The sequence below is a fragment of the Paramormyrops kingsleyae genome, chromosome 15, assembly GCF_048594095.1.
Source record: "Paramormyrops kingsleyae isolate MSU_618 chromosome 15, PKINGS_0.4, whole genome shotgun sequence".
NCBI classification, from domain to species: Eukaryota; Metazoa; Chordata; class Actinopteri; order Osteoglossiformes; family Mormyridae; genus Paramormyrops; species Paramormyrops kingsleyae.
Window position 1 is genome coordinate 25,990,613 of NC_132811.1, and position 253,441 is coordinate 26,244,053.

Here is a 253,441-nt window from a genome sequence, read left to right on the forward strand (position 1 = left end):
CGCGCGCTCACAAGGTTTGCGAAATTTAACTTTAACTTGTTTTTCGTTAATTTATTTTCCAAGAATAACTAATGGCCAAACCGTTGTGTTATGTTTTAATAATTAGCACCCTTAACACCTGTCTGTGAGCTGTTTGTTGGCTACAGTATTCTCATTCATAGATTCTAATAATTTTTCGTTTATTTAATGTTATTCTTAAGAATAGCTGTAGGTTTTTGTCTGTTATGGTTTAGGAGATGTTGCCCTTAACAGAAGTTGACACTTGTCTTTTTGAAAAATAAAAAAATAATATTAATTATACAACAGAGTTGTCCTGTCCGTTATTAGAAGGCACACAGTGAGTTAGACCTGCCTTGGCCGGTGCGTCTTTTACGCATTCTGAAGGTGCCTGTTTTATCCATTGGTTTTATCATGTTGCAGTCTATTAGGCAACATTCCGCATAAGATGGGCTTATATTTGGAAATACATTACATCTACATTTCAGTGGTAACCGATAAGGTGATGATGATCATCATCTTTCTTTATTATGGTTAGCACAGTGGTTCCCAACCTTTTTTAACTCACGGCCCACACAGCCAAACACATATGTTTCCGCGGCCCACTGCAAAAGAATTTAAACGATCCCGCTTTTTGTGTCGGGTTAACTAAGTACTCGGAAGCAAGGCTGTTAATTGTCTTTATTGAATAAACTGGTAATTTATTTCATTATATATCAAATTATGATTTATTTGATTTTGACTAGACATTTTTTATTATATTAACAATATTACAATTTCTATTAATAATAATTGGCGGCCCCCTGCAATACCGTCGCGGCCCACTAGGGGGCCGCGGCCCACAGGTTGAAAACCACTGGGTTAGCACTACCTCAACTAAAGCGGCGTCTCTTCGGAGCTGTCATTTTCTTAAATGAGCAGTGGCAATGTTTCAAATGAGCTTCTAACCTAGACAAACGCCTTTATTTTCAAAGCGATCACCTTGTACCCAAACCATTTGAAACTAAGGAGCCATTTGTCCTACGATTACATACAACAAGCTCTTCGGCGCCGCGTTTGCGGGACTCATGTTTCGAGCTGTAGGGGATTTTAAAAAAGTGACGTGAGTGGCAGTGTGTGTGTGTGTGCGGGAGGCAGAGCGGCAGAGAGATGCGACAGAGTTGCGAAATTGCAGGCGCGGCTCGAAATGGCTGTTATTTCAAATAGCGTACCATATTTTAAACTAATCGGTTAACCGGTTTCAACCGGCTACTGAGGCTCGGTGGTCGGTCAAGAAATTTTTTAGTTTTCGCCATCCCTAACTAGTATATATGTATGTGTATGTGTGTGTGTATATATGTATGTATGTGTTGTGTGTGTATGTATGTATGTGTGTGTGTATGTGTATGTATATATGTATGTATGTATGTATATGTGTGTATATAAAAAGTCAAACCAGCATCTCTGAATATCCCTTAATGTGTGATTGTGTGTGTGCATATGCCATGTGACCCATCCAGAGTGTACCCATGCCTAATTCCCTGTCCTGTCCAGGATAGATGGTTGGATAATGGGTGGATGCGCTGATATGTATCATACTTGCACTGGTATTTTCTGGCACTGCAGCAGGTCAGGCAGAAGCAGGGACACTAGCTGCTATTTAATCTGCTACTCAGTTTTGTGTCTTTCAGCTCCAAGCTCAGTGCTCTGTTGTGTTTGCTGGAGTTTCCAGATTTGTTTCTAGTTTGTGGGCAGTCTTGCACTGGTTTTGCTGTTTTCGGTAGCAGGTGTTTTTTCCAGATCAGTGGTTACGGTTAGCTGCAGTTCTGTTTCTCTGTTCCTTTGGATTTTTTTAGTTTTATGCTTTAGTTTATATTTGCTAGTTTCCGTTCTTGCTTGCTGGTTCTCTGCACCCTCCTCCTGACACAGCTGGACACATTGTGCTCAGCAGGTACCTGTTACTATGTCCTAAGCCTACTGTCCATTACAGTGCCTTTTATACATTACCAGTCTTACGTGTGAGATATATTTCTTGTATCACTATATTTCGATTCTATTCCTTAGGAATGCTCTTCAGATTGACCTCTCAACAGTAATAATTTATGCCAAAAATTCTGTGCCTCCTGAAAAAGTGTCACCAATAGATGTTGCCCAGCAGGGAGGTGGGAAATGGTACATTTTGGCTTCCCTATAAAGTGCTGGGCCCCCTGAATCAGCCAGGGTTTCCATACCCCTCCAATGACCCTGCCAGTAATTAACCACTACACTAAGCCAGAAGGGGGTAGATAGAGTTTTAAGTACTAGTGCTCTGGGAGAGGGAGCAGTTCCTGCAGGGGTGAGGCGGGGTGGTGGGGGGCTCCAAAAACGAGTAAGAGTATGTCTAAGGAGGTGTGCTGTGAGGTCACAGTGTATGGTCCCCCACTGCTGAGCAGGCCCAAGGCAAACAGCCGGCCAGTTAACGACGGCAAACAGCTGCTCCGCCGCCCCTTTGTGGTGAGCTCCCATATGGGCCACTTCAAACAGGGCTCTTCCTCACATTGTCGTGTGTGCAGGGCTGTGGCTTTTGGCAGCATCTCCTCAGGAGTGCATTTGTGAACTTAGCACGTCCATTGTGCTTTTATTTTTAGAATGTTTAAACCAATCAAACACTGTGTTGTTAAGATAAATACTGCACTGAATGCGTGGTTGTCTTGGAAATGTTCTAAAATGAGTTCTAATTGGTTCCCTGCCATATAGGAAAAAGAAGACCTGTAGCCTAATCCCATATCTTCTTAAATTTGACTGGATGCACAATTTAATCATACCTGTGCTGTATATTTCTGTTGATTAAAAATCATTAGGGATTTATAGACATGAAGTAGACAAATTAAAGCAAATGCAACGGTAAAAATTTACAAATTTCCTTTGTAATACAAAAAAAACTTATTTAACCAATAAAAAGTTCAGAAGAAAGAAAATTCAGAACAGAGGCCAGCTGATCATTTATTTCTCAGTAACCTAATGGGTACGAAACATGCCTTATGAACTTTTTTTTTTTTTTTTGAAAGTTAGAGCTATCTTTACGAAAAAAATAATCTGACTTTTGCTTACTGTGGTAGGGTGGGGGATGCTGCAAATGATGAGGACCCATCGATCATGATTGACACGTTCCACATACGTATTTTAATATCTCAAGAAACAGAATAAATATTTCAGCCTCAGTACACAAAACTGAATAAATGTCATTTTTATTTACAATTAATGAATGAATGAATGAATGAATTAATTAATTAAAAAAAATTCCCCATATACCTTGCATTATGTAGCAGCATTCACAACCACCCTGCACAATTTGTATTAGTTTTCACATCTTATTTGCATAAATATATTAAAGTCTTTCTCCAATTTTGTCAAATGAAGGAGATTCATACATGTACCAACAGCAATTTGTTTCAATTCACAGTTCATTTTATATTTAATGTAAACCTTTTCCCCCCCTTGTGCATAATTTCAGCATGTAAATTTTAAGTCTAACATCCCAAATAAATACACAACTCTCCCCAGATAGCTTGGGAGCTTTTATATACCACAGTTTGGAGAAATTAGAGCGCAGAAGGAAACTTAGATAAGTTATCAGGTGTAATTTAAAATCGATTTTCAGCAGCATAAATCATTAGGCCTACAAAAAACTGTAATAAAAGTTTTTTAAATTAATGAGGTAGAGGCACTTTTAAAAGAAACAAAAAAAAAAACACTTGCTTAGTTACTTGATCTCATGATCCAGATGTAAACCATTCACAATTTCACAGCAGTTTTAAACACGTTGTTTTTGTTAGGAAAGAAATCTAGTTTTAAGGAACGCTGATATTAAATAAGTCAGTCACTTACACAATTTACCACCTTGTTTCTATTACTGAGGAGTAACTGATACTCAATGATTAGTTGGTACCTCAGTCTCCTGGATGATGCTGTGACCCTTAATGTACAATTAACTATATAAATGTAAAGCCTTTACATTTCATCACAGGATCAAGTCAGCTTCAATGCAAATCCAAGTGTATACACTAACATCTACATTCTTAAACATTCAAAGTATTAAAAACAATTACTATATGTATCAATTTGGGCACAAAAGATTTTGACAGATCAAAAATGGAGAAGACATTCAGTGAATTAGTTCAACTAGATTTACTGATTCCAGAAAGTAAGACATAAGTTATGGAAATATTACTGCTCCAAAGAAAATAGCCAGAGGTTCTCATCTGACCTAATTTCATCCATATTCTGATTTCTCCCAAAAATACTTCTCAAATAGCAAGTCTCTTTCTGTTCCCTCACCCCAATGTGTACTTAAAGTCTTATGGTCTCCCACATCATGAGAAATTTACATTCTGTGAGCAGATACGGTGAGAATTAACCATTTCCCACATCTGGAGGAGATCCTGGGGAAGTAACTTGTGCACCACCATCATGTCTTTGAAGAAGCATGGTTCTCTATTAAGTTTGCTTTTCTTGTCGTGCACAAGCCCAAAGGTTTTGAAGGCATTATGCTTTATGGGTGCGACCTGCAGCACTTGCAGGCACATGCCCAGAAAGACATCGTCAATGGGGAACAGGTCCAAAGTTTCGCAGGCACCATACAGTTTCCGGGCCAGTGGGCCATCCATCAAGAACCCACCCCCTCCAGCATATGCTGGGTAAAGAGTCTTGTCATACAACGCCACAGGGATGTAATATTTGTTCTCTTTCTTTCTAATGGGCTTGGCCTTCAAAATAACATCTCCTGCAAAGAGGTTTTTGATGTTCATGCTTCCCAGAAACTCCAAAACATTCCTCACACCAACAAACACATCATCATCCCCCTTGAAAATGTAATGCACCTTAGTGCAGTACATGGAAAACCACTTAAGAAAGTGGATTTCTTTCAGGGTGAGGTTGAAAAAGCTATCCATGAAATCCCACTGGAGTATGTCCCCATAGATATAATTTTCATATTCCAGCAGTTTCTGATGATTGGCTTTTTCTGCCTCATTGGATGAAGTCCCCAGAAGGAAGACTGTTTTAATTTTCTTGCCGTCAATTTCCTGCTCTCTCCCCCAAGTTTTCCGGATGACCTCCCTGCGATCATGCTGCGTTATAATGGATTTAACCACAATTAGCAGGTAGATCTCTCCTTTACATTTTTCCGGCTGGTTGATAATCATGGGGAAATGCCTGCAGTGTCTGTAGAGCAGGAACTGCTTAAAGTTATTTTCCAACTCCATAAACCACTGAAACTTTGAAAGATTATAATTAGCGCTGCAGTTGTTAATGGTGATGTCCCAGGTTCTCCTTACATCTCTCCCAGACACACTAGACTCCTCAGTAGCAGCCACTGAATTTACTCTACCCCAATTCCATAATAACTCAGGTACAAAACGGAGAGACCTTCTCTGAGAGCTTCCATGAAGCCCAAACTGCTGCTGAGTTTGCTGGCTCTTGTGAAAGTACGTGTTACTGCGGCTCCTCTGGAATATTGTTAGGGCCACTGCAGCCAGCAAGAATATGAGGCCCACTCTCCTGCACATCCTCCACTTGTCTCTCCTGTAGACAAATGAGAAAGCAAAGTTGCTGGTGTATTCCTTTATGTCCGCACACATGCAATGTACCAAGACAATCTTTTACAAAAAAAAGATGTACAGAGTGGTACAGTGGTAAATGTGCAGGCCAACACTTCTGGGATGTGTGATTAGTTCCATCCCTAACCGTGTGTGTGTGTGTGTGTGTGTTTTCATTCCTCATGTAGGCAGGCATTTCCTCCCACAATCTTTCCCTTTTGATGATCTCTAAACAGACCATAGTATGTTGACCAGAGCATGTGAGCGGAGCGTGAGCGAGGAGCGGAGCAGGCGGAATTTGGTCAGAGCGCGGAGCGGTTTCTGTCGCTATACGCACGTGAAATGAACCAAAATAAACACCTTGCGTGCACCGACTCATTCTTCCGGATTTTTGCCAAATTCCACTTAAGGGAAACACACACACACACACACACACACACACACACACCCATTGAAAACGTTATCGTTTCAGACTTTAAACACTTGCATTGCTAACTAATTCAGGTTCTATTTTCTAGTAGCGCGGTGAAATGGCTGTTCTATAACAGGGTTACTCCAATACCAGCGTGTTCCCGTTCACTGCAGGGTACATACCGAATTTGTTAGTTTAAAGGGTATTCGAATGATTAGAGTTCTGGTGTGATCAAACAGGTACATTTTTCGAGGTAGTCATTACGGGGAAAACGACATTTAAGGCCACTTAAAATTAATAAATTGTTTTACATGATTCAAACTTCTAAAATATTGGTGAGTAGGGGATTTTATATTTTATATTTTTAGCGAAAAGACGAACGGCAACAGAGATATAGGCTACTAAAACTAGAAAAGTTCTCAAACAGCTCGCGAAGGGTAATATATATTACTCGGTATATTGATGCCCTGCCAAGATTTTAATACCGTGGGCCCACACACAATCTGACAAACGATAAAAACCATTGTCCGAGAAGCGTCAAATTGAAAAATCCGAGGCTGACATTCAAGATTTTTCACCCACAGTTTTTGAGGTGAAAAAAACGGATTTTTTGAAAAATATAAAATATAAAAAAAATCGAGGCGGCACCAAAAAATTGAGGCGGGAGGCCATGTAAAACAATTTATTAATTTTAAGTGGCCTAAGCCAGAAGTGCCAGGTTATTTATTCACAGTCATAATTAAGATGCGATAAGCAGATTACATACAGACTGACGTAATATCACAGATCGATGACTGCACATTGTACAGATATCAAGAAGTCGCAAAACGACTTTGAAAGTAGCCTACCCCGAGCATGAATTGAATTTTAATAATGGACGATTTTCCAACTTAGTTTTTTTTCCATGGCAAACAACTCGCTTGGAAGTTTTATAAAAGGTAAATTATAATTAGGCTATTGTTGTTGTTGATAATGATAATAATAATAATATCAACAATAATAATAATAAAACATACATCAGAACTTCACTGTAAACTTCACTGTAAATTCATTTTACTGGCAAGCGTCAGTCAAATAAATCAGGCGAGCGACCTTTTCATAATCGTCCTACTTTTACATTGTCGTATAACAGAGGACACCGGCTAATTCTGCTCACGTTTATTTACCACTATATAATTAGTAGCCTACTCCTGCCAAATATAAGTACCAGTATATTAATTAATGTTAAAATGGCATCGTCTATCTGATCAGAAGAGATCGATTAATAACCAATTAATCCAGTAGGAATGGGACCTTTTACCTGATAGAGCCTGAAAATCCAAAATACCCCCGACTGTTCTTACTGAAGAAATATATATCAAACACTAAGATTGAGATCATACTAGGACTCACAGTTCAATACAGGGCACAATACTTACATTTTTAAAACTAATCCGATTAAGTTAGGGGTTTTCGCTTCGTTTTCTTTTCACGCCTTTCCATTCAACCTTGTTGGTCTACCTTGAAGATACGCACATCTCGGACTGTTGGATGAAGCGAAGCACCGTCTCACGCGCAGGCTCCCCATGCCGCGGTTATAAGGGCGTGGGGTACGCGGCTTAATGCAAAATCACCGGGAACTGACTGATGATCACTCCCCTTCCGGCCCATAACATGCATTCAGCGAGTCAGGGAGCCACTTGCTGCGATTTCCAGTAGAGAAGCCTAGATGTTTTACTTAATTTACTGACTGTTATTAATATTGCAGGTAACTTAACCGTTTTCCGAAGAACATCAAGTACTTAATTGTTGTATCGTAAACGATTACGCAGTATATTTTAACAATAGGCTACGCTAATAACCTTAAATGACTATGAACATTTTTATTTTATTTACAGTCATCTAGTGTTTAATTGCAAATTACATTTTAATGTCCTCTGATGCGGTGATTGTTCTGTTTTAATACTACTTAACTATATCTCTGCATTTGCCACAGTCGACAACCACATCCTGATTATGAGATTACGTGACTGGGTCGGCATATCAAGGCACAGAATTAGATTGGTGTACATCCTATTTCACTGAAAGAAGTTTCTTTGTCTCTATTGGTGACTCCGTGTCCAATTTATATTTGCTGCCATTACGTTTGACACATATGTTAAGCAGCTGACCAGATCTTTTTTGCATTTAAGAAATATCAGTAAATTGATTAGTAAATCTGTAGTTTGTAATGCAGAACTACACTCACCTAAAGGATTATTAGGAACACCATACTAATACGGTGTTTGACCCCCTTTCGCCTTCAAAACTGCCTTAATTGTACGTGGCATTGATTCAACAAGGTGCCGAAAGCATTCTTTAGAAATGTTGGCCCATATTGATAGGATAGCATCTTGCAGTTGATGGAGATTTGTGGGATGCACATCCAGGGCACGAAGCTCCCGTTCCACCACATCCCAAAGATGCTCTATTGGGTTGAGATCTGGTGACTGTGGGGGCCATTTTAGTACAGTGAACTCATTGTCATGTTCAAGAAACCAATTTGAAATGATTTGAGCTTTGTGACATGGTGCATTATCCTGCTGGAGGTAGCCATCAGAGGATGGGAACATGGTGGTCATAAAGGGATGGACATGGTCAGAAACAATGCTCAGGTAGGCCGTGGCATTTAAACGATGCCCAATTGGCACTAAGAGGCCTAAAGTGTGCCAAGAAAACATCCCCCACAGCATTACACCACCACCACCAGCCGGCACAGTGGTAACAAGGCATGATGGATCCATGTTCTCATTCTGTTTACGCCAAATTCTGACCATTTGAATGTCTCAAAAGAAATCATCAGAGACTCATCAGACCAGGCAACATTTTTCCAGTCTTCAACTGTCCAATTTTGGTGAGCTCGTGCAAATTGTAGGCTCTTTTTCCTATTTGTAGTGGAGATGAGTGGTACCCGGTGGGGTCTTCTGCTGTTGTAGCCCATCCGCCTCAAGGTTGTGCGTGTTGTGGCTTCACAAATGCTTTGCTGCATACCTCAGTTGTAACGAGTGGTTATTTCAGTCAAAGTTGCTCTTCTATCAGCTTGAATCAGTCGTCCCATTCTCTTCTGACCTCTAGCATCAACAAGGCATTTTCGCCCACAGGCCTGCCGCATACTGGATGTTTTTCCCTTTGCACACTATTCTTTGTAACCCCTAGAAATGGTTGTGCGTGAAAAAAATCCCAGTAACTGAGCAGATTGTGAAACACTCAGACCGGCCCGTCTGGCACCAACAACCATGCCACGCTCAAAATTGCTTAAATCACCTTTCTTTCCCATTCTGACATTCAGTTTGGAGTTCAGGAGATTGTCTTGACCAGGACCACGCCCCTAAATGCATTGAAGCAACTGCCATATGATTGGTTGATTAGATAATTGCATTAATGAGAAATTGAACAGGTGTTCCTAATAATCCTTTAGGCGAGTGTATATAGATACTTATACATGCCTTTATCTCATCTTGTCTGGACTATTGTAATGAACTATTCTCCTTGCTTAGTAAGTCTGCCATTGATCATCTTAAGTCAGTTTAGAATGCTACTTCTACACTACTTGATATGTCAAATAGATGGTCTTGCATTACCTGATTTACACCCTGCTCTTCACTGGCTCCCTGCTGCATATAGGATTCAGATTAAAATGCTCATTCTTACTTACTGTCACTGCATGGTCAAGCCCCTGCATACGTGGCTGTTGTACTTCATCCTCGCTCACCTCTTGGTGACTTCTGTCTGTAAAAAGTGCTATACAAATAAATTTTACTTACTTGCTTAGTTTGAAGTGACTTACATATCTTACCATTAGGAAAAGTGTCCTCCATTTTTATTCCTATATGCAGTTTTACAAGTTACTGAGGCTCACTGGACTGCAATTTTCAGTTCATATCATAATTTTTCATTTGGAATGAAAATCCTCAGTCATGGAATCCTACCCTAAATGTAGATCTCTCTTTGAATGAATCAGACTTGAGGATTGGCCTGTATCCAGTTCCATCCATTTCATTTGGGTGGCCACAACCTTCCCAACCCCTTGAGCTGAAAAATAACCCTATAGCATGATGCTACCGGATTGCAGGGATGGCATTCCTGCTTTGCTTTCCATCCAAGCAGTTCAACTTCTGTTCAGTTAAACCAGAATATCATCTTTTAGAGTATGCAGAGGTGTGCTACTTGGCTACTGGTAAATGCTGGAATGACTGTTATTCTTCCTGAGAAGCACTTTCACTCATGTTCTCACCATATTCTCAAAAGCACCAAATGTATGCAGAACTGAGCTTGATCTCTGCATAACATTTCCTCATATTAGCCAATTAACTGTCAGTGTGTTTATTGGCCACTCGACCACGTCACTGACAACTACGCTTTTCATCCAAATATTCAATATGAATATTTGCTTTATCATAGTAGTATCTCCAGGTTTTGCTATATTTTATCTCTGAGTTGTCAATACCTAAAAATTACGTATAATACCAGAAGTCATTAAAATGATTATTTTCTGTCTGCTTTCGGTCATATTTTAGCACAACAGACTGACTGACAATTCAAAACTTAACAAAATCAAATACAATACTGTATTTTACCAAGAGAAAAATGTTGAAACAAGCTTATAGGTTTGGGAAAAAAAATCCTTCTTCCTTTTACACTCAGTCCATTTCCTGAATTTCTCCCTCCATTCTTTTCTCGCCATGTGCATCCTGTCTATAAGCCTGCTGTTTTCTCCCCATTTCCCCTGATATCTGTGCCTGGATGCTAATGTGGCCTATCCTCTGTGTGAGGACTGAAGGCAGCTGTATGGGCCTCACTGACCCCACTCTACTCGGACCCTGCCAACTGTGCAGAGCAGTGTGATCCCACTTCCTGTACATTACCCAAATAGTGGCCCTACTTCAACATTTCAGTCTTGTTTCCTTTTGGGGGGGGGGGGGGGTTATTGGACATGCAATCCAGCATATACAATATTAGACACATCAGTCAGGGTTGTCCTATGATATATGTGGTCTCTCTTGGGTTCTTCAGGACCTACCAAGCAGCATTTCTTTAGCTGAATTTGATTTTCATAATTCAAACTTCTTTCAAGAAGAGATACAGTGGGCTAAAAAAGTATTTGACCCCTAGAGGAATTTTAAATTTCTTGTAATGTAAGAAGTTTAAAGATGGCAATGGTGCAAAGAAGATTGGCGAGCTCCTTAGCCTCAGTGAGTCCACTGTGAAGGCCATCATAGTGAAGTGGAAGAAAACGTGACCCGGCCTAGGTCAGGCTGCCCTGTTAAAATAACAAAGAAAATGTCAAGGAAACTAGTCAGAGAATTAAGGTGACTCTGTCACCTGCAAAGCTCAGTATCTGCAGCTGGAGTGGACGTGCACAAGACCACAACATTGAAGATTTTGCACAGAGAGGGGCTGTATGGCAGAGTTGTCAGAAAAAAGCCACTACTAAAAAAAATGTCATCTGAAAGCTTGATTAGAATTCGCTAACAGACATATTGACAAGAGTCCTGCATTCTGGAGTCATGTACTTTGGTCTGATGAGACCAAAATTGAACTTTTTGGCCTCAACACAAAGACGTTTGTCTGGTGGATGGAAGGGACTGTCAATGATCCTACTGTCAAACATGGTGGGGGGAGCATCATGCTTTGGGGCTGCTTCTCTAGGGCAGGCCCTTGTCCGTATTGAAGGAAGAATGGATAGTAAGAAGTATATCCAGATTTTAGAAGAGAACCTTCAAACGTCAGCCATCAAATTGGGACTTGGACGACGCTACCGCTGTTAGCGGGACAATGACCCGCAACAATGTGCAAAAGTAACCAAACCCATGGTTTGACAAAAAGAAGATCCAGGTTTTGCAGTGGCCTAGCCAGAGTTCAGATCTGAATCTGATTGAAAATTTGTGGCGTGATCTCAAAATTGCAGTTCACAAACAAAAGCCTTCAAACTTGGCCCGGTTAGAGCAGTTCTGCAAGGAAAAATGGGAAAAATTGCTTCCATCCAGATGTGCTAAGCTTGTAGTTGGCTATCCAAAGCTATTGCAAGCAGTTATTTCCGCAAAGGTTGCTGCAACCAGGTATTGACTGTGTCATGTGAAGGGGTCATTTACTTTTTCAACAGCATTTTTCAAAACATGACTGTCAATTTGCATTTATTTAGTTCACCAAGCTCTAAGTAGCAAAACATGCGCAGAGAAATAAAAGTTCACTGATACTCTGCATTTGTGATTTTTATAGGTTGTAATGGTGTAATATGGAAATACAGTGGCTTTCCAGAGGGGGTCTAATACTTTTTCAACCCACTGTAATTCACATGCTGAAGTACCTCACAGCAGTGGATGATGGAGATGTCATTGTCTGTACTGAAAGTTCTCCGCCGTGCAAGTTTCACAGGGAGAACCGGAATGTCTGCCAAATGACCATGTCTAACATACGCAGGTAGATTACACACCATTTGTAAAAAGGTATTTCATTGTTTCTCTGACTTTAGATGCTGTAAATTGATTTGCTGTTTGGGAATGTGTCCAAAGTAATTAAGCTCTAGCTGTGTTATTTTTGATTTGTATGTACTTATCTAGTAATTATTTACCTGGTGGGAAACACTGATCTACAGAAATCAAACCTACAGCCTGTGTTTAAATTCATATGGATTCTTTGTTGACTGTAATACCTTTATAAGGAGAGGTAGTTAGAGGAAAGTGTTCTGCCCTGCATATGTTTTATACCTTAAAGATATTGAATTGTCTGTTGAAAAGTTTGAGATGTTAGACATGAAAATGGTACTGGCCCTTTTATTTTGAAGCCTGTGATGACAGAGGAAAAAAAAAACAGGAAACAGGAAGTAGGAAGAACTGTAAAAAAGATGTAAGGTGTGGTTGCATGTGGGCAGTTTCTGCTGTGCAATCTAATTCAATCCATGGTGTGCATCCTTCAGAAGGCAATGGCTGTGAGTGTTATATATTCTTTACATGTTTGACATTTGTTAGTAACTAGTTTTTGGACAATTTTGGTATTTGTGTGAACTTTAACAGCTTAATGTGTACTGTAGTGCTCGTTAATTATCATCATTGTACACTATGTTTATGTTAATGTCAATCATCATAACTATCCTTTATATACCTAGTGGTTTACAATGTTAAGCATTCTGATTTACATGTTGCTTATATAGGAGGCCCTAAGGTCATTTTGTATCTTTTTTTTTCTTTAGTTTCACTCCAATTCAATGTTGTCATCTTGACTTATCTGGGGGCCGTTTCACGAAGCGGGTTTAGTGAAAACTCGGAGTTAGTTGTGTGTGAGTTAAGGGAAATTCAAAGTTTTCGGTTTCAAAAAGCCAGTTGAGCCCAACTCTGAGTCATTTACCGCGGTAACATACCCCGTGAAGCTAACCTGCTCGCTAGCAGGTTTAATCCCTGTAACTCTGAGTTCCTCCTCTTTAAATGAACAGTCAGATTGAAGCAAGTACTTTCTCAGACATGACGTGTCCTTTTCTCGAAAGACCGGTCGACATCGAGGCACAAATTATCCGCAGGAATCTACGTCAGGAGAGGGTGATCAGACCCCGTTTAGATATTTTATCGTTTACAAATGATTTTCTGTTAGAGCGTTACCGTTTTTCATCACAGACAATCATTTATCTCAACAATATTCTTAGCCCTCATTTTGCTCGTCAAACACACCGTGGACATCCTCTCAGTTCCGAGCAAATTCTTTGTACAGCACTTCGCTTTTTTGCTAATGGCAGCTTTCTGTATAATATTGGTGACGCTCAACATGTTTCTAAGGCAACCGTCTGCCGGTGTATCAGACAGGTTACTCTTGCGCTTAAACATTTTCTCTACACGTTTGTGGCATTTCCTGGTCACAGATGTAGTAGAATAATCAAGGAAGAATTCCACAGAATTGCAGGTATGAAGTAATAGCCTCATATATTTAGTAATATGCTTTAAGATTTGAAGCAATAAACAATTGTAGGTTAAGACTAGATAAAATACAGTTACACTTTTTGCATTGTAACACCATACAAAACTAGAAACTGACTGCAGTACCTGTTAAAATTAAGTAGACTTATGCCCTCTTTGTTAGGATTTCCAGGTGTGATTGGCTGCATAGATGGCACACATATTCCCATTAAGGCTCCTTCAGTAAATGAAGGAGACTATGTGAACAGAAAGTCATTCCACAGTATTAATGTGCAGGTAGGTGTTTCTAGCTTTTAGTAGTTTACTGCATTGAATTATTGGCCTACTTTACAGTACATCTACAGTAACTAATCACTGTTCTGCATTGTGAAGATTATATGTGATGCAGCCTATGTCATCAGCAACGTGGAGGCAAAGTGGCCTGGGTCTGTGCATGATGCCAGAATGTTCCGTGAATGCACACTGAGTGCTAGACTTGCTCGTGGTGAGTATATAATGTAGCTACAGTATATTATAATCTTTAAGCAATATCTTGTTCCCTCATATTGCACCTTAACATGTAAACTGTCTACTCATTATTGTAGGGGAGTTCAGTGGTTACCTACTCGGTGACAGGGGGTACCCATGCCAGCCCTATCTGCTGACCCCATACCCTGATCCTGAGCCTGGCCCACAGCAAAGATATAACTTGGCTCACAGCAGGACCCGGGCCAGAATAGAGATGACCCTGGGCATACTGAAGGCCTGTTTCCAGTGCCTTCGTGGCCTCCGTGCCACCCCAGAAAGGGCCTGTGATATCATTGTTGCATGCGTAGTCCTGCACAATATTGCAATGATGAGAAGAGAAACCTGGGTTGCTGCCCCAGAGGTTGACCCTGATAACAACCCTGACATTCCTGTTGATGCAACAGATGGACAAGCTGTTCGAAACGCAATATGTTCTAATCATTTCCAGTAAATAAGTTGCAAATAAAAACAAATGACAATCATTTTATGAACTCTTCTTTATTTCCTGTAATTGAATATGCAAAACAGTATTTTAATATTTTGTTTTGAAAGACAGTTAACGATCCATCAACTTGTGCCACTACCCACCTTTAACTGATGTTCCAATATTTGTATTTCTATTAGGGTTTTCTGCATTTTTTGTTTAATGTGTTCCATTTCCAGATCCGATTTTTCAATTTGTTTCTCAAGGTATATTTTGTACAACTGCTTTACAGGGAGCTATTAGAATACACAAAAATGTTACATCTTGGCAGTATTGCACTGTGAAAATTGTACCACTATGAATATAACTTAGAAAACAGACACTTGTAGCTAACAACATTTTCATTTAATGAGAAGAATGATTCTTAATCCAATTTTTCAATAACTGGCAGGCAAATACTGAAGCATCTTACAGAGGTAAGCTGCGCTGTGGCTGTGGATGCAGTCGGTTCACCCTGGAGATTCTCTGCATTGCTCTGTGAAGAAAGGATAAATGTTTTAAAATGGTGCATCACTTACATGACGTATTTGTTAGAAAGTGCATACCATAGGCTGCTCTACATCTTCCCTCCCTGTGACAGCTGACAAGGTGTCTTCATCCTGTAGTGAAGACTCTCTTACTTGCATACACCAATAATGAAAGACATAGTATGAAAAATCTCGAGAAGAGTATGTACCATTTCATGGGTGTCTGGCGGTTCCACAACAGAGATTACTCCATCAGTAACTGCAAGACAATGTGGATTACAGGCAATTCATCAACAGAGACCTGCACATTTTCAATATAACTTTTACAACAGTGGGCAGTCTTTCAAATATCACAGTCTTTCAACAGTATGTACATGAAGTAATGACATCTATCAAATTATACTCATCTATAACTTTTAAATAAATTACAATCGGTTCGATTATGATGGGTTTGATGATGAGTTTAATGGATAGCCATCACTGAGCCAACACTGGACAAATGCACATACATCATTCATATGAATTACTTACTTCTTATGTAAGAACTTCTGTCCTGGGGCATGGCTGTATCGGAGGAGCTTCCTCCTAGGATGCCATCAGCCATGGGCCGGCCAGTGTTTTGGCTGAGAGCCATCTCTTCAGCCTCTGTGAGAGGTGTTGGTGGTGGACCCCCACCAGTTTTTCGGGCCTCTGCCTTTTTCCTATTGGCTAATATGTAGGTAAAATGTGAACATATGCACCCAAGCCCACATTTAGAACCTTGTAAAAAGATTTAAACAATATTACATGCTGCCAGATTTAAGATGAAACTGTAGCTTTTGTGTCTTATAGACAAGCAAAACCTCCCAATCGTCCAGTGCCTACCTGTTTGTACTATATTTTTATACTTCATCTTTATTTGCTGCCAAGTGCGCTTTATGCCTGCTGGGTTACAACTGTAACAACGAAATTAAATTAGAGAGAATATAGAAAAACTAGTATTATTTCTTAAATATACATCAATCAACATCGTTCTTATCAATACTTACGCATTCACTCGGTCAGCTATTTTCTGCCACGCTTGTTCCCGTTCTTTCGCAGCAGCAATCGTGTTTCCTTTTTTTGATATGGCATGCTCATATTCAGCATACGCCATCATTAATAATTCAAGCTCCACTGGGGTGAAATTGGAAGCGCGAGATTTGTTTCCTTGTGTTGTCATGGTGAATCATTTTCTCTGGATGCCATTGATAGAGCCTTTTTATGTGCTCGTGCACGCGTGACAATCAGGGTTAATTGAACTCAGAGTTTTGTAAACTAATCGTTATCACCTGTTCTGAAACCAAAAACTCAGAGGTTGACATCTCAGAGTTAATCAACTCAGAGTTCAAGTTTAAACCCAGAGTTTGCAAAACCTGCTTCGTGAAATACCCCCCTGGTGTATGAAGTCATTAAAGGAGCAAGCCCGCTTTCTTACCTGACTCTTGAAAAGGAGTTTGTGCTGGCTGTTTATCTATGTTAACACTTCGGAGGTAAAACACATAGAGAGAACAGTACAGAAAGTATTCAGTGAAAACAGGGTAGGGATCTTTGAAAAGGAATTGTCCAATTCAGTGAATTGACATCTGTCACAGTAAGTACATTCAGGACCATAGTGTCCTTTCCCTGGGACACCTATGTGTCACGATCCGCTCCGTTACCTCGTTACCTCGTGTGATTCCCTGATTGTTCTCACCTGTGGCTCGTTACCAGCAGTGATGGGAATAACGGCGCTATAAATAAACGGCGAAACTTTTTTCAGTAACAAGTAATCAAACGAATTACTGTTTCCCCCGTTACAACGCCGTTACCGTTACTGACAATAAAATGCGCGTTACTATAACTGAGAACACTGAAGCGGTTTTCATGCGAGCAGTGTCTCTCTCAGCCATAGGACCTCTCTTTCTCTGGGGTGTGTGTGTGTTTGTGTGTGTGTTCGGGGCCGGGGCGGGACACATAACCAGTGATGATGATTGGTGTGTCTGCACACGTGGTGTAACTGAGAACGCGATGATTGGCTTAGATTGAGTTAATTTCCATTGTTTGCCAATCAAAGGCAGAGTAGTGCGGGTGATCACACAAAAGGACACGCACGGTCAGTCGCACACACCAACATCCAGGAATCACAACGATGGCAAGTCCAACAAATTCAAAGGTAGCTTTTGCAAACTGGAAATATAAGCACTACTTTTCCCTCGCTGAGGTGAAAGGCAAAAATGTTTATGTAACGTGCAACTTATGCCCAGGAAAAAAGAGTCTCTCTGCGTCGGTAACAAGTAATTCTAATCTACTGATTAACTGAAGCACCTCACATCGTCACATGCCGCCACAAAATTAGTGGCTAAGAACGCAGGTGATAACGTGAGCTCTGCTACCAAAGGACATTTCTACATTTCTTCAGAAGCATAATTTATATTTAGACTTATTTGTTGACAAGTTGTGGTCTGTGCAATAAATATTTAAAGTTCTAAACCATCTATTGTGCTTTACTGTTCCACTAAAGTAATGATAATATTTATAATAATATGTTGAATTTGATAGTTGTCTCTCACGTTGTCCCACAACAACATTAAAATAGTGTAGATTAGTGTACAATGTTTTATATTTATAGTTATATTAAATTTGTTTTTGTTTTTTTAAGTAACGCAATAGTTACTTTGCCTGGTAATTAGTTACTTTTATAATGATGTAACTCAGTTACTAACTCAGTTACTATTTGTGAGAAGTAACTAGTAACTATAACTTATTACTTTTTTAAAGATACATGCCCAACACTGGTTACCAGTAGCTTGTCTTTTGTATATAGTCCTTGTCTCAGTCAGTCTACCCAGATCCGTCATTGTAGTGTCTGTGGATGTTCGTGCCTGTTTACCCTCCGTCTCGAATAAAACCCTGTTTGCCCGACTTCATGGCTTCGCTCGCCTGCTTTCCGGCTCGCCCGCCCCGCACCCTGACAGAATGACTGATCTCTACAACAACTCACCGCAGCAAGCCGAAAGCCAACGGATCGGCTTGCTGCAAGAGGTGATTTACTGGCTGTCCCAACCCGAGGTCCAGGAAGACCCCGTAGCCCGGGACATGGCCAGCCGGAGCGGAGACCTCCTGAGCGAGGCACCCCCTCCTGGAAACGCGTACCCCCTGCAGGAGGTACGCGAGAATCTTCGGCTGCTAATACAGCGGATTACAGACCGGAGAGCCCAGTTGGTCGCGTTGTGCTGCGCTGGGGCTGCTGTACCGCCTTCTGTCCTCACAGAGACGGCGCAGCCGCTTCCTTCCACCGCCACAAGCCGGAGGCGGAAGAAGAAAAAAAGAGAGCAGAGACAGAAGGAGGACCTGACAATCCTCCTGGGAGCTGCCTCTCTTTCCCCAGCATCGTTTCCTGCTAGTCTTCGGGGGGAAGCCCTGATCGCTCCGGACGTCAGCCCTGATCGCTCCGAACGTCAGCGCCACTGCGAAGGTGCCTTTGCAGGCAGCTTCTCCCTTCCGGGAACGCGGCTAGCCCTTAAAGGGGCCAGGGCCATCTGGGATGCGATTCCCCGAATCCCAAGGTCCTTAAAGGGGCAGCGCCAGCACGCCCGGCGCCAATCCTGGCGCCTATTTCGGACCTGCCTACTCCGGACTTGCCAGCAGCACCTGCTGCTACTGCCGCCGCACTGCCCGCGGCAATGCCTGACCCGCTCGTCCTGCCTGCGGTTCCTGCAGCTGCCGTCGCCGCTCTGCCTGAGGTGCCTGCTACGGCGCCCCTGTCCTGCCCGCGGCCCTGCCTGAGGCCGCCTCTCTGCCCGTCCAGCCTGCACCGGACCCGCCTGCTCCTAACCCGCCTGTTCCCGTCCTGCCCGCAGCTCCAGCTGCACCGCCTCCTGCAGCTGCCACCGCTCTGCCTGCGGCACTGCCCGAGGTGGCCACGGATGTGCCCCCTGCTGGCCAGGAACTGAGGGTGCCCGCTGCAGCCACACCCGAGGACCCGTAGCGCCCCCTGCTGGCCAAATGACTGAGGTGCCTGCCGAGGCGCCCCCTGCTGGCCACACGCCCGAAGCGCCTGCCGAGGTGCCCCCTCCTGATCTGCCTGTCTCGCCTGTCCTGCCGGCGCCTGATCGGCCCGGCTCTCCCGTCCAGCCCGCGGCTCCGGCTGCACCGCCTGCGGCCGCGCCTGCTGCCTCACCAGAGGCCCTGCCTCTAGTTTCCCCAGCCCTAATGACTCCCTCGCCCTTGCCCCGACAAGGCTGACGCCCCCCCGGGACCCCGCCTTTCAGTGTCCCGCAAAGGACGGGGACACAAGCGTCGGGCCCTGGTCCCGCCCGCCCTACCCCCTGGGTCGCCCGTTCGGCCCCTGGCTGTGGCTCGGTGGCTGCCTGTGTGTCCTGCGGCGCCGGTTCGGCTCTCGCCTCCGGGTCCCCCTCCGGTGCCTCGTCGCCCACCTGCGGTCCCTCCGTCGGTGCCTCGTCGGCTGCCTCCGGCCCCCCTGCTCCGGCTGGGCGTTGGACGGCACCTTCCCTGGCTCCAGCTGCGCCTTCTCCTGCGCTGTTGTTCCCTCCTGCTCCCTCCTCGTTTCCTTTGTCAGTCCCTCCGTCTGTCTCCTTGCCCCCTGTGTGGTCCCTGCCGGCTCCGGCCTCCCGTCCGACTGTGGCCCCTGCGGCTGCCTTCCCTCGCCCGCCTGAGTTCCCTCGGGCTCCCCTTTTTCCTCCGTCCATTCCTGTCTGGTCTCCCCTGTCTGCTCCTGGTCCCTTCGTCCCTCCTGTCTCTGCTCCTCGTCCCTCTGTGCCTCCCGTGTTCACTCCTGGTCCTTTTGTTCCTTCTGTTTCCGTCCCTCGTCCCTCTGTATCTCCTTTCTGTCTGCCTGTCTGCGTTTCCTGTTTTGTCAGGTCCTGTCTTTCTGTTGGTCCTTGTTCCTATTCTGTGTCTCTGTCCTGTTTCCGGGGTGTCGTTGATGTTTTTGCTTTTGTCTTCCAGGTCCTGTTCCCCGGTCTCGTCCATCGCCTCCCCTCGGGCGCGCCTTTGGGGGGGGGTTCTGTCACGATCCGCGCCGTTCGATCCCGATGTGTGCCACGCCCACCTCGTTACCTCGTGTGATTCCCTGATTGTTCTCACCTGTGGCTCGTTACCAGTAGCTTGTCTTTTGTATATAGTCCTTGTCTCAGTCAGTCTACCCAGATCCGACATTGTAGTGTCTGTGGCTGTTCGTGCCTGTTTACCCTCCGTCTCGAATAAAACCCTGTTTACCCGACTTCATGGCTTCGCTCGCCTGCTTTCCGGCTCGCCCGCCCCGCACCCTGACACTATGGCTCTGGTTTCACTAATATTCATGAATGCTATGTCTTAAGTAATGCAGGGACAGGCCAACTGATAGAATATCAATTACAGAAAGTGCAATATTATATTTTTATATTATGTAAAAATAATGAGAATGTTTAGTATAAAAAGAACTTTTACCTTTAAAGTAAAGTAGCCAAATCAGTATGACCACAGGTGTTAAAAACCAAATATAGCAACAGCAATGAAATTAAAATGAACAATTAATATTTCTAATTTTATCATGCTCAAATTTGTTTAAAAGTACCTGTGAATCACTTTATGAAATCTATGACTTTTAAAAACATATTGATGCATATTCTTGATTGAATAAATTTAGTATATATTCATTTATTATGAAAGTGAGTACGCATTATTAATACCTTCAAAACTCAGTAATGATATTCTTTATGCATTCAATTAATACTTGTAACTGCGGCTTTAAGCTGTCAGAGTCATTTAGCATAAAGTGGGGGAGCAGGGAATGAATTGCACTTTTGACCACGTGCAGTCTGAGTAGTTGCATGTTAGACAGATAAAGAAGGGAAAGCGCTGTTTCCTGCCTCAGCATCAATCATTCATCAGTGCTGAGTACCATAAAAGCCTTAGTGGCAGGGATGTAAATGATAGAGGATACTGGATCACTTCACCAGGGTACTCAGAATTCATGTATGAGAAATCATTGGAGTTTCTAAATAACTCCTTAAAATCTACATTATCTGTAAAACGTTTTGTTCTTTTTACAGATGCAAAAAAAAGATTAGAGTTCTGCACTCAATAAAAGGCACTATTGGAAAGGATTGCGGAAAACTATTCCGCTAAGGCACTACTTTTGAGTGTGTGAGCATGTTTTCAGAGGGACGCTGTGACATTCTTTCCATCCGCTCTTCCTCTCCATCCTGTTTGTATTGACGCCACCGCTAACCTGCATCCTGTGCGTCATAAGACAGCACACCACAGCAGTGGCTCTGCCCACCCGGCTCATGTGACTCGGCCTGTCTCTGTCAGTGACCCTGGTGCCCATTTCCACATATTGTGCTGCGATTCCTGCCCCCATGCCTTCAGAAAAGCAGCTCATTTTAATGGACAGCTGGTGGGCACCTGGAATCATAACACAGTAATACTGACAGATACTGCTGCACGTACATGTTAAAGGGGTTATGGGAACAAAGCATGTCCTGCCATTTAACGTTAGTTGGCTGCTATCAGCACTTGGGAAGTTTGAATGATGAACATGCTGGGACTTGCTGTCACAATACTTACCTCCAGCCATCATGCAGACTCGCTTGTCCTTACATCTGCTTTTAATATCTCATTATTTGCTCTCCACTTACATGGTGTGAAGTCCAAAAGGTGCGACAGCAAACAGGATGTTATGTTCATCTGCTGCTGGCTGACGCACCAGCTCTGTAACTGCCCTTATTCATATATTTCTGTTATTCATTTCTGATAATATAACAATCTAGCTCTGTCTAGTCTAGCGTGTCTTCTTGAATTAATCTCTCTGGACAATTTCAATGGGCAAAAACCTAAGGAACAAAAAATGTGGGAAAGCTAAGAATACAAAATACTCTTTGGGAAGATAAATTTAAATTCTGGTTGGATGGTACTTGTTTGAAATGAGAGATCATGATTTTAGTAACTAAATAAGTAGAGGTTCATGTTATAAAAGTTCAGTTATCTATCTATCCATCCATCCATCCATCCTTAGGGCTGTCAAAATTAACAGGTTAACGCGGATTAATCCATCATCTTGATTAATCAGATTAAAATGTTTAACGCAATTAACCCATGTGCAGCGCAGAATGACTCAAAATCCCTGAAATGTCTCTGTCAACCCATTTCGGGCAGTTTTGGTGCGTTCCATTTGCCCTGGGAACTCGTATTCTGAGTTGGATTCTGAGTTTTGAAGCCAGAAGTGATGACATGCACGCTCCCCTTTCTCGGAGATCCAAGAAATATCTCGGACAGCACAGAGGATCCTGAGTTCAGAATATAAGATGGCTGCGCTTTTATCAACAGAAGGGAAAGTTGAAGTTTTATACTGTTTAAGCACTACTTCTCATTTGTGGCATATTAAATCAGTCGCACACACTATACCGTCCAACTTATTTGTGGACGTGTTGCTACGGAGTTTTATACGTAAAGCACCGCACATAGTGTGTTAACTGATATTGCTAAAAATGGAAATTAACCAGGCTAGAATTGGATTTCATGATTAGTTGGTTTATTTGTCAGATTTACGGTCGTTCGGGCTAATTGTAAGTGAATGAAGATAAGAACATAAGAACTATACAAAAGAGAGGAGGCCATTCGGCCCATCAAGCTCGCTTGGGGAGAACTTAACTAATAGCTCAGAGTTGTTAAAATCTTGTTGTTAAAGACTATTTAAACTGAGGTACCTTAAATGCGACAAGTTGTCCAGCTAAGCAAAAGCAAAAAACCTTGCTTTTTGATATGGGTCCATGGTATTGCACTTCTGTGGCAGATGGAATGCATCCAACTCATGTTCAAAATGTTCAATAAACATGTTAAGTGCATATATATTCCCTTTTTTCTTGAGTCTGTTTTGCTCATGCAAAATGAAATGCGATTAATATAGATTAAAAATGAATGATATTTAATCATGATTAATCTAAATTAATCCACAGCAACCCTGTGATTAATCTGATTAAAAATTTTAATCGTTTGACAGCACTATATATATATACACATTTCAAATTAATGGATTATTAAATGCCATATCAACAGAGAATTCACTTAGTTTGGCATAATTATGTTGGCTTGAAAAAGCCATACTGTTATTAATATTTCTTCTTCACCCCCAATTTTCTAAACGCTTCAGCCATCAAACTTTCCATACTACTTTATCCTATACCTTTGTGCTTTTATAAGCTCTTGCACCATCCATCCTTCAAGGTTCCGGCAAACACCCCATTTTTCCCATTGACTTATACTGGGAGGATTTTTGCTGCTGCCCCTCTCGAAGATTTAAGCTAAACCCACCAAACTTGTGTCACACAGTCATGGGGTTACACTGAAGCGACTGGCAAAAATTTCGTGGACACCCACAATCCTGGGTCCTTTCCTGCACCAAAACAGATTTCAGCCAATCATAGAAGAGATATGTAGAAAATCTATCAGTCATCAATAATGTCATCATTTTCTGTTCAATTATGCCTTCTGCCATTCTAGAAACACTTGAACTGCTGACATTCTCAAATGTTTGATGGCAGGGTCCACATATTTTGCACAGTAGGTCAATGGGTGCCTGCAATTTCAGGCTCAAAAAAGTGGCCGGTGGCACCAACAGCCAATCAGAGTTCACTCTTTGACTTTAATGGGAAAATTTAAACTGCTACCATTGTTCCCCAAACTTTGCAAAGTTGATAAATGAATGACTGTGGTACAAGGAACAAAAAAGTGGATGGAGCCTCCAACAGCCAATCAGAATTCACTCATTGATTTTAATGGGAAAACTGAAACTGCTGCCTTTGTCAAAATCTTGATGGCAGGAACCCCAAACTTTGCAAAGCTGGTCAATGAGTGAGGGGTGCAAGGTTTACAAGTGGGCAGACCCTCCAATAGCCAATCAAAATTCACACAGTTTAATGGGAAAATTACAACTGCCACCATTGTCACACTTTTGATGGCTGGTTCCCCAAACTTTCAACGGCTGTCAATGGCTGACTGCGGCTAAAGATTGGGGAAGGTGGGAGAACCCTCCAACAGGCAATTAGATTTCATTCATATTAATTTAAATTTAAATAGCTGTTTTTTTCAGCCAACATGAAGTTAGTTCATGTTCACTTTCTAGTTACCATTATTATTACTTAAATATAAATGTACTGTGTAGAATACACAAGACGGACACTTTTTTCACGTCACAAATTTATCACTTGTACAAAAATAACTATTCAATACATCAGAAATAAAATGCAACAAGTGACAGACACGCCTATACCGAGGTCTAGTAATTATGGTAATGCTATGTCAACTTATAATACCAAAGTATAATCTTCCCATACTGTAAAATCAAAGTTAGAGTATAATACAAATTACATGTAGAAATGTGGTTTCTGGAAATTCAGTATGAAGGATTGAAAAAACAATATGCAAATGTCAAGGTCACAGAAATAAATTACAGTACATCGTTCTTATTTTGTTACCACTAGTATAAAGCATAGCTAAACCAAAACAAAGATTAAATATTAGATGACTTCTAGGTGAACATAAGGCCCATAAGAATGATGTAGAATCAGATAAAGCCATTGAATTAAGCTGAAAACAAGTCAGGCTGCAAAAAATAGCAAGACTTAATTTGACTGATATGTCTATATCCACCCTTTGCAGAAGCTCGTCAATATATTAATATCAAATGACTTAGAAAAAATGTATCCATCCATCCATAGCTACTTGTCCTATGCAGAGTCGCGGGGGTCTGGAGCCTGTTCCAGAAGCTATGGGCACAAGGCAGGGAACAAACCAGGATGGGACATCAACCCATCACACTCCAAGTCACCTCAGCATGTTTTTGGACTGGGGGGGGGGGGGAATTGGAGGACCCAGAGGAAACCCCATGATGACACTGGGAGAACATGCAAACAAAAAAAAAAAAGGAAAGGAAAATACCGGTAAAAAGGGAGACTGGATATCTGAGTACTTCACTTAATTTTTAAACAGTGTTTGAATGTAAGAAAAAGAGAGAGAACATATTCAAGAATCTTTTCATGGCATGCTTCCCTCCAGCAGGCAGCAGCGAGGAGAAAGGTGAGCTGACAATCATATGGGCATCACAAACTGGAATTCAAGCAGGTCACGGGGGAAAGGGCAACGTCACCTAAGCAACCACACGTCTGCACCACCAAGCTGATCCCAATATACTGACTTCTGACAAGAGAGAGATTTCAGAAAACATTTGGATGGATCAAAAATATGCAATTAGCATGGTCTTTTTAAAACAGCATCAAAGTCTAGCACTCCACACAACATTATTATAAGAAAGACATTCACTGATTATTCACCTTAAAATGAGGTCAGTAAAATCAAAGCCAATGTCATACAAAACAATGGGGGTGTGGTCAGTGAATGAAGGAAAATTCTGAAACGGCACGCAAGCAGTTTATTCAGGCAAAATATAAAAGGCACTTGTTTCATGATTGGTTTTGACTGCATGCTCTTGGGTCTCATGTGAAAGTGTTTCAAATGTTCTGGTGCTGGAGCCAAAAGATTTACAGTATCTTGATGTTGAAGAGCCTCTTATTGGACTTTCTGAGTCACAGGAAGTTAGAGCATCTTCTGGTGAGAACGGATGGACACTCATGGTGAAAGGTCCACCTTCACTTCCTGAATAACTGATGACCTGAAAAAGAACCATGGTTAAAATCAGGTTTTATATGTAAAATGATGGAAAGTCACCTAGCTAAAGACTATTCAACTCACTGATGATTTGTAAGCAAAAGGGTGTTTATCCACTTACCACTGTCCAACAGAGGAGTGTAACTGCTTTGTTTCCTCTACCATTATATTAAGGGGTGCCCCCCCACCCCCCCCCAAAAGCTGTAAACCTAGGGGAAACACTGCACTGGCAAAGCATGTAGTAAATTTATATGACTAAAACAGTAAATTGAGCAAGTAAAAGATGAATTACAGGAATCATAATCACACAGTACAACATTTGAAGTAGGCAGCAGTTTCAATAGGATTTAGTAGGCAGTTGCATTGCATTTTATATTAATGTGTTAAAAATGTGCTAAAAATTATTGGAAAATGCCGCTTTGTCATCTACCCAACCACTTCAACCAATTAGATATGGACCAGGTCAGCAGAGATATGGAAGACTATTATGGGGTCAAAGTACAACTCCTCCGAGGGGGAAGTAAAATTAGTAAGCATTCTGGTTTTCCATTTTATTAGATTTCCCCAAGACAACAGACAAGTCACTTGAGAGAAACACAAATCATACACTGGAAATTCAGTTGAGTCCATGGGTCATGATACAAAGCCAGGTTCAGATGCATTTGGACAAGGTCATAATGGTTGGCTGAGGGTATACCGATTTCATAACACCAATAAAACTCAGAGAAGGGCATTTTGCAGGCTGTGCCATAATAAGAAAAGGAAGTAATGCTTTGTGTAATGCAAGAAAAAACAAAAATGATATCAATCTACATCGCTTAACCTTTTATATAAATACCACTTACTTAATAGGGACAAAGACTGTATTCATCCAATACTGGGGAATTTTACTTGTTACATATATAAAAACATATAAATAATAAATAAATAAGCCTACAAATAATAAAAAAACTAGAAAAAACAAACCAAGAGATACCATAAGAAACAGAAATAAGGAAAAGAGTGTGCACGATTACACATATTGCATAAACAGATGACCCTAATATAGTTACAGATATTGCACCGAGTGATATAAACATACGAGTTACATATATATATGTAATGGATATTGTACAGAACAATCATATAATTTGTGAACTTAAGGTCACTGCAGGTGTTATAAAGTCTTATCATCACCCTCTTATCTCTAAGTATTTTACTATTTTGACAACAACTAGTAGCACAGCGATTTGCAATTTTTGTAAAAGTTTTGAGAGGTGGAAGTAGTGTTTAGTGGAAAATTGCACTAAACAAAGTGCAACGTGAGTAATATGAAAAAAGCAATGGATGATTTGCGAGTCGCCAGCTTGGGCTGTTTTACGCTGTTAAGTGTTAGTGACACTGTTGCCAGTGGGGGGAAAATTGTGGGGCATTTTAAGCATTTACTACTTGCGTATACTTGCTAGGAAGATATTCAAATTGAACTGCAAATGCCTCATAAATGCTTAAAATAAGACGTACAAACAAGGTGGAACAGTACATTATGTATGTTTCTAGTAGCCTAACAAACAAAGCTTTTTTTGGCATACAATTTTTAAATTTGTTTTTACTAGTTTAAAAAAGAGCTCTGATATTGGATGTTGGGTTCGTATTGGCAACAAAAAAAGTGGAATTGGCGCACCTATTTTGTGGCGGGAGCATGGGCTAGGCCACTCGGAGGCTGCTTCTGGGCCCCGTGTGGCCCACAGGCTGCCATCTTAATAGTCCGGCTGTAGACTCAATGACAAAGGATCAGGTTACAAGTGTACAAAGAGCTCGGCAGTAGACTGCATCAGTTTAAGGGAGCAACAGATCACAAAACTCACGGTTTGGCTTATATTAAGGTATTTGGGTCACAGTTCAAATAATTTTTCAGATCAGCAAAGACAAATATAACTTTGCTTTCCATTTATTACTTAAAGAACTGAAGGAAAACTCAAAGCAAGATATTTTTAACACACCCGTTTACATGAACACACAAACTGCTTTGCCTATATCTTTTCACCATAACTCTGCATCCAATGGAAGTCCATAGAGGACGTACATCATTGTCTTTTTCTGACTTATACAGAGATCACAACTTATTTTTCTCGTGATCTCAACATATTCAAAGTTGTTTTCTCAAGATCACAAAACAAGATATCTCGGAACAACAAAAGCAGTAATTAGTCACACAAACAGCATGTGTCATGAGAAGGAAGTGGATTTCACTAAAAATGCCATGGCTATCACTATCAAGCCATTTCATTTGTGTAGTTTTTTGTTATTGCATTCTCACATAACATCTAAAATTATCCCTGTGCCTTACATACAAGTGGGGGATTCTCTCTTGTTGTGAGAAATAATTTTAAGTTTTAAAAGTGACAGTGGCAATAAAACAATTTCAAATAATCACAATTAAAGTGTACATTTAATCCGTGGTTCACATGTGTTTGGGGGGAGGGGGGCGGGGTTGTTTGTATGGATCAGCTAGTGTGTTATGCCTAGGGTAGCCACCCGTCCCTTGTAATATGGGACGATGTCGTACTGGAACTCAACAGGCCCCGTATTGTACGGAATGATGGTGGCAACTCAAGTTGTACCACTAGTATGTTTATCAAATTTGTCAGTTACATGGACATTTATTGTAGGTGCTTGACATTCGTCCTGCTACATGAGATGCTTGAGCTCAAGAAATACAAACAGGGTTCACCAGAAACAAATAACGGCAGTGCAACGTATTTCTATAGCTTTCCAACCAGCATTAGCTGACTAGACTAAGGTAGACATATCAAGCCGTGGACCTTTGTTTTATCTTAAATTAGCGGAAAAGGTAGCAAATTATTAAAGTATATCTGATAATGTTATGTTATTATATTAAGTTATACTTTGTTTTGGTTAGTTACACCTGTGCCATTTTCACCACTTTTTTTGTTACGATGGACCTTACACCTAATGTTAAGGTAGTGCAAAATTTGTGTTATAGCTTAGTGCTACATTGAAACTATTTGTGTGGTGCAACCGATTATCTTTAGTAGTGCAGAAACTTGAACACAGGGGCATTGGGGCAATTTAAGTCCATCGTAGGCGACGATTGAACTGAGAGAAAATACGTCACGACACGACACAACATTTTTTCCCCTATGTATGTCTCCAACATGACACTTTCCCTACAGAGCATTGGCATAAAATGCCAAACAAGTAAAAAACAAGTGAATATTTAAGAGTAGAATACATGTTAACAACATGTAGTTAACATGTATTCTACACGTAAAAAATTAATGTGTAGAATACGCATAGAATACACGTTACAACACTTTAGCTATGTGTTAACATGTATTCCACATTTAGTCTACGCATTAAAGTTCGTGTTTTTGACCTGTTTGGAGTTCCATACACTGGCATTAAAATATGTGTTTAAAAACCAGAGATGACATGCATTTTAATACTGTGCCAACACGGTAGAAATGAATGTGTTAAAGGTTTTTCAGTACTAAGATATACCGAGGCTAATACTTTTCTATTTAAGGGCAAAAGGTTCAGTCTGTAATGCATTATTTGTTGCTGTATCGTGTCTCGAGTTGTATTCTTATTACCATATAATGGCATTTCAGCTTTTAATCATAACCACCGATACTCAACATTTGTAGATATTTTAGCAAAGAGGTTTGTTTTGTCTGATATGCTGAATAATGTCTAAAATTGGAACAAGTGAAGTAAAAGGTAACAATCTGTGTAAATTTATCATTAAGTTATAAAGGTTTGTGCTAAAAGGCAAAGTATTTATGCATATCCCTGACATAAGTATATGTATGCATCATAAATGTCACAAAAGAATAAAATAAAATTTTATCTTGAAGTGAACCCAATATGTGTAAAGTTGAAATATTAGATGCTATAAACAAAAAAAGGTGTGTATGTGCATCTGTTATCTTGTGGACAATGCTGAGGAAATATTTTTGTGTGAGGTGCAATCGTGTGTTGTTTTGAGACGCCACAGGGATTTCACATAAACATTTAATGTGCTACCTGTGAAAAAAATTGCTCTGCTATAAATTTAGATACATAATGTGTAAAGTTCAATTTTGAGACAGTGTGAAAATAATGATGTGTGTGTGTATGGAGAGAGAGATAGTTGGTGTCATTTAAGTCGTTACTAGAAAGAACACATTTAATATATAAAAGAAACACTTTCACACTAGGTATAAAGTCTTTTGTTTATGACATTATTATTATTATTATTATTATTATTATTGTCTGATATTTAAACTTTATACATTCTAAAACATGTTGGGTGTACTTCAAGTTAACATTATTTTGTTCATACTTTTTGACGCATATATTATGCTTATGTCATATTAGGGGTAATTATGATGGCATGCACAAATAATTTGTCTTTCTGCACTAACTTTTACAACTCTGTAATTATTGTTTTTTGTTATTGCAAATGTAAGAAATAGAGTAATGACTATTGATCTGGTAATAGCTAGAAAAGATGGTGGGGTTAATAATAGTTCAACTCACCATTATTAGACCAGACAATATAACTTTTTTGATACTGTGTGTCTGAACAAGAGAGAAAAGCAATAATAATAATAATAATAGGGCTGAAGCTATAGATAATATGAATATAATATAAATATAATAATAATTATGTAGTATTATTCATATTAATTTAAATCTGCAAAATAATATTACTAAAACCTTGAAATAGATCTAGTTGAGTACACCCCATGCTCCCGTTTAGACTCACCCCTGCATGCTGCAGGTATCACTGCGACAAAGTGTGACAGCTGCTGTCAGCCTGCTGCAAGTTGCCAAATTTAAATATTGTGTCAAACTAAGCTAACAGTTTATCTGCATACAAACAGCTTCTATTTTAACTTGTATAGCTTTACTGTAGCCTTGCTGCCTTGGAAGACAAACGACGGTGGATGGGAGCAGCTGAAAACACCGCTTTTCTTCACCTTTCAGCGTGTTGAACAGCTGGTTTGATTAAGGACTCTCACCAGCTCTTTACCAGTAAAGGTTTAGTAGCGATTACAAGCACTGCTGTTGTTTTATTTCACTCCGCCTGAGTTCACCATCTCTGTAACGGAACCGTCTCTTTGCTCTTTGCTGTTAGTGTATAGACAGGCTCCAGCTCCAGGTTAATTAAACTACGACAGCATCATTTTCAGTGCAGTTGTGTTATCCTGCCCCGATCGTCCGCTCCTTCCGTGTGCCACGCCCCCTCATTAACCTCGTGTGGGATCCCCATGTGATCAGCTGTTTCTGGTTGTTGTCATTAGTCCTCTGTATTAAGTCCGCGTTTCAGTTTGTTTCCCCAGTCCGGTCATTGGGTGTGTTCGACTTGCTTACAGTGCTGGCTTAAAGCAACGCATTCTGATCCTGACGCAATGCATTACGGTTAGATGCATTGCAACCTCTCACCCGGTTGCACAAACTGGAACCGCCTCCATGACGACACACCTTTGCCCTTATTGGCTGAAGAGTTTAGTTACACGCATGACGTTTGTATCCCAGGCAGTTCCGATGCGTAATCTGCCATTTCTCCCGAATATCACATAAAGCAGTGAGAACTGGTTTTCAGTTAATTTACCTGGTAAAATAAAGTTTAAATAAATGACATAAATGCTCTAATAGTACACGTAAGTTAGTGGTTTATTTATTGTTAGTTACTGTAATGTTGCGCTGCTTTATTTGGTTAATCGTCCAGTCTGAAGAAGGCATTCAAGTAAGAATTGCATTGTAGTATGACTCATTTCCTGGCGCGTACAGTTTATATTAGGTCAGCGTTCACGGTTCGAGTTCTAGGTCAAACGGGTTTGTTCGACTTAAGAAATTCGAGTTCTAGTGAGTTTGAGAACCTAGGTACTACTGTATTTTCACTTTTCTTTTGTTTGAAATGGTCCCAAACTTTAGACATTTTTCATCTTTTTCTCTGACTTTCCTCACTATTTTCCCTGTCTTCCTCCATTGCACCATCAAATCAAACCTGCTACACGTAATGCAGCGTAAGCACACTGTGCGACAGTAATAATCCTCCAAGTGAAACGCGGTGATCACTAAGCAGTACATAGTCGTGCGGATTACACGAAGCATTGAAGCAAAGAATTTGCATCGAGGATTTTTTGTAATCGAGTTATTCGAGTTACTCGATGAATCGTTGCAGCCCTAAATAATAATAATGACACTAAATTCAGTCTTTGCCTACCTCATCTTCTTCTCCATGACACACAGGACACATATGTAGGTGAGAGCAAGCTTAGCAGCGAAGAGCAGCCACCTGCAGCAGCCCCTGTGGAGCTGGGGTTAAGGGCCTTGCTCAAGGGCCATCAGCATGTGACTATTCTGCCAAGGGCTTGAACTGGCAACCTTCCGATCACAAGCACAGAGCCTCAACCCACTGAGCCACACGCTGCCCCTATTCAAATGGATCCTGCACATTGCTGGTGCTAAAAACCCATACTTTAACATTCTTCCTGTTGAGATTAAAATGGCTAGCATGTCAAGCTACTCTTCACAAGTATTTATGTCCGCCATAAATACACTTTGCAACCTTAGTCTATAGTTCTTTATGATCTATGCTACAAAATTAAACACAGGGACAAGAGCTTGCCTTTGCTGCCCTAGATGAAGAGGAAACATTGCTAGGACCTCTCATCAACATATCAGCAGACTGTGTGGAAGCAAGTACGACGGAATCAGCCAGCACTGGGACCAGTGACAAAAGATACCTAATTTACCACCAATTTCCATGGCCACGTGAGACCTATCATTTGCAGGCATACTACTTGTATGCCTTTATATTTACATGTTGGGTAATGTATGATTCTGTTATCAGAGGGTGTAGCATTTTAGTGATCTTAGCTAATTTTATGGTCTGTTATGTTGCTTGTAAATTCAGCAGATAGTTTTAACAATTTAGCCTAAACAATTTTGTGAAAGATTGAAACAGTCTGCACTTGAGTCATGGCTCAGATGGTTTCTGCTTGGGCAAACTGGTAGGATAACTTCCTTGTGGTTTGCATTTATTTTATATCTAGTCATTTCACTTCCCCTTTGTCATTTTTGAAGAGAGACATTTCATTCAGTGTGTTTTTTTCTCAACAAAAGGCTCACTGAAGATTTTACATCTGCTGCTTTAATACTAAATATAGTTTAAACTAATATCTGGCGATAGAACAACTAGCATTGTTCATGGACTCAATATGCCTGACAAAAGAACATAATGTCTAGAATATCTCCATCTGCAAAGTGTCTCCATAGCCCTGAATGGAAAGTCAAATCTCCTGTGTAAGTACTTAAGAGTCATTACTAATGACTCTTAAATAAATAAAGAAATGGCTGAATGTGGTACTTTCAATGAGAGCTGCACTAACTGGGGCTGCTATATAGTGATTTATGACAATTGGGATCTGTTTATGCCCCCAATAATCTCAAATGTTTTTTTTTTAAAGCAGGTATCTGTTTCCCCATACTACAGTGGTCAAAATATTACTGTGATTAAGTTGTTTTTTGTGAAATAGTAATCTGAATTTACACTTACAATGGTGTATTAAAACGTGTCTTACATGGATTAATAGATTGGAATGTGTAGTATCTTTCACTGTTGATACTTTTAAATACAGGTACTGTTTACTTATACTCGATTAGTATTTTCCTTGGTGATTTTATTTGAGTAACATTCAGGTATTGTATCTGTAGTTAAAACTAAGTATTTCACAGACAGTACAGCACAATAAGGAAAACTAACATATTTTCTTTTTATTCATAAAAGATGGTGAAAATTGCAGAGCTTACCGGCACAGAATAGCAGAATTTCTTTTTTTATTCTGTGGAAAATGAACGATTGATCTGCTGGCCAGATTTGATAATGAATTATAAACTTTATGGGATAGTACTTTTAGACCTCTTAAAAGTGGTGACTGAGCCTATGAAATCCCTCACCCTCCGTGTGGAAAAAGGCTGATCGTCCAATGCAGTCATCTCCATTATTTCAGTAGCAGCTCTAGTGCTACTAACTTTGAATATTGATGAAGTTTAAAATATCAGAAGTCGATTTTTGGTATGTTAACCGATGCATGTTATATATGTTAACATATTGCTTGTTTCACCGTATTAAAGACAATATGTAATGTAAAATAATAACAATGATGAAAACAACAATAAAACTCAACAAAACATATTGCTCAAGAATCGTGTCACAATCTCAATTCTAAGAGGCAAAAAAATTTCGATTCAGCCCACAGGTAATCTGTGTCAATCGTGTCATAGGCATATGCACGTCTTCATGAACCGGCTTTAAATATGTTACTGCATTCTACTCCGCACAAGCAAAGAACCAGAGTGCAGTGATTCAGCACAGCTTGTTGCGCATTACCTCATATAACCTTCCTTCTGGATTCCGCAATATGAAAGACATATACAGTACTGTCTAAAAGTCTCAGGCTGTCAAAGAAAATGTGGAAAGCTTTTTATCTGCATAATAAGTACACACATGTTCAAAAAAAAAAAAAAAAACACAAACAGCCCAGCCATTCTACATATTTATCACCACCTGCTCATTTTATTAATTAATTTAATTAGTTTAATAACTCAAAGAGGTATTGATTAGCCAAACAAAGTGCGCTAGCGGCCCAGTCAAAAGGTACATGGGTGTACTGCATGGTTGCTGAAAATACTGGAGTGAGAACAGTTCTGAAATGGCCTGACTTGACTAACATTGACTGACATAACATAATAATCTTCTACCAACCGGAAGACCACTTAGACATATCACGTAGCACATTTTGACTTCTTAAGACTTTTGCGCAATACTCTAAACAAAGCTCTTTGAGCTATAGCAACAAGCCACATGTGGTTGTTAGAGCTTGGGTCTTCTGTGGTTAAACCATAATACGATGTATTCTGGATAAATCTCATTCAGTCATCCAAAAACCTGGTCCACCAACATTTACACAATACACGATGATGCAGAATTTAACTTTAGTGTGACAGAGTGGAAAATTGTTCATTTGTTAATTAATGGTCATCTTTCTTACCACCAATAAGGCTATTTTGTAACTCTGGATTAACCAGATCTATAAAATAAACCTGCTTTCGATAGTATTTCTTTATGACATTGGCATGTAAAATGCAGATATTGAGATTTTTTGCTGTTGTGTAAAAATGGCAATAAATCAGCTCATTACAGAACATTGGTATGGTGGCCATTCCTCAAATGCAAGGACAAAGGGCATAAGTACTTACTCTGTCTGTTGCTCCTGCCCAGAGAACCAGCAGAACTGGGTCTGCTGGCCTGCTGTGGGCCCGATGATGAGAATGTAGGCGTGGGGGCTGAGGCTGGGGCCAAAGGTCGAGGCCTATGGGGACTTGTTCCATCATTGTCAGGGGTCCGGGGAATTTTTGGCCGGCTAGCAAATCCAGGAATCTGATCGCTAAAAAGATAATGTTTGACATTAAAAACCTTCCTGAAAACCCCACGACACATGTAAAAATGCAAAGGTAGAAGGTAAATATGGAGTTGTTCTGAAAACAATAGTACACATGCAAGGTTGTGTGCATATGTTAATGTAATGCACATTGTAGCCTCGACTTCGCGTTTTTGATGCACGTCTTAGTGACAAAATTGCCATGTCATATATAGAGTTTCTGCCTTTTAATTGTTCTGGATAAAGCAAAACCACAACCCTATCCATCCATCCCTTCATCCATCACTCACCACAGAGGTCCAGAACCTATAGCAGAAGCTCATTCTAACCCATTATTATAAAAAGCAGCTATGCTCAGTGCAGGTTATGATTGTATGACACAGACACTTACAAGTCACACAGAACACTGAAGCTGATTAAATGAAAAGGCTTACAAGGAGTTATCTTGTGTATCAAGGCTTTCGTGAGATTTATGAAAACCGAATAAAGCTTTTTGAGAAAGGGCAGTTTATACAATACACCAGCAGGCTTGTTGAGATTAATGATGAAGTTTGCATGAAGATCTCATCCTCTCCTCGATAATGATAATAGGAATCAGGTACACATAATTAGTACCTGGTAGGACCCGCCTCAAACTATTTTACAGATAGACTAATACGAGCAGCAGCATATTAACACTGGCATGGCTCACAGGACCCCCAAGGGGGTGCTGGCGTTTCAACTTGCCAAGCAGGGGGTGCCAGTTAGGGTGACCTCCTAATCCATGTCGGAGGGACACTATGAGCTACATCAGCTTTTACAAACTACTTTACAACTGAAAGGCTCCTGTGTTCAGCAAAATTGTTCTTTTACTGGTTTGTTTTCTTAACTGAAAGACTCATCCATCACTGTAGTGCCAGCACATTGACTAGACAAATTTCACAGATTTAACCATTGTGATCTTGCTGGAGCCTTAAGCTATAAGCTGTTTTCCATTTACCTTGGAGGCCGAAAGTCGGAGCTGGGAATGACATCACGCCTGAGGTAAGAGCATTCCAGTACAATAAGTCTGTAAGCCGCTCAGCAATACCAGATCTAACCAGGTATGTTGTTAGCCATTGTTAGCAATTCCAGTTGATAACCATGCATTGCACAGTAGTTTCCACATACAATCACTGTAGCAACATGTATGCAGATAGAGCTTGGACATACAACGTAGACCGATTTAATGAGACACAAACAAGACAGAAGTGCCAATAAGCAGTATTTAACTGCAGCTTTCACTTCTGAGGTTGGGGCTGCAGAGGGAGTCAGAATTCTGAAGTCGGGGGCATTCCATTTAAAATTTCTGACTAGGAACTTGGACATTTCAACTCCCAGTTGAAATGGAACGCAGCAGTAGCCTATGCATTAAACTACCCCGGCCAAGCCCGACAAAACAGAACTGGAGAATAAGCCTGGAAGCAGCTCACACTGAAGGAGATACCTACCTGCTGAAGCTGCCGGTGTACTCCCCTTCTGCCAGTGGGGGAGGGGCTTCAAAGCGTCGGCTCAAACCCGACTCCTGAGAGGAGCGCTCACTCTCCGAGTCCATGACTGTGCGGCATGGGAAGAATGTGCAGTGAACTGAATGGCATCAGACTGAAAACCATGGCTCCCTTATAAGCACTTAGGAGTTTTTAATTATTTAGTTTACTTAAATTAGTTATTTTACAACTACTGTTAACAAAACAATTATTAGCTCCCTGTCCAAAATTTTACAAAATCCTTAATTTTTTGTAAAAAAAAATGACTATTATTTAGAGTCTAAACAACAGACACAATGTCCAAGAAGTTTGATAAAAATATTTTACTGATGCATTAAACTGAAAACAAGGAAAACACAAAAATAGCATGGCCAAAATTGTTAGCCCTCTGAAAATTAATAGCCAATAGTGCAGTCCTTCTGACTCACGACTGATAACCTCTAACTGTAGTTTCTCACAAGGTTTGCAAGTCTCATGAGGGATCTTAGACCATTGCTCCATGGCAAATTGCTCCAGCTCATACAAATTAGATTGAGTGTGGACCTTAGCCTTGAGATTCTCAACAGGATTGAGATCTGGGCTTTGAGACAGCCACTCCATTACCTTGATTGTGGTGTTCTTCAAAAAGTTCTGGAGCAATTGTGATGGGTGCTTTGGATTATTTCCTTGCTGAGCAATGACCAAAGCCAGACTGGCGTAGATTTCTAAAAATTATCCTTTAAAATGTCAATGTAATCAACTTTCTTCATTATGCCTGTACTTAAGCAAGGTTCCCTGTGCCTGAAGCAGCAAAACAACCCCACAGCATTATGGTCCCACCACCATGTTTAACTGTGGGAACTGTGTTTGGGTTGAAGGCCTCTCCTTTCCTTCACCAAACAAAAGCTGTATCCATGTGCCCAAACGACGCCAGTTTTGTCTCATCAGACCAAAAGGACAGAATTCATCCCCATATTTCAAATGGTCCTGGGCAAACTAGCTTTGATATGCCGCTGCGTGAACAATGGAGTTTTCCATCCCCGATGACCTTGAAGCTTCCCACAACTAAAAGTCCTCACAACAATTGCTTTTTGAGACTTTAGTCATAAGTACAGTAGAGGCCAGTTTGAAGACAAAGGCCTTTGCAGTGATTCGGAGGTCTTTGTTGGCATCTCTGATTATTTTACTCTAAACAACCCCATAGCCATCCCCTGTAAGATGAACATCCAACTCTTTTTACAAAAAAATGGAAGGGTGATGGCCTCTCGATCTTGCCTTTAAGTACCCCTAGTCCTGCTCATTTTAGTCCATTTATTAGTGTGGTGCTAATTGGTTGAGCCAATCAAGTCATATGGTATTCAGGTGCGGTTTGACACCAGAACATCTAGTTTTACTGCAATCCTTTTGAGATGACTGACAAATTCACATGGGGCTAATGATTTATTTATTTTCAATAAAGTTGTTATCCAGCAATATTGATTTTGTTTATTAAATTAAAAATGGACCAGGTGGAGGTTTTTACATTGACAAATGTTCTACTTTGTAAAGTTTGAAAAATTGTTAAAATTGTACGTATATGTAAGGAAAATGTCCCATATCTCATAGGGGGCTAATAACTATTGCCTTAATTGTATATATCAAATGATATATTTTGCCATATAGTCCCTTCTTCTGTCCCTTTAATTTGCACCCAGTGACCATTTCATCAGGTGCACCTGATTAGTAACTGGTAGAACCTGTTTGACTCTAGAGCTATTTTAAAGATAGACTATGGAATGTTCAGCTAGTTTTTCTGCATTCCTATGTTATTTTTCACCTTCCTGTTAACTTTAAATAGTCTGCCTATTCTCCTCTGACCTAACTCGATGTTTTTTATTTGGTCCCCAGAAACTGTATAGACTGCAGTGTGTAAAAAATCCCAGGAAGGTGGCTGTTTCTGCCACATCTGGCACCAACAATCATACCACTTACAAAATTACTTATAAAAGGCATCTTAGCTGTCCTGATGTTCTGCCAAACAATAAGCAAAATGACCTTGGCTGTGTGCTGAATGTATTCAGCTGCAGTCACATGATTCACCGTTTGTAAGAGCAGGCTGTTAGCATTAGCATAACCTAAAAGACTGACCATTGAGTGTGTACTTTACCAAGTTGTACATTTACAGCGAGAGCACATTTATATTACAGGCAGATATGACTGAGAGCTGAAGCATGTTTATACACTATGCACTGCACCCCAGACCCTGACGTATTTTGTTTCGTTCTCTGCAGAAATATTTAACCCTTGGAAGACTGAAGGCTCTAGACAGGCACATTAGAGAGTAAGTTTAGAATCATTTGAAAACATCGCAGTAAGACCAGGAAATCTGACTGGCACTGTTCATTATAAAGCGGGCAGACATTAAACTGCTTTGTACACACCAGTCGCATAATGCAGTTAGTGAAGCCAAATTCAGAAGCACAAGCTTTACCAAAGGCCTTGATTTAAAGTGATGAACTCCTCTTTGCATTAAGTGTGTATGACCAGGTTACACAGTCATTTTTCAGCAATAAGATTTGTAGTTCTCACATACTATGACCCATGGATAGTTTATGTATGAGGGGAACGCAGCAGGTGTCCCGGGGTGGGCAGTAGTCAGGCAGTCATTCACCTGTGGACAGTTCCGAATAATATGAGACTTACTTATCTTTTCCTCTTAACCCTCGACACACCCAAGCCTTGCTGCCACATCTGTAAGCCCAGTGTCCACATTGTTTCTTTTCCTGTGCCTGATTTATTTGTTTTATTATATTGGATTTTTTGAAGTCACATTCCTATTCCCCTCTCACCTGTTCAGAGTCTTACAGCATGCATTGTAGAACAGAGGGGTTCTATTTAAACCATTTATTTAAACTACATGAGAAGGATTCGTCATTAACCATCTGGGAGCTGCTCACATGCCGATCACGTACCCAGCAATGGGTGCACAGAGTTTGCACTGCTGCTGCGAGTCGGGGGCCGGGAGTCACTGTCAGAGCAGGGGAGGCTGTCCTTGCTCCTCCGGCGGGACAGCGGGGGCTGAAAGTTACTGCCTGAACGAAAGTCCCTGGGACGGAAGACAGAGAGGCTGGTGGCTAAAAGCGACCAAACACCTTGGCTGTGCTTTTTCTAATGTTATTGTGGCTACTCTGCCAACCATAGGACTTGAAAGCAGTCTTCCATTTACAGGCGCAGATCCTGACCCACACGCTACCCAGCTCTCGCTCACAACCTTGCCACCACCAGACCACTGAACCTCACCATGCTGATGTCACCATGTTAGATCTGTTCGCTGACACACAAGAGCAGAATGTAAACTAACTGGCACTTTTGATGCACCACCCCACTATTAATGTCACTGACCAACAGGATCAGGCAGCAGAGGCCCTCTTTATACACTGACTCACTGTTTGATCAGAGGGCTGTACTGCGTTTTTTCTGAGGCTCATTAAATGGACTCTCAGAAATTCCAGGCAGGACCAGCAAGTGACAGCACCTTTGACAAAACCATACCTTGTACTACAAATGAGGAGCCTTTTGTTTAAAGTACTAGGGAACAATCAAGAAAATGACTGCATAAACTAATGAGTAACTTCGTAACCATTTAATAAATATAATCCTTATATCCCTCTTTAGCTAATGAAACTAGCTGAGCTCTTACTGCAGACATGATCAATTGATCATGATTGGACCAAAATAGTTATGTGACACATGCAGTTGGAAGATAATAAAACAGATGAAATGTGTACAATTTACAAAATATACAGCTTGGCTTAAATTTAAATAGAATAATAAAATTGTGATTTACATGTGTTAAGGTGTTAATTGTGAAATGAAAAATGAGTTTGGCAGCTTTAGTAACATAATGAGAGCTAAACAGGTTGTACCTGCGGCTGCAGATTAGAGTTGGGATTGGATATCGTGGTTCTGCCTTCCAGAACCATGACACAATTGTGAATATTTGTATCACGGTTTCAAAACCATTACACCATTAATAAACACACCAGCATGAGGTTTAAAATAACTGCCTGAAAAAGGATGGTAATGATAGAACATCAGTTTTTCTAACAAATAAAAGCGAGACCAAAATGACACAAAGAGAAAATTTGAAACTGACCATCCGTAAGATGAATGTAAAAGTACCAGAAAATCGGACAGTAATGGAAAACATAGTCAAAATACTGCATATTGCTGAGTAATCCCTGGACAGTAATGACGATATGAAAGATTAAATACTGCTCAAGCCTAGTCTGTGCACAGCTGACTTTAGGTATATGGATAAATTCTGGTATATGGATAAATTTCACATTTGATGTAAAAGAAAACAATACTCAGTGCAAGCTGTGCAATAATGGGGGAAAAAAACACCACAAATTTGAAGCACAACAAAATTAATACAACAAACAGTTCACTGTCATGAATTAAACCAGGTGTGGAAATACGCACAACCCAGTTGGTTTTCACTGATACATACTTACGTTTTTAAGAGTGGAGAGCTGAGGTTCTATGCATTGGTGTTTATTCTTATAACATGAATGAAGATGCATCATATGCAGGTATTTTGTTTCTGACTAAATTTTAGTTATATTTTATTTAATAAAGTTAATATGAAGACATTTTAGAATTAGTGCATGTTTCATATTACCACAGTTAAATCTGTGTCCTTAAAGACTGCATGTTCAAACCTATTGCCATGTATATGTGTAGGTATGTCTGTGAAATTTCAGTGAAATTTCCAAAGAAATGTGAAAATGATGCATTAAATTATGACTAAACCGGTTTGTATCACTGACTGCATCTACTGTAGATTTAGTTGACTAAGTATTCTGTAATACTAAAACTAGAAACTAAATTGCATTTTTTTTTCAAAAAACTAAGACAAAACATAAATCAAAATTTGCTATCAAAATGAACACTGCTTCCTGCTGAAATTATGCCTGCTTATGAGGTGCAGAAGGCATTATAGGTGCCTCAGAGTATCACTGCAGAGGGACATAGAGATGAAACAGCCAGAGGGTCCTCGTGGGCCAAGGTGCCAACATCAACACAAAAATGGGGTTTTCTATAAGCAACATTTCAATTAGTAACATTTTCATTGCATTCATCAAATGGAAAAATACCGCACTTAACAGAAACACGTATATAGACTTACACCACGTAGACATTTCGGTGTGAACTGGGGGTCACTGGCCGTTGAAGAGGTTCGTCGATGCTCTGGCCCAGTGGGGTTGCTGTCCTCCTCTTGGATCTGACCATATTGGTCATGATCTGAAAGCCAAATCAAGCATCCATGTTTATTTCTATCCAGAAGTATAAACATACCTGGAAAGACCATGTGCAGGAAATATTCTGATTTGACAAGTACACTGTCAATCATCAGACTAGGAAAACCACATCTATATGCTGCATAAACAGAGTAACAATCACTACATTCGAGTTTCTCAACAGTCACAATTGTCACCACTTTTGTGTTGGACTGAGTGGTCCAAGAGGCATACCCCCAGGTACTCCGTGGTGAGGAGGGATTCTCCCGAGAGCTCCTCGAGCTCCGGCTGAAGCACCTCCTCTTTGTCGAGGTCTGCCTCCATTGCATCGTCCTGTGAAAGAAATACCATGTAAATTTACTGAAATGAATAAAAAGGTGGCAAGCTAAAGAAGCCAAGTGAGTGGCTGGGAATCACCCTGTGATGTAGTTTGGTAAAAGGGGATTCATGGCCTCATGCTGAGAAAGTGCAGGTTCTGTGAGGACAGTGAAGATCTGGTCATACTTCTCACCATATGAACATGCAGCTACGCTTATAATACAATCGACATTAACAGTATTTTTGTATGATTTATTTATAAAAATTAGATTTCAGACTAAGATCATTCAAGTTGGTTGTATTGCATCTTTCCCTTGGGCTTCCTGGAACATATAATCATCTCTGCACATTCAATGGTAAAATGCAGACACTCACATGCATCTGAAGATACATACCCCAGCACCCTTCATTCTATCCTCCATCTAGCATTCACTGTAACGTTTACATAGTTATTCTAAATGGACACTGAATTAATATTCACTGTCATATAGGCTTTTATAAATAGTAATCCTTAAAGTAACTGCAATCTGATTATTTTAGACTGTAATTTAATTACAAGTACAGTGGAACCCACTTATAGGGATCACGTCTGTGTGGGTGAAATTGATCACTATAAGTGGACGATCATTATAACCAATTTTTTTCTTCTTTATGTCTCAGGCAGATTACCATCTAATTCACGTATGTATATTTATTACACAAATATAAGGTAATAAAACGAACAGCGTCACTGTTTACTTAATTTTACTGATGATTTCAAAGTACAGTACAGCTGTTTCAAATGTTTTTCAAATTATAGTACTGTACAAATTAAATTACTGAACTGTGTATAATTTAAATACAGTATAATGCAGTACAGTACTGCACATAATATTCAATTCCATTCAATTTTATTTATACAGTCCATTTTCACAGCTTTACATTATCTTAAAGCCATTATTGTATTTTCACTGCTGCCTCTCGGTGGTTCGTTTTTGCCAGTTTGTCATAAGCTTTGATGAGTCTGTATTTGTCATTGAGAAAAAAATGACATTCTTTTTCCCCACTAGGTTATCTGTGCAGGCAGCATTAGCCTCAGGTAGCTAGCCAGAAGCAGACAGGGTAATTACTGAAAGGCAATGTAGGGCGATCAAAGTAAAGCAAAGTTTTTTTTTTTTTTTTTTTAAAAAAAGAGGCCATAAAAGCTGTAGAACATAACCGGACTGGTCTGGGTTGGGGGGGGGGGCAATATTATATGCTTACATAGGATCCAAAATCTCTAGCGGCACCCCTGCCTATACCTCGCACTGGGCAAAATTCCTCTTTTTTTTTTTTTTTTATTTATTTGCAGTTGCTATCATCCAACTTTGCAACCAGAAAGGCTTGATTTGCGTGTTATATGAGTATGCAGTTTGTTTGCATTGACCCTTTATGGTTATTTCTGGGCTGTACGGTTATTTGTGGGCTGGTCAGGATCTCAAGCTTGTGCACATATGCACATTTACAGGATAGACCTGAAATTTCCAAGGGGACGTGTGTATGCCAAGTCTGATAAATCTGATTTTTTTTGTGGATTTTTTCTGAAAAATGCCATCTTCCCATTCTTATTCACAACAGGCAATCCTGCAGAGAGAATGAGTTTCGGCCATTGACCTGATGGTACGGATGTGCCCTATGGTCACACTCCCGGGACGACAACTTTAGCAAAATGTTGGACAGCTGACCTCGTCATCATCCTCTTCCTCTTCATCATCTGATTCAGGTCCATCTTCAGATACTTCCCCTTGTATAAACACCATCGGATAAAGCCGCAGATATTTTTTGAAAATAAAACATGTTATAATGAAAACAGGATAGTGTCCCTTGTGGTGCCACACAGGATTTCAAGCCTTACCTGAATTGAGCTGCTTGATGATGAACTCTATCTGCCGGCTCAGCTCGGGATTCCCCTCCTTAGCGTAGCAGCGCAGTATCTCCTCCAGGCTCTGAGGAAACGAGGAGGGAGAGTGAAGGACGGGCCGTGTGCCGGCAGAGCCGCACTGAGAAGAGGTGCCTTGGCTCACCATCTCCCTGGCTTTGCCTCTCACAGCAGGGATGCCCAGGATGCTGTACAGAGCACCATTCACGTACGGCCGGATCTGCAGTCACACATGGCAGCGATTGGCAATGCCCGCAAGGCAATAAAAAGAAAAAACACACAAACTATGACAGGAAGATGGCAATTTCCTAGTGGCAGCAGCAGAGGAGGTAACTAACTCGCATGAATGAAAAACCACAAAAATGGCACTGATTCAAAGAAAAAGAAAAAAAAAACAAAACCCTATGCAAGATAAAATTGTTTCAAGTTAGATTCATCTGGTAGCTGAAGCAGCAACCCAGGACACTGGTGCTGATACTCGATGTGCCATGTGCACAGCATGGCTTCCTGGCGTGGTTCACCTCATCGTTTTCATGTCCCAGTAGGTCTGTGAGGACCCTCAGTACTTGGTCAGCTCTCTCGGCACACTTCTTCCTGCCTGTGGAGAGTGCGATTGTGGGGGAGATGACCATAAGAGGGGAAAAGAACAAAAAAAAAACATTAGGAGAAAAGGGGACTATGGCGGAGCTTCCAGCGATCCCCCCTGGGGGCTTGCAGGGACAAACAGCGGCCAGAGAGCTCACCTTGGCTTCGTAAGCAGAGGTTCATAAGTAGCGCCACGGAGTACTCCAGAGTATAGTCTGAAAGACTGTCCGACTCCTGCAGCTCATCCACCAGCCAGGAGATCAGCCCGTGCTCGATCATGGCCGACTGCTGAGGCCTCCTGCAGCCACGCACAGATGCCGCGATGAGCGTATACTCACAGAGCACCGTGCAAACTTATTCCTACTGGAAGCAATACTATTTTGTTTAGAAGGCCCCATTATTGAAGAGGGGGACAATCTTTCCCTCCTTCTTGCACATCACAAGCTTTCCCTCCCGTGTGGGTCTATTCTTACGAGGAAGACCATTTTGCACGTCATATTTAAAGTACCAGTCTATAGTCTATAGGACACACTAACCCATATAAAGGTTTGTTTGTACTATTTTCTACATTTTAAAATAATTATAGACGTCCAAACTATAAAATAACATACATTGAATTATGCACTGGCCAAAAAATGAAACAAAAAAATTTACTTGTTGGGGTGGGGTGGGCAGCTCTATGAGTTGGGACTCAGGAGGTTGCTGGTTCAAATTCCGTGGTTGGCAGAGCGATCCCACCATTAGGCCCTTGAGCTAGGCCCTTAACCCCAATTGCTCTAGGGACTGGCTGACCCTACTTTCTCCTCCACACCAGTTTCATGAGGTGGCCTCCTGGGATGCTTTTCCAGCTGTCCTGAAGGTGGTCCCACATATGCTGAACACTCATTGGCCACTTTTCCTTCACTCTCTGGTCAAACTCTTCCCAAACCATCTCTACAGTGTTTAGGTTATGTGGCCAGGTCATGTCATGCAACACTATTGCTCTGCTTTGTAGGCGGCTTGGCATGTCTAAATCTTTGACTAGGACTGTATGTTTAGTTCATTAGGTGACATTTGCTCAAGGAGACATTTTTACCCATTTATACAGCTGAATTTTTCACTAGAGCAAATCTGGTTCAGCACCTCTCTCAGGTCCGGCCTATCAGATTATAAGTCCATGTCCTAATCACTATGCCACCTGCAGCTCATGAAGGTACCTGAGACTGAGCTTCTGCAAAGCACCTAGAACATTCTCCCTCGTCACTGAATCCTTCCTCTCGGTCTTCAAAGCACGTTCCAAAATTTTCATCAGGGAAGGGATCTGTGAGAGGTACATGCGTCCTGGCCGGAGGAAACAGGAGCAGGTGAGTTATCATCAGCCACTTGATGACTCCAACCACCATAATGGAAAAATTCATTTCATGACCAACCTCATAGAAAGATTAGTGAACAATTGTAAAAAATATACGAATACAATTGCTGCAATAATTGTTGGATTATAATTGTTGGATTATAGACAAAGTACCTGTTTTGTCGACGATTCTTCAAAAAAACCTTAGACACTCACTAACTAATTCTAACAAATTATGTTCTTAGAAATATCATAAAAGAAATTAAATTTTAGAACTGATTAGCAGGCAGCAATTGATGCGCATGTGCAAAGGTAAAATGACAAAACCAAGATAAAAATGAGAGCGGGAGGCTGACCTTCAGAGAGGGAAGCGAAGGCATTAAGCAGCCGTGCCGTGTACTGCCTGACAACCTCGTCGCTCGACTTCATCAGACGCAGGACACCTTTCTGTAAGGGAAATGCACACCTGTGGTTTTGGGGCAGCACTGGCAGCATTGACTATCTCGGTTTCATCTTGCTACCATGTACATGCAAACATCCTGTTACCACATATGTACTTACATGCCTCAGGCTTATTCTTTAAGTGCTGTTTTTAACGCGCGTGAAACTCAAAACTTCTTAATTCTGGTGCATATAACAAGAACAAGGTGCACAAACAAACATACATATAACACCAAATACCACTTAAAAAAGGAGCATGCTGTTTATGAGAACCTTGGCATGGTTTAGCATGCAGGGATCAGACATTGCCACAGAAAGGACTCCACTTTATTGGATTATCCTTTGAGGAAGTTCCTCTAATCCAATAGGCCTCTAGTCACTTTAACTAGAAACATGGACTCTGCTCTGGCTATCTGATCTGAGCTTCCGTCATTCTGTGGTTTTTCCGAGCAGGCTTGCTGTTGTCCAGCTGAAAGCTGTAAATGTAAATAAGTGCTTCCCACAGCTGGAGGATGTCACACACAAGGCTGGATACGGTCACACAACTCTGACCTTACAGGCTTTGCCTCTACCGGCATTACAGAAGCCTCAGCAATACAGAGGTTTATTAGAAGAACTATACCTGGGTGATAATGTGCTGTGGAGGCGTACGACAGTGTGCTGTACCTGGCCATTCGTGTGGCGATCCAGGAGATCATTCGCAACAAAGGCTTGCAGCACCGTGTCCCTCTGCTCACCAGGAAGCGATCGGGTCAGCCTCTAAGAAGCAAACACGAGAAAAAAAGGACTACTTAACACTAGTAATGTGCAAATCCTATTTGACATCATGCTTAGTTTGTACATAGCATGGCCAGTAATGACACAAAGAGCGATCATGATGCAATACAACATCAGACAGGAGCTCTGGGTGCAAAGACACAATGGGGAAAAAAGCGTAAATTCGGCCCTAAGCATTTAGTAAAAGCATTAGTATTCCAGGGAATCTGTGAGAAACCCTTGGCGTGTAGAGTGTCGAGCCGGCACCCCACCTCCCCTGCTCTTTCAGCTACGTGGTCGGTGGGGTAGCCCAACACGCTTCCAGGGACAGGCATCCAGGGGCAGTCTGGCTTTCCTTACCCATCGCAGCGCCTGCAGCAGCAGCGCTTTTAGCCTGTCCGTTCCGCTGCTCAGGTCCTTCTTCAGCCTTTCATAGTCCAGAGACGGTAGCAATGGCACATCTTTGGGCTTGCTAATTGCGAGAGAGCAAGGCTTAGAGGATCGCACAAAATGAAAATAAAAAAAAAGAATTTTCAAAGTAACAAGTCGGCTGGAGCTGCAAGTGCCTCCTACAGAATGGAAATGCAATGACCAATGCTGTTAAAAAAATAAATAAATTACAAAGGAAAAAAATCACTGATCTCAGCTCCCTGACAACATGCAACAAAGTAAATGAAGACATATCATACAATTAAAAATTGTTAGAAGAATATTAATATTCTCAATATTAACATTACAATCAACATTCATAAAACAAGTTACAACGATTTTTACTTTTGCAACTAAATTTCAGTCTGCTGCTTTTTAATGTAACCAATTCTTTAAATTATCTGTAGATAAGTCTGGCTCAGGCAATTACTGTTGCACAAAACCCAGTACTCAGCAGAAGAATGGCTCATTAAGGCGGTGTGTAGGTCTCACTCACGGAGGTGCAACGGATGCTCTCAGCATGGACGAGGCCTGCACAGAGGCAGAGAGAGAGAGAGAGAGAGAGAGAGAGAGAATGAGTTATTGCAACATCTGCTCTTCCATGATGAATGAGCCAGTAAGCCCAACTCACAGAATGTCAGTTTAGGTTGAAGCTTTTCAAGTAAAAATACACATTTGGGGTTAGGTGTGGTACACTATGAGGATTCTCTCATGCAATCCTGGGATGCACATGACGTAGGTAGAAATGGCCATGCAGTACATTACAGAGGGAACACCCGGAATCGTGAGGAGTTAGTGTGAAATGTTGGCGTGCTGATATTCACACAGTCCATGGCCTGTGACCCCTTGTAGCAGTCAATAATGCAATAATTTTTCCATTCTTAATGCAGTCAAAAACTGGCCAATAATGTTTTTTATTCTGAGATTTTATATTAAGAATGGAAATATTATGTTATTGGCAGTAATTACATTAATGGCAGTTATTACATTATTGGCTGCAACACCCTTGTTTATCAATGAGCACCTCACTTCTCTTTTTACGTTACTGTTACATATATAGCACTCTTCAGAAGTCATTAAACATAAGACAATTTCCCCAAGGGGATCAATAAAGTATCGATTATTATTATTATTAAAGACATCATCTGAAAAGGGACTAAGAATTTGCAAGAAGATTTGAAACCTAATGGGATTTCAGAGAGCAGCTGTTCAGCTGGGAAGGTTGCAAAGAGGGATTGTTTATAGAATTTAATTCACAAGTACAGACTGACCTACGTGATGCCCATATAGGCCACAGAAAATGAGAACGTGCCATTTAACGTTCCAGGAGGCAGCCACGCCCCCAGAAGGACCTGTTATAACTCGGTTAGCCCCTGTACTACTTCAGACTATACTACAGACTATCTGACATCTTTTGTCAGAAACATACCTGACCATTCAAGTATGATATGTTGGGGTAGGAATGTGCAGATGGGAAGTGGGTATGACCATGTCAGAGAGGACATTTTGAACTACTTTAGATTTTACAAACTACATTAAAACTAAAAGGTTCCTTGGATAAATAGCTCTTGTGCTTTGACTGCTTGGTTTCCTTGATTAAAACACTCATCCAACTGTTTCACATTAACATTAGTGACACATTCATGATTACAGAAGACTGACCAATCAGCACACAACAAGAACTTAAGTGAAATCCAGGTCCTTTTAACTGAAACGGTAGTTCACAAATCCTGTCCTAGCTCAAAGTGTGCTCCCTGACATTTTCTGGTTTCCCTAAAAGTAGGTGTTTTCCATGACGACAACATAGCTGCTGATCTTAAGACAGATACAGTGGTACCTCGGTTCTCGAACTTAATCTGTTCCGGACTCCGGATCGAATCCTAAAAAGTTCGAGTTCTGATCAAATTTTTCCCATAAGAAATAATGGAAAACCAATTAATTGCTTCCCAGCCCCCCAAAATTACACTTAAATGTCTTTTTTTCTTTTTCACAAAATGAACAGGATAAAACATGAAGAGCATTTTTTTCTTAATAGCTTCCAAAACGATAAAGATCTTATCCCAACATTACCCCTGTCCTGCCCCGATCCTTCCGTGTGCCACGCCCCCTCATTAACCTCGTGTGGGATCCCCATGTGATCAGCTGTTTCTGGTTGTTGTCATTAGTCCTCTGTATTAAGTCCACGTTTCAGTTTGTTTCCCCAGTCCGGTCATTGGGTGCGTTCCACTTGCTTACAGCTGGCTTAAAGCAACGCATTCTGATCCTGATGCAATGCATTACGGTTAGATGCATTGCGACCTCTCACCCGGCTGCACAAACTGGAACGTTTGCCCTTATTGGCTGAAGAGTCTGGATCGGGTGGCAGCCAAGGGAGGCCCTGGCGGTCCGATCCCCGGCTAACAAAACTGGCTTTCCGGACATGGAATATCACCTCTCTGGTGGGGAAGGAGCCTGAGCTTGTGCGTGAGGTTGAGAGGTATCGACTAGATATAGTCAGGCTCACCTCAACACATAGCTTGGGTTCTGGAACCAATCTCCTGGAGAGGGGCTGGACGCTCTTTTATTCTGGAATTGCGGCGGGTGGCTGACGCTGGGCTGGGGTGAGGCTATTGGTGGCCCCACAGCTCGGTGCATTAACAACGGAGTTTACCCCGGTGAACGAGAGGGCTGTTTCCCTGCGCCTTCGGGTCGGGGATAGGTCTCTGAATGTCATCTGCGTTTATGCGCCGAATGTCAGTTCAGAGTACCTGGCCTTCTTAGATTCCCTTAGCGGTATGCTATTTGGCGTGCCGCGGGGGGATTCCATCGTTTTGCTGGGGGATTTCAACGCTCACGTGGGCAATGACAGTGTGACCTGGAAGGGGGTGATTGGGAGGAACGGCCTCCCTGATCTGAATCTGAGTGGTGTTCTGTTATTGGACTTCTGTGCAATACATGGTTTGTCCATAACGAACACCATGTTTCAGCATAAGGGTGTCCATAAGTGGACATGGTACGAACATGCCCGGGGCTACAGGTCGATGATCGATTTCATAATCGTATCATCTGATCTGTGGCCTTCCGTCTTGGACACTCGGGTAAAGAGAAGGGCAGAGCTGTCAACTGATCACCACCTGGTGATGAGTTGGCTCAGGTGGCGGGGGAGGAAGCTGGTCAGACCTGGTAGGCCCAAGCGCATAGTGAGGGTCTGCTGGGAACGTCTGGCAGAGGCTCCTGTTCGCCGGAGCTTTAACTCGTGCCTCCGGCAGAATTCCAACTGCATACCGGGGGAGGTTGGGGACATTGAGTCTGAATGGACACTGTTCCAGACCTCCATTGTGGAAGCGGCCGTACGGAGCTGTGGCTGCAGGGTGGTTGGTGCCAGTCGTGGCGGTAACCCCCGTACCCAATGGTGGACACCAGAGGTGAGGGGGGCCATGAAGCTGAAGAAGGAGGCTTACCGGGAATTATTAGCCCGGGGGTCTCCGGAGGCAGCTGACGGGTACCGGCGGGCGTGAGAGGAGTTCGGTGAGGCCATGGAAGGTGACTTTCGGTCGGCCTCAAAAAGGTTCTGGCAAACCATGCGGATGCCTCCTGGGCGGCTACCCGGAGAGGTTTTCCGTGCATGTCCTATAGGGAGGAGGCCCCGGGGCAGACCCAGGACTCGCTGGAGGGATTATATCTCTCGGCTAGCCTGGGAACGCCTCGGTGTCCTCCCTGAGGAGCTGGTAGAGGTAGCTGGGAAGAGGGAGGTCTGGGTGTCTCTCCTGAAGCCGCTACCCCCGCAACCCGAACCCCGGATAAGCAGCAGATAATGGATGGATGGATGGATGGCTGAAGAGTTTAGTTACACGCATGACGTTTGTATCCCAGGGAGTTCCAATGCGTAATCTGATATTTCTCCCGAATATCACGTAAAGCAGTGAGAACTGGTTTTCAGTTAATTTACCTGGTAAAATAAAGTTTAAATAAATGACATAAATGCTCTAATAGTACACGTAAGTTAGTGGTTTATTTATTGTTAGTTACTGTAATGTTGCGCTGCTTTATTTGGTTAATCGTCCAGTCTGTGAAGAAGGCATTCAAGTAAGAATTGCATTGTAGTATGACTCATTTCCTGGCGCGTACAATTTATATTAGGTCAGCGTTCACGGTTCGACTTCTGGTATTCAGATCGAGTTCTAGATCAAACTGGTTTGTTCGACTTTCAAGAAATTCGAGTTCTAGTGTGTTTGAGAACCGAGGTACCACTGTACTATCTAAAGCTCCTTAAGGATACGATTAAAACTCAGGCTTTGGGATGGGATATGAATTGTATGAGGAGTAGCCCCTGATGCTATAAAGTCACAGTGCCATGATAAGCTATGACACTGGTAATGGTATGGCATCCAGGATCCAAACACCATCTTCCTGGTGCCACACCTTGGCACTTGAATTTTCAATGAATGGTTATATCTAGCTGGCTCTCTCTCTGATAATTTGACACCATAAAAGGCAACTTTATCTCAAGCTTAAGGGAAATGAAGTCAAATGCTGGTAATTCTTACCCAACAGGCACAGCATAATTGTTTTATGACTCTGCGCACACATGAGACAGGTCCAGTGGGGAAGCACAATGTCAACGAGTGGCAGTATAACTAAAAAAGGGCTTTTTTCCTTATTGTAGCCAGTCAGCTACTTATATGCACATTCTGCTGTCCATTCTTTTCAGAAGAAATTATATACTACCTTGCTATACCAACATGGCTCCCTCTTTAGTGACTTGACCATTTTGAATGGACACACAGCTTAGTTAGCAAGCTAACAACAAAACTAGTTTACGAAAAAATCACTGAACTTTCACTGAAAATTAAATGATGAAACTCGAAATCTCAATAACACAATATTTACTGGTGAAAATGGCAAAAGATGACATATGAAACGATAAACTGCCACTCTGCAGTCTCGTATCCATGCTCCTGCATGCGAATGAATGAATACGATGAGGCTGCCCCTTTTGACTGTATAAGAAACTTGTCAGTCATGACCCTTAATGTTATTACTAATTTATCCTGTCTTGATGAGATATTTCCCCAAACACCATGCAGAGAAGCCCGGCTTCCAGGTGGGTCTAAAATATGTCACGGCAAATCTATCTTTGCAACTTTGTCTGAAAGTCTCATACACTTCCAGTGAAGCACGACGTGCAGGTGCACTCCTGAAATAAGTCATTGAAGCATATTGTGCAACAAGCTTTTGCTTATTCTCCATTTAGACAAAGCATACAAAATTATTCCTTAGGCTTCAATGGGTGCCTTTAGGCTATATTTACCCTGGCTTCAAAGGGAACATAATGTACATTTATGTATAATGTGCACCTTCCTGTGGTGCAATTAGTAAGACAGATTACACTTTTAATTGCAAAAAAAAAAATACATTTATACATTGACTAATTAAATACTTTTAGCAATTTTACGGGGGAAGCGGAGCGTCCGATGTAGTATTAGAGCAATCGCTTGTGGACAGGTTTACAAATAACACAACAAATGCCCTGAACAATTACAAATATAATGACAGTGTGGCCATGGATAGGTCTGCATAACTATTTTAGTGTCGACATTTGCTTGTCCCAATATTACATAAAAGTGAATAAGATGTATGCTTTTGACTCATTTAAGAAGTCTTAAGTGCAGTTAATGAAATATGTGCATAAATATTAGGTTGTTCAATTAATGTCTATAGATTTGTGGGTACAAAAGGCGTGTTGGACGCTGTAATAAAACAAGGACACCCATTGGAAGTGGAGACCTCCTTGAAAGACAAACAGGCTTATTTCCTTTGTTAATGAAGTACCACAAAGGGTGTTTGGTCTTGCATGGCTGAATAATGGTACACATTCATTTCACAATCAAATTACATGATACTGCCAAGTTATAAGGGTTTTAGAACATAAGAACATAAGAACTATACAAACGAGAGGAGGCCATTCGGCCCATCGAGCTCGCTTGGGGAGAACTTAACTAATAGTTCAGAGTTGTTAAAATCTTATCTAGCTCTGATTTAAAGGAACCCAAGGATTCAGCTTGCACTACGTTACCAGGAAGACTATTCCATACTCTGACTACACGCTGTGTAAAGAAGTGCTTCCTTAAATCCAGTTTGAAATGTTCTCCCGCTAATTTCCACCTATGGCCACGAGTTCTTGTATTGGAACTAATGCTGAAGTAACTATTCGGTTGAACAGCATCCAAACCTGTTAGAATCTTATAGACCTGGATCATGTCCCCCCTCAGTCTCCTTTGCTTGAGGCTGAACAGATTTAGCTCAAATAACCTTTCCTCGTATGACATTCCTCTAAGACCAGGAGTCATTCTTGTGGCCCTACGCTGCACCTTTTCTAAGGCCGCTATGTCCTTTTTAAGATATGGTGACCAAACCTGTACACAATATTCTAGGTGAGGTCTCACCAAGGAATTGTATAATCTTAGCATTACCTCCCTTGACTTAAACTCCACACACCTGGAGATATACCCCAACATCCTATTGGCCTTTTTTATTGCTTCCCCGCACTGGTGAGAATGAGACATGGAAGCATCAACATACACACCAAGGTCTTTCTCATAATCAGCTACCTTTATTTCAGTAGGTCCCATAAAATACCTGTACTTTATATTTCTGCTCCCTACATGGAGTACCTTACATTTGTCTATGTTAAATTTCATCTGCCAGGTGTCAGCCCAGTCACTAATTAAATTAAGATCCCGCTGTAGCTGCTGAGCCGCTAGTTCAGTATCTGCTACACCACCCACCTTGGTGTCATCTGCAAATTTCACCAGTTTACTGTATATATTGGTGTCTATATCATTTATGTAAATTAGGAACAAAAGTGGTCCTAAAATTGAACCCTGCGGTACCCCACTATGAACGCAGGCCCACTGTGACATTGAGCCTCATAACTACTCGCTGCTTCCTATCCGTTAACCAGTTATCAATCCAGGTCGCTACAGTTCCTAAAATACCTGTCGCTTTGAGTTTAAGTGAGAGCCTCTTGTGGGGAACAACATCAAAAGCCTTTTGGAAATCTAAGTAGATGACATCATAGGCCTTCTTATCATCAACTTCCTGAGTAGCTTCCTCAAAAAACTCCAACAGATTTGTTAAACAGGATCTACCTCTCCTAAATCCATGCTGGCTATCCCTCAAAATGTTATTTGAGTCCAGGTAATCTACCATTTTCTCTTTGATTATAGGCTCCATAACTTTACCAGTTATACAAGCTAGACTGATTGGCCTATAGTTTGACAAATTACTTCTATCCCCTTTTTTGAAAATGGGCGTTATGTTGGCATGCTTCCAATCAGAAGGTACCACACCTTCAGATAAGGATTTTTGAAACAGTAATGTTAAGGGTCGGCAAATAATATCCCTCATCTCTTTTAACACTATAGGTAATAGTTTTATCATTGTCCAATATTGTGTCACGCTAGGGCAAATAAGAATTCTCTTCACTGCCATGATTGCTAATATTATATGTCTTCAAGGTGCTGCAGCTGAGTGTTAGGTACCATTGACAATGCCTGCTCAAACTGAAATAATGTGTAACAGAAATAAATGGATAAATTACATTAAAGAAATAATGCTTAAAAAACACCTAACTTGCACCTCAATAGGCTGATTAAAGACTATTTGGCCACCTGTTAATACCTGCTCTGGTATATTCCAGACAGTCATTGTAAGCCCTCCAAAAACCAAGTGAGAAAGCTTTTTTGTAATACAAAAAGGAGAAGTCCTAACACTCCTTTGTGGCCACTGCTGTACAAGACACCTGGAAAGCTACCACCTCAGCTTAGATGTATTTTACAGATCCAGAAAAAAGAAATCTATATAACCAGTTGAGTATAAAGAGTGACAGTCAGAGCATACTTGAATGGCTGGTTGAAACAAAACCTTGGACTGGATTTTTACTTTCTGGACCTGAAATTTCCACCTATGTGCGCCAGTAGGCATACGGCAAACCCTCAATCCCTCTATATGGAAGGGAGACACTGCAGTCATAACTAGCTTCCAAACATGTATTCTTAGTGCTGCAGACTTCTGAGAGAAAATGGTCTAAAGTCAGAGAGGAACATTCCATGTAGTACTGTGCGGTATAAACGGTATACGATATAAATTAGGCCAAAGGGAGAGATTTTGATTATACCGCTCCTCGCCCGAAAAATGACGTAATCAAGTCGCGTCAAATAAATACTTTATAATTTTTATGATTTCTATGAAAATTATTTATATGATTATTGTTGCACCTGGCAGCAGAGTCCTGCACGGGTCTGATTTTGACAAACTGCACCCGCCCGTCATACTTAAACCGGTATCCGAACCGTTATCCGACAGAAATAAAATAAAATTCCGCACCCTATCTGCTATAAATAAATACCAACACCCAACCAGTCAGTCAGAAACTCAAAATTAAAGACAAGTTTATTGCCACAACAAACGACCAGTGACATGTGCAACATCAGTTGAAAAGGCATTGCCAAATGAAAACGTTGCTTAATAACAGCCTAATAAGCAAAACAAACGGTAGTAGCCTACCTCCAAACTCAAATAGTGTTTGATATTGCCATGCCCACTAGTGATGCGCGGGTCGTCTCGTAACCCGCGGACCCCGCGGTTCGGGTAAAGAAATTGTCACTTTATTTGCGGGGCGGATCATTAAAAACAAAATTAAATAAAAAATCCTTGTATGTTGCGTGCAATTCCCTATAGCCTATATTAAATATTTGGGAATATCTATTTTCAAATTTTATTAAGTTCTTTGATAAGGTTATGTCACGTGACAAGTCACGAAAGCGCCAAGCAGTAGTGATGCGCGGGTCGTCTCGTAACCCGCGGACCCCGCGGGTAACCCGCGGGTCGGGTTGGGGCCGGTAAAGAAATTGTCAGTTTATTTGCGGGGCGGGCCAAATAATTTCATAAAAGCGGGACCCGCGGATTGGAAAAATACCCGACCCGCGCATCACTAATGCCCACACACAGCCTTACCAGCTTACAATCAAATGTGTTAATAAAACTAATATTATATAAAATGTACATTAGGCTACCCTGCACATTATTAGGTTTTACAGGCTACCTACATGCACTGTCCATTTCCCTTTGATTACCCGATTGGAATTCCTACGCGAAGGCATAGACTAGTGTTTGGTGTGGTGCTTTATATTACTGTGTAAAAAAGGATATCGTCCACAGTTGATGGCCTCAGCTGACTCCTTCGCTCCTGGATGACATATCCGGCACATGAGCAATCTCGCTCACTTGCGGCGCCGGATGCCGAGAATAGATCTCGCAATATGAGCAATATGGGAAACAAACGCTCATGCGCTCTCCACCAAGACAAGACTTCAAAAGAGCTGTTTTCGTTATCCAAGATAACTCCGAAATTCTCCCACACGTCGGACTTGATTTTAGTGGAGGTATTGGCCACAACTTTAAACTCTCCACTTGCTAGTTTTCTTTTCAACTCCTCAGCATCCATTTCGAACAGCTGCAGGACATGGCGCGCGCTTTTTGAAGATGAAAGTGGGAGAGATTTCCGGGGTTGGCACATGATGTTTTGAAAACTGCCATTTAGACCCGCGCTCTCCTGCGTCCGACCCGAACCTGTATCCGACACAGTAGAATATTTTTCACCCGTTTCATCAAAATTTGCGGGTCACCCGTCGGGTACCTGAACCCGTGCAGGACTCTGCCTGGCAGGACCTTTATGGGAGAGATGGTCATTCTAATATAGATGGAGTCATGACACTAGTCTAATTGTATTAGTTTTGTAGCTTTTGGTTCTGTGTCTTGTTTTCTGCTTACCTACATTTTACAAAACCAACCTATGTTTTTAATATGGGATAAAACCAGGGAAAAAAATATTTTCATATTTTTTCTATAATTGCAGATTCACACAATAAACATTCTACGTTCACAACTACTTTGAAATGTAACAGTTTATTATACAACTTCCTGCTCCAATGCCTTTGCTATGTACATATGTTACCCTTTCAAAAACAGTTATATTGAAATTTACAGATCAAATTATATAATCATAATATATAGCGTCTGCGGTTCAAATTATACCGCAGTATGAATTTTATGCCATATTGTACAGCCCTAATTCCATGCATGGAATTTTGACCAAGGTGCGTCAGCCCTCACATGCTTGAGGATTATTGTTGTTAAAGCAAAACATCCCATTTGTATGTGTTGTAGTAGGTCTAAAAGACAACGTAACCAAACAATTGTGTCATTTGATGCTTCACAGGTCATAGAAGCAAAAAGCCACCCACTCCTCAATGCAGTAATTCAGTTTAAGCTGAGGGCAGACAAACAATTCAGTGGAAACAATCTGGAAAGATACAACCTGTACAGCAATGTGGAAGATGGTTTCACTACAAGCTCCTGAATAATTTTTGAAAAGAAAGGTCACTAACTAACCAAACTGGCAAAAATACTGTCATGCACAATGACTATGAATTCATGCGAGCTCAGAAATGGGGCAGGCACTACTCAAGGCCATCAGCAAATCTTCTCACTGTGGAAGCCCAAGAATTTGAAAAAGCCAAGTGATAAACAAGGCGGGGCACCAGTTGTCTCTATGGATTATATCAATCGGTGATTAATCTAGTAAGAACCAACCAACCATTGCAATGGCTAACAGGCTAGACTCCTGTAAAGTATAGGAGAGCTAAACAGTCTTTGGTCAAGTACTGGTGCTTATAGCAAGGGCCTGCCCTATGACAGCGGAGTCTCTGCCAGCAGCAAGCCAGCTCTAGCCCATGCTTTAAAAAGACCAGCATTTCGTTCTTAGTGCCTATTTGAGAAGGAAAACCTTGGTAAGAAGAGTGACACAAAGTGCCATGACAAAATGACACTTCATCCTGAACCTATGGGCTTCTAACTAGTGAGATTTAATTTTAAAGGAAAGCACCACTTCATGCAGGATAAACTCTACCATCTCTAAGGAGTTCTCCTGACTGGACATCGGAAGGAACTACTGGTACCATCAATTAAACTCAACTGGCTTATGTAATTCTATTTTGCATAAATGAAGGTTGTTGATGCTTTGGTATGTTTTAGTTCTTACTCTTACATATGAGATGGTCCATTTAATCATAAAAACCACAGGCTTTAGTTAAGTGGGTGGGGATATTGGCGACTATCTGGCCCAACTCACATCTGCTCTGGCTGGTTCACTGCTTGCTATTAAATCTCCCAGAGAGTGTTTGCTGTTTATAATGGTTCATACTGAACAGCAGATGTTCCCCATAGAGGTTTATTGTCCTGATATGTAGAGGAAAGGTACAGAAATGAGCCATATGTCATCTGGCTTCTGGCCCTACAGCAGGCAGAGCACTATTCTGGAGATAAGAAGGCTTATGTTCTGTCTTTCCTGAAGGCCTGAGGCAGCTCTTCCTTGACAAATTTTACCTTCTGTAAACCCACCTATGCCATAAGAAACCACTATGCCAATAAGAAAATACCTTGGGAACCAGGGTTGGGGCCATTCCAGAATGCATTGATCAATTCCAGTCCAAATCAGGAAATGGAACTGGAGCTGGGATTGGAAAAAAAACTACAGGGAACAGAATTGGAGTTGAATTTGAATTTCAGGGAGATTTAAGTTCCAACTCCAGTTCCATTTCCTGATTTGGACTGGAATTGATCAATGCATTCCGGAATGGCCCCAACCCTGTTTGGAACTGGGCTTTGTTTTACGGAAACAATAGATGGCTGGTTTGTATTAAATATGGATTCTCAGGCAAAATCAAATCTGAACAAATTCACAAAACTGAACAATGCTTCAAGTAAGAGGAAACAGGCAATTAATATACAAGTTCTGCTTTCTTAAGTGTAGTCATGCAAAACTACAACAGAATTAACTAAAAAATATTGGAAATATTTAAGTTTTTACTGGGTAGACATGACTAATGCAATGGGAGCTAGAAGAAAAACAAGAATTCAGGACAGAAACAAGATGTAGAGAAAGATGCGGGGTGAGAGGTAGGACAAGACGGTGAAGGTGCAAGCAAGGCGAGGAAAAGGGAAACAATTAAACTTAGGGACTTACATATCCATCATCATTGTCATAAGGGCTCATAGAGAAATATCCCTTCAGAGACAGACATTCACAAAGAGAAGCCATTGAAGATTACAGGTCACACAAAACAGGCACATCCACCTACCATACAACGGACAGAGAGAGTGACCACATTACGTTGGTGACCCATCACATACAACAGACTGCCTCTGATTTCATGTTGACACTTGGTGTCATGTAAAACAGGGTACGTTTTCACAAAACCATCCTGTGGAGTCTAATGGGGTGCCACACCCATCAGAATTACAGATCCTTTATCCAGTATGATTTTAGAAAGCACATTGCATATGCCAATTAATCAATATATAAAGTTTCAATGTGTAGTTTCAAAGTTAAATAGAATCTGGACATATTACACTGCCCTTTCAGTTTAGCCATTATCTAAAGATTTTCAGGGCTTGTGATGACTGTGGGGGACTTTATACCTTCCTGCTTATAAACCGCACAGGCACTTAAAGTAGCTTCTTTAAGTTATGCTGATGACCAAGCAATATAGTTTAATAATTCATGACTTCTTTTTGTGCTAACTTCTCACCAGCTGAATAAAATAAATGCATTATTGCGATCGTTTGCAGCTTTTGTGAGCAGCATGGCTGCCCTGTGACAGTAAGCAGAGCCGTGTCACTCACAGTGCCAGGTCTGGTGAAATCCATGCTCTGCACACTGCTCCGCCTCATCTGGCCACTGAAAAGTCGAACGCACACATTCTGCAGGTATTCCGGGGAGATCTGGAAAACAGCATACTCTGACATCTCCGTCCGGGGGGTGGTGTGGACACACCAGAACATCGGCATTCTGAAGTAATTACCATTTTGCCACTGACTGTGGCCTCCAGGGAGTCCACCAGCTCAGCGGTGACGCCAATGAGGTTGTGGTAGTCGGTCTGCATCTTGCCGAACTTCTTCATGTAGCTAGCCGCCCTTCTCTCGGCATCGGCCAGTTGCAGCTGCAGCTGTCGCAGCCCCTCTGCATGCGAAACATATAGTGATGCAGCCGACACAGGTCAGACGTCAAAGAATTCCTGAAAAATCTAGTAACTTGTACTTCTTTAAGATTTTTTTTAATGGGAAATAATTTTAAAATGCTCTACATAAAAGTACTGTTTAGGTAACAATGATATTACATTCACTTATCATCAGTGGCCAACTGGGGACGTCTCCCTGCCACTGCTTGCAAGTGCCCTTTTTGGGGTGTTACACCTCAGAAACTGTCCCTCTTCCATAGCCACAACCAGTAACAATATATGAATTCAAAGATTCTTAGTTAATAATAAGTACCTAAAGCTAAATAACTATTGATACTGCATTTCTGAAAAAGGCTTTGCTTAGTTACTGTATTTACTGTAATATGTCAATAGCAGCCGTGGAGTGAGCGAGCGCATGAGTTATGCGCACGACGGTATGTTTGATGCCAAGTGTCACGCATTCCAGATATGTGCACGTCACTAATGAAATGACTCACCTTTGTTGTCCTTTCCACCTTCCTTCTGAAATTTGATGTTAAAGAAACATCAACTGTTCCCAGGGTAAATATTAAGCAGGTCCTGACCAACAGGAACTGCAGTTGTAATTTCAACACAACCCCACATTATGATGTAAGCAGGTACATCTCAGCCTGCTAACACCAAAAATGTATACCCACCCCCCCATTTTCATATAACATGGGTGAGAAAGTGTTCAGTTTTCAAAGGCAGGATGGATAGTAGAAATTAAATATTTTGCCTTCTGCAGGGATAAGGCTTAGCAAGCTGGGCGAGATACATTATGAGTTGGGTGGTTGTGCGCATACTAATCACCTGTTGAACAGAAGGGTGAAAAGAGGCCTTTTCAGGGCCTCCAAATAAGCGCCTAAGCAACAGCACAGGAGAGAAACTGTATTTCATTTAGTGTGGATCTGAAACAATTATGCCCAATTAGTTTTCTGCTCATTGATTTTTTGGGGGCCAGTTTCTTTCTGTTAAATGGCTTTTTCTACCCTGCATTCACCGAAAGCGCTGGTGTGGAATAGCACTGCAATTAGATTTTAAATAGTTGGCCTTTTCCCAAACCTAGCAAAAGCCTGTATGGATCACCGGCTATTTTGAAAGGATTCGAAACCTAGGCATCATAATAAGCTGGTGCATAATGACCACGTCCTTCATAGAGAATGTACACTCACCTAGTGTCTGTTAATATATGTTATACAGAGGCTCACTGTGGCCAGAGGATACATACAAAGTAAGCAGCCTCGGAGTCCCAGAGGCTCTCAGGGTCACAGACAAAAACTTTTCTAGTTTTCTTTTCAGCTCTGGCATCCAGGACTCCTAAAAAGAATAAAATCAAGCTTAATTCTTACAGCTTTGACAGTATTTAATCAGCATTTACAGTAATTTATATATTTATTTTTGCCTTACAACGGAGTAGAAATTATTCCATAATGTATAGTTTTTTCCCCATTTGCAAGTTGTTGTACAGGGTCATACCATTCATTCTGAGATAACATGAAAATGGAACTTTTTCTGTTCTACTTAAGGCATAAAGAGATACCTGGAAGAGGCCTTTGAATGAAGGATGTGCCATTGGATTGGGCACAAAAGGCAGGGCATAAAAGGGCAGGAATTCGGTGGTCTGGCTTAGCGTCGCTCCTCTGGTCTCCAGGTAGTGCTTGAAGTGTGTGATCCGTTCCTCAAAGTTAACCCTGTCCTGAAGGAACCAACCGGCATCCATAGAGCTTAATAAACGTGCTTTGCATCACAAGTATGTTGTGCATTATATCCACAGGACTAGGATCCAATGGTGTATATGAATCAATAAAACAATAATAACAATTTCAACTACACCATTCTACGGCTCCTGAGTGATCTTAGTGTTGCACTCTTTATTTGGATAGTAGACTTATTAGGTTCTGGATTTGTTTGAAATACATTGCATAGCTTGCATTCCAAAATTGCTTAAACTTTCATTGTAAGTATTCACTGTAAGGTCAGCCTAGATGCATTTACGTCTAGCTGACTCATTGAAAGGTATACGCTTCTGATGTATTATTGGCCTCATTTGTATATCACTTTGTACAAAAACATCTGGTAAGTACAGTACATGTAATCAAAATAAACAGCAATGAAAAAAAAAAATCTTGGTAATTCATGATGAAGTGAAACGCTTTGTTCAGATCACTGGGGACACCTATTGGCAAACTGCTGCTACTTTCATCACCAGTACCATATACATAGAAATCATGTAGGACAACAGCAAAATAAATTACTTTAAAATGACTAATAGTATGTACAAATAATATTTAAGGTGCTCTTATTTTTTAAAGGATCTGATGCAAGGTACAAGAAGCCCTTACGGATCTTCCCAGGGAGTGTTTCAAAGGGAAGATGGCGAAATGGATCTGAATGTAGAACTCCAATTTCTGGGCAACTGGGTCAAAGTCTCGGATGTCGGTGGGAATGTGTGCATTCCAGAGCTCGAAGAAGACCTTCACATCTCCATCATCAAAGGAAGATAAGAAGTCCTGCTGAGGAAGGACAGTAGGGCGATTTTACAGTGCAAAATACTTTTGTCTCCAGCTGTGGGCATAATGTGGATGTGTGTGATCATCCTGGAACATACCTGCACAGCTAACACTTTATCATCTTTCAGAAGGTTCCCTGAAGGTCTTGGAGATGAGTTCCCCTTGATTTTGCACTCTTTCTCAAACAGTTTAAGAGTTTCTTCAAATTCACAAAACATCAGGTACTACAAAACAAATATGCTTGGTCAGTATTTTAAGAATTTAAAAAATTACAAGCAACAAGAACACACAAATTCTTCATAAATAAGAAAACCCACAGGGCAAGAATGACTGATGTGATGCTCCATTTATGCTTTAGCAGTAATATATAAATTTGTCTTATTGATTTATTATTTAAGTCGGTGCATAAGTAAATGTTAATTAAAAATTTCTAAACATTCTTCAGTTCATCTTCTGATTTTTTAAAAAACAATTCCTTATCTGCAAACTACTGTGATCAAATTTTTAAAAAGCAGAAACCTACTGATTTACTTACATCGACAATTAATAAAATGTTTACTTCAATGAAATATAGGCTGCAAATCGTTATGTTCCCATTTTAAACGATTATGATAGATGTCAATTTGTCTGCAAAACTGGTGTCCACCTAGTGCCACCATTATATGATTATAATAAACCAGGCATTAATTTAGGTATCTGATTAATGAGGTAAATCCTTCTTCATTCAGGAATGACAGAAGACATCACTGGATTAACAGAAGGTAAGTTTCACCTCAAGTACTCATAAAAATATTGCTATTTCCCAGCAAACATAAGCAATTATGCAGCTCTTTGGTATGATACAATTTAAATGTTAATTTGAAAACTGTTCCGGAATAGACATCCCACCCAGTGCGGCCCCAGCATTGTGCCGTTTGTCACTAGGCCCCACAACCCTGTATACAAAAGCAGTTAGAATACGTATGGATACGCATTTCAATATTTTATAAATTACATAAACATTTCACTATGATATTGGATTCAATGTTCGCTGAGCTACCACTATGCTAAAATATTAGCCATTTATCTGAAAATAACCACTGCTGTGACAGTCATGTCCTATGGTGTGAAATGAAAAGTGTCACACCAGTGGAAATAGCATCACATTGGTGAATATAGACCCTATTAAAGTTTTTTTTAAATTATGCATTTCGTTTAGGTTTTATGATTAGTTAATTAAGCAAAATATCATTGTTTGTATCTTTACATGGGCAGCACAGTGGCGCAGTGGTTAGCGTTGCTGCGTTACAGCAAGAGGGTCCTGGGTTCGGTCCCCGGGCTGAGCGTAGGACCTTTCTGAGTGGAGTTCACACACTCTCCCTGTGTTTGCGTGAGTTTCTGCCGGTAGCTCCAGTTTCCTCCCACAGTCCAAAAAAAGTGTGAACGATAGGTTGATTGGCAACTCTAAGTTGGCCCTGTAATTGTGTGCCCTGCAGTGTATTAGCGACTGACCAGGGTTGGTTCCTGCCTATGCCCATTGTTCCTGGGAAAGGCTCTGGTCCCCCCTGCAACCCCAGTTGGGATTAAGCGGTTACGGTAATAGATGGATGTATCTTTACAAGTTCATAAATGCACATTTAACAATCAGTGATCATTACTTTTTCATAGGCCTTAGATATCAGGAGAAGAAAAACATGTTGAGGATAGATTGTTAGTCAGAGTGACATCACTGTCACCAGCAATACTTTATGAAAGCAGCAGTGAGAGAAATGGAGAATGTCAAAAAGGAGATACAGGGCTAAGTGACCACTGCGAGTGCCAGTTGTCACTGCGGATTTTAGGAGCACTGCCTTTCATACATTTTATCCTGCTTTTCCATCTTATCTGCATGTCCTGACTGACGAGGGTTGGAGTCTATCCCTGGCATCATATGGCACAACATTGTAATGCACCCTGGATGGGAGGCCCATCCACAACAGGAACATACACAAACACATACAATCATACACCTTGTCAAAATGCAGAGATGCTAACAGTTTTTTATTTTTTTTGTCCAATGGTGCGATATGATGTGGCATGATGAACAAAAGAAATAAATAAGTCTGCCATGCAAATTCCTGAGAAGTGCTGCAAAGAATTGGAGTAATACAATCATTAAACACAAGTAAAAGTTTATAATGTATATCACTGAAAATGACCTAAATGTACATCATTTAACACAAGAATGAAATTCAATTGTAAACTTTTGTTGCTAATGTATAATTAGGACGCACTGATGAAGATTAATCACATTTTCTTGTTTGTATGACAAACCCCGAATCAATTATTATCTTTTGAAATGCACTTACCTCCTTAACCATCCCCAACAAATCCGCTTCATAAGTCAAAACGTCTCCCATGTCAAGTGTCTTTTTGGTATTCATATGAGGATTGCAGTGATCAATAACTACTCCTTGTCTGGAATGAGATGGTATCAGATGTGAAGCGAAACAGACAACCACGGACCACTGAAAGACTCAGACCTCATTCTTAATTTACAGTACAGTACAACTGCTTAAAATTATGCGGAAATTTTACCTAAGGCGGTTTAACTGGAGAGGATTTCTACAGATACACTTTGATTTAATGTAGATAATTCGCCAAATCGTCAAATTAGCCGTTTATTTCTTAAACAAACAAATTCTTACGGTGTATGGCGCCATGAAGAAATTTGACTGAATCTACATCTTACCAACTACATACCTATGTTTATCCGGTTCAAGTTGATATACTTGTATCTAACGTTACCTGCCCGATTTTACAGTAAAATGCAACTTCTATATAACGGCGCATATTTACTGTGGCTCTATCAGCAATATCGTCTGTTAATTAAAATACCTAAGCCTATGTAAACAAATGCACTGCAAAATACAATTAGGCCTCGTTTAAATGCTCCCATGCTTTTTTTTAAGCGCGATCTTACCTTCAAGCTCCAAAAAGTCCGTTTCTGGGCCGATAACAAAACAATCAGTTCCTTAACATAGCAGTAGATATTTGCTCCAGCATTGCAAAGCTAAAAACTGCACGTTATCAGCCATGATGAGCAGTAAAGAGAAGACGCTTTCGCAAACGCCTGGCAACGGACGTCACCACGTCGCTGCGGCGCTCACGGGGGTGTCGCTTGAAATCGAAAGGGGATGGTCATTTTTTTTTTATTTCAGCGGCAGCTGCCTATCCGAGCAGTATGCTTATTAGTGTTATCCGCAGTTGTTAGCGCAGCTCTGATACTTCTCGCTGCATGATACTCGTATGACATAATAGTAAACGGCCGAAAGTGATTGAGAGTGCCATCGGTATTCATAAAACTATACTTTTACAGTAAAACTGCGTTATGGCGTAACTTTAAACATATATCAGTCGGTTGTCGACTATGACGTTATGAATAATTTGATGTTATGAGTCGTATGAGTTGGTAATAGTGATCAATCAAAAATATCCGTATGGACGCCCGCTCGCCAGTCGCGGTATGTTAAAATGCTCTTAAATCAAATAAACGATTCCTTTATATTTCAAGATAGCTATGAGACTGCAATTTAAAGGACTGACTCTGAAGTGCATATTTACGGATCTTATGAAAACGTCTGAGCGGAATTTGGAGGTTTCCGTTAATGCTTAATTCTAAATTACCGAAATAATTTTCTAGGTTCATCTCTAGGATTTTTGTCTGTGTTTGGAGTTCAGATAAGAAATATACCATGTTTATAAAGGTAGTCGATTCTGTGAACTCTATGATCTTCTTAACTAGCTTACTAATACAATGAAACCCTTAGTGCACTACATGTCTTCGAGATGAAATGTGAATTTTATTGACTTTATGACGTCTAGATCAAAAGATGCACGTATTATGCATGAATCTAAACATTTGTAAGAGCCCTACTATACAGGAAAAGACAGCCACAATTCACTCACTGCTTTTGTTTCAGAAACAGGATATCTGGTCTTCCCCATAAAAGGACATGGGCTATCAAAGGATCTTCTGTGACAACATGGTGAGGCTCAGCACTTTCAGGTCCTATCAGATAGTTTTGGTCTTTGGAGCTGCGTTGGCAGTTGTAGCCTTTTACTACTTTGGATCGGAGCAAGAGAACTTCTCTAGCACCACTAAGCGCATTAAGCAAACCCAGACCATCCAAAACAGCAACCGAAATGAGGCCGATCCATCAGCGGATCCTAGGCTAGAGCAGACCAGCAGAAGGACAGCAAGAGAACAGCTAGAAAAAAGAAGGGCCGAAGGAGGTTCTGAGGCTGTTCAGCACTACCATATTCTTATGATGTTTACCAAAGTGGATAAAAGCAAGGCACTCCAGGAGAAATTCGAGATAGCCATGAGATCCATGGTGAAGCATGCTAGGTTCCTTGACAAGGAGATTCTGGTCTTTCATTTTGTGAGTGATGAAGGCAGTAGAGAACTTGGACAGAAGATACTTCCAGAGTTTCTCCAAGATGCATCTTTTCAGAATGAGGTAAGTTCAGTGGTAATACTCTGTCATTATTGGGGTGAGCAGAGGATTCATTTGCTTTTTAATTTGGTAATTGGCTTTTTCTTATTGGCCAGTTGTAATGTTAGGATCATTCCATTTTAATTCAATGTATCGTAACATCTCATGGGCCGAGGCATCACAGGAGTGGCAGGAGATCAGGAGACTTGTTTAAGCATAAAGAACGCCCTTTTATTAAGCCCTTTAAAGGACTAACACACTCAGAGGTCGAACGACAGACAGTAAGGCACACACAAAGTATTTACAATAACACAAACAAGGGGTTATTTACACATTTTCCTGGCATGCTCCACGCTGTTACTGGGCTCCACTATGCAGAGCCATCTCGCAGTGCAACACTGTCCCCCTCTTAGAGATCAGTCGTGCAGGTGACCACCACAGCAAGTCCTCTGCTGCATTCTCCACAAATCACAAAGGACTGGTGGCAGCCGCCGGTGCTGCCTCTCAGGTGATTGCGGACACACTGAGCAGCTGGGGACCACTGGCAGGGCAGGAGGTCCCCCAGGATCTCGGCCCTTCTTTTTTCACAGCTTGGTGGGGAACTGTTGCTGACCGCCAGGCTGTTTCCTCTCCTGGCCCTCTTGCTCCATGACTCGGCTGGCCTTGCGCTAAGGCTGGGCGATATCATATCGATATTATATCGTGCATGCGCAATTATCACCAGGGCTTCAGATGACAGACAAATCATTTCGGCGCTATATGGACATTTATTTACGCCCATAATTTGGTAAGAAGATTAGTAGTATGGCTTAAATATTAATGAGATGTGTTAGGTGATACCCAAAAGTTAGTAATCTGTATGAATGTTTCTTAAATTTGTTTAGCAGAGCACCCCATATAATACTGTTTTGGTATACTACGGTTTGGTATACCTCAGTGCAATATGCACTGAAGTCGCGGTGAAGAACAGCAGCCACCACATCTTTTAAAAGAGGAGATCTTGTGGATAAACAAGGTAAAAAGACATCGGCGGTGTGGTGGTACTTTTTGCAGTTCAAAGTCTGACACATTTATTAAACATAATATGCGGTATTTATACTAATAATGAATTTTGGGTGTCATACAAAGCCTAATTAATATTTTAGCCATACTACTAAACTGCTTAACAAATTGTCGGCGTAAATAAATGTCCGTATAGCACCGAAAAGCTGCCGCATGACCAAATGTTGCGCCTGTCATCTGAAGCCCTGGTGATTATTGCACATGCGCGATGCAGTATTGATATATCGCCCAGCCCTACCTTGCGCAGCCATTCCCATTCCGCCAGCTGTTCCCACAGCCTCTCCTGGCTGCACCTTCCCTGCTTCAGAGACTCGTGCAGCTGCTGTTGGTCCTGCTCACCCTGCTTTCATTGCTTTGCTAGCTCACTATGCTCCTAGGTCAATTGGGCCTGCAAAGTGCAACACCGCTGCTTAATGCCGCCTCCTCTGCCTTGGCCTCATGCTTCCGGTGGTTGTGCTCGCACTTCCAGCTGGCCAGTTCCTTGCTTAGCCACTCCTGATCCTGTTGGGTCTGCTGTTACTGCTATTAAAGCTCACAGCACTCCTGAACTAGCTAGGCCTCCAGCGTATGGCATGCCTCTTCACAACTGAGCCCCAGCCTGCTGCCTCTGTGGGTCACGCTCGCAGCTGGGGTCATGCTGCAGGTCCTCGCGAGCAGACAACCTTTGCTGGCTGATGAGCAAACAGAGTCTCCAGGAACTCCTTCCTTCCCCAGTCACCAATGCTGTCTCAGCTGGGGAACTGGTAGGATGGCAGGAGTTGATTGGGTACGGGGCACTTTGGTAGGACGGGGTGATGTCTCCCTCAGTCCAACATCCCCCGTTCATCTGCTGGCGACTCTGCTGACTCTGCTGACTCAGTGTGCCCGCTGCCCTTTCTCCCCGCAGCACCAGCAGACGTGCTTTTTCTCATAGAGCACATGGTCCCAATGCTCCATGTTGTTACTGGGCTCCACATAGCAGAGCCATCTCGCTGGCAAGACAGTATTTTCAAAAAGGCTTTTGCATTGTTTTTATGAAATTTGCCATGTAAATTGCTCATACCTGCCAGAGCTCAGAAAGGTTTTTGTCTTTTTTAAAAAAGATCCTTTTGAGTAATAAATTTTTACACTGTGGGTAAGAAAACAAATAATAGTTAGAACTAGGTGCTTACCCACTGAAGTTCATGAATTTACTTCCTGATTCTGAGTTCCTGGGCTGCCATTACCAGGAACTTTTGTAGTTCCTGGCTCCTTTTGTGTGTTGCTTTCCCACTGTACAAGAAGAACATGTTTTCTGTATGAGTGACCTGTTCAAATTCATTTAACAACTACATAAATTCAGGAACACAGATCAAGTTGAAATTTAGTGGACATCACCTGAAGGGCAGAGGTGGCAATTTCAGGTCCAGAAATTAAAAATCTAGACCATGATTTACTTTCAACCAACCAGTTGAGCATAAAGAGTCACAGTCACAGAGTACTCAACTTTTTGGTTGAAACAAAATCTTGGTCTGGATTTGTGCTTTCTGGACCTGAAATTTCCACCTGTGCTGAAGGGTCTTATTTATACCTGTCATGAATTTCAGCTGAATAGCATAAATCCATCCATTCATTTTCTGAAACAGCTTATCCTGTTCAGGGTCATGGGGGTCCGGAGCCTATGGGCAATATGGTAACTCCAGTTATCCTCAGCATGATTTGGACTGTGGGAGGAAAGCGGAGTACCTGGAGGAAAACCCACAGCAACACAGGGGAACATGCAAATTCCACACAAGACTCGAACCCAGGTCCCAGGTGACAGTGTTTTTGGGTGGATAGTATTAGGATTTTGCACAAATTTCTTGCAAAAATGCATTTTATATAATTTCTTAGATGAAAATCCATGACATGACCTGCACGGCTCTAGGTGAGTTGGTGTGGAATGACCCTTGTAATTTAATGTGAAACTACGCTGTCAGCCCAAAACTATGGAGGATAAACAAATAAAGACAAATGGAGACGCAAGCAAAAAGGTACTTATTAATGCATTTAATATAACTGAGATAATAACATCTGCTTAATTTTTGCTCCATGGCTTGTATTTCTTTTCTCCATACCTCTGTATTACTTACAAGTTAGTGTCAGGGATGAAAAGGCTCCTCTTAAATGAGGCTTTAGGTACTGTTATTCCTGGGAAAGCTGGGCTTGCTGATGAAATATCAAGATTCCTCAGCCTAACATTGGGAGGCAGATACAGGGTACCCCCCCCCCCCAATTCCTTCAGCTCTGAACAAACACCAAATTTTTTTAAATGCACAATTGGTGGTGCAAGTGCCATTTTTTTAATTCAATGGAATGACCTGTTAGAAAACATGGATCTGTCCATTCTAAATAAAGCATCAAATGTGGTGACCTACTTTTAGCTTCCTTATAGTTAAGAAAACATGTTGAATTGTTACCAGTCATTGCATGGCAGAATATTACATGAAATGTCCACATGGGGGCAGTGTTGGAAAAGGTTGTTTTCCCCCTTTGCTTTAAAACCATTGATGTCTCAGCCACAGGAAAGGATGAAGCTGGATAAACTTTTGCAGCCTTGGGGAGTCTCCAACTAGCGAAGTGCGACACTGAGCTGGGTTCCCTCACTAGCCTGACTTTGAGAGGCAGAAATACATCGTACCCCCCACCCCCAAATTCCCTCAGCTCTAAACCAATGCCATATTTCTTTGAAATCACAAATGGTGGTGCAAAGGCCATTTTTTAAATTAAAATGGAATGACCTGGCCAAATACATACATTACATATTGTAATTGCAACATTTTAAAAATGTTTTGGCTATTTTATGTTATTTATGGAGCATGATCACTGGCCTAAACAATGTTTACTGCTGTACTATATGACTGTCAGCACGAAATAACGTAAGCCAAATTATACACAAGCATATAAATGTTTTTTTTTTTATTTAAACACGCTAAAATGGATTGGACAATCAAAGATTATTTTCTGTTGCCATTCTTAAATTATGCCTTTTAATTACTAAATACAGGGAAAGTAATATTACAGTACAACTTTATAGAAAGACATCTTATTACGAAGACATACAGAAAATTTATTATTTTTTAATTATACACCACTCTTTGTTGCAGTGTAGGTTACATACAAATAATATTGAACATTAACATTTTGTTGCCTTTATTACCCTACTTGACTGCTGTATTACCCTAACAAATATGAAGTGGTAAAAAGCAGCAGTTTGAAATGGTGAGTGTTGGGAGTTCAATGAGCTATGCTGTTAGTTCTTTATGTGGTCAGATGCTTTTTATATAGAATGGCATCTCTCCCAATGGAGCAGTTTGTACCAGTGAAAATCGATACACTTTTCCTAATGATGGAATATGTCTGTTATTGCTACAGAACAGTGCTCAAGAAACATTAAAGCTGGCTGCTAAACTGTGTGCTCTGGACAAGGGTCAGATGGTCATTTGACTAGCAGATGGCAGGTATCTGTCAATCTTCAATAACCACTCATCCAGTACAGAGTAATGTGACCAGATAATCCATGTCAAGGATGACGCTTTGAGCTACTTCAGATTTAACAAACTGCTGTAAAACTGATAGGCTTCTGTGCTTGGCTAAATAGTTCAGCTCTTCCTTGACTGGTTTGTTTCCTTGATTAAAACACTCTTCCAGCTGTTTCACATTAACATTACTGACACATACATGATTATAGAAGACGGACCAATGAACACACTGCAAGAACTCGGTGCTTAAGTGTAATCTGGGTACTTATAATTGAAATGAGTTTACAAATCCTGTTCTAGCTCAAAGTGTCCTCCCTAACCCTAACTCCCTGGATTATCTGGTCATCCTAATAGAGCGTTGTTTGTGGCTTTGGAGAATAACTCAGGAAGCACAGGGGACAGCTTGGACAAGATTCTAGTCCATCACAGGTCTCACACACACACAACAATAGTTTGTGGGAGATTTTGTATGTGGAAGGAAACCTACATGAATACAGAGAGAACGTGTAAACCACGTACCCACATGGGTGGAATCACACCCCATACCCTGAAGGTGTCAGGTTGTGGTGTTGCCCATTGAGCCAAAATGACAGGTAATTAATTAATTAGCTTCTTCTTTAAAATATTGAAAGAACTGAGGTATGTTTCTTACATGACAGAGGATGAAACTGGAAAAAAAATGTTGTTAAATTGTTACCAGTGATCGTGTGGCAAAATATTACATGAAGTGTCCACATGAGGGCAGTGTTGGCTTTGGAAAAATTTGTTTTCCCCCTTTGCTTTAAAACCACTGATGTCTCAGCCACACCTTTTGTAGCCTTGGGGAGTCTCCAACTAGGAAGTGTGACACTGAGCTGGGTTTGCTCCAGTTTTCCCTCACTAGCTGGCCTGATGCTAACCTGTTATTAGTATAACGCAGGATGAAACAAGAACATCTTGTTTCCCAAATGAACCACACAATCGCACATATTTACACGTCAAACAGCTCCTGTTTCCTCTATGCACCGGCTGAGTGTGTCATATGGGAACTGCTTATTACAATGCAGCAATTTGACTCCTGAACCAAACATTGACGGCTGATAGAGGGTACCCACCCCCCAAATTCCCTTAGCTCTAAACCAAGATTCAAGATTCAAGATTCTTTATTTGTCACATACATAGTTATAACAAGTACAACATGCAGTGAAATGAACCCTGACCGATCCAAAGACTGTGCAAAAAGAGAAAGAAAGAGTATAAAAAAAAAGTGCAGATAAGATAATATAAATATAAAGTGCAGACAATAAGAATAAAAAATTAACAAAATATCCAACATATACAAAATACAAAAAAGTGGCAAGTGGTGATGCATAAGGTGATGTGCAAAGTGCAGTGTGCATTGAAGTTGCCTTAAAGAGTGGGAAAAAAATATCATACAGCAGTTTACGTATCTGCTGTATGATATTTGAGAGGTAGTGGTGTCATGTCCTGGTTGAGAAGTCTTACGGCATGAGGATAGAAGCTCCTCCTGAGCCTCTCTGTTTTTGCCGTAATGCTTCTAAAGCGCCTGCCTGATTTCAGCAGCTCAAACAGACTGTTACTGGGGTGAGTCGTGTCTTTGATGATCCTGATTGCTCTGCTCCGGCATCTAATGGTGTATATCTCCTGCAGAGACGGCAGAGCAGATCTGGTGCAGCGCTCTGCTGCCCGAATCACCCTCTGCAGTCCCTTTAAGTCCTGGAAACGGCTATTTCCATACCAGGATGTGATGTTCTGGGTCAGGACATTTTCCACGGCACCGGAGTAGAACGACTTCAGGATCCCAGTAGAGACGCGAAATTTCTTCAGCTGTCTCAGGTGGTAGAGACGCTGTCTTGCCTTGCTGCACTGGCTCCGGATGTGTTCTGTCCATGTCAGGTCCTCAGTGATGCGAACGCCCAGGTACCTGTAACTGCTCACACGCTCCACTGCAGCCCCGTTGATGTAGATGGGGGAGTAGAAGTGCTCCGTCCTCCTGCTGAAGTCCACTACCAGCTCCTTGGTCTTGCTGACGTTTAGTTGGAGGCAGTTCTCCTGGCACCATGATGTCAGGTTATCTACCTCCTCCTTGTAGGCTGCCTCATCGTTGTTGGAGATGAGGCCCAGCACTACTGTGTCGTCAGCAAATTTGACGATGGAGTTGGAGCTGTGTATGGCCTCGCAGTCTCTCGTGTAGAGCGTGTAAAGCAGTGGGCTGAGAACGCATCCTTGAGGTGCACCTGTGTTGAGTGTGATGGAGTTGGAGACGCAGCCACCTACTCTCACCACCTGTGGTCTGCCTGTGAGGAAGTTGTGGATCCAGGCGCACAGGTGGCTGTTCAGACCTAGCACCCGCAGCTTGGTAGACAGTCTGTGAGGGACTATGGTGTTGAACGCTGAGCTGTAGTCAATGAACAACAGTCTTACATAGTTCCCTTGCTTCTTCTCCACGTGGCTGAGGGTGGTGTGCAGGACGTGAGAGATGGCATCATCTGTGGATCGATTGGGACGATAAGCGAACTGGAGTGGGTCTGTGGAGCGTGGGATGGAGGCCATAATATGGTCCTTGATGAGTCTCTCAAAAACCTTCATGACCACCGAACGTAAGTGCAACTGGTCGGTAATCATTGAGGCATGAGGGCTTGCTGTTCTTGGGGACTGGAACAATAGTGGATCTTATGAAGCAGGTTGGGACCATAGACTGAGCCAGAGACTCATTGAAGATGTAAGTGAATACTCTGGTCAGCTGGTTGGCGCAGCAGCGTAGCAGGCGCCCGGAGATGCCGTCAGGTCCAGGATGCCTTCCTGATGTTGCCGCAAGTCGAGCTCTGCAAGGCTGATGACGTCACTGCACTCTGGCAGCAGGCTGGGGCTTTAAACTAGCTGTGGCACCTACTTTGTTAATCAGCTTCTTATCTGTCATGTGACTCATAAATGCATAGGTTAATATGGCCTTTGTCTACGCCTGCCTCATGGTGACACGAGGACAGCAATGGCTGGACTGCAACAGGTAGAACTTCATCTCTGTAGCAGCAGCAGAAAAAACCCTCTTTCAAAGCACCATGTGTTATTAAGTAAAATAAAAACCCATATTTGGTGGTGATTATCACACAAGAGAATAAATATAACTGCATTGTAAGTTTGTAATGTTCAGTTTCACTCATTTCTCAATTTATAGGTATGCACCTGTGTAAAATATACATTTTTTTTGCCTGGCTCCCTTGCTTCTCATTGACCAAGGGTTTTGCTTTGTGGGTCTTCAGTCCTGCTTCTAGGAGCCTGTTATGAATTGCCCTAGCAGTGCACTTCACACCATTTAATGTTTCCCATTCTTTCTGAAGGTCACTTGAGGTCATCCACCAATTTGTGGGGCACTGCCGGATAAGTTGATGGTCATCTCTGGCATTAGAAAGCTACCCTGTACTTGGCTGGTTTTTTGTTATTGCCAGTGTCTCCTGCTTCACCTTGCTTTTGTGTACTGCAGTACTGAAGCTTTGAGCCTGGAAGCAGCCTGCCTTGCAGTGTATCCTTCTGCCAGCAGAACCAGGATTAAACCAGGATTTAAAAATGCAGATTTAAAAAAAATATACAGCAATATTTATTTTTTTCCAGAGCCGTTTGTAAGAAACAGCTGTAGTTGGATGGGATGCTAGTACAGCTCAAATTTGACTGATAATATCTGGACAGTACCTATGTTAGTGTTGTAATGACACTGTCAAGAGTTGTGGTTTTGCAAAACTTCAGGATACATTCATTAAAAATGATTTAAAGAGACTTTGCTTGGTTACAGGATTTTTTGAGTTTTTATTTTGCATTATTAATATGTGCTCTCCTCCTAACATGTGCCTTTGTGTTGTGTTTATTTTAGCTGGCCTTGGACTTGTGGATGTGTAGATGTTCTAGCATCATGATTGTAGAGAGGACATTACACTATGTGCTTTCTTCTAAGATGCATGATGGCTCAGTGCCTGGACTGTGGTCTGACACCTCCAGAACTGTCAGGGTGTGTGTGGGGAATTTGCGAGTTCTTCCCTTGTCCCAGTGAGGGTATCGGCGGTCCAGTGCCTTTAAATTGCCAGTCGTGTGCCTTGTGTGGGGTATGTACCCTCTGATGGTCTGTCATCCTGCCCAGTATGTCCCCCTGCCTCGGACAGGCTCATTGTCATCCAGTATGGGATAAGCTGTTATGGAATATGGACGACTCCGTTCTACTGAATATACAGGGTATAGGATTGAAGCCCAGCACTGAAATGGAGAAAAGTACCTGTGTGTGTGTGTGTGTGTGTGTGTCCGTGTGTCCATAGTGTGATAAAAACAGGTTATGTTATTTTGACTTCGCAGGGACCATTTCCGGTCCCCACAAGGGGAAACTCAATTTTATAAAAAATGTGTGACTGCAGTCAAAAAACTAAAAATGCCAAAAGCCTTCGATTTTGTTTGGCTAGTTATGGCTAAGGTTATGGCTGGGTAGGGGTTAAGGTTGCTATTGTCGGGCTGAGGGGTATGCCCATAGAAATGAATGGAAAGTTCCCAAAAAGATATGAGTACAGGTCTCTCTCTCTTTCTCTTTCTTTGTGTGTGTGTGTGTGTGTGAGAGAGAGAGATAGAGAAAGAGAGAGAGAAAGAAAGGATAAATGTGTGTTTTAATAAATTTAAGTAAAAGATAAAATATGAGTGTGTCTCTAACATAAAGTCAATACATTGTGGCACTAGTTCGACTTTTTCAGGAACTATAAAACTCATATTGCTTTCTTAATGTAACTAAGTTAGCCAGAAGGTGACAGTGCTTGAGTAACTTGTAAACAAAAAGGATCAGGTGACAACTTTGTCATTAAAATGTGCCTTCTGTTACATAATTTTAAACGATTCAATGCATGTTAACTTTGAAATGTACTTCAAAAACACAGAGAGGGTTGGCTATATAAACATTTCCACCATACATGACAGGGAACATTAAGATAAGTATGATTAAGAAAGTTGTGGGAACTAGAGCAGCCAGACAGCAAACATGAAAAACAGGCCTTGTTCTCAGCCCCCAGCTCTGCTACAGACATATCCAAGATTTCACACTAATTAAGATGTTATAAACTGATCTTCCAAATAGTTCAAGTCTGCAGTCTGGGTCGCCAGACTGTGCTCCCACTGTTGAATGCTGGTCTGTGTGAAATTCTGTGGTGTGGCACGTCTCCAAGGTGGCAGGAAGTCTGTTGTGGTTTCTGTCTCTGTTTTATGATTCACTTCCACAGTAATTTTAAAAATAACACCTGTGTAAACCATACTTTTTCCTTTCATTGTTATATTCTCTTGAGGAAAAAAAAGAAGCTGGGTTAAATGGAAATGTATATAAGTATCCAAGCAGTATCGCATGTAAATCAGGTCTGCTCCATGGAGAAGTGAGTACGGGAAAACTCATGTGTGCTATTTGGAAGCAGTAATTTTTCTGCATTATGCAAACAAATATTGGATATCATTTTATTTAGTGTTACTGGTGCCAAGTACCCTTATGAACAATCTTCTGCTCGAACATGGTACTCGTTATGGGCAGATTGTGATTAGCACAGAAGTCTAATAAGAGAGCAGCGCTCGGGTTCAGATCGGGTAGGCCATTCTGACCAATCACACCCCTCCTGGTGTCACTGCCATTACCCATGTGAGCATTAAAGTCCCCCAGTAGGACAATGGAGTCCCCAGAGGGGATGCCTTCCAGCACCCCAGCCAAGGTTTTAAAGAATGCCAGGTACTCTGAACTGATGTTGGGGGCATAAGCACAGACAACAGCCAGAGCCCGTCCCCCGACTCGAAGTCGAAGGGAGGCGACCCTCTCGTTCACTGGGGTAAACGCCCCTCTGCAGGTGGTGGGCCCACAGGAGCTATTTCAAGCTAAAGTGTTGAATTAATTTTATTTCGCTTTATGTTTTGATAGGATTTAACAATGTCTCATTTGAATATCTAACCAGTATGGTATTCTCTTCATCCTCGTGCATTAATTATCATCATCATCATCTGTTTAATAAGATTGACACACGTGTCACAGGACTTCACCCCAGTGAGTGCATTACTGTGGTTTACTAGCAAAATATAACTATCTATAAGATTGCTAAGGACAAGGTGACTCCAGTCTTTCGATTGGTTTCTGGCTGTTATTTGGCTGAAGAGCCCTATTACAGATCTGACACACTCATCCTTGCTTTTATGAGTCTTCAAATGTAGCCTCCACAAGATCAGTCTATCCAGCTATCTGGAACCTGTCTTCGCCCTCCCGCTTGACATGTGAAGTGGATCTGCATGCTTGTTTTCTGACAAACACACATCCATACACTAATTACAGGCACTGAAGGGGTCGTGTTTCGCTGCAGGCCGGCTGAGATGTTAGCTCCCCTCAGTGGTTTCCAAATGCTTTAAGATTTTGACCAGACACTGCTTCTAAATCAGAATATTCTCAGTGGCAAAGGACATGTGCAATGATTGTCTTGCTGTGTTCTCTGATCTTTCTGTGAGGAAGAGTGCCCTCTCATTGTGGCTGAGGCTGCAGAGGTGCAGGCTGTTTCCAACACCTCAGATATACTTGGGGATCTCTGCAAATGGCCACTTAAAATGAACATGTTGTCAAGGAGAGTGACATTTACGCAGGCTGAGAAATATGATGCCTGTATTAATGCAGAGAAAGTGCAACCTATATGGAAAAATTATTCAACTATCAATTATCAAACTGCAGTATATGAAAATTCTATGGAGAAAAGTCAGAGGGCAGATTACGGGGGCCCAGCGGTTAACAGGATTTGTAAAATCGGACGTGGGGGCCAATGTGACATCTTGTTAGTAAGCTCAGCATTTTTAGGTATGCCCCTGATTCTGTATCATTACATTATAACAGCCAGCCCCTGGAGCAATTCGGGTTAAGGGCTTTGCTCAAGCGCTCAGCGGTGACATCATATCAGATCCTGAATGTTAGAGTAAATGAGTAACAGAGAGATGCATTTACGAGGGAGAGGCATAGCGCACACGATCCTTCCTTAGCCTATTCGATTGCATTATGTCAGTGGTTGTTTCTCCATATCACAGTGTCCTTCAGGAATACCCCCTCCAGTCTATGGGCAGCGGGGGTGATTTCCAAAGGGGGGAGGGGGGCATGTGAGAGCCCTGACCCAGCAGTGTGAGAAAGGCGTGCAGCGACCCCACGCGATTTGGGAGCAGGAACATACTCGGACCTCCTGTACTGCTGAGGGGGTGGTAGACCAGGTGTGAAACTCATGCGGAGATTTTGTGTCAGTGATATACAGTATAGGGTCTTTAACTACACCGGAGGTGGACCTTCCATAGAAATCAGCAGATAGTTATGTCCTTACCATGTCCTCACCATGGCTGCCCATGCAGGTGGAGTTCCACGATGTCACCGAGCTGACAGAGAAGCTCTTCCCCATTGTGAAGGCCATGCAGCTGCACTTCAGCGCTGGCTCAGGGGCCTACTACAGCGACGCCATCTTCTTCCTGTCGGTGGCCATGCATCGCATAGTGCCTGAAGGTAAGCCCCACCCCCGAGCTCATGTCATGTGACATTTCCTTACAACTGTGAACAGCCCTAACTGGTAAAAGGGTTCTGCTTTTAAATTACATTAGTGCTTTTACTTACCGCTTCAGCAGAATCCTGATGGTCATTTTAAGGAAGTGTGGGGTGTTTTAGGAAAGCTGAGGCCTGGTGGTCACAGGAGAGGAGGTTCAGCTGTGAGCACCCTGCTTCAAGTTCAGCTCTCACCTCCTGCTTCATGTGCTTCATAAGAGTACCGTAGCTAATAAGCTATGAAAGAGCTCAATTATAAAATTACGAAATCCAAGCCATTGCTATGCTTAGTAATTAAAATGCATTTTAATAATAATGAGCATTTATATTGACATTTACTTTAGTTAGTGGATGCTTTTGTCCAAAGTGATGTGCAAGTGAGGCAAATAGCACGTGCTGTCAAGGTGTCAGCTAGCACAAATACAGCTAGACTGAGCTTCCAATGAATGACCAGGTAGATGTGTAATCAGTGATCAGAAATACAATACAGTGTTTCCCCTAGGTTTACAGCTTTTTGTGGTGGGGGGGGGGGGCAGATGGACACCGACAGGATTCATGGTGTTCATGTGTTTCTTTTAATGACAGCAGTCAATATAACAATTGAACTAAACATCAGAACATTTCTTTTTATGACAATTATTCACAAAGTGTGCAGCTTTTGGTTGACGCGACACATTTTCCGACGCACGCTCTCTGTCCACTGGTGGGAGTGTGCTCACCTGTGTGTGCGCGCACGTGTCTGTGCGCGCGCATCGGGGCAGAACTCCGCCATGTGCCATACAGGGAGCAGAGGAGAATTGTAAACGTGCGACCGTGTAGAGACAAAAATAACAAGCTGTTGTGTAAATAAGATAAATACCATAAGGCTATTTAGTTTGTTTAGGACAATGTCTAGAGCTGTTCTATAGGAAAGGTAGCCTTAAATGACTTCTGTTGTGATCTGGCACTATATAGAAAATTAAATAAAATTAACTTGACCTTCAAGGGGAGGGGGGGGCGGGAGGTGCCGTTGGGGGGAGCGGGGCGGGGCGCCCCCCTAATATAATGGTAGGGGAAACACTGCGATACCTTTCAATAATAGCAAGAACCTAGTAAAACAACTATTTATATCAGCAGAGAGAGTTCAACACCAAGAGCATTCAGGGATAAGCTAGCATAAGCTAGTAGAGGAATTTCTGGAACTGATGGGTCTTCAGGCATTTCTTGAAAGTGAAGAGGGAATCTAATGGGATATGAATGTGGATAAGCAGCTCATAGTACCATCAAAGAACCACATCTGCCAAGTTTCTGGAGTGAGACCTCTCACGTGGTGGAAGGATCTCTAAGCGTTTACTGGCCAGGAGAGATGAGATACAGGTCTTAAGGAACCTCTTGATGGAGATGGGTGACTGTCCATAAAGGCTGTGAAAGGCAGCAAGGTTGAACTTTTTTTTGGTCACATAAGGAAAACACTAAACCAGTGACGCCTGATTCCCTTATAGACCAAACACCTGCACCAGCTGCCTTTCTCTTTTTACATTGTTCTTGAGGTTTAATCCCACAGAGAGACTTTGCTCTAAAAAAGCAACCTAGCTGTTGAACAAAGCACTCTTTAAATTGTGTGTCGCTTGTCTCTATGTTTGACAGTCTGCCAAAAGTCGTACGTGAAATAGGTTTCCTCATAAAACCCTGACTTTGGGTAATAATCTTGTCAAGACCAGGATCTCGTCTTTGCAAAGTCACAAAGGGAGATCAGATGACACAATTGTTCTAACCTCTTGCTACTGTAACACCATTTATACCTCTGCGTTGAGCCTACGCTATGACCTACGCAGGTGACCTACACCGTTGCGAGCATTTATACTTGTGCATCGGTGTGTTTGTGTTGCTCTGCAGTTACACCGCCAAAACACTAGGTGACGCATAGTTTTGGATGTTGCGTTTATTGTCTTCCCACCCTGTGACATATTCAAATGTTAAATCACAGGTTTTGAACAGAAAAAAGCAAAGATCTAACAAAGAATCCATTTTCGAGTCCTGGTTACATTTGTGCTTCTCCAAACTTTCCATAGACAAATTTGGAAAAATGTTGTGCCGCTACAAAGTGACTTTTTATGCATCTTCCCTTCTAAAGTTAGTGTCTATATTTATTTTTTTAGTCTTGTAAAGTACAAATAAACTTAATGGAGGTAAGTGGAATTGGTGCTGTCATGCTGAGTGTTTCGTAGACCTATTGCTATGAAGCCTAGGGTGGGTTATTTAATGCTAGACATAAAATAACGTGTCGGTTTCAGTCAGTGACAGTACACCTGGGATGTGTGCTTTCTTCGCTCACATAAAGAAAACAAATGCTGCCAAGCGGACCAATCACAGTTTTTGCGGTCTGTGTCACTGCCGTATGTAATTACATTTCTCGGGAAGCACATGTCGGGCTACAGCATATGCTTCGGCGTAAGGTCCACGGCTATGTCGTACTTACAGCGTCGATTGAATGCAGAAGTAAAAATCAGCCTTCAGTTCACTTTACTCCTTGATTAAATACCCTTCCTATGAACTGTTCCATGTGTCAGCACATTTAATATTAATCCAATTGACTGTTTTTGAAATTTACTGGAGTAATGCAGCGTGTTGGACACGCCCCCTTAATAAATCACCTCTGTTCAGAGAGATTACACACATTATACCCTATAAATGCTGCTTGTTACTTGACGTTGATTAAGAACCTCATAATTACAAAAATGATAAGAGTTGAGCAGCTGTCTGCACAAGCTGGAGTGTTTGGGATTTTAGCTGAGGATTACAGTCATGTGATGCGTAGCATTTCGCTAACTCTGTAAGCAGAAGGGAAACATGCAGAGTCTGAGAAATGTTTAGCAATTAACAGCAATAGTCATGAAGTCTAACCCAGGGAGGCCTGTGCCTAGTAACTGGAACGGCGGCTAATAGCGTATCCATTGGTGTCTTGGAGACGCCCCCCAACTGTAGATACCTTCCAGTGTTCCTGTCTTCTCAAGCCGCTTTTCCATGCTTCCTCGCTCAGCCATTGTGGCTTCCGACCGCTTAGGGCAGAGCCTTTTGCCATGTCCTGGAAAAGGCCCCTTTGATAGGAATTAACGATGGTTGGAAAGGAACTATTTACTGACACGTTTGTCCCACTTTCTAAAATAAGATTATGAGCATCTATGTGCATCTGTCATGCAGTATACTAAGTGTGAGGCTTAATTCCCAATCTTAAAATAAGTGTTTCCTGTGTGCCGGTTTCCTTTATTTTCCCCAGAGCTGATTTAATTCTTACAAACGTCACCTGATCAGTAAGCAGAACTAGAATTTGTTGTAGTTAGCAAAGGAATCCAGTCTAAGGGGATGAGTTGCTTTTTTAAACCACGGCTGTAAGAGCCAGTCTCTCTGCTAAAGTAGGTCCCCATATCCAACTCATCTTTGACATCTTTGTTAATTGTTAAAAAATATGGGGGAGGAGCTGTATATTTATGCTTTTTGAGCTTTATTCTGGTTTGTAATGATCTGTAATTTCGAAGTTTAACTAAACTAATTGTGTATTAATGATTAAATTATTAAGATTGAGCAAAAATTAACTAATTATGAAGCACCCTATTTAACAGTGGTCACACCGCTTATGTATAGTTTTTTTGTCTTGTTGTCAATAATATTCTAACTATTCTTTAGGGTGAGTCCAACTCTCATGTGTGTGAAGGTTAAATCTAAATGCTATTTCCCTTTTATCAATAGTAACCTGCATATTTCTGTTTTTTTTTTTTTGCTAGGATAAATAAGTACAGTTAGGTTATGCAATACAATTTTTAAATTATCTAATACTCCTTTAAATGAACTTGGCTCTCTAGATAATTTGCTCTTAATTCAAGCTGGGATGTACACTTATAACTTATGTACACATAACTTATGGGATGTACACTTATATATCTTGAAAAATAGAGCTGGACAAGACCCAAATACACCCTCTGCCAAAGCAGGGCTTGGTGTCTAATAACAGCTGCCATCTCATCTGTGCTGATAGTGCAAATGTTTAGAGAAAAGACCAAGACTTACAGAACTAAATTAGCATAGTTCTGCAAAATTCTGTGAATGAGCGAGACAAAGTCTGACCCTGGGCATGAGTCACAGGAAAGCAGACATTTGAGGGAGACGCAACTGCTTGTCACACTGTTGTTGTTCTCAGCTACAGCTGCTAAAATTGTGCCTTATAAGTGATCTCTGCATTCTAAAGTCGTGTAAATAACAGCCTATCTGTCACTGTACAAAGTTTACCCGATGTCTGCTTTTATCCAGCTAGGAGATGTTCAGACTTGGGTTTGCTTTAACAGTTTGTTTTTGAGCCCAATGGTTGGTTTTTCAAGACACTGCCCAATCTATGTGTAAGTAATATCTGCACCAGCACTTCAAATTATTTTATTGTCGGTAAATGTTAATTGCATGTAGTAAAATAATAGCTGTAGGACTGACCCAAAAAACAATATTTGAAGATTTTCCCCAACATAAAACAATAGTGATTATTAGTGCTGTCAAACGATTAAATTTTTTAATCAGATTAATCACGGATTAATTTAGATTAATCATGATTAAATATCATTCATTTTTAATCTATATTAATCGCATTTCATTTTGCATGAGCAAAACAGACTCAAGAAAAAAGAAAATATATATGCACTTAACATGTTTATTGAACATCTTGAACACGAGTCAGGTGCATTCCATCTGCCACAGAAGTGCAATACCATGGACCCATATAAAAAAAGCAAGATTTCTTGCTTAGCCGGACAGTCTTTATCTTCGTTCACTTACAATTAGCCCGAACTACCGTAAATCCGACAAATAAACCAACTAATCATGAAATCCAATTCTAGCCTGGTTAATTTCCATTGTTGGCAATATCAGTTGATAACACACTACGTGCAGTGCTTTACGTATAAAACTCCGTAGCAACATGTCCACAAATAAGTTGGACGGTATAGTGTGTGCGACTGATTTAATATGCCACAAATGAGAAGTAGTGCTTAAACAGTATAAAACTACAACTTTCCCTTCTGTTGATAAAAGGCGCAGCCATCTTATATTCTGAACTCAGGATCCTCTGTGCTGTCCGAGATATTTCTTGGATCTCCGAGAAAGGGGAGCGCGCATGTCGTCACTTCCGGCTTCAAAACTCAGAATCCGACTCAGAATACGAGTTCCCAGGGCAAATGGAACGCACCAAAACTGCCCGAAATGGGTTGACAGAGACATTTCAGGGATTTTGAGTCATTCTGCGCTGCAGATGGGTTAATTGCGTTAAACATTTTAATCTGATTAATCAAGATGATGGATTAATCCGCGTTAACCCGTTAATTTTGACAGCCCTAGTGATTATACAATGGCTCAGACTGTTACGACAAAGTTATGTCTAATTAATTTTGCTAAATAACAGTCAGTGATTAGCTATTTATGGAGTTAACCGTGTATGGTTTTGTGGGTTGGAAGGTCATTGGTTCAAATCCTGTGGTTGGCAGAATGATGTCTCCATTGGGCCCTTGATTAAGGTACTCAACCACCAATTACTCTATGGACTAGCACTTGCGTATCACGTTGGATAAAAATGTCTGTTAAATAAATTAATTTAAATAAATGTAGATCAAGAACAGTGTTAGTTTTTCATAGTATAAACTGTTCTTTATGTCATGTGTAAATGTGTTTGTTGTGTAATATTAGTAGGGGTGCACCGATTGCAGTTTTCTGGCCGATCAACGATCACCGATCCTTAGGCAACCTTACCTGCCGATCTCGATTTTTTTTTGCCGATCTTGTTTCTTTCATAACTAAAAGACAGTTACTTCAATGTTTCCATTTTTATTGAGTAAATTGATATGAATACTCACAAAACATGAGGTAGTGTCCTCAAATATAAACGAACATATAAATGAGCATTGCTGTTTGAACTACAAAATCATATTTTTTCTTCCAGACTTTAATTTCTCTAATTTTGTAAAAAAAAATATATATATATAGCTGTTATGACACACTTGTCCAAAAAATAGGGAGGGAGGCAGCCTGCACTGCACCTCTCTCGGGAATGGGAGAAAAGGCTGATTTAACCCTCTGGGGCCTAGGGGTAGGAAACACACTTTCACTGACTGGGGCATGATCACACATTTCATCACTTAATTCATGGCAAATAAATTATTTCTTATATATTTGTTTTGCCATTACACTCATCTTTATTTTAATATATATTGTAAATATGTCAGATTTTTGTTAAGTTTGAAATTTGACATCAAAGTATAGACATTGCAAAATGCAGTTTGGAACACTTGCAGAAACATTATAAAAGTACATAGTAAGCAATGCTGGCAGTTTGTTTTGATCCCAGATATCTGATCACCAAAGTCTTGGCTACATGAAGATGACTAAATGGTGTAGATGCAACATTAATTTGGATAAATAAATAAGAAAAACCTAACTCATGTAACTATTTCTGGCTCCTTTCATTGAATATGTAGCAACTTTCATGTGTATGAATGAGCCATTGTCACCTGGCCACGTCCCCAACCCCCTTTTATGGCGCTGAAGGGGATGTATCTGGATCGCGTTTCACCGTTGCGCTGTTAATCAAATTACCATGCGAATGCGATTTGAATACGCGCTAATGCGGCTATTTAGAATGTGAATATTGATCTTCGGGTGAGAGCGGTACTACACGCCCCCGATGCAGGTAAAACAAAGTAAGATGACATGGTTTACTTTTTTGCCGATTTAACCTAATTAAAAAAACTTTAATACTTCCGACAATGGACGTTTTGAAAAGAAGACAGATTACGGATTTAGCCAGCGTTTTTTTCATGATTATACATTAAGATTTCAGCGAGATATTTATAAACTGAAATAGACGCGAAAAGTACGCGATGTTGTCGACGACATACTCGACCCCAAAGAGTTAAAAGCATATAACTAAGATCGGTGGATCTCATGGGAATATGGTCGATTTCTGATCCCCTCAAATTAACGTGATCGAGGCCGATCGATCGGTGCACCCCTAAATATTAGTCTAACATTTAGGTCATGGAATACTAATACTGTTTCAGTTAGCTACTGACAGCAGAGTACTGAGCAGGACCCAGTTCTGAACATTATTACACGATACTTTCCTAGAAATAAAGGTTACAAGAATGGGGAATTTTCCATTTGGTCAACACATCAGACATTTCATGTTATATATATATATATATATATATATATATATATATATATATATATATATATATATATGTGAATTTTTTAATTCTTTATTTTTAATTATTGAATGCATACAGATAATATCACAGAAATGTAAATGAAAATAGCTTTCCTCAACTAGAGCAAATGATCATGGTGCACCAAAGAACGAATTTCTGTACTGTTTCGGCATGTCTGTATGAGAGGGCACATTTGCTTTCCCTCATTTTCTACATTTCCCTGCAGACATGAAGCACATTGTGCAGCTGGATTTGGACCTGAAATTCAGGAGCAATATCAAGGACTTGTTTGAGGAATTTGGACAGTTCCCGCCTGGCGCAGTGATCGGAATTGCCCAGGAAATGCAACCAGTGTACAGGTAATAAATTCATCCGTCGATTGACATTTTTCAGTCCCAACGTTGGTGAAAATTGTACTAAATATGTAGTTTCCGGATTGCAGGGAGCAAATATGGGAGGTACTTCAGAGCTCGGAAGCTTTTAAGCTGATCCAAAGACTTTTGCTTTATTTTTAGGACACTATTAATTTTATTATTATTCATATGCTCAAACGTGAAGCACCATAAGAAGAAATGCTTTTCTGTCTTTTTTGCGGATTGATTTTGAGTAATAAATTAATATTATTATTAATATTATTATAAGTAATAAACATAATAAATCACTGTTGTTGGGTGGCAGGCTGCTGTGGGGGCATTTTTAACTTGTGGGGGCGTTTTTCCACCGCACCAGGGGCCTCATGTATAACGACGTGCGTAGAATTCACACTAAAACATGGCGTACGGACAAAACTAGGAATGTGCGTAAGCAAGAAAAAATCCAGATGCATAAAAAACTGTGCGTAAGCACAGATCTACGCACATTCCCTTTATAAATCCCAATGAGCATGAAATTTTACGTACGTGAACGAGCCCACAGCCACCCCCCCGACCCGCCAATAATTATGTATATTTGAATATGAAAATCTGTATAAATGCCCGCTTTGTTCTATGTTTTTCTTAAACAACAATGGACAAACCACGAGGGAAAAAGAAGTATTTCAGCGAGTGCGAAGTGGAGGTCATGTTAACAGAAATCGAGAAAAGAAAAGTGATATTATTTGGTGGTATAAGTGGCATCAGCAATAAACGAAAGTTGACGGAGTGGCCCAGCGTGGCGGAGTCAGTTAAAAGTGTTGATCCCGAAATTCGCACGGTGGCTGAAATAAAAAAAAAGTGGTCGGACATTAAAATCGACGTGAAAAAACGAGCGGCCGCTCACCGTAAGAGTCTTAACAGCACAGGCGGCCGAATGTAGCGGAATTCCCGGTCTCACACCCTTTGAGCAACTAGTTGCTGCGATGATTGGGGACACACTTTTATTGGGGGACGCCGATGTCATCGCGGGTGAGTTTTTCTCGTACCATACTTGTTTGAATTACTTGCATGTTTATGAATAACACGTAGGGCGCAGATGTGGTGTTACTTTCGTTTATTCTGTTTGTTTATTCTTACAGACAATAGTACAAGAGGTGCCCCCAGTGCATTAATAGAGTACATTAATAGAGTGAAAGTGCTTTCTATTTACATAAGCGAATTTGTTCTCTGAAGGTGACTTTATAGCAATGCGCGCGCAGTCGATAGCTTCAATTACATTGGGAAAACCAGACATCGCTGCAAATTGCGCTCTAATATTTGCCCGTTCAACCACAGTGCAAGGAAATTTTATATATCTGGGTGTAGGGTTGTAACGGTATGAGATTTTCACGGTATGATAATCGTCTCAGAAAATATCACGGTTTCGTGGTATACGGTATTAAACTATCATTATTATTAGTATAATCATCAGCTACAATGACCCTTAAATGAATAAAAAGAGATATGGTTTTTGGTTGAACATGGTTTATTGTAACAAACTTTTTTTTAATGAAAATAAAACAAACTTATGGAAGTATGAGTCTAACTTTTGGGGGAAAAATAAATAAAATAAAGCTGCGCATCTCCCATTTGAACAAAATTAGGAATAAGTTATTTCTCTTTATATTAGACAAGAATAAATCAAACTGTCCTTCCTCTTTAACAGCATATATGGGAGAGCAATATGTGCAGGGTCATGTTTGTTAATATTTTCCTGAGATTATCATAGCAGCATGCATTTCTTTGCTTTTTTTCAGGTCAGGTTATGATGAAGAAATGTAAGCATGTTGAGATTTTCAGGGCTCAATCTTGACCGCTGAGGTGAGAGAATGTGTCCACTTGTACTAAACACCTATGAGTTTTCAGTTAGTGTATTTGATGATTATTCTTTTAAATAAAATTATAAAATGATCATTAAGTGTTCTCTTGAGAGTAGCTCTGGATATGTTCATGTGTTCACGTCTTCACATAGTGAGTGAGACAGCAGACGCTTTAAAAACCATGACCATCATGCAGTGGCGGTTTTAGGCATGGGCGAACGGGGCAGCCGCCCGGGGCGGCACTTTTTCATGTCACGTGGGGGGCGGCACACGAACTTGGAGGAAAACAAAAATAATCTAAAGAAAGCGGTTTTCTAGAGGATGGGCGAGCGGAGATGATAAGGGATGAAGTTGGGAGGGTGCCGGGAGGGATTCTATGGGGGGCGGCACACGAACCTGCAGGACAAAATAATCATCTGTGCCGCTGTGTGTGTGGGGGGGGGGGTAGTTGGTTAATGAGCAAGCGGCAGCCTTTTTGCGCTGTATATTCACAGACGCACATCGCGATTTAATTTGCTGCACAGCTATATTTTGATTTATTCATCCATCTATCTATCAAATCGGACATTTTACGTGGCATCTGAATTATACTGTAATTGACTCCAATTACATGACTGGATTCCGGGATTCCCTCTGCATCACAGAAATAATACGGCTTTAAGTTATAAATGGAACTTACCTTTATCTTCACGGAGGGATGGTGTTCGCGAATATGGGAGAACATGTTCGACGTATTTCCTCCTTTTGCGGCCACTCTTCGTCCACATTTCTTGCAAACTGGATATCCACCCCACGATCATTTTTCGGATACCCAAAATATTCCCATACTGCAGATTTAAATTTTTTTTTCGGCGGGAAATAGAGATTAGAATTTGCAGCCTCTGTATCGGACATTTTCGCCGCTGTGCATTTATGGGTGGAGTCTAAGCAGTAAAGCGGAAAGAAGTTGCATATACACAGCAGCGCAGGTGAGATCTGGTTTCTTTTTTTTTCTCCAAACCACGGATAGGCAAATGTGCATGATATGATAATCGTACATGTCAATATCACAATAAACCGCCATACCGGTATACCGTTACAACCCTATCTGGGTGACAAGCGGATTATGCCGTCCCATACAGCTGGCACGGCGCGACTGAGAAATACCCGATCGGTCCGCAAGTTCTCGCTGAAAAGCAGCCGTGGCTAAGAACCTGCGAGTGGACAGAACTTGTAAAGGGACAAGTATAGCGCAATTCCTCATCGTCTGCCTTTGTAATGCTGGCCCCAGTTTAGCACACAGCTCCAAAAGGATTGCTCTTGGAAATATGAATTGATTTAGAAGCCTGCAGTTATCATCATGGGCCTGAATACGTGCTCTCTTCTAATTCTTCCATGAGCTATGTCTTCCAATAACGTAAGAGCTGCCATGGTAGTTGTAATAGTTCGGTCATTTTATGCACTTTTTATTGTTACAAATTAATTAAAAATCAGGTGCCGTACATTTGTAAACAACATACAGTTAATGTCGGTGTATTTGATAAAGTCATCGTCATGATTGTGAGTTTAAAAAGGGAAACCACAATAGCAATGACTTGCCACTGAGTGCCGTCCGTTTACAAAACCGAGCAGAAATGTGCGTACGCCATGACTGGAGCTGCCGTGAGAATGTGCGTAGCGCTACGCAAAGTTTCGCTTTTATACATCTCGACGTGAGCGTGGAAACGGCTGTACGCAACATTTTCGTGCGTACACACCGTTTATACACGAGGCCCCAGGTACCGAACATTTGGTACTTTGAGAAAGTACCGAAATTACGGTACTTCAAGGTGTTGGTTTTGCACTGCCGTAAAAACTGGTACTGGCACCGAATAACATGACAACCGAGGAGGGGTATTTTGTACTGAATTCGAAAAATGGTTGTAGTGGGACTGGGCAACGTGTGACATTAATACCAACATCGCATGTTATGCACATCCAATTCTTACATCGCTAGGCGGCTATATTAAAATAAGGCTTTTTTAACTTTCATTTCTGTACAGATATTATAGTGTGTACTGTAGGTTAAAGTTTTGTTAAAATATTTTTACTCTGTTACTCTGTCATAGGAAAAAAAAAACTTAGCAAGCTTTGCAATTTTAATTATTATTCCTATTATAGACTCTTATACAGTATGTTTAAAAATCAGCTAAAGGTTTACCTCCGCTGTCAGGGCTCGGCAAGGAAGCAGCAGAGCAAGCCGTGCTTACGGGTAATCAGGGGTTTATTTGAGAAAGCGACAGACAAGCAGGGACATCCAACGTGACAATACAATGACAGATCTGGGGAAGACAGACAGACTCGGACTAAATACAAAAGACTAGGCAGAAATAACAGGACACAGATGATCACAATTGGTAATCACACGAGGTAACGAGGTGGGCGTGGCACACATCGGGATCGAACGGAGCGGATCGTGACAGAACCCCCCCCCAAAGGCGCGCACACCGGGCGCGCTCGAGGGAAGGCGACGGACGAGACGGGGGAACAGGACCTGGAAGACAAAAGCAAAACATCAACGAGACACCGGAAACAGGACAGAGACACAGAACAGGAACAAGGACCAGAAAAACGACAAGACCCGACAGAGGACAGGGAACGCGGACAGGCAGACAAAGAAAGGAGACAGAGAGGGGACAGAAAAAGGAGGAACAAAAGGGCCAGGAGTGAACAGAGGAGACAGAGAGGGACGAGGAACGAAGGCAGGAGGGACAGACGGAAACGGAGGAGACACAGAGGGACGAGGAGCAGAAACAGACGGGACGGAGGGAAAGGGAGGAGGAGCCAGGGGAGCCCGAAGGAACCCAGGCGGGCGACGGGCAGCGGCCGGAGGGGCCGCAGGCGAGAGGGAGAAGGGAACCGAAGGGGACCACCCAGGGGCCAAGGGAACGGGACGAGGGAGTGACGGAGGGGACACGGAGGGAGCAGGAGGGAACACCGGTGCAGGCAGGCAGAAGGGGGAAGCCGCGGCAGGCGGAGGCGCAGCCGGAGCCGGCGAAGGCGCCGTCCGACGCCAAGCCGGAGCAGGGGGGCCCGGAGGCGGCCGACACGGAGCCGGAGGCGGGACCGAGGACCGGCACCGAGGAACCAGGGGGGGACCCGGAGGCGACCGCCGACCCCGAGCCGGAGGACCCGCAGGCAGCCACCGAGCCACAGCCAGGGGCCGAACGGGCGAGCTAGGGGGCAGGGCGGGCGGGACCCGGGCCCGACGCCTGTGTCCCCGTCCCTTGCGGGACACCGAAAGGCGGGGTCCAGGGGGCTGTTGACCTCGCCGGGGCGAGGGAGTCATGAGGGAGGTCATTCCTGGGCGGACAAGAGTCAAGGCCTCAACCGGCGGGGCAGCCAGAGCCGCTGGCGTGGCCGCAGGCGGGGCCGCGGGCAGAGCGGCGGCCTCAGGCGGGGCCGCGGGCAGAGCGGCGGCCTCAGGCGGGGCCGCGGGCAGAGCGGCGGCCTCAGGCGGGGCCGCGGGCAGAGCGGCGGCCTCAGGCGGGGCCGCGGGCAGAGCGGCGGCCTCAGGCGGGGCCGGCTGGACAGGCGAGCCGGGCTGGGCCGGCTGGACAGGCGAGCCGGGCTGGGCCGGCTGGACAGGCGAGCAGGGCTGGGCCGGCTGGACAGGCGAGACGGGCTGGGCCGGCTGGACAGGCGAGATGGGCAGGACCGGCGAGCAGGGCTGGCCGGACAGGACAGGCGAGACGGGCAGGACCGGCGAGCAGGGCTGGCCGGACAGGACAGGCGAGACGGGCAGGACCGGCGAGCAGGGCTGGCCGGACAGGATAGGCAGGTCAGGCGAGACGGGCTTGGGTGTGTGGCCAGCAGGAGGTGCCGCAGGCAGAGCAGGCACCTCGGCGGGCGTGGGTGCAGGCGGAGGCAGCACCGGAACCGCAGACGCAGCCACAGGCACCACCATCACGTGGCCAACAGGGGGCGCCGCCATCACACGGCCAACAGGGGGCGCAAACGCAGCCACCTCAGGCAATTCGGGTGCCGGCAGGACAGGCGAGACCGGCAGTTCGGGTGCCGGCAGGACAGGCAAGACAGGCAGTTCGGGTGCCGGCAGGACAGGCGAGACAGGCAGTTCGGGTGCCGGCAGGACAGGCGAGACAGGCTGTGCAGGAGCCGGCAGGACGGGCGCCGCCATCCCGCGGCCAGCAGGGGGCGCCGTCGCGGGCGCCGCCATCACGCGGCCAGCAGGGGGCGCCGCAGCGGGCGCCGCCATCACGCGGCCAGCAGGGGGCGCCGCAGCGGCCGCCTCGGGCATTGCCCTAGGCAGAGCAGGCAGGACAGGCGGGTCAGGCAGGACAGGCGGGTCCGCTGGCAAAGCGGCGGAAGCTGCAGCAGGCGGTGCCGCGGGCAGAGCGGCGGCAGCTGCAGCAGGCAGGACAAGCGGGTCAGGCAGGACAGGCGGAGCTGCTGGCATCGCGGCCTCAGAAGCAGGCGGTGCCGCGGGCAGAGCGGCGACATCAGCAGCGGGCGGCGCGGCCGCGGGCAGAGCGGCGGCATCGGCCGCGGGCAGAGCGGCGGCGGCAGCAGGCAGCGCAGCCGCGGGCAGATCCGGAACATGCAGGTCCGGATCAAACAGGTCCGGAGCAGGCAGGAGGGGTGCTGAGCGCGTAGGCGCCCTCCCTTTAAGGGCTCTAGCGACCCGGGGAATAGCGTCCCTAACAGCGCGTATTCCACCCTGACCCAGGCGCGCCGGCCGGTAATTATACGCCTCCAACGGAGGCGGCTTCTCCTCATCACGAGGCTTACCAGCAGGGCTGAGCGGGTAGGTGGCAGCGGGGTTCTCCCAGGCGGGGAGCAGAGAGCAGGCTCCTAGGTAGAGCGTCGGGGCTGCTTCCGCCAGCTCTCTGCTCCGCCTCTCCCGGCTGCTCGTGAGGTGCTGGCTCAGGCGGCGAAGGCATTTCCGTGCCCTCTGCAGCGGGTACTGTTGCCCGGGCGGGCGTTCCTTTGCCAGGAGGTCCGCGCCCTGCTGGGCTAGCTGCAGGGCCGCGGGGTCCTCCTGGACCTCGGGCTGGGATCGCCAGTACACAAAGTCTTGCAGGAGACCGAGCCGGTGGTGCTCGGTCTCCCGCGTTGTGTTGTTGCGGAGATCTGTCATTCTGTCAGGGCTCGGCAAGGAAGCAGCAGAGCAAGCCGTGCTTACGGGTAATCAGGGGTTTATTTGAGAAAGCGACAGACAAGCAGGGACATCCAACGTGACAATACAATGACAGATCTGGGGAAGACAGACAGACTCGGACTAAATACAAAAGACTAGGCAGAAATAACAGGACACAGATGATCACAATTGGTAATCACACGAGGTAACGAGGTGGGCGTGGCACACATCGGGATCGAACGGAGCGGATCGTGACATCCGCTGCTTTTGCATGAGCGCTGCATGCATTCTCCGAGATAATCATAATTATGTTCATCCTTGCCGTTAAAATCACTCCTAGACGGGTTTGTGAAAAATTTGTGAACTCCTTTTTTGTTTTATAAATACCCCAGTATTTATTAGAACAAAATCACATCGCTAGGACAGCATGCTATATGCCTGCTCTATTAGTATATTCAACAAAATACTTTTTAATTTCTTTCCATGTCATCCGGATCTTTTCGTTGTATTTGTTCTTACGACCAAATCACTTTTTTTTTTTTTGCTTCATTTATCATTATTTTCACAACTGTTTTAAAGGCAGCGTTTGTATTGTCTTTCAGCAGCAGGCTATTTGCATAACCAATCGAGAAAGCATTTCAAGTCCCACCCCAAAGTACCAAGGAAGTACCCGTGCTGGTTTTGCACTTTTGGTACTCGAACTTTTGGTGCTGGTACTCAACTGGAAATCAATGGAAAAGCAAAAGTATTGTACCAAAAGTACTGTACTTGGTGCGGTGGAAAAGCGCCGTAAAAGTTACATGAATGCATCACAGGAAATTGCTCTCTGAGCAATTTTGTGTCCTGAAGGTCATGTCATTTTGGCACCAAGTAGAGGCAACCCAGTGTCCCATCACACTTCTACTTTGCTCCCCTCTGCACGGCCTGCCTGGAAGATTGAAATGCTACATTTGGGAAGCAGCGTCAGTCTGGGATATAGAGAGCTGACTTTAAAACAAAAGCCCCATTCAGACATGCATAGCGACTGTATGTATAAATGCAGATGCCCGAATCAGTTGTACGGAACATTAAACGGACTTTACCCTGCTAGTTCCCTAGTACCCCCATCCGTAAAAAGGAGTACGGAGAATTCCAGACAATTCACTGCGAGAAACTGGCCATGTTGATGACATTTCTATTATGCGACTGGTGCAAAAATGGAAGAATACACACATCCGACAGTGAAGAAGAAGGGTCATTTACATGAAGAAGACCTCAATGAACCTAGCTAACTGGAGGGATGATGAGATTTGTGAACTTCTGTCTGTAGTGCTGTGAACAAAACGCTGTGATTTCAGCAGCATACTTTTTGCGTCATGTCCTGCCTCCCGCATGTGCTAACCAAGCACCACCACTAGTCTAAACCAACTGGAGTATGTCTAGTAGGTGTGAACGTGTGTGACACGACTATCTCCGGTTGTGTGCCACATGTGTGAAAGGGCAACTCTGGAATATGTCCAAACCTGATTCTCTGAACAATGTTCAGAGATCATGTGTGACAACGGCTACAGTGGGCAGCAGAAGTGTGGTCAGAGGTCAAACCAATCATGGGTACATGAGCTCTTTTAGATTATTCTGGAATTTAACCTGATGTTCAAGCCTGTCTTTCTATCAATCTATCCATTCCTACACTGAAAAAAAATTGGAGTGACATTTACTTAAAAAAAGCTAGGCAACTTTTTCCACACAGAAAGTGCTTGTAATCTTTACTCGGGCTATTTCTAAGTAATATTTACTTACTAGAACCACTTATTTTTTATGTAAAATACACAAGTAAATTGCACTGGCAATACTCATCTATAGATTGTAACTTTCACTCAGATTACCATTGCATCCAATTTACAAGTGAACATTGCTGATATTTCTTTGTGTTTTTTACTCATCTTTTCTTTGTTATATTCTATGTAATTATTAAGTAATATTTATTATGAGTGTACTAGTTAATATTAATTGAATTAAGTAAATATTTTTATTATTCTATTAAATAATAATTCAATATTTTCCAAAACAAATATTTGCAGCTTAAGGGACACTTTTATTTCACAGTTGAAATGGCATAGATATATTTAAAATATCTACATAACATTATAACCACAAAAACATGGCCATAGAACTTCTTGCTCGCAAATTTCAAAACAGAGCATACATACATATACATAGTGTCCATACATCAAGGGAGTTCAGAGACCATTATAAAGCTCAAAAGTAAAGCAGTATAGAATTTGAAAAATTAAATGTGGAATAACAAAGCACCAACTGACTTTAGGACTGATATTCCAGCATACAAAGGAATACAGTGTTAAGAGTTGACTTTTCCCTTCCAATTCTGTAATTCCATCAATTGGGCTCTATTACAAACAAGTTGCAACCAATCAGATAGCTGGCCTTAGCATGGGAAAAAAAAATGCTATTCAAAAACTCAGTGTGCACTGTCCCCTTTCTTCTAATCAACTTTCAGAACAGTAAAGAATACATACATCAACTCTGTCCATTAACAGTTGCAATCACTACCTTTGCAGACATTCTCAGAACGTTCAGGACAGAAAGAACTTATATAAAACTGAGCAACACTTGAAATCACTGTCAGAAAACAGACACAAAATGCAAACAAATTGTTTGTGCTGGACAAAAGCACAAATAACACTGGCAAGTTTCTTGTGGAGAGACTGGACATTTGCTGACATTCTCAGGTGATCAGAACAAACAGAGCTTATATAAAACTGACTAACACTTGAAATCACTGACAAAATCTAAAGAGATTGTTTTTTGTGCTGGACAAAAGCACAAATAACACTGGCACACTCACACTAAAAGTTTCTTGTGGAGAGACTGGACCTTTGGTGACATTTTAAGGATGTCAAGCTCAAGAAACAGCTTCTGAAATATTTCAAACGTATATTTCAGTTTCAGTGGGTAACTTAAGTTGACGGCATAGATGACACCCATGAGCAGGAGGCAAGCGTTTGTCACACTTCCGCAGTCCTCCAGAATTTCTGTCCCCTCAATGATGACTGACACGTTCACGGGATCTTGGTTTTCCTGTGCCACATTGGGATGGATGACAATGATCTTCATCATGTGATTACTGCAGTGCTCTTTCAATGCTTCTTGGCTGACGTCCTGTGAAAACAAACAAACCACAATTAGAAATAACTAGAATAGATTCCAAGTAAAAGAAAAGGTTAAGAGGAAAAAAAATGTGAAAATAAAAACAAAGAGGTATACTCAATTTAGTATACTCAAATCAAACAATATTCATATGGCACTTTTCATACGTAAAGTTACAGAACGTGCTTCACAGAGGCTGACCCTGAGACAAAGAAAGTCACTTTTGGGGGCCATCCAGACTGAGAGGGGTCAACGCCCACGACCACAGGGAGTGCCGACACAGTGACCACCCTGGCCTGGGCAGACAAGAGGTTCCACACAGAGGTGCAGAGCCCTCCAGCCACCCAGGCTGGAGCTGTCCATGGGACGGCACCCGTGTTGGTAGACCAGAACTACTCCCAGTGTGGAAGGTCCCCATGGGGGAAACACTGGAGCTGAAAACTGCGGGATTAAATCATTAAAATAGGTTATAAAGGTATAATCAAATTAAATACTCTTTTGCTCATAAAATAAAGTTAATAAGTGATCGTTAAATAGTCAGAAAAAAAGAGACAAAAGGCAAGTTAAAGTTTAAGGCAGATAAGATAAAGATTAAATATGATTTAAAAAATAAAGGGTAAGAGCATAAAGATTTAAGAAATCAGTTAAAAGCCTGATTAAAAATATTAATCTTGAGTCTCTTTTTAAAAACATCACAAGTGTAGAGAATCTTTGACCTTCAATATAATATCACAAGTGAAGACCAGATTATAAGGCTAGACAATCATTTTAATATAGTCATGATGATCATCAGATACCTGATAGTCTTTCATCAGCTCCTCTCCACTCTCTCCAAGATACTCAACTAAGCAACGGATGATAATGTCCCTTCTGCCATCGACATGATGCTATTAAACACAAAAAGAAAATTTATTGCAGAAAATACATAACATAACATATGTAACATACATACATAACAGCACATACAGATGTAAACAGGAAGTTAACCATGGAGAATGTAAGCCTGCAACTGCATTCTAACGTTGTGAAGTGTATAACTTAGCATAAATATCTCAACGATGTGTGTTGAGACGAGTCAATGTCTAGTGCATGTCATAATCTGTGGGTCTAGAAACTGTCTCTGCCCAGTGAGGGAATTTTTCTGCTTCATCACTGGACATGCAAATGAATTTTTCGCAACATAACAGTACCTCCTATCACAAAATGAACCAGGCAAGGACAGGAATTCACACACACAAGAGTAATATTTTGGGAAATGATTGTATTGGAGTCTATGGGCAGTAGGAAGGGATCTCGCTGCACTCAGAGGGTCACTTTGAAAATTCTGTAAATCTCTCTGCTTTTGAGCACATATTAAGGGAGAGATGACAGGTTTGTATACACTTGTGGAGAAAATCATGTGCATAAATTAATTGTGGCCACAGTGACAGGATCAGGAGAACAGTTTCAGCCAACACAGACACTGATCAGATTAAAGGACAAGTTCGGTATTTTACACTTAAAGCCCTGTTTTCAGATTGTTTATGATGAAATAGAACGATTTTGATTAAAATTTGGACACATGCTGCTGGCCCAAGCTTTTTCGGTTTCTGTGGTAGTACACCCCCACCTCCACAATGGCTGCATAGGTGCACTGGAACAATCCTTCCTAAAATGCATTAAACTTTCGTTTACAAAGACGTGAAACTCACCGAGTGGTCAGGAGTGTTCACTGATATGTTCACACAAAAATCGCTGCAAAAGATACTTTCCAACAGGTTTTATCGTAGTTTTTGTCCAACTCCATTGACTTGTATTAGATGTGCTGTGATGTACGGTATTAGTCCGCCGCTATTCTATTCTATTATTCAAGCTCTCAGTGGAAGAATGTACGGGTGTGAGGCGTTGGGAAAAATAGGTCCACAGTTTTACAACGAATGGTAAAACACCTGTTGGAAAGCATCTTTTGCAGCGATTTTTGTGTGAACATAAAAGTGAACACCCCTGACCACTCGGTGAGTTTCACGTCTTTGTAAACGAAAGTTTAATCCGTTTTAGGAAGGATTGTTCCAGTGCACCTATGCAGCCATTGTGGAGGTGGGGGTGTACTACCATAGAAACCGAAAAAGCTCGGGCCAGCAGCATGTGTCCAAATTTCAATCAAAATCGTTCTATTTCATCATAAACAATCTGAAAACAGGGCTTTAAGTGTAAAATAACGAACTTGTCCTTTAAATAAGAGTGATACATCCTCAGTGTGTATGACCTCATCTCATCATTAGATTATGTAATTAAAATAATTTGAAATTTTACCTCATTCAGTGAGTCCAACAGTGGTTTTATTTTGGTCCCTGCAGTCCCGCCCTTCCTCCGAAATATCTCCAGGAGTTTGGTGGTGTACCCGTCCAATCTGGACAAAAACATTCGCTCCAGATGAATTGTGGTTATTCGCTTAAACTCCTCTTTGATCTGAAATGAGAGATAAAAACAAAAAATCATGTCAAAGATGACTCATGAGATCTCACATACACTTAGTTGCTGCACGAACAAGAACTGGATTTACCTGATTTTCACAGAACAGAGAAGGCCATCTCTCTAAGAGGTCTTGGATTGCGAGGCAATCCTTGACAACCTCTGTTCTTCTCATAGCGAAAGACTTCTCCATTTTCTCATTAATTGCCCTCTCATTGTTCTTCTTCTTTATTTCCTTCAGCAAATCTAGTCTCTCCTTCTCTAAGGTTTCCTCAGTCTCACCAAATGGCAGTGGTGGCAGATAGTTGACTTCCGCTTTTTTTGCCCTTTTAAAGCCTTTAAGTGAACCCTCTTCACTGGAGCATTGTCTCTTCAGTGTGTTCACCTCGAGCTCTGGAATGGCTAATTGGCGACCTCTTAACTTTGCCCTGTAGTTGCCCATTTTATACTTTATCCTCTGTTGCCAACCATATAGGCCATTAAAAGACCCTGGCTCTTTGAGGCATGGGTATGTTTCTACCAAGGCTTCAGCAACAGCTAAAATCTGGACACCAGTTGGATATGCTGTGAAGCCAAATATAGTCTCTGCAAGCTTCTCAAGAATGCTACTAGTTACGCTTGGGTTGTTCAAAAGTGTGCCATCATTTTCATAAGCTTGCTTTCCTGCTTCCAGTGCAAGGTCTATATCATAAGAAAAGTCTGGTATTTCAAACTTAAATGGCCATGGCTTAGACCTGTAGGATGGTCCACTCTCATCTGGGGAGGACAACAGGATTGTGTCGCATCCAGATGTGGAGGAGCTTGCTTCTGTAGATAGTGGAACTGGAGATTCGACTTCTGACATGTCCACAGTAGTGAGACTCAAGATCACTGGTTCAGTTTTTACTACTTTGAGGTTAGCTTTATCTTGTACTTCCTCAATCGAGGTCAAAGTGAAGAACTGACCGTCGAAATCCATGTCCTGGTACATAACAGTGAATGGTCCTGTAATATCAAATGTCTCTCGAAGAACATCATTGAGGTCCTGAAGTGTGCTTGGGATGCCTGCAGGTAAAAGTAGTTTGCGGACATCATCCTCCCCAAAAATTATCCGCAGTTTCGCTGAGGGTGCCATATCAACAGGAAGAAGCTGCAACAACAGTGAAGAGAAATACACAGACATTTATTCACAAGCTTCTCTCCTCACACTTAAAAGGATAGGCAAATGTGGTGCTTCAAAGTTGTCAGGCGTCTTCCTGCAAGGGTGTATGAAGCCAAAGGATAAAAATCTTTAAGCTCTCTTTGCTCAAGTAACTGCACACTCCCTGTGTTCTCCAGCTCATAACTCCTCAGGTGTTCATTGTACCATGTATTTTGTTGTCTCACGAAAAAAGTCAGTTTGTTACAAATCACCATTATCTGTAACACTTCAGAAAAGTCAGGCAGTCCTGCAGTGGAACCACAACACAACAACATTCCCACTGCATAGTTGGTGCCTAAACTGCACACATTATTGGCAACATGCACAGCCGTAACAGCAGGGAATCTGCATTTCACCAGGTCTTTTAGATCATCCTTAAGCACATCTAAAGAGACCTCTGTTGTTTTTGTGACTGCAAGTGATGGTTTGACAGAATGTGATTGATGGTATGCAACCATGAGCTGGTGCTTATTTGCAAGGGACAGCAAAATATTCCTGAAACAACCAATGTGTCTGACCACCTTCTTGAAAAAGCTGTGTTTGGCCTCGAATCTCATTGTCCAGAGGGCAGCTAGGGGGCCAAATTCCCGAATGAGCTGAGGATAGTGCTCAAGGAAATGGTGCTTGGGAATGAGCTTATGTTGGGGGAAAACATCAAGGAATCTGCTTCGGTGTTCTGAAATGATGCTGTCAAGATAGCAAATGCTTTCTTCGGTATGGGCTCGAGACATGACAAGGTCCACAATGTCTTTCAGTGTCATCAGCACCTGCCATACAGGCTCTTGTTCGGGTACTTTTAAACCTATAATCAGAGGCAAAAGACGTAATAAGCACCAATTTTCATGTGCGTTGCCCCCTACTAATTTTCGAGTCGAAAAGTTAGCATGAATGAGATGAGGGCGATTTGTTTTATCACTCCACTTGTATGGGAAATTGCAAATGGCATCATTCAGTTCCATGAGAGAAAAATATTTTTTCTTGATCAAGTTATCAAATGCCAAAGCCAGTTCCACTGGAACAATGCCCTCCAGCAGATCATGTAAAACATCTGGAGGGTAACCAGATGTAACATGAAAATGCTATAGTTTTTCTGACAATGAACACTGTTTTTTTACACCATAACAATGAGGGTTATCTGGACTAGACACAGCTGTCTGTACATGCAGTGTACAGTATGTTGATCTTTGGTTCCTTGATGAAAAGACCCAGATCTCACTTCATTGGACTGAAACTTGGATCGCTCCCCAACACAAAACCGGCAGACGTATGACCCTGCAAAGCTTTCGACAAATCCTGCCACAGAGTGCGCCCCCAAATTATCTGCCACCACACTGACCACAGTCCCTTTAATGGCTTTCCCTAATGCTGGAACAAAAAGACCATCTTTCTCCAAGCTTTGGATATCTGTTAACAGTGGCTCTAAAACCCGCTGGAATCCAAACTGCTTGGTGTCTTCAGCCTTACACAGAATTGCAAGGTAGATTGATGTCAATGTGGAACGTAACTGCACCGGAATGTTTCCCAACACTCAATAGACAGCTGTGACTTTGTGCTTTTTTCGAGATGTCCCAAGAGGATTACATACCTCAAAGTCATCAATGTACAGGATGAGACTCACTCTGTTCTCCTCTACAGAGAAAAACTCGTTGTTTTGATAGTGAGATCCATCACGAAATGTCTGGTACTTAAAGTCATTTTCAGTTTTTTTTTCACCTTCAAATGTGTTTTCTTGAAAAGACTTACTTAGGACCTGCACCAAGGAGGGCAATATTGGGACATACTGGAAGGTTTTGCCCTTTTTTTTATCAAGTATGTGTTCTTCTGGTTCAACAACTGAAAAATGCTTCTTCATAAATTCTCTTCTCTTGTATGAAGTTGTGAAAGGGCCACCTGTCCCCAAGGCAGTACTTATAGGGTGTGTCTCACAAATATTTTTCACTAAATCTGAGATAATGGCTGGATCCAGATCACAATTATGGCTTTTCAAGGTGGACACCACCACATCTCTTAAAAGTGGACCAGATGCAGAGGTGGATATAAACTGAAGCTCATCTACTATTTCATCAATGCATTTGTTTGGGACATTGAACATGCTTTCCAACTTTAAAAATAGATGGCCAAATTTCTCTTTTATATCTTGAGACAACTCCTGTGGTACCCCATCCCAAAGCTCTAAGCTCTCTTCCACACAGGTCTCATCCTGAGCAAACATGGGTTCATTAGGTTGGCTTTTTAATACTTCAGTTTTAAAATCCTCAAGGGTGTGTGACTGGTGTTTTCTGTGTCTATGTGTAGCAAAGGTGGAATAAATATTTGTACTGAAGTTGCAGTTTTTGAAGACACATGCAACTGCTTCAAACTTCCTTAAGTGGTTGTTAAGATGCTCAAAATACTGCTTCTCTGAATCAAAAAAACCAGAGCAGCAAAGTAGACAAGTAAATGAAAGAGGTCCACTTTGTGTGACCATCTCCACATGGTGTCGAGACAAATGGGTCTTAAGGGCATTAAATGTTTTAAACGAGCAAGGGCAATCAGTGTGAAGACAAGGGACTGACTGGCTGCGACCACCATTTCCATGCTTTAGTCTGTAGTGTTTTAACAATCCCAACCTCTTCTCTGACTCAAAGCTACATATCTTACACATCCATCTCATGTTGTGGCACCTTAAACAGACAAATTAACCATCTCAAAATTAAACCAAACTGCCACACATAAAGAAATTATGTGACAAGTTAAACCTAATCGTTACTAATTTGATCTTACCTTGTGTCAGTCGTGGAGTTCAAATTAGCAGTCAGAAGGTCCTATGTTCTGTAAAAAATAAAAAAAAGGTTATCTATATGCTTTTCAACTAATTTCTACTAACTCAAGGATGCACACTGATATTTCATTTTTTAAAATTTACATATCATGTCAGCTCGGTGTTGCATTTAAAACAGGTCAATATGAAGACTTGAGTGAAATGGAGTGCATGTACACGGAGGCCACACATTTGTCCGCATCGAGTACGTACATCGTTTTTTTTTTTTTTTTTCCTTTTTTCCTTTTTTTTCCAAAATACACCTCATGGCAGCGGTGCAGCAATTATTTCAAACTGGACCGTGGTCGTTTTATTCACAAATACACATACACAATCATAAATTCCGTGCTGAAGTTCAGGCCCTGCATTTTATATATATACATATTATTATTTTATTTTATTTTATTTTTTTGTTATTTTTTTAAGACGTTAGTTAAGGCAGCAGGCGTGTGTTGTTTAGGCGGCCGTCTAAGATGTAAAGTGCTGTGGGAAATTCTGGACATACCTCCTGCCAGCAAAGTTAGTTAGCAAGTTAGCTAGCTAGCAGGAAAATGCACAAGCGCCGCTGCTTTCAGTGCGGAGAAACTGACTTAAGTAGGTGAGCCAACAGGAACGTACAAAGTGTGTTTCGCTTAAAACTTACCTTCATGGTTCCATATTCACTTCTTCCCGTTTCCGTCAACAAGTCTGCCAACCGTCGAAATGTGGACCATGGTACATGTCTGAGAAAGACCGCTCAAATGTGGGGAGGGGCTTTGACGTCATGCTCCGAATGCAGAGAAGGTTGCCAGATTCACTGATGTCACTCCATTACATTTTACTTGGAAATATCAACTAATTAAGCCAATGAACTGGTTTAGTGAATATTACTTGGATCGAATGATTCAATTTACATACAAAACTGAGGACACATAATTACAAACAATCACCAAGTAATGCACTACACGAAAAACTGCTATTTTAAAGTAATAGCACTGAATTGGTATTTTTTTGTAGAATTTATATAGATAATTGAAATAATAATTACAGGGCCAAAAAAGCATTTTTTTCAGTGTACTCTAATATTCGCATTATCACTAATTTAAGTTTATTTAGTTAATGTAGCCATATACTTCAGACAAAATCAACATAATAAATGTCATTTTAGCAATACATGTCATGTTCATTCTATGAATGGTTCTATTGTACTGGTTTGTTTCAGTGAATCGGTTGAGCCAGTTTTCAAATCATCTGGTGTGACACTTATGCTTTCATACTGTCACGCACATGGAAGAAATCTCATAGCAAATCTATATTATTCCACGATAAATCTAAAATTAGCTACATCAAAAATGTTGGGGTAGTTTGCAAACCCTACAGACTATTTACAGGATAATAAAATTGTTACATACATGTAAATACATGTGCATGTGTGTGCTCACTTGTCATGAATTGAAAATCTCACGCCAGCCAGCTGAACAAAGTTGGCACCCCTCTTTTTGTAGATCTGCGCATTATAGATGTCAAAGTATTACATTTCAAAAAATGCTTAGTTTGACAAATTAACATAAAGAAACACACAATAACCTTTTTTAAAGCTGGCTGTATATTTCAATGTTGTTTTGACAATATGACGTCATGTGACTGCAATGATCACAGTTTTGGCACACTGCCTGTACAGGGCTACGAAGCAAAATTTTCATTTGTTCTGATCCCACCCACTGAGAACAATTGGCTGACCATGGCATTGGTCAGCAGGATTAATTCTGCAGTTATCTGCATGCTTTGCACCACATCACACTTTAAATAATGTAAATTAATATGTGCTTTTTTGTATTTATGTGAATAGTAAATGTGTACTTTTTATCATGAAATGCATGTCTTTTGTTAGTGTATTAGGTAGTGTTGTAAGTTTCATGGAAATTGTTGGCCTCTCTGTCTGTGCTGCTGCTAGTATTAGACCAATAGTGGCTGTAAATAGAGAGCCACTTTCATTTTAGAAGAGCTGTCATCTCTTTTATTAAAATGAGTTGACGTGTTCAATTTAATTTTGTCCAGTCATTTTTTGGATTATACAGCCACCTTTAAGCCTGATTTTGTACAAATTTCTATCAAATCAATACATTTTCAGTGAGTTCAAGCTTCTGCTGTTCATCAAAGTGCCCAGTCTTACCTGTGATTTGATGTGTAAGAAAAAGAAAAGAGAGAAACCAAAGCTGTGTTATAATCCATGAAGTATCAGCGTTGATATTTCAGTTATGTCCAGTAGATATATAGGATATGTTCTCCGATCACCTCTTTTCATCGGTTGCTGCCTGTGAGGAGCTGATTTTCATTTTTACATTTACTGTGGTTTCCATCACTTGAGAAGTACTGTATGCTATTCTGGTGGTTTGGTGGTGATAAATTTCATTTGCTATGTGTGTGTGAGAGAAGGTGCTGTGCTTTTATTTAAAGGGCTTCAGGTCATGAAATCATGACTGACTTAACTGAAGGAAATGGAAGGACAGAAGGTAGTTGTTTCATTTATGCTTTGTACATTATTGTGCTTTAAGATGATGTAGTGCATCAGAGGTAGAAAATGTAAAATATTTAAGATAAGTTCTTACCCAGGAACTGATGCAATGGTTTCTAAGAAGGTTTAGCCAGTCTAAGTACTGGATAAATCTGGCTTTGGTGAGCTCTTTGACCAGCAAGTACAGAAATGTGTTGGTGCCTTCTCTTTAAAATTAGTTAGACAATCAGTTCTTCAAGAAAATTGTTACAATTATCAAATGATTTTGGCATACTCAAATATGGAGCTCCAGCTGAGTTGCTAGTTGGATTTTCTTTATAGGAGAGGTCATTCTGGGCCTGACCTACAGGGGAAATGAAATGGAAATAAATGGAGGGGCCTTGGCTTTGCTTTGCCTCCAGTGTGGGTCCGATCAGTGATGCGCTGCCATATGAGAAACTTGGCCTGAGGGAAGTGAGCCATTTGGGGCAGCTTCTCCGGGCCTCTCTCCCCTTTGAAGTGCTGAAGGTAATTAGAGGCTTGCTCTGAAATAGTTGATCTTGGATGGAATGCTGCTCAGCACAGTCCAGCAATAGCTGCCAACACAAACTATCTACAGCAAACCGGTTCAAAGGCTGAAAGCTGCAGCTATTGCAGCCATGTGTCAGTGGGCCTTGTCCCCTTGCGCGGCCATTCCTCTGATACTGTCTGCCATCTTTGGCCTCAGGAAGTGCTCCTGCGGGACTCTAATAAATGTTTTGTCTTTCAAGTGATCCATTTCAATATTGATTTAAGATTTTCAATTAACCATGCTGAACCATGCTTTATTACCTTCTGCAAAGAGTGTAGCGGGATTCTCAAGAGCTCTAATTCATCTGTACATCATGTGGTGGTGATATATTCAGAGTCACTGTGAATTAATTAGACTCATCATGCATGGAGCATTTTTCATTAAGGAACAGCAGGATGAGCAGAAAATATCTTCCCCAGCTGAAATGAACTACAAAGGACTTCATCCAAGTAGGCTTGTTTGAAGGGCCATACAACACAGTGCTACTTGCATTGTACGCACTGCAGAATAAATGAATGTAAACTCCAGATCTCACTTCAGTGACTGAGTCAATCTGGCCTCTGTTGTAAGCTGGCATAGGAATGGGTGCAGTGACTGTTAGAATTAATTTTCAATTTACAGCTTACAAACAGCTTACAAATCTTGACAACATTTGATTATCTCTGTGTGAAGCACTAATGGTTTTGTAATTATTGTTAGAAGAACCTTTAACTGCATTTTGTATTGTATTTATTTAACAGGCTTGTGGTGTGTTAATACAGTTCCTCTTTATTTGAGGGGATACCTATTAAAATCAGGTCATGGTTTCCAGTGAATATTTAAGGGGTCATAGGATATACACTGGAATAGCACTATATACCTTGTGTATATAAAAATTATATTTTACTTAACATATTTATGAGGTAGCCTTCATTCACATCTCGCATTGATGAGTATTGGCGGTTCATGGTGCTTCCCTCCTCAGACCACTCTCAGCAGGTACTCACCACGGCTGACCGCGAGCACTTTAGTAAATAAGTTGATAACTCAAAAACCATTTGACGGGTCTTTTTCAAACTTTGCATGGGCATTTTATAGTAGGCCTGTTATGATAATAACTTATCCCATGATATATGGACATAACTCGATAATTTTTTCTGATCTCAATATGAACATATTGTGTGTACATAAGAGTGAATGCCCCCAACATTTCATCCAGTTGTGCTGCTTCTGCTCTGCTCTGCTCGCAAGGTATAGCTCAGGGCTGATTCACACTTTACGTGAAAGCGTGCACGCTATGGTGAACGCGACGCATTGCTGCACCATCCGCGGTCCTGAATATTCATGTTTTTAGCGCCAATGCACCAGGCAAAGCTGCTTTTAAATGTCACGTTCATGAAATGTGGTATGAATGTTATGATTTTAATAAAACTAACTGTGTGCTATGTGCTTACAGTATATAAGGCAGGGTTATAATCAGCAAAAACATTCCCAAAAAGTGAAATACAATACGAAAATAAAATTTAAACTAAATGACAACTATAAACATTGTTTCTGAAACCATCTGAGATAAGGTAAAAACAAATATAAACTATTTCCTGTTACTGCTTTTAAATGCTGTTTATCTAAAGTAATAATTTGTTTATTTTGGGGCTTCTTGTGCAATGACCTTGAACCATAGGAATAGCCAACAATACCACATCGTGACTTTTTTAGCACTAGTTATTGTGACAGGCCTATTGTTTGGGTGAGAAAATTTTGAGACATATCACTACAAAATTGAAAGCATGCTGCTTAGGGGCAGAAAAGCGAAGGGTGAAAGCAGATGACATCTGACCTTGTGAATGTGATAAGTCAAAAAGTATTTGATGAATCATATTACTGCTTGATATAAAAAGAACGTTATATGGATAAAGATCTACACCTGATTTCTTTTTCATTCAAATTGCCCCATAAATAAAGCAGCAGTGCTGTGTGGAAGCAAAGGAAGGAAATTGCAACTGTAGAAGACACTTGAACTTGTGAATGCAGTAACTCTAAAATTATTGTACGGAACAAACTTTGCAGATATATTTTATGGTTGACAAACTGGAAGTTATAAAATTTTGGGACAGATCACCCCAAAACTGAAACAGCACTGCATAGCGATTGCAAAAATAGGTGTAGCTTCAGACATTTGATCTCGTTACTGCGATAACTAAAAAATTATTTGACAGATATTTTTTAACCTTTGCAGGCATGTTGTAAGGTCGAAAAGGCCGATTTGTGTGTATGGTGTCATCGTGGTCGTCAGGGGCTCCAGCACCTCAGAGTTTACAAAATAAGCACTGGATGGCAGCAGAGGGAAGAAAGCATTTTTTTTTCCAAATTTCCCAGGAACAAGTCAGTGATTCTCAAACGGTGTGGTGTGCGATGATTTTCTGAATATTCTAAAATAAAGTTTATAATCACCACCCCACCCAGTGTTGCCAGGTCCAGCAAAAATCTCCAGCCGAACATATGCTTAAAATCTGCCCAACGGAAGCTGAAACTAGCCCAATATTTGAAATCCCAGTATACTGTATCTCAAAGAAATAAACCAGTATTTTGCCTGCTGATCACATTCAAATGCTCAACATTTTAAAACCACAGTTAAATACAATGACGTCACGCAGACGGACACACTCTCGTTGATAACTTGTTAGCTGGCTGGAGTGAGATTTTCAACTGGAGCAAGTCTGCACACACATTTACATGTATGTAACAGTTTTATTACCTTGTAAATAGTCTGTATGGTTTGCAAACTGCCCCAACGCCTTTGATGTAGTAATTTTAGGTTTATAATGGAATAATATGATTGATTTACAGTTCACTGCCGCAGAACATTATGAAAGCAGCCCAAAAACCTGCAACCTGCGATCTCCTAATATACCCATAACTATATTTTCGAAATAGCCTAATTGGGCGGGAAAATTGCGTACCTGGCAACTATGACCCCACCCCTCATTTGTTAAATTTTATCGAATGCAGTTTGTTAGCCAGTTGGTGAAATTCTTCGTGGCATGCTTGGCGAAATTTATTACGGGGAGGTTAAGTGAAGTTAAGAAGCAGTATCCATTTTATTGCAGTCTACCTCTATTGAATCACTTCTTTAATACAAACATCTCACCACACAATATGAATCTCCCAATCGATGCCATCTATTTTTAATCCTTTCCGCAAGGCCACCAAAATTAACAGAAATGTGTTTCTGTTGATTGATTGTTACCTATAGAAATATCAATGTCCAGTCACAGAGGTCCTTATTTAAGTAATTTAGGTTTGCTCTCAAGCGTTTAAAACATAGTTCTTCAGTTGCTGTTGTTGATGCCAGTGTACAGGAGTGCTAATTGAGGACACAGAAAGCCTCAGGTGATGGGGGTACTGAGCTGCAGCAGAGGGCAGCTCAGGTGACCTGCTGCCTGGCCTGGTGGAGCAGGTGGCATGGATGCTACGGTGGTGCCAAGACCCACCGAGTGAACAGAATCGGCCAGTATACACATTACGCTGAGGTTAGCAGTCTTGTCCACATTACCACTCTGCAGTCTTGGATGGGCTTCAGATGAGGACCATGCATTGGACTTGTTTAAAAATAGCCACTCTTGTCTACATGGAGTTCTAGCTGTCAAAACATTACTGAAACTGTTGGTCTGGTGGTGAAAACATGTGCTCACACATTCTGGCAAGAACATATATTCTCAGAATCTACCATGATGGTATGTAATAGATTTTAGGGTGAGACTCTTTGCATCATGGGTGTCTGTTGAGAACCATTTGGACAGCCCTGTAAGGATATCCAAAATTACCTGCATAGCCATCTGCCACAGTAACTCTGCATCATATATGTATTTATTGTATATGCTTGGAATTTGTTAATCCTTACCAATAATGTTTGACCCTTATTATTTCTGAGTTACCTGGAACACCAGTAACTTACACTTTATGCAATTACTATAATAAAGCAATTGATCTGAGATGGCAAAACCTATTATGTCCCTTGTACTGGAACTGTCACCTATTGGTTTGAAGCACCCGTAGCTTCCAAAGTGGGTTTAAAATATATCATAGACATTAACATGTTTAGACTGGAGAAAGTTCCTTTTCAGCTCGTCCTCTAATCCATTTTGATACAGTCCTCGTGCTGAAGTCCATGTACTGTTGAAACCTTTCTATAAAGATAGGAAAACATCCAGAAGAATCACTTGTATGTTATATATTTTTTCAGTCTAGTGTGGACCAGGTATCTTGTATACCCACAGAACGTGCCCAACTGTCAGCACCATGGGTAAGAGCTGAATGAACGAAGCCTTGGGCTGGAGCGGGGGTACTTAAACTGGCCATATACTTCAGATGAAATTGACATAGTCAATGTCATTTTAGGCAACTGTTGGCTTCCTTTTCTATGTCACTGCTAGTATTAAACATATAGTGGTTGTTAATCAGGAGAGTAACTTCAATTTTAAAAAGTATTTCATTTATTAAAAAATCATTCTGCACAAATACGTTTATTTGCGCTCTGTATGTGGGTCTACTGTATCAAAAACATTCTGTGCCCTCTAGGGTTGTGGTGTAACATAGAGCAAACATGATGGCAGCGTCATTTTAATTATGCGACAGATTGTTCTCGCCAATGTGTTCAATTTCTTTTTGGACATTGTTCGTATACAGACATCCGTTATAGCCACTCATTATGACAATTTGCCTCCATAAGCTAACTGTGTTTGGTGGCTCTCAAGGGTGTACTGCCAAAGCAAAGGCACAGTTGACAGTCACTTAGGAACAATACAGCTTTTTAGTTTAGGGTGTTGGATTTGCTGCTGTTATTAACACTAATGGCACATTAGTTCAAACAATGGAGCTGCATAAGCCAGAATATGTCTTGCTTTGAGGTTAAAGGAGTTTTATGTTCATTGATATGGAGTTGGCCCACCCTTTGCAGCTATAATAGCTTCAACTCTTCTGGGAAGGCTGTCCACAAGGTTTACGGGTGTGTTTATGGGAATTTTTGACCATTCTTCCAGGAGAGCATTTGTGAGGTCAGGCACTGATGTTGGATGAGAAGGCCTGGCTCGCAGTCTAATTCATCCCAAAGGTATTTCTATCGGATTGAGGTCAGGGCTCTGTGCAGGCCAGTCAAGTTCCTCCACACCAGACTCCCTCATCCATGTCCTTATGGACCTTGTTTTGAGCACCGGTGTGGAGTTATGTTGGAACAGGAAGGGGCCATCCCACCCCCAAACTGTTCCCAGAAAGTTGAGAGCATGAAATTGTCCAAAATGGCTTTGAAAGCTGCAGCATTAAGAGTTCCTTTCACTAGAATTATGGGGCCAAGCCCAACCCCTGAAAAACAACCACATACCACAATCCCCCCTCCACCAAACTTTACACTTGGCACAATGCAGTCAGGCAAGTACCGTTTTCCTGGCAACCACCAAACCCAGACTCGTCCATTGGATTGCCAGACAGAGAAGCATGATTCGTCACTTCAGAGAACATGTCTCCACTGCTCTAGAGTCCAGTGGCGGTATGCTTTACACCACTGCATCTGATGCTTTGCATTGCACTTGGTGATGTAAGGCTTGGATGCAGCTGCTCGGCCATGGAGACCCATTCCATGAAGTTCTCTACTTACTGTTCTTGAGCTAATCTGAAGGCTACATGAAGTTTGGAGGTCTGCAGCTATTAACTCAGTTGGCGACTTTTGCACAATGTGCGCCTCAGGATGCGTTGTCCCTGCTCTGTGATTTTACAAATGTTCTCCCGCTAACTTCCACCTATGGCCAAGAGTTCTAGTATTTAAACTTATATTGAAGTAGCCATTTGACTTAGCAGCATCCAGACCTGTTAGAATCTTATATACCTGGGTCATGTCCCCCCTTAATCTCCTTTGCACGAGGATGAACAGATTCTTCTCAGCTAACCTCTCCTCATAAGACAACACAGATAAACCTGTTACATAGACTATATGAAGATAAGTACTCAGATTTCAACTGAAGCTTTAAAGAAAACGCTTTATTTTTATAATTAGGCTGTAGACTTCTCGCGGTGTTATCGGTATAATGCAAATCTATATCATGGCGCACAATCACACTGGTAATGACTATGACAACATTGTACCGCCCACCCCTAGTGCAGACTTGCTGAGTATAGAAGATGCAGCCATGCAGAAAGTGAGAAGCACAGCTGCTGAGCTCCATGGCGTATTTGCTGCATCATTCTCTTCTGGGTTTTCTCACAGCACTTATGATAAATGTTTTGCTGCAGTGTGTCTATATGTAATAAGCATGGAAGAAAACCATAAACATGATTTATAAGATAGTTATAAAGTAGCCTGTATTTCTCATACATATAAATCAATCAAGCTTATTTATTTAGGAAATAAGCAACATAGTATTTATTGTTCTATGAGAAGTCCATAAACTATTTTATGACATGTTACCTTTTAGAATAAAAAGTATATATAAATATAGGGAAAATACATATTTTTACATGTGAAAATTATGGTTTAATTTGTTCTTTGGTTAAATAGGTAATGTTTACTCTGTATCTCATCTACCATGTTAATTTTCTTGGTAGTTCATTTAATTTGAACTACTTTGCATTGCAGAGCTGACAAAGTAATGTATTGCTCAGATACTTCAAGTTTATAACAGTAAGATGTACAGCCAAAGTTTTAATTTAGGCTCCGGAGCTGGTTATACTTGCATCGAAATAAATTAATTATTTAAAAAAAATCAAAGAATGTAGAAGACATACAAAACAATTCCACTTTCATGACTCAGATTGGCTATCTGTAGTTTCATAATCTTCCTGTTACATCATCCTTCAGTCCAGTTTTATTTACACCAGAGTTTCAGAACAGTCATTGCTTAAGTTTCCGATTTTATGGAATCAATGAAGGATGAATGAAACATTTATACAGCTGCAATTAACCACACATTAAAATGCGTAGAGATTTTAGTAAATCAAGAAGTACATATAAATTCATCTAGTATAATCATTTTAATCCTTGCTGCTTAAATCACTCCTAGATGGGTTTGTCAGAAATTTATGTTGCACTCCATTTTTGTTTCATAAATGCCCCAATATTTATTATAACAAAATCACATTGCAATACTGTGCTGTTATAGTATGTTATACAAAATACTTTATTTCTTGTTATGCTACCCTGATCTTGTTGTATCTGTTCTTCTGACCAGGGGGGTATTCCAGAAAGCTTGGTTAACTTACCATTTGGTAAATCTTAACCTCTGGGTTGATATACCCCAAACCCGCATACCATGAGTATGTCGGTTCCAAAACACCTGAGAAGAGTAAGTTCAATCAACCTCCTATTGCTTACCCAGAGTTAATGCGCGTGCACCGTGCATACATAAAGACGTTTTCAATTGATCGCCGATTTCACGAGTCAGAATGGAAAATCAAAGTGAAAAAAAGAGAGCGGCATACTTCACAGAGGCGGAGTTGGAAGTTTTAATGCACGCATATGAAGAATTCAAACCAATAATAATGAAAAAAAGCAATACGGCTGCATCGGCTAAAGAAAGAGAGTTGGTTTGGCAAAAAATAACGGACAGAGTAAATGCGTGTGTATTAAATTGCAAATTTGACATCGCTTTAATAGGAATGTAGGTGTCATCAATGCACCCAATTATGAATGAATGAATGCCTTTTATTGTCACTTTACATGTATTACATGTATTCCAAATTACATTTGGAAACCCTGAAATAGAAAGTCATATATGGAAGTATCAAGTGTGTGTGTGTGCAGGATGAATACATGTATAGATATAAATAGTATGACTACATATTAAATATGAATCATAGATTTTACTACAAAGGACAAACCTACCACTCTGTGGAATTCCTCTTTAATAACACACAGAGCTTTATGGACAGGGAACTGTACAAACGTGTATAAGAAGCGTTAAGTACCAGACATACTGTGCGAACGGCTCTACACACAGTTGCCTTTCCCACATGCTCTGCGTCGCCCATATTGTACAAAAAATGCCCTGACGCAAAAAACCGAAGTGCTATGCACAGAATGTTTTCTGTGCTAAGCGCAGACCCGCGGTTTGGGTTTGTGACATTTGCAATATGCGGTTTCAAGAGATGTTAAGTAAATTAACGATTCTTTTGAAAACTGATAACGCTTTTTCAAATAATCATTAGGAAATGAAAAGATATCAATACGCGGTCTTATAACTCTCTCCCGGCGAAAAAAACCTTGTATAATTTATGCCTCCACGTCCTCAGGATCGTCATCAAAAGGGCACGCCATGCTCAGTAACCTTCTGCAACAAACTTACCCTGGAACATAACCTGCTCAGTAGCAGGTTATCTTCAGAGAGTAAGCTGCTATGGTTACGTACATACCCAGAAAGTTAACCTCCGTTTTTGGAACCGAAAGTTGAGGTTATCCACTAACTTACCCTTAAACTTACCCGGGTATGTCACATAACCTGCTTTCTGGAATACCCCCCAGGGGGGTATTCCAGAAAGCTTGGTTAACTTACCATTTGGTAAATCTTAACCTCTGGGTTGATATACCCCAAACCCGCATACCATGAGTATGTCGGTTCCAAAACACCTGAGAAGAGTAAGTTCAATCAACCTCCTATTGCTTACCCAGAGTTAATGCGCGTGCACCGTGCATACATAAAGACGTTTTCAATTGATCGCCGATTTCACGAGTCAGAATGGAAAATCAAAGTGAAAAAAAGAGAGCGGCATACTTCACAGAGGCAGAGTTGGAAGTTTTAATGCACGCATATGAGGAATTCCAGCCAATAATAATGAAAAAAAGCAATACGGCTGCATCGGCTAAAGAAAGAGTTGGCTTGGCAAAAAATAAAGGACAGAATAAATGCGTGTGTATTAAATTGCAAATTTGACATCGCCTCCCCTTTTATTATAATGCAAAATAATTAAACACATAACCCTTCCGCATCCTTTTTACTGTTAAATCACTATGAAAGCATTTACTTTTCCTGCCATTCATTTCTTTAGGTTAAAATAACAATGTGTCTCGACTAGGAATATATGGTTTCTTATTTAATAAAGTGTAATCCTTCTGGAGACAGAAGAACTTTGAGCCAAGTCAAAATGAAACACAAAAACATTCTGCAAAAAGGTAATTGATTACACGATCACTTAACTATTTATTAAACACGATTTAGTATATTCTTTCTGTCATTTAGCTAATAGAAAAAAGGCTGAAGCCCGTCTAACTGGCGGGAGCCCACCACCACCTCCCCTCACCCCATCTGAGGGCAACCAGTGGTAACCAGCATTGTACTGTCCTGTAATGATTACCTATAGTTAGTGGAAAAAAGTAATGAGTTTGATGATTTTAACAAGGCAAAAAATTAAGGATACAAAATCAAGTTACCTGCACATTGATACTATGAATAGATTTCCTCCGCTATCTCGCTGTACTTGTATAGTGACAATAAAGACATCTATCTATCTATCTATCTATCTATCTATCTATCTATCTAACATAGTCTCCCTCATTTATTAAAGGAGCTTTAATAGGAATGTAGGTGCCATCAATGCACCCAATTATGAATGAATGAATGAATGCCTTTTATTGTCACTATACATGTATTACATGTATTCCAAATTACATTTGGAAACCCTGAAATAGAAAGTCATATAGGGAAGTATCAAGTGTGTGTGTAGGCTATAGATATAAATAGTATGACTATATATTAAATATGCATCATAGATTTTACTACAAAGGACAAACCTACCACTCTGTGGAATTCCTCTTTAATAACACGCAGAGCTTTATGGACAGGGAACTGTATAAACGTGTGTAAGAAGCGTTAAGTACCAGACATACTGTGCGAACGGCTCTACACACAGTTGCCTTTCCTATATGCTCTGCGTCGCCCATATTGTACAAAAAATGCCCTGACGCAAAAAACCGAAGCGCTATGTACAGAATGTTTTCTGTGCTAAGCGCAGACCCGCGGTTTGGGTTTGTGACATTTGCAATATGCGGTTTCAAGAGATGTTAAGTAAATGAACGATTCTTTTGAAAACTGATAACGCTTTTTCAAATAATCATTAGGAAATGACAAGACATCAATACGCGGTCTTATAACTCTCTCCCGGCGAAAAAAACCTTGTATAATTTATGCTTCCACGTTCACAGGATCGTCATCAAAAGCGCACGCCATGCTCAGTAACCTTCTGCAACAAACTTACCCTGGAACATAACCTGCTCAGTAGCAGGTTATCTTCAGAGAGTAAGCTGCTATGGTTACGTACATACCCAGAAAGTTAACCTCCGTTTTTGGAACCGAAAGTTGAGGTTATCCACTAACTTACCCTTAAACTTACCCGGGTATGTCACATAACCTGCTTTCTGGAATACCCCCCAGATGTCGCTTCATTTGTTGTTATTATTAATTTTATTATTTTTTATGTCTGTGATGAAATAGGTCAGCCAGAAAAAGCCCAATACTAGCAAGCTGAAAGGAGCCATATCACTACCTATTGTAGCGGAATCGGACATACTTCGGTCAATAAATCGATTCCCTTCCCGTACATGTATACTGAAAAAATTACAATAGTAGTATGATTAAAAGGCGTAGTCAAGCTATAACCGTAGCTCAGCTGTGCATGTGTAGGTACTGAATGACAATATGGTAAAGAAGAAGGTATTTATTTAAAAAAACATTCAATACTGAATGGTTTAGTGAGGTGATTTTGAAATGTGAAGAGCACGTGTGAGACAGTAAATGTAATTTTCCACTGAAAAACCTAACAGCCCTCCCATCACCCGCAATAGTGCTAGACACAGTGTTACATGGCATGAAAAGTGTTTTTCTATAAATAATAAAATAACACACACTGTCCAAAATGTCTACTGCTTACTGTTATAATCTCACGGATACTGGTTACTACATATAATGGATAAACAATAGGTTACTCCAGTAGTGTACTTATTAAGTAAAGGGTCGCCAGTAGTTTACTTATTGAGTCAAGGATCCTCCCATAGTGTACTCCATGAGTAGAAGGCCTCTAGTAGTGTACTTAATCAGTAACGAATGAGTGGTCTGCTAGTGTTCTTAAAAGGTAGAAGGTACTGTAGTAGTGTACTTAATGCATAAAGAAGTGGTGTTCTTAATGAGTAAAAAGTGCTCTAGCAGTGTACTTCTTGAGTAAAGGGTGCTTTGGCAGTGTACTTAATGAGCAAAGGGTGCTCTGTCAGTGTACATATTAAGTAAAAGTAGATGATTTAGGTGGTGATTTGCTGAAGGTTGTGATAGATTTAGTGCTGTCAAACAATTAAAAATTTTAATCAGATTAATCTTGTTGCTGTGGATTAATTTCAATTAATCACGATTAAATATCATACATTTTTAATCTATATTAATCGCATTTCATTTTGCATGAGCAAACTCAAGAAAAAAGGGAATATATATGCACTTAACATAAATAACATAATAAACCCTAACCCTAACCGGAGCTCCACTTTATGTCCTTAAAGATCACTTGTTTCCTGTGGAGGTGACGTATTTCAGGTGGAGCTCCACTCTACAGGCGTCTGCAGCTAGACCCTCTTGGGGATCCTCTGTGATGCTCCGAGATCTCTGAGAAACGGGAGCGCGTATGCCGTCACTTCCGGCTTCAAAACTCAGAATCCGACTCGGAATACGAGCTCCCAGGGCAAATGGAACACACCAAAACTGCCCAAAATGGGTTGACAGAGACATTTCAGGGATTTTGAGTTATTCTGCGCTGCAGATGGGTTAATTGTGTTAAAAATTTTAATCAGATTAATCACAATGATGGATTAATCCACGTTAACCCGTTAATTTTGACAGCCCTAGATAGAATTAGAATTGGAAGCCTTTTATTGTCATTATACTATGTATAACGAAATTGCAAAGCAGCAAACCCCTTCAGATGCATTTACGCAGTAAATATAAAAGTACTACATATAAATACCACATATAAAAACTACTTACAATTAGGGCTGCAACAACTAATCGATTATTAAAATAGTTGGCAACTAATTTAATAATCGATTAGTTGGGTCTACGTTATTATACACATAAGTACAGTGGCTACCTCCTAATTTGAGAGCAGTAAGCTAACCAAAGCCACGGTGGCAGTAAAGTACCATTAAGCTGGATGCCGACCGCCATAAAAGAAAAAGGTGACGACAACCAATGGTGTGCCTTGAGTAGCTTACGTGATGAATTCTGGGAGAATTGAAAAAAACGTTTAAAAAATGGCGGAGGCTGACACGGCAGAGTCTACCAGAATTTGACGATAATTAGCTGAAATTAGATCAGAGAGACACTGATGTATTATGTGACGATGTGGAGTTTTTGGATTATTTTATGCAATTATTCAGATTACTTAACGCAGATCCTTCATTCAGTGGTGTAGTGGAGGGTAAATGCACATAAACGCCATTTACGCACCTTTAAATTTACAAAACAGCGTTTACTCACCTTTTTTGAGATCACGATATGTTAAGGATATAAATAGTTACCCTCCGTTTTTACTGCTGTGCATATAGTTTACCCACCTTAAATTTATTGTTACCACTACACCACTGCTTCATTTCTTCATGATAGAAATTTATAGTAATATCAAATGTTGTAGTAAAACCAGTTTTTAAAGGTCTCGATCTTGTCTTTGAATCAGCCGTATTTGTACTCGTTCTTGTCATGGACTCGGGATTTTATTTCGAAACCACAACTCTGAGAATATTCTTATTAATGAGCCGTTTACTGTCGGATTGGATAACTAATAACTTCAAGTGCAACCAATTGCGTTACTGCAGGTGTTCTGTCGAAAAATACTACCTATCGAGACGTGCTATCGAGCCTTTCTGTGCATGTGCAGTTCCACCGTCTTGGGATTAGGGTTAGGTTTTAGGGGTTAGGGTTAGGGTTAAGGTAAGCGTTTTAGGGGTTTTGGGGGGTTGGGGTTAGGGTTAGGGTAAGAGTTAGGGTTAGGGCTATCGATTAGCACTACGGTAGCATTTTTTGACAAGGCAGCATATATCGACAGAACACCGGCCGCGTTACCCGTCCCGTCCCGTCACACACGCACATGTGTTTAAATGAACGCAGGGGAAGTCGTGGTAGTCAACACAATCAGTTATTATGTGGCTACAAATGTGGCTACATCTACCACAACGTGTTTACCCTACCATTCTATTAGGGGGGCGCCCCAAGTAAATTTTATTTAATTTAATTTTCTATACAGCGCCAGATCACAACAGAAGTCATTTAAGGCTACCTTTCCTTTAGAACAGGTTTATATCTTGTCCTTTTATTAAACAAACTAAATAGCCTTATGTTATTTATCTTTTTTACAGTTCATCACTGTACGCGTAGTATGCTGACCAAACCGGAGACGTTTTAAAACGAAATTTGCCGCCACGGGTTTTTCGTCACCGATCGTCTTTGCGTCGCTCAGTCACAATAAAGTCTATGGCGTTTCACAAGAGTGCAAGCCGGCGCATTTTTAGCGTAAAATGCAGAAAAGGCTTTTTCTCCGCAATAAATGTTTACTTTGTCCGTAATAAATGCAGACACACTCGCTTACGTGCTCTCTCCCCCTGTCACATATGTGCATCAACATTAAATAACATTAGACAATTATGTAATAATATTCTTAGTAGCAGCAGCGGTAGTCTGTGCTTTTACATAAAAAAACTGGAGTACTGAATACATTATCTAAAGTACCATGCTGGTTGCACTTCATAAAACAAGATTTTGTGTATTTCATTACATTGATTCAGCTGCTACAAAATTTTTTTATATACTCTTAATGTAGCATACATTTGCTTTTTATGTGAGTTGCTGGAAACAACCTTCGTACAAAGACAGACTGCGTTATTTAAAAATGCTGGAAATCAAATTGGTTTTTGCGCCAACAATCTTCTGAGCTGCGTTGATGATATACTGAAGCCCACCCCTTTGACATTTTAACACAAAGCGTAAAAGCTTTGGGCATGTCCAAATTAATTTTGCTAACAGACTTTGCATCAACGCATGGCGCTAAAAGGTTATCCTAACTCTCAATTATTCACAGGTGTGTTTTGGGTGCAACATGCAATAAACCAATCAACTTGAATGAAATTAACTTGAATGATTTTTTTAAAGATAAGTTGCTTCCACCCTCTACCTGGCTGGTTTCTGGTCGTTCCTTTTGTTTCCTGCTTAACCTATTCTTGTGTACTGCTGTCTTAGATATTTTGAACCTGGAAGCAACCTGCCGCTCAGCGTGGCCTTCTGCCAGCAGAACCACAATTAATGCAGATATGTAAAAAAAATACAGTGGTCTCTTCATTTTTTCCACAGATCTGTGTGTGTGTGTGTGTGTGTGTGTTTCATGAAACAGTATGCTTACGTAAAAGGACCAGATGTACTGTATAATAAAACATATATAAATGAAGTAAACTATAATAAAAGAAACATGAGAGCACTTCAAGTGCATACCTGTGTCCTTAACCAGCATTGTGCACCCACGCATCTCTGAAACGCGCCACTTAATTATCTTTTAATAATATGCCACAAACTTTAAACATAGCTTTTGTTAGTCACAATGTCATTTTGCTGCCTTAAAATACCAACGCACTGACAATGCAGCCAGCCAAACCTCATTTAAAAAACACTACTCCTACAAGTGGGAAACGAGTGCAAAATCATTTGTTATTTTGAAAATGCACTTGGCAGTAAAATGAGGAATGCTCTGGTATGAAACTAGCAAAACCACTTTTTGCGTTGCACTTTCTGCCGATGCAAAATAGGGCCCAGTTTGTCAGCGTGCTCTGCATGGAGGAGCAGTAAAAGGTCACAGCAGCTTTTGACGTGCTGAAGCCCCCTCCTCCCTGCTTCAGGGCAGCTCCTGTACCACACTGTGATACAGTATGTCAGCATGCTCTCTATGGAGCTCTCTCCGGAAGTGAAGTCGCTACTGGTCCTTTCTAAGGTACCCATGAATTTGAAGGCTAAGACCCTCTTCCCGCAGTCACTGTTGATGTAGAGGGAGGCCAGGTCTGCGCTGTTCTTCCTGAAGTCGAAGATGATTTCCTTTGTCTTTGTGATGTTCAGTGTCAGGTTATTTGCTGAACTCCAAGCTGACAATCTCAGGATATCATCTCGTTTCCCCCCTCTGAGATGAGTCCAACCACCATAGTATCATAAGCAAATTTGATGATGGTGTTATTGGGATCGGCTGGACTGCAGTCATGTGTAGAGGGCAAACAGCAGTTGACTCTCAAAAGTGTCCAGTGATCAAAATCTATTGTCATTCTTTATCCACAAAACAAGCTAAATTGGTCGAACATTGTAAAAAGTACCTGTATATGTAATGTTCCATTCACAACTTTAGGAATAAAGAGTGGGGGTGGGGGTAATAAGGGTAAAACAATATATATAGGTCAATATGGAAAAACAGAAATTGTATTTTATTTCATTGACATTCTAAGTAATTCAACATGATATAGACAAAATAATGTGATAAAGTACTGTTTTTCAAATGCAGTACTTAAAAATAGACACCGCAACATGGGATTTATAATTTTGTTTTGGTAAATAAATTACCACAAAATAATTTAAGCAATTTCATCAAAATTTGCTAGTAAATTTACACTGAACCATGTGACCCGAGGAGAGCTGTAAAGTGATATTTTAATCAGGTGTATTAACATGGTATCAGTGCAGCTAACTGTAATCATGAAACCATTGATAACCAAAAAAAATTAAAACACATAACATTACCCTGTGTCAATAGTAATAAACAAACTTTTCAGTGAAATGGGAACGCTAGCTTCGATAGTTGGCTAAACTACCTTCGGTCATAACTATTAATTATGGTAACCATTAACAGCTAACGCTGAGCACATATAAAAACAAAATGATATAGTATATTAATGACAGGTAATGCATGAAATGTTTTTAAATATATATCTGTTATTTTATCAACATACCACTTAAAGTGCTTGGTAGGTAATAGAAATGAAATGTCAACGTTTGGAACTATTCACCGTCCCCATGACACGGGAGTTTGTCTGACTTTTCTCCGCCATTTTCTATAATGGGTCCCTATGTGAGTGACACCACTCTGTTTTTCTACCGCTCTGCTACACGTAATGTAGCATACGTACACTATGCAATAGTAATCTTTCATGTGAAACATGGTGATCACTGAGCAGTACATAGTCGTGTGGATTAAACAAAGCATCGAAGCAAAGAATTTGTCTTAATATGATGGAAGTGCGGCTGATTCTGTAACAGCTACTGAAATTATTTTGAGGGCTCAAAATGAAGCAGTGTCTGGAATAATAAGTTATATGAAATGTTAATAGAAAATACACTAAATGAAATGGCCAGAAATAAAAAATGAAGGTCGGCTGGCTTACTTGATGACGGGACATTGCCGCTGAACCCCCTATTGTGCTTTTTATGATCTGTTCTGTGTATGAGAACCTATGTAACACTTTCCTTGTGCTCGTCATCAAAGGTGTAGTCATCTTCTGATCCAGACGGCGGGTTAATGCCTTTTCTTATTAGGAGAAAGTTCATTTTCCTCTAGGTGCTTGTTATTTTTGCCAAGATCCATGCAAGTTAGCAGATGGAGTGAAAATGAGAGCTCTTCTTGTAAAGCTAGGGTGCTTTTTTCCCCTTTTTACTCGAGAAATTAATTTAACTGCTAGACACCCATTTTATCTAGGAAAAATGGTTCTGTACTAGCTGTCTTTTGTTGTGATTTTGTTTCACATGAATTCTTCTTAGGTGATTTTGGCTTTTTACGAGCTTGGTGAAGGTCGAAGAGATCTTGTGAATAATAAGTACAGAGGCGGAGCTCCCAGGTGGATCAACAGCAGCAGCAGCCCGAGCTGGACATGGTGGCATGGTTTGCTCCCCCAAACTCCGCCCATGAGTGCCATTCAGTCACGCAGCCACTTCCTCCACTCCATGTAATCATCCAAAAACACTCAGGTCAGATTTTGCAAACTGACAGTATTTATTACATTCAACTATAAACCATAATTCAATAACTCAGGGATACTTAACCCTAGAATAACTATAATAACTTGCAGGTGAATTTACCTGTTAGGTAAAAATTGAGTTACATTCCCAAGATCTTCTTGGTGTGTAAGAAACAGCTTATGAAACAGCTTAGAATCCCTTTGGAATTTCTGTGTAGTTTGTTTATTTATTTATTTTACCATGTTTCCAACATATTTGCGTTCGGTATAACACAGCTGACAGATAGCTTTGGTCTTATCAACTATGCTGTCCGGTGTTGGTGTCATTTATTGGGAAAATGAAATGTACACAGATTATTAATTTAAGTGACTTAGGAGGGTCTTTGAGCTCTCTATCACTAGCTGTAACCAACTTACAGCCACAATCAACATAATGTTTTCGGTGTTGACCATCTACTTGTGAATTTAGTTTTTGCCCCTGTTAAGAAATGTATTCATTCATTTCATTGTGCATTACAAACCAAAAATGATGTAACTGAACAGCACATGACAAATATACAGCTCTTTTCTACTTTAAATGTAGACCTAAACTGCATATTGAAGTACATATTGAATCATATATATGTATAAATATGTATGTGTGTTTGTGTGTGTGTGTGTGTGTGTGTGTGTGTGTGTGTGTGTATATATATATATATATATATATATAAAATGTAATAGAAAATATTGAATCTGGAGGTCTCTGCCGACTCCCACCGCTACTGGGTGGGATGCCTAGAGCTACACCCTACATTTAATTTAAAGTACTTTTAATCTCAGGGGAAAATAGGTTTGTCCCAAATTTTAAAAAAAGAAAAAGTTCTTCAATGCTGCTCTGTTTAATGCCCTTTGTTTGCCGGTAAAGATGCTTAGGTATTACTGTCCATCACTGCTGATCTCCTCTCACCGTTTTTATCTAGGACAGCTGTATTCAGCAGTGAGATTAGCTTTAAGATGTGCCCCCATTTTAAGTAAGATTATTCTGTAGTTCGGAGAAATGTTTGAGTTATGTTTTAAATTGTTTATATTGGTGTAAAACTATGTCTTTTATGTCAGTCAAAGTGCGTTGGCTTTTCAAAACCTTTCCCAGTTACCACCCATGTACAGTATTTGTTGAACTCACCACAGATACATGAAATGGGTGCAGGCTCCTGAGCAGAGGTTTGGGGCCTAAAGCTTGGGTGTTCTAGACAGAACAGCAGAAATTCTTCTTACTCTTTTTGAGCAAATGTAGACTTATTGCCCAGATAAATAGCTTCAAATATAATTTTATTTGGCGGCCTAAACTATCTAAAGGGATTTTGCAATCTTTCTGCAGACTATTGCAAGAGGGGAGGAAAAATCTTGGCTTACATAAAAAGAAATGCAATATGAACTTGAAGGAAATGTCAAAATATCAAAAATATTTATTGAAGTTATACTATGTCTAGCAATATGTCAAGGTGATCTCATGGTATTCCAAAGGACATGTTATATTATATACAATGGTGGACATGAATTTTTGTAATGTTCACATATTATTAGGTTAAAGAAATAATTCCTAAGAAATGTATGTATGATTTTTACTGTGCCTTAACACCATCTGAATGATCACCCTCTATGCAGTCTTGAATCCCGCTTTGATTAATATAACAGTGTCAATAATAAACTAAAAGCCCAAAAGTAATTAACAAGCCATTGACAAGCTGTTTCTTTCGTCTTGAACAGTGTGTTCTGTGCTTTGGTGCTTATGGGATACTCGGTGGCATGTGGATCATAATGTTTCAATGAAAGATGTCAACCTGCCAATGATATGAGGTATAAGGCAAACTGGTGTGGTGTTAGGGCTCTGTGCCTGTGACCAGAAGGTTGCTGGTTTGATTCCTGTGGCTGGTATAGTGATGTCACCATAGGCCCTGGAGCAAGGCCTTTAATCCCAGTTGATCCAGGGACTGGCTGAACCTGTGCTCTGATCTTCAGTTGTATGTCACTTTGGGGAAAAATGCAAATGAGTGCAAATATTGCAAAATACTGAGAGAAGAGTGTTCTGGTGGTAGTCCTGATCACATGCTCAAACAGAGCTTTTCATCACTTTAATCATTTAATGCAGTTTGCATGCTGGTTGTGTCGCAGGCACACGTTCTGGCAGTACCGCAGGGAGAACCCCAAGACTAAAGTCGGTGACCCCCCTCCAGATGGCAAACCAGGCTTCAACAGTGGAGTGATGCTCCTGGACTTGGAAGCCATGCGGCAATCGACTCTCTACAACCGACTTCTGGAGCCAGAGCAGGTGGCCAAACTGGCCGACCAGTATCATTTCCGGGGTCACCTCGGCGATCAGGACTTCTTCACAATGATCGGCATGGAGTACCCAGACCTGTTCCACGTCTTGGCCTGTGGCTGGAACCGGCAGCTGTGCACTTGGTGGATGGATCACGGCTACGGGGACGTGTTTGAACTCTACTACCAGTGCGTGGGACCCATCCATGTTTACCACGGCAACTGCAACACGCCCATTCCTGATGACTGAGCAGCACCAGTGTCCTAGTCAGCCAAGCAATTCCAACGTCTACAGATGTTAATTTCTGGAGAATAGCATGAATGTGGCCTTCGAGCAAAAGGAGGCAGATGTCCCAAAGTATCCCCAATTGGTCTACTGATGAAGTCTTCATCTTCCGAAAAAAGAATGTGATATTTAAGTTTTGTGTAGGAGTTCGTAAAGTGTGGACTAATTAAGGATATCCTTCTGTAAAATAGTAAGAAATACAGGGGGGAAGTGCAAGGGATTAAGTGTGAGAAAGGGGTGCTCTGGGTCTGCTTTGAATAATCACAAGCTACAGTGAGCTGGGGGGTGAATACTGAAATGATTAATTTCCACTTTTTTAACATCAAATGTATTTTGTTCCTTGTCTAGCATTGAATGTTCTGAACAAAAGCAAATTGGCATGTGGTATTTTGGTAGCTAATTGAATAAAATAAACTGGCCTCTGTTTATGTAGATGACTTCAGACTGTCCACCCAAACGTGCCAGCAGTTAGTGTGGCATTTTGTCACATGTGATTTAATGCAGAATTATGTGGTTCCAACCATGGAACAGGTTCCGCAGTTCTCTTCTAGACTATTTTGGAACTAAGGCAGAAAAAACAATTCTAGTTGTGTCAAATAAACCACAATATAATTAATTGATCTGTGAGTTTATACATAGGCAGGTGGACTGAGGTAGTAGCTATACTTCTGTGTAGCAATAAAAATGCAGAATAAAGCAAAATAAATGCAGAATTGGTGAAAGTCCTGAATTCTAAAGAAAGCGGTTGAACAAATGAGGCTGGATGAGTGGAAAAATCATGGCCAGTATTAAGCTAAATCTACTTTATAGTTTGGTCATAATGTAAAACAGGATGGTTTGCAGAAGCAGGTAGAAACTTGTGGGAATTCTGCTTAAAATTGCTGCATATCTGCAAGTACTGCTATGAGGAAATGATTCATCTTTACAAAACCAGAGATCATATACGAAATCAGAGATATAACTACTCTAGTATCTACGGATATCTAAAGAGTAGGCTACATGGAATTATGTAGTAGCCACAATGTTGTCATCCCCAGTTAAGAAAAAGCCTGTTTTACATTCATGTTTATCTCTACATTTACTAAGAGATAAACACTATATCTTAGAATGAAGTCTAGTGACTACTAGATATTACGTACCATGCAATGTAGTTATGGAACTTATTATATTAGGCTGGCCATGCTTCAGTAAAATTACTCAAGATAGAAGGGGTAGAAGGTTAGGAACTTCTCAGCAGCTGTTTCTAAGGTCTTCATTTTCCAACTTTAGTGTTTACAGTTACTCTAGTCTACAGATGGTATGTTGACTTGTGTCACTTAACCCTGAAAGCCGTACATATGAATGCTGCTCAATCAACACTTATCCCAGTAATTTATGCGCTCGTAATGCTTGTTTGGGTCCCTACCTAAAAATGGTCTTATCACTAAGACTTGTTACTTGTGGAAAAACCGACCCAACATTGGAAGGTGCAGAGAAAACCCATTCCAGGCCATCAAGTGACTTTTCATTGACGTCTCAGTATTATTCTGCAATGCACTGGCACGGCAGTCGGCATGATGTGTGCATTCGCTGCTGTGAGCCAAGTAATCTCCAAAGAAAAATGCTGGTACATCTATCTTTTGTGAAGACTCTCTGAAGGACAATGATGTATCAATTGAGAAAATTTGCAGAAACGTGTCTTATTCAAAAAATTTCCACGTCTGCGATTGATAACAAAATGCTGTAAATGGAATGAATGATGGATGTGAATAATTCTCCTTTTTCTGTCTGTACCTTCTGTTTTCTACCTTCCTGTCTTTCTTTTGTGCATAGTAAAATATTTTTTTTTTGTTCTCTTAAAAATAAAATTTCCACACATGCTAAATTCACAATGTTATTCACGTTGGCTTTGGATGATATACTTCTGTCTAAATCGGGTCATAATGGTGCAGAGTACAGCAAAATCAGCTCATTTAATGCAATGTTGTCTGTGTCTCTTTTTTATTAAGATGTCATTTCCTGGAGGGGGTAACTACTATGTTTTTCCATTTCCAAGTGTTTAAGGTGCACTACATAAAACAACATATAATCGTGTTCTATAAAATCATTCTTCATGGAAACCTGAGGCAGAATATGTCTTCAGGCTACTTACTATGCAGGCTTCAGCAGGAGTGCATGTGCTAGGCAATACAGGGCAGAGGGACACCATATCTGCTGATCCAGCATATGGTCAAGCAAAGTCCACAGCTTATCTCAGGAGGCTCAGCATGAGAGATGGGACACTGAGCTGGACTGCAGTGTAGAGACACCAGTGTACTTACCTCAGTGTCTTTGTACTGTGTAAGAGAACCAGGACACCTAGAGGAAACCCACGCAAGATGAGGAGATCATGCAGACTCCACACAGACAGAGCCGGGGGTGGGATTCAAAGCCCCAGTCCAGCAGCTGTGAGGTTATCGTGCTGAAAAGCTCTCCTACTGCCTGGGGTGAAATGTCACTCGCAGTGAGCGCGACTAGAGGAACCAGAGAGAAAACTGTTTCATTTTCCATTTCTTTTTTTTTTGACATTGTTTGATTATCTTTTCCCTCTTGTTCATACAATGCATTCACTCTTAATTGTCACAATTTACCTGTATTTAAGAGGCTCTAGAGGCTGAGATGTAATAGTTAGACTCCTTTTATTTCATTCAGTTTGAGTTGCCAGAAGTGCCCTGACGTTTGCGGACGAGTCTTTCCATAAGAACATAAGAAATTTATAAATGAAAGGAGGCCATTCGGTACATCAAGCTCATTTGAGGAGAACTCAACTAATAGCTCAGAGTTATTCAAATATTATCTAGCTTCAATTTAAAGGAACCCAGGGTTTTAGCTTGCACTACACTAGCAGGAAGACTATTCCCTACTCTAATTGCACGCTGTGTAAAGAAGTGCTTTCTGAAATCCAGTTTAAAATGTTCTTCCACTAATTTCCACCTATGGCCATGAGTTCTTGTATTTGTACTATTATTGAAGTAACTATTTGGTTGAACGGCATCCAGACCTATTAGAATCTTATAGACCTGGGTCATGTCCCCCCTTAGTCTCCTTTGCTCGAGGCTGAACAGATTCAGCCCAGCTAACTTCTCTGCATAAGACATTCCTCAAGACCAGGAATCATTCTTGCAGTCCTATGTTGAACCCTTTCTAAGGCATAAATATCTTTTTTTATGGTAAGGTGACCAAACATGCACACAATATTCTAGATGGGGTCTTACCAACTAATTGTATAATCTTAGCATCACCTCCCTTGACTTAAACTCCATACACTAGAGATGTAACCCAACATCCTATTGCTTCCCCACACTGGCATGAGTGGAACATGGAAGCATCAACATACACACCGAGGTCTTTCTCATAATCAGCTACCTTTATTTCAGTGGAACCCATAAAATATCTGTACTTTATATTTCTGCTCCCTGCATGGATTATCTTACATATGTCTACATTAAATTTCATCTGCCAGGTTCCAGCCCAGCCTTTGCAGGGCTCTTGTCTTTTCTGCAGCCCAAGACGTGTCTCTGGCCCTGGGGGTAATGCCCTCTTGCTGCAAGGAAGACTACAGTTTGCCCCATTTTGAGATCTTGATTTTATTAGAAATTATTATTTTGTAATTGCAGTTATATATTTCCACTTTAACATGGTGACTTCAATATGGTACAAACCTATTTTAGTCTCATGCTCTGCAGTCTCAATAATGACAATATCAGTAAAAGACTTGCGCAAAGAAAAGTGAAAATGTCACTAGGTGATACACTTGTCAAAAAATATAGAAGAACCAATGTCACCCTGTGAGATTGCTTATTACAGAGGAGACATTTTGTACCAGCATGTCGAATGTTGGTACTCACTGGCAGTAATTCATCTTTAAAGCACTCATAAGTTAAGAGCTAACATATTAGAGTAGTTTCAGTACTAAACATGATTAACGGTTAGTTATAATGAAATGAATTGAACGCAGGATTTATGAGGCGACTTTGACCCATTAGAATGTACAATTACATGTAAGAACATAGGTCAGGAAGAAATAGAGGCTTTACATGTGTTACACAGGCTTTATACTGTACTTTATATAATAATAATCAGGACCAGAGTGACTGCAGACTGGAAGAAACTTTTGAAGCCTGCTCCTTCGAATGGCAAACATATACTGATATAAAAGCACATTACCAAACACCTTTATCTGAAAGGCTGTGCAATGTCAAAGAACATAAGAAATTTACGAACGAGAGGGGGCCATTCGGCCCATCAAGCTCGTTTGCGGAGCACTTAACTAATAGCTCAGAGTTGTTAAAATCTTATCTAGCTCTGATTTAAAGGAACCCAGGGTTTTAGCTTCTGCTACACTAGCAGGAAGACTATTCCATACTCTAACTACACACTGTGTGAAGAAGTGCTTCCTCAAATTTGTTTTAAAATGTTATCCTGCTAATTTCCACTTATGGCCATGAGTTCTAGTATTTAAACTAATATTGAAATAGCCATTTGGCTGAACAGCATCCAGACCCGTTAGAATCTTATTGACCTGGATCATGTCCCCCCTTAGTCTCCTTTGCTCAAGGCTAAACAGATTCAGCTCAGCTAACCTCTCCTCATAAGACATTCCTCTAAGACCAGGAATCATTCTCGTAGCCCTCCATTGCACCTTTTCTAAGGCAGCAATGTCCTTCTTAAGGTATGGTGACCAAACCTGCACACATTATTCTAGGTGGGGTCTTACCAAGGAATTATATAAATGTAACATCACCTCCCTTGACTTAAACTCCACACACCTAGAGATATAACCCTTTTTTATTGCTTCCCCACACTGGCGAGAGTGGGACATGGAAGCATCAACATATACACGGAGATTTTTCTCGTAATCAGCTACCTTTATTCCAGTGGAACCCATAAAATATCTATACTTTATATTTCTGCTCCCTGCATGGATTACCTTTCATTTTTCTGTGTTAAATTTCATCTGCCAAGTGTTAGCCCAGTTGCTAATTAAATCCAGATCCCGTTGTAGCCTCTCTGCTGCTAGATCAGTATCTGCTACACCACTCACCTTGGTGTCGTCTGCAAATTTAACCAGTTTACTGTATATATTGGTGTCAATATCATTAATGTAAATTAGGAACAATAGTGGTCCTAAAATTGAACCCTGCGGTACCCCACTATGAACACAGACCCACTGTGACATTGTGCCTCTAATAACTACTCGCTGCTTCCTGTCAGTTAACCAGTTTTTGATCCAAGCTGCCACAGTTCCTAAAATCCCTGTAGCTTTGATCTTTAGCAAGAGCCGTTTGTGGGGGACAACATCAAAGGCCTTCTGGAAATCTAAGTAGATCACATCGTAAGCCTTTTTGTGATCAATTTCACTTGTAGCTTCCTCAAAGAACTCAAGTAGATTCGTTAAACAGGATCTACCTCTCCTATATCCATGTTGGCTATCCCTCAGAATGTTTTTTGAATCCAGGTAATCTACCATTTTCACTTGGATTATAGCTTCCATTATTTTTCCAGTAATGCTAGTTAAACTGATTGGCCTATAGTTTGCTGGATTACTTCTATGCTATTTTTTGAATATGGGTGTTATATTAGCATACTTCCAATCTGAAGGTACCACACCCGCAGATAACGATTTCTGGAATATTAAAGGTTGGCTAATAATATCCCTCATCTCTTTTAAAACTATAGGTAAGATGCCATCAGGGCCCTGTGATTTATTTATTTTGAGTTTAGCTAGGCTTAGTACCACATCAGCCTCAGTTATACATATATTGGTCATAGACAACGTTGTATTCGTACTAATTGGTGGTAAGTTACTTGTGTTCTCTACTGTGAACACCCGTGAAAAATAATCATTAAACTCATTTACTATATCAATTTCATTTTCAATTATAAGGCCCTTACTATCCTGCAAATTAGTGATTTCAGCTTTTAGAGCTCTTTCGGAGTCAAAATATTGGAAGAAACTTTTATTGTCATCCTTAGCCTCCAATGCAATTTTTCTTTCTACATCCCTCTTGGACAGTCTAATGTTATTTTTTAACTCTACCTGTAGACTTAGATACTCCTGCTTAATTTTGAAATCATTAGTTATTTTCCAATTGTGGAACAGAGCCCTTTTCCTCTTGACTTTATTCTTAATTTCCTTAGTAAACCACCTTGGCTGACGTTTCCAAGATTTAGTTTTGCTGGAAACAGGTATGAAGTCCTCTTGCACTTGCAACAATGTGCTTTTAAAAAATTCCCATGCCTCTTCAACTGTTTTGCTATTTAACATCCAGTTTACCGTTTCTAGTTTCAGTCTCATACCATTAAAGTTAGCCTTCCTAACATTGTATACTTTTACTTTCGAATTTGCTCTTCGGACACTAAAATTAACCTCGAATTTAAACATGTTATGATCACTACCATCCAATGGTTCTATAACCTCTAATTTTCCAATCCTATCCTGGTTATTAGGGAAAACAAGATCAAGAAGGGCTTCTCCCCTGGTAGGGGTATTAACAAACTGAGTAAAAAAAACAATCCTGTACTAGGAAGGAAAACAGTCACAAGGTAAATCAAAACATAACCATAGATATGTACATCTGTCAAAATAAGGGTGCCAGATTACGAAAATGTTCACATTCCAATCAGTACTTGAAGTATTTTCACATACATTACAGTTGTGAAAGGAATGTTAGGAATGTGAAATGTGCCTTGCGGGGAAAGAGAAAAAAATACAAAAAATGACAGTAAAAGGACAGGAATACCAGCAAAATAAGCAAAGGTCATTAATAAAGCAATGCTTCAGATCTCAAATGACCAGTACTTGTATAGAAGCTACAATGAAATGCTAGTGTTTGTGTGACTGGTGTTTCTGCCAAACATGTCAGAGCCTCTTCACACAGATTTAGAAGTATTTTTTCTAAAATGCAGTGTTCTCTGGCCTGCCTGTTAACTTAAATCACTTAACTGCACTTTATTTCTTCATATTGAGTGTCGTGTAATGTGGAACAGCAGAGCTGAAGCTCTAATTTACATTCGGACTATTAACAAAAATCAACTGCCATTTATATTTGAGGGTACATGGAATTCAGAGGAGTACCTAACCATTTTTTGATGTGTGGTTCCTAGTGTTTGGTAAAACTTTGTTTTTCAATGTGGACTGATAATTGTTAACTATGCCCAATGTTTTTTCAATGGTCTTGACTTCATTATCTGAACAAAATAAATCCGATTTTCATATTTTTAATAAATGCTCTGTATGTCTTTCACATGGAGTTGATACAGTATGTAATCTTTGCTAGTTAAAAAAACATCTGCATTGTGCTTTATAAGATGGGGTACAAGAAAAGAGGTTATTATCCTTTTATGGTGGATTTATAATGGAGAAGTATTGTATCCTTTATTCAATTTCAGACCACATTCTTTTTGTTGCCTATGGATGGATTAATTTATTATTTAACTGAGACAAACCTGTCCTGCTTTTGTCCCCTTTCCTTCTATTTACCTTGATTTGGATAATATGCCTCACTGGAGAAATGTTGATATTGTTTTTGTTCTACACTTTAAAGGAAAGGCCGGCACTTTCCTCTTCCTGTGTCAGCCAGGCAGTGTGATGGCCAGACTTGCTGCAGAAAACAAGCTAAGATACAATATTTATAGGATAGTGACACTTTACTGCTCCCCATGGGGAGATTGCCTTTTCGCCTGTCCCATCTTGCATCCCATGAGAGTCACAGACACCCATACAGATAAAAATTAGTTTTTAGGCCAAATAACAGGCTCAATAAGTGTCCCACGCCTTAGGAGCAATTGGGGTTAAGGGCTTTTTTTAGACAATAAAGTCAACAACTTTTCAATCACAGGCACAGTGCCCTAACTCAAAGAGGCACACTCCACCCTCTAAAAGGGACAGCATTTAGTGGCCACCAGGATTTCAGCCTCATACCTCTTGATCTATAGGCAGACACCGTAGCATTGCACTAAACCCCCATGCCTTTATCTCTGTTTTGAACAGAGGTGCTACATATGGCGAGTATGTCGCTTTGGCCATAAAAACATGATAATGTACATATCCTTGGGTATGTTTCCTGATGGTAGGTCTCCTTATATGTATTTTAGTTCAGAGTGCTCTGACTGATTGCTGTGTCAGGTCCAGTTGCTGTATGATATGCTGTGTCAACCCACAGTGATTGCAGAAATCCATCCATCTATTATCTTCCATTCATTCGCGGTTGGGTTGCGGGGGCAGCAGTATCAGTAGGGAAACCCAGACTTCCCTCTCCCCGCCACTTCATCCAGCTCCTCTGGAGGAATCCCGAGGCATTCCCAGGCAAGCCGAGAGACATAGTCCCTCCAGCGTGTCCTGGGTCTTCCCCGGGGCCTCCTCCCAGTGGGACATGCCCAGATCACCTCACCAGGGAGGCGTCTAGGAGGCATCCTATGCAGATGCCCGAGCCACCTCATCTGGCTCCTCTCAATGCGATCTCTAAGGGAGAGCTCAGCCACCCTGCGGAGAAAACTCATTTCAGTCGCTTGTACTCGCGATCTAGTTCTTTCGGTCACTACCCACAGCTCGTGACCATAGGTGAGGGTAGGAACATAGATTGACTGGTAAATCGAGAGCTTTGCCTTTTGGCTCAGCTCTTTCTTCACCATGACAGACCGATGCAGCGCCCACATCACTGCTGACGCTGCACCAATCCGCCTGTCAATCTCCCGTTCCATTCTTCCCTCACTCGTGAACAAGACCCCGAGATACTTAAATTCCTCCACTTGGGGAAGGACCCACTCCCCGACCCGGAGGGAGAATTCCACCCTTTTCCAGCTGAGGACCATGGTCTCGGATTTGGAGGTGCTGATTCTCATCCCAGCCGCTTCACACTCTGTTGCGAACTGTCCCAGTGAGAGCCGAAGGTCACGGTCCGAGGAAGCCAACAGAACAACATCATCTGACCTAATCCTGAGGTCACCAAACCGGACACCCTGGCTGCGCCTAGAAATTCTGTCCGTAAAAGCTATGAACAGAATCGGTGACAAAGGGCAGCCCTAATGGAGTCCAACCCGGAACCTGGAAACGAGTCCCACTTATTGCTGACCATGCAGACAAAGCTCTGACACCGGTCATACAGGAACCGAACAGCCCTTATAAGGAAGCCCGGCACCCCATACTCCCGGAGCACCCCCCACAGGACTCCCAGAGGGACACGGTCGAATGCCTTCTCCAAGTCCACAAAACACATATAGACTGGTTGGGCAAAACGAGGATCGGACCACGAAGATCCCGCCTTTGGCCACTGCCCAACTCGCACTGCACCCGACCCCTATGACCCCTCCTACGAGTGGTGAGCTCACTGGAGGGGGGACCCATATGCCTTGTTCGGGCTGTGCCCGACCAGGCCCCATGGGTGCAGGTCTGGCCACCAGGCGCTCACCATCGAGCCCCACTGCCAGACCTGGCTCCAGGGGGGGCCCTGGTGACCCGCGTTCGGTCAAATGAAATCATGGATCCAATGTTTTTCTTACCATAAGGAGTCTAGTGAGCCGCACTTTGTCTGGTTCCTCATCCAGGACCTGTTTGCCTTGGGTGACCCTACCAGGGGCATAAATCCCCGGGCAACATAGCTCCTGGGATCATTGGAACACGCAAACCCCTCCACCATGATAAGGTGTAGGCTCCAGGAGAGAAATCAATTCTGCATTAGTTACCAAAGTTAGGTGCCATGTTCTCACTGAAATCCTGTTCTGGAATGCAACTCGTATTTATTAATATTTAGATATTTAAATAGTAAGCACTGCTTACTGATACTGATGGCTTCAATTATGCACTAATTAAGCAATTAAATATGTTGACTTATGTAATGATCCATGATTACTCAGATCCAAAACAAAAAAAGGAAATTTATACCAGAGCTCAAAATTTCCGAGGAAACAATTTCCAAGACTGGTGACAAGGACGTGCTCCCTGCCGGCACAGGCTGTGAGTTGGGGACTGTAATTGAATGTGGACATTGTCTGGGAGCATCACTGCTGTTAGCCAGGTTTTAGCTTTCTGACGTCTCTCATTGGCAGCTAGTGATGGACTTCAGGGACTTCAGCCCACTGGGAACCAAATAGCCTCCCAAACAGTTGATAGAGGCTTCAGTCGGCTCTTTAAATGCCTGAAGCATGAGTTATATCAGCCATCTATCTCTCAGGCTCTCTCATCCACATATATTTAAATCACTGCATTCATCAAGGAGTTGCAATGAAAATTAGATTATGCACAAACAATTAAAAATAAAAAATGTTTGCGAATTTTGCGTGACTGTCAAGAAAAGGGGCACCCGGGGAAACTTGTTCACTGGATTGGTCCCTCTTGATAAATTTTGCAGTGGCCCCCCTGCCATGACAGGTCTGAGGGGCAAATGCCCCCCCACCTCATACACAACTGCTGCTGAGCAACGTTACAATTACATATAAGGAATTTTCACAAAACAGCAGAAAAATATGAGACTAACTCAAAACTATTGTTATTTTTAATTTAATTGTGCTGTCATTGTTCATTTCATCCACAGAAATGATAGCAAAGATGTTTATTTCTATCCAGGGCAGGGAAATGGCTGTGATATTAGGCTTGTGCAGTGTGACTCTGCAGCACAGTGGCTAACATGCCAGCTCTCCACATATAGAGACCTGGGTTTCAGTCTCTGTCCTTGGTCTACAGTATGTGCATGTCACACACACAACCCAAATGTTTGATAAGGTAAGCTGGAGTTGTCCAGGACATACTCTTCACCCCCTGTAACCCTGCATAGGATGAACTTTGTTGATCCCATAGGGGTATTTTTTAATAAAGGCCTTTGCCAATTATGGAAGGATGAAATACAGAGCCCTAGCCCATCATGTACAGCTGCTTCTATATTTTTTCCCTGTACTGTCCATTGTTTCTTTTCCTACCTTTAAATGATATTGTAGCTGAGGGGGTCAAACCCATGAAAGTATTTCACCACTTCATGATACAAAGTTTGTTGCATTATCCCACCAAACACTTTTAATAGGCTAACAATGTGGTAAAAGCTGATCACATGAAGCAATCATCAGCCTGCAAGTACAATATAAATATGAGTTCAGGTACAAAGGAATCATTAGTTTTCACATATTCTGTCTTGCTCACATTTAAGCCTCTGTGTTGTTTCTACTGATTCAGTAACACGGCAAGCTGCAAGACTCTAATTAAAGATAAGGAATCCCACCTACTTCGCTTAATAAACACCCGAGTGGGATTTCAATGCACAGGGGCCTGGAGCCTATAGCAGGCAGTTTATATACGTCTGAGTGTTCCTAGGGCACCATAAAATAATAGTAGTGTATAATCCACCACACAAATTCTGGCAGGCAATTCAGCTCAATTAATTTCGATAGTGAAATTTAGTTACTTGTTCATGCCTATGGTTTACTTATCAGTTGAGCCAAAGGGCGAGATTTGTGCGCTTTTTCAACATGGATCACGAGAGACAGATATTCTAATGTATGCAGAGTTAGCCTGAGGTCCCCTGAGGACTGTACCATGGTGATCTGTCATCCCAGGCAATGCCTTGGTCTCTGCTTAATGTAAGATCCAGAACCACTTCAGAAAGGCAGCACAATGCGCCTTCAAACACGCCCACTGTCCCTGTGTTCAGCTTTTGTGCTGAAGTTTATTGTCCATGGTAAACAAACCCAAAAGATGAAGTACTTCTGTTCCCCTACATTGTGAACTCGGATATGTCTGTGCTAGCAGATGTCCTGGCCCTTCTGACCGGCTCAGTTTTAATCTTGTCAAATTGTTTTGTTCTAATTGGTACAGCAACTAAGTGGTTCACCAGGAATTCTTTCTTGACTGGCCTTTCCGAGCCTGCCTATCAGGGGTTTTAATGTTATGGCTGATCAGTGTATATATATTAGAGCTGGGAAATTAATCGCATTAACACAATCCAGGAATTTAGGTTATGATATTGCATGGAATCGCAGAATTCAAAGCCAAAATCAAAACATTCAGTTACCACAACAACACATTTTCTGGCTAAGCAAGAAATTGTGCTTCGTGATACAGGCCCCTGGGACCTGGCTTTCGTGACATTGAATGTAACCTCTCTGGTGAGAAAGGAGCCTGAGCTTGTGTGGCAGGTAGAGAAATAGTCTAGATATATTTACACTCAGTATGAGCTCTGGAATCAATCTCCTGGAGAGGGGCTGGACTCTATTCCACTTTGCAGTTGTCCTAAGTAGAAGGTGTTATGTAAGTGTGGGTTCACTCATAACCCCCCGGTTCAGCACTTACACATTGGAGTTCATCCCAATGAACAATAAGGCTGCCTTTCTTCGACTTTGAGTCAGGGGATGGACTCGGACTGTTGACTGTGTCTAAAGCCTAGGTCATATTTCAGGTTTCCGCGTGCTTTTTCGTACACTTTCATGCTGCGGATGGTTGTCTGTCTGGCAGCTTGTGTTGATATTACATTTGGCTGCAGATGCCGATGGTTGTGGTCACTGCTGCATACAGCAGTGATATTCCACCAGAGTGGAGAGGGCAGCCATATTGCAACAAACAGAAATATAAGCAGCGTAATGAAACTGGTAAGCTTTAATGAACAGTTTTAAAGTTATTAGTCAAGGCTTGGGTGGTATTATAGTAACAAGGCATACCACAGCATTTTAAAATCCTTATGACAAAATTAGCTGGGACCCCAACCCCCTCCTCCACCGGCTCAGTGAATTTTATTGCCAAGATTTCAAAATGCTGGAATAGTGCTGCTTTTTTTCCTCATACAGCTGCTCACCCTAACTACTACTACAACAACAGCTATTCTCCCTCTACTCTTTTACTGTTGATCATTGATCTCCAAAAGTCCACTCTGCCACCTACTGGAAATAATTAATCAATTATGTTGCACGTGCGTGATTGATGCACGTTTCTGTTAGACTGGGCTACACGTGCGCCGGCCACAGTCATCCACAGCCAGTCCCCGATGATTTACATCACATCCCCTTGTCCGCAACAGAAAGCGAAATGAAGTATGAATTGGCCTATATGTACCAAACATCAGTATCCAAAATGCTTCACAGACCTTGAGTAGGGTGCTGGAAAACACCCCCTTTGGCTAATTATCCTGGAGCACTTTAAGGCTAATGTGGGTAACATCAGTGAAACCTATAAAGTTGTGATTGACCAGCCTGATCTGCTCCATTATTGGACTTCTGTGCTAGCCACATGTTTGAGCATACAGGTGTTCACAAGTACACCTGATACCAGAACCCCCTAGGCCATCTTGTAGTAATGTCATTAGATCTTTGATGATTTGTTTTGGATACTTAGGTGAAGAGAGAAGCTAAACTGTCCACTGATCAGCATTACGTCGAGGTTGGGGACAGTGCCTCTGGCAGACTGGGGTGGTGGCCGAAATCTTTAAGGGGACTGTAGGGTATGTTTCAATCCATTAGTTGAACCTCAGATCCGCATGCGTATCTCATCCTGGTTGTGGAACACTGGATCAGCACTTTACCTTCACAAAAATAGTGGTTGATTCATGAGAGTTTGCCTTACTAGTCTTCTTGTGTTTTGTGAATGACTGTGTCTCTCGAGGTATCCTCTTCAAGAGTATGGGGTACTGGGCCCACTGCTACGGGCCAATCAGGTCCCTGTAAAACCAGCGTGAAAGCTTGTTTTGCATTTCTGGCAGTAAGACAGACTTGATACCAGAGGGTGTTGGATGGCAGGGCTGCCCTTTGTCATCTATTCTGTTTATTACAGAATATGGGCAGAATATTTAGGGGCAGCCAAAGGGTGGAGGGTGTTCAGTTCAGTGACCTCAAAGTCACATCTTTGTGTTTCACAGATGATGTGGTCCTGTTGGCTACATGGAGCTTTAACCTCCAGCATGTACTGGGGCAGTTTGCAGCGGCCAGGATGAGTATCAGCACCTCTAAGTCAGAGACTACAGTTCTCAACCAGAAAAGGATGGATTACCCCCTCTAGTCTTTACGAGTGAGAAAAGAATGGAGCTGGAGATTGACAGGCGGATTGGTGCAGTATCAGCAGTTATGTAGACTTTGTACCAGTCTGTTGTAGTGAAGTGAGAGCTGAGTTGGACAGTGAAGCTTTCAATTCCCTTGTCAGTCTACATTCCTACCCTCAGCTATAGTCATGATTTCTGGGTAGTGACCCAAAGAATGAGATCACAGATACAAGTGGCAGAAAAGTTTATTTCACTCAGCCTTAGGATTGGTTTATATTTCATATTTGCAATGCATCCAATTTGTTTGCCTAGGAGTGCAGTTTATGTCAATCTAGAGGATTAAAAGTTATGTCCACCAGGGGACAGTGTGAGAAAACTATGTTGGTTGGCTTTTTTGTTTCTGGTCTTACTTTTTTGTGTTAGGTTGTGCCCTGAAATGTTTTACACTCGCTGCCTCTATGTACTACCAAAGATAAACATCAATGACATTTATTGTACTTGCAAAAAGAAGAGAAAAGCAACATATATACACTCACTGGCCAAGTTATTAGGTACACCTTGCTAGTACTGGGTTGTCTTCGTAACTGCCTTCATACTTCACGGCATGGATTTAAGGTGCTTGCAACATTCCTCAAAGACGTTGGTCTCGATAGCACCCGCTTCTTCATGATGCGAATCTCCCATTCTACCACATCCCACGGGTGTTGTGCTGGATTGAGATCTGGTGACTGTGAAGCCATTTGAGTACAATGAACTCATTGGGCTCTATTTTGATAATCTAAAGCAAATTGTAAAGCACAAAGCACAACTAACAAATCCAATTTGCTATGTTGATGGTGGAAAAACCAGATTTTGCGCCAGCACAAGGTGCAAAAAGGTTGTGCTAACTCTCTCAATTATTCAGAGGTGTGTTTTGGGCATAACATTCAATGAACCAATCGGGATAACACGTCACCTCACCTTTAAAAGACAGCACCGCATTAACTCCGGAAGATTGCTACAGAAGATCGCACATTTGCCTGGCAAATGAGATCACTTTTTGGTCAAGGAGATGGACATTGCTCATGCCTGAGATGAAAATGCGCCTAAGCCTTTCGAGGTGAAGCAGATGTGTGATGAGGTAGCAGCCAGTGTGTCCTCGTTTTCTGGTGTCATCAGATCATCTGCTCAGCGCCCAAAGCGGTATAAAGATGCCAGAAGACAGGGAAAGCAGAAGCTCGCTGCTGAACAAGAGCAGCAGCTGCGAACAGGGACTTAATTATGCTTCTGTGTTATTTTATTTTAATTTTGTGTCTGCAGTTAGCAAAATATAAATAAAAGTTCAATCTTTGCCGGGAACCAATTAATTGGTTTTCCATTATTTCTTATGGTGAAAAATCGATCACAACTCAAACTTTTTAGGATTCGATCCGGAGTTCTGAATGGATTAAATTCAAGTACTGAGGTACCACTGTCTGTGTGTGTGTGTATATATATATATATATATATATATATATATATATATTAGGGCTGTCTAAATTAACGGGTTAACGCGGATTAATCCATCATTGTGATTAATCTGATTAAAATCTTTTAACGCAATTAACCCATCTGCAGCGCAGAATGACTCAAAATCCCTGAAATGTCTCTGTCAACCCATTTCGGGCAGTTTTGGTGCATTCCATTTGCCCTGGGAACTCGTATTACGAGTCGGATTCCGAGTTTTGAAGCCGGAAGTGACAACATGCACACTCCCATATCTCGGAGCAGCACAGAGGATCCCAAGTTCAAAATCTGAGATGGCTGTGCCTTTAATCAACAGAAGGGAAAGTTGTAGTTTTATACTGTTTAAGCACTACTTCTCATTTGTGGCTCATTATATCGGTCGCACACGCTATACCGTCCAACTTATCTGTGGATGTGTTGCTATGGAGTTTTATACATAAAGCACCGCGCGTAATGTGTTATCAACTGATATTGCTAAAAATGGCAATTAACCAGCCTAGAATTGGATTTCATGATTAGTCGGATTATTTGTCGGATTTACAGTAGTTCTGGCTAATTGTAAGTGAACGAAGATAAAGACCATTTAAACTGAGGTACCTTAAATACGACAAGTTGTTCGGCTAAGCAAAAAATCTTACTTTTTGATATGGGTCCATGGTATTGGCAGATGGAATGCATCCGACTAGTGTTCAAGATGTTCAATAAACATGTTAAGTGCATATATATTCCCTTTTTTCTTGAGTCCGTTTGCTCATGCAAAATTAATTGTGATTAATATAGATTCAAAATGAATGATATTTAATCGTGATTAATCTAAATTAATCCACAGCAATCGTTTGACAGCACTAATATATATATATATATATATATATATATATATATATATATAATTAGTATTATTAATGTTTCCCATTTACACACACAAACACACACATATATTTATATAAAATTGAGAAATGAATGAAACAAAAAATTGTGCTGTGGTGTTTTTCCGCAGCTGTCTGTATGTATATGTGAATGCATATATGTATGTTCATATATGGGGTTACAGGGTTCAATGAACAGGTTCTTAATTTTCAGAAACATGTCATGTGTTCAGTTTGTTTACCAAATCGGAAAGGACCCGTTAACAATTGCATTGCTCGCCAATTACCTACCAGCTTCTTGTAGAGTGCAGTCTTGCACAGTACCACAGGAGTGAAACGATATTTTGATATCCAAAAGGCCACAGAAAATAACCAGCTCTTGACGACTTCACAATCAAACTGCAAATGTGCAGGCAGGCGCACAACTGATTGAGCAAAACCAGAATAGTAACATGTAGTGTGCTGGCTCCTCTCAGATGTTTTTCATGTGATATTAAATAAGACAGGCACCCAGTATGAACAATAATACCATCAATGAGAGAAGAGGAATGTGTAAGGTTTAATTTTCATTCTCATGAGTAGTCAGCAATGTTCTGGAAATGTACTGCTCTTTGTCTTTGCCAGTCACATATGTATAAACAATATCATATCTCACACCAATCAGTCTTACCCTTCATGAGGTTAATACTGTTACTGAAATATGACCATTTTGATTTATATGTATTTTTCATTTATCCAGAAAACTGAAAGGAGAGCTTTGGTATTTGATGTGCATGAGCTAACAAAAATCCCCTCAACCACATTTTTGCTTCTAAAAACAGTCGGCTTTCAGATGCACCCAGATATCAGCTCCATCGAAGAATGCTCATTCTGAAGGCACTTTTGTCTCCCTGTCACATACATTGCTATGTAGAATTTCAGGTCCTGAAACCCAAAGGTCAGCCCCAGGTTCTGTGCTAACATTAGCTAAGCCAGACTCCATGATGCTAGTTATGCTAAGTTCCCCCGACCCTCCTGGTGAGGTTAGTGAGCCGCACACGCCTCTGTGTATTGCTGATAAGTGTCTTCCTGTGCCAAAACTCTTCTAATTAGCAGTGGCAAATAGAAAACACCCCTGGGGGGGGGCACTGACGCAAAGCGCAGCGAGGGATGGGCTCTGACTCGACGCGTGCTCATTAGCAAGCGATGTGCTGCACAGTCGGGTTTCTGCCAAGCATTCACTGTCATTAATAGGCCTGTACTGTACACAGAGGTGTACATATAACAATCATAACTCACATAATCCCCACTTCCTAAAGCTGTTTTCTCATTTCCCATTATTTGCACATATATATTTTCAAATAGAGACTAATTACTCAGAGACCTATTTATTACAGAACATAGAGTTCACTCCTCACCTTGCATGGTGATTATATGATGTAACGTCTATGAATGATTTGAGTCATTATCCATCCATTCTGTTAATACTTATCCAGCACAGGGGTGAAGGAGTGAAGGCCTGGAGCCTGTCCCAGGCAGCACAGGACCTAAGAATGGACTAAGCTAACCTAAGCTAGTTGCATAACTTCTGATGTCAGAAGGAAACCAGAGTACCCAGGGGAACAAAGTACCAGCAAAACACAAGGAGAAAATGCAAACTATACACACAGCATACAAGTGAGATTCAAACAACGCTGGCAACAGAACTATACCCACCATCTTGCTACCTTCTCCTGCTCCTCATTAAAATAATGTGATTATTATTATTTAAATTCTGTTTGTCTATAGGGTATATATAGGGCATAACTGATGCCACACAACTACAGGATTGGGGTTCAAATCCCACCTCCGTTGCGTATTGTGGAGTTTGTATGTCCTTCCTCTGTCCTTTGGGTTTACTCTGGTTTTCTCCTGCAGAGCAAAGGTGAGCATTTGTGTGCACTGAGACGAACTGGCATCCCACCCAGGGCATGGTCCTGTGCTGCCTGGGATGAGCTCCAGCCCCCTGCCCGGGATAAGCAGTTAAATCATGGGTGGATGGATGTATTCCTTTTTAAAGGGGGGGGGGGGGGGGGGGGGTGAAGTGGTGAGTGTGTTGGATCTGTTGGCATACATTTTTTGTGAAAAACACAATACCCACATTTCCACAGACAATACATCAGTCAAAGTGCTTCCTGAAAAACAGGTTACCTGCCCCGTTCTGATCTAGACCAAGAGAGCAGCCACAGAGGGCATCCTCACATCCTGCATCCCTATCCAGCTCAGCACTGTGTCCCCGTGCTTCAAAAGGTAACTGCAGAGAGTCTCTGCTCTTCCCTGGGAACCTGCACTAGGCTGGGTTAATCACTGACACCTGCCACCTACGCCACCATCTGTCCCAGAAACCCTCCTCAGGGAAAGAATGCTGGTCAGAGCCACATTCACCCAGCACTTGAGCACTGTCTGCCTGAGCTGCCCAGCCTCCAAAACACTAACATCTTACATCTGACCCCTACAGCTCCCTGCTCATGACATGACGAGAAAATCTCATTATGTTATGATGAGGGCTCTGTAGACCCTTCATCCTCTAGCAAAGCTGTAATATATACAGAGTCAGAGTGGATATATTTATACCCAGTAGTATGTTGTTAGATGTTTGTACATCTCCTCTGCCTGTCATTACAGTAACATTTTATAAAACGTGTGTGTGTGTGTGTGTGTGTGTGTGTGTATATATATATATATATATATATATATATATATATATATATATCCTTCTTGTATTTTGTTTGGTTACTTATGGTTAAGGTTAGGGCTGGGTATGCTTAAGGGTGTCGTGATTAGGATTAGGGTTTTTCCAGTAGAAGTGAATGGAAGGTCCCTATTTAGATAGGTGTGTTAGGACCAAAGACAGTGTCAGGACCAGTCCCTGCCCTATCCTGTCTGTCGTCCTAGCTTGCCCTGCAGGTGTCGCTGGCCATCCCATTCCTAGTGTTTGAGTCTTAAGCATTTAGTGATGATGACCCTTACCTGTGTCTTGTTCCCAGCCCTAGTGTTTAGTTAATTGTTATGTCTCTCATGTAGCCCTTGTTATATATGTATATATGTGCTTACCCTTGCCCTACTGCTTTGATGGTCCAAAGACATGTAGTCAGGCAAAGAAGTCTTTCTAATTTGCCTGTTAGTAGTGTGACTTGTGTTCCCGCCAACAGACATTGTGAAAGTTCTGAACATCCGTCATAATTATCTTAATTAGGAATTGCCACACAAATTGCAGTGTTTGCGCAGATACTGTTTGTTAGCATGCTGTGTGTGTCCCCAAAATCCAGCCCATATAACCTCGCAAAATCATTTCCCTTGAATAATCCCCAGGTTGATGGAAGATACAGACACATATGGGCCAAAACATTATGACCACCCCTATGTGAAGCTAATATTGTTGACTATCTCGTAAAACGGGTGCATGGTCAGGTGGTAAGCTGATGGTAAATGCTTAGAACCAACCAACATGCTGAATGCAGAACATTCAACATTATTTACTTCATGTGGAGGTGGTTATAATGTTTTAGCTCGTCTGTGTAAATTTTCCATGAACCTGGAGTCCCAGGAAGCACATGGCATCCAATCCATTGCGAGGCACAGACACCTTCTGGACAAGTGCATGTGTTAGGAGTGAAGGAGGAAATCACAGTGCCCAGGGGAAGCACACATGCATGTGATGCAGAGCTGAGGGCTGAACTACAACACCCAGCACCAGAGATGTGAGGCCACAGTGCCTCATAAGCCTCAACACATTACTTACTGCCCCTTTCCAACACTCCTGTATTTGTTAATATTTATTGAGGTTGGACAGTTTTGGAAGTGCAAGTATAATAGTCAGAAAGGAACATCCATAACAAGGCCCCCAAATCACCCGTCCCCCGAAACATACACGGTACTCCCACAATATTGGTAGGGACATGTCCTTGCTGTCCATACCCAAATCTATACATGATGGATCAATAAATGGTGAACGAGACACTGTCGCACAGCACAACACAAAGTGGTTTTGATAGTTTTCATAGTCATGCGTGCATGTCGTCAAAATACCAAATGATTTTGTGCCTGTTCTCTGCTCTTAGGAGTAGTGTTTTTTTAAATGAGGCGTGGCTGGGCGCATTGTCAGTGCAGTGCTATTTTAAGGCAGCGAAATGACATTGCGCTTTTGACAAAACCACGTCTCAAATCAGTGTCCCATTGTTAAACGGTATTTAAGTGGCATGTGCAGGACGCTCGTTATGGACACAGATTATGCCCTTAAGGTGCACTAATGGTTTTTTGTTATTTTATTTATGTACATTTTATTATGGAGTACTTCTGGTCATTTCATACTATTTAATCAAGTCCCTGTTCCCAGCCACTGTTCTCGTTCAGCAGCAAGCTTCCGTTTTTCCCGTCTTATGACATCATTATACGGTTTTTGGACACTACGTGGATGATCTGGTGATGCCAAAAAACGAGTACTCACTTGCTGCTACCTCATCCCACACCTGCCTCACTTCAAAAGGCTGGTGGAACAGTGGTGCTCCCGTAGATGATGTCCACATTGTGCACAAGCACGTCCGTTTCCTCAAGCAAAAAGCGATCTGGCTTGCCGGGCAAATGTGGCATTGAAATAGCAGTTCACCATAGATCATGCGCTGCTGGCATTTAAAGGTGAAGTGACATACCATTCCAATTGTTTCGTTGCATGTTACGCCCAAAACACGCCTCTGAATAATTAAGAGAGTTAGGTCAACCTTTTTTCCCCTTGTGCTGGAATAAAATCTGATTATTCCACCGTTAAAATAACAAAAAGGAATCAGACACGCCCATAAATGTTAGTTGCACTTTGCGCTTTAAGCTTTGCGTGAGATTGTTAAAATAGATCCCATACTGTCACGTCCAAAAGAGAGTAAAGCACAGTCAATCTCCTGCAATATAAAGAAGCAGTGAAAACCAAGAAGAGGAAATTGTAAGGTGAGCAAGGAGTAGGTGTTTGTTCTGGGGACAGAGGAAACAGAGCCCACACATTAAACCACTGTAGATAAACAACCAACATTATTACACTACATTGAAGCTTTTTAGTTTTCAAAAAAGAATCTTACTAAGGGTGCAGTTACCTGTATATATGGTAGTCATATGTAGATGCAGAGTAATTATAGCTGTCAAATACAGGTACATTTACCCTGACATTTATTTTTTGTGGTTTGAGTGAAGCCCTTCAAATGTGAACCATTGTCACCTCTTAAACGCTGAAAAACAAAAAAAACGTTAAAAGGTCATCTTTGACAATGAAAAATGCTGTCATGAGGAAATGGTGCCATTGGTCATGAGTGTATAATTAGAGGCAGCCTGCAGACCATGTCTGTTTACTAATTGTTGCTGTATTTCCAGTAACTCATCATCCAGGTCAGGATTGAACTTATCGACTGCCTACATTGGCAATCACACAAGTTTGAACTCTATAAATCTCCTGACATCTCAGTACAGCTTTTGGTTTAGGGGTTAAGGGAGAAAACCTCAGCATCTAGAAAACTCCTTCTTTAAAAGTCTTCTTTAATTAGTAAAATAGCTGGATAAATAGCAAAATACACAACAAACTATGCTATATCTGGTGCTGTAGAAACATCCTAATTGTTAAAATTAAGCATCTTCTCGGAATATTTGAAAATGTGGCGTTTTAGTTATGTATGAATCTCCATAGACCTGATTAAAGCATCTTTCATGGCTCTTTGTGGTGTTTCTTGGACTAGGTTAGGGTTCAAAGATAACACGTATTATTGTATATGTCTCAATTACCAGACTCTAACAGTTGGTAAAGTTTTAAAAATGTCAGTGATGTAAGTTTGCAATGTATTAGCTTATGCTAGATTGTATTCGTGAAAAGGAAGTGATTATGAACAAATCAATATTTTTTTTTCCTCCACATATTGGGATGTGCAATGAAATTAGTCTGTAGCGAATTGATAAAACAGTCCATAGTGGCTGCTTCAGATCAATCAGCTGCTCCAAAACAGAAGGGCATTCAGCAGTATCACAAAATAAGAACAGAAAGATTTTCTTACAAATGATTTTTCCCATAGTCCGGGGTCACCATTGTCACGTTCGGACGGTAGGTGAGCCGTGGAAGCAGGCGAGAGCAGCCAGGAAGTCAGGTAAACGGGGTTTAATGGTGAAAGGAGAGACAAGCGTGGACATCAACGGACAATACAATGACGGATCTGGGACACGGACTAAATACATAAGACTAGCCAGACATAACAGGACACAGGTGATCACAACCAGGGATGAACACGAGGTAACGAGGTGGGCGTGGCACACATTAGGATCGGACGGAGCGGGGCGTGACATAACCCCCGCCCAAAGGCGCGCACACCGGGCGCGCCCGAGAGGAGGCGACGGACGAGACGAGACTGGGGAACAGGACCTGGAAGACAAAAACCAAGACATCAACAAGGGACCGGGAACAGGACAGAGACACAAAACAGGAACAAGGACGAAAAGAAGGACACCGCCATCACGTGGCCAGCAGGGGGCGCCTCAGTGGGCGCCGCCGTCACACGGCCAGCAGGGGGCACCTCTGCGTGCACCTCGGGCATGCGGCCAGTAGGGGGCGCCTCGGTGGGTGCCGCCATCATGCGGCCAGCAGGGGGCGCAGCCGCGGGCCCCCGGGCGGTGCCGCAGGCAGAGCGGCGGCAGCTGCAGGGACTGCAGGCTGGGCAGGCAGGTCAGGCAGGGCAGGCGGGTCAGGCGGTGCCGCTGGCAGTGCGGCAGCAACAGCAGCAGGTGGTGCCGCGGGCAGCGCGGCAGCAGCAGCAGCAGACGGTGCCGCGGGCAGAACGGCGGCAGCAGCAGCAGACGGTGCCGCGGGCAGAACGGCGGCAGCAGCAGGCGGTGCCGCGGGCAGATCGGGGGCAGCAGCAGGTGGCGTGGCCGGCAGGTCCGGAGCAGGCAGGTCCGGCACGGGCGTCAGGAGGGGCGCCGAGCGACTAGGCGCTGCCCCTTTAAGGGCTATCGGGACCCGGGGAATAGCGTCCCTAACAGCGCATATCCCGCCTTGACCCAGGCGCGCCGGCCGGTAGTGATACGCCTCCATCGGAGGCGGCTTCTCCGGGTGGGTGCTGGTCAGGCAGGTAGCGGCGGGGTCATCCCAGGTGGGGAGCAGAGAGCAGGCCCCCAGGAAGAGAGTCGGGGCGGCTTCTTCGCCCTTTCCCCTTCGCCTCTTCTTTTTTCGCTGTCCGGAACCGGTAGGAGGCAGCGGGGTCGCATTGGCACAGGCGAGGGGCTGGAGCCGCTTCTCCCTTACCCAGCGGACGAGCTGCTGCAGGAGGGAGCACACTTCCGCTATGTTGCGCTCCTCTGTCCGAGGGTTTACTCCCTGGAGGAGCTCCTGGCTCCGTTCGACCAAGCCGAACAGCGTGGGGTCCTCCTTGATCTCCGGCTGCTCTCCCCAAAATGCGACCTAATGCAGCAGGACGAGCCAGAGGTCCTCGCCCTGCTGCGTTGTTCGGGAGATCTGTCATTCTGTCACGATGCGAGTAGACCAGCCGGTGAGAGAGACGAGAGCAGCCAGGTTGACAGACAAAACGGGGTTTATTAGGAGGCAAACGAACAAGACGGAAACTCACACATGGGAATTGACGATGACAGATCTGGGGAAAACTGACTGAGACTCGGACTAAATACACAGGACAGGTTGGAATTAACTAGACATAGGTGGGAACAATCAGGAAGTAACATGAGGTAATGAGGGGGCATGGCACACATGAGGATCGTTCGGAGCGGATCGTGACAACCATCAGCCCTTTTAATATATGATGCCATTAAAAAGGGGCAGTCAGGCCATCCCTTTATTGCTCATTATTTTCTTTGCCTACAGTCAAGAGGTGCAGATACACTGAGATAGCAATAAGTGATATATACTGTATGGGGGCTGGGCCACAGGGGTACTGGCCCCAGCTGATTGGTCTCTGGAAAACATACCATTGGCTAATGATGAGGTTGGCCCTGTATGAATTATAATCTCTCATAAGCCCCCCATCTTAAAAAAAATCAGTCCTGGATGGACTGTTTAACAACTGTTCAAGGAGACTTGTTCTGAGAGCACCTGGGTTACAGACATGGGAATCTGGCCAGAAACCAGACGCTTATCAGGGATTTCCTATTTTCAGGGACAGACAGGATCAGGGCAGAGGTGGGACAATCACCACTCTACATCCAAAATGGTGGGGGGATGGACCAAGATAATGTTGGCAATTTTGTGGTGGAAAATGGAGCGCATTGTTGTGACAGCCATCAGCACTAGGGTCTGGCTTAGAGCACGCCATTTTATTACACCTGCAGGGAATGATGGGTAGATGAGGTAAATCACCCTCGGTAGTCATGGTGACCTGATACTCCCTCCAGAGAAAAACAGGACACTTACCCCCCATCTACTCACACTGATAAAAAAAACCTTACTGACAAGTACTTAAGGTGTTGTGTTATATTGCTTGCTGATTTTTCTTCTTTGTTTCAAATTCCATTTATACATCATTCTATATATTTCTCCATTACTGTGTTTGTTAGGTTGCTCAGTCATCGTAGAACATTTATTTGTACAAGTATTTATTTGATACTTAAATATATTTAGACAGCAGGCACACAATAAATGATTTTAAGTGGCTCTTCAAGCAAAGTGAAATAGCTTTATTATTTGATTAGTACCTACAAACTATCTTTGTAGCACAAATTTGGAAATATTAAGTTAAATATTAAATTACATTGGCCAGCATAAAAGACTGGACAATAAATACTAGTACTAGTTCTAGTGTCTCTGAAGTGTGCTGTGATGGAGTGGTGTTTCGTACAGGGTGTTTCCATGCTTCATGACCTTCAATGGATGGAATCCAAGCTGAGCGTGACTCTGCACAGGACAAGCAGCAATGCCAGGTGTTTCACCACAGACATCCTGATTTTTCCGAGTCCAACACATTCCTGGGCCAAAAAGGGAGGGGCTTGCATTTCACATCATTAACCAATCACAGTCTTCATTGTATGACATCACCACATTGGTCCATTTTTTCTCATTTTGAAACACAAGGTTCAAGGTGAATGGCTCAGCGAGCTAAGCTTCTGGAGCTGTGATTTGAAGGTCGCTGGCTCGAGCCTGGCCGCGGCAGAGCAGTCACATATCCGTGAGCCCTTGAGCAAGGTCCTTAACCCCCAGCTTATTGTTATTATTATTGTCATCACAAATTAAAGACATGTTCCTATATTGCTCCATATAGCCTTTGCAGGTAAGCATGTTCATATGTTTTATATCTAGAACATGTCCTTTAACAAGGCATACACAATTAAATGGATACTTTAGAAATCTGTGCACCTTGCTGCTTAACAGAAAACAGTGATCGTAATTAATGTGGTGATGTCATACAATGAAGACTGTGATTGGCTGAATAAGTAAAATGCAAGCCTCTCTCTTGGTGAACCAGGGATAAGTTGAACTTGAAGTTGAAGGACAATCAGGATGGCATTTCACCATTATTACACTACAGCCATGCATTAAATGTAATGCTTCATTGAGTATTTATTTTTTCAAAACTTATTGCACAGATATAAAACCATATGTTGCTCCCAGTTAATGTTATACTGATTAAGTAGTGCCTAAACGTAAGGGCAGCCAGGGTGATGCCCAGCCTCTAAATCCTCCAGATGTATGGCCTTTTCGTCTGAGCATCCATGTACGATTATGGAATATCGATCAGAAATAGAACAGGTCTCTCTCACTTCAGTTCCCAGACTGATAAATAACCCATTATATTAAAGATGAGGACTTCACAAAAGTGACATATTTTCACACGTTGTCTCAGATCCCCGTGCTTGTTTCACAGACAGAGCTCTGCTGTGTCTCTCCGGGCACCCATCCATAAATAATCCTGTACTTTTACCCAAAAGTCTTTTTCTGAGCATCTCTTCTGTCTTTCTGGCTCATTTGACTGGAATTCATTTTCATCCATCCATCACAGAAGGATTTTTCGGTCTTTTCTCGAGCAGGATATTTTTGACGGGAAGTCACTTTGAAGGATGTTGTGACATGAGAGAAACAGAGAACCAAAAGACTTTTCCAGCTCAAGAGCATAACAGCACTCCTATTTCCTGCATGTGCAGGGCTGTTGCTTCTGATGGATGATGGCATCTGTGTAATGCCTTTACTGAAAAAAACAACACATATGCCCCCCAAACAGAATTCAGAGAAAAGTGATACTTATACTCAACACTAGCCATGTTTTGATTTAAAAATATCAAATACACAGCAAGACATCAGTACTAGGTGAAAAGAAATGTAAAGGCAATTTATTTTTCTTGATTATTATACTGTAATAGCAGGTATCCAAGGTGGAGCAGTTGACCAATCTTGCCGAAATTGTACTTTTTTAATTAAACAAAGGGGGAAAAAAGTTTGCCTTGCAGACCTAGAAGAGAAACATGATTAAAGGCTAACAGAGATACTCTGCCGCTGTGCAGAAACTATTTCAGCTAAATTATTTAGCTGTGAGAACAGCCCTCATAAAATATGGGAGCATTTTGACTTCCTGAGTAAAGTGGTCTTTCTGCAGGCACAAAAAATGTTCACGTGTGTAACAATCTTTCCGTGGGCGTCCCATGAAGTATTCATAACACTGCACTTCTGCTTTCTCAAAGGCAAGAAGGAAAATGGTAAAGAAAAGCAGGGAGTCATTGTCCCATTACACCCTAACAACTAGGAAGAATACCAAAAGAAATTAGAGGTGCCTGTTTAATCAATCAATCAATCAATCAATCTATCTATCTATCTATCTATCTATCTATCTATCTATCTATCTATCTATCTATCTATCTATCTATCTATCTATCTATCATTGGAGTGCTGTCCTACTGGTGTGCGACTACAGAATACTTTGATGAATATTTTTGTGCACATTGTATTTTGACAGTTCAGGCTACATAATCATGAACTATAAACATAATTTCGTCATCTAGAGGTAAGTGAAGTTTTTCCCAGGCCTTTTAGGGGATTTTGCGTCATTCTAACCTTTTACATACAACTAAACTACCAATCAGCATTGGATCAATTGCTATACATAAATATACCGTACCTGTCATACTAGACTACTGTGTAATACAATATGACATTCATCAAGCTCCCTTTACAACAAAGAAGCACAATGTACAATCATCAGACAGGACAGGAATCACATTTCTGAATTTGATGAGCCTTATACTTTCCATGTCCTCAATCACAGGTTCAGTGGAATTAGTAATTCCTTTGCGATCACATGATTTGTTTTGTTTTCGGTTGTCTGATAACAAGGACACTTCACCTGAAGACTGGACTCTGGTACATACATAACCTACAAATATGCTCATTAAACGGCTACCCTATGATTGACCTAAAAGTTTATACCCTTCTCTTTGTCAGTGGCTTTCTTTCTGGGAATTTGGTAACCTCCTGGCAAATGATGCACAGGACGATGGGTAATTGGAACCATTTGTGATAGGCTTTCCGGGTATTTCTCTGAGAATTTGTAATTTCTAGCTAAAAACACCTCATATATGTGTCTTTCACTTACGGTTTACCTTAATGAGCACAGCTGCCAGTGTTATAAAGTATCATTGTGCTGTTTATACACATAGAGCACTGAAGCAGGTGACTCTTTCAGTGGCTGATTTTCTGTCTGATGAAAATAATATAAAAACAAGTAACAAAGTAAACAGTTCAGAATATTTACCCTGAAAAATTTAACTGCATGAACACAGCTGACTTTTGATGATTTTAAAATATGAGTTAAAATAGGTATTTTAAATAATGTGCAATGAATTTTTGCACACATTTATTTATGTGGGTTTTTAGTGTGTCTTGATCACTATGCCTTTGTTAAGAAATCATTTGGGAGCATTTACATGTGAAATAGTAATTGTTTATCACCCACAAACAAAGTTTGTTTCTTGAATTGACTCCAAAATTCCCTGGATCCATACTTTCTCCACCAAAAAGAAAAAAACACCACTTAGTTGACTTCCATGCTTGGGATTTTAGGGGCAAGGAAGATGAAGGTCTAAATGGATATAGAATTCACACAGTTGCGAGAATCAGCCAATGCAGTGCCCAGGTCTTGGTGTGCCACTTCAAAGTCTTGGACCCTGTTTCTGAAATATAACACAAAGGCTGAATTTCTTAATCTCACTGCAGTTATTGGTGCATTGTAACAACATTGCAGTGTAAAGAAACATTTCCTTCAACTAAATGAGTAATGAATACTAGTACTGCTACAAGGTAAATTGCAAAAGGCAGTCTAATAAAACTGGTACTAAATGCATTATAACAGGTAAAATAAAATATATTGCAAGTGTAACCCTTATTTTCTGCTGCGAACGCTCCAGTCTCTTCGGCGTGGATAACGTAACACGGGTTACGAGGGTAATAATTCTTGTTTCTCTCTTTAATCAGAAGCCTCGGCATTACGGCACGAACAGCCGAATTTTCCCAACACACTCTTCCCTACTCTTCTCCCCCTCTCCCTTCAAGCACACCCTGCCTTAAAGGGGCAGGAGCACACAATATCTTTTGAATTAACATATAGAGAACTTTGCATAAGGCAACCGGAAATGCATGAAAACCCTTTATAACATATTTGTTTACATTTGTTCTTTTTCTAAACCATAAATGGACAAAAATAAAATAATGAATTCAACCTAAGGTTACACAAGTATAATAGTACTGTCATTCTTGAGTGAAATTATCAACCTCAGTAACCTCTCAATGTTGCCCCCTGCAGCCTCTCCCAACCAAACCACACCCTGCCTGAATACTGGACACAGCCTGCCAGCTAAGGGTACTACAAGGGCCTTTTCAAAGTGAAACCTTTTTTGTTGAACTGGTTACTTTCTGTGTTTCTGTCATGACTGTTTCCTGAATGCGATTTGGGATATTTTTCTCAACATTGTTTTGCACTGGGCTTTGCTGTGAATCATTAAACCTGCCAACTTGGCTCTGGGATCTTGAAACTGTATCAATGCAGCTACATTCCTTATACTGTATATCTCTTGTATATTGCTTATGTAACATTGTTCTGTATTGGATTTATTGTGTTTTACCTTTTTCCTCTGTGAGGCCCTCGGTAGCCATTAAGATAACAGAAATGGGCATTGAGAGTTCTGCTCTGTAGGCTGGAGAGAAAAATATTCAGATATGGTTTAAATAAAATATGTGTTGCTTATGGATGTGATTTTTATTAAGACAGTGATGTCTTCATTATACAGCTAGTAATTTCTTCAAATACCAAACTGAATAAAAAGGTGACCTGGATTGTTAATTTATCCCACCTGACCTTCGGACATGACAAAAACTATAACCGCCCCCACACACACACACACCCCAAAGTAAACCAACCCAGACTCCAGATGCTGCCCTGAATCCATTTACCATATAGTTTCATTAATTTCCTCAGCACACATACCCAAAATTATGTACATCTCTGGATAGCTCCTTGGTGTTTTTGTGCTTCTGTCTGCACTGTATCAATCCTGTTCCTGAAGAGTTAAATCCTATTCCCATTCCCCCTTAATCCATGTGAGTCTGGCAGTGATCAGCGTGTTAAGATTCCGAGTCGCTTTACCGCCGCTGTTTGCTCTCCATCTTTGAAGTCTGCATTCATTATTCTGATGGTTGCACTTGAAACCTTCATTATTTCATCATGATTGCATGCAGTGTCTTGTCCGTTCAGTTCACCAGTGCTGTGCTTAAGCAGAAGCCTCTGCCCCACTCCCAGTTTGGATTAAATGTGCCATTTATATCAAAAACAAGTGTATGAAGCTTTAGAATGGCTTTTTATTGATCCTCCTCCCCTTTAGGATTTCAGAGAAAACAGGGGTGGAAAATGAGAGACGGTGTGATGTTTGGGTGAAATGGTATCTGAACCTTGTTATGCTCTTACAGTAAAATTTGATTGGCTGCTAAGGGGTGACCTAAAACTCCCCTCCAAATATTTTGAACTCTTTAATTAAAATAAAAATGCAATGCATTATTATCTCTATCATCTATCTTAGCACTTTTGAAGCGCCCACAACCCCCCTGGGTATTGATATAAACAAACAGGAACGGTGAATAATAGAAAAGAACAGGATTACTGACTATGTTCTAATAGTTACATTCTACTTGCCCATATCGAATTCTCTGCTTATGCTGCCTTTTCTGTGCTAGTTATACACTCACCTAAAGGATTATTAGGAACACCTGTTCAATTTCTCATTAATGCAATTATCTAATCAACAAATCACATGGCAGTTGCTTCAATGCATTTAGGGGTGTGGTCCTTGGCAAGACAATCTCCTGAACTCCAAACTGAATGTCAGAATGGGAAAGAAAGGTGATTTAAGCAATTTTGAGCGTGGCATGGTTGTTGGTGCCAGACGGGCCGGTCTGAGTATTTCACAATCTGCTCAGTTACTGGGATTTTCACGCACAACCATTTCTAGGGTTTACAAAGAATGGTGTGCAAAGGGAAAAACATCCAGTATGCGGCAGTCCTGTGGGCGAAAATGCCTTGTTGATGCTAGAGGTCAGAGGAGAATGGGCCGACTGATTCAAGCTGATAGAAGAGCAACTTTGACTGAAATAACCACTCGTTACAACCGAAGTATGCAGCAAAGCATTTGTGAAGCCACAACACGCACAACCTTGAGGCGGATGGGCTACAACAGCAGAAGACCCCACCGGGTACCACTCATCTCCACTACAAATAGGAAAAAGAGGCTACAATTTGCACAAGCTCACCAAAATTGGACAGTTGAAGACTGGAAAAATGTTGCCTGGTCTGATGAGTCTCGATTTCTGTTGAGACATTCAAATGGTAGAGTCAGAATTTGGCATAAACAGAATGAGAACATGGATCCATCATGCCTTGTTACCACTGTGCAGGCTGGTGGTGGTGGTGTAATGGTTTGGGGGATGTTTTCTTGGCACACTTTAGGCCCCTTAGTGCCAATTGGGCATCGTTTAAATGCCACGGCCTACCTGAGCATTGTTTCTGACCATGTCCATCCCTTTATGACCACCATGTACCCATCCTCTGATGGCTACTTCAATTTGGTTTCTTGAACATGACAATGAGTTCACTGTACTAAAATGGCCCCCACAGTCACCAGATCTCAACCCAATAGAGCATCTTTGGGATGTGGTGGAACGGGAGCTTTGTGCCCTGGATGTGCATCCCACAAATCTCCATCAACTGCAAGATGCTATCCTATCAATATGGGCCAACATTTCTAAAGAATGCTTTCAGCACCTTGTTGAATCAATGCCACATAGAATTAAGGAAGTTCTGAAGGCGAAAGGGGGTCAAACACCGTATTAGTATGGTGTTCCTAATAATCCTTTAGGTGAGTGTATGTCATACTATTCCTGCTTGTAACATATTTACTTTTATCCACTCCCCATGGACGAGTGCTAAAAAGCCATGAAAAATGTCCTGCACCGTAAGGCTGTGGTCAGGCCCCAGAGATGGCAACCGTGTAAAGTCATTCATCAAAGCAGGAAAGCTCGCCGTCCTCCCTGGAAGCTCTCTGTCTATGTGAGCGAGCTGAGCAATGCATCCCGTTCTGCTTTCAGAACATATTCCTGTGCTTCTGCTGTCTCTGTATCAGTTTTTTGGTTTCTACTGACTAATGGGCTCAGAATATGAAATATGGCCTAGGTGAAAAGCAAGGTGAAGAGGCCAAATATAAAGCCACAAAACACAATGATGACATCACTGGTAACAGTTCTCATATGATTTTGTTATATTGTGCCATAATCGATGGTCCACTACGTGACTTCATTGTGAAATGCAACACAAAACAAAAGAGACCATGAGGGATCTGATGTAAGGCAGGCAGGCAACATGAGAACTAACCAAGACTGAACTAAACATGTGGAAATGCAGAGTAATCGAAAAAACTCAGAACAGGGTTTACAGTGGGAACCATCTAACAGCAAACATTCAATTGCTGATAAGGGAATTGAAAACAGACAAGGATTTATATACACAAATACCGATGTCTAGACGAGGGACAGGTGTGGTTCATTAACAATTATTCAAACACTCAGAACTAAGAGATACAAAAAACAAAGGACTTGAATGCAAACTTGGCGCAAGGGTAACTATTCAACCAACACAAACAGGGTAGACCAAGAACAAAGATATTATAGGTAAGGCCGGGCCAGCCCACCCTTTAAGACAACACAGGCCATCGCCTAGGGACCATTCCATTAGGGGGCGCAAAAGAGTAAGTGAAAAAAAAAAATCAAAATCAATACTTTTGGTTGCATTCCATGAAATTACAGTTATTTTGCTACTTTACTTCTGGAAAATTTGCTAGCTAGCTAGTTAGCAGTCAGATGCCATGTGCTACTAAAATGTTTTTAATGTATTAATGTATTTCAATGTGTTTTATATGTCAAAATTTCTGGGGGGAAGTTGGGGCACTTAACAGAATGTCTCCTAGGAAGCCAAAATTCCCAGGGTCAGTCCAGGGACAAGGACCTAACAAAAGTACAAAAACACATGGAACATGGTATACACATGCGGCAGAAACCTCAGTACTGAGGCTCAAGTACAAATAGTCCCATGTTATTGAGGTCCTTGAACTAATGATGGACTGGGCTACATGGTACTCAGCTACACGCTTAGCCTATTCGGCCACATAGCAGCCCAGGGACCTGGAAAAACTGTGAGCACTGTGACTGGGGCAAGACCTAAGAGAACATCAGGAGCAGAACAGGATGCTGGTCGAACAAGGAATTACTACAGGTATTGACACTGGGAGAATACCAAGACATGAACTGAGCTAAGCATACCATGAAAGACCAGTAACACCTGCGGGTCAACAGAAAAGAGCAGGGAAATGCAGGGCTTGCATGTTCCAATGATCCCAGGAGCTAAGTTGCCCGGGGCTTTATGCCCCTGGTAGGGTCACCGAAGGCAAACAGGTCCTGGGTGAGGAACCAGACGAAGTGCGGCTCACAAGACCCCTCATGATGAATAAAATAGTGGAACCACAGCTTCCCTTGCCCGGATGCGGGTCACTGCCCCCCCCCCCCCCCCCCCCCCCCCGGAGCCAAGCCTGGGGGTGGGGCTCAATAACGAGCGCCTGGTGGCCAGGCCTGTACTCATGGGGCCTGGTTGGGCACAGCCCGAACAAGGCACGTGGGTCCTTCGAAGACCTCCTCAATCCCACTGACACGCCTTCCAATGTGGAAGCAGAGTATGGGGACTTGGGTGTGGACTCCCCTATCTCTGGGGCAGAGGTCGCTGAGGTGGTTAAAAAGCTCCTCAGTGGCCAGGTCCCGGAGGTAGATGAGATCCGCCGGAGTTCCTTAAGGCTGTGGATGCTGTGGGGCTGTCCTGGTTGACACGCATCTGCAGCATCGCGTGGACATCGGGGGCAGTGCCTCTGGACAGGCAGACCGGGGTGGTGGTCCCCCTCTTTAAGAATGGGGACCAGAGGGTGTGCTCCAACTATAGGGGGATCACATTCCTCAGCCTCCCTAGTAAGGTCTATTCAGGGGTCCTGGAGAGGAGGATCCACTGGATTGTCGAACCTCGGATTCAGAAGGAGCAGTGTGGTTTTCGCCCTGGCCGTGGAACAGTGGACCAGCTCTATACTCTCCGCAGGGTTTTGGAGGGTTCATGAGAGTTTGCCCAACCAGTCTACATGTGTTTTGTGGACTTGGAGAAGGCATTCGACCGTGTCCCTCGGGGAGTCCTGTGGGGGGTGCTCCGGGAGTATGTGGTGCCGGGCTTCCTTTTAAGGGCTGTTCGGTCCCTGTATGACAGGTGCCAGAGCCTGGTCCGCATGGGCGGCAATAAGTCGGACTTGTTTCCAGTGAGGGTTGGACTCCGTCAGGGCTGCCCTTTGTCACCGATTCTGTTCATAGTTTTTATGGACAGAATTTCTAGGCATAGCCAGGGTGTTGAGGGTGTCCGGTTTGGTGACCTCAGGATTAGGTCTCTGCTTTTTGCAGATGATATGGTTCTGTTGGCTTCATCGGACCGTGACCTTCAGCTCTCACTGGGACAGTTCGCAGCCGAGTGTGAAGCGGCTGGGATGAGAATCAGCACCTCCAAATCCGAGACCATGGTCCTCAGCCGGAAAAGGGTAGAATGCTCTCTCCGGGTTGGGGATGGGGTCCTCCCCCAAGTGGAGGAGTTTAAGTATCTTGGGGTCTTGTTCATGAGTGAGGGGACCATGGAACGGGAGATCGACAGGCGGATCGGTGCGGTGTCCGCAGTGATGCGGGCGCTGCATCGGTCTGTCATGGTGAAGAAAGAGCTGAGGCAAAAGGCAAAGCTCTCGATTTACCAGTTGATCTATATTCCTACCCTCACCTATGGTCACGAGCTGTGGGTAGTGACCGAAAGAACGAGATTGCGAGTGCAAGCGGCCGAAATGAGTTTCCTCCGCAGGGTGGCTGGGCTCTCCCTTAGAGAAAGGGTAAGGAGTAGAGCTGCTGCTCTTCCACATTGAGAGGAGCCAGATGAGGTGGCTAGGGCATCTGCTTAGGATGCCTCCTGCACGTCTCCCTGGCATGTCCCACTGGGAGGAGGCCCCAGGGAAGACCCAGGACATGCTGGAGGGACTATGTCTCTCAGCTGGCCTGGGAACGCCTCGGGATTCCCCCAGAGGAGCTGGATGAAGTGGCCGGGGAGAGGGAAATCTGGGTTTCCCTGCTGAGACTGCTGCCCCCGTAACCCGACCTCGGATTCAGCGGGAGATAATGGATGTATGGATGGATAATATAATATAATATAATGAGTGGAGGTTAGGGACACAGGCCCCCCACAACCTGGAAAAACCTCATGAAAGTTTTTGGTCCCCTTGGCAAGCAAAATGAGCATGTGAGCGGAGTGAAGAAACACAACACATAAAGATCAGTTAAGGGTATGTAGAAAGTGAAGTTACAGCAGCTTGCCAGCAGCAGGATTAGGGATACTAATTTTTGTGGGTGACTGCTTGAAGGGCAGTTGCAGACAAGTAGAAACTAAGGGAAAGCCAATTATTGCAGTGATTCCTTTGGCTTCCCCTTTGTCGGGCAGTCAGAAAGCCCCATAGCACATATCAGCTACTGCTGCAGCTGTTCACTGTCACCAGGAGGGCAGTTTAAGTGTTTAAGGGCCTGGTGAATCCGACCTGCCCAGCTGCCAGCCTACATATATGCTAATATTAAAGGATGGCACTAATCAGTGCTGTTTTTGAACAACTTTCATGTCATAGACTTTTTAAGTTTTACATAAATAAATAAAGCATCTTATGTTGTACCTTATGTTACAACTCATGTAATTTGCCTTGTGCAAACATGCAATGATTCAAATAATTGTAATTTATTCAAAGGTATAAAAATTGCTATTTCTTCATTTCCATGATTTTCTGTTCATCAGCTACAGAAAAAAATAGAATTATGCCATGGGGACACTAAAACTGGATATTTTCTCTAAGAAAAATAAATAGAATTAACTTCTCCCAGTCATAAGAACATAAGAAATTTACAAACGAGAGGGGGCCATTCGGCCCATCATGCTCGTTTGGGGAGGACTTAACTAATAGCTCAGAGTTGTTAAAATCTTATCTTATCTAGCCATACCTGTCAAGTTTTGGATTTGAAAATAAGGGAAATTTTCCGGCACCCACCGTGAGTCATCCCACCACCCCAACCAAGCTCCAGTATCCCTTACATTTTAAGACAGGTGTACAAGAAATCTAAAATAACCACTCATTTACATTTTATTTTCATTACACTTTTAATTTCTCATGTTCACTGTGGCACTCTGGCATTCTCTAATGACTTATTATACAAATTTGTTGCAGATTTTGTATCCTTGTTGAAGTCGTCACAGAAGGTAAATGTAACGTTGTTTTTCGCACACAGCATTGCCATTTTAACCTCCGCATTTATGACCTGATTAATGTTGTAAATGACCTGCAGACTACTGCAGGTGGCAGTTCTCGCGAGGCTACTGGCAGTTCAGTTTGGAGAGGCAGAGGAATTTTTTAAAAATGATATTATAATACGGGAGATTTACGGGAAAATACTAATTCGGAAGGACAGCGGGAAAGAGGGGTAAAATACGGTAGTTTCCCGGCCAAAACAGGAGACTTGACAGCTATGTATCTAGCTCTGATTTAAAGGAACCCAGGGTTTTAGCTTCCGCTACACTAGCAGGAAGACTATTCCATACTCTATCTACACGCTGTGTGAAGAAGTGCTTCCTCAAATTTGTTTTAAAATGTTCTTCAACTAATTTCCACTTATGGCCACGAGTTCTAGTATTTCAACTAATATTGAAATAGCCATTTGGCTGAACAGCATCCAGACCCATTAGAATCTTATAGACCTGGATCATGTCCCCCCTTAGTCTCCTTTGGTCAAAGCTAAACAGGCAACTGTTAACTGTGCATTTTTGGTGAATGTGTTTATTTTGCACAGTATTCAGGGGCAGATCCTGGCAAGGGCAAGATGGGCAATTGTCCAGGATGGTATCTTCTGAGATGGTGTTGACTTAGCAAACTGTCAACAAGCTGGTCAATATCTCTTACCAGTTCAACACCTCTAAATGTCGCCAACTCCATGCTGATGGCCAAGCACCAACCAGGCTTCAACAGGGTCCTGCAGACTATCTTCCTTCGAGCTCTGAATCCCGAACTGCAGGATGAACTCTCTGTTAAAGGAGAAGCCCCCTCGTTTGATGAATTAGTACGGCAGGCTGTGAGGTTGGACAACACCGTGAGAGATCGCCGACGCCGCCGACACCAGGTTGAAACCTCGCGGGTGGTGACTAATCCCGGAGGCGACACCTCAGAACCTATTCAGGTCGGCAGATCTCCTCTCACGCTAACTGAACGACGACGAAGGGCCCAAGGGGGCTTATGCTTATATTGTGGAGGTGCGGGCCATTCCATCTCCACCTGTCCCATCCGACCCAAACGCGAGGAAACCCCGATCCCGGTAGGTGTGTCCTCATTACCATTCACCTTGCTTTCTCAGTTCACGGTGCCTGTGTTCTTGGGGTGGGAAGGAAAACAATGGTATGGTAAGGGCACTCTTTGATAGCGGGGTGGCAGGTAATTTTATTGATGTTAACCTAACACGCCAGCTAAATCTACCCCTCCGAAGGTTAGCGTATCCCATTACCGTGCAAGGGGTGACTGGAGAGCGGATGGTGGAGGGGATGATTCGCCATCGGACACACTCCTTCGTGATGCAGGTGGGAGCTCTACACACCGAGACTGAGGAGGTCTTTGTTCTGCCCCAAGCTAAGGACCCTCTGATCCTTGGGCTCCCATGGTTACACAGACACAATCCTCGTCTAGAGTGGCGGACTGGAGATATTATTGCTTGGTCAGAGCGGTGTCTGCGAGAATGCATGTCTCTTCCCTGTAAAGCTACAGGGGTAGAGAGTCCGGAACTGGAGAACCTCGACTTAATTCCCGAGGAATATCAAGATTTCAAAGATGTCTTCAGTAAGGAAAGAGCTTTCAGCCTCCCCCCGCACCGGGACTGCGATTGTTCCATTGACCTACTAGATGGGGCCACTTTACCACGTAGCAGGTTGTACCCTATCTCTCTACAGGAGGAGGAGTCCTTGGAAACCTACATCCAGGAAGGACTTAAGCAGGGAATAATCCAGCCCTTTACCTCACCCGTAATGGCTGGATTCTTCTTTATCAAGAAGAAGGATGGAGGGCTGCGACCAGTGGTGGATTACCGGGCCTTGAACGCCATTTCTATTAAAAGGAGAGAACTCCTTCCCTTAATTCCGTCCTCCTTAGAACAGCTAAGAGAGGCGGTAATCTTCACCAAGCTGGATCTGCGCAGTGCGTATAACCTGGTGAGAATTCGTGCAGGAGATGAATGGAAGACCTCCTTTGTTACCAGTAGGGGGCAGTTTGAGTACCTCGTCATACCTTACGGGTTAACTAACAGCCCCTCCATCTTCCAGTCCTTTATGAACCAAGTATTCCGGGACATGCTTCATAAGTTTGTTGTAGTCTACATAGATGACATCTTAATTTACTCACCCTCTAAGCAGGTTCACGTAGAGCATGTGCGACAAGTGCTATAAAGGCTAAGGGACCATTGCCTCTACGCAAAGGGAGAAAAGTGTGAGTTTCATCATGCAAAGGTAATGTTCCTGGGGTACGTCATCCAGCCGGGAGAGGTGGCCATGCACAGCCAGAAGATCACGGCCATACGGGAGTGGCCTCAACCCAGGACTCTTATGGAGTTGCAGTGCTTCCTTGGTTTCGCTAACTTTTACAGGAGGTTTATTAGGAACTACATCCGGATTGCAGCACCCCTCACCTCTCTCACTCGCGGACAGCCAACCCGACTCCCCTGGACGCCAGACGCCGAACAAACTTTTTTCGAAGTGGAGGTGGATGCATCTGAGGCTGGAGTAGGGACCGTCCTGATACAAAAAAACCCCGAAGCGGGACGTCGACACCCCTGCACTTACTACTCACGTAAACTAACTTCCATGGAGTGGAATTATGAGGTGGGTGACTGAGAACTTCTTGCCATCAAGCTAGCTTTAGAGGAGTGGCAGCATTGGCTAGAGGGGGCCCGACACCCCTTCGTGGTGTTGACAGACCATCGCAACCTGGAATACCTCCAGTCTGCAAAGCGGCTCACCTCCCGCCTGGCTCGGTGGCCGCAGTGTCATGGACCCGGGCAGAACATGGCATAGTGTACACAAAAAAAAGGTGGACGACCCACTGGCGGCTCAAAGAACACAAAAACGGGGTTTATTAAACAAAACAGAAAACACTACAAACACTACAAAATCAAAAAGACCATGAGGGGTAAAAAACTATGGGGATTAACAAAGACTAAATAACAAAACCTAAATACACATATAATACTGAGAATATCTGACATAACAACCATCAAACACAATCAACGAACCACTAGGAAACAGAACAGATACAGGGACTTAAATACAGAAACCAAAACTGGGTAATAAGACTAACACAGGACAGGTGAGACTAATTAAGAGAGACCAGGAAAACAGGGCACAGATGAAACTAATAAGCTCAGGAGGAAAACAAGGAAACTAAGAACTAACCAAGGAAACAGGGAAACATAAACCAACACTAGGGAATTACAAACAGGTAGACACAAGCAGGGGCACAAGGAACAAAACCAAAACCAACTACAAAATCAGACACAAGAACTAAAGAAACTGAAATGAAACACTAGGGAGCAAAATACAAAAACAGAGAAGGTGGGATTCGAACACACAACAGGATCACAAGCAACCACATGCTCAACACATTGAGACATGTGGTCAGACAGGAAACAGGGGAGAACAAAGGCTAACATGAAGAACGGGATGACCAGCAACGCCTGCTGGTCAAACGGGGAAGGGACCGAGTGAGACAACAGGGACTGACCCTGACACGCAGTGGTTTGCCTGTTTCTCCTTCCGGGTAAGTTACCTGCCAGGGAAGAAGAATATAAAAGCAGATGCTCTATCCAGACTGTTCGACCCCCCTTAAAGTGAGGACCGCACCTACCCCATCCTCAGCCCCTCTTGTTTTGTCTCCTCCATCACCTGGGGGTTAGAAGAGACCATCAGGATGGAGAACGAGAGCCGAACACCACCTTCTGGCTGCCCACCTGGTCTAATGTACGTATCCCGTCCTCACCAACCCGGATTATTACGATGGATTCACTCACAACCTAGTACTGATCACCCCGGGATATCTGCTACTCAACTCCTTGTCGCCCGCCAGTATTGCTGGCCCGGGTGGCGTCAACAAATGCAGACTTTTGTGGAAAGCTGTCCAGATTGTGCTAGGTGCAAGTCCACCAACTTAAGCCCCGCGGGTCTTCTCCAACCTCTGCCGGTTCCCTCCAGACCCTGGTCACACATCGTGATGGATTTTATCACTAAACTCCCTCGTTCCTCTGGTAAGACCGTGATACTCACCATCGTCGACAGGTTCTCGAAGATGTGTCGTCTGGTTGCCCTTCTGAAGCTCCCATCCGCTGTAGAACTCTCTGAAATCCTTGTTCAGGAGCTCTTCCGCTTCACAGGCATACCAGGAGACATTGTGTCCGATCGAGGACCCCAATTTGCCTCCAGGGTCTTTCGGGAGTTCTGTACAAAACTTAAAGTGTCCCTCAGTCTCACCTCTGCTTACCACCCCCAGTCAAACGGTCTTGCAGAACGCACGAATAGGAAGGTGTCCAAGGCTCTCCGACTGCTCTACCGAACTGATCCCTCCAGTTGGTCATCCCATCTGGTGTGGGTGGAGTACTCCCTTAACTCTCGGGTGAGTCCCTTAACGAAACTAACTCCCTTTCAATGTGTGTTGGGATTTCAGCCTACCCTGTTCCCATGGGACGCTCCTCTAGGAACTGTGCCCCGAGTTGAAACCTGGTTTCAAGAGAGCAGACAAGCCTGGCATCGTATCCAGAGGGCCTTCCGCACTCAGGCTGACCGGTTCAAGACTCAAGCGGATAAACACAGGCGGTCTGGGTTCCCATATCAAGTTGGACAACAAGTGTGGCTGTCTACAAAGAACCTCCGGATCCCAGGATGTCGTAAGCTCACTGCTCGCTATATAGGACCCTTTCGTATCCTGCGGAGGGTGGGACCGGTGTCGGTGAGACTGCAGTTGCCTCGAATATATAGGATCTGTCCTACTTTTCATACCTCTCTCCTGAAGCCCTACCTCCGATCCGCCTGACGAAACTCCTCCTCCGGTGTCCGAAGAGGGCCCCTCTTCTCAGATGCGTGCCCTTCTGGATTCCAGAAGACGTCAGGGAAAGTTACAATATCTCGTTGACTGGGAAGGTGATGGCCCTGATGAACGAAGTTGTTTAATTTTATTTTGTTTAATTATTGACTTGACTTTAATTATTTGACCTGATAAATTTATATTGTTTAAAATTCAAATTTTCTTTTCTTTTCAAATACCCAGTTTGAATTTATTATACATTTTACCCGTAAATGATCAAAAATTCAACTGCAAAAAGAATGAGTGCTCAGTTGGAACTTTCATGGAATATGAAAATAATCATTGAAATACTGTCAGGGTTGGTGCTTGTCTGGTCCTATCCCAGGTTGCTGGCCATCCTGTTCCCTCATCTGTCTTTGTCCCTAGTGTGTTTTCCTGCTTCCTGGGCTTCCATGTAGCGCAAGGTGTTGAGAGTGTAACTTTGAGGTTAACCCCCGCTGGTTGTGAGTTCAAGGATACCCTAAACTATTTTCTGTATTGGTTAGTTTTCTGTTCACCTTGTACCTGAGATTGTCCTTGTTTTCGTTTACCCTGCCTGTGTCCCTGTTTATAGTGTACCTTACCTGTACCTTGTTGGTTTAGGTTTTGTTTGTACTTGTTTCTAGTCTTTCCTTGTGTATTTAGCCCCAGTGCTGGTTAACATTCCCTAGTTTCCTCTACTTGTTAACTGTAATGTATTCCACCTGTTTTTTGTTCATCTTGTGCCTGTACTGATTGGTTGTTTTAGTGAAGGTCCACACCTGCCTCTTGTTAGCCTAGTATTCTGTAAGTATGTAAGTGTCTGCCCTCACTCTATTTGTCAATCAGTCATTGCACATGTTACCATGTGATGTTGCTGTACTTGGTTTTTCTTTATTAGCTGATCAATGTTGACACACCACAGCACTCAGTGCACAACAATGAAATACGTCCTCTGCATTTAACCCATATATGACATCATGACATAGAAGGGGGCAGCTATTTCAGTGCCCAGGGAGCAGTGCTTAGGGGCAGTACCTTGCTCAGTGGTAGCTTGTTAGTCGGGGATTCGAACCAGCAAAACCACATTGTCCAGGAGCTGCTCCATGGATCATCACTTTTTTCCTGCCTGTGCCAAGCCTAACCATAACAAATATGACCCCCATTGACATAGTGAAGCTCAAATTTGGCCAGGCCTGCTGCAGAGGATGTAGCAAAGATTAAACTGCGGAGAAGCCTGGATTTATAGAAAAATAACTTGTGGATTTAACCCTCATGGCAAAATCTCAGGTTAACTCACAACAATGGTTTGCCAATAGTTTTACTTTTTATTCTGACTGAGGGTGAATGAGGGTAAAATGACATTATCCCTGCCCAAAGCTTCCAGTCAGCAAGCCAGAGGTGACAGTGGCAAGGAAAATCTCCCTAGAAGGAAGAAACCTTGGGAGGAATCAGACTCAAAGGGGAGCCCATCTTCCAGGGGCCGGCCGAGGAAGTCAAAGTCAAATGAGCAAGATGGCAAAAGCCCCAATTACCCAAATTTTAAGATATAAGTTTCAATTAATGACTTTATGATTAATAAAATGTCTGTAAAATACTATGTCATTCATGTGCCTGTAGAATTTATATTCTTTTCACATGAGATAATCTCAGTGGAAAGTCATTTTCTAAGAAAATGATCTCCATTCATTATGTTGTTTGTTGTCCGGTTTTCTCCATACAGGCTTATGACTGGCACATGTTTTGTCTTCTCCATTCAGATATAAATAAGCCATTTCACTCTCTGTCACAGGGGTGTTTTAGCTTTTTACTCTGAAAAGGCTCACCTCAGTAAACACAAAGGTTCTCCACAGCATCAATCTTACTAATACTCATTGTCAGCACTGAGAGAATTAGTAAAAATGACTGATAAATGTTGAACACAATAAGGAAGCTGTTTTGTTTTCCAGCTTGTGGAATATGTAGTATTTTGCTTCATTCATGATTCTTCAGCGCCTGTAGATTCCGGGATATGCTCCAGACCCCCACAACCCTTCACAGGACAAGCAGTTATATAAAAAATAGATTGATGGTTCTTACTTCTGACACCATGAGGATCATTTGTCTTTACAGTGGCTCTGTGTTTTTCATGATTTCTTGATGTTTAGATGTTTTCTTTTTGGTGTGTTTTTAGTTTGTTGCGCTTGTACAGATCTTCAACACTGTAGCACAACAGTGGTCAATAATCAGTCCTGAAACTTTATATCGACTATATCTACCCCTCCTGCAGCCATGGCTCCCTTATCACCCATCCAGGACACACAGAGCTCTAGAGGACATTGCTTCTCGATGCCCACTTCCTACCCACTTCCTTCCCCGAAGCTTTGCTATGCCCGTGTGAGGTTTTCCATGTACACACACACACACACATATAAATACATAAAAACAGTAATATGATGGATTGATGGATGACTAACGAGTTCAGTTCCCATTTCAGCTCTTTCGAAAGCCTGCACTGACAAAGATGACAGTATTCAGCTTCTTCTGAAATTGATTCCCCTTTTTGTACATGTTTATTTTTTGCTCAAGGGTGCAAATAATTTTGGAGCTGTCTCACAGTATATTTTAAGTCTATATCTTTTGTTAAAGCTATTTCCTGTTCACCCTTTTTAAGACCTGTCATTCTCAACCATGTATAATGTATTACTGCTGCTACAGCAGAAATAATTGGCTATTTATATCAATGAGGACTCAAACCAAAGGATTGTGCATATTTGGAAATTGGTGGTCTGAAAGACATTTCACAAATGGACTATAAACACCTCTGTCATTTTGGTTGAGATGTTAGAGAGTCTGTGTGTCATGCAAAAAATGAGGCCAAATTACAAAGTTTCTTCTTATTGAGAAATGAAGTGAGTAGAGACATTTTATTAATCATAAAGTCATTAATTGAAACTTATATCTTAAAATTTGGGTAATTGGGGCTTTTGCCATCTTGCTCATTTGACTTTGACTTCCTCGGCCGGCCCCTGGAAGATGGGCTCCCCTTTGAGTCTGATTCCTCCCAAGGTTTCTTCCTTCTAGGGAGATTTTCCTTGCCACTGTCACCTCTGGCTTGCTGACTGGAAGCTTTGGGCAGGGATCATGTCAAGCACTTGTAGGGGCATGTAATGTTTTAGAAATGTGCTATAGAAATTAATTGAATTGAACTGCTGTTTCGACCACACGTCTACCCCGACTCCCTCTTCCCACTTGTAACTTTTGCATGCTGATGGATGACTTTTTCCAAAGTGACCAAAATGACCTTTGTGCTGGCAGCTTCACATGAATGGTCAGCCCCAGAGTCACCCAACTTTATACAGATGAGGGCATAATTATTGATTTAAAGGTTTTGTGAAAAAGACACATTGGGCAGCATCTGTGCTGAAATGCCACATCTGCAGGCCAAAATGTCACATCTGTACTGAATTGTCACATCTGTACTGAAATGTCACATCTGCTAAAACACTGAAATGTCCTATTTGCTGAAGTGCCACAGCTGCTGAAACGCTGAAATGTCACATCTGCTGAAACGCTGGAATGATGCCTAGCTAAAGGGCCATCGGGGGGATGAGACAGAGATATGCATTTTAAGGGTGACTCTAGTGGTTACGTCATCCCTGACCACTCTGATCTGTCTCCTATGCTAATTAATCAGTAACAAGCTAGCAGTTAAATTCTGCACTTATGACAAATATCTTCGTATGCTATACAAAGTCCTTATATCATCGTGTAATAGTCAGATACCTGTCCTTGTATATTATTGAATATTGTGCTTGATGGGTTTAATGAAAACAAGCTGCAAGAACGGCAAGCATGTACGCATTGGGGAATCATGCACATTTTTCTGCATAATGCAATAGTACAGCTTATGGCTGGGCAGGTTCCTTTGGCATGCATGTCCTTGGGCAGGACTCACTCGTTTCAGCTGTTTCCTTTCCCCTATCTCACCCCAGGCATTTGCCCAGACCTTGTCTGACCCAGCTCACAGCTATAGTCCTACAGCCCTTCCACAAAACACTGCCTCTTTTGGGTTTTACTTTCCCCTGTTGACACTGAAACGGCTGTCTTTATTTTGGCTGCATTTGTTAAATTGCTGTTTCTTCCTCCTGTCTTCTAAGGTTCTATGCTTATAAATTTATAGTCTGTTCGGATGAGTGTACTATGACATCTATATAAAACACTAAACAATGGTCTGAGTTACTACTAGGGAATTGAAAGTTGAGGATACGCTAGGAAAGAAACAATTGGCAAACAGTTTGGAAGAGTCATGTGACCACGAATATGAGGTCAGTTTCCGGAAAAAATTGACTGCCCACTGGCTGCAATCAGACAATTACGTGCAGAGAGGTACTCACTGTCTTAAATGGGACAATTAAGTACAGAGACACACTCTGACGGTCACAAGAAGGTTTGTTATACTGTCATCATTATTATTTACTACACCACTCACTTCTTGTTTCTGTGAATTTTGTTTAATTAATTATTATCTTAGCTTCCGGGAGATGCTCCAGACCCCCTGCGACCCTGAAGGATAAGCAGGTTGGAAAATGGATGGATGGATTTTTCTCTTCTCAATATCTTCATTTGTGAGGTAAAATGTATATATTTCCATCTAATGCAGAATTTTCCTCAATATAAATTATGGTAAGGTTTTACATTGACTGCACCTTCATAATGCATTCATTATGCGTTCACAGAAAATTGATACGCAGTATGTAAGTATACCTTAACATCCTAACATATGTTTATTAGCTTTATTTTGTATTAATAGATTTATTATTTAGCTTTATTATGCATTAATAACATTATATAATATAATGTTTATTAGCATATAATGTTTGTTATTAATGTATATTAAAGCTATTAAGGCATTTTGCGTACGAATGTTCCACGTATGCATTATGAAAGTGCCATTAATGTAAAGTGTTACCTAAAATATAATGTTGATGTGTTGTTAATTAAGAGTAACTATAAAGAATATCTTTTTTGAATGGCTTTGCATCTCACCATGACAATCAAAAGAGAGGCATCCCTTTGATTTCATGCTTCTCATTGTTTTCAATTTTATGGCTCCGTTTCTGCAATTCACATGCTCATTATTGGAAGATAATATTAAAAAGTGATTCCTGTTCTCTGAAAGCACAGTGGGCCCTCGCCTGCAACAGCGGGCATATAGAAACATCTGTTCAACTTGTGTGTGCTCAGCTATAGCAGACAGCGATGTCATAAGAGAGCACGCATCTTGTGTTCCTTGGCTCTTAATTATCCCCAGGAGGGGAAAAATAATGAGTCTTTCTCATGTCTAGCTTTTTTATTTGAGTAATTGCTATTTGCCTGGGCAGGACAGTGGCTCAGTGCTTAATGCGCCTCAGTGTTTCTGCCTGACAGCCCTGGAGCTGAGAGTTAAAATCCGGCACCCTGCACGCAATCTCCCCCCCCCCCAATCTGTAGGGCTTCCCTCCCACTGCCCAAAGCATGCTGTTCAGGTGAATTAGTGATGCCTTATTGCCTTTAATCTGCGTGTGGAAATTTATTTGAAATGTGCTGCAGAATAAACTGCAAACTTGAGATTCGCTTGCTGAGACATTGAAAGCTGCCATGGAAGATGTCGGATTGCTTTGGGAGGATTTGATTCTCTCATTAACAGGGAGCAGCAGGAGATGGGCCTAACTGGGGCTGCACTGGTATGGCTTTGTTGGTGGTGCGCTGCTGTACGTCTTCATTTCATGGTGGTTAATTCCAGGCAGCTGTCTTCAATGCCATGTCTTGGCAGTTTACAGTAAAGTTTGTTCTACTATGAGGGACAATGTGTTGAAAGAAATCAACACTAAGTTAAAGCATTAAAGTATGAGAGGGAAATTATAATGTATATCATCCATCCATCCATCCATCCATCCATTATCTGCCGCTTGTCCAGGGTTTGGGTCGCGGGGGTAGCAGCTTCAGGAGAGACACCCAGACCTCCCTCTCCCCAGCTACCTCTACCAGCTCCTCGGGGAGGACACTGAGGCGTTCCCAGGCTAGCCGAGAGATATAATCCCTCCAGTGAGTCCTGGGTCTGCCCTGGAGCCTCCTCCCTGTAGGACATGCATGGAAAACCTCTCCGGGTAGCTGTCCAGGAGGCATCCGCACCAGATGTCCAAACCACCTCAACTGGCTCCTTTCAACGTGAAGAAGCAGCGGTTCTACTCTGAGGCCCTCCCGGATATCCGAACTTCTCACCCTATCCCTAAGGGAGAGCCCAGACACCCTGCGGAGAAACCTCATTTCAGCCGCCTGTATTCGCGATCTTATTCTTTCGGTCATTACCCTTAGTTCATGACCATAGGTGAGGGTAGGGACGAAGATGGACCAATAGATCGAGAGCTTTGCTTTTCGGCTCAGTTCTTTCTTAGCCACGACGGACCGGTTAAGCGCCTGCATAACTGTAGACGCCGCTCCGATTCTTCTATCCAGCTCCCGATCTCGCCTACCCTCACTCATGAACAAGACCCCGAGATACTTAAACTCCTCCACTTGAGGCAGTACGTCTTCCCCGACCTGAAGAGGGCAAACCACCCGTTTCCGGCTGAGAACCATGGTCTCGGACTTGGAGGTGCTAATCCTCATCCCTGCCGCTCCGCACTCGGCTGCAAACCGCCCCAGTGCATGCTGGAGATCCCCAGCAGATGAAGCCAACAGGACGACATCGTCTGCAAAAAACAGCGAGGCAATCCTGAGGCCACCAAACTGGACACCCTGAACACCCTGGCTGTGCCTAGAAATCCTGTCCATAAATATTATAAACAGGACCGATGACAAAGGGCAGCCATGGCGGAGCCCAACCCGCACTGGGAACACGTCCGACTTATTACCAGCAATGCGGACCAAGCTTCTGCTCCATTCATACAGGGACCGAATCGCCCACAACAGCGGACCCTGGACTCCATACTCCCGAAGTACCCCCCACAGAGCACCTCGGGGAACCCGGTCGTAAGCCTTTTCCAAATCCACAAATCACATGTAGACTGGATAGGCAAACTCCCAGGCCCCCTCCAGTACCCTTGCAAGGGTATAAAGCTGGTCCAGTGTTCCACGGCCAGGACGAAAACAGCATTGGTCCTCCTGAATCCGAGAATCGACTATCGATCTCACCCTCCTCTCCAGTACCCCGGAATAGACTTTCCCAGGGAGGCTGAGAAGTGTGATCCCCCTGTAGTTGGAATACACCCTCCGGTCCCCCTTCTTAATAAGGGGACCACCACGCCGGTCTGCCAATCCAGCGGCACTGTCCCTGACCTCCACGCACCGTTGAGAAGGCGTGTCAACCACGACAGCCCCACAACATCCAGAGCCTTCAGGTACTCCGGGCGGATCTCGTCTACCCCCGGGGCCCGGCCACCACGGAGCTCTTTAACCACCCTGGCCACCTCAGCCCCAGTGATGTGCAAGCCCCCCCCAGCACCCTCGGGCTCTGTGCCCTCAGATGTCAGTGTGCGTAGATGTATCTGAGGCAGGGTTGAGGAGGTCCTCAAAGTATTCCTTCCACCTGATGTCCCCAGGTGAGGTCAACAGCACCCCCCCCCCACACACACACAATATACACTCACCTAAAGGATTATTAGGAACACCATACTAATACGGTGTTTGACCCCCTTTCGCCTTCAGAACTTCCTTAATTCTATGTGGCATTGATTCAACAAGGTGCTGAAAGCATTCTTTAGAAATGTTGGCCCATATTGATAGGATAGCATCTTGCAGTTGATGGAGATTTGTGGGATGCACATCCAGGGCACAAAGCTCCCGTTCCACCACATCCCAAAGATGCTCTATTGGGTTGAGATCTGGTGACTGTGGGGGCCATTTTAGTACAGTGAACTCATTGTCATGTTCAAGAAACCAATTTGAAGTAGCCATCAGAGGATGGGTACATGGTGGTCATAAAGGGATGGACATGGTCAGAAACAATGCTCAGGTAGGCCGTGGCATTTAAACGGTGCCCAATTGGCACTAAGGGGCCTAAAGTGTGCCAAGAAAACATCCCCCACACCATTACACCACCACCACCAGCCTGCACAGTGGTAACAAGGCATGATGGATCCATGTTCTCATTCTGTTTACGCCAAATTCTGACTCTACCATTTGAATGTCTCGACAGAAATCGAGACTCATCAGACCAGGCAACATTTTTCCAGTCTTCAACTGTCCAATTTTGGTGAGCTCGTGCAAACTGTAGCCTCTTTTTCCTATTTGTAGTGGAGATGAGTGGTACCCGGTGGGGTCTTCTGCTGTTGTAGCCCATCCGCCTCAAGGTTGTGCGTGTTGTGGCTTCACAAATGCTTTGTTGCATACCTCGGTTGTAACGAGTGGTTATTTCAGTCAAAGTTGCTCTTCTATCAGCTTGACTCAGTCGGCCCATTCTCCTCTGACCTCTAGCATCAACAAGGCATTTTCGCCCACAGGACTGCCGCATACTGGATGTTTTTCCCTTTGCACACCATTCTTTGTAAACCCTAGAAATGGTTGTGTGTGAAAATCCCAGTAACTGAGCAGATTGGGAAATACTCAGACCGGCCCATCTGGCACCAACAACCATGCCACGCTCAAAATTGCTTAAATCACCTTTCTTTCCCATTCTGACATTCAGTTTGGAGTTCAGGAGATTGTCTTGACCTGGACCACACCCCTAAATGCATTGAAGCAACTGCCATGTGATTGGTTGATTAGATAATTGCATTAATGAGAAATTGAACAGGTGTTCCTAATAATCCTTTAGGTGAGTGTAAATAGTAGGGACCAGGAGCTGCTTCCCCCTCCTGATACTCCGGATGGTTTGCCAGAACCTTTTTGAGGCCGACCAAAAGTCACTTTCCATGGCCTCACCGAACTCCTCCCACGCCCGGGTTTTTGCTTCTGCGATATATCATATGAATCATATAATATGACTGATATAATGAGAAAACTGTATTCATGTCAATATTTTAAAAATGTTTTGTGCTCTGACTGACCTAAAAGAAGATTTGAATGCTTTATATGTTCGATCATTGAGAGCATATATTACAGCAGACCCAGCTGCTCTGTGAGGGCAACATACGTCACAACATGACATGACAGCAATGTCTGTTACTAACACCAGCTTTCTGCAGTAATTATATACTTCTATCTCTATCTGCTTATCTAGTACATGGTCAGAGGGTGACCTGACATCAACAGCAGATGGCACAGGGCAGGGGGCACCCTGGATGGAATGCCAGTCCATCACAAGGCAGAGGGCAGGGGACACGCTTGACAGGATGCCAATCCATCACAGGGCAGAGTACTCATAGTGTCACAAATACTATACATCTGCAATCTAATTATGTGAATGCCTCGGTCAGGGTTAGCCACCAGAAAGTTAACAGTAGACTAGGGATTTGTTGCACAGTTCTCTCTTTTTGTGGACAAAAAAAATGAAACAAAGCAACATACGTAACAAAAAAAAGACATTATTTCTGAGGAAATGAAAAACACAGATATGCAGCATTTATATTACTTCTCTGCCCAAGAACAGCAGGTGTCAGCATATTACTCTAAATTCTCCTCCGTCAGTAATCCACAAAGCCATATCTATACCCTAATTTGGTGATTATTCCAATTACAATTGGTTGACATATATTGCCTGAGGCATTAATAGACATGGGGCAAGCGATCAATTGCCCATAAAGGTGCTAAAGGTCATAAAGCCAGCTCAGTGGTACTGTTCTTACTCCTGCTAGCTCAAAACAGAAAAACCTTCCCCACTGGGACCCTGAGTATTGCAATACAGGTTTAATGCATACTAACTGAAAATGTAAGCTGAAATATAGCCATCCTACAGAGTAAATACACTTCAGAGGAGCTAAATGCCCCAAGAGAGTCTTGACTTACTGGAATATCAAGTTCCATATAAAGTTTCCATATAAATGCAAATGACTGATTCGCAAAGTTTCCACTCCAGTCAATATCATTCCATCCATCTATCCATCCATCCATCCATCCATCAACCCATCCATCAATCCATCACACCCCTTGTCCTCTGCAGGTTTGTGGGGGTCCAGAGTCTATCCTGGAAACTACAAGAGCAAGGCGAGGAATAACTTGGGACAAAGTGCCAACCCATCACAGGGCATACACACCATTCAAACACACCCCCACCTACAGACAACTTGGCAGCACACACACACTGCTATGGAGGCTCTTCCCGAGACTCCTTCTCCTTCCTTACTGTGTTTTGTCTACAGTAAGGCAACCCTTTTATTTTGAAGGTCATCAGTAACCTTTGTGGAACACAGACCTCCCCCCCCCATTCTCAGCAGATGAACACAGAAGTACAACATTATGCAGTGAAGGGGTGAGGAAAGAAGAAAAAAGCAACAGCACTAAAAGTCTGACAGAGGTCAGAACAGTATACTGAACATAATTCTGACAGCACCAGATGCCAGCACACTCAAAATAGGGATCTGGCCCAATATGGACTGACATCCCGTCCAGGGTGTCCCCTGCCCTGTGCTCTGAGATGGACTGACATCCCATCCAGGGTGTCCCCTGCCCTGTTCTCCGAGATGGACTGACATCCCATCCAGGGTGTCCCCTGCCCTGTGCTCAGAGATGGACTGACATCCTGTTCAGGGTGTACCACCTGGGTCTTCCAGTGACCCTAAAGAGGCAGCAGGTCATTATGACCACAGTTTTAGCCTAAATTTTAATCCAGGCCTTAAATTTATCGAGTTTCTACCCCTGCGGTGAATGAAAAGGATAAAGCTCTACTTAGCGTGTGAAAATAGAGGGAAAGTAATTTGTATGTGGTGTATCCAAGGAGCAAGTCAGCAATGATATGAATTAAGCCTTGTGGAGGATATAACATTTTAGAACACACACTATATAGAGGCATACGGAAAGCAAGAAGAAGAGTAAAAAGAGGAAGGTTTTGGGACTATTTCTGTAGGATATACAAGAGAAAAACAGAGTAATAAATTTACATCAGATAAAGTGGGAAATTTCTATGTTCAAATTCGGTGTTTGATGTCATCTCAGTGCATGTGCATGTGGTGCATGTGGTCGATGAGGTTTTAATTGGCAGAAATCCTGTATTAATGTTTCCCATGTGTACTGGAAATGGCTTATACAGGATGACCTGAGATCTTCGCCTGGGTTCTTCATCTCCTTTGAAGACCTGCAGAAGAATCTCCCCTGAGAGGCCTCAGCTCTTACACCTCCAGCTACAGTGATAATGGGTGACCTTGAATAAAGGGTGACTCCCCCCCCCCCAGCTGCCTGCAGTTAAAGGAAATGTCCTTCCTGCCCACTGGGCTGCGTGTCTCTTTGATGGTACACCCTAAAAGAGTCTGACAGAACTGCACACCTGCTGATTATCCTGCTGCACCAAAACCTGCAAATCCCAACATGAGAGTAGGCGATAAGGCAGCTTCTTGCTGCTTTGGGTAGAGAAAAGGAAATGGAAATCTGATTACATCACTTTTCATTTTGAGCAAGGAAGGAAGGTGCTGTGAGATTTATGAGCGTAAGTCCATTTCAGAGGCCAGGAAAAAAGTATGTTTGACCACAATTAAGAGGTTGCTTCTACTGTGAATTCAAATATTTCAACCAGGGAGAAAACACTCAGGAAGGGGTGTTTTATTTCTGTATTAATCAATCAGATGAGGATCTGAAGCTTAAATGAAAGATAATACAAAAGGATATTTAGATACAATATAGGTTTAATTTCCTGAGTATGAAATTGATCTTGTTCAATAGAAAGCAGTGATTGCGTTACATAAGGCAATTTGCACTGTGTGTGTGTCTCTGCCTGCCTCACACCTACTTCCACTCTATGTGTATTCATTTTGCATGCTCTTAGTGTGCTGTGTGGGGTGCTCAGGATTCCACAGTCCAAGACATGGAATTAGGCTAACTGGTATCTCTTAATTGCCTGTAGTTTGGGTATGTGTGTGTATGTGCTTTTCGATATACTAGCATCCCATCTAGGACAGTTTCCTAGGGGACGCTCTGACATGTTTGTGTCAGCCCTGACTAGGATAAGCAATTAAAAGATTGGAGGGATGATTTGGATGTTGGGAGGATTGACATTCAAATAATTCACATAAAATTTACGTATGATGGATTCTTCCTTCACGTATGAACCCCAAACTAAATTTGTCTGAGTGTTGTAGTCTGGAGGCACCCACAGGCAAAATATTATCAAAGAAATCCCTGGCAATACAAAACATTTCTTTGTACATACACTTTTTCAACTAGGCTATCTATTGATCTTCATGTGTGCAACTTTGTTCCTTATGTCTAAATTGATCTCCCAATTAAGTTTGTGTCATTCAAGAAGCTTCTGTTTGACACTGGAAGAAAAACTACAATTTTATGGCCCTCTAAATATAATATGGACTATTTTATTTATTCTACTACAAAAATATAATTTCAATATTTCTTAGGGATGTAACGATACACTCAACTCATGATTCGATACGATTCATGATTCCGCGTTCATGATACAATTTTCTCATGATTTTTTAGCAGAATGAGCTGCAGGCAAATTTATTAAAAAATATTCCTTTGTCTTTCTAAACTGTGCAAAACGTGTCATCTTCTTAACAGTGCAACTGAAATAGAATAAAATACTGTTTTAAAAAAAATCCCGAATCAAAATAAGTAAAAAAAAAATCAAATAAATAAACTAAGGCTTGCATGTGCAGCTTTTTAGCGTGTTTTGCTCTTTTAATAATCTTTGCTCAGATCACTGTGGTGCCAGTGGACATGCTATTTGTGTATGTTATCAGTCTTTTATAATGTTTGAATGCAATTTTTGTCTTGTCTGTGCTTTTCTCGCCGTTTACATTTGTGATTACCGGAAAGCTAAAATGCTGCCACACCGGCGATTTAAGATCGTCCATCCATCCATTTTCTGAAACCGCTTAATCCCAACTGGGGTCGCGGGGGGACTGGAGCCTATCACAGGAACCAACCCCGGGCAGTCGTCTACACACTACAGGGTACATACATACACAACTACAGGGCCAATTTAGACTCACCAATCAACCAATCCTGCACGCTTTTGGACTGTGGGAGGAAACCGGAGCCCCCAGCGAAAGCGTGCAAACTCCACTCAGAAATGACCCGGTGTTCTGTCGATATATGCTGCCTTGTCGAAAAATGCTACCGTAGTGCTAATCGATAGCCCTAACCCTAACTCTTACCCTAACCCTAACCCCCCAAAACCCTTACCTTAACCCTAACCCTAACCCCTAAAACCTAACCCTAATCCCAAGACGGTGGAACTGCACATGCGCAGAAAGGCTCGATAGCATGTCTCGATAGGTAGTATTTTATGACAGAACACCGGCAATGTAATTTGCCAGCGCCTATTAGCAGGATAACGTTACACCATTTTTTATTCCCTGGAAAACAAAACATTGATGAGCAAATCAAATTTGAATCATGAACATGGCACGGGTCATGTAAGTAAAATATAAATAACAGGCTGTGTCGCATTTTGATCGCGATCGATCCCTCAATACCTAAAAAATAACTGACAAAACGATATATCAGACGGAGCGCAGGGTTAACACCAGCGATAACGGTAAAAATGGGTAATGGATTTTATTTAAAAAAATTCGAGATATTTGCATCAACTTTATTTAGGCCCAAGGTGCCTGCTGAGGCGCTCCCTGCTGCCCGCACGTCCGAGGTGCCCGCTGAGGCGGCCCCTGCTGGCCGCACGCCCGAGGTGCCTGCTGATGCCGCCACTCTGCCCGCGGCCTTGCCTGAGGCCACCACTCTGCCGGACCCGCCTGTGCCGGACCCGCCTGCGCCAGAGGTCCCGCCTGTCCAGCTCGTTCAGCCCGGCTCGCCTGTCCAGCCCGGCTAGCCCGTCATGCCTGTCTCTCCGGCTGCACTGCCTGCCGCCTCGCCCGAGGCTTGGCCTGATACCCCGGCCCGGTATCTGCCAGTCCCGGGCCCTACTCCAGTCCCCCAAGCCCTGGTCCCAGTCCCCGAGGAGGTCCCAGACAGTCCGACCACCGCTCCTTCCTCCTTGGAGGAGGAGGAGCTCGAGTGGGACCCCTCGGGGACCTCCCTAATGACTCCTTGTCCTTCGCCCCGGCCAAAACCCTGCCTGCCAGTCTCCAGAAAGGGGAGGGGACACTGGTGCAGGACTGTGGTCCAGCTCGCCCTGCCCCCTGGCTTGCCCTTGCGCGCCTTGGCTGGGGCTCCGGGGTCGCCTGCGGTTCCTCCGGCTCTGGGTCGGTGGTCGCCTCTGGGTCCTCCCCGATGCCTCGGTGCCGGTCCTCGGTCCCACCTCCGGCTCCGTGTCGGCGTCGGACGGCGCCTTCCCCGGCTCTGGCTGTACCGTCGCCTGCCGCGGCTTCCCCCTCCTGCCGGCCTGCGCCGGTGGTCCCTCTGGCTCCCTCCGTGTCCCCTCTGTCAGTCCCTCGGCCCGTCTCCTTGGCCCCTGCGTGGTCCCCTGCTGCTCCTGCCTCCGTCTTGCCTGCGACCCCTCCGGCCGCCGCCCGTCTGGGCTCCTTCAGGCTCCCCTTTGTCCCCCGTCCGTTCCTGTCTGGTCTCCCTTGTCTGCTCCTCGTCCCTTCGTCCCTCCTGTTTCTGCTCCTCCTCCTCCTGTGGGTCCTTCGTTCACTCCTGGTCCTTTTGTTCCGCCTTTCTCGCCTTCTCCTGTGTCTACTTTCCTGATCTGTTTGTCTGCATTCCCTGTTCTGTGTCTGGTCTTGTCCTGGCTTTTGCCCTTGTGCCTGTTCTGTGTTTCCGTTCTGTTTCCTGAAGGTTTGAACAGTTGAAGGTTTTTCTTTTGTCTTCCAGGTCCTGGTTCCCCGGTCTAGTCTCGTCCGTCGCCTCCCTCTGGGCGTGCCTTTGTGGGGGGGTTCTGTTACGCCTGGCTCGTACGATCCTCATGTGTGCCACGCCCCCCTCGTTACCTCGTGTCAATTCCCGATTGTCATCATCTGTTTCCTGTTTCTCTTGGTTTGTTCTGTGTATTTAGTCTGCGTCTGAGTTAGTCTGTCCAGATCTGTCATTGTAATGTTAGTGGATGTTTGTTTGGTGTCAGCCCGATCTGTCCCAATAAGCCCCGTTTGTCTGCACTTATGACTGGACTTGCGTGCTTACCCGCTCGCCGGATCACCAAGCATAACAATACTCTCCTTCAGGGCAATTTTAAGGCAAAGGGGGGCATTGCTGGGATGAAAATAAGGCCCATCCTCAGTCAGGTAATGTGTGGACTTAAGCTTGGAGGTCCTTAATCCCATACTTTAATTTAAAATGCTTACCCATACAGATTGTGCAGCAGGATTCATTTGAAAATGATTTACATCTGTGATTTTAATTTTGAAAAAAAAAAACACTGTAAAAATGAAAAGTGAATCACACACAGAAATATCAATTTGGGAATTTATAGATTTAAAGGTAAAAATATTGTCATGCCCCGCTCCGTCCAATCCTACTGTGTGCCACGCCCCCTCGTTAACCTCATGTGGAATCCCAGTGTTTTACAGCTGTTTCAGATTGTTGTCATTAGTTCAGTGTATTTAGTCCGCGTTTCCGTTTGTATCCCCAGTCCAGTCATTGACGTTGTGACGTTGTTTTTTTGTGCTCTGTGTTGTGGCATTAAATTCCGTATTTCCCGATCCCTGGCTTCCGTTCGCCTGCTTCCCCGCGCCGTGCTACACACGCCATAACAGAATGACCGGACTCCGTAAATCAAGACCAGGTACTTCGCCGGCGTACCCGCTGAGGGACGATCTACCCGGAATTCCCAGGATGATCCCGGCGAATTTCGCCTTCTACGACCCCAGCCTGTACTGGCCGGATGCCGACCGGCGACGAAAGCCGGCTCCCGAAGTGCCTGGCCACACAGCCGCAGCAACGCGGAAGAAGCGGAGAGGCAGGAAACAGGAGGACGCAGCGGACGAGCTCCTCGTCAGGTCCGTCTACCTTTCCGCCGCTTGCCCTGCTGCGCGTAAGGAGAATCCCCGCCCGATTCTCCCCCCGGCGGTGTTCGCGGGTGACGTCACCACCGCTTCGCTGCCCAAGCCAGCTTCTCCCTTCATCGGGATGCGCCTGGCCCTTAAAGGGGCCAGGTCCATTAAGGACACGATCCCACGGGTTCCGCGATTTCGGACGCGGGCAGCGCCCCCCGTGGTTCCTGAGGCTGCAGCGCCCCTCATGGTTCCTGAGCCACAGCCTTGCCTGGAGACGGCAAGGAGATTTTTTACCCTCCAAGGACAGTACTGGCGGGTGGTGGGTGAACCCACCATAAGGGGCTCCCTGGAGGCTGCCAGGCTCTTGGACCGGCTGCAGGAGGAGTTTGCCGTGGTCACCCCAGCATCCCCATCCCAGAGTCTAGAAAGGGTGGAGGAGACCCTGAGGGAGCTGCTCCGTTTGCGTTCGGAGCTGGCTCCTCCAGAAGCTCCTGCAGCGCCCCCTGCGGTTCCTGTGCCGCCTGCAGCGCCCCCTGAGGTTCCTGTGCTGCCTGGAGTGGGTGGCCCCTGCCCAGTCCCCTGTGCAGACTCCAGTGCTCCCCGTGACTCCCGTGCCTGCAGAGGCGCCCCCTGCTGGCCGCACGTCCGAGGCGCCCCCTGCTGGCCGCACGTCCGAGGCGCCCCCTGCTGGCCGCACGTCCGAGGCGCCCCCTGCTGGCCGCACGTCCGAGGCACCCCCTGTGACTCCCACGCCTGCTGAGGCGCCCCCGGTGACTCCCGCGCTTGCTGAGGCGCTGTCTGCTGGCCGTGTACCCGCGGCCCTGCCTGAGGCCGCCGCTCTGCCCACGGCCCTGCCTGAGGCCGCCGCTCTGCCCGTCCAGCCCAGCTCGCCCGCGGCCTCACAAGCTACCTCGCCTGAGGCCCTGACTCCTGAGCTCCCCGCGGCCCCTGAGCTCCCCGCGGCCCCTGAGCTCCCCGCGGCCCCTGAGCTCCCGGCTCAGCTCCCCGCGGCCCCTGAGCTCCCGGCTCAGCTCCCCACAGCTCCCGAGGCCCCTGTCCCCGAGGAGGTCCCCGACTGCTGCCCTGATGCTCCTCCCTCCATAGTGGAGTCGGAGGGGGAGCTTGAGTGGGACCCCTCGGGGATGGCCTTGGTTTCCCCCATGGCTTCCCCTGTGACTGCCCCCGTGGCTTCCCCTGTGACTTCCCCTGTGACTCCAGGTCCCCGACCTATCAGTCTCCCGGAAAGGGCGGGGACACCTGCGTCGGGCCCGGGTCCCGCCCGCCCTGCCCCCTGGCTCGCCCGTTCGGCCCCTAGCTGTCGCTCGGTGGCTTCCTGCGGGTCCTCCGGCTCTGGGTCGGCGGTCCCCTCCGGGTCCCCCCCCGGTGCCTCGGTGCCGGTCCTCGGTCCCGCCTCCGGCTCCATGTCGGTCGCCTCCGGGCCCCCCTGCTTCGGCGGGGCGTCGGACGGCGCCTTCGCCGGCCCCGGCTGTGCCGTCGCCTGCCGCGGCTTCCCCCTCCTACCTGCCTCCGCTGGTGTTCCCTCCTGCTCCCTCCGTGTCCCCTCCGTCTCTCCCTCGTCCCGTTCCCTTGGCCCCTGTGTGGTTCCCTCCTGCTCCCTCCTCCCTGTCGCCTGCGGTCCCTCCGGCCGCTGCCCGTTGCCCGCCTGGGCTCTCTCGGGCTCCCCTGGCTCCTCCTTCCTTTCCCTCCGTCCCGCCTGGTTTTGCTCCTTGTCCCTCTGTTCCTCCTGTGGTTCCTGTGTTCACTCCTGGCCCCTTTGTGTCGCCGTTCGGTGTTCCTTCTGTGCCCTCTGTGTCTCCCTTCTCTGTCTGTCTCTCTGCGTTCCCGGTCCTTTGTCGGGTTTTGTCTTGGTTCCTGTCCTTGTTCTTGTTCTGTGTCTCTGTCTTGTTTCCTGTTTGTATCCCCAGTCCAGTCATTGACGTTGTGACGTTGTTTTTTTGTGCTCTGTGTTGTGGCATTAAATTCCGTATTTCCCGATCCCTGGCTTCCGTTCGCCTGCTTCCCCGCGCCGTGCTACACACGCCATAACAGAATGACCGGACTCCGTAAATCAAGACCAGGTACTTCGCCGGCGTACCCGCTGAGGGACGATCTACCCGGAATTCCCAGGATGATCCCGGCGAATTTCGCCTTCTACGACCCCAGCCTGTACTGGCCGGATGCCGACCGGCGACGAAAGCCGGCTCCCGAAGTGCCTGGCCACACAGCCGCAGCAACGCGGAAGAAGCGGAGAGGCAGGAAACAGGAGGACGCAGCGGACGAGCTCCTCGTCAGGTCCGTCTACCTTTCCGCCGCTTGCCCTGCTGCGCGTAAGGAGAATCCCCGCCCGATTCTCCCCCCGGCGGTGTTCGCGGGTGACGTCACCACCGCTTCGCTGCCCAAGCCAGCTTCTCCCTTCATCGGGATGCGCCTGGCCCTTAAAGGGGCCAGGTCCATTAAGGACACGATCCCACGGGTTCCGCGATTTCGGACGCGGGCAGCGCCCCCCGTGGTTCCTGAGGCTGCAGCGCCCCTCATGGTTCCTGAGCCACAGCCTTGCCTGGAGACGGCAAGGAGATTTTTTACCCTCCAAGGACAGTACTGGCGGGTGGTGGGTGAACCCACCATAAGGGGCTCCCTGGAGGCTGCCAGGCTCTTGGACCGGCTGCAGGAGGAGTTTGCCGCGGTCACCCCAGCATCCCCATCCCAGAGTCTAGAAAGGGTGGAGGAGACCCTGAGGGAGCTGCTCCGTTTGCGTTCGGAGCTGGCTCCTCCAGAAGCTCCTGCAGCGCCCCCTGCGGTTCCTGTGCCGCCTGCAGCGCCCCCTGAGGTTCCTGTGCTGCCTGGAGTGGGTGGCCCCTGCCCAGTCCCCTGTGCAGACTCCAGTGCTCCCCGTGACTCCCGTGCCTGCAGAGGCGCCCCCTGCTGGCCGCACGTCCGAGGCGCCCCCTGCTGGCCGCACGTCCGAGGCACCCCCTGTGACTCCCACGCCTGCTGAGGCGCCCCCGGTGACTCCCGCGCTTGCTGAGGCGCTGTCTGCTGGCCGTGTACCCGCGGCCCTGCCTGAGGCCGCCACTCTGCCCACGGCCCTGCCTGAGGCCGCCGCTCTGCCCCTGAGCTCCCCGCGGCCCCTGAGCTCCCGGCTCAGCTCCCCGCGGCCCCTGAGCTCCCGGCTCAGCTCCCCACAGCTCCCGAGGCCCCTGTCCCCGAGGAGGTCCCCGACTGCTGCCCTGATGCTCCTCCCTCCATAGTGGAGTCGGAGGGGGAGCTTGAGTGGGACCCCTCGGGGATGGCCTTGGTTTCCCCCATGGCTTCCCCTGTGACTGCCCCCGTGGCTTCCCCTGTGACTCCAGGTCCCCGACCTATCAGTCTCCCGGAAAGGGCGGGGACACCTGCGTCGGGCCCGGGTCCCGCCCGCCCTGCCCCCTGGCTCGCCCGTTCGGCCCCTAGCTGTCGCTCGGTGGCTTCCTGCGGGTCCTCCGGCTCTGGGTCGGCGGTCCCCTCCGGGTCCCCCCCCGGTGCCTCGGTGCTGGTCCTCGGTCCCGCCTCCGTTTCTGTCTTGTTTCCTGTTTCTCGTTGATGTTTTTTGGTTTTTGTCTTTCAGGTCCTGTTCCCCGGTCTCGTCTCGTCCGTCGCCTCCTCTTGGGCGCGCCCGGTGTGCGCGCCTTTGGGGGGGGGTTCTGCCATGCCCCGCTCCGTCCGATCCTACTGTGTGCCACGCCCCCTCGTTAACCTCATGTGGAATCCCAGTGTTTTACAGCTGTTTCGGATTGTTGTCATTAGTTCAGTGTATTTAGTCCGCGTTTCCGTTTGTATCCCCAGTCCGGTCATTGACGTTGTGACGTTGTTTTTTTGTGCTCTGTGTTGTGGCATTAAATTCCGTATTTCCCGATCCCTGGCTTCCGTTCGCTTGCTTCCCCGCGCCGTGCTACACACGCCGTAACAAATATACCCATAATTGGTTTCATACTATTTTTAATATTTAAGTGTGATATACCATATAAAGCAATTACTTCTTTTTATTTTGATTTTTCCCCATTGGTCAACTAAAGCTTCTTTTCATAACATGTACACCTGGTGTCCCTTTTAGGACATTTCATTACATTTATTTATTTTGCAGACACTTTCATCCACAGTGACATCCCATAGAAAGAGCAGGGCCAACCGGTCCCTGGAGCAATTAAGGTTTAGTGCCTTCCCCAAGTGCCCAATGGTGATATTGCTCTGCTGGACACAGGATTTGAGCCAGTGACCATCCAACAAGGCAGAGTCATACACTGCCCCTATAAATGCAATGGCCCCATTTAGGAGGAGCCAGGTTACTGTCTTTATGTATGGATCTAAGTCAACCTGAATTGCTTTCTAAAAGAAGCTTTATATTTCAGATGAAAGACAGATATTGCATTTTCTCACTAAGGGCTGAAGATATGATTATATCCCAGAATAACGCCTGGGACAGTAACGGTGTGATATAAGGCAAGTGATTAGTTTCTTAGAATCACAGATTTTATTTCTCCATTTAGTCATTGGAAATCTCTAGTGTGGCATTGCAGAGCAGATGTCCTCTTCAAAGAGATCTAAAGCACTTCCACCTTCTAACACATGAGGACAGAAGAGACAAAGGCTAAATCCCATGCAGGACATGCAGTGCATTCCAGTATGAACAGAAATAAGATAGAGACCCTTTTGTGTTATAAAGGAATAAACTATGAGTATTGTGGGTATTCATGGGCTGAAGGGGTAGCTGGTTCCGTAAGATGGTGGGATGCAGAGTAATATCACAAGGCTCGTTGTACTGTTTATCTTCCAGCCCTGTGCAAATTTGTTATGACACAATCAATATTTCCATGGGCTAAATATGAACCATCTGTGATCAGCTGGAGTCCATGGAAAAAAGGCAGAGAGAAGTCTTGGGGATTCTGACATTTCTATTCTGCCTGTGAGAAGCTGCTCTTATTCATTTAATAGAAACATCAGCTATATTTTATTTTAGCAGCTGATCAGTTCTTTCTGTCTGATCTTTGTGATCCTGGGTGTCTGCATCTGAGCTGAGGTAACCTTGTGCCATAGGTCTGCTCCTGACCAAATATGACCCTTCTTGCATACAATTACTAACACTGAATAAGAACAGCAGCTCATGTCTCACAGCACAATGTAGGGCATCTTTAGATGTCATGGCAGTGTTGGTTGTTCAGTGGAACACCTGGTTAAAAATGATAGGGCAATTAGTCATTGGGAATCTTCAAAAAAACAGACCACCTAGGGAGGTCATCACCCATGTGTCAGCTGAAGACCCCCTCCAAGAAAGAGAAGTGTACATTAAGTCATGTGTGGTCACATTCTGAGGAGCAAGCTCAAATGTAGTTGTTGTGATTTTGTGTGTCACATTGAACTTAGGCTTGACCTTTCCTAAGATGAGTTGATGCCGTTAGACATTACCTGTCACAAGATCAGCCAGTGACATGAATCGTAAACTTTCTTGTTTATGTTGAGATCTTTATATGAAGAGTGAATTGATAGCCACCAGCTATTAACAAAACAATGGTGCCATAAAATTTCATTTTTTAAATGAAAAACACCATGTAATACCAGCTTCACCATGAGATGCTAACTGAATGTTTTGATTTTATCTTTGAATTCTGGGATTCTGTGCAACATCACAACCTAAACTTTCATGTTTACAACAAATAATAGTGTGAGTAGATAATCCATGTCCAGGAGGACACTTTGAGCTAGGACAGCGTTTGTAAACTAACATTTCAATTAAAAGGGCCTGGAAAAGATATCCCTGAAATGGTAGTGTGTGGCTCAGCAGGCAAAGTCTCTGTGCTTTTCATTAGAAGGTCCTTAGCTTGAACCCAACCTTAGCTAAATGGTCACATGTTTGTGGATCCATGAATAAGGCCCTTAACCCCCAACTCAATGGGCATGGCAAGGTGGCTGGTCTTCTCTCAGATCCCCAAGCTTGCTCTCTCCTACAAAGAATTTCTCTGCAGGAATTATCAAAGTATCACAATTTCATTATGGCTGTGAGAGAAATAGTAGCAGTTAAATAGCATTCTCAAGATGCAGGATACTCACAACTGAGTTAGCGTCTCATTCATATCATATTTAATCTGTCTGAATAATACAAATGTACTCCATTGTATTACTCTAATATATTTCTAATAAAAACACATTGCAACAATGCCTCAGGTTAAGTTCAGGAATACATTCACTTGTGTTTCTTCTGTGTTCATAATTGCCAATTTTACACAGATCTAAAATAATATCCTGACATGCCCTCTGCATCCTTCATGTCATCATCGATACCAGTATTTATCCTTCAGCATCCTGACTCACAGCATGCCATGTTTACTAGTCACAACATCAGGGCAAGGTGCATTAGAATGATCTTTTTGGAATAAAGGTGCAAGAATTTCAAACATCTATTGCCTCAAACCTTCCCCACTATGAAAGGTCACCAAAAGATATGGGGAAGTCTACACTTTACTTGTTCTCTTGCTATCTGCTTAACCATTTAATATAACTATTTCTTTCTACTTTATACTCATGGGAATCCCTATAGAAGTTACCGCTAGGGGTTTGTTCTGTATTTGCAGTGCTTGGTTATGTACTGTGTGGCTGGATATCATCAAGTGCTTGGATACATAGCAATACATCTTTCATTCAACAATATTTAACAGCTGACTCAATCTATTCTCTTCAGTGTAATCTTTACACATTGAAAGTGTCAAACAAGACATGATTTTAGAATGTTCTCAGTTGGCAGGCCAGATTTAATAAGGATTAAAGCACATCACGGGGCAGATGATGGAGGTCATTACTTTGAGCCCCCTAATCTAAAGTTCTGGAACCTTGCATCCGTCGTGGATAAACTAGAAAATCCATAGTATGTATTTATTCAGCTGTAACATGCTCACTGCCTATAAAGGATGATTTGAGACAAGGTGACCCAAAAGCCTATCTGCCTCTCTATGAAAGATAATTTAGCAAAACCAGGTTTAGCATAAAGATGAGGGTAATACATTATGGTGAACAGGTGCCGTTTAAGTAGAAACTGACAAACAAAAACTTGTTTTCATTATCATGATGGTAGTTGTTTGCCGTGGAAAACATTAATGAAAATGAGTAGTCTGCTACGTGTGAACAAATCATTGTTATCAGTAGTCGCAGCAGCAGTAGTAGTAGTAGTAGTAGTAGAAGAAGTAGTAGTAACAGCAATTCTAGGAAGCTAGGTGTTTTTTTACAGGTGATGCAGGAAACACTGAATAAAAATCAAAAAGTTTTCCTATTTTTTATGAACATGAGTAATGGAAGATTGAAAATATGTTTCATAATCAACTTCTGCAGCTTGACTGACCATATGATTTTTTTCAGAGTTAGTCAGCATGGATGTTAACACAGTCCCCTATACTGTAACTACCTCACACATACGGAGGATCCATCCTCCTCACAGACACCCTCAGCCACCCCAAAGTCTGCCTAGCTTGGCTGCCTGGATCCTTCTAATAATCAGGGTGGTTCATCGTCAGGAATTGTCACTCTGTCCATACATGGACAAACAGATCTGTGTCAAAATGCTTTGACTGGGGAAAAAAAAAACGTCTGTGGAAAAAATAGCATGTTGATCAAAATGTCTGGCAGAATTGGCGATGGTGTTGACTCCTGCTCCTTATGAGAAAACAGGGTCAGGTGACTGTTTGTTCATGCCTATTTACAGTACTCTGTCTGTCACTGGTTCGGGATTCACAGTATAAGGTGATTTTGTACGGCTCTTTGTCATCCCCAGCAAACCTACAATGACCCTGACACCCATACTGAGGTCTGGTACTCTTTGGATATTTCACACATGATGGAATTTATCCGTTTTCTGAAATGGCTTTTTATTTTTCCTATTCTGTTATCTGCATCTCCGCCCAGTCCCTGTAAGTCCTATAGGAAACATAATTCCCAATAAAATATCCTTCTGTGCCAATCCCACCACCCTCTGTACAGCATTCATAACAGAGAAAATTAACTGCTTGTAAACTATCCATCCATCCATCTGTTTAACCATCCGTCCAGTGCCTGTCGCTGATCCAGGACCGGGATTCCCAGACCTCCATCTCAACAGTCACCTCCTCCAGCTCCACCGGGGGAATACCAAGGCATTCCCAGGCCAGCTGAGACATATAATCTTTCCATCATGTCCTGGATCTGCCCCAGGGTCTCCTCCTGGTTAGACATTCAGGTGTCACATAAACTAATCAGCTGCAACACAAATGCACTGTCCTCCAAATACGTGGAAACATCCTTTTCAGAGGACTACACTGTACCCAAAGCTCCTCTGAGCATTCCCATAACTCCAGGACCAGGTTCCATGCCATTTCAGAGTCATGAGGAAGCCAGAGGACATAGCAGTGTTACTGTACTAAATAGTCAGTGGGGGTTGTTGGATTTATTATGGTCATACTATAACAACACTATAATAGCACATTATTTATACAATGCAGAACAGACAAAAAAATAATCCAAAAATATTTTAATGATTATGCAAGAATGAGGAAAAAACTATGTAAAACGAAGCATCATGTCAAAATTGGATAATAGAAGGACATTATTCTTATAGTACATCATTGCTTAGTACAGTGTTTTAAGTCTGAATAATCAGATGAGGATTTATTTACATTTAATGAAAGTGGTGGCTTTGTGCAAGTCATCAGTATTTGCCTGAAGGGTTGGTGACTTGTACACTCGGTATGCAGGCTTTTAATCAGGTCCCAGCCCTGTGAGCACATTCTGTACCTATGTTTGAGTTGGGAACTCTCTGAGGTAGTAATTGTACTGGAATTGTCCATATTCAGAGTTGCAATATGTACCTATGCCTACCGCCTATCAGGAATGGGAACAAGTCATTCCTTGGCAAGTCCGAGTCAAGCCTCAAAACATTACAGTCCCAGTCAAGTGTCAAGTAATTTGCCAAATGTCTTTCCATCATATGAGTCAAAGTCGTTCTATCATTTTTGCTGTCCAAGTTAAGTCGTAACTGGAGTCGCAGTTTTTTTGTTTACCTGTAGTGATTAAAATGCCACAGTATGTCGTAGGATTGGTTCTTTGTAGGCAGAGAGAGGCTGAAAAGAGTGTTCACTCATGGTTGTCCTCAAACAGTTTTTACGTCCGTGTATACTGTATGCAGAGGGTGATGCATCTTTCCAACAAACTGTATCTGGAGACCTTGCATTCAGCCAATTGAAAATACATACAGCAGATAATTAATTTACACTGAAATTATATAACTAACATTATGGAATCCAGAGGGGGACTCAAGCCTTCTCGAGTCTAAGTTCCAAGTCAAGTCTAAGTCCATTTGCCCTCAAGTCCAAGTCGAGTCCAAGTATTTCCATCAGTTTTGCTGAGTCGAGTTGCAAGTCTATGACTCGAGTAAACCATCCATCTCCTGCCTATAAGTTTCACGAGTACAATCTTAACTTTACATTACAAATCCGAATTTATAAGTTTATGATGTTCAGGTTGCGATTACAAGTTTTAGTTTACACATTTATTCACTACATTTACGAATCACTAGTTATGTAGGGAAAGTTACATTGCCACTGTCCAATGGGTATTATTATTTTATATATTGCCTCTGTTCCTGAAGTCATGTGATTTCCGTCCCACAGTGGAGATCCTCCCAGTGGAGGTCGAGAAGGGTTCTGCAGATTTTTTTTTTTTTTAAAACCCATCGTCCATTGGCCACGGAACTTTCTCCATGTGACTAGTGATTTGTCATTGTTGTACTGAAATTACAAATGCATAAAATTTATGAGGATTGTAAAATGAGGATTGTACTCGAGAAGTATGATTACTTTAGATGCACATTTATCTAGCTATGTCTACGAATCAATTGCACAGGTCAAGTTACAGATATGCAAAAATAATTTAGACATTACTTTAGACATAAATTCATCTCCATAGTATTTGTTTATAAGAAGCATGAGCAAACTTCCCAGCGAGAGTTGGCTATTGGATTTTAACCTACAATGGTGCACATATGAGACTACAGTGCCAACCACTACAGTGCCACATGAACAAACCAAAACAGTCATACACAAGAGTCAATCAGAAAATAGCAAACCAATACAGCAGAGCTAAAGACAGAGCTTGAGCGAGAGCTCCTGCAGGTGGTGATCAGCAGGCTTTTCTCTTCATCACCCGGAACTCAGGGCCAGGTGAGAGGGCAAAAGAGGCAGGGCTGGGAATTGGGAGGCGGGCTGAAGCAGCAACTGGTGAGTGGAACTTGGGGCAGAAGACTGAAGTGTCTTGTAGACATATCCAAAACACTTATGGCACGTAACAATTATTATTATGAAAAACCTGCTAGCAGAGCCATCTTAATGAGTTACAATAAATAACTGAATAATAAAACATGAAATGTCCTTCCTGTCTTGATTGTCAGTTGCGTGCCAGCCTGGCTATTCAAACACACTTGAATTTTGATGGAAAGACAATCTACAAATGAGAGCAATCATCTCAGCAGCCCACGCCAACCCAACAAAGGCTGTTACCATTTTACTGGCAGTGGTAGCATCCAGCAGTACTTTACAAAACATCCTACATCCGCTAAGCAATAAGTCAGCCTGGATATACTGGATATACTTATCCACCGAAAGCCATGGCACATAATGTAACAATCCGTTAGAGACTACATGACATCCCTGGGACATTGTGAAGTATTGTACACAGAAGTTTCCCTGACACTTCAGCTCCATCTGTGGGAAGTTGTAATGCTTATATAACATTTACTTAAAGGTAAGGCTGCATAAAATAGAAACACAGGAGCAAGTCTAGCAGGCAAGAAATTGTTTTGAGTGATTTCGGACAGAGGTAAAATGGACTTTGGCAGAGCGAGTTCTTGCAGACGCTCTCCAAAGGTCCAACTCAAGGAGCAGCTTAAGCAGGCATTTAGGATGTACACAACTATTCAGGCAACTAAAAGCATTTTTACCTGATTTAACCCAGACTTATTCTGGGATACAAATCAGAGCATGCTTACTTGTAATTAGTATCGGAGAAGCAATGGTGTCTGTAATCTTTATGCAAATTACAGAAACATTCCCTGACCAGATGGATGAATATTAAGAAAGCAGCACATAAATAATTTACATTATATTAAAATTATATTGGGAATGTGATTTGAGCCATTGAAGAACTGACTCAGAGCTTATCCCTGTTCATGTGAACCAAAACATTTCTGGAATAAGAGTCAGAGACATTGTTAAGATATTTGATCTTGTATAAGCATTTGAATCAACTTTTCTATTCGTTTTTTAAGTTTAAATTTAATGAAGGTTTATTGATGTAAACAGAATCATATGACACAGGAGAGCTGGGAAAAAGAACTTGGAGACAGGGAGAGGGTGGGGTATATCCATGTTTTCTTTAGGGGGGGGGGGGGGTGAGAGAGAAGTGAGAAAGGGGAGAAAGGAGTAAGATAGAGCAGGTGCTATGCGATGTCTGTTATGTGTTTTCCTGTTGGTTTGGCCTTTGGTAGAGCTGACACATTGTTAGTAAACCATCAAACCTATTCTGCAGTGAACAGATCCCTTTGTCACCTGGATCTACAACCTATCCAAACAGACACAGATCTTACAAGGACCGAAGAGGGGAGGAAGAAAGGAGGTGAACTTTAAAAACAAAACAGGGGACAGTGAAGTACTGCTTAGAGAAAAAAAATACTTTTTGACAGAAAATGGAAAGACCAACAAGATTTCATGATATGTGTGACGCCCAGCTCGTCCGATCCTCGTATGTGCCACGCCCCCCTCATTACCTCATGTTAATTCCCAATTGTATTCACCTGTTGCCTGTTCTGTTCAGCGTATCCTGTGTATATTAGTCCACGTCTTCCGTTGTTGCCCAGATCTGTCATTGTCGTATTGTGATGTCGTCTGCTGTGAGCGCCCCTGTCGGCTTCGTCTCCCTTAATAAATCCCCTTTGACCGTGTTCACGGCTCATTCGCTTGCTTCCTGGATCGCCCGGACTCGCATCGTCACATAATGACAGATCTCCGCAACGACTCACCGCAGCGGGTCGATGACCAGCGGATCGTCCTGCTGCAAGAGGTGGTCTACTGGTTAAACCAGCCGGAGGTCCGAGAAGACCCCGACATACGGAACTTAGCCAGCCGGAGCGGGACCCTCCTGGAGGAGATCACCCCGCTCACGGAAGCGCAGACGTGCGCGAAAATCTCCGGCAGTTTCACAAGAGGGTAACGGAGAGGCGGCTCCAGCCGCTCACCCTCTACGCGACAGCCCTACCTCGACCAACCAAGCAAAGCCGGAAGAGGCGCAAGGGGAAAAAGCAGGCAAAAGAACCGGCGATCTTTCTGAGGGCTTGCTCTCTCTCCTCTGCCGTCACCCCGGGCGTCATCACCGCTTCCAGTCTGCCGGTACCCCTCGCCAGCCCCGCCGATGAGATGCCGCCACCCTTGGCGGCTTATAACTTTCGGGCAGCACGCCTGTTTAATAGGGGGGCCTGGGCCGTTTGGGACGCCGTTCCCTGGATCCCCAAGGCCCTTAAAGGGGCAGCACCTGCTCACCCGGCGCCCACCCTGGCGCCTATTACTGACCTGTCTGTTCCTGACCTGCCTGTTCCCGTCCTGCCTGCGGCTACGGCTGCACCGCCTGCTGCCGCCGCACTGCCCGGGGCACCGCCTGCTGCAGCTGCTGCCGCCGCACTGCCCGGGGCACCGCCTGCTGCAGCTGCTGCCGCCGCACTGCCCGGGGCACCGCCTGCTGCAGCTGCTGCCGCCGCACTGCCCACGGCACCGCCTGCTGCAGCTGCTGCTGCAGCTGCCGTCGCCGCTCTGCCTGAGGTGCCTGCCGAGGTGCCCCCTGCTGGCCGCACGCCCACCGCGCCCGCCGAGGCTGCCGCTCTGCCCGCGGCCGCCTCTCTGCCCGCGGCACCGCCTGACCCGTCTGTCCAGCCCGGCTCTTTCCTGCCCGTCCAGCCCGGCTCACCTATCCTGACTGCCTCTCCCGCGGCTCCGGCTGCGCCGCCTGCGGCCATGCCCGCGGCCCCTGCTGCAGTTGCCGTTGCCACTCTGCCCGAGGCGCCCCCTGGAGGACTCACGGCCGAGGCGCCCCCTGGAGGACTCACGGCCGAGGCGCCCCCTGGGGTGCCCCCTGCTGATCTGCCTGTCTTGCCTGTCCTGCCAACGTCTGATCTGCCTGTCCTGCCGGCACCTGATCTGCCTGTCCCGCCTGTTTCGCCGTCCGGCGGCTGCCGTACCGCCCAGTGAGGTTCCTGCTGGGGCAGTTGCTGCTGCGGCGCCCCCTGCTGGCCACGAGTCGGCATTGCCCGCTGCCGCCGCTACGCCTGCTACAGCTGCAGCGACCCCTGCTGGCCAAGAGTTCACGGTGTCTGCTGTTTCCTTCTGATATAATTTAAACTTTATCAGTATTCAAAGTTAGCAGCAGTGGACCTCAGGGGCGTAGGAACTGGATTCATTAATCCTCCAGGAAATAGACCTTTCTGTTTAAATTATTAAGTTGTGTCCATCACAGTATCAAACTCTCTCCTACACCATTGCCAGAGATAAAGACACAACTGCTAAAATAATAAGGATAATTGATTGATAATAGAACGAGGGATTTTGTCATATCATTCACCAATTATAAGAGATCTCAAAGCACCTGCCCGTGATTTGTTTTTAATTGATAATTACATCTGGTCTATAGAGTGATCTTTAGTTTTCTACAGGTTCAAAAAAGATGTAAGCTCAGCAAGTTTCATTGCAGGTATGTGTGACTATGTGTGGCTGTGAGCGTAAGCTGAGACAGTATGTAGGGGCACCTGAATGATTCTATCAGCCCATCTGCCTTTATTCTGCAGCCAGGAAGCATCCAGAAATGACCATCCAGGTCTGCATAACGTGTCTGAACTGTGCAGAACATGGAGCAGAACATTAATTAACTGCTGTAGGCTTTATACAGCATATTCTACTGCAATGGGAAACAGTGAACTGAACAGCAGAAAGAAGTAAGTGACACTTGGCATTTCCCTGTAGATATTTCTATATGTTAGACATCATACATCATAGTTGTTATAGTTGGTTATTTATTTATTTTTTTTACTTTAAAATTTATTCAGTTTTATATTACAAAATCTGTATATGCACATTGATTAAAGTATAGGACATTTCCTTAAAAGTATACATTACAATTCATAACATATAATAACAAATAAAATATAACAAATGCAAATGTACACACATTATAATTTCTAAACATTCAAGTAATAGGTATTGTCTTCCCAAAATCCCCATTTCTATTTTGCTGAAAATGTGTTAAACCGACATCAAAAGAATTTTTGAAAAGTTTTATTATTGGGTTTAGATGGATTTTTTTGGTAATATTATTTTTTATTATTACTTTTACTTTATTTACTATTTAAAAGCAGTTTAAATCAGTAAGTACACATTATTTATTTGGTAATGCCAGTAAAACTTGCCTTGCAAAAGTGCCTGTTGTTAATCTGTCCAGCAGTTGGATGATGATTTTCACACTGTTATTCTGACTGGATTGGAGGCTTTCAGTCATTCTGATGAGCTAACATCTTTTCCCACATGCCAGGTCAGGTTTGTTGGTGGCAAAGAGAGGCACCGTGCAATGACAGCATCTGAAACAGAAAACCTATCTAGACATACAAGTCATGTCCCATTATTAAGAAATGAACTACTGCACAACAGGGTGGCACGATCGCACAGTGGTTAGCAGTGCTGCCTTACAGAAACAGGTGAGTGAAAGAGGAGAGCAGTCAGGCATCTCTGTGAACTGAAGTCTGCTGAATTTATTACTCCAAAAGACTCCAGCATCATCCATACTGAAGAGATTATTGCACAGTCTTTAAAATAAGACATTACAATAGAATCCAGTACACCTGTAATGATTTTAAATGGTTGTAAATTTCACATAGGCTTCTCCTTTTTAACCCCAAGAAAAGGAAAGAAACAACAAATTGACAGAAGTCAAGTTTTGGAGATTCCTTATTTGGTCATGTGACAGAAGTTAAAGTCTAGCATTTAGACTTAGCATCACTGACTTCAGAGAAATGGTTAATCTTGCATCACAGGCACAGCAGAGGTGGAATTCAAACTCGGAGCCACCATACCACCCTGTTTCAAGAAATAATTTTCAATTACATGTTGTTTTAAAATGCATTGATACAGTAAGTATACTGTGCAATAACTCATGAATATTTGTATGTAGGTTCAAGAAGGTGTGTCTGTGAAACTTCAGTTTCTAAGGAATTTTAATTGTGTTGTCTGCTCAATTAGTGTGTATTATAACAGTGACAGATTAATTATGATTTTATGAGCTGTACTGACATGAAAACTGACTGACAACCAGACAATATAGGCTATGATGGAAGCTGCTTGTAAAAGCTTATTTAAATTTAGCACATTACCCTGAAACGACAGGTGGCTCTGGCATTGTATTCTGTTGACTGAAATTAATTTCCATAGTATGTCTAGAGCATATTTCACTGGGGTTTTCAGGTCAGAGCGACCATGTACAGTAGCTGAGAGACATATCAGAAAACGAACCAATACTCTGATATTCCGCCAGAGTATTTCTCTGCAGTGTTTTGCACATAGGTGCATTATTTTTTACAGCCTTTTATTTAGGGTTTGTTTGTGTATATGATTAACATATGTTTAAAAATTCTTTCCAAAAACAAGTTAAAACATTTCCAGCAGAAAATTACAGCAATTGTCATACTAATGTGTAACATGAAAATAATCTTTTTGAGATCTTCAAGGCTTCAACCACCAGCAACTCATCTAGGGCTTTCTTTGAAGATGTTTTGGTCCCAAGCACCCTCCGTCTATACTCACACAGTGGTATTCACATAATTCAAGTGTATATGTAGCAATTAATAGAAAGATCTTTCTGTATATTTATGGTAAAAGACTCAGTATCTGATTTCATTCATTAAAATTCCCATTTGAAATAGTTAAAGTGTAAAGGTGACAAGAACATGCTTATTAAAATTATAAATAATTTTATGATTATATTAGTCATATACTGTATATAGTCAGTGGCCAATTTATTGTGTACACCTGCTTGCTAATGTAAATAACCAGATCTTCCAAACATGCAGCACACATGTGATCAAGAGGTTCAGTTACTGGCTGAGTATCAGAATGGCTAAAATGCCTGATCTAAGTGATTTGGTGTGATTGTTTGCAGCACATGTGGTGGTTTCAGCATCACAAGAACAGCTCCCTTTTTGGGTTTTCCACACACCACAGTGTCTAGGATTTACAGAGACTGGTGCCATAAAAAACAGTGGCAGGAAAACAACAGCTGCTGCAGGCCATCTGTAACAGATCACCTGTCCAGGCTCCACTGGGGTGGATAGACTTATCTTTGCAGCATGAACCCTGTGAAAAGCTTGGTCACACGAGATATGAGCTGTCAACAAACACCTCAATAAATAAATGTCACAAGCATCACATGACATCCATATCATCAACAGAAGTATTCCACCAATAATCATCAGGGATCAAAATTCTGTTTCGCTCACCTTTTCGTAGTGCAATATAAAATATATAAAAATATAAAAGTATAAACATATAAGATATAAGATAAATACCATCTGTACAATATGTAAAAGTGGGTAGTGCAAAAACAGCAAAAGACCAGTAACAAGACAGTTGCCAGCAGAAGAAGTATTGAGACTTTATATGGTAGCAGCTACAGTTGGGTACATGATGGAACAGGGGCCACCCAGAGCATATATGAGCCATTCGATTGCACACCTCAGCTCCTCAGCACTTTTATAATTCCCACCATCTCCATTTCTCAATTACCTTTCTGTTGTTCATCCATATGACCAAATTAGTTATTTTTTACATTGTTTTTGCATTAATGGTAGACTGTGTGTTAGCAGACCAGTTACAGTATTCTCAGGCAATTCTCCATTCTGTTTCGCTCATGCACATATCCTATCACTGTCTACAGAATATGTCATTCAGTGAAACTTTTCTGGCAAGAGGACCTTTGTTTAACTAATAAAATGTGTGCATCCAATTTTTCCAGAAATGGTTTGACGGCAAAAAGTATAATTCACACAAAAAAACAATTAATATTAAAAATAAGCAATACCAAAATAAGTACCAAACAATAACGAGGTTAAAGCACATTGTAAATATTGCAATGTAGAATATTTGCAGAATTTTCTGAATGGTTGCAAGATTTCCAGGGAAGGTGGAGAGGTTCCAGATGAGCCACGAGTGAAATAGAATGGCTGTTATGGTTAAGTCTTTGTAAATATCCTAGCTGCATTTTCCAATATAATTTTTGCATTTCGAGTAATGATACATTTTAAAGTTTTACTGTTATCCTGAAGTTTAATAAGTTCCTGCAGCTGCCCTGAATAGCAGCAAATGGTATAAAGCACACAGACATAAACAAGCAAGGAGTACAAATAAAACTCCCAGTGTCCACCAAGAGATTATTCTTTACAAATATGTACATAAAACACTATCAGAGTCTGAACTGATTATAGCATTTGTAACTGCACCCGCCTCACCAGAGGATGAAGGAGTCTCCTAAAAGCAGGTCCCATTTGAGGCCAGACTTAGGATGGCTGCAGACAATAGGATGATGTCATGTTCCTGCACTTTGAGGTTTTGGGTAGGTTACCATGTTCCCTTCAGACTGTGAACTTCCCTTCTGGTAAACAATGGGTTGTGGATTGCTGAGCACCAAGTGCGCCTGTCCAGTGACCCATATACATAACTACAGAGACGCCACAAGAGCCAGTGTGGCTGCATAAAATGTCTGCTGTTGACTGACACGTTCTCACTCCCTCACTTCCTCTCTCACTGAAGCCCTCTACCCTACACAGGGATCATATAGGTATCATGACCACACTCCTCCTCGATACGTTATCTGTAGGCGGCTACTTTTTCACTCTGCATCCACAGAAACAAAACATATATAACTTCCAAATGGGAGCTTATTTTCCCACATCTTTTCTGTTTACATGCCTCCCTCCCAAATTCTGCTCCCTACGTCTGTCTTTAAGTTACATTTGTAGTTGGATCAAAAAATTAATAATGCAATACATATTAATAATTATTATTAGGCTATAAAGTAATAATAAAAGTAACTATACAGTATACGGTACTGTACTGTACCTTGAGCCGATGAACCTCTGAAGTTGAGTTTCCATGTGCGTCACAAAGTAGTGCATGCAGTCCTTACTACAAACCGCTGCACTTACTGTAATTCAAATGTTTTATGACAGTCCATTTCTAAGTATGAGGTGTCTGTAATTCAGGGAATGTTAACCCAGGGACTGCCTACACTACAGAAGCAATAGAAAAAAGTTAAGTTAACAAAAAAAGTTAAGTACCCAAAAGTAATGGTCTGATTTGAATGTAATTTGGTATATGTGCAGACCAGCGATGGGTATGTAAATGTTTCAATTTGCAAGGAGCTGGCAAGTCTAGTCACCAGACACAGAAGATGCCTCGTAGACTTCTTAGACAGCTTTAACAGCACTTGACGGAGTCTGATAGGGGTCGCATTGTGGGTTTGCATGAGGCCGGGTGGTTGTATCGTGCAATTCCCCAGCATGTGGGTCATGCAGATGTCACAGTCGCCTGATGTTGGAACCAATGGGCACGAGAGGGTACCCACACATGTCACGAAGGTTCCGGTAACCCAAGACAGACCACACGAAGGGAGGATTGTCGTATTGTGTGCCAGGCATTACAATACTGTGCCTGCCATACGGACACAGGTATTGGACTCTCTACAACACCCCGTGTCATCCTGCACCGTGTCTCGACGACTGGCATCAGCCGGACTACGGGTTCCCTGTACCATGCATAGACTGTCGTTAACACCAGTGTAGAGACAGCTGCATTTGTAACTGGGAGGCATGGACTGGACTGTGACATGTGGCATTGTACCATGTTCAGCGATGAATCTCGGTTCTGCATTACCAGGGATGGCCGTCGTGTGCATGTATGGCGGGGTCGAGGATTCAGGAAGACCCTGATGGCACAGTGCTACATCAATAACATCCTGCCTTATCCCTCCTGAGACAGCACCCAGGTCTACGCATCAAGTCTACTGTCAAGAAGACAATGCCTGTCCACACGTATTGCCGCATGTATCCGGGGTGGGGGGGGGGGGTGCCACACCCTACTGACATTGGACCAGCAGTGTGCCTATACTGCCAACTCTGTTGTCCATTTATTTAATCTGATATTGTAATCATTGCGATATAGTCACATGACCTTTCACCATGTGCAGATTAATTTCATTTCCACCACTCGGGGGGGGGTTAACTTTTGTCACTGAATGTATAGAATATTAAAATAAGGGATTTAATTTCTATTTTAACTGTAAATTTAGATTAGTCATTTCAATGCTCTTATCATGAAGAAAATTAATTTAGTGGAATGGCACAGCATTTGTCTAAATTGCTGGGTAGGAAAAAAACATGACTGAGTAATAGTTATTGCAATTATACAAATATATTCATTTGCACATAGATATATCTGGAATTGTTTTAAGTGATAATTTTCCAGAAAAACGGGGATGAGGCTACACAGAGGTGTTATGGAGACCCATGTGCAGTGATGAACACTCTCACCACCTATAATGTGATATACAAGGAGTCACACACTCAGAAACAAATCAGAGACACAGGCTGGAACAGGATTTCAGATGAGCAAATCACATCCATAAGATAACATCTAAAGCATTAGGAAATGAATAATGACACGGCAGGTGGTTAAAAACCAAATATGAAACAATCATGTCTGGATTATAAATTATTCACTCCATCCTGAATTAATGTGAATCTGAGCATGAAAGACTTTAGTCCAGGGGCTGTTTCTCTGTAGAACAGTTCATGCAACTACAGTACAGAACTGAGTGAAAAATACTGCAATTCTTATTACACGTAGATAAAGGTTTTGTCCCTACTTCAAAATTACACTGGCAATTCAACTGACAACACTACTGCTGGCACTGGCTGCAGAGGAGGTGCCCTAAGCGAGCATCACTGCGGGTTCCCCCCGTTTGAGCAAAATGAAATTGACTGGTAAGTCAGGGCCCCTCAGAAGCTGCCACCCTAGGCGGCCGCCTATAGGACTGACCAGCTCTAATTGCAGGTGTTTACTGAAGCAGGCAGTAATGCTGCTTTAGCACCCCATCCTGTCTATTTTGTTAAATAAAAACAGTGTTACGTCAATGGCTCAGAGGTGGTTTTATGATTATTTCTGAAAAAAGTCTACTGTTGTTAGTTGTTGATAGCTATCAATGATACATACAAAATTCAGTAAAGTTTATTGGTTGATAGAATGTTCAACACCCTGAGCTCAAAATGACTTCCTGTGTCTATGGAAGATGGATGAAGTGTATTTGTTAGAAGGCTGCACTCATGGCTGAAATATGAACACATAAATGATTAATTACATTGTGGGGACCAAATGTTTCCCATAAAGTGATTAAAACCCTGTTATTCTGACATTGTGTAGAGGATTTTTCAGGTCCCCACAAAGATCTGTGAATGCAATCAAAAAACTAAAAATGCCAAAAGTCCCATATTTTGTTTGGTTATTTATGGTTAAGGTTAGGGCTGCACATTAAAATTATCTGTGATTTGTGCCACATTAGTCTTTCTGTTGGTTCATCCCAGATGTGGTAGCCTTTGTTCACATCACACATTCATAAGTCTTGGCTGCCCAACACCCGGTGAGCGGTTCATAATTTTTCCCTCCTCAGACCACTCTCAGTATGTACTCACCATGGCTGACCATGAGCATCCTACAAACTTTGCTTTGTCAAAGATGCTCCAGTCATCTGAGTCAAATAATTTGGCAGTGTCAAAATCCTAGATCTTTATCCCTGTCCATTTCTTCTGCACTCAACATATTGACTAAGAGTACAGAGTGTTAGCTTACTATCTAATGTATCCAAGAGCTTGACACACACTGTTTTTATGAGATGGTCTTATTTGCATCATGTGGGTGAGGTCATAATATGGCTCATTGGATTATTATATGTATTTATATTTTTCTTATTTCATTGTATTTTTCATCTTTTTTCCACCATACAGTTTATTATACATGTTTCTTCATTTATGTTTATGAGCACTTCACATGCATCTTAAATGCATCTTCACATTCAAATTGTTCCTCTGCCCTTCATTCATTCATTCATTCATTCTGGCATCAGAAAAGAGTTCTCCTCCCTCTCTCCCCAGCTCTCTCACCTGGGTTGTTTCAGCTGGTTCCCTTCAGACTGTACACAGGGAGAAAGCAGAGCGGGGGCGGGGAGAAGTCTGGCGTCCCGTTATCCCTGACACAGGTGATGATGCAACAGCTGGAAATCTTGGCAGCTGAGGCTCTATGAGAATGTGGACCCCGCAGTGCTACTGTAAGTGCAGCCCTGCGCACCACTAATGAACAGCCACTTCGCTTTCGCGCAGGCTTTAACGAAGCTGCCGTTTTAGTCAAACAATCTCAATCCTCCGTCTCCACGGAAAGCTCATAGAACTTCCAGACAGCAGCCGTCCTATGAATACAAATCACATGAATATTTCAGGGTGACAAGCTATAGCATTCTCCTGCCATAAGTTAGACACCCACCGCCCCCCAGACGGAAGTCCGCACCACACACACACATACACACACACACACAAAGCTCAGCAAGATTGAGCTCTCCCTAAATCTTCAGCATGACCAGTTGAAAAGTATCAGGATAAACTCAAATTTACTAAAATATTTATATAATTAAGTGCAGACAACATGAAGAACTTAAATATATCAGTAAGGGTTAGGGTGTTAGCTCAGCAGTGTGGGGGCAGTGTGTGGCTCAATTGGCTAAGCCTGTGGACCTGTAATCACAAGGTCACTGGTTCAAACCCAACGTCAGCCTGTCTGCAGGTCCTTGAGCAAGGCTCTTAACCCCCAGCTCCCTGGGCACCCCAAAAGGTGGCTGCCCTTCACAGACAAAGAGCAAGATGAGGGAAGTATAAAAACAATTTCCCCACAGGGATTAATAAAGTATCAATTATTAATCTGAAAATAACCCAGTGATTGCAGTGTTGCATTGGAATGCAGGAGGCATGTATCTGACAAGTAGGAAGAGCCAGACCTTTTGTATTAGCTGACCTGTCAGGTGCTTGAGATTCCCTCTCGATTACCTTGTGAGGTCTCATGTGATCAGCAGAGTCTAAAGAGACCAATTATCTCAGAGGAGCACATTGGAAAAGCATTTTTTATGTTATTGGTATCTAGAGAGCCATGCAGGCAGACGTGCCAGGAACAGGAATGACTAAATTGGATTAGAAGCCCTTACCCACACAGGGAGCTAATACTGACAAAGCACTTTTTATAATTACAGACACTGGAGGTGTCATCATTCATTAATAACAGGCTTACACTCACTCTAGCTGCAGGCAGTCCCAAAGGTTGTTATTGTTCTTCCATTAAATTCTTTTATATTCTTGTCCTCAAATCAACACGGATCAAAATCATGTTGTTGGTTGAAATGATGCCCATTCATATGATGTCATGTCATTAAAAAAAGGGCTGCAGGCGATTTGCCAGAAAACAGCATCTTGTTGATTCTAGTATAACCAAACTTTCAGACCAATTTAAAGCACATACATCCCAAATGCACTCATAAAACAGGGACTGTGAAAGATGTGAAACTTCTAAAACACCAGGCCTACAGGTCTCTTCTTCAAGAAACCCCTCAAGACCCATTAACTCAAGCAAACCACACAGCCAATGTCCTGCTCTGTCTTCATCTGGTGTCCCTTGTTATGGTGTTATGTCTCTACTGGATACTCTTGTATATGGTGTCTTTTATTTGACAGCCCTCTGTTACCATGGAGGGGGAATGGTACAGGCAGAAAAAGACAACACAAGGGGCTTATTAACAAAATAAAGTCCAGACACACAGCATTCATCTATACAACCATGTACAATACCCACTGGGGAAAAATACTAAGGCAGGAACTTAAATACCCAAACCAAACTGAGCTACCAAAGATGCAGGAGTGAAGCATTAACAATACAACCAATCGAATAGCGCACAGAGTAACAAGCATGTCATGCCTCGGTCGTCCGATCCTCCCATGTGCCACGCCCCCTTATCTATCTCGTGTGGAATCCCCGTGGTACCAGCTGTTTCTCCTTGTTGTTAATTAGTTTGGTGTATATAAGTCCACGTTAGAGTATGTTTCCCTAGTCTGATCATTGACGTCAGTTCTGCGTGTTGTCCCATGCTCCTGAATTATCTTCTCCCGAATGAAACCCCATGTTCACCCAATTTCCCCGGCTCCTGTGCCGCTTCCCCGCTCTGTGCCTGCACAGCACAACAAAGCAACAGGTGCAACTAAAGAACAGAGATAATCACATATGTAGGAATGTTAACAGACGAACTTGAAAGCATTAATCTAACAGTAGAAATAAAAGGCTAGTACAGAACCAGAACCTACAAGGAGGGTGGACCACAGATGGGAGGACTAAGACAGAAAATAATAAACACTTGGAAAGTTTTAAATCAAAACTACAAGGACAACAAAAGTCAAACAAGAAACCAAAAACAGGTGAAGCTGGAATTAAGCTGGGTTCAAAATCACACCCAATGGGTTCTCAATCACTGAGCCCCACAGTCAACCCACTGAGCTATGCACCAGTCCGTAAGTAGGAGAAACACGGGGGTAAAGGATTCAAAGACAGAGGAGGCTGGGATGGCCAGCAACACCTTCTGACCAAATGGGGAAGAAACCCAAAGGCAGGGTCGGATGGGCAGCAACCCTGACAGCCCTCCTGTTAGATTCTTGCAATGTTCTTACTCTGTTCTGTTCTACAACTGGGAAACTCCTTTTTAAAGGCATTTGGATTTTTATAACAGATCTACCATTTGAAAAAAAAATGGAATATTTTACAATTATATCATGGGGTGGCATAGTGGTGCAGTGGTTAATGCTGTTGCCTCACACCTCTGGGACTTGGGTTTGAGTCTCTGCCAGAGTTCAATGTGTGTGGAGTTTGCATGCTGTCCTTGTGTTGTCATGGTGTTTTCTACAGGTACTCTGGTTCCCCCCCCCTCAGTCCAACAACATGCTGAGGCGAGTTGCAGTTGCCAAATTGCCTGTAGGTGTGAGTGTGCCCTGCGATGGGTTGGCACCCCATCCTGGGTTGTTCCCTGATTTCTGCTGATAGATTCTGGACCCCCCATGACCCTGAACAGGATAAGTGGTTTCAGAAAATGAATGGAATTATACCACAGGTCGGGCCCATCATTGCATAGTAGCCTAAGGCTATTGTGTGTAACCACCTGTGAAAGGTGAAATCAGTAATGTGTTGTGTCCTGCCTATCATGTCCTCTTGACCATCCTGTCTCTTCCCTAAAATGGTCCTGATGAGCCACACCTGTTGCTAGTTAGCCCTTGTACTTATGTACCCATTTGTGTCGTCAGCCCCAGTCTGGTCATTGACGTCGCTCCTCCAGTCTGCCTGTGTCATTCTGTGTACTTGCCTTCTTATTTTGACCCCTCAGTCTTGTTTGTTTCCCTGATCTCACTCTGTTCTATAAACCCCTTTTTCTTTGCTAAGTGCCTGCCTTCGAGAATGACCAGACTCAACAAACTGCCTAGTGGTGTTGAGTTTCTTGTACCTACTCAGTGATTGGTTTTTGAACCAGCTCATTGACCTGCAGAGTCCTCGCTGCTGTCCTTGGTTTTGCTTTGGTCTGTTCTATGCCCCTAGTCTTGCCATGTGTCTTGTCCTGGGTTTGTCCATCTGTTCCCAGTGTGGTGTATTTGGTCAGTCTCTCCTGGTCCCCGTCGATGTCTAGCATTTGTGCCTAGTGCCTGGTTCCATTCCATGCTTGATCTGTTTCATCTGTGTGGCCCTGTTTGATGTTGGTCTTTTCCTGTTGTTCTTTTGGTCCCTGGTCTGGCCCCTGCCTGTTCCATGTCTATTGTTATGCCATGTGTATGTGTCCTGTCCTATCCTGTCCTGTTCTGGCTAGTGTCCCCCCATCTGGCTGCTGCTCTGTATGTCCGCCCTTATGTTTGGTCCACTTTAGTGAGGAAAATGATGAGGAGACAATAATATATAATAACACATTTTCATTTATTTACAGGCATGTGAAAAAATTAGGACACCCCATTAAATATTTAGTTCTTTATTAAGAAATAGCAACATATCAGTATTAAATCTTCTTTCAAATTATATCTGTAGATGACGGTGATGTAATTGCATCATCTATGCAAAACAAGAAACAAAATCACTTATTTACGAAAAGAACTTAACTAAGATCCTACTTTCCACTGAGGAAAAAGTTAGGACACCCTCACATTCATCACAATTTAAAATTCATAGAATTAGATTCAGGTGGCACCATATCAGGTGAAAATGATCAGAAAATCATTACAGAGCTTTTTGGTGGAGTCTGTCTTATTTAAACCATAGGCATTTAGTTTGGTTCGCTCTTGATTGTTTAAATTAATGGTATCACCATGGTGAGATACAAAGAGCTTGCTGAGGCCTTCAGAAAGAAGCTTGTAGATGCATTTGAGACTGGGAAGGATATAAAAAGATCTCAAGAGTTTGGAATCTGCCATTCCACTGTCCGGAAAATAATTTATAAGTGGACAACTGTTAGCATGGCCAGGGCAGGCTGTCCAAGCAAGTTCAGGCAAGAACCGACCGCAAGATGCTGAAAGAAGTCATCACGGGTCATAAAAGAAGCTCTTGCCACAGTTGATGTTAAGGTACATGCATCTACCATCAGAAAGAGACTGCACAAGTTTGATTTTCATGGGAGCTGTGCAAGGAGGAAACTATTGCTGTTAAAAAAAAACTTCTGGGCAACACTGAAGTTTGCCAGAGACACCTAGATGTAGCACCCCTTTGCTCGTATGGCATTCAATAGGGGTAGCTACCCTGGGTCCCTTGGTAATGGGTGTAATCTCTTACGAATAAATAATTTACCTTACGTGCTAGGAGCTTTGTTGTCCAGTGAACTATAGGTACATCCATATGAAACCATTTTTAAATCCAGTCTACTCACAAACCCTCTAAACTACTCATGGCAAATATATCTTCCCCAGAAATATTGATACCATTGAAATACTTACTACCAGCATGCAAAGTATAACACAATAATGCATATACTCACATATTCATAGAAATGCACACACAAAAATATAACACAAAAATTTCAGTATTTACTGAATGAAACTTAATCACATACATTAACAACTTAAATGCACTTTTCCAGTTTTAAATTATTCCCATATCATTAATGTAATTCAAATTCACACTATTGGTTCCCATACACATACATCAATATTTAGTAACCTTTAAACTTATTTGTTCAAATAACCTAAAACCGGTATTAATTTAATAAACCCCAAACGTTCACCGTCGCAGGCCTGTACGCCGCTCGTGTGCGCTGTAGCCTAGCCAAATGGCGGCTTCCAACAGATGGAAAAACAACCAGGTACCTGAACCTTTGGGTTATCATTGAATCCTAGGCGTGGAAATTCTGTACGATGAAGGAGAAGATTCCATCTGCCTCCGTCCGTCGCGATGTTAGGTGAGTCCAGTGCAACAGTCCGGCGAATCCGGTGTCCTCCGGGTCACTGGAGCGGCGGCGCTCACGTGGTTAGCTGTCAGCTAACACTTCAGCTCCGTCCACCATAGGCACCTTTAGCCACTGTGCGCTACCTCCCTTAACTTTTGCCAGGGTTCCCCCTCGTTAACTTCACTCCGAAGTTACACTTAACCACCGACAAACTTTTCCACCCATAAAGTCAGTTTTTAATGATCTCGCCGATGACTTACACGAACTTATCAGGCGGTTTAAGCGAATACACTCTCCGTGTACTTCGCTGTTAGCTCTCTTTTTTTTCGCCCCTCCTCTCGCTCTCTCTTCCCTAACCCTAACCCTTCCTACTTCCTTCCACCCTCCGACACATACTCCCTTCTCATTGGTTCCCTGGTTACTTAACATAAATTCTACATTTCAATTATATTCTTACAATAATACCAAATAATATTATAAATAACATTAAGCGCAAACAATACATAAGAACATAAGAACATAAGAACTATACAAACGAGAGGAGGCCATTCGGCCCATCGAGCTCGCTTGGAGAGAACTTAACTAATAGCTCAGAGTTGTTAAAATCTTATCTAGCTCTGATTTAAAGGAACCCAAGGATTCAGCTTGCACTACGTTATCAGGAAGACTATTCCATACTCTGACTACACGCTGTGTAAAGAAGTGCTTCCTTAAATCCAGTTTTAAATGTTCTCCCGCTAATTTCCATCTATGGCCACGAGTTCTTGTATTTGAACTAATGCTGAAGTAACTATTCGGTTGAACAGCATCCAAACCTGTTAGAATCTTATAGACCTGGATCATGTCCCCCCTCAGTCTCCTTTGCTTGAGGCTGAACAGATTTAGCTCAAATAACCTTTCCTCGTATGACATTCCTCTAAGACAAGGAATCATTCTTGTGGCCCTACGCTGCACCTTTTCTAAGGCCGCTATGTCCTTTTTAAGATATGGTGACCAAACCTGTACACAATATTCTAGGTGAGGTCTCACCAAGGAATTGTATAATCTTAGCATTACCTCCCTTGACTTAAACTCCACACACCTGGAGATTTACCCCAACATCCTATTGGCCTTTTTTATTGCTTCCCCACACTGGCGAGAATGAGACATGGAAGCATCAACATACACACCAAGGTCTTTCTCATAATCAGCTACCTTTATTTCAGTAGGTCCCATAAAATACCTGTACTTTATATTTCTGCTCCCTACATGGAGTACCTTACATTTGTCTATGTTAAATTTCATCTGCCAGGTGTCAGCCCAGTCACTAATTAAATTAAGATCCCGCTGTAGCTGCTGAGCCGCTAGTTCAGTATCTGCTACACCACCCACCTTGGTGTCATCTGCAAATTTCACCAGTTTACTGTATATATTGGTGTCTATATCATTTATGTAAATTAGGAACAAAAGTGGTCCTAAAATTGAACCCTGCGGTACCCCACTATGAACGCAGGCCCACTGTGACATTGAGCCTCTTATAACTACTCGCTGCTTCCTATCCATTAACCAGTTATCAATCCAGGTCGCTACAGTTCCTAAAATACCTGTCCCTTTGAGTTTAAATGAGAGCCTCTTGTGGGGAACAACATCAAAAGCCTTTTGGAAATCTAAGTAGATGAACACATTTTTTTTTTTAGTATGTACAGAATTGGTCAACTTTGCATTACTAGCAATATAAATCTAACCCGTTTAAACCTCCTTTATTAGGTATATGAACTTATATTATTACCTATAACCATCGCCATATTTCTTCCACGGGTTACATCGACAAAGACTGGACTTTTGGAACAACGTGCTTTGGACAGATGAATCTGAAATTGAATTATTTGGGCGCAGTAACAGAGGACATGTTTGCCGTAAACCAAAGACAACTTTTGCCATACTCATACCATACCAACTCATACCAACTGTGAAGCATGGGGGTGGAAATGTCATCGTTTGGGGCTGCTTTGCTGCAGCAGAACCTGGCCAGCTCACCATCATAAAATCCACTATGAATTATTCATCATAGGGTGCTTGAGGACAATGTGAAAACATCTGTCCAGATGTTGAAACTGAAGTAGGGGTGGACCATGCAAATGAGAATGACCCAAAACTTTCCAGTAAATTTACCAAGTAACGCCTTACAAGATTAAATGGAGAGTTCTGGAATGGTCAAGTCAAAGCCCGGATCTGAATCCTATTGAGATGCTGTGTGGTGATTTGAAGCAGAAGTGCATGCAAGACACCCTTCAAACATCACACAGCTTAAGGAATTCTGCATTGGAGAGTGGGGAAAACTTTCTGCCAGTCGATGTCAGAGATTGATAGATGGTTATAGGAAACGTCTCATTTAGGTTATTTCAGCTAAAGGGGGAAATACTAGTTATTAAGGCACAGGGTGTCCTAACTTTTTCCTCAGTAGGAATTGGCATCTTAGTTAATTTCCTTTGTTAAATAAGTGAATATGTTTCTAGTTTTTGCATAGCTGATGCATTTACATCAGCTCTATCTACAGATATAATTTGAAAGAATATTTAATACTGATATGTTGCTATTTCTTAATAAAGAACTAAATATTTAATGGGGTGTCCTAATTTTTTCACATGACTGTAGCTAGTCACAAGACAGAAATGCCAGCAGCAATAACAAAAAGTCATACAAGCTGTGGCATTAAATTAAATTTCAAACATTTGATGTTAGACAGCTGTTATGTGCATAAAATAGCTTAAAACTTTAAGGAAATAAATTAGATTATACAATCAAATGTTGCCTTTGGTTTAGGTTACATTTTACTAGGCTTTGGCTGCATCCTGTTCTTCAAACCATCCAGACATACCATGGTATACATTAGGGGTGGCTATATAGCACCAGAAATTTCATATCAATATTTTTTATTAGAATCACGATGAACAATATGGATCACATTTTTTTTTGTTTACAAACCAACTACACTGGAATACAGTGGTACCTCGGTTCTCGAACTCACTAGAACTCGAATTTCTTTGTCTTATCCGGTATCACATCTATCCCCAGCCCGTGTGCCCGCCCTGTTGTTTGGTCCCCTTGGTCCCCTTGGTCCCCTCCCCATTCGTCCTTCATGTCCAGAGGGCATGCTTCAGGTGGTGGCACTGTCACTTCCTGCCTTCAGTGTTCACATGACCCTCCTGTCTCCACCCTAGCATGACCCTAACAAGCCACACCTGTTACTTGTTTGTCTTGCTTCTCATTCTTAGCCCTCATATTAATCAGTCCCAGCTGCCTGTTGTTAGTTCCCTCGTTAGTCCAATATATTCATGCTCCCCAGCCCTGTGTGGCCCTGTCCAGTCACTGATGTTGAACAATCCTGTTGCCTGTGCCCTTTCAATTGTCCAGTCCTCTCATTTTGATTCCTCGTGGCCCAGTTTGTTTCCAGTCTATGTTCTTTTAGTTTAAATAAACCGTTTTTGTTTGACTATAACGCATACCCTTGAGTCCTACATCTCTTTAGTTGTGTCTTTTAATTTAGTTATTTCATAAATTACTCTTTTTGAGCTCTCCAATGAGCTGTAGCTGAACCTGCTAGCTATAACAGTAGAAAAAGAAGGCACTCTGAATTATCTTTATTTACTACCTATGATATAGAAAAGGTGTTATATTCCATAGGGAAACATATTTTTTTTTGGATTTTTTTACATCAAAATGGAATGACATAAACAGTTCAATATGCAAAAACAGTAAATGTGCCTGTGTTACCCCATCTGGATTGGGGAGACTGGGGCCTCACCCAGGAGCCAGGCTTGGGGGGGGAAACCAAAGGTGAGCAGAACCTGGACATGGCCTGAACGGGAAACATGGGTTCCCCCTCCTGTGGGCCCACCACCTGTAGGGGAGCCATGGGAGTGGGTGCAATGTAGATCGGGTAGCGGTCGAAGGCACAGGCCTCGAGGGACCGATTGTCAACTACCAAAACTGGCTCTTGGCACTTGAAATATAACCTATCTGGTGGGAAAGGACCTTGAGCTGGTGTGGGAAGTAGAGAGATACTGACTAGATATAGTATGGTTCACCTCAAAACTCAGGTGTGGGAGGAGTTTGGTGAGGCTTTGGAGAATGACTATTGGTTGGCCTTGAAAAGCTTATAGCAACCCCTGTTGACCTCAACTGAGGATATAGTCAGGGTTCTGGAAGGAATATTACAAGGATCTCCTGAATCCCTACTAATACTCCTGAGCTGGAAGACTTGCCAATCTCTAAGGCTGAGGTCCTTGAAGTAGTCAAAAAAGTCTTTGGTAGTAAATCTCTGTGAGCGAATGACATTCACCCTGAGTTCTTAAAAGCTCTTGATATTGTTGGGTTGTCTTGACTGACACGTCTCTTTAACATTGTGTGGATGTCAGGGACAGTGCCTTTGGATTGGCAGACTGGGATGATGGTCCCAATCTTTAAGAAAAGGGGACCGGAGGATCACTCATCAGCCTCCCTGGTAAGGTCTATGCCAGGGTACCTGAAAAGAGGGTTTTCTTGTTAATATACCAATAAAACCTCAAATCTAGGAGGAACAATGCAGTCAGCACTTCTCCCTCACAAGGATACTGGAGGGTTCTTGGGAGTTTGCCCAACCAGGTTACATGCGTTTTGTGGACTTGAAAAAGACATATGGTCATGTCCCTTTGGGATCCTGTGGGGGGTGCTTCAGGAGTATGGAGTACAGGGTCCGTTGTTGTGGGCTATCAGATCCCAGTACAAATGGAGCAAGAGCTTGGTTTGCATTGTCAGCAGTAAGTCAGATGCATTCCCAGTGGATGTTGGACTCTGTCAGGGCTGCCCTTTTCTACCATTTCTCTTAGTAATTTTAATGGACAAAATTTCTAGGTGTAGCCAAAGAGCAGAGGGTCCAGTTCAGGACCCTCAGGATTGCTTCTTGCAAATGATGTGGTCTTGCTGGCCTCATTTGCCAGTAACCTGCACTGGGGTGGTTTGATAGATACTTTTTATTGATCACTGTGGGGAATTTGTCTTTATGCCTCCTTCAACTTGCTCTTTTGTAGAGTAAGCTGTCCACAAAGGGCAGCCACCTGTTTGGGTGCCCAGGGAGCTGGGGGTTAAGGGCCTTGCTCAACGAGCCACAGACATGCTGAGGCTGGGTTTGAACCGGCGACCTTCTGATTACAGGCACACAGGCTGCCCCGTTTGCAGCTGAGTGTGAGGTGGCCGGGACGAGGATCAGCACCTCCATGTCTGAGGCCATGGTTCTTGGCCAGAAAAAGGTGGATTGCCCTCTACTAGTGAGGGATGGGTTGGTTCTTCAAGAAGAGGTGTTTAAGTATCTTGGAGTCTTTTTCACAAGTGTGGGATGAAGGGAACGGGAGATCAACACATGGATCGGTGCAGAGTCAGCTGTAATACAGACACTGTACTGTTCTGTCTTGGTAAAGAGGGAGCCGAGGCGAAGCTTTAGATTTCCCAGTTAATCTACGTTCCTACCCTCACCTATGGTAATCAGCACTGGAAAGTGACTGAAAGAATGAGATGGTGGATACAAGTGACAGAAATGAATTTCCTAAGGCTGTCTGGGCTAAACCTTAGAAAGTAGATAAGGAGAGGATAAGCAGTAGAAAATAGATGGATGCATGGATGGATGGATGCATGGATTAAATGACATTCTTGTGTTGTGTGCTTGCATTGAAATTCTTTGAATTGAAATGAATAAAATTCTTCTCGTCCATCCATCCATCCATTACCATCCACTTATCTGGTGTCGCGGGGGTAGCAACTTCAGGAGGGACACCCAGACCTCCCTCTCCCGAGCTACCTCTACCAGCTCTTCGGGGGGGGGGGGGGGGGGGGGATGCTGAGGCATTCCCTGCCTAACCGAGAGATATAATTCCTCCAGCGCGTCCTGGGTCTGCCCCGGGGCCTCCTCCCTGTAGGACATGCACGGAAAACATCTCCGGGTAGCCGCCCAGGAGGCATCCACGCCAGATGTCCAAACCACCTCAACTGGCTCCTTTAGACATGGAGAAGCAGCGGCTCTACTCTGAGAATCTCCCAGATATCCAAACTTCTCACCCTATCTCTAAGGAGCCCAGACACCCTGCAGAGAAACCTCACTTTGGCCGTCTATATCCACGATCTCATTCTTTCGGACATTACCCATAGCTCATGACCATAGGTGAGGGTAGGGACAAAGATGGACCAATAGATCGAGAGCTTTGCTTGTGAAACAAAGTAAGGCAATTTTCATGGTAATTAATGTGTCATTTAAGTTATACCATCACACTAACGGAAAATGGCCTGGTTCCGTTAGAATATTTCTTTAGAGCACTTTGTAGGGCATATAGGAAGAAATATCAAGGATTAGTATTTTTAAAATATGGATAAATATTGCCTTTTTGGTCTTGGGTATGACATTAAACTGCATCTGGCCCTGCAAGCAGACCATGGTGAAAGTGGCTCCATGTTCCTTGACTTTGCAGAAGTTCAGGGGCTGCGGGACACTGGATCCTGATTCCAGCACCCTTAGCCTCATCGTTGGAATTTTTTTATTCCAATACTGGTGGTGAAGCAAAGGAGAATGATCACATCCACGTGGACAGATGCTGGTAGCTCCTACAGAACTGCAGGGACTACAGCAGTACCCAGTTCATGAATTCTGAACACAGACTTGTTGCTCCTCTGAAGATTTAGCTTAGTTCCAGTAGGCTACCACCTACTTGGAGTATGAGGCTGGACCTGGCCAGACTACAAGATTAAGCTGTTTCTAATGAGTTTGCACAGTGTTTTTGTGAGGAACTTGCAGACTTGGGTGTGACTGTCGATTCAAAGGCGATGTGTGAGACCTTCCATGACAAGACCCTGAAGGTTGATGATGGTTGTGTTGGTGTTTTCCCAGAAAGAGGTGTTTCATCTTGCAGGGTAAAGCCATTTGCGGGACTATTTTTTTTTAATCCTGCTCCCGCCTGCTCCTGCTGAATTTCTGACCATTACCACCGGTTCCCGCTGTTTGTCTCTGTCGCTCCCGCCCACTCCTGCAATATTTCTGTCCAACCCCGCCCACACCCACAGACTTATTAATTGATATATTGTATGGTGAAATTAATTTATATGCATTGAATATGTAGAACAACAATAGAATAAATAAAAACGAATTCAACAAAAATCTCTCAGCTTTGAATCGCAAATACACATGTAAAATGAGGCCAAAAACTAATCAGCTATGCAAATATCTGCACAGAAAACCCTGAGACACATTTCAAAGAAATACATTCAAACTTGCTGAACATCACAACTTAATACAATGGCTCAGAACAAACACGAACATATAACACAAAATAAAACAGTTAAATGAAACTGAGAATCTGTCTTACTTAAAATTGCTGTGTAGAAAGAGTATATTGCTATGATTTTTTTCCATTGTACACAAGCACTTTGCCACACCGCTCACAACACAAAGTCCAGCTCTTTACCTTCTTTATTTACAACGATTTTAAAGCTTTTCCAAATATCTGATTTTCCACTATTTTCTTTAGTTTTATACTCTCCAGCCCAAATTTTATTACCAATATCCATCCCACCAACAATCTTGGGACCCGCTGTCCATTTTTAGCCGCCTGCTGCTGGTAACCTTAAAACTACCCACTACCTCAAGATTTGCGTTGCGCAGGATCCCAGTCCCAATGTAGGGCTCTATTGCAGGGCGCCCTGCATAATATCAAGAAGAGTCGCAGACCATGGCTTGATGGTAACTCCAGTCTGTACTGGGAACTGAGAAGTCCAGCTGTGAGGGCTCTGAGGGCAGATAAGGAGGTTATTGTTAGAGGAATCTGTAACGAAGTGACACACCATCTACTGTATTGGCAGGCCACACTGTTGTTACCTACGTGAGCATTGAAGTCCCCCAGCCATCTTGGACTCCCTGAGTGGTGTGCTGCTTAGCGCACCACGAGGGTATTCCATCGTTTTGCTGGGGGACTTCAATGCTCACGTAGGTAACGACAGTGTGGCCTGGAGGGGGGTGATTGGGAGGAACAGCCTCCCTGATCTGAACCCAAGTGGTGTTCTGTTATTGGACTTCTGTGCAGTGCATGGTTTGTCCATAACGAACACCATGTTTGAGTATAAGGGTGTCCATAAGTGGACATGGTACGAACATGCCCGGGGCTACAGGTCAATGATCGATTTCATAATCACATCATCTGATCTGCGGACTTCTGTCTTGGACACTCCGGTGAAGAGAGGGGCAGAGCTGTCAACTGATCACCACCTGGTGGTGAGTTGGCTCAGTTGGCGGGGGAGGAGGCCAGTCAGACCTGGTAGGCCTAAGCGCATAATGAAGGTCTGCTGGGAACGTCTAGCAGAGGCTCCTGTTCGTCGGATCTTTAACTCGCACCTCCGGCATAAGCGCAGATGATAGTCAGAGACCTCTCCCCGACCTGAAGGCGCAGGGAGACAGCCCTCTTGTTCACCTGGGTAAACTCTGTTGTTAATGCACCGAGCTGTGGGGCCATCAGTAGCCCCACCCCAGCACGCTGGAGGTCCCCAGCAGATGAAGTCAATAGGATGACGTCATTTGCAAAAAGCAGCGACGCAATCCTGGGGCCACCGAACTGGACACCCTCAACACCCTGACTGCACCTACAAATCCTGCCCATAAGTATTAAAAACAGGACCGATGACAAAGGGCAGCCCTGGCGGAGCCCAAACCGCACTGGAAACACATTCGACTTATTACCGGCAATGTGGGCTAAGCTTCTGCTCTGTTCATACAGGGACCGAATTACCCACCTTAGTGGGCCCTGAACCCCATACTCCCGAAGCACCCACCACAGAGCACCTCAGGGAACCTGGTCGTAAGAATTTTCCAAGTCCACAAAACACATGTAGACTGGATAGGCAAACTCCCAGGCTCCCTCCAATACCCTTGCAAGAGTATAAAGCTGGCCCAGTGTTCCACAGCCAGGACGAAAACCTCATTGATTCTACTATCCATCTTACGCTCCTCTCCAGTACCCCGGAATAGACTTTCCCAGGAAGGCTGAGAAGTATGATCCCCCTATAGTTGGAACACACCCTCCAGTCCCCTTTCTTAAATAAGGGGATCACCACCCTGGTCTGCCAATCCAGCAGCACTGTCCCTGACCTCCACTCGCTGTTGAGAAGGTGTGTCAGCCATGACAGCCCCACAACATCCAGAGCCTTTAGGTACTCCGGGTGAATCTTGTCCACCCCTGGGGCCTGGCCACCACGTAGCTCTTTAATCCCCATTAAGATTTCAGAGGAACCAAAGGAAATTATGTATGGCCCATCTTGCTAATAGCATTTTAGCGAGAGCAGCCATTGCTGTTTTTATAGCCTTGCACATTGTGTGTCCTCAAATCGATCTTGTGGTGTCATGCAATTTTAATGCTGAAGAATGAGACCCAAATGAAAGTTACTGCAGCCCGTACCTTGATGGTTGGCATCCTGCACTTTTAATTCCAAAGATTAGTCCCAAAGATGGTTTACAGTTATAGCTTTGGACTATACTGTACAGACAGGAAAACGGAAACCTTCATTTAATTGTTTTAATTTAATGCTGCAAATTTAAAGGCCTGTCTATTTATGAAATATGATTTTCAGGCTAAGTTCTTTAGTTATCCTGGTACCAGTATAAATGTATTCACATCTGTGTCTTAGCCAAGAAGCATATTTGATGTTATTTTAATTGTGTAAAAAATATTTAATTGAAGAAATAGTTTCATTGTGCTGTTAATCTTTTTGTCCATTAATACTTTCAGAAGTACAGTGATCCCCCGCCTATCGCGGAAGATGCGTTCCAGACCCATCAGCGATAGGTGAAAATCCGCGATATAGAAAGACCATATAAATAATTTTTTTTTATATAGTTTAAGCCTTAAAATACTCCTCCCACACGCTGTAAACACATGTAAACTTACATATATGTGGATGTCGGGCGGGCTAAGGACATAACATAATAATAATAATAATTATTATTATATATATATATATACACACACACACACACACACACACACACATCTCTCTCTCTGTATCAGAGCATGTGAGCGGAGCGGAGCGTGAGCGAGGAGCGGAGCGGGCGGAATTTGGTCAGAGCGCGGAGCGGGTTTTCTAATTAAGGCTGGAGCGGTCGCTTTGTCTCGCTCCAATTTCGCTCCGATACAGCTCACGCTACAATTCTGAGGCGTGCCCAAATCTACCCAGAATTCATCTGTACAATTATCAAGACTGTTACACAAATTGGCCGAGATGGAATTCGCAAAGTATTTCACAAAGGAAACTGATAAATCATACAAGTGTACTATTCTTATCAAACGTATAGATGACAAGAATGTACAGCAATAACAACAATGTGGTGAAACTGTTTCAGTGAGTAAAGATTCACTTTGGAATCACTTTTCTCAGAAACATGAGTGTGCTACGCGAACAAGCGGAAGCCAGAGCAAAACGCGTGCAAGTTTTATATGGTTGTAGCATATCAAGTCTATAAAGTAAATTAAAGTATAAAAGCCTATAAAGTAAATATTGGTAATCAAATAAATTCGTTTTGTCATTCAAAGTAGGTCTAATAAGATTTTTTTTTAATTTCACGTAACGTAAAATTTTTTTTTAGAGACGTGCTGCATCAACAGAAAAAAATTGAGGAATTTAAAACGTGTCTGTATATTCTTTAGGCTATTAAACCCACTGATTCCTTTATTTTTAAGCCTATTTTTGTGTGGAATGCCATTTCCAAACCTGTCCGTTGTTGCCGATAGGTTGCTTAAAAATAAATATTTTCTGTTCTGACTGGCAATGTTGCCGTTGCTCATATTTCTTTATGACATAAGGCTTCGGTTTAAGGTGACATTTGTTGGGCATGCAGATTATTTGATCCTCTTTTAAATTGGAGCGAGCGTGGAGCGATTTGACTGGAGCGGGAGGACATTTTAGTGGAGCGAGGAGCGGTGTTGAGCGGAGCGGCTTAGTGCGAATTAGAGCGGAGGAGCGGGCGGAGCCAACAGCCTCGTGAGCGAGGAGCGGAAATTCTCACCGCTCCGCTCCGCTCACATGCTCTGCTCTGTATACGTGATGGAATATTTAAAAATAAAAACATATATGGCTCATTTATTCTTTTCATCCTTCTTGATGTAGCGTACGTCAATTCATTCAAGCCATATAATGGCGAGCGATGTCCGCTTAACGCTTTCCTTCCCGAAGCATATCCAGGAGTTTTACCTTCTGAATGGCGCTGGCGCTTAGGCTCACTACTATCAGAAGGCTTAGAAGATGCAGGACGCTTGGGAGCCATCGTAGGGCTTAAAACTGAACCGCGATATAGCGGGGATCACTGTACTATTCTAAGCTAAGAGGAATGTATGTGAGTAAAGATAATATATGGTATGGTGTTCACTTACCAGTCAGCTCATGCAAACTTTCCTTCAGACAGAAATAAGATCTTGTCTTTGGCACAAGCTGAATATTTTATATCAACAATGGACATTTAAGTTTTTTTTCTTACAAAGCTTAAAACTATTTGAAAGAATAAAAACTATATTTAGTACTGAATAATATTTAAGCAGGTAAATTCAGGGAAACGGGTTAAAATATTACTTTGAGAAGTATGTTTTGCATACAGTTGTGTACACACAGCTGAAATAGATCCTGACAGTGCACTCATGTATCCTCAAAGCAGGGGTAGGTCCACTTTAATAATATATATGTAATGATATACCAGTCGAGCCTTAGTCCCTTTAGATCACTTTATTATCATCCATACATCTGGATGCTGCTGGTTACATCCAATCACATCATCAGGGTTATTAGGGAACCTGGAGCCTATCACAGGCAGTGCAGGGCACAGGCCAGGGGACACTCTGGATGGGATGCTAGTCCAACACAGGGCACAAAGCAGGGTACACTCTGGACAGTTGCCAATCCATCACAGAGCAGGGGGCACCCTGGATGGGATATCAGTCCATCACAGAGCACAGGACAGGGGACACCCTGGTCGGTATGCCAGTCCATCACAGGGCACAGGGCAGGGGACACCCAGGTTGGTATGCCAGTTCATCACAGGGCACAGGGCAGGGGACACCCTGGACAGCATCGCAGGGCACAAACACACATACAATTGAAAGATACCGCTTAGCCTCACTGCATATCTTTGAGCTGCAAGAGGAAACCCACAACCCTGGAGCTGTGAGGGACCACTGAGCCACCATGTCAGCCCACCTTGTAATCAGTTTATCATCCTGAATACAGTGAAAAACATACTTACATACAAACTTATTTAGTAACATATTTAATGTTTGGACATTTACCTGTTTGACAATTCATTGAAAACTACAGTGGTACCTCAGAACTCGAACTTAATCCGTTCAGAACTACGGATCGAATCCTAAAAAGTTCGAGTTCTGATCGAATTTTCCCCATAAGAAATAATGGAAAACCAATCAATTGGTTCCCAGCCCCAAAAAATTACACCTAAATATGTTTTTTTTAGCATTTAAACACAAAATGAACAGGATAAAACAAGAGCATATATTGTACTAAACACATCTAAGCACATTTATCAAAACAGTGACTTGTAAAGTAAGAAAATAAATCCAAATCCAAACAATGTGTAAAGTTAAAAAAAACAATGTGTCCTGCCCCGATCGTCCGCTCCTTCCATGTGCCACGCCCCCTCGTTAACCCCGTGCGGAATCCCCGTGTGATCAGCTGTTTCTGGTTGTTGTCATTAGTCCTCTGTATTTAGTCCGCGTTTCAGTATGTTTCCCCAGTCCGGTCATTGTATAGTCCGTCTGCGTTGTGCCTGCTTTACATGTAATTAAATCCCCTATTTCCTGACCTCTATGCCTTTGTCTCCGTTCCATCCCCGCTTGGCACGGCAATATTATTATAATTAAATGTATTAATGGTTTATTAATATTAAAATAATTAATAAGAAATCTTTATTTTTAAATGTATTTTATTATATAATAATAATTACTGTTACTATCATTGTCTAAATGATGGTGGTGGGTTGGCTCCGCTGGTGGGGGAGGAAGCCGGCCAGGCCTGGCAGGCCCAAGCGTATAGTGAGGGTCTGCTGGGAACATCTGGCTGAATCCCCTGTCAGGAGGAGTTTCAACTCCTACCTCCGGCAGAACTTTTCCCATGTCCCGGGGGAGGCGGGGGACATTGAGTCCGAATGGGCCATGTTCCACGCCTCCATTGTTGAGGCGGCTGACCGGAGCTGTGGCCGTAAGGTAGTCGGTGCCTGTCGCGGCGGCAATCCGCGAACCCGCTGGTGGACACCAATGGTGAGGGATGCCGTCAAGCTGAAGAAGGAGTCCTATTGGGCCTATTTAGCCTGTGGGACTCCAGAGGCAGCTGACGGGTACCGGCAGGCCAAGCGGGATGCGGCTTCGGGGGTCGCTGAGGCAAAAACTTGGGTTTGGGAGGAGTTTGGCGAGGCCATGGAAAACGACTTCCGGACGGCTTCGAGGCGATTCTGGTCCACCATCCGGCGGCTCCGGGTGGGAAAGCGGTGCAACATCAACACTGTTTATGGTGGGGATGGGGTGCCGCTGACCTCAACCCGGGATGTTTTGGGTCGGTGGAAGGAGTACTTCGAAGACCTCCTCAATCCCACCAAAACGCCTTCCGATGTGGAAGCAGAGTATGGGGACTTGGGTGTGGACTCCCCTATCTCGGGGGCGGAGGTCGCTGAGGTGGTCAAAAAGCTCCTCGGTGGTCGAGCCCCGGGGGTGGATGAGATCCGCCCAGAGTTCCTGAAGGCTCTGGATGCTGTGGGGCTGTCTTGGTTAACACGCATCTGCAGCATCGCGTGGACATCGGGGGCAGTGCCTCTGGACTGGCAGACTGGGGTGGTGGTCCCCCTCTTCAAGAAAGGGGACCAGAGGGTGTGCTCCAACTATAGGGGGATCACACTCCTCAGCCTCCCTGGTAAGGTCTATTCGGGGGTTCTGGAGAGGAGGGTCCGCCGGATTGTCGAACCGCGGATTCAGGAGGAGCAGTGTGGTTTTCGCCCCGGCCGTGGAACAGTGGACCAGCTCTATACTCTCCGCAGGGTTCTAGAGGGTTCATGGGAGTTTGCCCAACCAGTCTACATGTGTTTTGTGGACTTGGAGAAGGCATTCGACCGTGTCCCTCGGGGAGTCCTGTGGGGGGTGCTCCGGGAGTATGGGGTGCCGGGCTTCCTTTTAAGGGCTGTTCGGTCCCTGTATGACCGGTGCCAGAGTCTGGTCCGCATGAGCGCCAATAAGTCGGACTTGTTTCCAGTGAGGGTTGGACTCCGTCAGGGCTGTCCTTTGTCACCGATTCTGTTCATAACTTTTATGGACAGAATTTCTAGGTGCAGCCAGGGCGTTGAGGGTGTCCGGTTTGGTGACCTCAGGATTAGGTCTCTGCTTTTTGCAGATGATGTGGTCCTGTTGGCCTCATCGGACCGTGACCTTCGGCTCTCGCTGGGACAGTTCTCAGCCGAGTGTGAAGCGGCTGGGATGAGAATCAGCGCCTCCAAATCCGAGACCATGGTCCTCAGCCGGAAAAGGGTAGAATGCTCTCTCCGGGTCGGGGATGGGATCCTTCCCCAAGTGGAGGAGTTTAAGTATCTCGGGGTCTTCTTCACGAGTGGGGGGACGATGGAGCGGGAGGTCGACAGGCAGATCGGTGCGGCGTCCGCAGTGATGCGGGCGCTGCATCGGTCTGTCATGGTGAAGAAGGAGCTGAGCCAAAAGGCGAAGCTCTCGATTTACCAGTCGATCTACGTTCCTACCCTCACCTATGGTCACGAGCTGTGGGTAGTGACCGAAAGAACGAGATCGCGAGTGCAAGCGGCCAAAATGAGTTTCCTCCGCAGGGTGGCTGGGCTCTCCCTTAGAGATAGGTTGAGGAGCTCAGTCATTCGGGAGGGACTCAGAGTAGAGCCGCTGCTCCTCCGCATTGAGAGGAGTCAGATGAGGTGGCTCGCGCATCTGATTAGGATGCCTCCTGGACGCCTCCCTGGTGAGGTATTCCGGGCATGTCCCACTGGGAGGAGGCCCCGGGGAAGACCCAGGACACGCTGGAGGGACTATGTCTCTCGGCTGGCCTGGGAACGCCTCGGGATTCCCCCAGAGGAGCTGGAAGAAGTGGCCGGGGAGAGGGAAGTCTGGGTTTCCCTGCTGAGACTGCTGCCCCCGCGACCCGACCTCGGATAAGCGGGAGAAAATGGATAGATGGATGGAATAATAATTACTGTTACTATCATTGTCTAAATGTATTTTTACTGTCTATATGTATTCAGCTAGTGTAAACATGCACGATGCTATCACAGCGAATGCGAGGCTGACACTGAAGCGTTACCTTTTGTTTCCGCTCTGAGACATGCCGTGTGACTCACTTCCCCGTGCGTACAAGTTATCTTAGGTCGGTGTTCATGATTCGACTTCTGAGATTCAGATCGAGTTCTAGGTAATTTTTTTTTTATTGGTTGGTTCGACTTTTAAGAAATTCAAGTTCTAATGAGTTCGAGAACCGAGGTACCGCTGTATTTGGTATATAACTTGTCATTTAATTGCAATCAAATAATAATAATTTCAGTAATTTATAATAATTTGTTTTGTATAAAATGTAATTTTGTTGTGCAATTATCTCCCAAGTCATGATCAAGAAAAATATTTCCGGTACAGTTTCTCACCATATTACACCTAAAGGTATTCCTTTTGGCCTGCCTGTTCCTGATCACAGATCCATATGTATTTTGAGGTTGTTTTTCAGCACAGCATGTTGGCTGCTGTGGATCATGCAAGCTGAAGCTTAGCTGCGGACGGCTGTGTACTTTGGTAGATAGCCGCTGATGTGTGCTGTTTCCTGGTGTTTGCATGGGCGAGGTATCACCATAATGGCAGAGGCTTTTCCAAAGGAACCTGGAATCTGCTGTCGGTGCCCAATGTGGAAAACAGACTTGCAGAGGTGGCCGGATTTCACAAAATCATACTGACTGAATTAATATCACATATTTAGCTCAGGAATTCAGTTTTGACGGTATAATCACTGGCATTTCAGAGCAGTCTCTGGCAGATTTTGCTGACTGTAGGTTTATTTTGTTTCCCTGGATACCTAGCAGCAATTTATAAATAACTTATTTTTCAGCTTGACTACCCAGAGCCAGACTATTTGTGATGATTTGGAGCACCGTTAGCCAAGTATAAGGTGCTATATGCCACTTAATCTATGTGTCCTACATAAGCAAATACATATTTATTACATAAAATTGCCCAGGTCTATGGTCCAGTGATATTTAAATAAAAGCAGGTGTTATTTATGACTTTCAAGCAGATTTCAGTTTAATAAGAGTCCATTTATAAAACTTTTGACTACAATTTTACATATAGATCCAATAGAGAGATACTTTGCTCTCTAGAGGTAAAAATTTATTTGTGCCCAAGGGCATTTAACAAGGAAAGGCTTTCTTGAGGTGAAGCAGGGGCGGAAGCGGGCGGGACCACCACCCCTGGGTCCGGGGCTTCCCCAGGATCGTAAAGGGACTTCCCCCCCGCAAACAAAGGACCCTTTCATATAGCGAACACACGTGAAATCAGTGATAATTTCTCCTAAATTCTAAAGAGCTAGAACATATTAATTACATTGGAACAGTGACTTGCGATTTTATATATCTGTCATTTTTGGTATACATTCTTATTATGGTGGGTATATGGTGTAAGTTTTAATTTTTAGAAAAAAACCCTGTAAAATCCCTACAGCAACCTTAAAATATAATACATAGTAATGTTTTGAAGTCAAACTAAGCTGTTCCTTTTATATTTAATGGTTTTCCGTTTGAGGAATTCGCAAAAAACTGCAGTGCATGATGGGTAGGATCTAAAGGCTGTCTAACGTCCTCGTCCGTCTGACTACTGTATATAGCCCGATTATATGCTGTGGGCCTTTTGTTTGTTTGCAATTTCGCCAGGTAGGCTACCTTCTTTAAATTGCGTTTTTTTAGACTACATATTTCTTATACATATATATACATATGTCTTTGTAAATATGTATATAGTTTAGCCTAACCCAGCCACTTAAGGGAGCAAACCAGCTCAACTCGTCAGAACACTGGTCCTAAACCCGGATTAATGGGGAGAGTTGGCGTCAAGAAATAAAGAGACTGTATCTTCACTGCATCACTGATGTCAAAATGTGGGAAATATCTGGTTGTATAAATAAATGCGTTAAAGTAGGTTAATGATTCTGTGCTGTCTAAATTGTAGACGTTTAGTTGACGTCGTAAAGTTAGTTTGCGGTTCGTTTTTCACGTTGCAAACGGCCATAAAAACCTTATATATGCACGAAAAAATACGAATTATGGCTCCTTGTGATAGTCCTGTTGTGTGAATTCAGAAAATATAAATACATTGCGTAAAAACAGCCTTTAATGTATTTTGACCAGTTATTTTCATTAGTAACGGACTGGTCAGTCAGAGGTCATCTTGGTCATTTTTAGGGCCTTTCATAACTCTTAAAATATGACTTGTGAAAGCTTTAACAAATCAATGTCAGTGTCTGAGGGGTATATGAAGATGTGAAAGGTCCTTGTTTGACCATCACAAGTCATCTTGATCAGTTTTAACCAGTTTAAATGCATGTATGATTAATGGAATTATTAAAATGAGTGTATTTGGGCTATACTGTTGGTCCACCTTAAGAACTATCTGTCCGGTCCCCCTTAATACGCGCGTTTATCCAATGTGTTTTTTATGGGTTTACACGCGATATATGGACAAATTATCAGTTGTGAAATTTTTCACAAATCAGGATGTTTAATATGAGACGCTTTTTGAGTCATGAGGACGTCTGGTTTTGACGTGAGAAGCTAATGAAAATAACTGGTTAAAATACATTAAAGGCTGTTTTTACGCAATGTATTTATATTTTCTGAATTCACACAACAGGACTATCACAAGGAGCCATAATTCGTATTTTTTCGTGCATATATAAGGTTTTTATGGCCGTTTGCAACGTGAAAAACGAACCGCAAACTAACTTTACCGACGTAAAAAGACGAGACTACATGACATTTGAATGGGCTATAACCAGAGACATGGACGCATTATGAGAATGAGAAAGATGGTGCGTGCACACTAATTAACATATATCCTATTCACTTAGACAATACACTGCAATTTCTGCAACGGAAATGGGTGAGATGGGCAAATAGTTGGAGGTGGAATCTCGTTAAGATTTTTGTGTTCTTGTGTAGCCGGTCCGCTCCGCAGTCCCGGCCACACTGCGTTGTGTTCCGGTGCAAGACTTTGTGATGTATCGAAAAGTGGACGCTGACGACAACTTTCCTTTTGGGGCTTTATTTCACAACCTTTGTGAAATAAACAGAGGAGAGCACATTCGGAGATGCAATCGTAAGCCCAAGCCTCTTCCCGTCAGGTAAAATGCAGACTGGCGGGAATACGTGAATATCGCGGCGAAAACCTTGTTGACTTTCGAGGGGCGCTGTTATGCCAACCGTAAAACTCCCAATATCAGAGCCAGCGATTTAAAATAAAACAAAAGAAGGATTTTGGTGAAATAAAACACCCAAAATTGCCTGTCCTTTTCTTTTCCGTTACATTTGCACCCACACTTTAAAACTCGTTTCAGCGCCACCACATATACGTATGCGTGCGTATTCGTGTGTGTGTGCGCGCGCGTGCTCGTGCGCGGGAGGGGAGGGGAGGGGAGGGGGGGCCCGATCAGTGTTTTGCCCGGGGCCTTGTGTGCAGTTGTTCCGCCACTGAGGTGAAGCATTCATTTCATGTCATGTTAGCTTAATATTTCAGCAATATAAACAAATATGAAACTAAAACAGCTGGGTCCTGAAATTCATATATTATGGGGCAGTATTTAACAGTTGTTAACCCTTCACACAAAATAAATGACTTATACTGATAGGAACAAGCTGATATTATGGTAGGATTCCTTCCTGGTCCAAACTGGAAGGCAGAGTCCATGAATCACTGGCAGGGTCCTCTCTGGACGTCCCTTCACTTGTGGACTATCTCTTCTCTCTTGACGTTCTGCAGCCCTTCATGGAATTTATACTAAACCCTGGGAAAACAGCTGTTAAACACAGTTCTAAATCTCTGGTAAACCGAATAAGATTTCTATCGCTGCACTGGATTTTCAGCGATTCTGCTGTTGTCGCTATGCCAAATGTGACACTGTACACATACAGCAAAGGTGGGATACATCTAAGCTAATGTAACAGGTGGCACTTGGCTTTTTTCATTGGGTGCAATATCAGGTCCTCTTGTCCCTTTTTAGATCTCAGGATATGTTGATTAGTTAGTTGGTAATGTAGCCTATGAGAAGGGACTATACAGCATTCCTTAATGTACCAGAGAGGGAAGCTGTTTGGGTGTGTTACGCAGTGTGCCTTATTCATCAGAGTAAAGAGGTATGACAGGTGCATTCTGGAAAATCTTGAGAACCATCGCAAGATCAACGTGTGAAATGAGCACAAAACATGTCACTGCCTTGGAGAACTGTGGGTTGGTGCATCTGCAGATTGGCTAAACTGGGTCCGAATTCGCAGTCATTGGCCACTGCTTTTTACAAAGTTGCTGAATCTGATTGGTTGATTTAACGTCTGTGTTAAGGCCAGTTCATAATTCACTTTTCTGCATGCACTTTCGGATTTGCACGAGGGGAAGTGACGTAAATTTTGGACTGGCAGCGGATGACTGCGTTCGGTTCACGTGTTGGCCAGATATTTTATATATATATATATATATATATACACTCACCTAAAGGATTATTAGGAACACCATACTAATACGGTGTTTGACCCCCTTTCGCCTTCAGAACTGCCTTAATTCTATGTGGCATTGATTCAACAAGGTGCTGAAAGCATTCTTTAGAAATGTTGGCCCATATTGATAGGATAGCTTCTTGCTGTTGATGGAGATTTGTGGGATGCACATCCAGGGCACGAAGCTCCCGTTCCACCACATCCCAAAGATGCTCTATTGGGTTGAGATCTGGTGACTGTGGGGGCCATTTTAGTACAGTGAACTCATTGTCATGTTCAAGAAACCAATTTGAAATGATTCGAGCTTTGTGACATGGTGCATTATCCTGCTGGAAGTAGTCATCAGAGGATGGGTACATGGTGGTCATAAAGGGATGGACATGGTCAGAAACAATGCTCAGGTAGGCTATGGCATTTAAATGATGCCCAATTGGCACTAAGGGGCCTAAAGTGTGGCAAGAAAACATCCCCCACACCATTACACCACCACCACCAGCCTGCACAGTGGTAACAAGGCATGATGGATCCATGTTCTCATTCTGTTTACACCAAATTCTGACTCTACCATTTGAATGTCTCAACAGAAATCGAGACTCATCAGACCAGGCAACATTTTTCCAGTCTTCAACTGTCCAATTTTGGTGAGCTCGTGCAAATTGTAGCCTCTTTTTCCTATTTGTAGTGGAGATGAGTGGTACCCGGTGGGGTCTTCTGCTGTTGTAGCCCATCCGTCTCAAGGTTGTGCATGTTGTGGCTTCACAAATGCTTTGCTGCATACCTCGGTTGTAACGAGTGGTTATTTCAGTCAAAGTTGCTCTTCTATCAGCTTGAATCAGTCGGCCCATTCTCCTCTGACCTCTAGCATCAACAAGGCATTTTCGCCCACAGGACTGCCGCATACTGGATGTTTTTCCCTTTGCACACCATTCTTTGTAAACCCTAGAAATGGTTGTGCGTGAAAATCCCAGTAACTGAGCAGATTGTGAAATACTCAGACCGGCCCATCTGGCACCAACAACCATGCCACGCTCAAAATTGCTTAAATCACCTTTCTTTCCCATTCTGACATTCAGTTTGGAGTTCAGGAGATTGTCTTGACCAGGACCACACCCCTAAATGCATTGAAGCAACTGCCATGTGATTAGTTGATTAGATAATTGCATTAATGAGAAATTGAACAGGTGTTCCTAATAATCCTTTAGGTGAGTGTATATATATATATAATATCATGATAATAAATCATGCACGTCTGTGGGTAACACATCGTACAGGGACCAAACAAGCTCTTATAAGGAAGCCCGACACCCCATACTCCCGGAGCACTCCCCACAGGACTCCCCGTGGGACACAGTCGAATGCCTTCTCCAAGTCCACAAAGCACATGTAGACTGGTTGGGCAAACTCCCACGCACCCTCCAGGACCCTGCTCAGAGTATAGAGCTGGTTCACTGTTCAACGGCCAGAGCGAAAACCACACTGCTCCTCCTGAATCCGAGGTTCGACAATCCGAAGGACCCTCCTCTCCAGGACCCCTGAATAGACCTTACTAGGGAGGCTGAGGAGTGTGATCCCCCTATAGTTGGAACACACCCTCTGGTCCCCCTTCTTGAATAGGGGGACCACCACCCCGGTCTGCCAATCCAGAGGCACTGCCCCCGATGTCCACGTGATGCTGCAGACGCATGTCAACCAGGACAGCCCTGCAACATCCAGAGTCTTGAGGAACTCCGGGTGGATCTCATCCACCCCTGGGGCCCGGCCACCGAGGAGCTTTTTAATCACCTCAGCAACCTCCACCCCAGAGATAGGGGAGTCCACCCCCAAGTCCCCAGTCTCTGCTTCCTCATTGGAAGGCGTGTCAGTGGGATTGAGGAGGCCTCCGATGTATTACTTCCACCGACCCACAGCTTAGGTCAGCAGCACCCCATCCCCACCATAAAGAGGGTTGATGCTGCACCGCTTTTTCCACCCTGAGCCACCGGGTGGTGGACCAGAATCTCTTCAAAGCCATCTGGAAGTCGTTCCCCATGGTCTTGCTAAACTCCTCCCACACCCAAGTTTTTGCCTCAGCGACCGCCAAAGCCGTATTTCACTTGGCCTGCCGGTACTCATCAGCTGCTTCCGGAGTCCCACAGGCTAAAAACACCTGATAGGACTCCTTCTTCAGCTTGACAGATCGGGGGGGGCGTTCCTCCCAGTCACGTCCCTCCACGTCTTACTGTCATTGCCCACGTGAGCATTGAAGTCCCCCAGCAGAACAAGAGTGTCACCAGGAGGAGCGCTCTCCAACACTCCTTCCAAGGATTCCAAAAAGGGTGGATATTCTGAACTGTGGTTTGGACAACAATCAGGACCCATCCCCCCACCCGAAGGCGAAGGTAGGCTACCCTCTCGTCCACCGCAGTAAACCCCAATGTACAGGCACCCAGCCAGGGGGCAATAAGTATGCCCACCCCTGCTTGGCGCCTCTCCCCACGAGCAACTCCAGAGTGGAAGAGGGTCCAACCCCCCTCAAGGGTTCCAGAGCCCAAGCCGTGCGTCGAGGTGAGCCCGACTATATCTAGTTGGAACCTCACGCACCAGCTTAAGCTCCTTCCCCGCCAGAGAGGTGACATTCCAAGTCCCTAGAGCTATCTTCTGCAGCTGAGGATCTGACCGCTAAGGTCCCCGCCTTCAACCACCGCCCAACTCACACAGCACCTGACCCCATTGGCCCCTCCTACATGTGGTGAGCCCGTTGGAGGGGGAACCCACGTGCCTTCTTCGGGCTGTGCCCAACCAGGCCCCATGGGTATAGGCCTGGCCACCAGGCGCTGGCCATCGAGTCTCACCCCCAGGTGTGGCTCCAGTGGGGGGGGGGGGGCTGGTGACCTGTGTTCGGGCAAGGGATAATGTGAATCAATGTTATTTCTAATGAGCTAATGGGTCTAATGAGCCGCACTTAGTCTGATTCCTCACCCAGGACCTATTTGCCTTGGGTGACCCTACCAGGGGCAAAAAGCCCCGGGAAACTTAGCTCCTGGGATCACTGGAACACGCAAACCTCTCCACCACGATAAGGTGTCGGCTCCAGGAGAAGATATCACTGACATTTTACATATTTATAAGATGCTTTAGTATGCTAAGCAAAAGCGATTCAGGTTTAAGTATAAAAAATGTAAAGGGAATCAGAGAATTATTCTGAAAAACCAAGGGAAAACTCAGCAGGATGTTGGTAACAGTCCAGAAAGGAACAGACCCCCAGACGTGGTTTTTAATAAGACAGTTTGTTCCGCAGTCTACTGTGTTTGCTGCCCACAATTGATGGGCAGATATTTCAAAGAAAGACCCATATACCAAATCTTTGTGTATGAATAAAAATTGATTCAAAGGTTAATATCTGTCCATTCCTGGAAAAGCAACAACATTACAGACTCACTGTCATCCATTCATAAATCACTTGTATAATGCCGGGACGTGTGAGGCCTGGAGTTGCTCCCAGGAAGCAGAAAGCCACAGCTTGCACCACTAGGGAGTCTCAGAATAGTCTATCTTATAACATAATAGATTGTCTTACAGAACATCCTCAGCCTATTCTTCCTTGTGTCATTTTCTGATAGATCTCTACACACATTTCAGCTTTTCACTCATTTGCAATATATGAAAAGTTTATGTTTTGAAGAAATGCTATTTTAACTTTGTTTTCTAAAACCTGTTTCCATTTATTTATTGTTGGAGAGGCACTGGCCAGTAAAACCCAGAAGTTAATCTGCTAAACAAATCCTAACAGTTTAACAGATTACAAAGCTACCATGTAAGAACACTCTGGAATGCCCTTGTTCTTCACTAGCTGTAATGGTGTCCAGGTCCGTTTTCAGTCAGTCATCTCTGAGTACACTACGTCACAATGTTTCCATAGATAATTATTCAGTATAGTTTTCATCTTATGAAATAACAAATGAGCTGTCATCCACAGTAACATGTGTGCCTAACACCAACATTCAACATCTAGGAAATCTTTGAAAGAGTCATAAATCTACTTTTATTACAGTTATATCACATAGAAATGTGACAGAATCCAGTTTCCAGCTTCTATGTGCAATTTCACTTTAGTAACAAAACAGATGGGGCATCTGAGTGGGTTTGTCATGGAAATTTATTGGCAGAAAGGCCTGTCATTTTTCTCCAGATAACCCCATATTGAAAATGACCAGGAACTTTTCAGTATGTTTATATATGTTTCTCCCCTGTTGATTTGTACATTTGTGGTCTTAACTGGCCTTTTATGAAATGAATTACTTCCATTAATCACATCCTTCTGTGAAACATCAGTCAAATTTAATACAATTACAGTCTTGTGATGCATGCAGTGACAGACAAGCACAGTCATTACTAGTTTCTGCCTGTGGACACACGGTTTTGACCATTTCCCTTTTTCCTCATCTACTCTTAAGTATTATAATCTTTGACAGTAATCAGTGAAGCAGTGAATAAATGTGAGTAAATGTTACACTATTTCATTGTAGTTTTGGTCCAGTCATTGTAATGTCCCTGCATTCATTAGTAGCCATGGCCTAGTAACTAACATCCAGGACAAACTGTTCCACTAACCTGCTTAAGTCAACTCACACTAAGCCTGTGGTTAGAGTGCAAAACTCTGGTAATATTCATTTCAATTTACCAAATATGGAAAGTACATGTTATTTTTCTCAAAATTCTCTATATTATAGAGTGCACTCACTTTAATGGCAAAAAACATAAGGAATGGGAAAAGAATTGCCCCGATTCAATTTTTTCAGTATGGATGAAAACCTACATTTTCTTGTAAAAGCTAACAGTTAATGGGTATTCTAAAAGAACTTCTGTAGATTTTTTTTTTCAATCAGATGACAAGCTGAGATCCCCCCATTTTAACGTGATATTAGTCAATAATTACCCTGCGTTGTTTCTTTTCACCGTGCAGATAAGCATAATGGAGCTCTTAAGGCAGAGAGCTATATGCACACTGTGTCCCTCTGCTGTAGAGTACCAAGGGGCACAGTCTCACGCGATTCCTTGCCAGGCCTCCTCTTACTTACTGAATTTTCCAAACAGACAAAAACATCAGTGACTTTTCCTCAAAGGCCATTTTTTCATAACATGGGTTTCTGAAAGTACTCGTTGTGGGTAAACCCACAGAGTAAAGCTGAAGAGAAAACAGAAAGCAGAATAAAGAGAGAGTTGAAGCATCCAAAAGATAGCATTGCGTTGCACAATTTCCTCATGAAATTCTCACAATTGCCAGAATCTGTCAGAACAGGCTACAGTCTTCTGTCTGTGATCTGTCTTAAAGGACATCCCCACAGGACAAATATTATGCTTGTCAATATACCTGTATGATTTACAATACCCTCAGAATAATTTACAAATTAAACTTTAAACTGCACAATTACCAGGTATCATAGACACAAAACTAGCAAGCCTATACTGTGTACAGCACCACCATTACTCCATATAATGGAAAAAGACAGTATGTTGGTATCTTTTCTTTGAACTCGGTCAATGTTAGACCTTCAGTGTCACCATAGAAATAGATGTAAGAAAAGTCCTACATCACCAGTTGTCACTGATCACCAAAAGGAGGTATCATAAAAGAGGCCATATGTTAGCATCCATAGTCGAGTTCCATGCCGTGTTGACAGTTGCTAATAGATAGGTGTCACACTCAGCAGTCCAATTAGAGGAAGATCAGTGGCTTCACCACTTCCAGTGTAAAGTATTGTTGCCTCCAGATGTGTATTACTGAGTAATCTACTTACCCTGTCTTTCATTTCTCTTTGCCTGCTCCCATCCCGCCTGCCTGCCTGTTCTGCCCTGCGTTCCTGCCCCTCGTCGTGTGTGTATTCTTAGAACTGACTTCCACGGCTTCCGACCTCTTCTGCCACTTGACTCTGACTTCGTCTTTTGCCAGCCATCTCTGTTTTTGGTTGCCTAAGCACCTTGGTCTCCTGCAAGTTGGTCTCCTATCCTCTCTGAGCATTGTGTCTGACATTAGGAAGCAAAGGCAGCAGGAAAGACCCTTCATACATTTACTGCACCCTGGGTGGTGACCAGGGGAGTTTCTAGCTATTGAAAGTATCAGTGGCTAAGTCAAGTTTTCCTGGCTCAGGCCTAAAATCCACGGGGCTATAGCCCCAAATGATCGGACCTAAGGACGCCCATGGTGGTGACCACCCCCCAGCACGGTCCACAACACAGACATTGACTAAAACAACGCTAAGCGACTTTTCTTGATACAAATCAAACATTTTATGCAGTTTTATTGTTTTTCTACAAGCATAAATATCTTTGGTTGTGTGGCAGTTTCTAGAATAAATATAGATTTTTTTTTGTTCAATGAAGCGGAAACTGTAATCATTAATTGTGGAAATGTAAGCAGCCCAGTAAGTATAAACCATAAACCATTGTCCACTTGGTAACCTGAAAATATATATATACCAGTCAAAGTATCGATAAGGATTCCTCAACAATGTATTCTTTGTCATCCTGTTTTTATACATGATTTAGTTCTTTCAACTGTTTACTGTTCCATGAAAACCATCTGTTAAAGGTCAAAAATAAGATTTTCCTCGCTCCTTCAGAAAATAGACCTTTATGACCTTTGTTAATGCTCTTTGAGATCCCACTGGCTTAAGTTTTTTCACTTTTTCCACACAGAGAAATTAAATAATAGTTAATAATCAGTAGCAGTGTGATTCCAAAGAGGTTAGGAAGACATATCTGTGTCTCTGGTGATTCAGTTTTACAGCATAATGACTTTGCTCTATCCTGTTTTTAAACAATGCTTTCAGCTGCTACAGGCCTCTGGCTTTGGTCTGGGTTTATGCACTGCTAGAATAGATGGGTGCCTTTCACAGATTGAGTGCTCGATCTGGAACCTGGATTCCTGGGTAATATCATTTATATTTAACATATTTAGTAGACACCTTTGTCTAAAGTGATGTATAAGTGAGGCAAATGGCACAGTGCAAACATATGTCAAGGAATTGACTAGTCGTAAGTGCAGCTAGGCTGTTTCCAGTGAATGCCCAGGTACAAGTTTAAGCAGTATTGGAGCAGGAGCTACCAATACCTATGAGATAGTAATCAAACATTAAAGAGGGCAAGGAAACGTATTACACTCAATAAATCTTTTTTTCCAGTTGTGGCTGCATCTGAGACTCAGCTGAGAACAAGAATTTAGGGAGAACAATAACTAGAAATCCAGGTACTCGTGTACTAAAAACATATTTATCAATCCCCCACCTGTACCAGGGAGCTAACTTCACTTAAAAGCCTTCAAGTTGGATGCATCTCACTACCAGCAGCTATGCAGGATGGCAGACATCCAAAGGAATGAGGTTTAAATTGTGAAATATTAATCTTTTGTTTTGTACCACTGATGATTGGTGCCTACGCCCAAGCCAAAAGTACATGATGTGCAAGCTTTTTGCGGAGAGAAACATTTTTCTAACAAAATGGGTACATTCCTTTGTTTAACAGTACCTTCATTAGGAAAAAAACACTTTTAAAACAGAATTTTACTTTACTTTACAGAATTACAAAAAGCAATTTAAAAAACCTAACACTTGTCTACAGCCTGGTAACAAAACACAGCCTCAGCCAACATACTGTTTTATGCACAACTTATACATACAATATATAAGTTTACATCTATACATGTAGAAACACTCATAGATGTTTATGTTTAACAAAACTAGTCTATGTGCCTTATGACTTTACATTGTTTAATAGCTTTATCAATTAAAGTATTTCTTGTTAAGCGAGTGTCATGGATCAGGTCAGGTTTGGAGCGAGGACGTGGCATGATACAGGCAGAAATGCGGACAACCCACTTGCGGCTCAAAGGACAAATGGGGATTTATTAAGCAAACAGAAAAACACAAGAAACACTACAAAATAAAAAAGACCACAAGGGGTCGGTCGTCATCGCGGGCGGGCAACATACGACACATTCAACAAACCACTGGCAAGCTACACAAAGGCAGGGACTTAAATACAGAAGGGTAAGAAGAATATCAAGGGGCAGCTGAGATTAATGAACAAGCTTGGGAAAATGGGTCACAGGTGAAACTAATTAACTCAAAGGAACTAAACAGGGAAACTAAGAACTAACCAAGAAAACAGGAAAAACAGAATCTAACACTGGGGAATAACAGACAGGTAGAAACACAAGCACGGGCACAAAGAATTTAACCAAAACCAAATACAAATCAGAAGACACAGGAACTAGAAAAACTCATACAATGAAACACTAGGGAACACTTGAGACTGGTTTGCCGCCGCAGACACTTCATGTATAGTCAGATGATAGATCCATCAAATGATTTTTGAATTATTTAAAATTTTGCAATGGCATTGTATGAGTGATTAACTACAATGGATTCAATTTTGACACAGAGTGCCCCAAAATTGAAGCAGTACTGCATAGTGATAGCAAAAGAAAGGCAGTTTGACACTCGATTTTTGACACTTTATCCCATTAAGATGATAACTCAAGTTTTTTATGGATCTTTTTCAAACTTTGCAGAGGTATTGCATGACTGCCAAACTGGAAATTACTAAATTTTGAGACAGATCACCCCAAAAATTGAAGCACTGCCACTCAGCACAGCAAAGGGAAGGTTGAATGGAAACGACATTTGACCTTGTGAATGTGATAATTCAAAAAGTATTTGATGGATCATGTTACCGGTTCAATAAACATTATATGAATAAAGATCTACACCTGGTTTATTTTCAGACAAATTACCCTAAAAATAAAGCAACAGTGCTGTGTGGCAGCAAAGAAAGGAAACGGCAGCTGCAGAAGACATTTGGTCGTGTCTTGTGAATACAGAAACTAAAAGTATTTTATCAATGTTTTTCAAACAGATTTTATTACCAATTCACAAAAACATTATGTGGATGAAAAACAACTGAGAATCCCCCCATGATAGACCCCAAATCAACCCAAAATTGCAACTGCATAACAGAAGGTAGCCATGGGCGAAAATGGAGGCTATAGCTACCGTCTTGTGAACACAGCCATCTGCCATCTAAACTTATTCTGTGGAGATTAGAGCAGTGATTCTCAACCCATGGCTTATGACCCACGGCAAGTTCTGAAATGGAAGTATTTTAAAACCAGCAAGCTCCTATGCTGATCCACGATCAGATTTCTCAGCTCCAATTTGAGAATTAACCTATATACAGTATCTCACAAAAGTGAGTACATCCCTCACATTTTTGTAAATATTTCATTAGAATGTTTCATGGGACAACACTGAAGATATGACACTTTGATACAATGTAAAGTAGTCAGTGTACAGCTAGTAAAACAGTGTAAATTTGCTGTCCCCTCAAAATAACTAAACACACAGCCATTAATGTCTAAACCGCTGGCAACAAAAGTGAGTACACCCCTAGTGAAAGTCAAAATTGTGCCCAAAGTATCAATATTTTGTGTGGCCACCATTATTTTCCAGCACTGCCTTAACTCTCTTAGGCATGGAGTTCACTAGAGCTTCACAGCTTGCCACAGGAATCCTCTTCCACTCCTCCATGACAACAACACGGAGCTGGTGGATGTTAGACACCTTGCGCTCCTCCACCTTCCGTTTGAGGATGCCCCACAGATGCTCAATAGGGTTTAGGTCTGGAGACATGCTTGGCCAGTCCAGCACCTTTTCCCTCAGTTTCTTTAGCAAGGCAGTGGTCATCTTGGAGGTGTGTTTGGGGTCGTTATCATGTTGGAATATTGCCTGGCGGCCCAGATTCCGAAGGCAGGGGATCATGTTCTGCTTCAGTATGTCACAGTACATGTTGGCATTCATGGCTCCCTCAATAAACTGTAGCTCCCCAGTGCCGGCAGCACTCATGCAGCCCCAAACAATGACACTCCCACCACCATGCTTGACTGTAGGCAAGACACACTTGTCTTTGTACTCCTCACCTGGTTGCCGCCACACACGCTTGACACCATCTGAACCAAATAAGTTTCTTGGTCACCAGGGCTGTGGAGTCGGAGTCGGAGTCGAGGAGTCGGAGTCGGAGACAATTTTGGGTACCTGGAGTCGGAGTCGGAGTCGGAGTCGGCAAAAAGTTAACCGACTCCGACTCCTACTAAATTTAAATGGGAATTAAAAAAGTAAGTTGAAATGTCCCAATTCACAAACAGTCATAATGAACTACTTCTCTGCTGTAAGAATAAAGCCCAATGCATGCAGTGCATAATGTTACCACAAAACGAACATGTCAAGTAACCATGAAGCATGATTTCCTTTAACTGTATGCGTCACTATATGGGATGTAATGCACAGGTAAGGTGCGGCACCGCTTTCTATTGTGTCGTGTTCCACTGTTACAGGGAACTGTGAACCTAGCCTAAAGCCCCCCATACATTTACAGATGCACTGCCGATTTTTCGGCCGTTCAACGAGTCATCACGCGTCAAACGCCGGAAAAATCATCTGGTGTGTTCTCAGCTCCGTCGGCTCCCCTTTGCTATGCGCTAGTGAAAACCTTGTTTTCATTGTGTTTGTCTTTAATCTGGCATTATAATAGAGTGTTGGCTTCCTAGCCAGTAGTTCTGTGGTGAAATGACATGTATGTTGCCTTCCTTTCCTTCAATGGATGTAGAAAATACATTAGCATAGTATATACATACAGAGGAGTCGGAGTCGGGGAGTCGGAGTCGGAAGATTTAGAAACTGAGGAGTCGGAGTCGGAGCATTTATCTACCGACTCCACAGCCCTGTTGGTCTCATCAGACCACAGGACATGGTTCCAGTAATCCATGTCCTTAGTCTGCTTGTCTTCAGCAAACTGTTTGCGGGCTTTCTTGTGCATCATCTTTAGAAGAGACTTCCTTCTGGGACGACAGCCATGCAGACCAATTTGATGCAGTGTGCGACGTATGGCCTGAGCACTGACAGGCTGACCCCCCCCTCAACCTCTGCAGTAATGATGGCAGCACTCATACGTCTATTTTCAAAAGACAACCTCTGGATATGACGCTGAGCACATGCACCCAGCTTCTTTGGTCAACCATGGCAAGGCCTGTTCTGAGTGGAACCTGTCCTCTTAAACCGCTGTATGGTCTTGGCCACCGTGCTGCAGCTCAGTTTCAGGGTGTTGGCAATTTTCTTATAGCCTAGGCCATCTTTATGTAGAGCAACAATTCTTTTTTTTAGATTCTCAAAGAGTTCTTTGCCATGAGGTGCCATGTTGAACTTCCAGTGACCAGTATGAGAGAGTGTGAGAGCGGTAACACCAAATTTAACACACCTGCTCCCCATTCACACATGAGACCCTGTAACACTAATGAGTCACTTGACACCGGGGAGGGAAAATGGCTAATTGGGCACAATTTGGACATTTTCACTAAGGGTTTACTCACTTTTGTTGCCAGCAGTTTAGACATTAATGGCTGTGTGTTTAGTTATTTTGAGGGGACAGCAAATTTACACTGTTATACAAGCTGTACACTGACTACTTTACATTGTATCAAAGTGTCATATCTTCATTGTTGTCCCATGAAACGGTATAATCAAATATGTACAAAAATGTAAGGGGTGTACTTACTTTTGTGAGATACTGTAAATGGGTCTTGGGTCTGCAAAGGCTTAGCACAAACCTAGTGAACATTCAATCAATCCAAGAAGCCAAACCACAGATGCTTCATTTAAATCTATACTTCATATAGGGTCATGACCAAGCTGGCAAGGTAAAAATTGGGTTGTGGTGCAAAAAGGTTGAGAACCACTGGATTAGAGAGTGTGGGAGAAGTATGGACTGGATGGGTGGCAGGTGACAGGGGTGTCTGGGGAATACAGTGCTGCTGTTTCCAGCAGCCCCCATTCCAGTTTGTAAGTGGCTCTATTGTTACCTCTGAACTAAAGAGTGAAACAGCCAGGTAGAAAGATGTCTTCTTCCTCCTTATACAAAAAACTCACAAGATACGTCTCATACTATTTAGAAAAAAAGTTAATTGCACATGCCACCATTTTTATTTTGATGTCGTTTACTCGCACCCTAAGCAATTTTTTAGATATTTTGGAGTTTGAGTGAGCCTATCTTTGATACTTGTCTTCTTCCTCCTTCCCATACACAGCCACCAATTGCTAAAACCAGCTGTGTTATTAATAATTAGTAATGCTGTTTCTGTATTTCTGCAAGCAGATGCCCTGGTTGTACCAATGCAAGACAATGGGATTCTTCAAACCCTAAAGGCTTATCGAAAAACTACAGTTTGAGTAGATGCACCAAGGATAAGGTAATACCTGATGCTAAATAACCTTGCTAGGTCCAGTTGGAATACATCCAGATCAAACACCTGGCAGGAAAAGAGACAGGTGTCCTGGACCTTCACTGGTGGCTGGAATAGTAGCTAATGTGATTGATCCAGCATAGGAGGCTGCTATACTTATAGCCTGTTACATTAGCACTGGTGATATAGCTCATCAGGCATAATAACATAACGCAAAAATGGATGCCATGGAAATGATAATGCAGGAGGGACAGTATCAAGTCTGGCCATGGACTGGAATACCAGCAGAGAGTTACCTCCTAAAGAATGACATGGAACGATGCCCACAGGCAAGGGTACTTCTTTTAGGCAAAGAAGTGTTAGTAGTTAGCTGGGGACAATCTGTAGAATGAAGCAAATATGATGGGGAGCTGCTGGCAGCAAAGCATCCACATGCAAGGCCACCAGTTTTGACAAGTGCTACTGCTAATTGTTCATAAGTGCATTGGGTTACGCAGACTAAGCTGCCTGAAGCTCCCTGTTCACTGTCTAGCTGAAGTTTGTCCTTATTGCTAGCAGCCCGCATGTACCTTTACCTCAGGGAAGCCGTGGAATGCCGCCTTGCAGCCTGAAATGGACAGGAAGTTTGCCGTTTACCCGCTGCTCTCTGAACACCAGGGGTCCCTTTTGCAGCAACAGTTTCCTGTTCAACTTCCCAGGCTTCCTGTTCCAAGGTCAGCTTCTGGAAAAAGGCATTGCCATCCCTTTTCCCTGTCTTCCTGCGTATGACTGCATTTTCAAGGTTTGTTTAGTTCTGTTGTTTAAAAAATATAAAAATAAATTTTCACTTGGTTACGCTGAGACCCAGTTCCACAGTTGTCAACACCAACTGTAAGCTGTATCTACATGTAGACTGAACGCACATGCAGGGAATCTTAATTACCGGGCTACAAAAAATTAGGTATAAAACCAAAGAAAAGGGCGCATCTTATTAATTTGTTGTCCAAAGAGATGTACCAGTCAAGACCTGAGAACAGGGTCAGCCATTTGTTATATGATTACTATAGCAACCATAGCAATTGAACCCTTGATACAATAAATAAAGGAGTTCTTGTCTAAACTGTAGCTGCATTTCTATGTACAAAGTCTAGAGTCTGTCCTGAGCAGCACAGGGCACATGGTTGGGGTACACTCTAGATGAGATTACAGTACTTTATAAATATTACAATATTTATATGTGTGTTTTCCACATTTCGCCTAACTCGTTAGAAATGTAACTTCTCTTATACATACAATACTCTACTGTCTTTGGCAGTCAGAGGAAATGTTTAAAGCTATTTATCTGCACAGTAAGTGTGTATTTGCTTAGAAAAAAAAACTATATAACATTAGAATATGTTAATCATCAGTAACAAAATAAAAAAAACAATTTCAGTAACACCACTTGAGCGGGCACAAATAATGTAGTAGTACACACTTAATGTATTAATGGACCAGAAACCAAGCATTAGTTGCATACTGATCCCATGTTCATTTATCATTAATCAATCATTCGTCCAGTTACTATATTTATTCACGATTTGTACTTGAGTAGTAACTGAGTTACTAAGTTACTTGTGCCCCCTCAAGTAAAGTATTACCAGAATATCTTCTTTTCTCCAAAAAATTACTGATATCATGCTGGATGGCTTGGGAAATGAACCCCGCTTCAGTTCCCAAATCTCTTCTCAGGGGAACCTCAGCCATTCTATGTATTTGCTAAATTTCACAACCAGCTTGTCATGACCTGCTCGTACGATCCTCCTGTGTGCCACGCCCCCTCATTAACCTCGTATGAAACCCTGATTGTTCCTAGCTGTTTGATGTTATTTCCAGCTTGTCTTGTGTATATCAGTCTGTGTCTCCGTCTGTTTCCCAGATCGGCAGGGGCGGATTAACGCACAGGCTAGATATGGCTTAAGCCTAGGGGCCCCACGTGTGCCAGCCTGCAAGGGGGCCCCCATTGGCGCGGAGGGGGGCGGGGTTGGGGGGCCCACAGACTACTGTAGCCTAGGGGCCTCTGTGCACCTTAATCCGCCCCTGCAGATCGGTCATTAACGTTTGTCCTGTGCTGCTCCCCGATCTGTCAATAAAATCCCGTTTTTTGGATTCTCGTCTCCCGGATCTGCTTCCCTGCTCCCCGCTCATGCACCGGATGTGACAGAGGAGAGGTATTGAAATGGCTAAGCTAACACTCATAGCTATCATACAGTAGCTTTACATGAACTTGAAGATCATTAAATACCATTTTCTTTGACAGATTTTGCACAGTACTGTGTTAGAAATGGTAGGGTCAGCAGGCAGGTACAGGCTGCACATTCATCACCGTGTCGATCACCCTCTGCTCACAGGCTTTCACCTGGGGCTCTCCCACAACCCAGCTGCCCTATGGATTGTGAAGTGCTTCTTACTGTTACATTCATTTGTTTAACAGACATACAAGAAAGGCAAATAATACATTACAAGCATATAAAATATATTTCGTATATATTTAAGCCCATCTAATTTCTAACTACTTTTCCAGTATAGGATGAAGGACAACCTAGTCCCAGGGCACACCCGTGCACCCCCAAGAGAAGGTGAACTCATATCTGCTACCTGTATCTGTGATCTCATTCTTTCAGTCACTACCCAAAGATTGTGACTGAAATTGAGGGCAGTAATGTAGATCAACTGGTAAATTGATAGCTTAGCCTTTCGACTCAGCTCTGAGTCATTTAGCTCTGCTTCAAGGAAGCAGTAAAGATGGGATTCAGGAGGTCCTCAAACTACTCCTTCCACTGCTTGACATTATCCACATTTGAGATCAACTGTTCTTCATCCCTGCTGTAAAAAGCATGGGTTAAACCCTGCTTCCCCCTAAGTCGACTGATGGTTTGGCAGCATCTGACTAAAAATCATTCTCCATAGCCTCACCAAATTCCTCCCACACCTGAGCTTTTGCTTCAGCAACTGCCAAAGCTGCATTCCGCTTCGCCTGCTAGTAACTCTCGCTGCTTCCGGAGTCCCATGAGTTAACCAAGCTTGGAAGACCTCCTTCTTCAGCCTGACAGCTCCTTTTACCACTAGTGTCCATCACTGGGTTCAGGGCTTGCCATCACAACAGGCACCAACAACCTTTAATTTAGGAGAAGTAGATCCTGTTTAACAAATCTGTTGGAGTTTTTTGAGGAAGCTACTCAGGAAGTTGATGATAAGAAGGCCTATTATGTCATCTACTTAGATTTCCAAAAGGCTTTTGATGTTGTCCCCCACAAGAGACTCTTACTTAAACTCAAAGCGACAGGTATTTTAGGAACTGTAGCGACCTGGATTAATAACTGGTTAACAGATAGGAAGCAGCGAGTAGTTATAAGAGGCACAATGTCACAGTGGGCCTGCGTTCATAGCGGGGTACCGCAGGGTTCAATTTTAGGACCACTATTGTTCCTAATTTACATAAATGATATAGACATCAATATATACAGTAAACTGGTGAAATTTGCAGATGACACCAAGGTAGGTGGTGTAGCAGATACTGAACTAGCGGCTCAGCAGCTACAGCGGGACTTACTATCAAGTTGTGATCTGTTGACAGCTTAGGTCCTCTCTTCATCCAAGTGTCCAAACCATGCAGATCTGACAATATGCTATATGATAGCAAAATGGATCACAGAATTGCAGTCTAGGGTACTCTGGTGCCAGGTACACTTATGAAGACCTTTATGTTCGAACATGGTGTTCGTTATGGACAGACTGTGGTAAGCACAGTAGTCCAATAACAGAGCACCACTCGGGTTCAGATCAGGTAGGCCATTCCTTCCAACTACGCTCTTCCAGGTTTCACTTTTGCTACCCATGTCAGCGGTAAAATCCCCCAGCAAAACAATGGAGTCCCCAGAGGGGGTGCCTTCCAGCACCCCATCCAAGTTCTCCAAGAAGGCTGGATACTCTGAACTTGTGCTTGGTGCATAAGCCAAGCCCCCAACTTTAAGTTGAAGAAAGACCACACTCTTGTTCACCGAGGTAAACTCCAATGTACTGGTGCCAAACCACAAGCCTGAGTAGAACCACACCTGCCTGGTACCTCTCACCAATGAAATAGAGTCCAGCTCCTCTCCTGGCGTTTGGTTCCAGATCTAGAGCCTGAACCGCGTGTTTAGATGAGCCCAACTATATCCAGTTGGTATCTCTCTACCTCCCGCATCAGCTCAGGCTCCTTTCTCACCAGAGAAGTTTCATGTGCCTATAACCAGATTTGGTTGCTGACATCTGTCGGCCAAAACCCCTGCATTCGACTGCCACCCGATCTACACTGTACCTGATACCCATGGGCCCACGGGAGGGCAGACTGATGAAACCCTTTGAGGCTATGCCAAGCTAGGACACATGGGTACAGGCCTGGCCATCAGGCAATTACCTGCAAGCTCTCTCCAAGCCTGGTCGCTCACCTAAGACCAATTTGCCTTGGGAGACCATTTCAGGGGCAATTTCCCCTGGCAACATAGCTTCTAGGATCACAGAGGCACACAAACCCCTCCAGCACAATAAGGTGGTGATTCATGGAGGGGGGGGGGGATTCATGAATAGACTGCCATCTGAAGAGAATTAATTCTGTTTCGTACCATTCACCCTTAATCTAGAGAGCAAACTGACAGCGGGAGTCATGCTGATTATAATAGTCAGAAAGGGGGAGGTTGGAAACAAATAGGCGGCTCCTTGCAATGTACTTTGTTGGTAGAATTGGCATTCATCATCAATGAAGTCTCTCAGTTAATACAGAGTTCATTCCCCTAACTCAGTATTGTAATGTTTCAGGTAGATATCAAACTGATCACTGCTGCTTAAATTAAAAACAAAAAAAGATTTCAGCAATTTTCTGCTGTTCTGTTATGTACTAATTTATATTCTCAGTTGCCTTTATGTACTAATGCAAACAGTCTGCTCTTCCAAACAGCTAAACATGTGGCTGCGGCAGAATACAAACAGTACAGGAGGGTCTATCATTGTTTGGCTGAGCATTACAGCATTAAGATACCTGATGTACTGTAAGTGATTTTGAATGTGGTCTGATTGTCGGAACCTAACATGGTGGTTCCACCATCTAAGAAAAATCTACCATCCTGAGATTTTCACATACTAATGTGTCCAGAATTGACAGAGAATGGTGCAATAAACAAAAACATCCAGTCAGTGGCAGTTCTGTTGCCAAAAACACCTTCTTAATGAGATGAGTCAAAGTAGAATGGCCAGACTTGTTAACTAAAGCTCTTGAAGCAGTTCTGGAGGTAAAAGTGGCTCCTACCTTATATGAGCTAGGCCAGCGTGGGCAGTATTATCTGCAAAGAGCCGGTGTGTATGCAGGTTTTTGGGATAACCTGTAGGTCAGCTGTTCAAACCCAGGTGTGAGGACTCTTCAGCCAATCAGTCCTCTAATTAGTAATGTAATTAGGGAGTTGCAGCGAAAACCTGCATACACACTGGCCCTTTGCAGATAAGATTGCCCACTCCTGAGCTAGGCGTACCTAAAGTGGCTCCTACCTGGTATGAGCTAGGCATACCTACTGTAATAAATTGGCTCCGACCTGATATGAACTAGGTGAAGCTAATAAAGTGGCTACTGAGTACATAATGTTTTCACTCAGATGTAAACTGATATGTCCTAAAATGTTTGTCCATCGTACTGTAAAGCTAATTAAAACATCCTAAAAGATTACTTTTTGAAAGTAAAAAATGAATGTAAAGTTTGGCTTTTTACTTTGATGGCTGGAAATGTCCTCTTCTAAGAGATATCTATATATCTTAGAAGTTTCTGAACTACAAGTGTAAAGTATCAACTCAAGTTATTGCAAGTGAAACCAGCTAAGTTGATATTCTTATGCTGCTTCACCTGGCAGTAACAATTTAATGACAGGTGTGGAACAGCCATTATTTACCTGTTTGGAAGTGCCACAGTGAGAATGACACAGTGACTTAGCTATGCAGGTGATCCCACCCGATTCAGAGCTGAACTAGAACATCATGTACTTATATTATGCAAATGTTTCTGGAATTTGTAGTACTTGAAATTCTAAAGTGGCATGTGAGTCAAGGGAGAAATTGATTTCAACAGACAATTTAAAAGGGTTAGGCCATCTTGTAATGGATAGCAACTGGCTTTAAAGAATTTGGATTTATTCCCTAGTGTGCAATTCACTGCCATCTGTATTGATGGACTTTAAAGAAGGACATGATTGATTCTGAATCTTTATCAACATATTGCAAGTTTAAAGTACACTTGTGGCTTTATGCAAACATGATGTCACACATGAAATGCCACTTGACACCTGTAAAATGTGGCATCCCAACAGATACAAGTGGGCAAGGGTTACCATTTGCAGGGCTGAACTAAACCCTGATGAAGAAGATCTTACGATTTTTGAAATCTTTGAGCCTGAGCTTCAATGAAAACACACTAATCCAAGAATTACATTGAAATCATCAGTCTTTTCAGTTCAATTAATGTTCAGAGAAAGGGGCAACATAATGGCGCGGCAGTTAACACTGTTGCCTCACACCTCTGGGACTGAGGTTTGAGTCTCCACCCTAGCTCTAGATGTGTAGAGTTGACCTGTTCTAGCCATGTCATCGTGAGGTTTCCTCCAGGTTCTAGGTTTCCCCCACAGTCCAAAAACATGCTAAAGTGAATTGCCGTTACCAAATTGTCTATGTGTGCATGGTGTGTGCATGGCCGGTGATGGGTTGGCACCCCATCCGGGATCATATCCTGCCTTGTGTCCATAGCTTCCAAGATAGGCTTCAGACCTCCTACTGGTTATAATGAAACAACTTTTTCATGCAGAAATCACTATGTGAATTGTAGCTTAAAGAAGGAGGATTGTTGTCAACAAATGAGTTATCAGTTCTTTTTCCTTTAAAAGCAGATGGATTTGCAGGGGCAGGCTAATGGTGTGCTGCTTGAAAACAAGTTATCTACAGAGGGCGCCAGGAAATTGAAACAAAGGCACAGGAAGGAAGTAACTGTGGATTATAGGGTCAGCGCACTATGCCTGTCACCTCCATGGGCTGGAGGGCAACACACAGATCAGTCACTGCTCCACACTTCAGTCTAATTTGGATCTTTCAGCTGACGAAAAAGTACCAGGGTCCACAAAAGAGTTCATCTGGGGGGTAATGAGTGTAACTGAGGATTTCAGAGAAAAATTACAGCAGTCCAGAAAAAAATACAACAGTAATACAATTAAGGTTATGAGTACATTGATGTTTATAATTTGCTTCTGTTTCATACCTAAATTAGGTACAAAAACATGTATCAACAGTGTTTTTGGCCAAATACTAGATGTCTATGAAAACATATTTATTAAATATTATGCTGATTCCTTACAAAAGCTAAGAATTGTGCCTGTCTTCTTATCAAAGTACTCCTTGTACTGTTTTGTGTGGCTTATGAATGGAAAAATGCTGCTTTACATTGCAGCCTTGGTTCGTGTTTATGCCTGTAGACCTGGCAGTCCATACACACTGTACTGAAAATATAGAAAAATTCCATACCATCCTTATTGTATAAATACTGACCTCAGCCAGGGAGAGAGAGACCTCTGGAACCCAGGATGTTGTTCTAGAACTTTCTCACACCAGGGGTGACAGGTGTTTTTACTTTAATCAGCATGAACATGCCTATGCATCTTGTACATTAAGTACTGTAATAAAAGAAAGATTAATCTTTTTCTCATTTTTCTTCTATAGGCTATATTACTAGAACTAAATGATCATATAAAATTCAATGTAGGAAAGTGATGAAAATCAGTAGATATTGTATTGCTATTGCAGATTATGTTTAATTGAGTATGTTTTATGACATTTTTTTGCTTCTCACTTCGGATTGGCAGGCAAAGTCCAGGCATCGCATGTATCAGATAATAGCATTTTACAATTCTTGTAGCTGAGCATGTAAACCCAACTGCCCTGATGTGTGTCACAGCTGTCCAACCACTGTGCCACTACGCCCCTCTGTCAGTATGTGCCTTAACACCATATCAGATTTGGGAGTTGCTGCTTGGTCATCAGTCACAGTTTGTAAAGGCTGAAGAGAATGTGTCTGAAAACAGCCCGTGTGACTCCTGCTTATGCACAGGTACTAGGAACAGGACTTCTTCTGGCTATGTAACACTTTGAATTGGGTTTTTTTGCCCACACATGGTCACATCCAGCAATCTAAGCCTCCTTCAGTTATATGGCTGTCCAGATCATTCCCCTTCATACATTTTTACTTCATCAGCTTCACCAGGGTGCTTACAGCTCATCCTCCTTTCAGCCTGAACAAACACACTGTACCAGTTTCTTCATACCTTCTATACCAGACCAATAGGTTAAAGACAATCCAGTTTTTTGTGGCTTCAGATCAGACAGTATACAATATCTTGAGGTCCACAATGAAGGTCTACAACTTCTAGGCAGTTTATGACATCATAATGAGGCACAGACTACCTTCATTGCATAATTACATTTAAAATATGCAGTTTAGAAAGGAAGAAATTAATTTTAACTGGACCTTTTTTCAGACAGAAACCCTCCCGTCCATTATAAAGGCTCAAAATGTCATGCCCTGATTGTTCCGATCCTCCTGTGTGCCACGGCCCCTTGTTTACCTTCTTCCTCTTGTTATCAGCTGTTTCTAGTTATGTTAAGTGCTGTGCTGTATTTAAGTGAGTTTCTGTGAGTGTCTCCCCAGTCTAGTCATTAATGTTGCTATGTTGTTCTGTGTTCCTGAGTGTGTCTATTCTGAATAAACCACCCGACTCCCCTGACTCCTGTGCCTGCTTCCCTGCTCCATGCCTACAATCTGTGACAGAATGACCAGACTCCACAAGAAGACACCCTGCTTTACGGAGGAAGAATACCTCAGCTTGGTTGAAGAGGTCATTTACTGGCTCCGACAAGCTGAAGTCCAAGAGGACCCAGCGGCTAGAGCCCTCGCCATCCGGTTGAGGGAAATCCTAGAGGTGATTTCCCTGTCTGAGGACTTGCACCTTGCAGAGGAGGTGTGGCAAAACCTGAACCAGCTGAAAGGCTGAAGCAATGATAGAGCAGGTATACCTGGACTGTGAACTGCCTCCTCTCTCACCGTTCGGTTCCCTCCAGCTCCCTGGTTCCCCCTGCCCTTTGCCTCTTCATTTTATTCTCTGTTTGTCTGGCCTGGCCCCTTTGTGTTTCTGCCTGGCCACTTCTCCCCTTCAGTTAGTGTTCCCCCCTGTTGGTTTGTCACCTTGTGTTTCTTCGTTGTCCCCTTCCTTGGTGTCTCTGGGTCTTGTGTTTCTGTCCTCGGTTTCCCTGTTTGTGTCTGTTTTGTCAGCTGTTGTCCTGCTAGTCTCTTGTGCCTTTGCTGTTCCCTGTGGTTCGCTGATGTTTTTGTCTCCCCCAGGTGCTGTTGTGCTCTGAGTCCCGTCATGTCCGCTGTTTAGTCCCCTTGGTCCCTTCAGGTGTGCCCGGAGTGCGTGCCTTTGAGTGGGGGGGTTCTGTCATGCGCTGATCATTCTGATCTTCCTGTGTGCCATGCCCCCTCATTTACCTCATGTGGATTCCTCTTATCAGCTGTTTCTCGTTATGTTAATTAGGTGTATTTAAGTGAGTTATTGTGAGTGTCTCCCGAGTCCGGTTATTAACGTCGTTCCGTGTTCATGAGTGTGTCTATTCCAAATAAACCCCAGTGTTCACCCGACTCCTGTGCCTACTTCCCTGCTCGGCGCCTGTGATCTGTGACACAAAGCAAATGCACAGAACAGTCAGGAAGTGTGAGCTTACAGTTGAAACTCAATAACCAGCTTCATCAATTATAATTAAATAATAAGAGCTCAGCTCTTCCGTGTGATCATTTTTCAGCATTTATTTTATTTCACTCACATGTGTCCCAAGAAACTAAATTTAAAGTTAGATTTTCTTCAGGTACTGAAAAGCAATGGCTTTTGGAGACTGTATTTAAAGTCACACACACTTAATATCAGTTATACCCTTTATCCTATTATTCTATAAAATAATGACTGGGGATTCATATAATCATCTGCATTACTACCTTTGTTGGTTTGTGTTGAAATAATGCTGTTATGTCTAGTATTATATCTGATTCTCTTAATATGAGTCAAAAGACTATTGTTTCATGTGAGACTTGAAAAAAACTTAGTTGAAAAAACTGGTCTGTTTGGTTATAATGGAACACACAACCTTTTGTTTCTGCTGATCTAAAAGTATTTCTTACATACCAGACGGTCCTGTGCCTGAGGGCATTATCAAACAAGTATTACACGTATTGTTTTACGGTGCACACATAACAAGCTGGATATTTACTTGTTGCAGCTTTTCAGAATTTCCTTTCAGGGATTTTGGGGCAGAGTGCATAGCATCTGTCTACTTTCAGTAAGTGAATTTTCAGTGAATAAAGTCACATGAATCTGAGAGAAGCAGGGGCACTGCTAGAGATTTTAGGTTCCATCAAAGGATATCATATGGGGCCCCCAACTGAGACCAATCCAATTATGTTCCAAATCTTTAGGACCCTTGGAATGCTCCTAACTGCCCCCCCCCCCCCCCACACACACACACACACATACAGTACACAGGATAGGGAATCTCCTGCTGAGGCCGCACAGTGACAATCAAAGGGCAAATGAGAGCAGTCAGCTAATTCAGCAGAATGGGCAGTGTGTCAGTGTGGTAGGGGTAGGGGTCTGTGCCCATATATATTTAATACATCATCCACTTTGCAAGGCTGACCTTTGTTTTACGTTTAGTTGTAGACCTTTTATTGTATTATATTGTATGTATTGTAAAGCATCCTTGAGTGTGAGAAAGGCACTATGTAAATAAAACTAAATTATTATTATTGTTAATAATAATAATAATAATAATGATAATAATAACTGC

The 253,441-nt window shown here is 42.8% G+C and overlaps 6 protein-coding genes and 2 long non-coding RNA genes across 20 annotated transcripts; 4 read left to right on the forward strand and 4 right to left on the reverse strand.

Annotated features, from left to right (window-relative positions):
* Positions 1 to 3,109: 3,109 nt before the first annotated feature.
* b3gnt7 (UDP-GlcNAc:betaGal beta-1,3-N-acetylglucosaminyltransferase 7) lies at positions 3,110 to 7,834 on the reverse strand. The gene is made up of 2 exons (XM_072699987.1): positions 7,383 to 7,834; positions 3,110 to 5,538 (listed from the first exon to the last, which is right to left on the reverse strand). Coding segments are annotated over exons 1-2 (1,212 nt in total). The 5' UTR covers positions 7,385 to 7,834; the 3' UTR covers positions 3,110 to 4,328.
* A 4,822-nt stretch (positions 7,835 to 12,656) lies between these two features.
* Positions 12,657 to 20,586, forward strand: LOC111848163 (uncharacterized). 5 transcript variants are annotated; one of them, XR_011982716.1, is made up of 2 exons: positions 12,657 to 12,910; positions 19,205 to 20,586. XR_011982716.1 is itself a non-coding variant. In XM_023819953.2 (2 exons), the coding sequence occupies exon 2, from the start codon at positions 18,321 to 18,323 to the stop codon at positions 19,128 to 19,130; it is 810 nt and encodes a 269-aa protein (XP_023675721.1). In that variant the 5' UTR covers positions 12,657 to 12,910; position 18,320; the 3' UTR covers positions 19,131 to 19,194. The 5 variants fall into 5 exon arrangements, 1 of the variants encoding a protein (XP_023675721.1); XR_011982715.1 differs by having other exon boundaries at positions 20,313 to 20,586; XR_011982718.1 differs by lacking the exon at positions 19,205 to 20,586 and adding an exon at positions 13,172 to 13,210.
* On the reverse strand, positions 14,876 to 16,759 carry LOC140578499 (uncharacterized). 2 transcript variants are annotated; one of them, XM_072699805.1, is made up of 7 exons: positions 16,373 to 16,759; positions 16,209 to 16,279; positions 15,876 to 16,052; positions 15,554 to 15,603; positions 15,423 to 15,476; positions 15,290 to 15,352; positions 14,876 to 15,113 (listed from the first exon to the last, which is right to left on the reverse strand). In XM_072699805.1, exons 1-7 carry the CDS (start codon positions 16,543 to 16,545, stop codon positions 14,961 to 14,963), a joined length of 741 nt encoding a protein of 246 aa, XP_072555906.1. In that variant the 5' UTR covers positions 16,546 to 16,759; the 3' UTR covers positions 14,876 to 14,960. The 2 variants fall into 2 exon arrangements, with proteins under 2 accessions (XP_072555906.1, XP_072555907.1); XM_072699806.1 differs by lacking the exon at positions 15,423 to 15,476.
* A 5,164-nt stretch (positions 20,587 to 25,750) lies between the features above and the next one.
* armc9 (armadillo repeat containing 9) lies at positions 25,751 to 66,673 on the reverse strand. 6 transcript variants are annotated; one of them, XM_023819947.2, is made up of 27 exons: positions 66,499 to 66,673; positions 65,885 to 65,993; positions 63,656 to 63,781; positions 63,390 to 63,557; positions 62,588 to 62,743; positions 62,272 to 62,364; positions 61,524 to 61,548; positions 60,871 to 61,028; positions 60,692 to 60,790; positions 60,033 to 60,074; positions 48,462 to 48,496; positions 47,897 to 48,008; positions 47,447 to 47,539; positions 46,696 to 46,786; positions 46,206 to 46,329; positions 45,168 to 45,307; positions 44,946 to 45,022; positions 44,570 to 44,644; positions 44,401 to 44,491; positions 44,231 to 44,289; positions 42,444 to 42,542; positions 42,098 to 42,213; positions 39,879 to 40,012; positions 36,913 to 37,018; positions 35,262 to 35,449; positions 27,670 to 27,764; positions 25,751 to 26,013 (listed from the first exon to the last, which is right to left on the reverse strand). In XM_023819947.2, the coding sequence occupies exons 2-26, from the start codon at positions 65,957 to 65,959 to the stop codon at positions 27,670 to 27,672; spliced, it is 2,577 nt and encodes an 858-aa protein (XP_023675715.2). In that variant the 5' UTR covers positions 65,960 to 65,993; positions 66,499 to 66,673; the 3' UTR covers positions 25,751 to 26,013. The 6 variants fall into 6 exon arrangements, with proteins under 6 accessions (XP_023675715.2, XP_023675716.2, XP_023675713.2 ...); XM_023819948.2 differs by having other exon boundaries at positions 27,670 to 27,757; positions 63,390 to 63,560; XM_023819945.2 differs by having other exon boundaries at positions 63,390 to 63,560.
* Positions 66,674 to 66,746: 73 nt separating this feature from the next.
* Positions 66,747 to 128,700, forward strand: xxylt1 (xyloside xylosyltransferase 1). Of its 2 annotated transcripts, none has more exons than XM_023819980.2 (5): positions 66,747 to 67,039; positions 67,499 to 68,038; positions 79,927 to 80,074; positions 87,557 to 87,689; positions 126,404 to 128,700. In XM_023819980.2, the coding sequence occupies exons 2-5, from the start codon at positions 67,532 to 67,534 to the stop codon at positions 126,798 to 126,800; spliced, it is 1,185 nt and encodes a 394-aa protein (XP_023675748.2). In that variant the 5' UTR covers positions 66,747 to 67,039; positions 67,499 to 67,531; the 3' UTR covers positions 126,801 to 128,700. The 2 variants fall into 2 exon arrangements, with proteins under 2 accessions (XP_023675748.2, XP_023675749.2); XM_023819981.2 differs by lacking the exon at positions 66,747 to 67,039 and adding an exon at positions 67,080 to 67,282.
* On the reverse strand, positions 96,730 to 100,522 carry LOC140578523 (uncharacterized). Its single transcript, XM_072699940.1, has 4 exons — positions 100,348 to 100,522; positions 100,098 to 100,253; positions 98,603 to 98,692; positions 96,730 to 97,817 (listed from the first exon to the last, which is right to left on the reverse strand). The coding sequence occupies exons 1-4, from the start codon at positions 100,447 to 100,449 to the stop codon at positions 97,500 to 97,502; spliced, it is 666 nt and encodes a 221-aa protein (XP_072556041.1). The 5' UTR covers positions 100,450 to 100,522; the 3' UTR covers positions 96,730 to 97,499.
* A 69,036-nt stretch (positions 128,701 to 197,736) lies between the features above and the next one.
* On the forward strand, positions 197,737 to 199,781 carry LOC140578495 (uncharacterized). Its single transcript, XR_011982706.1, has 3 exons — positions 197,737 to 197,871; positions 198,465 to 198,627; positions 199,645 to 199,781. It is a non-coding gene; the product is annotated as an uncharacterized lncRNA (long non-coding RNA).
* Positions 199,782 to 227,350: 27,569 nt separating this feature from the next.
* On the forward strand, positions 227,351 to 244,697 carry LOC111848173 (uncharacterized). Of its 2 annotated transcripts, XR_002839237.2 has the most exons (4): positions 227,351 to 227,430; positions 242,440 to 242,533; positions 243,108 to 243,240; positions 244,592 to 244,697. It is a non-coding gene; the product is annotated as an uncharacterized lncRNA (long non-coding RNA). The 2 variants fall into 2 exon arrangements; XR_002839238.2 differs by lacking the exon at positions 244,592 to 244,697 and having other exon boundaries at positions 243,108 to 243,626.
* The last annotated feature ends 8,744 nt before the right edge of the window (positions 244,698 to 253,441 follow it).

Coding starts and splice junctions, on each gene's coding strand:
- xxylt1 (XM_023819980.2), top strand. CDS start 67,532: ATGGGCTATCAAAGGATCTTCTGTGACAACATGGTGAGGCTCAGCACT. Junction 68,039..79,926: donor ATGCATCTTTTCAGAATGAG/GTAAGTTCAGTG, acceptor CTGCCCATGCAG/GTGGAGTTCCACGATGTCAC. Junction 80,075..87,556: donor GCATCGCATAGTGCCTGAAG/GTAAGCCCCACC, acceptor ATTTCCCTGCAG/ACATGAAGCACATTGTGCAG.
- LOC111848163 (XM_023819953.2), top strand. CDS start 18,321: ATGACTGATCTCTACAACAACTCACCGCAGCAAGCCGAAAGCCAACGG.
- LOC140578499 (XM_072699805.1), bottom strand. CDS start 16,545: ATGACAACACAAGGAAACAAATCTCGCGCTTCCAATTTCACCCCAGTG. Junction 16,053..16,208: donor TAAAAATATAGTACAAACAG/GTAGGCACTGGA, acceptor CCTACATATTAG/CCAATAGGAAAAAGGCAGAG. Junction 15,114..15,289: donor CCACAGCGCAGCTTACCTCT/GTAAGATGCTTC, acceptor GTATTCTAATAG/CTCCCTGTAAAGCAGTTGTA.
- armc9 (XM_023819945.2), bottom strand. CDS start 65,959: ATGAATACCAAAAAGACACTTGACATGGGAGACGTTTTGACTTATGAA. Junction 48,497..60,032: donor ATGACAATGATGATGGATAT/GTAAGTCCCTAA, acceptor GCCTCTGTGCAG/GCCTCGTCCATGCTGAGAGC. Junction 44,290..44,400: donor CATCAAGCAGCTCAATTCAG/GTAAGGCTTGAA, acceptor TGTTTATACAAG/GGGAAGTATCTGAAGATGGA.
- LOC140578523 (XM_072699940.1), bottom strand. CDS start 100,449: ATGGAGAAGTCTTTCGCTATGAGAAGAACAGAGGTTGTCAAGGATTGC. Junction 100,254..100,347: donor CTCTGTTCTGTGAAAATCAG/GTAAATCCAGTT, acceptor CTCTCATTTCAG/ATCAAAGAGGAGTTTAAGCG. Junction 97,818..98,602: donor AGCTGATGAAAGACTATCAG/GTATCTGATGAT, acceptor TTGTTTTCACAG/GACGTCAGCCAAGAAGCATT.